The sequence below is a fragment of the Squalius cephalus genome, assembly GCF_949319135.1.
Source record: "Squalius cephalus genome assembly, chromosome: 15".
Classification (NCBI taxonomy): Eukaryota; Metazoa; Chordata; class Actinopteri; order Cypriniformes; family Leuciscidae; genus Squalius; species Squalius cephalus.
Window position 1 is genome coordinate 14012065 of NC_137136.1, and position 288358 is coordinate 14300422.

General features: G+C 38.0%; 1 protein-coding gene across 5 annotated transcripts; it reads right to left on the reverse strand.

Annotated features, from left to right (window-relative positions):
* Positions 1-24837: 24837 nt before the first annotated feature.
* Positions 24838-171829, reverse strand: sema6cb (semaphorin 6Cb). Of its 5 annotated transcripts, none has more exons than XM_079894536.1 (22): positions 171594-171808; positions 155350-155529; positions 150923-151011; positions 101934-102043; positions 76635-76831; positions 71320-71434; positions 70765-70822; positions 68707-68763; positions 67217-67318; positions 61080-61170; positions 60683-60805; positions 60521-60609; positions 59213-59430; positions 58912-59043; positions 56692-56847; positions 56317-56490; positions 54073-54210; positions 51173-51250; positions 43176-43234; positions 42105-42155; positions 37103-37255; positions 24838-26236 (listed from the first exon to the last, which is right to left on the reverse strand). In XM_079894536.1, exons 5-22 carry the CDS (start codon positions 76771-76773, stop codon positions 24960-24962), a joined length of 3210 nt encoding a protein of 1069 aa, XP_079750662.1. In that variant the 5' UTR covers positions 76774-76831; positions 101934-102043; positions 150923-151011; positions 155350-155529; positions 171594-171808; the 3' UTR covers positions 24838-24959. The 5 variants fall into 5 exon arrangements, with proteins under 5 accessions (XP_079750662.1, XP_079750661.1, XP_079750660.1 ...); XM_079894535.1 differs by having other exon boundaries at positions 155343-155529; XM_079894534.1 differs by lacking the exon at positions 155350-155529 and having other exon boundaries at positions 171594-171829.
* Between the last annotated feature and the right edge of the window lie 116529 nt (positions 171830-288358).

Sequence of the window (288358 nt, forward strand, 5' to 3'; positions counted from 1 at the left end):
TTTAGTCAAATTAATTTTTATGAGTATTTAGCACTTCCTTTTTCTTTCAAGTTCACAGAACTGATATTTTAAGTAAACTGAACTGTTTCATTGTTTTGAGTTTTATGAAATTATTTATTTTAATTTAGACGAACTTAAGTTTAACTGAAACGGCTGGGATGTCTATTTCCCAGCATGCTTTGCCGATGGCACTTGAAAGGGAGAGTAAATGCTAAAATTAAGTGTAATATAATGTTTTTTTTTTTGTGTAAGATTAATGTTAAGTGTGATATTTAGTAGTGATTAATGTTTTGTTATGCTAATTTGGAAGAATTTCTGTTAATGTTGGCTTTATGATAGTTACCATCATGGTGACAAGTGGTGCATGCAGCTTGATTTGAGAGCAAATAATCCCTTTATATTGTTAAGCTCATACAGCAAGTGCTTCTGTATAACATACTATTGCTAATATGTTAGCAAATTAGTATGTTAGCAGATTAACTTTTTAAAGCTAACTAAGTTTATACTAATAAAAGTGTTCACATTGAGATTACATGAAAGTTTTAAGTTAATTGTATGAATTAATGTACTCATACATTTGAATTGTTCTTAACTTGAAATGTTTAAATACAAAATGAAAATCTGCTAGTTACTTGGACACAAATCAAATATTTTTTTATGCTTAAATTGTTTGAGTTAATAAACTTAAACGATTTAAGGCAATCGGTTTCCTCAAACGGTTTGAGTTGAACTAACTCATCAGGTTTTACAGTGTACTTTATACTAAAGGACCTTGACAGAAATGTAGTGGAGTAAAAAGTACGATATTTGTCTTTCAAATGTAGTTAAGTTAAAGTAAAAAGTTTCCAGAAAAAATAATACTCAAGTAAAGTACAGATACTCAAAAAGTGTACTTAAGTACAGTACTCAAGTAAATGTACTTTGTTGTCCACCTCTGTCAAATTGTGAAAGAATGGTTGGGATGGAGCATGAACTCCAGACTCCAGACCTTAAATTCACTGAAAGTCTGCAAATGTGCATTGTCAATACAAGACCTTGACCAAAAACTGATGCACCTCTTGATGAAAATAAATGTTGGAACGTTAATGTTGTGATGTAATTTTTGATCAAGATCTTGCATTGACAATGGAAGGGTCGAGCACTTTGAAAAAGTCCAAACAGCGACTTTTTTTGGCCAGGCAGTGTATAAACTAAAAACACATTTCTATAGGTGACATTTAAAATCTATCAATCCGTAAGGTCTATAAACCTTAGAATTTCAAGGTTTTTAAAACTTTTTACGACACCTCAATTCAAATTCAGCAGCTGAATTGGAATTTAAAAGTACGAATAAACATCCCTGTCATACACACGTTTAATTTTCATTTTAATGTTGTTTTATGTATTAAGACACTCACTAGGTGAGATGTAAACATATCTTTTTTTTTTATTTGGAAACAAATATAAAAGCACATTAAAATGCAAAAGCCACTTGTAAACTACATGGCACATTTTCAGTTTCAATAAAGTCACCAGCATCTCTCTGCATTTTAAAGGCTCAAATATATTGTACACGCCACTCAGCTAAGACACAATGTGCATCGTGAGAACAGCAGGTCGGTGTCATGGAGAAATAACACCGCTGCAATACTGACTCGAAAGCAATAGCTAAGTTGCACCTAAATGGCAATATTGACCTCCTCTGCACGCAAGACACAAATCGCACCTGTTTATTTCAGCTTCATTTCTATTGAACATGTAAGTCAAGCAAATCACAGGTGAACCAGACTTTGAGAAGGAAAAATAACACTGCGCTGATAGCCCGGGCAGAACGGCAAACAAACGTTTGATAGAACAGTCCATTTCAACATCAGCAAATACTGAAGAACAACAGATAGGAAATCCGACTCCTCCTATTAAGAACACTGTAGAGAGAGGCGGGGAAAGGACCTGGCAAATCAAACATTCAATTTGCCCACAGAGGTTGGTAGGTCAGTACATTGATTGACATTTAGCTGAATAACAGCAGAGCCAGTTTCTCTGGCTGTTCTGTAAACACACGGATTTATAAGGCGCGAAGCTCAAGAGTCCCAAACCGAAGAGCTCAGAGAATGTAATCATCCTGGAACCAATGCACTGTGCTTTTATGATAAGTGTGGAATGAGTCATTGAGAAATGGATTAACCTACTTTTTCATTTTCCAATTTCGGAATTGTTAATTTGTCTTTCTTTGACAAAAAGAAAATAATTAACCGTATTGTTTGTCTGTAATAAAGCTATTCGCCTGGTTTCCGACATAAAAGATTCATCGCTAAGACTTTTCAGCCATGCTGAACGTGACATCAGTGGTGGAAGCTATGAGTTGAAAAAACCCTGTCAGAACGCATGAGACATGAAAGTGGGTTTAAGTGCAGTTTTCAAATGGAAAATACACAAAACCACCATCACGGAACAACAACACTTGAGGGATACAGTCGGCTCTGAGGTGGAGGAGGTGTGGTGGTGGTTGTGTGTGTCGGCGTGTGTGTGTGTGTGGGTGTGGGTGTGTGCGTGTGAGGTAATCATCGCATGTCTCCTAGCCCGAAATCTGGCTAGCAGCTCAGGCAATGCGGTAGTCAAACGTGTCTTTTTCCATATAGTCTGTCCATGTGGAACTCGGCATGCTACTGTACGGATCCAGAAGGATTCGGAAGCAGCGCACGATCAGCAGCCCCAGAAAGATGAAGAGGAGGAGGACGAAGACGAAGGCAGCCTTCTGTTCCAGCGTGAGGAAAGGGATGGGCTGGGTGGCCCCAGACGCAGACAGCGTGCTGCTGTGGAGATGATCGGCCATCCTCTCCAGTTCCTCGGCACGGGTCAGGGGCACGCGGCCATTTTCGCCACATTCGTGATCAACAGGTTCCTGTTTAGAGCCATTCTGGAAACACACAAGATGATTAGGAAAAATCGCTCCGTTAACAACAAGAAAATACATTTTTAAACATGGCAACAATATTGCGTTAGTTTCACATTCGCTCAGTTTAAAGACCTAACAACATTTTTGGGAATTCACGACAACAATTTCACAGCCAGCGCAGGCCTCCCGTTTAAAGGCATATACAACCACTATGTTATATAAGATGACTGTGTACATGTTTTAAAAGCATTGAATCCTCCAGCTCACATTTACTAATGCACATCAGTGAAACGATTCAGCCTTGAGTGAATTATCTCAGCCCCCTGATTCATTATCAGCCCCCTGATTCATTCTCGGTTTCTGTGGTAGTCGCTGACCCTTTAATGGTTCACTTCTTTGATGCTCACGATCAGCCCTGGCACTCCCTGTAAAGCCTGGCTCAATTTCCCCAAACGTGAAGGTTTCTCTTGAACAGTCGCACGCATCATATGGCAATGTGTTGTTCAAAATACAACCGCATGAGCATTGGGTACCTGTGGTTTGGATTCCAGAAACAAAGTGCCCGACAATAACACGTCTCCATTTATGATTTTATTTATCAGATTTCCATGTAAACATCCAATCGATCCCTCCTTAAAATGGGCTAAATTGCATTCTCACCGCTCTGACAGTTGAACCGGTGACGTCTGTACACACACACACACACACACAGGGCTGTGGATGTAATGGAAGCCTTAGTTTCTCACCTGTTGTTACTGAAGAGGATTCATCAGTGGGAGGGTGATGGAGACCCGAAACAAGCAGGGAGAGAGACGTCTTCCATCACGGCTGTCCGCCCAGAGACAGAAGCTTGTCACAACTTTTCCAACCAAGCTCGTCGATTTGTTCAGCAATCAAAATAAAATCCGTGGCTCTCCGCTTCCATTCCTCTCCTCTGTGGTCCAACTCCCTCTTTCCCTCGCCAAGATGAGCATGTAGTGGTGTCACATCACCCATAGCAACCAGTTGCCATAGCAATCCCTCCAAGTGTGTTCAGTAAAGCTGAGCTGGTGAGAGACAAGTGTGATCCAGCCAAAGCGCAGTGTAAATGTGTGTTTCTGTGAAGGCGGAGGATTTAATACAGACCGACTGATGTGTGATAACAACAGCGGCTAAAAATAGTGGCCACTTTTAACTTTGCAGGATTAACAAATTATAATACGGTCTTTACTACAAGCTGCTTGCGAATGTCAGCCAATCAGCTTAAATGGGGAATGTCGTGCTTTCAGACATGCTGCTGTCATTTGATATGTCTGTGTGTATATACACTCAGTCTCCATATCTTCAGCACTGTCAGTAGAAGCACAGTCTGTACGAGTTCTATTAACTGGATATGTTAAAACATTACTGATAGATCAGTTGACTGACTGATTTATTTATTATGTGAGTGATTGATGGCCGTGGAGAAATAACTGTGAAGTGTGGATAATATCCAGCCCTGAATGGTGCAGGGAGGCTTCTCCATCATAGTGAATCACGATTTTAAAAACACACAATGTTTTGGATGCATGTGAGATGGTGGACAAATAATCTTAAATAATAGGCAGTGTTTGTGAAGGAATATAGTGTGTAAACCACTAGAGGAGGATAGGGTAGGACTAGTATTGGTGTTATTATTATGGTGAAGATAATAATATAATGATTCATATGCATTTCTTTGACTATGATTCTGCCAAATATATAAGTACGCATTATTTACAATCTGTAAAGGCATCAGAGGACCATAATGTGAATGCTATCAATGAAAATGATGCAGATGATTCTGATGATGAACATCATAATACACACACAGTTTGATCACTGTGAAAATTATGGGGGGAGGGGGATCAATATGTGATTTGTAATTTGGCAATATTAGTTAATCATATTGGAAAGTCTATTTATTATGAATAACTATAGTTAACTGTAATAGATCTATGCACAAAATGCATTCAATGACGACATTTTTAAATTGAAATGAATTCTTTTCTCACTTAGATACAAACACCACCAAAACTTTATGTACTATACAGGCCACTCTCTTTTCAAAACTGTTCAACTTAAGTTCAAAACCTAGCACAACACAAAAATGAATAAGAAAAAAAAAAAAAAAAGGAGAAATTTGCAACATTTCTACAGTAATACTATTTTGAAATTTATTCTGAATCTAAAAAATGAAATACTATCAAAACAATTAGATGTAACTGAACACCTACACAAGTGTCAGTGTAGTCTTTCAATTTCATCACCAACCATTCAAAAGGGGAAGCACTTAGGAATAATTTTGTACTGTTGTAAACATGGACCATGTTACATACTGCAGTGAATAAAGCAGTAGTGAGTGTCAGTGAGTAGTGAGTGTTTGTAAAGATTTATATATTTATTTTTTTACAAAGAAAACATAGTATTTTTAGGTTGTTGTTTTATGAGTGACACAGTGTATTTGTTGTGTGAAAACCTTAGCTAGTGTTATGGAAGAATGAGTTGATTTGAGACATGTATGAAGTGTTTTGTTAGTTTTAGAATTGCTTACACACAATTTCTAAAATAATGGTTAATTTTTTCAAAATTCTACAGACAAAATCACTAAACACGCTCTCTTGCAAAAGCAAACATTAACTATTTTAACTCTAAAAATTGTTTTTGTGTAGTAGCTCTGCACACAAACATCGAATGATTAGCCATAAACACACCAAAATACACACGGATATGAAAAATGTAAAACATTACTATATTCTGTCTTTTGTGAGGAATGCAGTCGAGTGTACAGGAGTTTGTCATAGTGCTCACACATACAAATACACCATAGCCTACATACAGTACACATGCACAATTGATGAACTTTACAATTATTGAACTGAACTGAATCAACACTGAACTGACTTGAGATGTACTGTATAATGACAATATTGGCTTGCTAGAGCTGCTTTACAGCAGAATTTGAATATGTTACTATTGCGAAGCTGCTTTGAAACAGTCTGTATTGTAGGCCTATAAAGCGCTATAAAGGTGACTTGACTTGACATGACATGCATTTTCAGTATTTGCAAAATAAACAGAAATGCAAGATTGAAAAATGTATTTGTTGTGATCAAATTATGAATATTTACACTAAACAGAAATCCAAGAGGGTAAAAATCATTTATTTATTTCTGAAAACATTGAGTTTTGATTTCTAAGTGATCGATTTATGCTAATCAGGTGTAATCGGGAAATGATCGTGGCATTTACAGTAAATGGTAGTGTTTTCAAAATGAAACACAAGAACTGTTCGTTTTTAAGGATGTGTCTAATGTAGATAACAGTGTTTAGCGTTTTGCAAAAAGTTTGTTTTACAATTGCAAACTGTTTTGTAGATTTGGTGTCGAGATTATACTGTAGGCTACATGGTTTCATCGGGCCTCAAGTACCACTTTTAGTTTATAAGCAATTTAAAAAACTGTAGTGCATTATGAATGAGAAATTAACAGCTGTGCCAACTTGAAAGTTGGCTAGGAGAACTGTAAGAAGAATTTTTTTTTAAAAATGACCTGAGTTGAGAATATTGAGAAATTTGTCCTGGCGACTGTAATTAACAAATCAACTTTGTGTAGCCCAATAATAAACTGTAATAGCCTACCTGAGATTCGCGTCTTCAAATCATATCTTATTTTACATGTTTAGACATAAACTTTCAGTCAGAGAATTTCCAGTCAAAGAATGGCCATCTCAAAGCTCGGTCTATTCTCGTCTAAATATGTTGAAATAGCGCCACCTACCAGATGTCCGTTGTAGTCCACTGCACCTGAACTCGGAACATCTGGTTTCCTCCTAAGGACACAGAGAACATCTAAACAATATGTTTGGCTGTGAACGTCAACGTAGTATTGATGTACGTAAATTAATTTTAACCATCTTCTACCTTAATTTTTATAAATCAATCTGTAAGATTCATTCAAGCTGGTAACATATGGTATAGAAACTGGTATTAAACTCACCAGAGGTCTGATACAACCAGATTAATGTGTCATATCCACAAATAAGAAGCTTTATAATGAAGTTTGGAGAACATTACATGACTTTACCATTTCCGACCGCTGGGTGGCAGCAGGGAACCGCCTTTGGGTTCTTTTCTCCTCATTGTTTTATATATAAAAAGAAGTAGGTCTGTAGATGGCGCCCTCTATCTCTGGATTACTTTTGTGCCAGACAAAATGAAAACAACTACATGAAAACAAACCTTTAAAACAGACTCAGATTTTATGTGAAGCATATAGTTTATATCACAAAAACAATGCAATATATTGTAGTAGGTTGTATTTATTTAATTAACCAAGGTTGCTCTTAACTAGGTTTTTGACTTTATGGTAACAACAAACACAAAATAACCATTCAGTTAAGGGTGAGAAAGGGGTCTATTACTATTATTACTACTACTACTACTACTACTACTACTATTACTACTACTACTACTACTACTACCACTAAGACTTAAGCAAGTAAGCACTAATCAACATCCTCTCATCCACCCAGTTAAAAACAAAATAAAACCAGTAAGCTTTCAATCTTTGCTCTCTCTCTCTCTTAAGCTCCTTTGTTTTAAACTATGAACACAGCGAGACGCTACTGCTGTACATCCTCAGCAGAAATATTGCAGTAATGAAACATTTGACTGATTCATTCCCATTTATACTAATATGAATGCAAATAGCAGAAAAGCGTGGGTAGCTCACAGATATTTGATCATATATTCCAAAGATTAATGATCTTATCGATCGTTATTATTCAGCTGAGAGTGCTGAATTAATGAGGTGTGAGGCATTCAATGTGGAATGCTAAAATGAAAACAGAAGAAAGGAACATTTAACACCATAATGTGTTGCATTTAATGACCTACATTTATCGTTTTTATTGCTGTAATGCACACAGTATTTTTGTGGTTGCTTCTTCTTGTTCTCCATATCTCTTTGTCTTTTTAGCCACAACCACAGCCAAACGTCCATGTGTGACACGCCTGCAGTGACCTTTGACGGATTTCCTCTCAAAAGGGTGATGAAAGACAAAATAATTGCTTCTTTTCCAAATGTTTCAAGCTCAAATCTCTCTGATGCTTGATACTTGTGTGCATTGCAATCAACTGTCCTAAACACGTCCCCCTCACCATCAAAGCGTTGGATAAATGATGTGTTTATAGAGGAGAACTCAAATGCGGCTCTAGCTGAACAAAAGTGTGCAAGCCACTTTGAAATATTTTAGCTTCATTTCATCAGAGTAAAATCTTTTGAAAGAGGAAAGCGAGAAAGAAAGTGGCAGTCGGAGAAACGGGGAAATCATCTCCATGCTCTTGCACTGACTGCAATGACCCTCAGGCCATTTTTTCTGGCCTCCGTTTTGAGACAAGTGATTTAATTAAAAAAAAAAAAAAAGAGGAAAGAAATGATACTTGTGGAAGATTGTGGTTCTGAGTCATTAACTGTGGGGAGGTGCACTGGTTAAGGCGACTAATTGAATGTCAGCATGAGCCATTGAGAAAGAGCTCAGGTGCAGTGTCAGCAAAACCAGATAGGCGGGTGAGGGCAAATAAAGAGGGTTTAATCTTATTACAGGACTAGCTTGCCCAAAAATCATTTACTCACCCTCATGGCATTCCTAAATTTATTTCTTACGTGTTACACAAGAGAATGTGCTTTGAAGAAGGAACTGCATCCAATAAAAGTCAATGGGGTCCAAGTGCAGGTTTGAAAAAACATGAAGGTGAGTTAAACTTGGTAACTTTTTTAACTTAATAAAACTGTCTAGAAATCATTTGGATGGTTAAACAACCTGTTCTGGTGATATTGGTGACTTTCCCCACTCCCCCCAGCGTTCCCAGGCGGAAAACCAACCTTGCAACTTGGGGACTACCGTCCCGGCAAGACGGAAGTCTCGTGAGAAGCGAGAACGAGCGCGAGCGCGAAACACGAATTGCTTTATGGCAATTCGACATAAACACACACGCATGTATGATGTATTACCAGATACCCGCCTCGGTAGACATAGCTCCACACGATACAGTTGGCTTGCTCCGATCATAACAAACGCACATGAGCAGCGGTAGAGAGGGGGAGGATCTGCCGCAAGTGAGTTTTTTACGACCGTGTTGTGAAATATACGCCCCACAGCTGTAGGGGGAGCTCGTGGGGAAAACATGCGACAACAAAAGGGAAAATCAGCGAAGAAGTGACTAGAGTTCGCTAGAGTTGCCGAGTTCTCCTTTAATGATGACTGAATGTTAATTTTTTTGGGGTGAACTATCCCTTTAAGTGTCTCAGTTCTTCTACATATGTGCATGTTCGTGGCTGCCAGTTCACCAAACTCTCTTTATGTTGGATCAAGTGCAGCTTCAACTGCAAGAACAATGTTTACAAGAGGTGTGAACTATTGCTCCCTCACACACCACATTATCTCACTCTGTCTGGACCTTCTTCCTCATTCACTGGTAACCCAGCCTGCATTGTCCACAGATACGGAAAGGGAGTCTCAGAGCAGTATCTTCTCTGCTTTATGTCTTCCCTGTGCTATGTTTTTTGGCGCTCTTCCACCATTACACATGCACAGCAGGAAGAGAACTCTTCTCCAGATGCTCCCCATCTCTCACTGAAAGTCGCAATTCATATTCAAGAATACGCAACCAGATTGTTCCATTTTTAGCCTGTTAGAATTTCAAACTAATTGGGCGCAAAAGCAAAAGCACCCTAGAAAGTCTCCTGCTGCTTCTGGATTACTTCAGTCTGTGGAGTCCAGGCACCTGGTTGTTTTTCAAAGCCTCCTCAACAGGGCCCGCCTCTGGGACCCCCGCATTGCAGACCGCCTCTAAAAGCCTGTGATAGGAACATTCAATATGTCTGCTCTCGTTTCATCAGATCACTCTTTTTTTTATTTCCATCCCCCTCCTCCAGTCTGAGCTTTAATGGGAACGAGGAGAGAGGCAAACAGTGATTACAGGTATCAGGGGTTTAACGCCGGATCTGGGGTATGAGATAGGACCCTGCGAGAACCAACAACAACTTGGCACAGAGGCCTTTAATCACTGATTGTTTGGAATCTGAACTAATACTGTTCTTTTTTCAATTCAATTGATCTTTCTAAGCACTTTTTAAATTCATCTCAATCAATCAATACAGTAGGGAAGAGTGGGGTTAAGATGTGCTCAAATCATCTCAAACTGGTTTCTTGTACATGCCAATGAGTTCACTATACTCAAATGGCCTCCAGTCACCAAATCTCAATCCAATAGAGCAGCTTTGGGATGTGGTGGAACGAGAGATGTGTAGCCGACAAATCTTAGGCAACTGCGTGATGCTGTCATGTCAATATGGACCATAATCTCTGATGAATGTTTCCAGAACCTTGTTGTATCTATGCCACAAAGAATTAAGGCAGTTCTAACAGCAAAAGGGGGTCCAACCCACTAGCAAGAGTGTGTATAATATAATAAGACATTATGCATTCATAAATAGTTTTTTTCTTGTTTATGGTCATATTTTTATTTACAATGTAAATCATTTACGTATTTCACAATAATTCAACACCTTGACATGACACATCTTACCCCCAATAATGTGGGGAAAATTGTGTCACTGGACCACTTTTTTTCCAAGTCTCATTTCTGTAACCTTATGTTATGCTTTCAGTTGATAAACATACTGAAAGATAATTAGGAATATTAGTTTAAAAAGTGGCGCAAATTACCCAACTCTCCCAAATAATTAAAATTCTGTATTATTAAACTCAGAATATCACCGGCATCTTGTGACAGAACAGATGTCCCGTGACAGCTGGTGATGTACGTGTGTCCTGCAGAAGTTATTTAGATGGTCTGGTGCTTTGACGGATACCAGTCTATGGCAAGCTAGGAGTGTGTGTGTTAGTTGGGATGGGGGTCGTGCTTTGTAGGTTAATTAGGAGTGGGTAGAGAGATGAAGAATGTGTATATATGCGTGTGTGGGCTGAGTTTATGTGGCTAATTAGGCTGGGAATCATTCAAGCTTCTGAGGGACAGATGTAGGGTGTATATGGTGAGCAGGTTGGGGCAAGTAGGCAGGGAAAGCTGCCAATTTAGTGTGAGATGGTCAGGGAGAATATATTTATATGTGTCAGTGTGACAGGCAGTGGCAGGTGTGTTACTGTGTCTCTCTGTAAAAGTGCTGAGTAAAAGCACCAGAGCACCAGAGAAAACTGGTTGAAACCAGTCCGGACTGTAATGGGGGCCGTGCCATGGATGTCTGGCATACTGAACATGCCGGCGGACATAGCGCATAAATCTCCACTGACCTAACAGTTACTGTACTACTTCTCGGGACTTCCCCATTCAGCACACGTGTAGGATCACAATATTAGTTAGAACATCTCATAGACATGATGGTTTTTATATGGGGGATGGTATTTGCTGAATCCTAACCCTTAAAATAATTAAGCTGATATTTATTTTCATGTTATGGTTCATAACTGATAACTAATATTACAAGTGCTATTTTGAAATATAAACAAATTAAAAATAAAACGCTAAAATCACTTGTGAATTCAGGCATCAAAACAATGGACAGTATGAAAAATGCATACATTTTATATGGTAATTAAAGAAGGGTTAGTTTTATTATCATATAAACATTGATCAGCAAACATAAACAGAAGCTCAACCAAACATGCTTTTCACATGAGAACAAACCTCTTGTGGAAGTCACAAGAATGAGCCTCATTGGTTCTCACACGTCAAGCGAACACGCTTGAGCTTCCGTTTACCAAAACGGAAAGCTCTCAGATTTCATCAAAAAGATCTTCATTTGTGTTTCGAAGATGAGTAATTAAAGACATCATTTTAATTTTTGGGTGAACTAACCCTTTAAATGATTTGTGTTTTTAAGGTTTTCATTCTGAACTGCATTTCCCATCACTCATTGCCTGGACTCATTGTGTGCTGATTGCTCGTTTATGTTCTCCTATAAGCCCCTTGAGTTCAGTCATTCTTTGCAAAGTCTTGCTGCATGTAAGTGTTACACTGCATTTTGGGAAACTATCTCTGGTTTCCTTGCCTGTCTCCCTGAATTACCCTGTCTGCCTGTGCCTTGGACCCTTTATTATTATCTGGATTGATTACCTTGTGGTTTTGACCTTATGCAAGTTAAATGGATTACGATTATGGATTACATTCAATAAAGCTTGTGTTCGGATCTCCTAGTCACGTCTCTGAGCAGGACATGGAACAGTGATATAGCCAGATTTAAGACTGTGATATTTACAGTTCATCCATACCTTTTCAGAAATGTTCCTGGTATTGTTGGTTCTGTCAAATAGATTTACAGTTAGGAGCTTTAAAAACTTTAATATCAACAACACATTTTCCTCTGCTGTTAAATGAGCAGGCAATGGATCGCTCCAATGGCTTATGATTGTTAATAGAAATGTTCAAGGATCAGTAAAGAATTCAGGAAAATGCTCTACTTGGCTACATTATGTGCAACTCTTCTAGTCATTCAATCCTGGAATCCTTTAGTTCTGGTTGAGAACCAACTGGCTTTCAGAGACAGACTCGGATTCCCTGAGCATGACTGCGAGTTATGTTAAAGAGTTTCCTCAGCCATGTTTGTTCTGTATGGACAGAGGACATATTGGGACAATATTACCATGACAACAGGAAGAGAATATGCTGTAGTGCTCCATCTTTGGGGGGCATCAGTCATGAGGTTATTTACTCTGTCACATGCATATGTAATTTATGTTCATCAGGAATGAACCTGAAGAGGTGACGACTCTTTTGACTCGAATTATTAAAATATAAATGAGGCAAACAGCCAGCAGTGAACACCATATTGTAACTGCAAATCTGAAGAGCCATTTACACATCAAGGACACAGTCCACTGGCTGTCTGTCTCCTAGTCCACTTATGGAGCCATGTGGTTCTTTTTAGTTTATGGTTCGTATAAATGTATCCAAATGCTGTGTGGTTTGTGGTGCTGTAGCATGTAAAAGTCTCTCTGAGAGGGAAGCCAGACCGAGAATCTGCTAAAACATTCAGGAATGATACAGATGCTTACAACGTTGCATTAAAGATAAGTTTGAACACATACAGTGTATTTTACATTTGAGCAGTGCAATTCAACAAATTATAACTGTAAATAGTTAGGATAGCAAAATAAATAGGATGATTTGATATTTATAATAACACGAGCACGAAAAGGCTTTTATACAATAGTTCAAAAAAATAAGATGGTAGTATTGAGTAACCAATTTTGCCAATATCTTTGCTCCGCAGACGGAAAAGTTCAAACAAAACAAAGTCAAAGCAGAACCGTGGTGCGTCTCCAAGCAACACACCGTAGTCATTCCTGAACGAATCAATGTTTTGAATTATTAGGTTGATTCAATAACTCACTCATAACTCTTGCTCCTGACTAAAATCAGTGTGGTTGAATAGGGGTGTAACGGTATAAATTGCTCTCGGTTTGGTTTGTATCACGGTTTTAGGATCATGGTTTCTGTATGGTTTGGTATGTGCTGCTGTGTTAAGAAAAAGGACTAATGTCAAATAAAATCAAGGAAATAAGAACAAATAATGAAACTACAAGCAATACCACAAATAAATACAATAGAGCAAAAATACAAATAAAATAAACAGTGCTTTTCAGGTATAGGTCTTAAGGCCCGGTGAAGTTCTTTTTCGTTCTTCACTTCAAAACGAAGTTCGAAATACGTTAGCAGCGATATACTGTTAGCGAACATCCGACGCCGCCCACACTGCTGAGAACGATGTTTAGATGAATATGTAAATATGAGCTGCTCACTCGCAGACGTTTGACATCAATGGACTGAACAGGATAAATAAACTGGAAAAGATTTCCATGTTAAAGAAGGCGGAGCCTCCGCGCACAGCCACCTATTATGTCATCGCCACGGACCAGTGGTAGTACGAAGGTGTTTACCAGCCGTAGCAAACTTTTCCAGAAAGTTTGCTTAGGCAAGCTGTTTCATACTCCCAAAACAAACTCCAAACAAACTTAGTTTCGGCCTGATGTTGTTCGAAATGACATCACATCAAATCGTTCTTCGATTTCGCTTGAAGTATATCAGGTCCTTTAGTAGTTTTCAGGTACAGAAATTGAATAAAGAAATCAAATGTAAAGTTACAAAAGTTATTCAGTCAAGAGCAGTGAGTGATTTCTTTGCCATTTGTTGTTTGATTAACATTAAAAACAAGGACATCATCAGGAAAATTAAGCTGCTGTCACTTTAAGATAATGTATGGATCCAGTATACTGTACACACACATGCGTTGTCTTTCTCGACTGTTTACGTTCATTTAAGACATATCCGACTATGTTTAGTATACTCGCCAAGACGGGCATGTGGACTTTTGTGTGAATTTTTCCGTTTAGGCACAAGAAAACTTAAAAGCAAACACAATTTAGTATTCATGTCTGAGACTAGCACATCAGGAACTGTGATGTCAACAACAGATTTACAAACTAACAGTTGATTGGACAGCTACACTCACATTAGAGGAACTGTATCTGTTTTACATGTTCATTTTTCCCCCCCAAGGACCGTTACACCCCTGTGGTTAACGAATCAGTTGATTAAATGAATCAATGACTCACTCATATTGAATATGACTTGTTACTTTACTGAACGAATCAAAGATTTTGAACGAATTGGTTGAGTGATTCAATGCTGCTATAGTTGCTGTATAACATATGAATTGATGACCACTTTTAAAGAATATAACTGAGTATCAACATTATTGTTTCTATTAAACTCAGTCTGAGGAAACACAAATATGCCTGTTTAATAACATCTGACATCATGTGGAAGACCAAACAATATATTTCCTGACTAAAATAGCAAGTTCATTTTCATAGAGTACATGCTGGAGCTATTTTTAACATTTTTCATTTACAGAAAACACTATGTATCAACAAATGATACAACTCATATTCTCAGCAGAAAACAAAAACAATAAATCAGAGGAATTTTAATATCAGAACCATCCATCTCTTTGTAATAAAAGTAATGCAAATGAAGGAGTGTAGCACTGTATTTTTATGCCAAACACGACAGCAAAATCATAACCATAACTATCAGCTAAATCTTTCAAGATGATCTCACAGATACAAGAAACAGCCCCAAAAGTAAAAGAAAGCATACAGAGAAAGAGAAGAGAAGATAAAAACTCTTTTCAAAAGAGACATGAAGGATTCTGAGCACAACAGGGATTTACTAATTGACTTTTTCCCCCTTGAATTTAGATACCAACCAGGGTCAAAAATGAAGCAAAAATGCCATAGGAAAATGTATTAAATTCCTGTTTTTATTTTTTATATTCAATATCTGAATTTTATATTCTACTTATTTGTTTTGTTCTAGGCACATATCACATAAAATATGTTGATGTTGAGTTCATTTTATGGGTACGAGCCTAAGAGGTAATAAATTCTGAGTCAAATTATTCAGATTGATAAATTAAGTTAATAGATTTATTGGCCTTTATCTCATTTTCTGGTTTCGGAACGTTCGAACCTATTTTTTTACAGTCTATGGTTCGAACTCGTCAAGCAGTGTAGCCTACTCGCACTTCCGGTGGTTACCTTTAGATGAAAAGTAGGTCAGTAAACTTAACCCTCTATTGCATAGCGTTGCCATATGGCAACAATTACTTTATCTTAATTTTTTTTTAAAGCTGTGATATAAAATCTATGTTTTTACAGTTAGTTGTGAAAAGGGGGCTTTAACTTTTAAGAAAATACAATTTATGAGGTCACATGACCAGGATATCCTGTTTGCCAGTCCTTTTTGCTCATGGACATTGACATGCAAACATCACTGTCTGGGGCTCCTGAAGATAGCCTTTTATTCAGAATTTTGGAAAATTTTCATCAAATAAAAAAATTAAATCAGTATCTGGGGTAAGTAAACTTTAATTTTTTAACATTAAATTCAGTTTTGATTTTATAAGTTTTTTGTAATATGCTAAAATACATTTGTTGCCATATGGCAACTATATGCAAATATGGAAACGTCCTGGTGCATTCAACCTAAAATTTACTAAAAATTACTAAATGAAATGAAACGAATGAATAGTGTATTTCAGTGAGACAGGTTCCAGGTTCCTGGTTATTATTACCAGACATTTCAGATAACTGTTGAAATTATATAATGTTTTTACTGTATAAATGTTTGTTTAAACATTTCACTAAGTATGAGATGGATTTGTTGAGTCTTGTTTTAAATAAAATTAGTTTTTTTAATTTTTTTTTGATTTTATGGTACTTTCCACGATTGCATATTGTTGCCATATGGCAACAATTTACCAACGACCCCCCTTTAAACTTTTTTTTAGATTTTTTTTATATATATCTGTTATTTAGCTCATGTTAAGTAATAAAAACATGCAAAACATTTTTTACAATGTCTAATTAATAATGCGTGCAATAGAGGGTTAAATAAAATCGCGATATAGAGCAGTGTCTGTCAATATTAAACCGCATAAAGACTATTTAAATACGAATCATGCATGTCTGTGAATGAATGGCACAGACGCGCTGTTTCATTTACCACACACACACTGAGGCACGCATGACGCTCGCGATGTTTTCAGCCTATGAGGACATTAATGCACTTCATCAACACAGCCGCTCTGAGAGTCACTTCAGCAGCATTTTAGCTTCATTTGAGAAAAACTATCGTCATATCATAAAACACAGAGATCAATGGTCTGCACGGCAACCCGTCAAAATAAAAGTTTGGTTTAACCTTTGAAGAAAGTTTTGCTTAAATCATTACATTTTAAATAATTGGTTATAACAATTTAATTAAACCATTAAAATGGAATTAAGAAAACTAAAAAAAAAAAAAAAAAAAGAAACTTTTGGGAGATGCGAGAGTGAAGTAGTCCAGTGATAATTAACAGGCAGCCATGGTGAACGCAATAACCGGAAGACAGTACGTGCTTCAGCAATTTTTCGCGGCTACTTCCGGCGTTCTATTGTGATGCGATAAAGGCCTATTAATTTATGTATTTGACAAAAATATGACACATTAGATTAGCCATATGGAGCAGATTTGAAAAATAGACCCCGTAACAATAAAATACACCTGCATGATGCACTTATTGGAAAATTTAATTTCTGACACACACTTATGGCGTCATTTTTTTGTCAAATGTTATGAGCGTGTAAGACATGCTCACGAGCACATTATGTTATTTCACACGCGCAAAAATGAACCTTCAGCTGGCATGATAAAAGTACTCGCGCACAAATTCAACAACCGAGAGGTGTACAGGTAGCTGCGAGCGAGCACCTGGCATACTCTCATAGGTTAACTCTGCTTGTACAGTGGAATCCTGCTCGCGCGCAGCGGGCTTCTGCTCGCGGAGTGCTGTTTTGCTCGCGCAGTGGATTTCTGCTCGCTCAGCTGATTTCTGCTCCCTCGAGTCTACACGACTTTTGACAATTTGGGGGCGGAAACCAAGGAGGGCACTGACCCTCTTATGATTGGTCACTTTCATCATGGAAAATCTTGGGAAATCCTAACCCCGCCCACCTTCAGACGCAGCGCGAGTCACTCAGCTCGCTCTGCTAGTCCGGTTATCTCTGTATATTTTAGGCAACGAAATATGTGATAAAACACCTTATACTAACTATTTTCGTTTTCATTTAAAGAAATCTTAAACATGATAGCCACACAAATGTGGTTCATGCAACGCGTATTGATTATATTCACTGCACATAACGTTTGCCTATTAAAAAAAACGAAATATAAAACACAAACCTGCCTCTTTTCGTTTTAAATATAATATAAAAACATTAAACATTTTAATATGGTCCAGGCAATATGTACATTTGTACTAAACAACAGATTTTGCAGTAAACAACATTACAGTTTTTAAATTTTTAAATACATTATTAGCCTACAATTTAAAATGACAAAACTCAACCCAGTCTCTTTTTGTTAAATTTCAGTTTTATCAATATTAGCCATTATAAAAGTATAAGTAAAAGGTATAAGAAGCTATACAAATAAAGCAAACAATTCAGTCAAACATACAAAGTCAGTGCTAGTCTAACCATACAACGATGACCGGGCGCTCGGCGCTCATGTACCCCGCGCTGGAACAGCCTTTCCTCGGCTATAGTCGTTCTGACGTTCGCCGCTTTCTCTGGCGTCTCTGTAGTGGTTAAACATGAGATATAATTCGTCTTGTGTATATCTAACGGGCGATTTTTGGTCTCGTGAATCTATAATTTATTCCCTGGCCAATCGTTTTGGCTGAGGGGAAGTTTCATAACTTTATAAGCTATTTAACATTACCATTGTATGGTTTTACTAGAGCGCTGTTTTTGTGTGTTTGACTGAATTGTTTGCTTTATTTGTATAGCTTCTTATACCTTTTACTTATACTTTTATAATGGCTAATATTGATAAAACTGAAATTTAACAAAAAGAGACTGGGTTGAGTTTTGTCATTTTAAATTGTAGGCTAATAATGTATTTAAAAATTTAAAAACTGTAATGTTGTTTACTGCAAAATCTGTTGTTTAGTACAAATGTACATATTGCCTGGACCATATTAAAATGTTTAATGTTTTTATATTATATTTAAAACGAAAAGAGGCAGGTTTGTGTTTTATATTTCGTTTTTTTTAATAGGCAAACGTTATGTGCAGTGAATATAATCAATACGCGTTGCATGAACCACATTTGTGTGGCTATCATGTTTAAGATTTCTTTAAATGAAAACGAAAATAGTTAGTATAAGGTGTTTTATCACATATTTCGTTGCCTAAAATATACAGAGATAACCGGACTAGCAGAGCGAGCTGAGTGACTCGCGCTGCGTCTGAAGGTGGGCGGGGTTAGGATTTCCCAAGATTTTCCATGATGAAAGTGACCAATCATAAGAGGGTCAGTGCCCTCCTTGGTTTCCGCCCCCAAATTGTCAAAAGTCGTGTAGACTCGAGGGAGCAGAAATCAGCTGAGCGAGCAGAAATCCACTGCGCGAGCAAAACAGCACTCCGCGAGCAGGATTCCACTGTACAAGCAGAGTTAACCTATGAGAGTATGCCAGGTGCTCGCTCGCAGCTACCTGTACACCTCTCGGTTGTTGAATTTGTGCGCGAGTACTTTTATCATGCCAGCTGAAGGTTCATTTTTGCGCGTGTGAAATAACATAATGTGCTCGTGAGCATGTCTTACACGCTCATAACATTTGACTAAAAAATCACGCCATACCACACTGATAGGCTACTAACTAATCAATATCAGAAAAGCCTCCACACTTCATAAAGGGGCAAAATAATGTTCTCATCAACAGCTAAATAGTTCCCCATATTACACAATGAACAAACACACATACAGAGACAGTCAGCAGAGTTGCATGCCGCAATGTCAGCAGTGTCTATTGTCATACACGGTTCTGTATACATCCTTTCAGCTGTGTTATTGTGAAATAGACCAAAAAAAAAAAAAAGACCATGCTGACAAACAAACTCAAGCATCCAAATATATCACTACAAACCACCACAGCATTTTCACAAAAACCTTTCTGGGTCGAGTGACCAGCAGATGCACAGCAGGTTAAGGGTCATCGCTAAAATTCACGGGGGCCTGACATTTTTTTGGGTGGTCCCCTTCTCCTTCGGGTCCATTGAGCAGACTATATAGCGGTTCTCCTCATGTAAAGATGAAATTCTATATATTGAACAACAAAATGTATGTGATTTTATCTACAGAAACATTTGGCTGCTCCTGACAGAGGAAATCTATTCATTCCATCTCCCAGAATACATTTCTCTAATGCTCTCTCACTCTCAGAGTGCTGACAACCAGCCAGAGAAACAGAGCCAGTGAAAGCAAGAGAGGGCTAAATAAAATTATGGAGGAAGAACCAGGAGACGAGAAAGTGTATTCTGGTGTGAATTTGATGATTCACATGGAGGTGATATCAGGTAGTAGCACTCTTGATGACACCTGATGAGTACTGAACTAAGAACTGTGGGTAATAACTGAGACTGTTCAGCTCCACCTGTCAGACAACCTGCAGTTAGTGTGTCCGCTGAATCCGGAGCCACTTATCTGAGTCTTTATGGATAGAAAGAGGGGAAGTGAACACCACATAGATCAGTATGATAGAAAACCATAACTTATTGCAGAATTGACCAACACAACATAAATCCATGGATAAATAAAGTCTGGTGTGAGATGTTGAGTGTTTTTGGGAACTCCACTGCCAAGTTATTGTGGGAAACCGAACAGGTTCTGCCTTGCTTTCATTGGCTGGATGGGCATGACCAGTTGCTTTTGGACTTGAAGCAGCTTAGTCAAAATAGCAATTCTGGTGAGCTTTGATCAGTCTTTTTCAGAGACAGAAATGATATAAAGCAATGATGTGTATCATTGTATTGGATCCAGGCATTTAGCTTTAAAGTGACAGTAGATTTAATAAAATAAAATAATACATTTTTGGTCATTTTAAAAATACAGAAACAAAACTTAAAGGTGCTCTATATAACTTTTTCAATTACTAAAGCATAAAAATACCATAATATGTCTGCAGATATTTAGGAAACATGTAGAAAAACACTTCTACAGCCAGTCATTTTACTTTGAAATGTGCGTTCCGTGTTGGAATGTCTGTTTTTGTTTTGATCTGTGTGATCTTGCCCACTGCTAGTTCACTCAATAGTATTTCGACACCGCAGGATGCCAGTTGGCAGGAAACACAGCGTATTGCAGCCAGCAAACTGGGTAAGAGATTGCAGATTCTTCCCAACCTAAAAAGATTCAGTATCCATCTAAAAATCTCTATAAACGAGAGCATATTAAAACGCGGATAAATCTACTCATACACTTTCTCATTTAAGTCTCCTCTGCTTTTTTTTTTGTCAATTGCGCTTGTTCCTGTTGCGTGTTCTCAAACTGGCAACCCGCGTGAGCGTCGAGTCTGAGGAGGAGGAGGCAGGGGAAACAACGATCCCTGATATTTTGAATTTGGACTGCAGTACCTATTTCGACCATTAGCTTTCCAGTAGTAACAAATACATATGTTTTATTATCTATGACATGATTAATATCACATTTTGAAATATGATGGTTTCATTATGGTGATTATCTCTAAGGTGGACAGACTGGACATCCAACTTAATCTATGATATTTACCATCTGAATCTAACCATTTCATGCCAACAAATGGAAAAGTCAGCCAGCTATTTATTATCATGTTAATTATTGTGCCTTTAGACCCAACAGCAGAGGCGCCTTTTACCCCAAACACCATACTTTTACATATTCTTCCGTTATTGAAAAACTGTGTCTTTAATTACCTTGAACAAAACTGAAAAACATTTACAAGACCTGTGTCTAAAAATATAGACAATAATTGTATCGATTCTCATTTACTGCATAAATCTACATTTTAAAAAAACATTACATATTAGATCAAATTAGCGCGATCGAGTCAAGGATCAGCCAAATTTCCACGTACATTATTAAACATGGTTGTTAAGAAAAGTGCTGAGCTGAATTTTTATGCCATCAAGTGGTTTAAAAGAGAATAAAGTGAAATGCGCCTTTTACCCTGGTGCGCCTTTAGCCCCGTTGTACCCTATATAATGAGTTCGGAAATTTTTGAGAAATGCTTAATTGATGCATCACAATGTAATTAAACCCATTCGATTTATATTAGACTAAAATCTCATATTTAATCGACTAAAACTAAAAGAAATCCAGATCACTAAAATATGACTAAAACTAAATTACATTTTAGTCAAAAGACTATGACTAAAACTAATTTGCTATCAAAATTAACACTGGAGTGGAGCTTGTATGTATTCATGGAAGATAGTGCTGAGGAAGTAAAAATTTTAATTTAAAAGTGAGGCAGACCGACAAACACAAGCAGTGAAAGCTTACCAGTGGATGATTTTCACATGTGAAACCTATGCATGCATAACTTTGGTGTATATTCATGTATATAAGCAGAGCCAGTGTATCTTTAACTATTTTCCACTAAAACTTGGCTAGAGCGAGCCATAGACTCCACTTTTAATATATATTCACCTTCAATTCAAGAGCCCAGTGGAACTAATTGGCCATTAAGTCATGTTTGGCCCTTGAGCTGTACGGCAAACATCATCCATTGCATCGTTGTAGTGCAGCTGTGGTTGGCAAACAAAACCAGAATCAGCAGTGTTTTACATCATGAGACTCCCGGCTCTCCTTGACTACACCCAAACATGTTTTTTATTTATTTAATTTTATTCATTTATTTTGCTGCTGCTGCAAAAAAAATTGAATTAAACTGATTTTGAAGAAAAATTTAACAAGCCATCTGAAAAGTGCCACATGGAGTGTGTGCATGTCGTATAAAATGAAAAAAGCTTGTTAACTGTGTAAAAAGATAAAAATCACACAATCAGTAAAACAATATGCATGTTATGATCTCTCATTTATTTCTGTTATAAGGAAAATACAACAGTATTCCATAAAAGCAGAGGTGGAGAATCCATGGGGCTTTGCCCAGTAATAATCATAACAGAGCACTGAATCCTGGGAAACTCCAGGACTGTATTTACACTGTGCAATAACAGAAACCTCAATGGTTGAAGCAGATAAAACAGACACACGCAGTTCCCTTTCCATCATAATATCTATAGAAATTCAAAGAAACTACTCCAGTCTCTTTCCACTCGTTTCGGTTTTCCATCGAGTACGATGCAGAGATTCAATCCTCAGTCCATTTTCCACCTGGGATGCATATGATGCGGTATCCATCTATTAAAATGTGACATTGCATTTGGTTTTGTGAGGGGCAACAGAGCACATAGTTACAGGCAGCCAATTTGAAAAGTTCATTCAAGTGTACATGATAAAAACTGTATTTCAGACCAGCACCAAGAATTTATGCAAAAGCAGACACATCACAGAATAAGATGATGAAGATGACTTTGAGCAGAGGAACTGAGTTACTCTGCCAGCCTGAAGTACTGGGAAAAAGCAAAGGGAGGTATGTGTTTGAACTACAGCCAACTGATATGGTCTCCTCATGAAGCGCGCACACACACACACACACACTCACACGCACACGTCTCTCCTCCAAACAGAGTGCAAAGCCTAAGAAGTCTTACTCTCGCCATTAAACATAAGATCTGAAAATATGCTGCAGTGTAAAAGTTCATGTATCTTACTTCATACATCTCAGAACAAACCCATCAGATCTGTGAGGCCAGGGGTTTCTTAAACCATAGTGTTGAGTTAAACAGGAAGAAAAGAAAGAAAACAAAAAAGAGAGATAGACATGTAGACAGACAGATAGATCGATGGAACAATGGAACGACAGAACAATAGATAGATCGATGGAACAATGGAACGACAGAACAATAGATAGAACGATAAGTAGATGAAAGATCGACAGATAAAAACCTCTTTGGAGGGAAAACTATGTAGATGCTGATCCAAATGCAAAAGCCTCACACAGCTTGGGGATATCAAAAGTACCTAGAAATATATATCTACAATAGTTATGACACATACAGACAACCAAGCTTAAAAAAAATACAAATATTAAAAATAAAAAGATAAATGACGGCCTCTCTGCCCTTTTCTTATGTCCCCTCTCCCACTCTGCCGCCACCCCCCCCATAACACATCATATTAAATAAGGCACAAATTTACACAATTAAAATTTGGCTAGTTATTGTTCATCTATTTACACAAAACAGTTTTAGTGTTAATATTGATACATTGTTTGTTTTAACATAATACAGGAATAACTCAGGACAATAGTAAAAAATCATTTTGTTCTGGACTCTTACGTGGTGTCCTAGCGAGGTACGACCAGTTTCAGTGTCAAACTGCTTCGTTGCGTGACACATTCAGAACCAATCAGCAATTATTTGATGTTTAAAACACTGGAGCAGAAGTATAGACCAATCAGATTTCACTGTGGGTGGGGCTATATATAATAGAAAACAGAAAGTGGTCAGGATTGGACTCAAGATTTACATAGTAGAGATAGCTTTAATTACTTTATCCCACCTGGTTAGGACACAGTGTTCAATGAACTGTAGAAGATAACATTTTTTATTCACTTTTACTGATTAACCGTTTTTACCAGAAGAGACGGAGGGTAAATACTGGAACACATCTGCAGTGTATTGACAAAGAATACATTCCTCTTAGGTATATACATACATCTCCTTCATAACACTAAGGCCGATTCATCTCACTGGGGGCAGAGTATTTTGATGTAACTGTTTCTCTAGCTACATTTAATCATCTAAATTTTAACTTTATTTATTGAGTTTGAGATGTCTAGCTGCATTACACGGGAATGGACAGGATGGGGTGGATATTATTGCTTATGGTTTTTAAAGAGATCTCTTCAGGTTGTGTGGGAATTTTACAACACATCTGCTTTCAAAATAAGGCAAAGGATCTTGTTGAGGGGGCTAAACCATTTCGGTAATCTAGATACATACTCTGGGTATGTATTTGTACATACACGCACACACATACATATATATTTTTATATATATATATATTTATATATATATATACATATACACACATACACGCACACACACATGCATATATACACATTTCTAATTGGGATCAGTACAGTTCATCAACTCTACATCAACAGAATAGTTAAGCCAAAGCAAGAAATATCAGAATATCAAACAAGATGTGTACACTTGTTTGGATAAAAGTTCAGGTCCGGAGTTTAGGATGAGTGACACCTGTCTAGACAGTCCAAAGTAACACCGTAAAGCCACACACTTATCACTGTGGCAGCCTAAAACTAGGTGGACTCTTGTAACTCCTCCCCTCGTAATGGCCAATAGCTGAGCAATACCAATATGGTACAAATATATTTATGAAACAGAGAAAAACAGGTCATAGTTCAAATGTAAAGTCAACAACACTGGCAGCCAATCTTTTTCCCATGAAGGCAAGTTTTTTGTCCAGTCTTTAAATTTTTCTTGACCACAATCAGTTCTGAGAGGTCGAGTAGCCTTTTACGAAAAACCACAGGCTTTTCTTCTCCATTGTTCAGTAGTTGAACTTCCCTGCCTGGTTGACAGGCGAGCTAGCAGGGATGAACAGTGGTTTGGGTGGGACGTCAGGCTTGAGCGAAGCTGTCCGACGGACAATAGCTCCACGGTGGACTTCCTGCTGATCGCTGTAGCTATGCTGGCGAGTTAGGTATCCGTTAGGGATGAGCGGGTGCCGTACATCGCAACCTGAACTGCTGCCGTTAGAGTTCATTCGGGACAGCAGGAGGGGCTGATGGGAGCTGCGCTGGTTGAAGCTGTGCTGCCGAGGCACCACTCCCCCGCTGGGCATCTTGGGGGTTGTTATCAAAGAGTGGCGTTGTGACGGGTGACGGGACACTCTCTCCAGGGTGGACTGATGATGGGGAGGAATCTCCGGAGGAACGTCCATGCGGCGAGTGAGACTGTCCCGAGGAAGTGTGGAGGAACTGTAGTATGGCGCAGTCTCCGTTTCTGGGATATGTGGCTGTACGCGATTTGCGAACGCCATCTGACCGGCATGAGCTGACATGGAAGAGGTGAGTACAGTGGAACTCTTGCCCGTGGCCACGTTGATTTCGTGAATGTGTTTCAGAAGCTCGTCAAGTGAGGTAACGTCCACAATCTTGTGTGGGTAGCAGTGATACGGCTGGCTTACCACACGCTCTGCGTTGTGGACTTTGCGCTCCTCCATGTGTGCCGAGCCACCTAGTACCTGTCCGTTGGTCAGTCCTTGGGAGAAGGGGAAAATCTGATGCTGCATCCCAGGGGTTGGCCGAGATGCTCCCATGTTATGGGACTTGGGTTCTTTAGCATTGTTGCAGTTTTGATTCTTCTCCCATTGGTTCTTGAAGGCCTTCATACTCTTGATTGGGAGCTCTGGTGTCGAATCAGGGGTGGGAAGGCCGGAGAGCTCAGCAGAGTGGTGATGATGTGGGTGAATGAGCTCTGTCATGGCAGCATGGTGGGCGTTCCTGCGATGCGCCTGCTCTTTTCCATTAGCAAAGAAAGAGTTGTAGAGTTTGGGTGAGGATACCTCCAGCTTCTCATCCTTGCTTTGGCTCTCTAGCAGGCCGTTTAGCTTGGCTAAGCTGCGCAGGGATAGAGCATGTGGGATCGGTGCTTCTGGATCTTTCGACAGCCTCTTGGTCTTGTTAACGTTGTGGTTGCAGTAACAGGAAACAAGGAATCCGGAGAGGAAAGCTCCCAGGACAAATGCCACCAGGACACACGCAATGAGCAGAGTGTAGTGAACACTGTGGTTGGACTTATCTACCTCAGGGGGCCGGCGCACTCCTGCAGAGAGGGGAAGAGAGCAAGATGAGTGCACTGTAAAGACACAGCGAGGTGCCAGTTGGGTTAGCTTTTAACAGTGCGCGAGAGTGTAGAGTTCTTAGTAGACTTCTATTCATGTTAGAAACTGCTGACAAACAAAGCAGAGCGCTGGCTGAGCGGGCCGTTCTAAATCAATCTGCAAATGCGCATTGGTTCAACATCAAATAATGCCAGAGCCTCAAGAACAATTGCTAATGGTCTTGGAGGGAGCTAAGTGGTTCTCTCATTAGCCACAGACTCGAGAGCAACAGCGTTATGTGCTCGACTCACAGCTGATTGTGCTGTTCTACACTGAGCTGCATATGGCGTTAAGGTGGTGCAAAAATGACATGGAGATGTTTTCAGTGACTACAAATTAAAATGAATGCGCAGACCACCTTACGGTCTTAATGAGCTGAGGGTAGAGGTGATTTTGCTAACATGTGCAAGCTCAGATAATTAGTAACTCCCACTGCCATCTGCACAGTCAGCCTTTCCTTGTTTTTCTCCTTTTTCTTCCTTATTTATAAGTGCCAGTAAATGGAAAAATCTGCTGTTAGAGATATTTTACATAGAGAGATATTTTACACTGAGCTGTAAGCTACATTAGTAAAAAAGTGTCTGCTAGGAAACAAAATGGTACGTCTTAATTCATTTTAATACAACATCAAAGATATCACTTAAAGAGCACAAATTTCATTAAAAGTGTTGATGTGTTAGTTATCGAAACTGAAAGTTTGGGCAGGACATATACACAGCCATGAAAGTGAAGAGAGGTGAAAGCAAGATAGATGAAATAAATAAATAAATTGAACTATGGCTGCATCCGAAATCGGATACTGTCTGAATAGGTACTACATTTGAATTTTAACTTACTTCGCACCTGTAAACAACTATGCTATATATAGTATGAATGAAATTTGTACATGCTACATCCGCACTGTTGTTACTGTCACATGACCTACCAGCATCAGTCGCGTCGCTTCACTGCCATTTATTAATCCTCTCCCGTGGCCTCATGTGATAGTAAAGTGTCCAGTGAATGCGCACTTCAGAATCTCGCTGGAAGTACTAAGTCATCCAGGGACTTTTCACCTACTGTTTTTCGAATACTATGCATTCAGACATACTACTGTGTTAGCATACTGTTTTTCGCATACTATATAGGAGGGAAGTATTCGATTTCGGACGCAGTGTATAATTTGCTAAAGATTTGCTAATTGTGCATTGCTAATCAAAGATAACATACAGGAACTAAAAGCCACAAAATTCTTATTCTGAGTCTTAAAAAGATATTCATAAGTGTGGGAACACTTTGCAACATGGCAAGCAAATTGAATACACCTTTATCTTATCAAATGAAAATGTCTTAAGGGAAACGCTTGTTGCAGACTGCTGAGAGACAAAACTAAAGATAGCTTGTGTAAAATGTGTAGCAATAGCGGCTTAAGACTTTTGGCAAGGCCAACGAAGTCTCACTGATGCACACGTCAGCGAACAGTAATGGCAAACACAACACAGTGTCAGAACAGAGTGGGTGGATCACCGTTAGCAAGCTATTGAGTTAGGGAGAGAGCGGGAGAGAGCTAGCTGCTGCAAGCAAAAATACAACTATGAATGCATAATAACTCTATGTGAGAAAAACAAGGATAATCTTCCTCCAGGCATCAATACAAACACATTAGCCGAGCAGCAACTGTGCTTTGCTAGCTATAGGAGTAGGAAAGCTTCCCGCCACCTCAATTCTGTACTGTAATTTTTTTTCACCCTAACTGTTTAATAGATGCAAACCAGAATGAGTTATAGCCAAGTAAACTTCTAAACGAGTAGCTCAGTGCACACACATCTCCACATCTCACAGTTATTGAAAGATCTTAATATTTTTTTTAATAAGATGGAGTTTCTAAGGTCGTTTTCACACCTGGCTCGTTTGGAGCATTTGCTTCGGAACCTGGTGTGTTTTGGTTCGTTTAGGTATAAATTAACACAGCAATCGCACTCGGATATGCACCAAAACAATTGTTCCGAGATCGCCTCAATGAGGTGGTCTCGGCCCGACTGAAAACAAACTCTGAGGCAGTTCGGTTGAGGTGAGAAAGCAATCTGAACCAACAAAACCAACGAACTAAGCAGTATCATAATTCATAATGGGAAATGTGTTATATAAAAAAGCAGCGGTGTCTGATTGTGAGTTTTTGTGGTTGAAAAACCAAAGAGTGCCTCTTCATCTGAGTAACTGCTCTTCTCCATGCATTGCAAGAATGCTGTCCCAACAAAGCCTTGATTCCCGCTCTATCTGCATTATAAATTTTATATATTTGAAATATAATTAAATATATGAAATTTATCAATCACAGCATGAATCAAGGCTATATTCATATAAGTGTTTGCGTGTCACGACAGCTTCAGATAAAGGCACAAAAAGTTGGCAATCCATCTTGATGGATGACACAGAGGGACATAAACAGGTGAACTTTGACCAATAAGGGGAAAGGTTTACTCACATGTGATTTGCATAAACACTTTTTGGTATGGTTTGAAATGTTGCCTTGTGAAAGCCAACCGAACCAAGAAGAAAATTTTAACAAATGAAGTCCCTGTTTCGGAACAAGAAAATGATCTACAGGTGTAAAAACATTTAATGTTTGCATACAACCCAGAAAAAAAAAAAAAAACTACTAATATACATGAGTTTGCTTCATTCTCTTGTAATAACAGCTATAACAGACTTGCGTGCAAATATACTGGAAGATGTTATGTATAATAGAAGGGACCTTTATCTTTCTCTGACTCATTCTTCTGCTCTCTGCTGGTCTATAAACGGAGGTCTTTGGCCCCTGGGAAGCACTGAGGGCCGACACATGCTATGTGATGATGGGTGACTCACATGCACACACTTTTAGGAGTCACAACAGGTTCGTAGTCCTTTTTCATGACTGAATAGCTTTTAATACAATATACTGGTATACACACAATGATAAATACTTATATATAGCCTTTGGAAGTATATCTGTATATATATCAATATCAAAATAAAATACCAGTCTGCATACATGCTAACACATTATAGCACTGCAGTTTATTCAATGGAATAGTAGAGTTTTCACTGACACAAAAACTGAAAATAAAACACAAACACTGAAAATAAATAAACAAATACATTGATAAAGTGCAACTTTATATATATCTAATTGACTTTGTAATTGGGTCAGTTATTTTGAGGGGTATGAAATAAAAATCATTCAAGATGATCATCAGTGTGAAAAAAAAAAAAAAAACGATATATGAGAGTTTTTGGCTTCTGGCTTATCCTCCATCTCCCTTTTAAAGTCGGCAGAACAGAGGCTAAATATAGCATAAATATGTGAAGAACAGGGACAGGCATAATACGGACAGACCTTACTTTGCCAAAAGACAATCAGCCAGACAATAAAAAATAAATAAAAAAAACCCAGAGGAATAGAAGATGGAGAGAAACTATAGGGAAAAAATGGCAGAATTGAGAAAGGCTAGGAGAGAAGGAGAAAAGATATATGCAAATAAATTGTATACAGTATATAACAAAACCAAGGAGGAAAATATCATGGTAGAACTGAAAAGTATGCGAGCGGGTGAGAGTAAAAGATAGGTAAGGAGAAGAGAAGAGAGGGAAGGTGCTTTCACTCTCTCCCGGCTGTGTGAGGGATTGTGTAGGCCTCTGTCAAAAACCCAATAACTCCTCATTGACTCAAAGAAAGAACGAACAAGCATAAAGATGAGAGAAAAGGGAAAGAGGGAACTGAGGAAGATGACTACTGTAAGAAAAGAGAATGACAGATTTGTTGAGAATGGATAGGACAGGAAAAAATGAATGGGAGTAGGAGAGTGGGTGAGAAGAAAAGAGGTTGATAGAGTGAAGTGGTGAAGAGAAATGAGTGACAGCTTTTCAGTGGTGAAAACTTGAAGTCTTTCAATCTTCCTTTTGGCTGTGTGAGGGATTGTGTAGGCCTCTGTCAAAACCCCAGTAACTCCTCCTCAAAGAGTTGGAGAGTGGGAGAAAGAAGTGCTGGAGACATCTATGAAAGCTGAAGGGCAAAAAAGTCTGTTTAATTGAAAGCAGACTTTTGAGCAATCTCTCAAAGCTCTGCTATAAAATAAGAGTGTATATACAAGGGGCTGCCAAAGTTAACATGTTCATTTAAGATGAAAGAAATACAGTAAAGATTTGGTTATCACCATTTATAGAATGACATAAAAACTGCTTCTGTTTTGAGCTCATTCTAAAGATTAGTTGAAATCGTTGGAACCTTTGCTAGAGCAGCTGCATGTCTCCATGTTCAACACAAATATAATCTCAGCCAGGTGCTTGTTTATCTGTGCAATATGGAGAAACTTGCCGCATAAAGACCTTTTTAATGACAAGTTTACAGTGGTCGATCAATATTGTTTTTTTGATAGCCGATCCCGACATCTTAGATGTGTGTGTGTGTGTGTCATATATATATATATATATATATATATATATATATATATATATATATATATATATATATATATACACACACATACATATACATATACATGATTTTTAAATAATTAATTTGCATTTTATTGCATGACATAAGTATTTGATACATCAGAAAAGCAGAACTTAATATTTGGTACAGAAACCTTTGTTTGCAATTACAGAGATCATACGTTTCCTGTCGTTCTTGACCAGGTTTGCACACACTGCAGCAGGGATTTTGGACCACTCCTCCATACAGACCTTCCTATCAAATACTTATGTCATGCAATAAAATGCAAATTAATTACTTAAAAATCATTCAATGTGATTTTCTGGATTTTTGTTTTATATTCCGTCACTCACAGTTGAAGAGTACCTATGATAAAAATTACAGACTTCTACATGCTTTGTAAGTGGGAAAACCTGCAAAATCAGCAGTGTATCAAATACTTGTTCTCCCCACTTTATGTATGTATGTATGTATGTATGTATGTATGCATGTATGTATCAGCCATCGGCCACCCTGATAAATATGTGTGTGTGTGTGTACAGAAATATATATATATATATTTGAATTAATATTTAATAAATTAGAAATAAATAAATTTGAAATAATTTGAAAACAAAATAAAATCTCTAAATTAAACAGTCTTACTTTAAATGGCAACTTCTTGATTATTAAATCGTATTACAGTATTTTTCACAAATAAAAAGAAAAAGAAACTGGTTGAAAAAATATGAATAATAAAAAAGAAGTAAAAACTGTAACCAACAGGGCATTCAGTAATCTGGCATGTCTGTTCACACTGTGAATCATATTTTTTTCAAATAAAGACAAGGTAACACTAATTTTACATACTACAGCACATGAATATGACAGTGAGTGACTGAATATAGTGCAACATAGTCAATCAAGGGTTTAAAGTTTGTCAATCGTGTGACTCCAGTGAAGATTAACTATTCTGCCCACATTCAGTTCGGACTGCCGTCACGCTCAGAGTAACATGTTCATGCAGGCTACTTAATATCTGACAGCTGGAATCGACTAAGTCAGCAAAGTTTGTGAAATTAAATGTTTATTAGATATTAAAAGATTTGTTTAAATTACATAAATGCATATTTCAACTTCCACCACATCGGCCAAACAGAAAAATGTATCGGGCGATGCCTACATTTAAAAAATGCCAAATATGGGGCTGGTGATATATCGGTCAACCATTACAAATTTATATATAAATGACATTTAGATGGGACTTCTATAAAGTCTTTAAGATGGCAGAATTTTATTTTTGGTGAAACTCAACAAGTATGAAAAATCATCTATGAGTATAAGACCATTAAATGAACTGCTGTGGGTTTATTGGATTTTCTTTTCTTAAAGGTATAGTTCACCCGAAAAAAAATTCTGTCATTTCCTCACCCTCATGTTATTCCAAACCTGTATGATTTTTTTCTTCTTCTGTGGAACACGAAGATGACATTTTGATGAATGTTTTATCTGTTTTTGTCCATACAAAGTCATACAGGTTTGGAGTAAACCGTGAAATAATTTTCATCTTTGGGTGAATATCCCCTTTAAAAGAGGCCTATAATTCTTTTACACACAAACACTTGTCTTCTTGGTCTCTTTTTCTTTTGCGCTCTGTGTGTGGCTGATTGCCTGCAAAAGGCTCGGGAATGGAACTTTTTATGCACCATAAATTTGATATCACTGAATAGATCAGGCTCATTTGGCGATAGTGGGACACTGGGAGTCAAAGAGATTCAAGGGTTATTGTAGTTCAGTTTATGCACTGTATCTTAGAACAAAGGCGAGAAGAAAACCGCCTCATCCTTGGGGACTATATCAAGGTTTAAAGCTTCTCTGTTTTTGCTTTGTTTTGTGTCTGCTTTCACTAAAAGGAGGGGGTTGAATCTCATGTGTTACACTCATTAAAATAAAGGTTCTTTATTGGCATCTATGGAACCTTTCCACAGGACAAAAGGTTCTTTATAGTTAAAAAAAAGGTTCTTTGGATTGTTAAAATGTATTTAACACTAAGACTGATTCTTAACACTAAGAACTGTTCACTAAAAGGTTCTTTGGGGAACCAAAATGGTTTTTCTATGACATTGCTTTAAAAACCCACTTTTGAAACCTTTATATTTGTAGTGTAGATGTTAAGTATATTTGCCATCACTCACTGTGTATTGCTCAAGCAACTGGTAATGCTTTTGTTGAATCAAGAGATTCTTTAGTAGTAGTAGCAATGTGCAGCTCAGGGGATTAAACATTTTAAATTTTAAAAAGCTTCAAATTGAATTTGTATATCATCAAGTGGCTGTAAAATGAACAGAAATGAATGTCACCCTTGTTGCATTGTCTGTAGAACTTTCCAGAACCACTTTATATAGATGGCCATGAGGAGTTGAAATCAAGCCTTTTTGTATCTAATTCAACCCAAGCAAATACCAGGAAATGAGAGCAAATTAATTCAGTCAAAGGGACATCTTCTGATCTCCACACAGAAGTGCAAAATCTGCTGGAAAATTAAACACGGATGAGTATTACTTCATCTCATGATGGAATATAATTGACAATATGAGCAGGTACACAGAGAACAGCAAACAAAAGTAAATAATTGAGCGCGTCTGAACCCGTGAACGCAGGAAATGAGAAAATGGGAAAAATATTCTGCCTAAATGGATTTGCATTTTCAGCTCAGCGCTCTTGTTCCCTAAATGCAGTATTTTATAGAGTCTGCAGAAGCTTTAATGAAGTCATTTGGTATGTGATTTGACAGGAATTGACATGGAAATAGTATTTAACATGTTTAGTTTCCTTCTTAAAATATATTAACCTCATTTATCAATACAATTAAAAATCTGTTAAGTCTTTTTCACATAATTCGCATCAGTGCTTGATCTCAACATAAGAGCATGCGCTGCTTTCACCTCCAAGTGAAAATTATGTGAATATAGTCATGGAGGGGTTTAAGAAAAAAAAAATTATATGGTTTATTATAAATAAACCATTTTATTATTAATAAAACATATACAGTATTGATAGCAAATGAACAAGTTAACATGCATTTGATCTTAGAAAAAAAGTCCAAGCAATTATTTTATTATTATAAAAAATGTATAAATAAAAAAGGCATTTTATATCATATACATTTTATATATTTTAAATAATATAAAAAAAATCTAAAATATGGCTTTTGAGGTTGCTGTACAACAAATTTCTGACAATACTGTCTATGTAATGATGCCTCATGCAAACTGTCTTGCAATCATTGGCTGTGCTTTAAAAGGTCAGCGGTGAACAAGTTTGAGCATTGCATTGGAAGACAGTGCTGGGGATAATGCTGTAGACTTTAATGCATTAGATAAGGTTGATGCGAATCATGTGAAAAGACCTTTAGAATTCACAGGAGTCAACACATTTTACAAAATATCACATTTAAAAACATCATGCATAATTCAATGCATCATGCATTCAAAGCCAAAAAAGCAGGTTTCTGATTAGAGAGCGACTCCTCTTAAGCAATCCAAAGACGCACTTTCAAACGTATATGACGTTAGATTCATGCAACGGTTTCAAACATACTTGTTGACACACCACACAAGCAGATAGGGAAATAAATGCGAAAACTCAAGGGAAGCCAGTGGCCGGTCCAGCTCAAGATCTTACAACCTTAGAGAAGCAAACAAGCATGCGGGAAGCAATCGAACTCTAAACAGTCTCACTCTGAAGCCTGAGTTGCATGTCATATCTAGTTCAAGCATCTCTAATCCTTAGAAGAAAATTATGAACTATTTGAGACAAAAAGGGCAACAGATTTCTAGAAGAACTAAAATAGCAGAAGGGAATAATCTTAACGTCAGAGCTCAGGCTTTACGAGACTCTAAACTAAACCCAGAGGGGGAAAATAAGGGAAGCTTTAGAACATAAGGTGAAGCATTAGTTTGAAAAAAAACAAAAATAAAAAAACAGGCAGGTTAACAGAACACTACATCTCTCCAGTCAGAAGGGCCGGAGGACGAGAGGAAGGGGGCAAGGAAAAGGAGAGGGGGGCAGAGGGTTTTAGGAAGCGCATTATATGGATCCGAGCACCGTATGAGCCCACAGTTCTTTAGAAAATAACTAGTGTGTGTGCACTACTTAATAGCCTGTGTGTCGAGTCTGCATGTGCTCGGTTGATATAAAGAGAATTTTCGGGGAAAACTGGATTTATTTTTGTGACCTTTGGTGATGGACATTATTACCTGGCACTGGCTACATGGGCGGCAGGCTGACTGTGACATTTACAAGTGAAACGCTTTAATGAGAAGGACGTCACTTTGCTCTTTTCAGGAGCAGAGCTTCTATAAAGTCGATTAAAGCCGTTACCACACCTGCCTTTACTGAGTGGATTTTTTTTTTTATTGGAGTCTTGTTTGGGTGTGTGATTGGATTGAAAATCAGCAGATTTTGCACTCCGTCTTTTTCCATTATCTTTCCACTTCCTCGATGTGAACGCCTAAATGTCTTCCACCCAATTTCAACGTTTCCATCCCTCGCTGACTCCCTAAACCTCAGTCTCTCTCCCTCTGTTTCTCTTCCTGCTGCGGTATTAATAGCCTCTCTGCAGGACCGAATGCGCCTTCAGCCCGGAGTTCAGCCGGGTTCATTGTCAGTTCATCTTTGACTGTGTTTTAATGAGTTTCAGAATCCGCCCACCCCCTCATGGCAGTCCGTCCTCTAACACTCACGCAAATTATCTAGGAGCCAGAGTTCCTGCCATCATAGCACTTATTCGAGTGTGTGAATGACCTGTGAGAAGGTGTGTTTAAAATAACATTAACGAGCGGCGTGGACTCGGCAGCAGCCACCTCAGAACAAATAGAGATTTAGTTTCGGCAGACATCATTATCGCTTCCTTTTATATATATATAGAGGGAGAGAGAGATTCAACCACGCATGCTTAAGTCAACACTACCTAAGTCCGTAGGAATGGAATGGATAGCTTGACTCTGACCCTGCTTGCTAAAATAAACTGCAATGATGCCGACTGAATAAAGGCAAAGATCGAATCATTAGCAAATGAATCATTCAGCATTTTAACTGAGAGCTCGAATAACCGTCAATAATTAATTCCTTTCAATAATGCCAGGGAAGGAACCGCTAGAGCCAAATTTGCACAGTGAATGAACACTGGTAAACTGAAGCACTTTTCTAGAGGAATTAATTAAGTCACCCAAATACATCCTATTAATGAGATTAATCTGTATATACATGACATAAATGTAATAATAGCACAGCTTGAATCTGCACAAAATGAAACAAACTAAGATAAGTCACATTGTGAATATGCTCTTTCTGCATAAAATGCAAAAAACTTTTTCATTAATATACAGAATGTTTAAATAATTTTTTTTTTTCATCAAACTAATATTTTTGTAGATTAAAATGAGGTGACATTGAATATGAAATTACAAAATTTAAAGGATAAGTTCCCACTCTGCACCTCTCCCCTCTGGTCTGGAATGCCAAATACAGACAAGAAACTCTTGCTTAGACTGGAAGTAATGGTTGTATGCTTTTAAATTAATCAGCATGACTAAATGCCACATTGAGGGAGGGTGTGAAAAACCATCAGCCCTCTGAGGTTCTGTGTGTATTCTATGTGTGACAAATTACCTCTCATCAACAGGTAATACAGAAGTAGAGGGTTGAGTTGGGAGGTGAAGAGAGGGAGATATAAGGTGAGTTGTGACTAAAGCACCGCACCTCTCCTGTCTGCGGGTCGTTTGATTGCACAAGCGTGCGACTGCTCTTGACCGAACGGCTGAATAGATTGCACGCTGAAAATTTCTATCAGGCGGAGTCTGCCCGCGGGTCTGTAGTAGCTGTTTATTTATCGACTGCTGGTGCCTCTCATTACAGGCTGAGTGGATGATCATAACGGCAGGCGCAGGATTTATGATCATTTTGCTGCATTCTCGCAAACTTCAGCCAGGGACACACAAGTGGAATCCAGGCAAAGTATCTTTGGAGATGTAGGGGAGACTTAAATGTATTAAAACAACTAAGACGACTGCAGACAATTCGTTCCTTTTGTTTGTCTGGATGGAACAACAGGGAAGGTCGAATGCGATGAGCACGGACTAGCAGATTGCTTAACTCAAAGGTTTCTTTTTAGGAAAGAGAATTTGTTTGTACAGTATCTCAAAGTCGGTGTGATTCTTTTACTTTTGTTTCTTTGTGAGTATATTTTATGTTGTGCGCAGCTGTGGGGTCACGCAGTGGAATCCAGTACAGCGCTAGAAAAGTTGAAACTTGGAATAAAGGGAAGCTAGAAGACAGACAATGGGCCAAGGGCCTCTCCCCACCCCCTTACCCTCCATCTCCACACTGCCTGGCTCCAAGTCAGGAGAACCCTGCCCTCCCTGCCTCCCCTCCTCGGGGTGGGTACCTGTCTCAGAGACACCATTGACTTTAGGCAGAGCTGGCCCCTGACTGGTTGTGCTGGAGCTTGTGGGTGAGGTCTTCCCTGTGGTTGTATTGGAAGGGGGTAACAAAGTTACTTATCAGAAGTATCCATAATATGCATTTTAAATCAGGAAAACATCCATTTAAATATATTAGTTCAGCATATTTCCATTTTGTATAATATCAATTAAGGGATTGTTTACCCAAAAATCAGTCATCAGTTACTCACAACCTGTCATTATTCACAACCTGTACAATTTTGTTTAATGAAAAATGTCTTTTTTGTCCATGCAATGAAAGTCAATGGGGTCCAATGTGGTTGTTTTGGACCCCAATGACTTTCATTGTTATGGACAACAACAACTGAAACATTCTTCAAAATATGTTATTTCGTGTTCCACAGAAGAATTAACATCGTATAGGATTGAAACAACATGAGAGAAATGACAGAATAACAACATATTTTCATTTTAGGGTTTAGTTTAAAGAAATATCTGAACTGTTTTTGTCCATATAATGAAACTAAAACTATTTAATGAAACTAAAAGTAAGTAAAGTTTACGTTAATTGAAAAGGCCGAAATAAAATAAAATATAAATGTTAAAAGTAAAAAAACTTAACGAAAATTAGAAATGCTGCCTTGACAACTATCTGAAGTAAAATTACTATAAAAATAAATAAATTAAAGATAAAAATAAATATTAAAAACAAACTAATAAAAATGACAAAAGCATAATACAAAATTACTGAAACTAAAAAAAAGGCAATTCAAAATATTACTAAAACCTATATTGGTATATACATAGAACTACATTAACACGGAAAACAACACTAAACATTGACTTCCACTGAGTGGACACCAAAATCTTATTTTGCCACTATACAGATTTGTAACGACGTGAGGGTGAGTAAATGATCAAATTTTCATTTTTGCATGAACCATCCCTTTAAATAGCTTAGTAAAAGATTTCAGAAGTTATAAAGTTTATATGAAGGGTGCTATAGAAATCACAGTACAAATCACGTAAAACATGAAAAAACAAAACACATCTTCTTGCAGCAAAATCAATATTACATTTTCTTTGCCCTGTTGTGATACCACATGAATTTCAAACCCCAGAGCTGGCAGAATCGAAACTTGGAGGCATTTGATCCAAACTGAGCTAATCTCACAGAAGCCTCTTTTTGAACAGTTTCCCCTCCCTTTCTCCTTCTCCATCCATCCCCAACAATTCCGCTGATCCTAAACACACTTGCGGACCACATACTTTGTGGATATCTTCATAAGTCTGATTCGGAGATTTAGCTCTCCTCATTTAAGTACCGGTGACCTTGCGGAGTTCTCTTTCTGAAAGACTCACTGTCATTGTGCTCAGGCTGCTGAGAGGAGCTCCATCACCGGACTAATGCTTAATGTTGCGGCACACAATACTCATCAGCAGCAGCCGGTTGACCGTGGCCAAACGCGGAGCCCATCCTCCGCCTGCCCACCTCTAAATAAAGCCTGTCATCTTGCCATCTGTGCCACACAGTGGCCGCTCATCAGGGGAGCTCGGGGCTGGCACACGGGATGCTTTTATTATCATTCCGTTTCCATTCTATTTAAAGGGTGCCGGAAGAAAAGAGCTGTCGGAAAACAGTGGTGCATTGTTGGAATTTTCGTCCACCTTTCACAATGGGATGGCTTTATCACGCAGTGGGAAGACTGCGAGAGTTCTGAGGATGTAATGACTCCTCTTGAATGCAGGTAGAGCTCTAATTACCATGCCAAGGTGCCGTGGGAGGCTTTGTCTCAGCGTGAGGTGAGAAGCTGCACAGCCATGTCATTTCCAGTGGCTGGAAGAGGAGGTCTGCTGGCTGAATGAAGCAGTGGGGACGCTCATTGAATGTGTGCACCCACTGTGTCCTCTTTCACACCACAGACAGAGAGGAGCACAGGGACACGCCATCCAGCATCCCACACATCCATAACATGCCATGATGCCAACCTCCATCTCTCTTTCTCTTTTCCATGATCTTTCTCTCCCCTTGCTTTCTACCTTCCTTATTTCCTCTTTGATCTAATCTCACGTCCTTAACTTATCCTTTCTTTAAACTTTCTCTGTCCTTTCTTCCTTATCTTAATGTCTCCATTCCATGGCAATTTCTTTCCATTCTTTATCTTAATCTTTCATACTTCCATTCTTGCACTTCCTTCCTTCTCATCTTATTCCTAATCTCCTTCCATCCCTTTTCCCCCTTCATTTCTTCTCTTAATCTCCCCTTCCTTCATTCCTTCATTAATTTATCCTATCTTCCTTAATCTATTTGGTTTCACTTTCTTTTGATGATCCCTTTAACACATTCTGTTGACTATAATTAATGTTGCACTTGCATGTCTACTAACTCTCATTAGAGTGTTAGTAGAGTATTAGTAGACTGGTAGGGTTAGGGTTAGAATAAGTTGACGTAGTTGCAAAGTTACTTATAGTCATTGGAATGTTTGTTGGGGGGCAAACAATTAATTAATTAAAGTGTCAATTTAGTTGCATTACTTAATAATGCAGTACTTAATAACATTACTTATAATCAACAGAATGTTCAAAAAGGACCATCAAAATTAAGTCCTTCCTTCCTTACCCAATATTCTACTAATATCGAATCAAGGTCCCTAGGTATCCCTAGGATCCCTATCGCCTCTCTTCTATGGGGGGTAGATTATTTAGTGCTGTCAAACCCTAACTGGAACTCTCCCTGGGTTACTATGTTGCATTAATAATATTTCTGAATTGAAATTGAAACTCAAAACCCATTAGTTTTCTGGATGTTATCATTCTAAAGTAGTGTTATGTATTTTTGTTGTGCTTGAATCTATGTTGCTGTGTGCTACTTTGTCTATGTATTCCCCCTTTTACTGTCTTTGTATTATCCTTGCTCTAATCTACTGTTTTGCAATATACTCCTCCTATGCTTGTAGTTTTGTCTGTTATTATTGTCTACTCTATTGCGGTTATCTTTTTCTTATTGTTTCTACATTGTAAAGCATCCTTGAGATATGGAGGGTGCTATATAAATAAAACTTATAATTATTATTATTGACAAACAGAAACAAAATTTAGATAGTCACCAGGGAGTTATTCATCTCTCTCTACTGGACTACTTGCACTGAGCTTCGTGACACACTTCTGTTTTGAAATAGTACACCAAATTTATTTCTGGTTATTTATATTTTCAATGTGCTGTAGTCACCTAGTTGACTAAACGCCACCTAAAATGATTGTTCGCAAGAACATTAAAAAATCTGAACATTTTTCAGAAACAGGAGAAGAGACATTCTGATGACTAGTGTAAAGAAATTTTCCAAACTTAATGGAACATGAAGTTTTAATCCAACCCAAGACCTGATAAAGCAGCGGCTGTTAGACATCCGTGATTATTTCACCAAAGGGTGTCAGTGCTCATCTAAACTGTAACATTTCAGCAGGTTCAAGAGAATTCATGTTAGCCAAGAGAACATGATTCATTGTTTGAATCAATTCACAGCCATGGGTTCTCATGTTTAGGTGTGCTGAATGCTGTTACCGGAAACTCTCGAGTTGTAATAACAAGTAGAGCGCTGAAGTAGTTGTGCAAGTAGTCCATTGGTTGATGGACAGACTGTAGGCCATCTTAGAAATATATTACTACTATAATCAGCTCTTATTTATAAGCTGGAGATTAGAACAGAACAAATCAGGTGACTTGGAAATGTTATTTACTGAAACTCATTTATGCTAATAACCTCATGTGACTAATCCAGATGGTAATACAAGGATTTTGAGAAATATACTGGATATTTCTCCATGATCCACAGAGGACGGGGAGCTGTGATATGTGTGTGTGAGGGGCGCAGAGCGTATTGTATGTGGTACAATAGCTGAATGCTCTGACCCGGATCACACTGCATCCTCTGGCACGCTTTAGAATCAAAATCAGACAACACCACCCAGGGATGTTAACACACTTTCACACACACACAGGCAAGCTGTCAGCTAGTATTAGCTCATGACTGTCTGAAATATAATACTGCACATTTCTATTTCTCTCTTCAACACCACACACAAATGTGCATGCATACACACACACACACACACACACACACACACACACACACACACACACACACACACACACACACACACACACACACACACACACACACACACACACACACACACACACACACACACACACACACTCCCTCTCTCCTTCCAAAGCACACACATATGCTCTCTTTCTCTCTTCTCAAATCTTTCATACACATACACTGTCTATCACAACATACACACCCTCTGTTTCTCTCTCTCTCTCTCTCTCTCTCTCTCTCTCTCTCTCTCTCTCACACACACACATCCCGTCCGTCACACATTCACTCAGTGAGAAAATTAATTTGTCAGATCGTGATTTTCAGTGGTTCCTCCAAAACTCTTGCTCAGAGCTCTGTGATATGGCCCAGAGCGCTGCAGGACATTTCTGTCTGCCGTCCAGATCTGCAGCCTGCAGCCTCACTGCGGGTCATTTGTCTAACGGACTCTATTGATCTGAGAAACTAACGCCTCTCTGGGAGCTGTTGTAAGAGCTACTCAGAGGTCAGAACAGGACAGATTGAAGATTTATGCATGTGTGCGTGAAAGGCAAACTGTCGGATAAAAGACATGATGTAATATTCACACCAAGATAGCAGTGACACAACGTAGAAAAAATAATAGCGATCTGTGAGCCTATTGTTGAATGCAAGGCCCAACTTTACTGAATATAATGGCTGGCCATAAAAAATTCTGATTTAAAATGGTCAATGGATATGAACATGACTGTGAATATGGCTGGACAATGGGTAATCATTTGCTAAATCAATTTAAATGTCTGAATTGAGATCGAGTTAGGGCACTGACCGTACGCAGAGTCCACCGCAGGGTTCTGTTTGCGAGTTGTGGCCAAGACATCTACAGAAAGGATGAAAGAAGAATGAAATCAAGTTGGCCTACAGTCAGCCTAATGAATTATAATAATTGGCAGAAGAATTGTTTTTTGTGATGTTTTCTATTAATAAATCAAATTATTTATTGAACAGTGTTGTCTTATAGTACCATATTGCATCCATCTCCATTTTGATGCATAAATACAATAAGCCATTCAAGGCCAGACACTACAGTACTCTTATTACAGTTAAGGTTTTTGCAATTACAGCACAAGAATGTACGTTTTTTTGTAATCACAGCACAAGAATGTAAGTTTTTTTTGTAATTGCAGCACAAGTAGTTACACGATACATGAATCTAATATATACATTTCATCCCCAGGTTTTCATTATTGTAATGCGAACACAACAACAACAACCCTGTTTGTACATAATTATATTATATTATGTTATATTATATTATATTATATTATATTATATTATATTATATTATATTATATTATATTATATTATATTATATTATATTATATTATATTATTTAAATGTTTGGTGTCTGTAAGTTTTTTTTTTTATATATATATATATTTTTATTCTTTGATGAACAGTTTTAGAAAAAGCTTATAAGAAAATAATTTATTTGAAATATAAATATTTTGTAACATTATAAATGTCTTTAGATCACTTTTGAAATTATATTATATTATTAATTAAAATCAAGTAAATTATACTATATTTCAGCATTTAAATAATTTTTTGAGAATGGGGAAATGTGCTTAGTTGTCATAAAAATAATTAAAAATAATAAAAAAAAATCTTGCACAGTTGCAAGATGAGATTTCTTATTGTATCTTTCCTTTTTGAAATGTGATACATGACCTAGACATGTTCTTGACATGTTCCATAAGATTCTGTCAGAAGGGTTCTAGAGTTCTGTGAGTCTTCAGAACAATAGTGGAGTTGTAGCAGGAATGTGTAGGGATGTAATAATAGTGTGAATGAGTTATGATCTCTGGGAGCAAGTCAGCTCGGACTATCTGAAACTCACCATGACAGCTGTCTGGGTACTGAGGATATCCACTCTCCACATACTGTTCAAATCCAGACCTGTGACAGAGACAGAGAGGAAGAACGACAGAGCAGAGAGAGAAGAAGAGAGTGAGAAAGAGGACAAGGGAGTGACAATCATTCTTTTGTGAGCCTCTCCCTGAATGATCCTTCTAATTAGTTGTGCTGTCGGCAGTCTGTTGATGCCTCTCCAAGCAACTGTAAAGGGAAATAACGTTACAATATGATTGAGGATCGAGTGTCTGCCATGCAAGTACACTTTCTCTATCCCATGACTGACAGCCATGTGTCCATGAGATAAGAAATAAATGCAAATGTATTAGTATGTAGTATGTACACAAGAATTCTAAATTAAGCGCCGAATGAGAATAAATTTGGCAATTTTATAGGAACTGCAACATATTACTCAGCAAATCACACTGTAAGTCTGAAAGTTGCAGATAAAGTGACATGCACAATTCAAAAGTTTTATCATAAGTTTTGACCCCTACAGAACCCCATTTACATTAAATATTTCTGACATTAAGCCATTAAAATAAAATTACAGAGGGACATCATCACAACATGACCAAAATTACAGATGTAATTTTAATGAGAAACGGAGACTGACTCATCTTTAACATGATGCTGCAAAAATAACAATGAAGTGAACAGTTTTCCACAAATATCCAAGTAATAATAGTGCAATAATCCTATTGTTTGTAATGCCAAAATATATTTTAATTAAAAAAAAGGCTTCAATGCTGGTAAAAAAAGAAAAATATATTTAGAACATTTTCACACGTCATTTCAAATCATTACACAAATATCAAGCCCCAATGTTATTAACAAACGCTGAATGAATTTAAAGTGCACATATGTAATTAATGTGTTTACATGTCAAATTATCAGAACAAGCTATGGGAAGTTTTATTTATTCAAGCACACGAGTGCCAAAAAACATAAGAGCGCCTTCAGCTTTGACTATTTTAGATGCACTGTAAGAACCTTTGTGTGAAAAAAATGAGTGTTTGGGTAAAACAGCATATTAAGTCAAATATGAATAGAATATGTTTACAGAGAGGGACGTTGCTGACTCATACAGCCTAACAGCGTAACCAGGGTGACACGTTGCTCTGAGCAACTGCAATAATCCACTGCTCCTGGCATCACAGAGCCGAGCGTGTCATTGCCGAGGCGAGCACCTGAGTGACATCTCGCACACAGATGCATAATGTGTTCTGACGCTTTATGCTTCCTCTAAGTGTTACCATGGAGATGTGATCAGATCAGTGGGGCCGTGGTCTAATGAAATATGCGATTCTGTATCCAAAAGTCCAAAATCAGGATTCTCAAAAATCACTTGTTTTTAAGAGCACTTTTGGCGTGTGGTATTTCAGCGCAAGAACGGGCATCTTATTCATTATGCACCTTGCAATCAAGTTCTGCACTGACCTAATTATTAGTGCATAATTATAATCATTAATTTCAGGGCAAAGATGCCTTGATTTGAATTTAAATTAGATTTACTACAGGTTCACGAAAAGTGCTATTTGCCTGGTGCAATTAATTTTGCGCTATTGTGGAAACAAGACAGGCCCAAGGGAGTATTGGGGGTCTGCAGAAAAAAATATTTTTTTTTTACTTTAGTACTGTAAAATTATAAAATAAGTGCAAATTATTAAATCTATATATTTGACCACTGAATTTAATCATCATATTTGGGGGTCATTGTCATCAAAATGTTTAAAACACAGCTCATGCAAATAATTTAATTCACTCAAATATTTTGTCTCACTTGATTTAATTTGAGTATATTTGATCTATCTGAGTGGAATCTACCTAACCTTGGAGCACAGGGTACAATGATGACTGTTTAATGGGGTGGTATAATGCCCCTTTTTTTACAAGATGTAAAATAAGTCTCTGATGTCCCCTGACTGTGTATGTGAAGTTTTAGCTCAAAATACCCCACAGATAAGTTTTTATAGCATGTTAAAATTGTCCCTTTTTGAGGGTGAGCAAAAACATGCCGTTTTGTGTGTCCCTTTGAATGCAAATTAGCTGCTGCTCCCGGCACAGAGGGCGGAGCTTCAACAGCTTGTGTGTTAGCAGCCTGTAGACACACACTAAAATGACTGTTCTTCCTTTTATGTTGAAACCGAAGTCGGACAATAATGGAGAGACTCAAGAAGAAGTGACAACATGTAGAATGCAACAAGACATTTCTGAATGGTTAGTTGATGAATTTATGTAGCTAATGTGGAGTTAACTATCTTCAAGTCATTGATTAGGCCTAGCACATTCTTTCATTATAATAATCTATAAATCGGTAGTGTGGGAACTGTTGTAAGATGCCTACAGAGTGACATGCTATTGCATTTGTGTTGCGTACTGTATTGCAATAAATGTGAAAAGACGGACGTGACAGCTTGAGCAGACTCACAAATGTGCTGTACTACAACAACTCTTCCTCTTCTCAACATGGACTGCGTGTTCCCGGGGGAGGGGTTTAAGTAAATGTTAGGGTTTGTGATGTCACTAACCCAGGAGGAAGCTTGTGTAGTCCCTACCAGCCATTTGTTGTAGTCCTTAAAAAGAGATCTCCCTTTGCTTTGAACTTTAAGCGTTGTAACTTTGCAGATGTTGTTTATGCTCAAACAGCAACATTACACACTAACTAAAGTTAGAAAAGTGAAATCATAATCAACCATCCCTTTAAATGGATCATGAAAATGGTCAATAAAAATTTGCTTTGGTCTTTTGACATACTGTATAAGAGGGTTTTGTACCATTAAGAACATCCTGCAAGTTGCATAGCTTAAAGCCCGGGACACACCAAGCCGACGTTAAAGGAGAACTCCGGTCAATTTTAACATTGAGCTCATTTTTTTGTACATTTGGAGTGCTGTCAATACAGAGAACAACGACAAAAATCGGTGTTGCCTACACCGAGTTATTCTATTTTTAAAATTTGCACCCTGTTGACTTCAATGGGGCAAGTACTAAACCTGCTTTTAGCCTCTTAACATCCTTGATGTGTCATTACAAGTGCACAGAAAATGTGAGTGATTCCTTCTGAGTGAACACGAGTGACTCTGACTGCAGTAGATGTGAAAGAAATGTATAAAAATGATGTTATTTAAGCCAGCGCAAATACCTTTGTTTACATCCTGTTTTTCGGTTGAAGTCCAAAGTAGTCGATTGCAGAGTTCACACGCATAGGTTTAATACCTAATGATCACGCGCGTGAACTCTGCAATCGACTACTTTGGACTTCAACCGAAAAACAGGATGTAAACAAAGGTATTTGCGCTGGCTTAAATAACATCATTTTTATACATTTCTTTCACATCTACTGCAGTCAGAGTCACTCGTGTTCACTCAGAAGGAATCACTCACATTTTCTGTGCACTTGTAATGACACATCAAGGATGTTAAGAGGCTAAAAGCAGGTTTAGTACTTGCCCCATTGAAGTCAACAGGGTGCAAATTTTAAAAATAGAATAACTCGGTGTAGGCAACACCGATTTTTGTCGTTGTTCTCTGTATTGACAGCACTCCAAATTTACAAAAAAATTAGCTCAATGTTAAAATTGACCGGAGTTCTCCTTTAAAGAACTGACTGGGTTGTCGCCTCTCGTCGGCTGCGTCTCGGCCAAAAAGCTGCGCTTGAACACACCGAAAGGACTAAAGTCAAAAAAGGTGTTTCTGGGGTAACGTGCAATAAACCAATCAGAGTCTCATCTCCCATCACCTTTAAAAGCCAGTTGTCGCTATTTACATGGCGGAATTTGCAAGTGGAAAGACTGAACACTTCTCCAGAGAGGAAACGGATCTGCTCGTGCACGAGGTTAAAGTGCACAAGCAGACCATCTACAGGACAAGCCGGATTCCACCATATCTTTATGCACACAATAATAATATTTTACATTGTAATCCTTTTATTTTTAATATTTGGGTAGTTTGTGTAGTCCCTGTGTGTGTAATAAGCAGAGTGTACGTGCGTTGTGCACACGCCTATAGGCTCATATTACTAATCCACCCTTTAAATAACAAAAAAATAAATACTGCGCCATTGCCTTTAGACCAGGTTTTTGTTGGTCAATGGCGCAGTCTATTTCAGTTGCTTCAAAATAGCAATGCATTGAAAGTGGGCATTGATACTGTTTTCTATGAAATGATGTTATCCAATCATATCAGTGGCCGTTTACTGACAAGTCTTAAAGGAGCCGTCCCTTAAAAAAACTTATAATTTCAGGCAGAGGGTCAGGTTGTTGGAAATAATCATTTTTCTGCATATATATTTGCTTTTTCTGTGCAAAAATCTTTTTTAACATTATAGGTGAACTCCAAAGAACATAAAAAAGCAATGTCATGACCCCTTAAAAATGCTTCGGAGAAAAGACACACTAGCATACAAACAACTTATCATCTAATGCTGGCACCCCATTTCAGCCCCTGCCGTTCTCCTGCCTCGCCCTGCCCTGCATATTCAATCTATCTGTGAATCAGCCCTCTCTACCTGACATGATTTAAAGTCCTTATTTCCATTAACCTGAGAGGGGAGAGAGTGACAGAACGAGAGGGAAGGAAAGGGAAAGAGAGGGAGCGGGGATGACTTCATCTCATATTGAAGGATAAATGGAAGGACAAGATAAAAAAAAATCTCCTGCATAAAGTGGTAAATTGGGATCTTGCAGGTGCATAATATCTGAACATCAATATGCCTCAGAGATGCATGCTTTTCATTATACCTGAATTGGCCAACACACTTGCACACATACATTAGCACAAACACGCTCTCTCATCATATGGAGATTAAATTGCCCCTGGGAGAGAGCGAATAGGGAAAAGGAGAACACAAAGAGAAAATATCCCACAAGATAATAAAGTCATATTTTCTTCATATTCTTCTACCCGCAGTACACCCCAAAAAAACAAGCCGCAGATCTATTTTAAAAACCAAAGCCAAAGTATTACCATCGTACATCTATTGCCCTCTTTTCTTACATTTCTCCCTCTCAGTCTAGCAGAATTTCATTAGATTACATTGATTAGCATTTAAATGCATAGTTCGCTCTGGAGCTGCATTTTCTCTTGTCGTATTTCTTGTTCTCCTTCTCTCAAGTCTCACGTTGCCTGACTTAAACTCAGCATTAAGTTTTTTTGCAGCTTATTCAGGGCAAAAGCCCATTGGAAAGGGATCATGTGACTAACATGACTAGTTTATTTTAATGTGATGTGTGCACACTGACTCCTGAAAATGACTACATCCAGTTTGACCTGTTGATTTTAGCCATATATTGCACTTTCATGTGCAATAAGTCTGATTGCCAAAAGCGCAGAATTTATGGACTTTATGGTAATAGTGGCAATCAGTACAGGTCAAGTTAATCAACATGGTGAAATCAAGTGCAGCTACAGTAAATGCGTCTTCACTACAAATCAATTATTTGGGATGTGAAAACAAGACTTGTGCTAATAATTGCACTTTACCTACTAAACTGTGATGAACAATAGCACATTTACACTATCAATGAAAAGGTTGGGGTCAGTAAGATTTTTTGTATGTTTTTGATAAGTCTCTTATGCTCACCAAGGTGTGATTCATTTTTTGCTCAAAAATACAGTGAAAACAGTAATATTGTAAAAAATTATTACAATTTAAAATAACTGTTTTCTATTTTAAAATGTAATTTATTCCTGTGAATTTTCAGCATCATTACTCCAGTCTTCAGTGTCACATGATCCTTCAGAAAGCATTCTAATATGCTGATTTGGTGCTTAAGAAACATTTCTTCTTATTATCAATGTTAAGAACAGTTTTGCTGCTTAATATGTTTCTTGAAACAGTGATATATATTTTTGATCAATAGACAGTTTAAAAGAACAGCATTTATTTGAAATGGAAATCTTTTGTAAAATTATAAATGTTCTTACTGTCACTTATTCTTGCTGAATAAAAGTATTCATTTCTTTCAAGAAAAAAAAAATACTGGTAAATGGTAGTGGTAGTGTATTTTATTTCTATATTGTGTAATTCAATTCTACCATTTGGTTTGTAATTGATCTGATTTATTGTATTTTTAAGATATTACTGACACACTTTAAAACTCTGTTATTCCATCTACATCAGTTTTATATTTTCAGTGCAGCTGCTTTTGGTTTCTATAACAAAACCCAAAATTCTAGATTCTAGCCAAGATTCTAGAGCTCTTTATAATTCTAATGCGCTCTATGATTATGGAAGACTGTATGGCATCTGACAGCAGAAGATGTATGACTCTGACATAAGTTTGGCTATGGAAGCATATAATTGAATGCTGGAGTAAACCAAAGCTCTTCTGGGACACAGATAAGTACTCTCACAAGTTCTGTCCATTTTGTTGGCTGCGGTCTGGAAATCTGCTGTGTACGTAACAATGTTCATGAGTTCAAGATGAAATGATTCCCCATTTCTGTTTATAGAGATCAATCCTCACATTAGGACACATTAAGAGCCAATAATCAAGTTTATGGTCAGAAAATATAATTAAACACTTAATTAAAATAACTTGTGTGTGTGTGTGTGTGTGTGTGTAGAGATAAATGCACTAATCAGCAATAGTATGTTAAGAATAAGATGTTGATCTCTCAGTAACATTTCCACTTCAGGGTTATGACTTCTTTTTAATAAACCGAAATTGCAGCTGTATGTCAGTGGATGTGACTCAGGAGCGGGGAAACATTAAAGTGAGCTGGGAAGAATATTGCTGCTGTTGCTTTCCACAACTGATGACAACCACAGCGACCACTCAGCAAAACATTAATAATAACAAATTCAATCCCTCGATCTGCACTCATTATAGCACACACAACGAATTAACTTCTGCTTGACAATTGGAGAGGCAGTATTACTGTAGATACATCCCTGACAAGAGCTGATATTTCATAAAATGGTGAGTATGTCAACATGACCTTTCAGCTAGAGATCTTTGCAACTGCTAAAAAACATACGTAAATTAGTATTCCTGCTGCTCAAATGGTAGAGCATGGTGCTAGCAAACCAGAATCATTGGTTTGATTCTGCTAAAAAAATTATACCTGGAATGCAATGTAAGTCACTTTTAATTAAAGTGCCTGGCAAAGGCATAACAACGTAAAATGTTAACATTATTAATGTCTGTAATATATTCATAGATAGATGCATGAATTTGTCAGAGAATACTTTTTGTGAGCAAAAAACAAACAAAAATATTTTTTTTATTAAACTATTAATTTTCTTCTGTGTGGGCCTGAGTGAATTCACGTAGTGTAACAGCGCAACGCTTCTGGGTTGTACTTGAGCCACTGTAGTCACTTGGATTATTTTAACGATGCCTTTATTAACTTTTCTGGGCCGGCAAGTTTCGATCCCATAGAAGCCTATGGAGGAGTGATCCAGCTCTCAGATTTAATAAAAAATATCTTAATTTGTGTTCCTAAGATGAACGAAAGTCTTGCGGGGATGGAACAACATGAGGGCGAGTAATTACTGACAAAATTTTCATTTTTGGGTGAACTAACCCTTTAATGAATGCTGTAAAAGTATTGTTCACTCTTTGACACCTAAATGCCTTAAATAATGTAATCAAATCAATACTTTATTGTAAATGTAAACCAGAATGCTAAATCAATTTACTGTAAAACTACTTTTAAATGTTATCTATGAAGTCATCCTGGTCATTGTATATAGACTGTCTAGAAAAAAATCTGCAACCGCACTTGGTTATAAATTTTGAAGACATTTTACGGCCATCTGATTTTTACCAGATGTTTTAAGTATGTTTAGAGTAACGTAAGCCCTAAGAGACCTTTAACAATGATGCACGCTATAGACACACAAAATTGTCGATTGCACAGACAGCTTGTGTACAGAATTCAGTAGCTGTGTAGGCTCTTTTATTCTAATGAACCGTAAAAGTGTTTACTGTGGCAAGACTAATAGAAGGGTCGCGTGATGTAGCTTTAACTCACTTGAATCCCGGCGCCACTGTGGCACAGTTCCCCGCACTCAGCCAGATGCAGTAGGGGTCTCGCGAGGACAGACAGCTCCTAAAACACACACACACACACATACAGAGTTAACTCATACCACATGTCCTGGAAAGGTTGTGTTTTCCCTCGCTCACTGTCTCCTGACTCCCTCCCATTTCCCTTTCCCCTCTCTCTCCAAGTGTATGTGACAAGCTGGAAGGGACAGCCAGACACGGCATCTCCATAACAAAGCATTAATGCCTCTCGCTGGTCAGACAGTCAGTCAGACTCAGAAAAAAGAGAGAGAGAGAGGAAAAAAAGTGACTGACTGCTGTAGAGTCAGGTGTGTGTGTGTGTGTGTTTGTGTATTTGTGTTGCATGATTGACAGGTGTGTTGTGTTTGCCAGAGGCCAACTGAGATTCAGATACATGGCAAAGCTGGCGAGTTGCACCATGAAGCAGTGAGAGAGAGACGGATGGAAAGAGAGATGGAAAGAGAGCAAAAGACAGGGAAGAAGGGACAAAAAGCATGTGTGAGGTGACTAGATGAGTCGGAGTGGAAGGGAGAGGTCACTTCCACTTTTCTGCTATTTTTTTCCCTCTTCACAGGTTGTTAATTTCTCCATGCTATGCCTGTTGGTCACTGTTCTTTAACAAATTAACTATTGTTAAATGTTAGACGTGTTAAAATGCTAAAATACTTTCTCTTATTCCAGTTTAAATTGTAAAAAAATGAAAGCAAAAATGGAGTTGGTGGCTTTAGTCTGTCTATAAGGGTTAAAGACATCTATATGCTAATGACCTACTAAAAGTTGACAACAGTTTTACTGTGCACTTTGTTATACTTTATTTACATCGGCGAATCATGTATTTTACATTCATAGGAAATAGCTTACTTCTGCATTTAAAAAAAAAAAAAGGTGGATAATAAATAATTTAATTGATATGTTGAAAATTCACAGATTTTCTCTTCAGGTAGAACTGAGAAAAAATATTGATGACTTATCCTGCACTACACAGATTTTTGTCTAATCAAATGTTTTCTAGAATGACAATGTCCAACCCCTTAATACCACCTGCAACCAACTAGCAAGTAGCATTAGTTAGCTAACTAATGCCTATTGGCTTTTAAAAAATAAACTCACAAGCCCTTTGATACAGCGTGTCCCACCCAAACTTTCGGTTTTAACAGGAAATACGTCAGAATAAGGATTGCGATTTTCATTCAAAGTACATAAACAATTATAAGAAATCAAATTTATGCTATATTTGTGAAAAAATGCTGGATGGAAACTCCAAAATACATAAACAATTGCATAAAAATGTATGTGCTCAAATGAGTTGGATAATTTTTTTTTATCTGATAAGAAGATATAAGTGCATAAATGACAATGGAAATGCATTTACTGAATAAATCACTCGATGCGCAACAGAAATACTGTGACTTTGCCTCAGAAGATGTGATTGGATCAGTTTCATTGTATAGCATGTCAAATATTGTTTTAGTTATTTTGAAAATGCCTGAGCCAAAGTCTGTCATCAAAATGATTTGGTGTATTGACCTCACAGAACTCTCACATGATTGTGTTCACAAACATCAGGCGTCCGAACGCAAGATAACATGACAGCGTTTATTGCATTTCGGGGGGCTCTGAGGCACAAGTCAATTATGATGTAGAGTAAAAGAGCCACAGTGGCTTCCCGATTGCAGCAACAGTTATTTGGCGCCAGTTTCCTAGGAAGTGACGATTTTTGTTCTCTTGAACACATGGAATGTAAACGGTGCTTTATTCGCAAATGTTTTATGTGATAATCCAATTTTGTGCACAAGCTAAATGCACAAATTTTGGATGGAAACATAGCTATAAAAACATTGCGACCTGCCTGACATGGACTAACAGCGGCTCAACCAATGGAGTGAGTTATTTGCTTGACCAACCAGTGGAAGATAGTTCAGGGAAACCTGGTTGATACAAAACCGATTTTTTTTGCAATTCTCTTTGACCAGGTTTTTAAACCCGTTTGAATTTAAACAAACACAGCTATTTTTGCAACCAGCACTCGGCGTGTCTGAAAACAATTCAGCGAGATAAAAACAGAGGGAAAAAAAGAGAGATGTTTTCTCACAAGTCCACAGAGAATCCCGTGTGAGTGTTTCTCCTGAGGCTGAGCAGGCATGAGCTAACATATTGGTAAAAAGTTAAGACACGGTTGGATCAGACATCAGGATTGTTTTTGGAAAGAAATTGGGAATGAAATTCCCTGATAGGATTTGGAGATCTTTTTAAAAGGGGAAACAGTCTATCAGCTTCGTTATACTACAGCTGTGTGGAAAAAAAGGAATTGTTTGCTGTGTCTTGGCCTGCAGCCAATCAGATGGCTCTAATTTACGTGAGAGTAGTCAAAGCATGTGGTGATGCTGGCTGGAGGACTGTAGCATGCGAAGGAGGAAACACGTCTACATCAACGAAGACCGGGATGCAAGCTAAAACCTTTTGCCCTCTAAAATGCATCTGTGTTTAAATTTCAATGCATTTATGAATGCATGTCTTTGGAAACACACACTGCTTTCACTGCACTTATGGAGAACATTATCCATAATAGATCAAAAGAGAACTGGCACAGGACTTTTTTTAGAAGATTCTTTAGAAGACGACTGTCTAGATTTTTCTCTGAGGACTGAGCTGCTGCACTGCATCGTCAATAGAGTTTGTAATGTTGGCTCCATCTTCAATAAATATCTTAAAATACTCTATTATAATAACCCTTATGAATGTACTTGTTTAAAAGAGTACAAGTTACTTAAAGGTGTAGTACAAGATTGTATTAAGTGTTTTCACATGTAATACATTTTGAATTGAATGATTGGGGGTCTGGGTTCCATGTGCATTTTCACTCACTTTTTGCAGTTGCTGTAGTCAGAACAGCGACTGAGAGGAACACGGATCACGCAACTTGAGAATGCCACAAACAGGGCATGATGGTCCTTGTCCAACTCCAATCCCAGAATCCTACGGTCCTCGCCACGCACATTACATCTGAAGAGAGAAATGGTGGTTTGTGTTGGAATGTCATTTTAGTTATTAAAGAGGATCCAAGAGTACCATATATGTACATACAACATTAATGCTAATAAAGGCTATATTTGAAATTGGATACTAGCATACTGTTACAACAACAATGAAATAGGGACATTTTCTAAATGCATGGAATACCTGGATTATCCAATACATAGGAGTCCATTAAGGAATCCATTAAAAAAAATGTAATAGGCAGGGCTGTTATAGTTAACTAAAACCATTACAAAAGTTATCACTTGAAATGAAATAAATGTTAATTGAAATAAAAAGATTGTTTTTTTATGTTATTTTATTTCAGCTAGATGCTAAGCCAACATTTCTCATTTAGTTTAATTTAATGTACTAAAATGACTAAAACTAAACTTGAAATAAAAAATGAATAAAATCTATATAAACAATTTAAAAAAAATAATAATAAAAATGACAAAAACACATAACTCAAACTTTTAATATAGAGTAGTCATATAGACTACTTTATATGACTATAGTGGTCATATGGACTACTTTGGAAAAATTATATTCGTATACATTTTTTTGTGCTTGAAATGTTCTCCTGGTCACAATATGCTTTCATTTTATGGAAAAGAACAGCTCAGTGATTCTTTAATACATCTTATTTTGTGTTCAAAAATAGAATGAAAGTGGTTTTAAAGGAGGTTAGGATAAACCTTTCTCTCTAATGGAAGGAAAAAGCAATCCCCAATAAAAGAAAAAAGAAGAAAAAAGAAAAACCCAATATAGAAAGAAATCCAATATGTGTATCACACAGATGAGTCACTCCCATTGAGTTGATTGAAGAAGGTCATGCCATAAAGGCTGACTGTAATTCATCTTCCTCAGTATCTGTAATAATCTAAATAAATCCTTTGCATCATGTCAAGCGTCTTTCCCAAAGGCTAACCTAGACGCGAGGTGGGGTTTTCATGAGCAATGCTGCCTGAAGATGTGGTCACATTTTGTTGTGGAACTTGTGAGTCTCAGCTGGAGTTGAGGCTTGTTGTCAGATACACAAGAGGAACACAAACATGGACGAGATCCCAGGAGTACAATTACAGCTCCACACGTACCATCCGCCCCATTTACTTGAGGAGAGATTCTCTCTTAATCAAACGCCTCTGTCGACATAGAGACCTGTCAATGAGTGTGAAGTGCATGAGAAGAGCAGAACAGTGAAAGAACCTTCTAGGTGAAGATGTTTGCTCATAAAAGTGGCATTTTATTTTATCTGTTGAATGGTTTCTTTCACTGGGCATCCCTAAAATCCCTTTTAGGCAAGTCAGTCTACTTGGCAGCCATCTTGGTACAGCTCTTATCTACTTGAATAAAGAAATCTCTAAAACCGTTTCAATAAAATATTTCAAATGATCAATAAAATCTGACAACAAGATTTAACATTTTCAACTCAATTCACACTAAAAACTTACAATTGACTCACTAAACTAAGTTGATGTGATCTGGCAGTGATCTGACTGACATATGGTACAGCAGCAAGTTTCTCTGCATCCTTAGTTCAATAAGTATTCCCATTCATTTCTCCCATGGGAACTTTAAAAACATTGGGAAAAAAAATCAGAAAAATCAGGTACAACACTGTGAATTTAACAGCTTTAATGAGGGAAAGAGCTGAAATCCCAAAAAGCAATCCGAATGACATAACTGAATTAAATACAATGGAAAAATATAAAACTATTGATTTAAAGATGTTGATCATATGTAAAAAAAAATTTTTTATATATATTATATATATATATATATATATATATACAGTATATTACGTTTATTGCAAAATATGCATGTGGCTTGATGGCTTCAGAAAAAGCATACAGTTGATAAACAACCTCATAGGTCTGTCTTTAATGGTTTATAAGTAATCATCATTAGAAATCTATTTTTCCTATGGAGAAAATGAATGGGACTTTAACTTCTGGAACCTACAAAACTCTACATACCGGTAGTTGCATATTAAACAACAAATAGTATTTTTGCTTTCAGTGTGGGCTGACAAAATATCATCACGTTGTAACAAAAGAGTACATGTTTAAGTGTGTGTGCATTATAACTCACTTGTTGGGGTTGTAAACATCTATGTCCTCCAAAACCTGCGTGCTGTAGGTGGAGTTTGGGTGTGTGCTGGCGAGAATTTTCAGGACTCGTCCGTTCTCTGAACCCAGAAACAAAACGGTGTAGTTCTTATACGGGCCAGCTGCCGTGTCCACCGCGATCTGGGTCAGCTTGAACCTACATCAGGAAACATTAGCTAATTAGTCAATAAAACAAAATCACAAACATGTCTTACAACAATAAATACTTATTTATTCTCCAGCACTAATAACAGTTTCCTTGACATGCAGATGTTGAGAAAACAACGGGAGACGGAGGCAGAGTATTAAAATAATGAGTCTAATTTTTATTGGAGCATGCTTATTTGTGTGTGCGTACCGGCTGGTGGTTCGTGTGAAGCAGGGTCGGTTGTTGACAGACGGTACGGCCTCGTCCATTAGTGGATAAGATTTAATGAATGTAAGAGTCTCATCAGGGAAATTTGTGGAGGACTTATAGCCAGCAGCAGGGCCATCACCAGCACAGGATCCCGGCCTAGAGAGACGGAGAGAGAGAGAAAGAAAACAATTGACTTCTACCTGCACAGACTTTCCCATGAAGGCTCATGGAAATTATCTACAAAAACAGCTCACAGACATACAATTAACAAGAGCCACTCCAACCATCTGCCACTGTTAAATAAAAGCTGTTTTAGAGTCCATCAGGCCGAACAAGCTGCTCTCCGAGCTCCAGAGAACAGGTCCAGGCATATCACGCAGAGCAAGATGAAAAGGAAGTCTTTGGCACTTGTGTGTATGTGGTGTTTTAGGTTGGATTTGTTGTTAATATATTCTTTTGTGCAGTGCCTCACGCTACTCTAGGGATATCACATTTATTTGATCTAAAATGCAGTTAAAACAGCAATACTGCGAAATATTACAATTGTTTTCTATTTTAATATCTTTTAAAATGTAATTTATTCCTGCGATGGCAAAGCTGAATTTTCAGCATCATTACTCCAGACTTCAATTTCACAGAATCCTTCAAAAATCAAAGCTTTGCTACTGAACCACTACATTATATTAACAGCAACAAGTGGGTAACATTGTTGATTTTAAAGTAATTAAACTCACAGCTTCATTGTTAACAGAGAGCAGGGCCGTAGCTAGAGGATTCGGGGCCCCCTGAAAAAATATTGATGTGGGCCCCCACCACCCTCCACCATTATCATATACTGTGCAAACTAACAATAATATAAAAACTAACAAAAAGCAAGAAATTGTTAAATAATAATAAACCAATTTTATAAAAGTAACAGCAAAATAATATATTTTTTTTCCCCCATCAGTCTGTTGTAATAAAAAAGTAAACATTTAGAAATTGCCAAGAATGCAGTCAAATTTAAAAAATAAAATCATTTATTGGAACTGGTAATATATTATTACATAAAACTAATAAATGTATTCATCCAAGTGCAGTGTGTTGTATTTGTGTTTCCTCGATGTAATAAAATACATCATCAGCCAGCAGGTCAGGTGTATAATGCAATGCGTCATGACTCGTGTCAATTTTTTAACTCTATTTACAATAGTGTAAAGGATTTTGACCACGCAATCATTCGGTCGATTGTGGTGTGCACCGATAATGAAAAGTGACAGTAGGCTACCCGGCAGGCTGTAGATGGTAGTTTTCTTATTCCCAGCGAAATAACAATACAACCCGTCCAACATATCTCCTGGCCTCCCTCTCCTTCTTTTCATGGCGTTTCTGGTACCCTGATTTATGTTTTCTTTTCCCAGACATTTTTCAGTCAGTCAGTCTCCTGCTCTTCCACCAAGTTCATCATTAACTTCAGGCAGCTGCCGCCTCAACTCTGATTGGTTCTGTTCACAAGCTGGGGGTGGGACTTACAATTTTATCGGGTCCATCTGATGTTGTCACTGACTGAATAATTAATAATTACTTTAGATTGGACTAAACCATTTTTAGGGGAGGTAAGAGAAGCAGATATTTGGAAAAAATATTTAACCAAATTGCATGTTTTTGTGGTTTTCATTTAAATCTCAGGCATACAACTAATATACATATAAGAATTATTCATACAACAGGGGCCTATATAATATAACTGCTGGATTTTGTGGGGCCCCCTGGGCAGCGGGTGGAATTGTCACCACCTTTCACCCCACTAGCGACGGCCGTGACAGAGAGAGATGCTGATCAGATTCAGGTAATTCATACACGCATCTCTCATATCTCTCTCTCTCTCTCTCGATAATTAATTCAAATAAATGCTAATTCATTCATTCATTCATTATTTTTTTAATCGCTACTTCTATGTTCTTTCATTATTGAATGTTTACATGAATAGTTAATCGAGAACTTAAAGCAGTATTTACCTAATGGAGCACTACTTTAAGAATACTCAAGTTTTTTAATGTAATATATTTATAATCAATATAAAGGTATTTACAATACTTATATTAGTATTGAAATTTTAAGAAAAAATAATGATCAACAGCATACTTTTTGCAGAGTTAAAAATGGTTTTGAGAAAGGTGAAATTGACTGATATTGGTGTCAAATGGATTGTTGGTATTGTGATAACCCTTCGTGACTCACCGGGGTTTGGGCACCACTTCATCAGGAACTGGCGTCCAGGCTGACTCGCTGTTTCGCTGCTCCTTAAACTTCCCATTAAACACTTTCTCTATGTCATCCATGTAGAATGCACATACAGCAGAACCGGTGATGCTGAAGAGAGAAAAACTCTGTTTGGTTCCACCTATTTTATCTAAACAAACTCTTAATGCAACAAACAAATCATTCACAAACAGACCAAATGGATTGGAGTTAAATGCATTTAAGGAGTTGTTGAAGTGCGTGTGGAAATACAAAATGTATTGTGGTGGGACTGTGGTACCTGTTGGCTTGAGTGGTAAAGACACCTAGCACCGCAGGCCTGTGGTTGATCTGCATGACGTTGGTTAATGACTGAAGAACGTCAAAGTAGAAGAACGAATCACCTGGAACTGAACAGTTCAATCGCGCTTTCAGGAAAGAAGTCCAGTACCGCTCTAGAACCCGCGGAGAACCGCCGTTATCATTCTTACACACGCGAGCGACTCGAGAGAACACCACCTGGTTTAAGTAAATGAGACATAAAGAATGTAAGGAAGTGTGTGACCTCTTTCAAACCTCTCTCTCTCTATATATATAGATGCACCGATTGCAATTTTCTTGGCCGATTCAGATTTGTGTGACATGTCGATACAGATTTTTGCCGATTCCGATTTTCTAAGAACTATAATTGACGGCATATACAAACAAAAATCTACTTTTCTTCAATGCAGAGTTTTATTTTCATAAAAAAATACACAAGTAAAAAGTAAAAAAATAAGAACAAAAACAAATTGCAAACAACAGCACAAACAAATGCAACAGAAAAAAGAGAGCAATGAAATAAACATGGCTTAAAGTTTTTCAAGTGGGTATACAGTCAGGTAAGAAATACTACAGAAATTAAAGTAATCAAATGTAAAATAAGACTAGATAGTCTTCATTGTAAAATTTAAATACAGATTAATGCTTACAATTAAAGTTATAAAACGTATTCAGTCAAAAACAGATAGTGATTTTCTCTGCCTTTTGTTCTTTTATTAACATGACAGACAGCAGCAGGAATATTATGCTCCTGTCACTTTAAGAGTTTATGCATGAATCCAATATACTGTTACACAACAGGTGTCATCTTTCTCAACTATTTAATGTTCCAAAACTGACTGTGTTTAACACAGCCAAGACAGGCAATTTGGCATAACTTTGTGTGTATTTGACCGTTCACTTCCCATCAGAGAGATGAGAGCAAGAACGCGCAGCTGATGTTATTCCCTGTACCGCTGGCAACAAAACAGACCAGTTCGGAATCGGAAAGACGTGAGACGGGTCGATCAGGCGGAAAATCGCCCAATTCCAGTCCCTGGTCGATGAATCGGTGCATCTCTAATATATATATACATAAATTGCTTAAAACATGAATAAAATAGTCTGAAAAGAATTTAATAAACTTGATTAATGACATATACTCTGACAATAATCTTAATATTTTATGCAACTTTGCTTCAAGTAAATTAATTTTATTTTAAAGGACATTTACATTTTTTCCTGGAAAACAAGACAAAAGAAGTGATTTAGAAAAAAATATTTTTGCAGTGTACTTGAAGTGTCTGACCTTGCCAAGGGTGGTGTACTCTACAGCGATCTCACTGAGAAAGAAGTAGACGTAGTTCCCATACTCAATGGCATGAAGGAAATGAGGCTCTACATAAACAAAGACACAATTAGAAAAAGAACAGAAATTATAGAGAAAATACCTACATAACAGATGACCCACCTCTTAGCCATTTTGAGTCGTATTTTACGGTACGCAGAACAGGACTGCTTTCTCCTAAACTTCGGTAAATCACTGCATCACTTGCTAGAAAATCCGTCATTGTGGCTGAATAAAAGTCACCGCCTGGGAAGTGAGGTGAGAAATAAGTATTGATAAATCAAAACAACACAAAACCCCACAAAGCAGAGCTCAGTTCAGTTCAGTGTATATATGGCACAAAGAGAAAATGAGAGACATGTCTCATCTCCCCCATGTCCCTTTTAAATCTCTGTGCGTCTGTGATCACTGCTGTCTCACTGAGACTTCCTGCACTTTGTAAAATGTCAGTGGAACACTAGTGAGATTATAGGAGATTTCGTGTCTTCCTCCCCAGACGGATGGTGCTCTGCCAGCTCACCGGCAAACAGGCCAACGTTAGACTGGCGGGATTCGAAAGGGCAACGGGCTTGACCGACCACCTCCTCTCCATCCTGGTCCAGAGATGACATCTGACCAGAGAGAGAGAGAGAGAGAGAGAGAGAGAGAGAGAGAGAGAGAGAGAGAGAGAGAGAGAGAAAGAGAGAGAGAGAGAGAGAGAGAGAGAGAGACATAAGAGATAAGACCTCTTACACACTGAGCAAATGAAGAACACTAACACAAAAATAGTTTGAAAAACATCCATTCAAATCATTGTTGTTTTGGACCATATTGGCTTTCAATGTATGGGCAAAAACTAGCTTTTCGAAACATTTTTTGTTATGCAGAGAGAAACTCATACAGGTTTGGCATGACACGAGGGGAAATGAATGATCCAACCCCTTTAATGTTGTTTAATATTGTAAATTCTGATCATTTGAATCGAGAAAGATTAGTGCTGCATTGGTGAATCGTATACAATTTAGTTCATGTTTTGAAAGCTGTTTTTGCTGTCAAAGACTTTTGGGAGCTTGAATTCGGTGTTGTATAAATGTTTGTGGACCAGTGGGTGGTGTGTGTTCCATGGTTGTTTTGTTTTGTTCCTCTTTGGGAACTGTAGGTGTGAACAGTGTGCCAGCTTCTCTTGTTAGTCAGATGCAGAGCAGAAGCTTCCGACCTGTGGTGTTCACAGAAGAAAAAAACAGCGTGCTAATTGCCTGGTTTGGGTGATGCACACATACATGTGTACAAATCCACAAAGATATTCAACCTGCAGGGCTAGAGATGTCCTCACAAAGACGGCTGGATTACATACATGCACAAACACATTTAGCAATGTGGCTGAAAGGATCCTGTGGGCATTCTGGTATTCAGGGTCACATTGTGTGTCATCCCCATCGGATTAACACCTACTGAACCTGCTGAAGCTCACCACTACTTACACTGTCATGTAGCTCATAGGGATAGAGAAGAATAGAGGGGAATTAAAGCAGGAGTAGCATTGGATTGGTTCTGTCAAAGGTTGACCATCTGTACACTTCTGTCCAGGGAAAGCATGTCTGTTTGTTTTGGAACATTGGAAGAACTAGTAATTCAACCCGAACCTCCATTCGCAAGGACGACTTGAAACATGCACTAAAATGTAAACGATTCAGCAATGCATTACTAATCTTTCTCAAAAGATTTTGGATCGATTCAAACCGATTTCTCAGTGATACATTACTCATTTTGAGGTACATTATGAGATGTTGCATCTGTAATTCCTCACCATCAGCATTAACAAGTGTATGTCCATAAACAAACCGATGTGTATATTTTACATTTTTTGCAGTGCACATGTGGGAACTGTGTCAATAACAGCGCACGCATTAGACGAGCACTAACATGAATGACTGATGTAACAAACGTTTGTAAAACAAATCTTGCTCCATCCTTTATTTTTACTCAAAGTAGTAAGAACGACAGACAATCTGCACTAATAGACACAGTTTTAGGTAATAGTGTCCCACAGCTGCTTAGCAGAAGTATTTCAGTAAGACAGTAATAACGTGAGTTGGCCGGTTAGCCGGAGACCTACACAATGTAAAACACAAAACTATGTATTTTGAACACCCGGTAGAAAATATATACATAAATAATTAGTCATACTTACAGGTTGTGATTCTGAGGAGCAAGTTAGTCCAAATAAACTGGGTATTGAGACCCATCTTTCTAAAGCAAGCGTAAAACAAACTCCGAGATTTGAGAAGCAGTCGTCAGTAAAATGACATTTGAGGGCTGGTCAAGTTGTTCGCGGGCAGACAATGCACAACATAGGCGAGCATTATGCAAATGTATCCTCTAGTGACATAGAACCGTAAAGCAGTAGGATACGAATAAAAAAACAACTCGTTTAGGCGGTTCAGAGTCTTTATTTGGGAGACAATAACTTTATTTATCGTGCACTCTCGACTTTATAACTTTGCAGAAAGTTTACAATCACAAACAGCTATATTACACACTGCATTAAAGGAAATATTCGAAAAACCATAATAGGGGCAATTTAAAGGGGACCTATTATGACCTTTTTCAAAGTCTTGATTTTGTTTTTGGGGTCTACTAGAATAAGTTTTCATGCTTGAATGTTCAAAAAACACGTAATTTTTCACATATTTTACATTGTTGCAGCACCTCTCTTCCCAGTCTGTCAGAAACACTCCGTTTAGATTCTGTCTCAATGAAACCCCTCCTTCCGAAAAGCACTCTGATTGGTCGGCTGGACCAATGTGTTGTGTTTGGTCAAACCGCTTCCAGCATGTTTAGTAAATGTCACACCCCTTACCATAACCGCAAGTTTCAACACGATACTAACGCAACTCAACCAGGCCTCACCCCTAGTGGCTTCAATTCACCAAAAGACAAGGTATGGCAAACTCTGATGTCGTCATTCAATTTTACTACAGTCTCACATATTTTCATTAATTCCTGACAGTATCACACACGCTGCTGCGGCAGCCATCCTCAAATATCACAACCAAGCACATCTATTCACACCTTAAATAATCTATTTAAGAGCAGATCATGACTTGTTCAAATATATTTTGAAGCCATTTGACAAACTGAATTGCATGACATTAAAATAATGCAAAGATAGAATGACAGCAGAGAGAAAAACAACCAAAATGCGGTTGGCATTTTGTGTGTGTGTGGTGCATCAAAAGATGAATCACATTTAACTTTGTTCATAATGCAGTTAGACAATTATTTACAGCTGTTATAAGAATGAACTGAAAGTCCCCTCTGAATCAGATTAGCCTATGTTGTACAGGTGTTGCTTGCTGTCTTTTTCATGACATGACATCTACTGATACTTGTTTCCTTTTCATTTTATTTATTCAGTCGTTATCTATAGCAACTATATGTTCAGCTAACTTCAAATCTGGCATGAAATGGCAGGATAATAGTGTTGTTTCTGGTCTTGCGTTATGCTGTTTGAGGAAGGTTCACACAATCAGCCACAATGGACCACTTGCACTGAACTTCGTGATGCACTTCTGTTTGGAAATAGTACATCTCACTTATTTCCTGTAATGTTTACTGTCAATGTACTGTGGTCAATGAGTTGAACAAACGCAAAATGTGTCTGCAATAAGATTTAAAATCTGGAAATTTTTATTGACAGGAGGAGGGATACTCTGATGTTTAGTGTGTGCAGAATTTTCCAAGCTCATCGGTACATGAAGTTTTAATCCAAACCAAGCCGATCTGAGAAAGCTGCGGCTGTTACAAACGCGCCATTATTTCATCACAGAGTGTCAGTGCTCATCTAAACTAGTGACCGCAACGCTGAAGTGTATGAGAACAGATGAATAACATCAGTACGAACCACAAACATTTATTTATTTGGATTAAATATTTTAAACATTGTGTCATTTTTCAGTGTCAATCTTTTTACTATAAACATGTTTATGCCCAAAATGCTTAATTAATACTCAAAGTAGTTGACTGTCATTCTCCTCTACGCTGTGTGTGTTACTGTTTAAGATTAATTAAATAGCCTATAGCCTATTTAACATCGTTAAAGGCACCTCGCGAGCATTCATTCATTCAACTATTTTAAAAGACTGGAATAAAGCACCAATGCACACAAGCAATCCTTTTTATTAGTCAAATTCATTTAAAAATGTAAACTCAACAGGTATAAAATATAAGAGAAAAACACTGTTAATGAGAAGACGAGCATATAGGACTGCTGCAGGTTAGTGGATAAATATATTTAGCCCATTTATTATTCAGAATGCACAGTTGGAAAGAAAATATATTTATAAGAACATTTCAGCAGGCTCAAGATAATTAATACAGAGATCATTATTCATTGTTTTAATCAATTGGCATCCATAAAACGTAGTGATAATCTGCATTCTCATGTATGTAGGTGTGCTGAACACTCCAACCGGAAACTCCCGATATGTACTAAGTAGAACGCGGAAGTAGTTGTACAAGTAGTCCATTGGTATGGCAGTAGCCATACCTTGCCATAAGCAATTGGCACCCTGCTCACCGCTTTTTTGTGCATGCCTTGGGCACAAATTATTTAAATGAGGAATATTGTGACATGTACGTTCCCGGAAGAAAACTCAAGACTACAATCAAGGCGTTTCAGGGGGTTCAGAAACAGTGCTTGCTTACTGATATAGTGAATACCTCCTTATGAAGTGGACTTTTCAAACCCTTTTCATGCTCAAACAACATTACACACTAAAGAAGGTTGAAAATGTAATAAGACCTCATAATAAGCATAAAAAGACATCTTTAATAATAATAATAATACAATTATTAGTGTTTTAAAACATTAAACGAGCAACAGATGACAGCAAAGGTAATCTGCATGTAACAATATGGGAAAGTGTAATAGTGAGAAAATGGTAAATTGAACTTTTCCAAAAGTCTCAAAAGTATATATTATAACAATCATCTAACTATAACAATCTCTCCTTAACCTCTCCTTGCACAGTTTTCCAGAAAGTTCTCCACAGCTCGAGCTGTGAGTTGAGAGTGAAGGAATGCGTGAGGAGACAAGGCAGAGGAACTGAGCGACATGATTTGCAAGACATGACATATTGTCCCTCTCCAGGGCTCTAACAGAACATCCCTCTCCTCGGTGAGATGCAGAAAAACGAGACTGTGAGCATGAGAAAATGGAGACAGACTGAGAGAGAAGCGGAGAGGAAGAGGAAAGAGAGGAATATGGAAGGAAGATGCCTTCAGGGCAAGGTGCATAAATCAAGATCTCCAAAGAGCCTCAAATGGAAAAGTTGAGAGCAGAGCCTCATCCATGAGTTTTGCTGACTCCCTGCTGGCCTCCTCCAGCGTTTAGTCAGATTTACATGCTCTCTGGCAAACAAAAACACACATGCACACACACCGCTCAGGAACAGATCTGCTAATGTTGATGGAAAACCATCAATCACAGGACAGGCCTGATTCCACATCACTAAACTAGTGATTTGTTGCAGTTTTTTGCAGGGACTGAATAAAATATTTTTTAAGTAGCAAAACACCAAGCATTTAATAAGAAAGTAAAAAGGATCATTTTGATTTCAAGTTGTCTTTTAGGCAGGGTGTCATGAAAAAAAAAGAAAACATGGAAAATCACAAAAAATAACTAGCAAATAAAACGGCATTTCCCATGAATTCAAAAAGAACAAAAACGTTGCCTTCAGGAAACATTGATGATTGCCTACTACGTAAACAAGAAATTAAAATGTTGTATTCGCTATATGGCTCTTTTATTAAATGTAATACATTTCTGGTTTTCATGTCAGATGGTTTTGGCAGCAATAGCAGCCAATCATCTGAGTGTATTATTCAGTCACCTTACTTGAAGCAAAGTCACATGACATTTTTGACGCCCGTCAGTCCATACATTTCTATTGTAGTTTATGTGCACGTCTTCTTACCAAATAAATAATACTAGTCAAATAACTGAGCGAAATAATAGCAGCCAATCATCTATGCAAATTAGTCATGACATTTGACACATCTAGGAATTTATCCAGTAAATGTGTTTCTACCAGTTTAGGTGCACACCAAATAAAACATTTATCCACCACAATTTTTTATGTACATTTTAATAATTTTATTTGCCTGATTTTATTTATTGATGCTTCCATCCAGCATTTTTGGATTTCCCCCCAAAAAAATCCCAAAAATAAGTGGATGGAAACCCAGTTAACATGACTAAAATGTGTTAACATTGCTCATTGCAACTGCAGAAATTGTTTCGTTTAGCCAAAAGACAGTGTTAATGGGAGAACGCAGACATCTCTCACAGAAAAAAAAATCAGGTTGTAAACAGGTGTGACAGGATATGAATTAATTTCTGAGAAAGAGCAGGATATATACATTTTTGAACAGGCCTAATATTCAAATTAATTTTAATGCTGACAAATTTAAGTAGATGTGTGTATGTAGACTGTCAATTTTGATTCTTTAAAGGGAAGCTTCAGAATACGCATCTGCAGGAGGAAATAACTGTGTGTAAGAGTGTGTGTGTGTGTGTGTGTGTGTGTGTGTGTGTGTGTGTGTGTGTGTGTGTGTGTGTGTGTGTGTGTGTGTGTGTGTGTGTGTGTGTGTGTGACAGAAATAGACTCATCATACCTTGTAGTTGCGACAGGTGGGGTTGAACGCATTGGTTCCACATGCAAATAGAGTTTCATCGTTACGTGGCACCAGCACTTTGATGTAGTTGTAACACTCATCCTGTGAAAGACAAGACACTGGCTTTTACTCACACTATATATAACTCCTGTATTACACACACACACACACACACACACACACACACACACACACACACAGATTGACTCATCCTGAAGCTTACAGCGAGCATCATTACTGACTCCCTTTTTCCTCCACTTCCACACACACATAAATTACCATAATCCCTATGCTGAGCTCCAGGTTCTGACTCGCTCACTGCAACTCTGTCTTCAACCAACAATGATATTATAAAACCTGTGTGTGTTTACATATCTTCACGTATACAGCCACCTGTGGAGAACCACTTAGTCTTAGCTTCAGAGCATTTAATGACCATCTGAAGCATACTGATCACAAAACTGGCAAGTGTCTTCTCGATCTGGCAAACTCTAAACTGATTGACTGGCTTTACAAATTTGAGGGATAAGGGCACTTTTTGAAAAATCTGGAGGATAATTATTTTCATGTTGTGCATGATAATTGATAAATGGTCTATAGTAAAATTCTATACAATTTTATCCAAACAAATTGCAAATAAAACACTAAAATCTAATAAATCATTTAAAATGTTTCAAGTGAGTGAATTTAGGCATAATAACATTATAATGTACAGTATGAAAATTTTATATTTTAAGATTTGCTAAAAATACATACACAGTTTGGAATATAAGTGTTTTTAAAGATTAATTTTAGGTTAGATTAGATTACAAATTAGTTAGATTAAAACTAAAATGATCTAGAAGTAAAAATAGAGAAACTTAGAATGCATGCCCTATTAAATATTTTAAATCATCAGATACAGATGCATTTTAAAAAATCTCTTAAGATAAAATGTAAAATTATTTAAAAATTTAATTAAAAAAATATTAGATACATTTTTTTAAAAATAAAACTATATATTGTCCATTAATACTGATATATTATCAGTATTGATAAACATCCAAAGTATTTTATTTAATTGTTTATTTAATTGATTTTGATTTGTTTTCAGTTATGTCATCAAAATAATACTTAATTTTGGATAGGCAGAAATTCTGACCAGAAAAAAATCTATACACATTTTTCCGATATTTACTGCAGAACCATTCAAAAAGACTGGGCTCTTTTTTATCTCTCACCAGTCTATTACTGTAGGATCTATTTCAGAAAAATCTGCCTCAAATCAGCACAAAACTACAAAATGAAATGTGTATGTCAGTCAGATGTTCTCTTGCCGTCTATGTTCTTCCTGTTCTTTTTCAGAATAAGCTGCACTGTGGACCAGACCTGCCGTTTAGATGAAGGTCTGTCTATCCCCGACTAATAACCACTAAATGCAACAGTTGCTTACTTCTATCACACAATTACATGGAGAAAGAGAAGGAGAAATAAAAGAGTTGTGTACTCACGCTGTTTTTCCCCCTGACTGTGCATTTCTCCACATCCTTTGTCTTCCATGTCAGTTTCTGCCACACAAACAAACAAACAAACAATAACAGGCTCATTGCCATTCACAACAGCTGCAATTGGAAAATCTCATTTACTTCAATAAGCATCACACATAATAAACATAAAAAGGAGGAAAGAGAGAGAGAACAAGCAGGACTTGAGCAATAAGAAGGAAAAGAGAGATCCCTCAGGTTGTTAACAATTTGAGTGAGTGTGTGTGTGTGTGTGTGTGTGTGTGTGTGTGTGTGTGTGTGTGTGTGTGTGTGTGTGGGTGCTTGCTCGTGTCATTAGGTCAGGCTGTATATCAGAGATTTACTGGGCCGCCACATGTCTGCCCACCCATCAGGAACAGCAGGCAATCAACACCCACACATCCACACACACACACACACACATACACACACACACACACACACACACACACACACACACACACACACACACACACACACATACCATGACAAGCTAAAAACAACACTCTCACTAACACAACTATTTGCTGCAGTGACATCTTACTCTCAACAGTTAAGATAATATTGTCAGCGAGACCCAAAGGACAAAAAAAGAAAAGAGAAAGAGTGGGCTATCTATCCATAAGCAGACTGCTTCATCAACATTATTACATTTGATATGACTGCTGTGAGTAATAACAACGTATGATGGAAAAACAGGATTTCCTTTGCCATTTAAAATAGCAAAATAACAAGTCTAACTAAATAACATTCAGAACTCAGAACTCAAAACTGCCTCCTCAGCCTGTGTAACAGCAAAAATGGGTTTTTCTAGGGAAAAAAACAGCCACTTACCTTAAATATGGTACAAAAATAGATTCTTAAACACCTTAAGATGCATACTTTCAATAAAAATAGGATTTTATAAATAAATAGAATAAAAAAAACTAAGTGAAAGAAGATGCTTAACTTTGAGAAAAGTAGATCACACACCTCAGGAGGTCATGCTAAATAGTATATGACTGATTATATTTTCTATTCATTTTATATGAGGCCTGTGATTCACTATTATGAAAATTTTGTAAATGGGACATCTAAATACAGTTTAAAACCAGATTTTGTATTTTCATTTTAGAAATAAATATTACATAAACAAACTGATGACAGTTGTGGGACATTTAAATATTTTGTTGTGGTAACAATTAATTAGCAAATTTTTACAATTAGTAATTTTACGATCCAAATTATGATATTGTATAATTTATAATTGCCTGATACAGTCAAGAAGGTCAAGAGCTATAACGTGGGGCAGGCCAAAATAACAACTTAAAAAAAAGATTTATTTTTGCTGTTTTTGCCTTTTTTAAGATAGGATAGAGTAGACAGGAAGTGATGTGGGAGAATTACCAAAATACCAGTTTTAACTGGGGGATACAGACATTTGATGTGTTTAAAACTAGCTAGTTATGCTAGCTGAATTTTGTTATATCATAAAACAAAAAAAACAAAAAAAAACAACAACAAAAAAAAATCACGAAGCACAAAAAGTCGCATATTTGTTGAAAGTACCAACAGTCTACAGCAGTGTGCTACACATTTCAGTACAGGTTGTTTTGTGAACCAATATAGGCCTGTAAAGAGGTTTTTCAGTAAATGTTGTAACTCATTTCCCATTCAATGAGCTATGCCAATCATAATAAAGGTCATTAGCACAAAGATCCCTACAGAATGTACAGTAGCATAAACAGCCTATTTAATTCCAAGTGTCACGCTGAAGGTGGAAAATGGTCATGCAAAACTAAATTACGGCTGTTTTTTGTGTAAGAGACCTTGACTAACATTTCAAGTGGACCTCAGGGAAAAATAGACATAAGAGTGTAGAATATGCGCCCTTTAAAGCCACCATAAAGAGAATTGCTCATTTGAAAAATGGGGATTTCTAAATGGTCCTCCCCCAAAGACAAATAAAAGTGAATATTCTACTTTACGCACTCACATCGCTGATCTAAGAGAAAGAAAAACATTAGAGATGACTGAAACAGAAAGTTGAGAAAAAGGTGAGCTTACCTGTTGGGGGACGATACGCTCCGCTGAAGCGCTGAGGTTAATGGCAAAAACGTGATCTCTACAGAGACACACAGAGAGAGAGAGAGAGAGAGAGAGAGAGAGAGAGAGAGAGAGAGAGAGAGAGAGAGAGAGAGATAAAGAAATGCCAATATTCTCATCAAGTGTTTAAGCAACTGAGATTCTTTTGGCCATTTCTTTCAATAAGTAACAATACAGTGCCAATAACACCTTGAGCTGAATTGAAGAGGACAGAGGACAGCAAAAACGAGAGTGAGAGAGCATGAGTGGTGGAGAGACAGACAGGGGTGAAATGGAAGGGGTGAAAGAGGTGTCAGAGAGCGAGTGAACATCCATCTGTCTGCAATCTAGGTCTGAATGAGACTGATTGGCCCAATCACACGACCCTTACCATTAGTGTGTGGGTCTTATCGCTGCAGGCGTCTGGAGAAACAGCACTAGTGTGTACGGATCCTGAGGTCTGGAATCTTTTGAAATGTGTGTGCAGCTGTGGTGTTGTGTGCAGTGTGAGCATGTGATTGAACTGACACGACATACCTTGCAGCAATGTAGACCATGTGGTTAATCCGCAGCATCCTCTGAAAATCCAGCCCCAGTCTGGCGGTGTCGTTATCTGACATGTTCCCCTGGAAACTGGGGTACAGGTAGGTGTCTTCAAGATAGGGAAGAGAGAAGACGGAGTTAAAATCAACTAGAAATTATCATCTTGGTGTCAGAGCAGTACATGAAGGATTATTCTTATTTTCACATCAACTTTTTCAAATTAAGTGTAACTTGTTAACAGTACGCAATGTTAACTCCTCTTGTATATTCTTTAAATAAGTCTTTTCATAAAAATTTCAGAAGCAACAATAGAAATATTCACATTCCTCCCCCTGCTCAAAAAGTTGAGGAAAAACATCCTTGAAAGAATATCAATTTACATCAGAAGCTAAATTAATGAATAAATAATGTGTAATATATAAGATTCATTTATATCCATTAAGAGGTGCATCAATTTTTGGTCAAGATCTTGTATAGACAACCCCAAAGACTTTCAATGAATTAAAGGTCTGCCAATTCATACGTGAAAATTATTCTTCATGCTCCCTTGCCAACCATTCTTTCCCAATTTTAGCCTGATGAATCTTGACATCGTCATCCTGGAATATGACCATGACGTGGTTGTTTAAGAAATGAAAAGCTACACACTCCATCAATTAGGGTTAGAAGAACTGTTGCCAAACATTTAACATGCTAGAAACATAATAAACATTGCAATAATGTCATAAGCATTTGCCTATTTAAATCCAAAGTGTCTTTACACTCAGAAATATAATTCGCTAATTAATCTCATTTACACTTAATCTCATTTACACAGATTGTTTTCTAGCACAATGTCAGAGATGAGTCAAGTCACTTTGGCATGCTCTACTTTCAGAGGCCGAGCGGGTTACACAACATTTTCAGACCCGCAGAGACGTCCGCAATGACCTGCAGGGACCTTTAATTTGCAGGTCTGTTTGGAAACTGTGCACTGCACAAAAGTAGCAGACACAGGGTGGCAAACATGACCTTGGGGTGGAAAGAAAATCTGGACTTTTTAATGATTCCTGTTACTACAGTTACTCAGCGATTATAAACTGGTTATTGTTAAGAGTTTCTCCTGAGCTTGGCAGACCACAGGTGGCCGCAGCAGGAACCAAATCTCGCTCTGATGTTCAGGAGCTGCAGTAAACAAACATGCAAGGGTTAAATTGGAGCAGAAACTTCACTCTTTTCTCAAAGACACTGACTGGGTAAACACCATCATCTGATCTCGGCAGGATCATCCCTCAATAAAGATCACCCAGAGTGTCTGCATGTCAACATAGAGCCAGAGCCAATGAACCAGTGATGTGAGAAAGAAACTGCAACTGAAAATCACTGCATGAGAATAAATATTCAAGAATTCTCAGCTTCATTCTTCAAAGCAATTTAAGATTATTCAACCAAACTGAAGTTCTAAATTTTAAAGGATAGGGTCTAAACTTAGACTTTAAAATGCTAAGCATATCATATGCTTGCAGACTTTGTAAACGGTTACAAAGAAAAACTGAGCATCTTACACTAATCAACCGAGGATCACACACTACCAGACTTTCAAGTTGTTCTGAACACAACAAACACCCGCGGAAACATACGCCTCCTTGCTAGGAGATGAAAAGAATGTGTTCTAAAATCACCTCAAAATATCAAATACGTTTGATACAGTACATCATACACTACACTTTTTTGGGGAGAAATCTGTCAACTCTAACTGCCCAAACTCTGCAGACTGGCTCTGAGTTTCTGACATTCAACAACTAGCATCTACAAATGCACCCAAATCTACAAATGACTCCACCCAACTACAAATTGGAGCAAATATCTGGAGAGTGTAGTGTATTCCAGCCTTATGGCAACATTCACTCATCCAGTGAATGGGATTGAAGGTATTTACTAACAGGTCTAATATATATTTTCAATCTGCTAAAGCCGGGGACACATTTAACGACTGTAAGGCCGATTATGAATGTAATTTGATACTTATGACAGATCATGCCCAAACACGCCAAGTCAGAGACAGTTGCGTTCAGTCGGTGTTCACAGTCAGTGTTTAAAATCTGCTCAAGTCATTGGAAACAGACTGTAAGTGTCTTCAGTTCAGTCATAGGGCCCTATCTTACACCCGGCACAATGCAGCGCCAAGCCCATGGGCGTGCTGGTCTGAAAACGAGGTGTGTTCTGGCTCATTGTTGGCGCGTTGCTATTTTGAGGCAACAGAAATAGACTGCGCCATTGACCAACTGAAACCTGGCCTAAAGTCAAAGGCACAATATTTTTTTTTGTTATTTAATGAGCGCGTTAGTAATGTGCGCCTATAGGTGGGTCCACAACGCGCATACACTCTGCTTATTAAACACACAGGGACACACACGCGACACAAACATGCCAAATATTTAAAATAAAAGGATTACAATGTAAAAGACTATTATTGTGTACATAAAGATAAGGTGGAATCAGGCTTGTCCCGTAGATGGTCTGCTTGCGCACTTTTACCTTGCGCACGAGCAGTTCCGTTTGCGCTCTGGAGATGTGTTCGGTCTTTCCACTATCAAATTCCGCCATGTAAATAGCGAATCTGCCATGGCGCGAGCACAAATGGCATTTAAAGGAAATGGGAGATGAGACTCTGATTGGTTTAACGCATGTAAATCCCAAAACACACCCATTACTCATTATGAGAATAGGGACAACCCTTTTAGACCATGCGCCGACAATTTTTCCCGTATTTTTAAACTAGAAAAAAGTTGATTCGGACACGACCTTAGTGAACTTGCGCTGTGCGCTTTAGACCATGCGCTTAGATCGTTAAAATAGGGCCCTTAGAATGTTTCAGCTAGTCGTTAAGTGTGTCCCCGGCTTAAGTCTCACATACTGTCTGGACGAACAAATAACCAAAGTTTCTATTCTTGCAATAGCAGTGAATAACACTAAGCTGGTCCTATCAACATTAGAGGCCCATATCAATAGATCAAAAATAAAAAAATAAATACAAAAAATATTTCAAAGTTATGGCTGATATAGCTATCAAAGTGACGGTGGCCATTGACTTGCATTAAATGAATTACAAATGACCACGGTTTCAGCAAAAAAATCATCTTTACTGTTCTTCACTAATCTTCCGTTACTGGCCTGGCTGTGGGTGAGTAAAATTAACAGCAAATTTTCATTTTTGGGTGAACTATCCCCTTAAGTACATATCAAAGATGATCACACTGGATGACATGAGAAACAACTAGTCCAGTGTGGTTCTAATCATATAGCATGGATTTGATAAACTGTGATAAACAGTGTAATCAACGAAGATGCCATTTTCTGTTAAAGCTTGTTAAGATGCAACTTCTTTTACCCGTAATGTGTGGGCTGCACCAAGACTGCAGGGCTATGGGGGAGAGAGACAGACTATCAAAGGTATCATATGCACCAACTGAAATAACTAGTTTTACAATTCGCTTCTGAGCAATGACAATTACATTCAACAATTAAATTTACTCCTGAAAATTAAGATGACAATTGCTATTAAATTACACATTAAATGTGTCATGTAAAAATAAGCAAACTGAGCAACTAGTTAATGCAGTGAGGCCACTTGCTGACAGCTCCTCAGAGCTGCTGTGCTAGAAAATCACGGAAATTGAGGTACCTGTCTTGACTCATTTGCATATTTTGATATGGTCTCTCTGCACTATAGTTGCTCCCACCAGCCCTCTGCTCCACAAGAAACCCATATATTACAGTCCAAAACATGTTGTTTCAAACAATCATCTTAACAAGAATAAACAAAACACTGGTTGTTAGAGTTGGTTGAATATTGTAGTTTTCACCCCCCTCAATGAATTTTATGTGAACAGAACAGGATTTTCACTCAGAAGAGGAGTGACAACCGTATTTAGCTACAGTGCGAACGTAGTCGCACTCATCTAATGGGTTTAAAGGTTACAATGTGTAAAGGCTCTAGCACAAAGCAAAGTCTCAGGATGTAAAACCACACACACAGGTGGAAATGGTTGATAAATGGGTCTCATTACTTGTGTGATGTTCTTTTTGGAGAGCTCTATTAGCCAAGCTATCTGTACACCAATGGCCCAAAGGCTCAGTATATGTTTTTGAATCCAGCTCTCTCAAATGTGGTCCACTCATTTCAGTAGAACAAAAGACACTGCAGAGCTCTTGTATCTGCTCAAACATGACCCCCCACCAGAGCCACCACGTCAATCATGTGACATCCATCATGCTGAATTCAGTTTTTTTTTTTTTTTTTTTTGTGAAAGTATAAATGATAGGAAATGAAAAGAGAAAAGGGACTGCGGGCTAGATTTAAACTTCAGATTTGTAGCACACCACATGACTTAATAGCTAAAGCAACAGTACAATTCAGAATTGAATAGAATTTATTCAGAATTGAAGAATTTTGAATCTATCCAGCCACTCGTCCGTCCACTCATCTTTCATTCCATCCATCCATCCATTCTTCCTCAAAACTTTCAATCAAGATTTTTTTCAAGCCAACATTCAAAGTTTGTATTAACAAATGTTACTTTTCTAGTTAAAAATTATATTTATATGAATTTAATATTCAATTCAAGTCTGAATGGAGCACAACCCTGCCACTAAGCCACGCTTCCAACTCATTCAATGTTAAAAATAATACTTTTTGGTTTCCTTAAGAATTATGAACAATATAGTGCTGGATGGTATAGACTGTATAAAAATGGATTGTCCGCAAAATATAAACATAAAACAGTAAACACTTCTATCACACCTCATTTGCAATTGAGTCGGCCCCTCCACACCCTACTGTTTGCTACACAGCCAAGACTGAGGAGTTTTTATTTCCCAATTAGTAACAACTTCACAGCAGCTCCGAGTGAAGCCAGTATCTCAGACCCAATAGGTTTGGAAGCTGGGGAGTAGCATGGGGTGGAAAACCGGGATGGGGTAGATTAGGGCTGGGAACAGGAAGGTGGAGTGAGGATGGACTTGGCAGCCATGGCAGCTGACATATTTATTTGGCGTGTGAAATACTTCGCGTCTGCCAAGATCTGATTGCTTGGCAGGCGGTTTACTTTTAAACTCTGGGTACGGTTTAATGCGCCTATGGCTATATATCATGCAAGATAAAGCTTTTATAATTCCAAATGTCATGATTGAATTATAAAGATATGAAAAAAAACAAACAGATTTGTACACTCTTTGTATGCCTGAAGTTAAAAACAGATCAGTGAAATAATATCACTTTTATCCCAGGAACTGCAGTGCTAACTGGTGTTTCGTAGAATCATACTTACGTTCACTACCAACAGTGCTGATGGGCTCCAGGTCCTGAGGAAAGGGCGTTGCACCATGGCACAGATGCTTTAGGCAGGTGAGGGTGAGCATGAGGGTCAAGGCCAAGAGGGGCCGCGACCCCAAAATCACCAACCTCATTTCAGCTACAGCATAGAAGTCAGCCACACAGCATGACCCAGAGTAGATCGAACACCACCTGAAAAGACAAGAAAGAGGACGATGACGACAATTGCCATTTTAAAAATGGTCACTGCAAAGATCACTTTGTATGCTTCTACTGAACATGTACATGTGACTGAATGATTGTGAAAGTCATTGGCATGTCATCCCAAATCTATATGACTTCTATAGAACACAAAATGAGAAACTTTCATAATTGCGCTTTTACATCCATTTACAATGAATCCGAAGCTTTCAAGCATCAGAAAGTGGCATTAAATTGTTCATACAACTTCAGAAGACTAATGCAGCACATGATGAGTCATATGCACTGTACACTTTTAGGATACTGCCGTGGCTATTTTGCATCATTTTTTTTAAGCTTGAAAGCATCGCCATGCAGACTAACTGCCTGGAAAATATATAGCAACTAGCGTAATTTTCCTTTCTGGACAGATGGGTTGTCAACAGGGTGAGTAAATAAAGACTGAGCTTGATAGTGACAGCATAGCTCTTATTAAACATGCCCAACGTAATAATGGAGAAACAGAGCTCTGGAAAGAAAGAGAGATGGACTGAGTGTGCAAAAGCACAATAGGTTATATTATAAAGGGCCCCAGCCTGGGGGACACCTGGCTCATTGACTCGAACTGTACAGTCTTTCACAGGTGACTTAACTCAATTAACCGCAAAGGCTGCTGGGATGCCGTCTCAGTCTGTCAGCTTTTACACAAGGCCAACAGGGATGGATCAAAAACTTATTTTCAGGACAATGGAAAAAGTGAAAATCTCCTGCCAAAGAGTTCTATTGAAAATAGGCTGAATTATTAATGACGGCTTTGAATGTTTGTATTAGATTCATTATGGACTGAGATACTGACATTAATGAGTCTGGCATCAGGTTATTATACATGATACAATGGCCAAACCCACTCCAGTACAGTGGTTCTCAACTGGTTTTGCTTTAGGATGCAGATTTTACATTGGAAATCAAGTGTGACCCATTACAAACGTAAACGTAAAAAAAAATTACTTAAAAGCAAATAATGAAATGTATTAAATATTATAACCACAAACCACATTGGTCTAAAAATACACAAAATTATTAACTTGACTGTCTAAAAAAGGAAAATTCTCAATTCTGATTTCTAAATCTCTCTTATATTTTGATTGTTTTTTTCTTTAAAAATGATTCTATTTTTCTGAACTTTTAAAGGCCTGAAACCCATCTATTTCTGCCTAAGTTGGCTGATACCAAGTGACATGAATATGCCCAGCCTCTGACATCAACATTAAAAGATAAAACATTTTCTCCTCCTTTTAGAAGCAGATAAGTCTGTTTATTTTTCAATCATAATTATGCATGATTAAATGATTAGTTGCATTTTATTATTTGTTTTTCCCTCCTGACTGCGATCAGAAAAGACCTGTGACTCATTTCTGGTTTGCAACCCATCAGTTTAGAAACACTGCTTTGTGTCCTTTAAATTTTAATGATCAGTCCGTATTTTGGATCAGCAACTCAAACAAACATCTCACTTTAGCACTTATATGAAGCCTGATCAGTATTAATCACCTCATGTGCCCACACAAATACTGTACACCCTGTCAGGGCTATATAATGGGACATTATGTCTGATGGATTAGCTATACTTAGAGAACTGAGTACAGGGACAGGGCGGTAAGCTCCTAATGGAGCATATACACACACACACACACTCTTCTAGAACTAATACAGCACAAAATGTGAGACATCATCTTCCCCAGACTGAAGCTGAAAGGATCATGGGGTCTTTTTCATATGGACACAAACAAACAAGACATCATGATAAGATAAGCACAAACTATACCATCCGGATGTCTTATGACTGCAAAACCAAAGCAAAAAGCTGTGTTGCTTTTCAAGGAATTGATGATGGGGAGATCATGTGAAAACTGACGAATACAAGAGCAGAGGGAAAAGAAAAAGAAGAGGGAAAGAGTATATCTTTTTGCTTAACAAATTATGTCCAAATCCATCCCACCCCCCTAATTATGGATTAACTACTGCTGAAAAGAAAGTCAAAAAGTCTAAGATTGCATAGAAAAGTACCAGTACACCTCACCTAAACAAGCCGCATGATTTGATCTATCATTCATGCCGTAGCGTGGTGTGAGACAAATTACACACCAAAGTTTAATACTGCCGCGATGAAATGTGATGTCTAAGTATAACAAATTGAAAAACAAATTTAGGGAGTGGACTTGCTTATATCCATCGGTTGTTGATTAGAGGCAGATCTGAATACAAGCTTGCAGTGATTGTAAGAAAGGGGCGGGGTTTACACAGACTAAATGATTCGAGAAGTCCTGCATACATCACCAGAGAGTATGTTGTTTTAGGAGATCGAGTTTTGACATTTTGATAAATGAAAGTTTACAGCATTAAAAAAAATGCATGAGTGAACTGTTAACAATAAGATCAATAACATGAAAAAAGGATACATTCTATCGACTAAGATAAAAAAAAAAAAAAAAAAAAAAAAAAAAAAGATCCTCAAAGGAATTAGGTCAAATTAATCAAAGTCTCATTCTGATATTTTTTTTTATATTAAGAAGTCCCTTTCACTCAAGGCAAAGCACTCTTTAGAGAACCAAAGTTTGAGACCTCAGTGGCGTTGAGCAGATAAGACAAGACAGCCCATTTCTCCAAGTTGCTCTCTCTGCTGCCATTAATATATGCTCCAAATGGCATCTCAATCAGCACTCAAGGCTGATGTGAACACTGATAGGGCTGGGAAACCAGTGAACGTGTCCCTCAATTAATTAAATGACCTAAATGGATTTGGACTTAATTACTTCCTCTCAGCTCACTCTCTCTGTCTCTGTAAAGCTCTGCAAATCACAGCCAGGCTAAAACAAATGCAGGTTCCAACAACGGTTTACAAGACTTGGCACAATGATTCTCAAAGTTGGTTGAGATGGTTTCAGCCAAGTTTCAAGGCAGAATCGCAAGTATCATTCACAGAGGAGCAATCACCCCATTATTTAAAACTTCTGCTATTTGGTTGACCGTATACTAAATGCTAATCAATAACATTGACATTCATGGTATGCCAACCTGACATTTGCTAAAGGATCTTCAGCCACAGAGAGCAGTAGTTGGGTAGATAATCGCTCAAAGGTATATTAATTCTCTTTGCAAACATACATAATGCACCCTAACCATAATCATCAACCAAAGACACTGTTCTATAGATTCTAGTTCAATATCAGAACAGATACTTGATGGTTTATAAAGTCAAGTTCCTCACTGAGCTACATTAAAATATCAGGATACTTTGGTAGGCTTTAAAATATTATTTTAAAAATCTATTAATTCCAAGGATTGGTACGTAGCACACAGTTGAGTATAAAACCAAATCCGTTTAAATCAGATCATGTGATCGCAATATTTTACCGATTAATGGTGCAGCTCTATACCGACCCCAAATGTTTGAATGGTAGAGCATACATAACCCTGTTCCACAGAAGAAAGTCAGTCATGCAATTTTCTGAAAACATGAGGGTTCATTACTTGACAAAACGTAAATTTTTCAGTGAACTATCCCTTTAAAATCACACAGCTCTCCTACATAAACCACATACCAAAATATATTTGTTATTTTGTAAAAAAAAATTAAAATACGACCATACAAACCCATAGAGTCCACCAAGTAGTTTACCCCCCTTTTCTAGGCAGACAAATGTGTGTGCCTGTTTGCAAACTGTTCGCATCTCTCTTGCTCTTCTAATCAGTGTGCATTCATGTGGCGTTCGAAGAGACGCAAGGCACTGATGAGCAGACAGCTGTCGATATCTGATTAAAACCCTGCTTATCCTTTGCTTCCTCCATGGGGTCAGCGCTGGCTCTCTGTTGGCTCGATGTGGGAAGGGAGCCGGGCCCCATTGCGGGTCCTTGGTAAATGAGGCAGAGCTGTTGTGGTGGCGGGGAGGAAAAAGGCTGCACTGAAGTTTGAGGAGGAGAAATCTCTTGAGCCCAGGATTGATTATCCGACATTCATTTGGATTTACCAACAGCTCCTTGGCTTGCTATGGGATCCGCGCATCCCTCCCTCTCTTGAAGCACTTTAAAAACACTTGCCAAGGCCAGCACGGAAACCCTGATGGCAAGAGAAAGATGGGTTTTTATGGCGTGCGACCGAATCACTTTTAAAAGATCTATATTCATTTACAGGTTGACTCTGTTTAACAAGCCTGGCTTTTATCACTGCTGGCTCACGATAAAAAAAAATTACGATTAAAATCTCACACGGATGAATTTAAATTCCATCAGCGGTTTAATACCTGCTTAAGGAAACATCATGTCAGCCAAGAAGGGAGAGAGAAACATGATTTTTAATTCAAATAAGAGTTAGGTGCTTTTTAATGTGATTCACCCCCTTTTGTCCCAAGTGTCACATGAAAAGGACACACTTCACTCGCTCCCTCTCAACTCCTCCTCCCATTCTCTTCCACTCTGGGACCCTTTCACACCCTCAGAAGCAGAAATTGAATGAGTCTCCTCTCTGTATACATGGTCCAACATAATAAAGTCTGGTGTCCCTGGGCTCCTCTGTCATTTCAAACACGATTAAGCACATTAGTGCTCTGGCTCTCCACGGCCCATTACCCAGCAACCCCGCTGTCAGGGACCCACAAGTAGCTGTGAACAGGGGCAGAGGCCAGACTCTCCCTCACTTATAGAGTTCCTAGGATCCAACTGTGTCAGAGATTCTACAACTTCATTCTGAGTTGATAAGATTCAAACACCCTGTGTGATTTCAATGAGCCGATTGGAACCCCTGGGTAGCCTTTTCCACCAATATAAGAACGGTATAAACCTGTTCAGAGCGTTTCCACTAAAGAAAAACAGATCTGGGTTGGAAAGCTGTATTTGAGATTCATTTAGTAAGAATGCACAATACGGTATATCTGTATCATATTGGTAATCAGCTCCTTTCCTTTTTAAATAACTGTTAAATATAGTTGTTTACAAATCTCAAAATAAATATTTATTTTAATACAGTACATTTTACTGTTACAATATTTTATTTATACATTTATTTATGTTGTGATGCTTAAATGTATTAATTTTTAGTATATATATATATATATATATATATATATATATATATATATATATATATATATATATATATATATATATATATATATATATATATAAACCCTTTCAATTTGGATGTTTGAATTCCTTTGAATGTTAAAATAGCCTAAAAAGAGTCTCAAAATTAGGAATAAGTCTCGTAAAAAAGATTATGATTTGCTTTCTGCAGCCCATTTGTTTGTGGGCAGGTTAAATATGTAGTAACTAAGTTACATTGCCGTTGAGGAGGTTGTCAAGTCAGTGGAAATGTGGCATCCAGGCACCTGGCACAGCATCATTTCAGTGGAAAAGGGGTGTGGATGGGCTCTTGAAGGCCCTGTCAGTAGATAAACACAGCTGATTAGTCTACATTATTGCACTTGCACTTATACCCTACTAAATTATACCCTTCAACCCTGCAATGATGAGAAACCTTCACTGAATGCCTGTTTGTCACACAGATATTGAGGCTAATTGCAGCTGAATTGCACATACAGCATATCCAGGTCTCTGGGCAGGAGAATAGGAGCAGAATCCACGCTTGATTGAAACCGAAAGTCCATCCTAATGTTCCTCACAAGAACTGGAACAAATATACTCACATTTACATTTACTGACACATTTATTCAACTTGCATTGTATTTGAGGTATAACTGCTTCACACACTCCCTGATGTGAATCACATCCATGACCATGGCCTTGAGTTACAAGAATGGAAAGCACTTTTTACAAAAAAGTTTTTGTAAAATGATGAGCTAAAAAAGGCTGAAAGAGAAAGCGAATCACATATAAAAAGACACAAACCTAGACTCTGGTTCGTCTTTAGTCTGGAAAATGTTTGTGTCAGGAACTGATCAACAGCTCTCGAGAAAAACAAAAACAAGTAAATTAACAAAACGGCTCATGGGTTCTTGGTTTAAGGAGTGAAAAACAAGCAGGAAACCATATCACGGTGAGTGTGTCTGACTTTCGACCAACAAAGACGACATTGTAGGTTTGAGACCGCAGCCGTTGGCCTGTTTATGCCAAAACAACCAATCATTATCACTGACCTGTCCCATGATATCGTCACATGATCCAAGGGTCACCTAGCAGGCAGACATGCACATAAACAGATTACAAACCTCTACCCAGTTTTGTTTTTGAATCGAAATCAATTAGGTCAGTATTCAGGTAGGAATAGCTCGAGCAGGCTTTAAAAAGCCAGATATTCCTGGCACACATTCTGCCTGTGTTTTAAACACTGATCCAAATGGCTTCCTCCATGCTATCAGTCATTTCACTCGCCATCTCAAAGGAGACACACACACACATATGCGGACGCACACACAGGAGCCTAATTAGATTTCCAGTGAGTGACCACCCTGCTGTTGCTGGGCTAAATTAGAATTGGACTTAAGGAGTGTTGGGCAATTATTGAGGGTCTGCCCCTACAGAACAGATGACGGAGAAAGAAAGAGAGAGAGAAAGAGAGAAATGCGCATCTGACAGTACAGAGGCCATTTTCATCTTTCATAAAATAGACACACTCGCCCTCATCCCAAGCCACATATTTAAATTGTAATCTACTCAGAACAAAATCAGTGTATGATGGGATAAGAGCGGGAACTTTGGTAACCGTAGTAACCCAGAAAGATATTAATATGCAGACATAATATGCAGACAAAGTCTTCTCAAGAGCACAGAGAGAGAGGGAATGACAAACAGCTGACAGACAGGAAACACTTTGACCCTCAATTGGGATTAGATGAAAAATGGAATGGAAGAATCCTCACTAGTCTTTTCTCTCTCTGAGTGCCTGCCAAGGTTACTGTAGTCATGTGAAACTATTACGGAGACAAAAGCTGAAAAATGTGTGAAAAAATAAAAAGGTTGGCAATAAAACTGATCTGAACTGATTAAAAAATGCAACAAAATATGAACAAAAAATTTAGACTAATAGAGAGAGAAATGTTGTTTTTTTTCCAATTAATGTTTGTGCTATGATTTAATTAATATCCTAAGCCTGAAAAAAAAATATTTTTTTTAAATAAAATAAACTTTAGTTGATTAAAAACAACAACAAAAAAAACAACAACAAAAAAACCTTACATATTTCAGATATTCTCTGCTATGAACTTTGTACTAATTGTTCTGTGGTGCGGGCCATCTGACACAAGATCTGAGTGGATCCAGGACATATTGCTGAATCGTAAATGTCCCAGAGATGCCAGATGCTAGAAGTAGCAGTAATGGCACATTTTATAGCTCATTTCATTGACAGCAAGTACTGCAGTATGGCAAGCCGTTTTAACAGTTAATCCTTAAAACCTACTAGTATCTATTTTCATGCTACTAGTACTTATTTTTTAGATACTAGTTACTAAAAAATAAGTACTAGTAGCATGAAAATAGATACTAGTAGGTTTTAAGGATTGAATGTTAAAACGGCCTGCCATATGCTGTGTTGTTGAAAACATGACAAATAAATCTTAAACTTAAGTGTTATTTAGTACATGTGTATCAGTATGAAAACAATACTGGATCTACATAAAAACCAACAATAGTAATTAAAACAAAAATTGCGCCTGTAACGTTGTGTTGTACATCTCTAAAGAAATACAACCGCACCCCCTAAAAACAGTAACGCTTTATTTTACAGTGTCCCTGTTACACATCGTACATGTACTTACTATAGTAATAAATGGTAGATGTTAATTAATAAACAGTAAATGATGCATAATTACAAGCAACGAACCCTAAACCAAACCATAAGCAGTAACAGTAGTAAGTACATGTTAATTAAACGTTTAAATGTTTTATATGCTGTTTGGAAGTTAAACGGGCTGACACAACAACAAACGTGTAGCCAATCAGCATTAGGGGGCGAATGACGGTGGAGGAGAGAGAACGAGCAAGAGGGAGATTTGAACTGAAGAAAGACTGCAGAGATAGAGATGAGACGATACAAAAAAGAAAAGCTCAGAAGAAATCACTGGAAAATAGAGGCAAGAGCTTTAGGACCTGTGTTGATATTAGAAACGCTGTCCAGCGCTGGAGAGAGCTAAGTGGGAAGGCCTGAAAACAGACGCGGATGCTGCTTTGATTCGGGTCCACACGTGAGTAACACTGGGTTTGAGTGTCATTGTGTGTCTGGAGCTGCTGTGCTGTTGGCAACTAACAACCAACTCTTGTTTGTAATTACTATCATGTACTGTGCGTTAATATTTCGTGCTTCCTTGTCATTCGTTCTTCATCTGCGCTTTATTTTTCGTGAAGCATTTTTCTGTTGCGCTTCTGCTATGATAAACAAACATCCTCTCTTGGATTGCGTGCGTAACGGAGGCCATTTAGTGAGAGTCGTGCTGACGACTGCTAGTAAATGCGGTATTTAGCGTCATTGTTAGTGCACTCGACTCACTTGCAAGGAGATCGGGGTTCGAGATCGACTCGAAGCAGGGCTGTTAGGATTGGAGTGTGAGTTTTGGAGGCAGAGCAATGAAGAAGGGGTGTGTTTGTTTGGGTTGATTTCAAACATCAACATTGGCCAACAGCATATTTCAAAAACGACGTACCCTACACTGTAACAAGCACACATTAAAATAGTGCAACTAAAAAAACAACAACATGTAATTAAAAGGAATAAAACTTAAAAATGATCAATTAAAAAATTACAAATATTTGTATATTATTATATTGGTATTCAAATGTAAATCTACAAACATGAAACTACTTATGCATCATTAAAACAAGAATAAAATGCTGTCTGTTGCTCACTGGAATGGCAGTGTGAATAACTGTTAAAAGAATCAGAGGCATCTGGTGTCACGTGGATGTCTAGTCTGTCAGCAAGAGGTCACGACCTTCTCCCTATCAATGCCAGTCAGCCAATCCCTAAGGAAGAATGGGATCCGCTGCGGCCACAAGGGTTCTGCCTTCCTGACAAGGTCAGTCCATGCGAGGAACAACCCTGGCGGGACACGACGGGATGTGCTGCTGCCTCTGCTGGGAATGATGGTGGAAAGAAGCCCCATCAGTCTTCATTCAGGCACCAATGACAATTCCTGCTCATCCCATTCCCCGCTGAAATTCCAAGAGGACTGGCTGTCAGCAAACTTCAATGTGTGTCTCGATTAGCATGAAAGTTGGCACGTGATTTGTCACATCTTGCCGCGTACCGCTCAGTGATGCATATGACACACATCGCGGCGATTACTCTCCAATGGACATGTTGTGGCAACACATCCTGATAAGCATCAAACAAACTTGCAGCCGAACTGACGTTTCCCTCTCTTGAAACGACATCCCCAGCCAGATGTCCAGCACACATCAGAGAGGGATCCGTGCCAGCCGGCAGACAGCGGCCGAGCGGATCGATACGAGAACCGCCGAGACTGTCCTCCGCTGTCGCCAAGCCAGGCAGACGGCAGAGGCATTAGCGGAGCGCCACCGATCCGTCCCCTGCTTGGCTTGCGTCTGTTTTCATCAGCCCTCGGACTCGCTGCAGCACACATTTATTTTGCAAATCAGTCATTTAGACAGAGAAGAAAAATCAATTCGTGTTTTCTTTCCCGAAGATGACCTGACGGCAACCTTCTAACAAAAGCCCAAAATTATGCAGTTTTACCTTCAAATTGTCTTGCTTTCTTCTTTGACTTTTAAAGTTATGAATGTAAAATATGCTCTTTTCTTGATCCCTCTCCTCTCTCCCCCGCTCTCATTAATATTTAAGGTTGTTATTTAGAGGCATTACCTGTCTGTATTGACAGAAATTGGAGCCGGCGTCCCCGGCGGGTATTATAATTGGAGGGTGAAGTGTATGCGCTGGTGGTGGAGGAGGGAGCAAAACACGTTTTTACCCTCAACATTTTTATGTGCAGGTCTATTTTTAATATCAATTCTGTTTCTTCAGGATAAGAAAAAAAATAACAGCCCAGGGACCACCTGCTAAAGTCATCACGCATACACACGTAGATTCCCAGAGGAACGAATGAAGTGGATGGTTGTGTGCAGGGGTAAGTGAAGATTTTGGGAGGAGGAACTGGAAGAGTCTTTATCAAAGAAATGCAGTGTAGGCTCCGTCAAAAGCTGCCCGACACTCTCCCTCTCTCTCTCAGTCTCTCTAACCAAGCACAGCATGAAACCATTCCAATTAGTGAGAGATCCAGCGAGAGAGAACAAAAGATCGGCTCTGATCTCAAAAGAAGACATCAGGACACCAACAAGGCATACATGACAGTCACGCAACATACTTGATTTCCAATAAACACAGTGATATGTGTGATGCTGAGCAGTTTGCTTTGTTATAATCTGGTCCAGTATCAAATTTTGACTACAGTACTAATGTAAAGTAATAATAACAGAATGAGATGCACTGATGACAGCAAGCTCACTCCTCTGTCATTAGTGGTGTTTGGTAATACAAGTGTTTGTGCTACAGAAAGGTGTGATATTTTTCTAAGCAATATGAAATAAGATTTCCATCAGGCAAACAAGAAAACAGTTTTGACCTTCATTTTTTTGGGCTAAGAACCAGTTTATCATAAAGCCATTGAGGAGGGGTCATTTTGACTTACCAACCACTTACGAAGTACCTAGCAGCCATCCAGAACAACAATCTAATAACCAATCTGAACATCTTATCAACCACATAACAATGCTCTGGCAATTATCCATAGTACTGTATAGACCTTTGTCAGTTTAGACGCCATATTGAATGTTAAAGGAATAGTTCACTTCAAAATGAAAATTCTGTCATCATTTACTCACCCTCAAATTGTTTCAAACATGTATGAATTTCTTTCTTCTGCTGAACACAAAATAAGATATATTGAAGAATGTCAGTAACCAAACAGTTGATGTACCTCACTGACTTCCATAGTATTTTTTTTTTCCTATGGAAGTCAATAGGGTACATCAACTGTTTGTTTACCGACATTCTTCAAAATATCTTCATATTTTTCATTCATACAGGTTTGAAAGAACTTGCGGGTGAGTAAATGATGACAGAATTTTCATTTTGAAGTGAACTATTCCTTTAACGCAGATGAAATTGAGGGCTGTGAGGGATAGACTTACAGTCTTTACAATGGCCTGATAAAAGTCCTAGATTAAGTAATTTTCACAACTTCATTTAATTTTTTGTCTCCAAAAGCTGAATAATCGGATTATTGTTAAACAAAAGTACAATCCATTGAACACACTGTGTTCTGTTCCTCGCAGCATCGTTTTCAATCTCATAGCACTGAGATTTGCATGGAATTTTAACCACTTGTTTCACACATTTAAAAAAAATAAAGAAATAAAGAAAAAAAAAGAGAAAGAATGAAAGTGCGTTCGAAAACAAAAAGTGTACACGAAAGTGCATATGAAAGAAAGAAAATGCAAATGTAAGAAAGAAAGTGTTTGAAAGAAAAATCATGAAAAAGAACATACATAACTTTATGCATTTTCTTCTTTTGAAACTACTTTCTTAGGTGGAGATAAACAATATATAGTTACTAACTGGTCAAATTTTGTATTGCATTGTGTTGTAAAAAAACAATATCACACTCACAATCTTGCCGGTGACCTACGGCTGAATCACAACCTCAGTTTATTACATTTAGTACGGTCTTGGTTGAGAGATATTACTTAAATGTGTAATATTCCCATGTGTCTCTGTATGGATAGTTCATAGTCTACACCAGCAGGATGCACAACGGATGTGTGTATGAGGGGGAAAGAAAGAGAGAGACAGAAAGACCCCCGGGTGTTCAGCCAAGACATGCCGAGCTCAGCGCCTCTGTGCCTGGTGAAGAGGATTTGGGAGGTTGAGTTTCTTTACAGGGCACTGATGCTCATCCACACACACATAGACACACACGCACACACACAGCTGTGATCAAACTCCATGCTGTGCAGGACTGACATGACACACACACACACACACACACACACACACACACACACACACACACACACACACACACACACACACACACACACACACACACACACACACACACACACACACACACACACACACACACACACACACACTGCAGAAGACTCGTGTCATTTCAGGATGGTTAGATTCCTCTGACAGGTCTGTACCCAGTTGATATTTCAGTGCTGAGCAACCCAGCTCACCTGGGCTCCCACACAAATAGCTCTGGGTGCCATCATCATTTACTTCACTATTCTAATATGTTATTTACACTTTACAACAAAAGATATTTTGCTGTTTCAGGAAAAGATTAGGGAATGGGAAAGAAAAGGAGAGAGAGAGAGAGTGAGAGACAAAATCAGTGTTCCATTCTCTTCTTTAGAACATTAAACTTCATCTAACTGTCCTCTGCTCAGGAAACAGACACAACACACACAAAGCCCTTAATTTACAGTCTCTCAGAAAGCGCTGAGTTAAGGATGTTGTGGTTCACTCAGACACTGACAATCCGTCACAAAGACGGGCGATAAACCACATCTCTTTGAAGTTAGTGAGTTTGATACTAACCAGCCATCTATCAAGGGTGTATTAGTTTAACTTTCTCATAGTTTGATTCATATTGCAGTTGTAGGGTCATGGTTTTGTCACAGTATTTTCAAATATTTGTTCTTAATTGAATAACAAATATTTTGAAATGTATGGTCAGTAAGATGTTATGTTTTTGAAGGAAGTCTCTTTTATGCTCACCAACTAAAAAATACAATAAACAGTTATATTGTGATACATTGTGTAACAGTGATACATTTAGAAAAAAAAAAAAAATTATATTCCTTAATGAATATATTTTTTGTCAGAACGTAAAAGTCTTTACTTATTTACTCTTGTATATTTATATATATATATATATATATATATATATATATATATATATATATATATATATATACACACACACTTTTTTGTGTGTGAAAAAAAAATTGTATATTCAATCCAACAATCAACTTAATTATATATGCTAATGAAATCTCAATTGCCATCATAAAACCAATATTTATTAAAAGTGAGCAAAATCTTATTTTCCTAAATGAACGAATCACTCATATAGTATATCAACTTCTGAAGCCACTGTTTGCAGCATTTGTTTTATTTCCATAAATAAAACACAATGCTTTTCACATTCACTGTGAACGCAAGTGGTACTTGATGCCTGGTTCGGACACAGAGTTACACATGTTCTGTCGAGAACGTTGCGGTTCATGCTCAAACATGTGCTGTTGTGTATGTGTGTAAGCGAGTATATCTTCTCTTCGAAATATATGTTCTCTACCTCATGCTGCGTTCACTAATCCAAGCCTGTGCACTCTGAACTGAGACCAATCTGCCATTTTCTCAATTCCAGTTCTAGCCCAAAGAGTATATTACAAGAGCAGCATTTACAGAGACCTCTCAAAGGCTTAGACCACACAGCTGTGTAAGGGACCCCTGCAGAACCGGTCATCAGGCCATATGGTCACAAGGTCAATTTCCCCTTAATAAACATCCAGTCAGCAACTCAAAATATAAAACACACCATCTGAAAGCTCCAGTATCAGCTATATGACAAACAACCAGCTACTTTTAACACTTTTCCAACGACTTTCCACAAGTTTTCCATGACCTTCCAGTCGTTTATGATAACTGGGTTTTTCTAGAAAAACAAGAGGTTTTGCAAGAGGTTGCAGGGCAGATTTACAGTACATTTGAAAGTCAGGCATCATATATTAGAATTAATCTAATAAATCAGTTAAGTACCTTAATAGATCATTTGTTAATCAGGCAGATACCAATATAGCAATCAGACTTGAAAAAAAGGCATTTTCAAGCCTTTTCCTTTTGCCAATTTATCAGTTCTGTGATCTGAATATGTGAGTATAGATCAAATGTAAACCTAATTTCAACTCAAATCTTAATGGCTTCAGATTGTTTCTGTCTGATCTCTCTCATGACAAGATGCCAGCTGGTGTCCCTGCCTTTAATCTGATTAATTGGAAACTATCTGTGGTGGCCCCTGGTCAAGAGTGTGTGTGAGGCCTATTGATGTGCTACCATGGCATTCCTATCACATGCTGAATGATGACACAGATTCTTAAAGTCTTACAATGGGATAATCCCACATGTAATCCTAATCTCAATCTCCAACCATTAATCTCAATCCCAGACCTGATTAGAAGATCAAACGTTGCTCAGAAACACTCTAATCAAGGCTCCCTCACCATGGCATCCCATATCAATTTACATTGTATAATAATATTTTGCATCTCTTCTACAATCAGTTAATTATCTAGACTCATAATACACTTTAGCAGAGCTACAGAGAGAAAGAACCTTCAACCAGATCGACCTTTCACAAAAAAACTAAACAACTAGTTACTCACCCTCACCATTATTTTTGCATCATTGAAGGATGAATATACACCAGCGCAAATGAGATTCTAAAAGATGATTTAGTAAAAAAACAACACGAATAGATTTTGGTCTGTTTCTCATGCATAAAGCTATTGTAAGCATTGAAAAATGAAGTATGAGTCATGCACTAGTTTATAGTGCTCTTTTCTCTTTTTTGACAACTTGACAAGAAAGTAAATGATGACAGAATAAATTTTTTTTGGGTGAACTGTTCCTTTAAGCATTGAGGTTTGATGTCCTACTAAAGGTTCCTGAGTGTGTGTCTGAATGGAACAGTGTGTGTGTGTGTGTGTGTGTGTGTGTGTGTGTGTGTGTGTGTGTGTGTGTGTGTGTTTAATGCCCTTGCTTTGGTGTCAGTAAGCATGTGTGTGTGATAAATGCACTCCGCTTGTCAGATTTGAGATTCTCATTAGTCTGAGCAAGAGGCCATTACTCCTCTGCTTCACTGTGTGTGTGTGTGTGTGTGTGTGCGCGTGTGTGTGTGTGTTCAGCAACGTGTGGTGGTCTTCTGAAACCAGGAGGCAAAATCTGTACTCTGAATGAACAAATGAAAGAAGAAACGATAGAACGAACAATAGAACGAATGATTGATCGATAGAATGAACGAACGAACAAAAGATCGATAAAACAATAGATAGAACGACAGACAGAATGATAGATAGAACGATAGATAGAAGGACAGATCGATAGAGCGACAGATAGAATGATAGATTGACAGATAGATAGAGATGATTGTATTTAACAAATTCACTTTTGTGGACCAGAGTCGAAGAACAGTTAATTAACTAGAATGAATTACCCTTTTTTAATTCCTCTGCCTGTTATACCATTTCAACATTTTGTGAATTCAATTCAATTGAATACTCAAAGAAGTATTGAAAGAAATACTCGAAGAAATTGAAAGGAAGCTAATTCTTCAAATCTTTTGCACAAACATGTTGTGTTAGACAGGGAGAGAGAGAGAGAAAAAGACAGGGCACAATCTACTTGAGTGCAGAATCCCTCTGTATAGAGTCAACCAAATTGAATCAATACATAAAGGCAGCGAGGCAGCGTCTGGTCACGACTGGGGTTTTAGTAGTGGCACCAGAAGTCATATACACACACACACACACACAGGTCATCTAAACACAGCAATTTTAAGACATCTCGATTTATAATGGCTTAGACTGCCACTGTATCGCTGTAACATGAAACTTACCGCAGACACACAGAAACTCAGCACGTACATTAGTCTGACGCAGATACAAGCCCGTATCCCACAACCACCAACATCATTTACGGCCCTCAGATACGGCTCTCCCCAGAGGGAGCTCGGATCTATTGGCTCTCACGCTACACGCAACACAGAGCTTATTTCCAATGAGAACAGAGGCCGGAATATGCTTTGAAATCGCAGCGATTGCGACACAAGCCTGGAATTGGAATATTACGAAACACAAAAAAGAAAGGGGGGCACGGGGACACCAAAGAATATGAGCAACAAATCGATGAGAAGGGAAAATAATAGAGAGAATAAGAAATAGAGAATGGACTAGTGGGGTGTTGTGGTTAGAAATGGAGGCTATTTAGGGCTCGGCTGATATTTCTCAATCCTCCTCTATTGAGTCAAGAGCAGACTGTTATGAGACACCGAGACGTTTTCCAGACTCTCAGGTGTGATGGATGGATATTTCAGCCAGTAAATATTGCACATGCTGGAGGTTATATATTTTCCAGCAAGGACAATTGAGGCAGGTCTCGCTGAGTCCCATGGATGTCGTCCTCAGTGTTCAGAGCTAATTATACAGTAAGGAGAAGGGGATCGGAGCACAGTCAGACCTTGAGAAACACTCAGATCTCCAGAGTGTCAGTCCTATCAACAGATCAAAAGCCTGAGTCTACCACAACACACCCTCGGGCGACGAGGGACCAGTGGATGAAAACCAAACAGGCCGGTTGAGACCGCTATGAGGGCAGTGTATGTTATGTATTCTTCTGTGGCACACAGTAAAGCCAATTATATTTTCTCATTAAAATGTCAGATCTGCAACAGTGTTACTTTAGGGTTTTCTCAACGCTACTGAGTGAAGTGCAGGGACCACAAAGAAGTATTTTCAAGACTTTCAAACTTTCTCCATTGGTAATGTTCCTTGCTGTTTTCTCTCAGTGATAATTAGGGCCAAAACAAGTAGTTGTGATTATCAGCAATGAAAATTTGTTGGCATTTTAATTGTCAAATAGTATTCATGTGATCAAACGATATATATTAGGGCTGGGAATCGATTAAAAAAAATGAACTAATTAATTGCACAATTTGCTGTAATTAATTGCATTTTCCCCAAGCTTGTAATCATCAATATTTAAACTTAGAATCACCTAATTAAATTAAACAACACAGGAAAAAATAGCCCTATTAAAATAATATTAATCCTCAATATATTATTCTTTTTCAATAATCAATCAACATAATGAATTTAACAGATTTTTTTTTTTTTTTTACTAATTATCAAACTAAAATATAGTCCTACAAAGCTATTATTACCAGAGCATGTGATCATAGCAGGTCATTTTACCATTGTTGCCCAGCATGGCTATACCAGCTCAGCAAACAGAAGTCTACTACAGAGAAATTTCACGTTATTTGAGCGGACTTTGCTTTTCCAGTGCGTGATCGGTACATGATTGGAGCATTTCGTTTGGGCCATTAAGGACAGAGCAGAACGTGCAGCGCAAACACGGAGCGAAACATTGAGCAGAGAGCGCAGCGCTGACACACACACACACACACACACACACACACACACACACACACACACACACACACACACACACACACACACACACACACACACACACACACACATACACGGAGCGGAAAAGACCCGCTCTTGAAAGCTGCACGAGAATGAAACCAGATCGCCGAACAAGGAGGGGCGGGACGGCATATTTTCAATAGCAGCCGCAACAGGAAATCATTAAAACGAGGCAAAAAAGAAAGTGCTGCGTCAATTGCGTTATTTTTTTTTAACGCGTTAAACATCTCAAATTAATCGCAAATATTAACGCGTTAATTCCCCCAGCCCTAATATATATATATATATATATATATATATGAAAAAAAACACTGCTGTAACCCAAAAGCCTGATGTAGCTGGATATAGTCCAGAAATGCTACAAATAATGTAAATAAAGTAAAGTGTGGGGAGAAATTACAGACTAAAATGTTGTCATATGCACTGCATATAAGATAGAGAACAACTTGCATGATGTTACACCATCCTAAAAAAAAAAACACCCCACCCCCCTTTATCAATAATGCAGCTTGGTAAATATTATTTAGACATTTGGAATTTACTATATATATATATATATATATATATATATATATATATATATATATATATATATATATATATATATATATATATATATATATATAATATGTAGTCAATATTTTATATTTAAGGAAAGGAAAATGCTGCCTACTTTAAGAGTGAAAGTATACTTTGGTGAAATAAAGAATTTAAAGAAAAATGTGGAATATTACACAGACTTAAACTTTCATTAATTGTTTTTTTTTTTTACTTAACTCTACTCTTAAAAAAAGTTAAAGATTTCGAGAATAAAGTTACAATGTTTTAAGAATAATTTCATAGTAGGATTTTCAGAATGTAGTTTAAGTCCTGGGAGAGAAAAAAAGTCATAACATTAGCATAAAATTAGCATATTTAAAAAAAAAAAAAATTATAAATTTATAATCTCATAATGTTACAACTTTAAAATTTGATGACTTCCTTTTTGTAGGCCTACTATAAGATTACTCTATATACACTACAACTTTATTATTTCAATTCTAGATTATTAAATATAAATATAAATAAAAAATAAATAAAAACCAATAACTAAAAAGCACAAAACATCTTCATATAATTCAGTGAAGGCCTATTAAATGGTATTTCTAGAAGATGGTTTTATCTTCTTGACGTGCCTAGTAAAAACTCTCCTCTCAAGACTAAAAAGAAACTTAAGGCAAAATCTGAAAAATCAATTAAAACTCTTAAATTAGCTGCCAAATATTTGATTAATCATTAGATTTTCATTAGATCATAAGATTTTCATTAGATGCTTAGTTGAATCTCTTCATAGTACACCAAATTACAAAGTTCAAATAAAATGCTGTGCATGAGGAATCCAGGGGTCTGGTTATGCCCTAAATAAAATCATCTATAAAAGTCATCTCTTGCCAATTATTTTGGACCCAAGGCCAAGTCTAAAAGTAGAACGCTATGTTTAATTCTGCTTATCTGTGGAAACACTTCAGGTCAATAAGATATCCAACCCACAACAGAGGACTGATTGACATTCTTTAAGAAAAAAAAAAAACCCTCTTCTTTTGGTGTGAAATGTGAATAATGCAAATGCACCGAGCCACATTTTATCTGCGGTCCAGGTCGAGGGAGTCAAGCGTTATTAAAGCAGCATTGTGACTGAAGTAGAATGTCAATGGAAGCATCACACGTTACCTGCTGCAAGACTTAACATTACATTAAACAGTGTGCGTCCACGCTTCGACTCACTCACGCTGAGACATCGGCTCCATGAATATTATAATGTGACCCGTCGGGCATAAACGCAGTGAGAGTAGCAGAGGAGTGAAGGGTCTGGCTGCCAGTTTCGATGTCACCGCTTGGACAATGGACACCGCTTCATGGATGCTTTTATTTGGATTTCTGAATCGTGCTGACAGGGAAAGCACTGACTAAAGCATGTCAGCGAGGGCCAGGGGCCTGACAGTGAGTGTGCAGATGAATGGGATTGCGATTGCTCTCACGTGTTGTGCGATTGAAAAAAAGGCCGACAGAAGAGAGATAAGGGGAGGGCAAGAGGTAAGAGTGATTCACTGTGTCTCTATCGTACAATTATCAGATGAGAGGGTGTGAATGTCTCGCACTCAGACCAGAACCCTTTGCGCATAAAAAGCACTTCTCCATGTCTCCACGCACATTAATCACAAGCTTCTGTTGCTCTTCTGAGCCCCTTTGTTAACACTTTACACCGTGTTAACAAAGGGGCTTCAAAATCATTCTGTTTTAAGCAGACTAACACGACGGTGGATGTGAAAAACCATTTAAACGATAAATGATTGATTAGTTGCATGACGTTAGATGAATAATGCATCCCTCTGTAGTGGTTTATAAACCTTATGTAATACATCTCACTAACTGAACACGAAGCATTTCAGCTTTCTTATGTGCACTCCTACCCCTGCTCGCCACAGCTCAATTTGCAGTATCACGGCTGCCATCTAACCCTCTGCAGGCATCTGAAATGGCATCTCGCTTCGCTTCCACAGCATTCGGCGAAGACCGGGAGGAGTTGAGAATCATCGCATCCCTGGGAGGAGAGGAGGAGGGGAGGGACATCCAGCTAAATGCATTTATCTGCTGTTGGCAGCTTTTCAAGCCCACAGCTGAGGCGAGATCAGACAAGAGCGAGTGTTAGCGATCCCTTTGTGGGCCGATATGCGGGTCATTCCTGTTATGCAGCACACTGTCGTGATCCCATCAGATACAGTACCGTTCAAAAATATGATTTTTTTAATGTTCTTGAAAGAAATGCTCATCAAAGCTGCATTTATTGAACGAATAAGCATTTATTGGATCAAATGTTATAGTAATATTGTGAAACATTATTGCAATTAAAAACGGTGTTCTATTCAAATATATTTAAAATGTTTAATTTATTCCTGTGAGGGCAAAGCTGAATTTTCAGCATCATTACTCCAGTCTTCAGTGACACATGGTTCTTCAGAAATCATTCTAATATGTTGATTTGGAGCTTATTATTTCTTTTTTTCTTTTTTGTGGGAACCATTCAGCATTGCCATCACAGGAATAAATGAAATTTTGAAATACATTAAAATACAAAAGAGTTATTTAAAATTTCATTATTTCACAATATTATTTTTTCTGCATTTTAAAATGCAGCCTTTGTGAGGAGCATAAGAAAGAGAAGAAAAAAAAACATATCGACCCCAGACTTTTGACCGGTTGTGTTTGTTGTGTGTACATGAGAGACAGGATGCATGTTATGAAGCTTTTATGCCATGGAGACGAAGCTGAGGAGGAAGCCAGACAAATCAAGTAGTGAAGTGTTGAAAAATAAGAGGGAACTTGACAGATCAAAGAAGAGAGATCAACCAATCAGAAACGTTCTCCAGGTCTTCAGACATCCTTCTACCTGAAGAGAGCGAGAGCCTAGAAGGTTCTGTCTGGGTTGGAGAGTAAGACAGTCTTATCGAATGCACTTCAGGCAGTATAACTCTAGGATGTGGTGCTCTTCTCACAGAGAGGAATTCTTTGTCCTTCATGGTGAGATTTAGAACCAGAGGAGACACTAACGACTCACTGAGGTCTGTGGATGTTTGAAATAAAGTAATGAAAGTATCCTGCATTCAGGATCTCTTGACAAACATCTGAGCGGAGTTAATGCACATTTGGTTTTCGGCTACATTCACGAGGATTCACACATCGACACACTACACGGCTAGTCTCTGTCTCTTTGGTGGTTGCGAATGCCCCAAAGGAGGCATGTGAGAGACATCCAGGACTGACAGACCTGATCCTGGATCAGCAGTGGGGGAATCTCGACGGATGAGTCGCATCAGAAGATCAATACACCACTTAATGCTGCACTGTTGCTGAATAACAATGGGCCGTGAGAAAGCTTTTTACTCACCACCTCCCAGCTGACCAGCTACAGCACATACTTACTTTAGCAGACTGTTATGGGTGCTAGATGTCTGGAATGATGTTGCAGTAAGGTTGCAAAGAGCTTTCGATTATATCTCAGTCAGGTATTAAGAAGGTTTTTGCAAACATGCTGCAAGGTCTGTTGAAAAAGAAAATCTTATTACATTGAAACATGCTCAATATTAGTTAGCTAGGAAAGTCTATATTCATCAACAGGATTGATGTGAGTCAGGAGGTTGCTCTAGAGGGCTACTCCAAAACCATCACAGGGGTATAGATCAGGGGCCTGTAACCTCAGGCACACATATCAGAATTTACACATTGAAGGGGAAACTCTGACAAAAATTAAGTGAGAATAATATTATGTGATTGTAATTTCATTTAGTTTTCTATGTTGAAGTCATGAGCCAAAATGAACACCAACTGACGAATGAGAGTAAAACTGGCTTTGGATTTACAGGTACTTTGGGAACAGAGAATTTATACTATTTATTTATAGAATTTATAGAGAGTTTCATACTTAGTTACGTTTTTACGCACATCTAACAGCTTTTACCAGAAAAATTCAGTTTATCTGATGCTTCTGTTCTATATGTATTTTCACTAGAACTCCATATGGCAACACATATGTAGATTATTGATCACATTAATAATATAAGGTAATTAAAAATTCTTATGTGATTTATCCAAATTAAACATGTCAAAAAGTTTGTTGATCCCAGATACACTAGAGAACTGACCATTTAATTTGTCATGAATGAAAATCAGCCTGTGTTGGGAAGAAAGTTCAATACGGTTGTTGTCATATTGCATAATGGATGTTGATCATTCACCCAATGAGACATTGAAAACTCTTTTTGCTCAATTGGCTGAACGATCAACAATATGGCATATTGAACATACAATACTTTAGTCCCTAGCAGCCTCCGTTTCAAAGACACCAAATTAAATATGGCATTTACTTAGACTAAAGTCTATAGCCGAATCAAATTCGAGATCTTTTAGCTCAGTTAATAACTTCACTCTCAGTCAGTGTGGATTTGCACAATATGGTCTATATTGAGTCTATATTATAAAATGCGTCAAAGTGACTGGTTATAATCCAGTGGTTGCCCATCACTAGTTGTCGTGACAAGACAGGAGGAGCAGCAGCAATGTGGATTACAGAGGTACAGTGTGTGTGTGTGTGTGTGTGTGTGTGTGTGTGTGTGTGTGTGTGTGTGTGTGTGTGTGTTGTTTGGGTATCTATTAGGATTACAGAAGCAAGACGTGTGTGACTCTAGAGGATATAATTTTGTCAGAGTCAGAGTTCTGCTATGGGGTCACCCCTCCTTGGAGCCATCTGCTTCCTCCTGCCTGTTAGTCTCAGGGCAGTGAAGCTCAGAACTCAAACAGGCCCCGGGGGACAATCACACACACATAAATACACTGAAAATAACTAGACGCTGGTGGTTAGGAACCAGGAAGTGATTCCTGAGTGCCAATCTGCTGGCGAAAATGTGAATTTAACCCCAAGCTTTTACTGTGCAGCCAAGTGCTTCCCTGTTGGAACCAATCTGATGATTAGGTTTGTGTAGCAGACCTGGAGTTTGCATGAATCCTACTTCATGTAAGGCATTTTAAATGCACGCTTAAAGGGATAGTTCACCTAAGAAATAAAATTCTGTCATCATTTACTCATCCTCATGTAGTTTAAAGCTTGTATGACTTGCTTTCTTCTGTGCAACACAAAAGAAAATATTCTGAAGAAAGTCAATATTGTTTTGGACCCCATAGACTTTCATTGTGTGGACAAAAAAAGTCTTCAAAATATCTTCTTGTGTTCTGTAGAAGAAAGCAAGTCATACAGGTTTTAAACTACATGAGGGTGATTAAATAATGACAGAACATTCATTTTTGAGTGAAATCTCTCTTTAAGTAAATGCTAAATCTCAAACTATTTCAGTTATGCATTATCATTCCAAGCCAAATCATTATAACAGAGTTTTTCAGTCATATAGAACAAGAGAGAATATGTGGAATATGCTATTGTATACTTTAAACAGCACACATACAGTCCAATCATTGTATTCAAGCCTAAAGTGCCGTTCCAGATGACTGCTCTGAAATTTCCTATTCACTGGGTGAGATTTTGCTATTCATTGTAGCCCCGCTGTGGAGGGCAACAATGAGGCAGAATGAGTCAGAGTATTAGATGGTCGGGGAGTCAAAGTCACAAGGCCGCCAAAGAGTCAGAGAATCGGCTATCCGCTGATCACAGCAATAAAAGACTGAGAAGCCACACTTCTCACATTGCAGAAAATCCCACTTACTGTATGTTTGAATATGTGGTGCCAGAGATGAAGAGAAGAGAAAAGGGATAAAAAAAAAAACATGCACAAGCATTTGACTAAACTACCCAGAACCCGTTTCGTTTGGCGTGCACCCAGAGTGCAAAAAAGCTTTCTCACCTGACCTTTCACAAAGTTGGTATGAGCCTTTCCAGTGGCACGTTTCCAGACCTGCAGGGCTCAGCTCTATACCAGATCTTCCACAATACAGAGAGAACCTCTGGGATAAACAGTATGATGCAATTTGACTGAATACCACTCCAAGTGATTCTCTGTGGCCATCAATGACCTTTGGATGAAAATGCGGACTCCAGGACAAAAGGGAAGTATAGAGAGAAATCTAGAATGGGAGTGCTTACACTGTTGTTTCTGCTCAGAGAGCAGCAGCAGGGAAGAGAAAGAGGGAAAGAGTGAATGAATAATGGTGCTGCTCAAATAATGTGAGGGCATGTCAGTTTTAGTCTAGGCTGTCTGAGCGTTTGACCAGAAAAACAAAGGTTGTTTCATTTTATGCCAAAAATCCAACATAGATTCCTCTTAAGGGTGGATGGTATTACCAAAATCTTATATTAAACAAGTTTTACATCACGACAATAGTCTCATGTTTTAGCTATTTGTGCTAGAAATTCAACCCCAAAATTAATTCATAAAATAACCATGTACAATATAGCCCGTTGTGAGATACAATGGTGCAATTACCAGAAATATTTTGCAATTGTGAGATTATTATTATGAGAAATAAGTATAATAAAAATTAAGTCAAATTGTGAGATACAGTAAATGAACAATTACAATAAGTCACAATTATGAAATAAAATCATATTATAGACATATTATAGTGATCCAGTAACAAATAAGGAGAAATAGAGCCAATAATGTAAGACGAAAAGTCATTGCGATAAAGTCAGAATTGTGAAATAAAGTCATAATGTTGAATATAAAGTCAAAGTTATGAAAAAGTCAAATTGTGAGATTGTCATATTGTAAAATGAATAAATGCTATTTTGAAATATAAAGTCAGAATTATGAGGTATAAAAAAAAAAAAAAAATCACAATTTTGAGAAATTACAAAACCTTTTTGTACTTTTTTTACTCAGAGGTGGAAACAGGCATCCAAATCATCCAGTAATGTCTATTTGATAATCTAGTGACATCAATATTTTAAAAACGAAAAGGACTTCATTTGAGGATGTTGCAAGCATCACCTTTTATAACAGAGTATAAAAATGTACCCATTTAAACTGTGGTAAACAGCATAGCAGAATTTCTTCCAGCTGCTACCGATACACTGTATATAAAACAATGGACTAATGTAGTAAACTGGATCCATGCAGATCTGAATCTCAGATACCCGTCAATCACGTTTCCTTAACAGCAGACGCAATCCAGCTAGCATGGGTTACATCAGATCTGACAGGTCGATTCACGTTTGTTAGTTCTGCTGATCTCGAACTGATGCTGCGTCTCTGTAAACTGCTGTGTCTACAATTGATTTAGCCTGCCATAACGAAGAGAGGAAATACGAACTGGCGTGTCCATGATGACAGGCAGGAAACCTGAATCACTGTAAAAAGAGAGAGACGAATTCAAAACTCACTGTTATCCTTTCAGCAGAAGAGCAGTGGTGGAAACGCTTTAGCTCTCACTGGTGTCCACGAGGGTAGATGGCGACACCCACAAAGAAGAAAGATATTTTCTGTTTAGATCCTGTGAGAGAGACAGAGGAAAAAAAAGAAGCAGACATAAATATATTTGGATCTGGCTGTGTTGGAGATTTGTAGACTAATAACCGCTGGTTTGTAGGTGACTCATGTTGGCAGGAAATGTGAACCGGCCAGTGACCCGTGACAGAGGAAGATTCAGAACTCACCACTGCTCAAGAAAAAAAATCCCTCTTATGCTCGTGCTTTAAAAACAATCTCTCATAAACACACACACGGCATAACTCTAAACAGGACCAGATGTTTCTGCTTGGGAGCTGAACTCCCATCTGTACACGGAAAAAAGAAAAGCAACAGCAACTTTCCATTCATTAACCCGTTTCTGTCAAAAAAAATGGCAGGAAAATCATGGTGGCAATTTGTGTTTAATACACAAGACGTACTGCAACTCTATGCATTTCTATATGCATCTATCTATCCATCCATTAACCACATGCGGTTCCTTCAATAGGGGAACATTAAACTTTAATAGAGGGTTCTTTTACAGCGGTGCAGCACTAAAATAGAAAATAGTGCAATTCGTGAGATTGCGAATCACAGATTCAATTAACCGGCTGTGGAATTCCATATTACTGGATCTTTTAAAACCCCCGGTGAGGTTGGGGGGCGACTGGCTGGATTTCCCGGAACACATTCGTGCAAGGCTATCACATTCTGACCGCAGTTAGCCCTGTGAACCACTAGTGAGTTATCGCATGTGGCTCAGGCATTTAGCCCTCTCACCCTTCTCTTTCCATCACTCATCCCCCCACAAAGTCCCAGCCGGGGGGTTGGGGGTTGAGGGGTGAGGGAGGGGGGAGCAGTCATTGCTCACAAGCCTGAAACTTGTGTCTGAACTCAACCATTTATATTACGCTATAGAGGACAGGGTGAACAAAACAAACCATGGCAAAATACACACAGATCTCTTGTCCAGAAAATATAAACATTGATTTCAAGCTTTCTGTGCATATGTGGTACAGGAAATGTGTTACATTTTGAATGGACTTTTCAGATCCATCTGTTTTACATTAAAGGGTTAGTTCACCCAAAAATGAAAATTCTGTCGTTAATTACTAACCCTCATGTCATTCCAAACCTGTAAGACCTTCGTTCATCTTCAGAACACAACTGAAAATATTTTTGATGAAATCCGAAAGGTTTCTGAACCAGCCATAGGCAGCAACGTCATTGCAATTTTCAAGGCCCAGAAAGGTAGTAAAGGCATCGTTAAAATTCAACCTTAATGTTATGAAGCGACGAGAATACTTTTTGTGCGCAAAACCCCCAAAAATAATGACTTTATTCAACAATCTCTTCTCTTCCACCATCATTCTCATACATTGTTGACGTAGTGTAAACAGTGCAGCACTTCCTGGTTCTACATCAAAAATAACGTCTGGGGTCTGGTTCTCGTGGTCTTCGCTGAGCGTCTGTGCCGATGGCGGTCTAGAACAAATATTGCCTGACATGTAATCATACCCAGTGCTAAGGCTAAAAGTGAACCTCTATGGGTGCAGTGATACACACTGCATACATCATACATAGTAGCTACATAAATACACAGTACTAAACGAACAAGCGTTTAGCATCATAGCTAGTATTGTATGTTTTAACACAGCTAGAACATTGTATTGACCAATCAGTGGTGTGAATTATAAGTGATGGGGAATTTACAAGTCAATCATAATTAAAACGGATATTTTTCAGCTTCTGTCAAAGCTGAACTGGATTTATACACACACACGCACACACTTACTGTATCCTGTGTTTACGTCTCACACTGTGGAGGGTACAACCGTAGTTCATTCTTGTTTGGCCTGGTGGATGTCACTGGCTCTGTGAATAAGCCAATCCATCAAACACAGTTCATTTGAAATGAAGCTAATGTAACTCTCCAAGCATGAAGTTACACTGCAATAAAATCAATACGGACTGTGGTTGGAGTGTTTCAGTTTTGAAATATGAACTAAAGGATAAAAAAAAGACAACAATGTAGAAACTCTATAATGCCAGTACATCCCCTTTTGGCTAAATTGCGCTTTTTATCTCAGTATTTGTGTGTGCGCTGTGATTTACTGGCAGTCTTACTGGTTCCAGCATTCCCTCTCATGGACTAACTCTGGGTCAGTGATCTAATGGTCACGACAGTATCTGAGCCGTACTGCATCTTGAATGAATCCAATTCTATCAGTTCCATCCAAAGTATATTACTGTACGTATTTCTCAAGAGCTCTCTCTTTATTGTGACATATTTTCACCTGTTACAGCTTATGCAAAGGGTAGTCTTAAAGGGACAGTTCACTCAAAAATTATATTTCTATCATAATTTACTCCCCCTCATGTTGTTCTAAATCTATATGACATTCTGAGTAAATAATGAGATAACAAAATTTTGGGGTAAACTGGTACCTTTAAATCACCTCAGGATCAGACTACTAATCCAGTAAATTGTGTGTTTGTAATAAATAAATCTCAGCTGAGTGTCAGCTGTTTATGTTCTACAATGTGATTAGTGTCCTGAAAGTGGGCTGGTCTACACACACACACAGAGTTGCTGTTGTTGTTGCAAATGCACACAGAGACACTGCTGACCAGAATTAGGTTTAGGATTAGATGAAGGTTTGGGATCATATTCTATTTAGGCAACATGAGATTTAGATGCACAGTGTAGGGTTAAGATTAGGTTATGATTACTTACTACTGGAGATCTGTATTCATTAGGTTTATGATTATTGGTTAGATTTAGGGTTGAGGACATTGAGGATAATATATAGGGTTAGGGTTAGATTAGATTATAGTTAGATTATAACTAGGGATATATATATATATATATATATATATATATATATATATATAGCGTCTCCACTATAAACTCATCCCCATCATCACTTAGGTTAAGTTTTAAAATGTACCGAACATTTGGGATTAGAGCCTTGAGCCGAAAACCATTGATTTTAATAAATCAAGGCTGGCTAAACATAAGGAACCTCTAACTTGTGACATTTGGAAACACTTATAAAATGTCTTTCTCTTAAAGGAACAATTCACACAAAAATTCGCCATATGATAGCTTTGTGTTACAAACAGACTGAAATAAAGTTTTTTAACTGATAATCTTTCCAAGCATTGAAATGAACTACAAAAGTCATATGTACTACAAAACATTATTGATATCAATGGTGCCAAATTACATAAAAAAAAAAAAAAAATTAGACACACACCTAAACCTAAACACACACATACACACACACACAACCTGCTTTCTCTTTACTGCTGCACAAAACCATTTTTACCACAGTGCATGTGTCCCACTTACATATATTTTTTTCACTCTTTACTTAACCCAGCCCATCTCTTTTTTTCATTTTGCCCCTCTGTTTGGTGATGAATTGTCCCTGGTCTCCAGGAATGGATCTGTTAATAATTCAGACCAGGCTCTGGCATTGACCATTAGAGCCGGGAGGCAGAACTTTCAGCTGATAGATCACTAATCAGATTAATCGCTGTCTTTCAGTGGGGAAATGAAACGAAGTGAGGGTCCATGCCGCGCATCATATTAAACTGGGCCTTCTAGAACACTTCGCCAGCAAACACTTTCAATTACGACAAGCAACCACCTACAGCTTTAGAGAACATTGCCCTTGATTGAGTATTCACGCAGCGATCCTAACATTAGCCGAACACGGTGAAAATATTATCCTACTAGATGTGGTTGCACAAAATGCGCATGAGTAATTAGTACAACGATGGATGTGACTAATGCCTGTTCCAGACAAAAACATATATACAGTACATCGCTGCAGTTCAGATAAATTAGTCGGAACTCCACACAACTAATGATCATCCGTACGTTCAACTCATGTCCAACAGCTGTAATCTGATTAACTGAAGTGTTTTTAGGCTCAAGTAAGTATGTATTTTTTCCAGCTGAGCTCAGGAACGTGGGTCGTTTATATCAAGGCCATAGCATCTCATTTCACCTGAGCTTAACACTGATTTGCCTGCAAAACTATGTTATTGTTTCCAGGGATCACGTACAGATGTTGCCAGCAGTAGCAGCTAATGACAAAGTCATGTGTTTGGTGGGGTGATATGTGTGTCCGACTGAGCTGATGCCAGGTGAATTACACAAATTAGAGTTCACCATGGAGTGGAAATACTGATTAGTCACAGTCTGCTGTGAGTCTCCAACACATGCACTGATAATAGATTATACAAACATCTAGCAAGGCTTAAAGGCATAGTTCAACCAAAAAAGTGCAAATTCTGTCATTATTTACTCACCCTCTTGTCATATCCAAACACGACAACAAAAATAAACACCATAAAAATTAGTCCATATGTGTAGTCCAAGTCTTCTGAAAGCATAAAAGTAGTATAATTTTGATTCATATTTACTTTAATATACAGTAATACTGTTCAGTCACAATAAAGTTCATCCAACTCTACAACTTTGCTCCCATTCTGTCCTCTTTTTCACTCTCTGTCTATCTCTTTGTCTATTTCTCTCTCAGAGCGTCGTGTTCTCTCTCTTGACTTACTGTGATGTTTTTGTTCTTTTTTCTGCAAAGAAAAGTCTGATCTGGTCTGGCTGACGGCAACATTCACTGACTATTATTCATATATAATTTAGCACAGAGAAACAGAAATGGGGTGAGAGAGTGAAAGTTTGTCCCCCTACCTCTAAGAGATTTAAATGTTGTATTTTCACACACACACACGAAAAAACTGAGCTGCATCAGGCCGTTGATCCGAAAAGACGATGAACTCAACACCACAAGATTGAGTAAAGAACAAAAACAAAACAAAATGTACAACACAAATATATCCAGGACCCAATCCAAACATCACAGCAGGGGTAAAAACCTTGTAGTTCAAGCTTCAAAACACATAAAGTGTCACAAATCACAAGACGTCACTTCAAATTGTTTGTTCAGCTAATAAAACCCGACATTTGGAATGTTCCTTTTGTGGCCACATTAGCCCTGCCGTACCTGTTGTATTGTTAACCAAGCGTTAACTGTTACCCCATGCTCCGTCGACCCCAGCGTTATTAAACATGAACTCTAGCCCCAGTCTCAGTCAGAGGATTTCTGTCTCTCATTATCCACTCAGTCCTTATCAGAATATAAATAAAGAAACGGAGCTCTAAAAATGGAGTTTAAAGATACTGAGAATCCTCTGTTCTTGAAATCAAAGGATAGCTTTCTAACAAATCGTGACAGGAAAACAAATGAAAGCTAAAAGAAAGAAACATCAGATATGATGGAGTGATGAAATAGAATCTGATTTTACCCATTATGTAGTAACAGATTTTTCATGTTTTTGTAAAAACAGTGATTATTGTGAAATATTATAAAATAACTGTTTTCTATTTTAATATATTTTGAAATGTAATTTATTCCTGTGATGGTAAAGCAGATTTTCAGCATCATTACTCCAGTCTTCAGTGTCACACGATTCTTCAGAAATCATTCTAATATGCTGATTTGGTGCTCAAGAAACATTTCCTATTTTATTATGTTGAAAACAAAACATTTTTTGTGGAAACCATGATACAATTTTTAAAGTTTTTTGTTGTTGTTGAGGTTTCAGGTGAATAGAAAGTTCAAAAGAATGACATTTATTTGAAATATAAATCTTTTTTAACATTATAAATTATGTCTTTAGAGTAAGTTTTTGACCATTTCAACGTGAAAAAAAAAAGCATTAATTAAAGAACAAAATTCTTACAAATCCTAAACTTTTGAAATGTAGTATAGTCGTGCATAGTTAGAATAAAACAGTTTAAAAAAAATAGGCTAATCAACTTTTTAAGAGGAAGTAGAAAGGAGATGCTTCCCCTTTTTTGCATTGCTGGTGTCAAAAGGCTGCGTGTTGAATCAAGCTCTATGGTATATTGATGAAAATTCACATGTCAGTTGATAGAAGCTATAGTCAAATTAGGCTGGTACCAACATGGATAGACTGTCGTAAGATCTACTATTTTGGTTCGGTGTTGGTTTTCCGCTTGATATCTAATATTTGCATCTAGAAGCAAAACCATTGAGAACCGATGTTGCTGATGTTGTGAACAGATCCCTTGTGCATGTGTGGGTGAGAGAGAGAGAGAGAGAGAGAGAGAGAGAACGAGAGAGGGATGAAGGGGTATAGAGCTCATACAGGGTCAGTTCTTCCTTCTCCTGATACCGTGGGAACGGATAGACGGGTTAAAGACACAAACGGATCACTGTATCTCTCCCTTTGCTCTGTTCCAAAACCTAGCTGCCTAAAGAGAGAGCATTTTAAAGCATCATAGACATGCTCCTGAAGCAGTTCTGAAAGCTAGGCATCTTAAATATGCCTCCTAAGAGCCCTTATTTTAGCTAGATAATAAAGCAGCATCTCAAGTATCAGAAGCGGTTATCCAGAATGCGTTATGATGAGCCTAATCAAAAAATTAAGGTGAGATGGCGAACAAGGCGAGAGAAATGTTGACTCAAAAGTATAATACATTTAGCATACAAATTAAGTTCAGTGACTGATTAAAAACACAGTAATTTGTTATTATTTATGTGTGTTTAGGATTATTAGAGTTAGCTTAGCAACATGCTAATGTCAAACTCCATTTGAATCAATTGCATGTTTTCCTTGTTTCTCTCTCTCTCTCTCTCTCTCTCTCTCTCTCTCTCTCTCTCTCTCTCTCTCTCTCTCTCTCTCTCTCTCTCTCTCTCTCTCTCTCTCTCTCTCTCTCTCTCTCTCTCTCTCTCTCTCTCTCTCTCTCTCTCTCTCTCTCTCTCTCTCTCTCTCCATCTTTTCATCTTTGTCTTGCCCCTCTTGCTCACAGTGACCCTGACATGTCCTTTTCTCAGAGTCCACAGGAGTCCTGCTGTTTCTCTCCAGTCAGGTGACAAGTGGCCTTTTAGCTGTGACTCGGACCACCTATTTTACCCTATGTTTCCTCAGCTACTGGATGTCTAATAGTGTATACTTACTTTAAAGTTAAAATATCACGGAAAATATCACTTTTGAAACACAACTATAAAGATATATTATAGCATTCATAATATAAACCCCACCAAAAAAAAAAGAGAAAAAAAAAATTCTAGCAGATAACTGATTATGGTCTGATATGTTTGACACTATTTTGTATAATTAAAATAAAAAATAAAACACTAAAAGCAACTGTTTTAAATGCTAAAAATTAATTTAGGCATCACACATTACAATGTACAGTATGAAAATGTCTATGTTGTATGGCCTGCCAACATGACAACTAAATCGAACTATGACATGTCATAACCACTATTCAAGAGGGGCTGGGATAATGTGTCCATTTAAAGTTTCCCTGACATTTAAATGAATTAGAAATTTGCTAAAGATTACACTTAACGGTGTTATTAATTATTAATGTTTGTAAAAATGTAGTTTAAGATGATACAAAGTTGATCTAAATATAAAAATGTAAAAAAACAACAACATCTATATAATAAATGGAGCAATTCCAAGAGGGTCCTCACACCATCGGTGCTCGGGCCCTAAATATCGTTCAATAACTGATATGTCCCATTTTATGAATCACTAGTCATTTCACATGCAAAGAGATCAGCCAATCATAAGACTGATCATTTGCATAACACTAAATTCCAAAAACAGTATCGAAAACAACTTGTTTACCTAAAAGTATCAAAGTCAAAGATAAGGTGGAATATTATTATTAAAACTGATTACGAATCAGAAATAAAATATATTTAGATTTCAGGGAATGAAAATAAACACTACTAGAGTGAACATCATGCCCTTTAAACTCTCATTTCGTGTTTTCAAGAAAAAGAAATGAGCATTACCATTGACCCAACACATCACTGTTCCCTAATGTTCCCCCCATTTGTTCCTAGAAGCTGAGTCTGCACCGTGTTCAATAAAGCACCAACAAGCATTATATAGCAATCCGCTAAGAAAAGTAGTTGGTAGTTCAAAGACAGTGGCCACAAAATGTAACAATTTCTGTCTGAAATAAAAGGCACCGTCAGAGCAGCACTGGGACAGTGGCCAGCGCTACAGCCAGGCGTGAGAGCTATATAATGGCATCTCAGGACATTAATCACCCTGAAAGCCACAAGCAGCATAAAAATTGACAATCTGGCAACCCACTGCATGTCTTTATTAAATACCACATCACTCAGGGCCTGCAAACACCCCTGTCCTGGCAATGAGGGCTGAGGTGAACAGAAACCAAGAAACGGAAAGAGAACAATATAGGAAGCAAGGTGAAAAAGAAAGAAGGGGTGAATGATGGAAAAAGAGATGGAGAGATGATGAATGTTTAAACTAGACTATGTTTTATGGACAGAGTAGGGGGTGATGTATGCGCCTGCCAGCATGACAACTAAATTGAACTATGACATGTCATCACCACTATTCAAGAGAGGCTGGGAAAAATGTGCCTATTTAAAGTTTGCTTGACATTTAAAGTAAAAAAAATTTTTATAGTGACGTCACCTCAAGTACGGTACAATATTTTAAAGGAAATGCTAGTGATGTCACACGGTCGGTAAGGAAGAGAGTGTTTCTACTGCGAAGAGCAGCAGGGAAGGAAAAACACAACAACACGCCACAGAGGAAACAGAGGCAGAAGGCTTTTGCTCATTCAGGTGAAGCTTTTCTGTCAGCAAGAAAAACTGCCTGCCCAAGTCATTAATTCAAGCAACCGGTAATTTCCTTCTGGACAACAACACTTCCTTTGGAGGAAAGTACAAAAATGGGGAAAGAAAAAAAAACTTTCACGTACAGGTAGCTGGAAGTGAACATCTATTACTCAAAACTCTGGAGTATCCACGTGGCGTATTCTTTTGACCCCAAAATGGTTTGGTGCTGGTTTGAAAGTGGACAAATTATGGAAAACAGTAAAGTAGACATACTCTAATGTTCACAATGCCAAAAATTACCTCCTCAATCCACACAGACCACTTATGGAAACCAGGGCTCCCGACTGTAACTAAAATGGTCGCAAATGCAACAAAAAAGTGACAATAATAAAATTGAGGGAAAAGACGTCAAAGCTTTTTGTGTCAGATTTCATTTGTCGTGTCAATCATAGTGCTGATTGTAAACCCTAACCTCAGTATAGTGTTGGTAGCACATCCTGATAGATAGCATTACTGTATAATGCTATAACATATAGCATTACTTTTTTGACTGGTGACGGTTGACCAATGAAACCAGCTGAGGGGCGGGGTTTGCGGTAAACTAATTCTATATAAAAATATATATAATAGTATAGTATACTGCACACACAGCCTGACTGACAAAAGCTGACATTTAAATTAATATAATCATTTAGAAATTTGCATTAAAAAAGATTACACTTAACAGTGTTAATTATTAATGTTTGTAAAAATTTTGTTTAAGATGATGCAAAGTTGATCTAAATATAAAAATGTAAAAAAACAAAAACATCTATATAATAAACGGAGCAATTCCAAGAGGGTCCTCACACCATCGGTGCTCGGGCCCTAAATATCGTTCAATAACTGATATGTCCCATTTTATGAATCACTAGTCATTTCACATGCAAAGAGATCAGCCAATCATAAGACTGATCATTTGCATAACACTAAATTCCAAAAACAGTATGATCTGCTGATCTAGACTGTACACATCTGGCTTTGATCAGTGGGGATGTTACATCTGAAAACACACAGCAGTTGCATTCATAGAGGGACGAATAGAGAAACTGAAATATTCACATTTTAAATTTTGATTTTCATTCATCTTCAAAATGATATTCAATTCTTTGCAAAACAGAAACTAAAGCCCAATGGATTTGTTGTGAAACCAGACGCCTTTCTATGTTTTTACATGTATTAGCCTTTGAAAAAAAAACAGGAGTCTTTCTGCAGAGAGAGCATCTAAAATCATAAAACCTTATCTTAGTGTGTGAGAAACATGTTTAAGCCATTCCACACAAAGAGCAATGGTTCCTTTCCCATCTTATCTGTGCCATCTACAACCACCACACAGGTAATCCAGGATTAGGAGTCCATCGTTGGACACCTTTCAACAAGGAATGGGATGTCAGCACTCCCCGTCCTGCTACCTGGCTCTGGTTCCCATGTCAATGAACTTTGAAAGAGTTAATCTTGAACACAACTTCTGAACATCCACACTTTAAACGATTACATATTGTTGGACTGACTCTTGCAACATGACACGAAAATGTCAAGTGGTAATGTTCTACAATTCAGCCAATGTATATATATATTAAAAAAAAGCAGTGGGAGCTCTCTTTATAAGACTCCAGGATGCAGGAGAACACTGCGAGCTTGACTGCAAAATATGAATGATCTGACTACAAACTTTATTTCTTTTGTGGGAAATCAGGTTAATCTTCAATGGATTTGGAAGAATACAAAAGAACAACCCTTTTCAGTCTCTTTCACTCTCTAAACATCTGAACTAAAGGCTTTAGATTCAGAATCCTCTATTTTGCTCAGGATCTTGAGGCTTTTATGCTTTTCTGCTATCAGCAAAAGCAGAAAAATACAGTATACAGTGGCACCAAAAAAACTTTTCTGAACATTTAAATCACACCAATGTATTTCAAAAAAGAAAGAAGAAAAAGAAAAGTAATATGATAGTATGAATATCTTTCTGAAAAATATATGTACATGTAGCATAATCAACTTAATCAATCATTTTACATGCTGTGAATTGTGAATTTTGGCATCACAAGATTACATTAACGTCTGTTAAGTTTACATACATTTCCTTTAACCCTAAAAAGTAAAATGCGTAGTTCAAAATACGGGTAAAACACAAAATTTCCTTCATATTAACAGTACACTGGGTAATATTTTAGAGTGAACATTATAATGTACAAAAAGATGATGTTCACTTTAAAATTTGCTAAATTTGACAAATTATTTGTGTTTTTAAAAATTAACTTTTAGTGAGCGTTAGATGACGGTAAAGATCTAAATGTAAAAACATGGAAATTAACTGCTTGAGATAAAATTTATTGTTAACTTTGATATACACATTTCTGGTCCAGTTACCAATAAGGCTCTTAGTGATGGGTGACAACAAGGCTCTTAGTGATGGGTGAAAACAAAAAAAGTTTTGAAAACACTGAACTAAATACAATTCATACATTAAGTATGGCTTACGTGTCCATTTTTATGGGCCACTGTTCTAGGACAAAAAGATCCTGCTGTACTGGGTCTAGAATAGATCTGGGTTAAATTAGCTGCTTTGCTCTGCAGAATGTGGTGCTTATTGACCAGAGAGCTCTGAGGGATTTCACCGTCCTGCTGCTGGATTTTAGATTAGCGCAGGTACTTTTCACCCTCTTTGACGACAGCTGAGTAGATTTACAGTGAAAATCTTTCACTGAAAACAGCTGCTTATAGAAAAAAAAAAAAAGATTCATAAAGGATATTCCAGGATTAGCTATCTCTCCAGCTGCACACAGGCCTCAGAAAAATTACCTTTCACCCAGAAAACAAATACTTCGCACACAAGGACCGCTTCTCAAATTCTTTTTTAAATCAAATCAACTTTAAATTGAACACTTGGCAGAAAAGAAACATTGTCGAAAAATGGGTCAAAGAGCTGTATGAACGTGGATTGTTGGAAAGAAAAAGCAGAATGTGGTCAGCTTCTCACGGCTTTGCCGTTTTCTTCGATTGCAAAACACGTGTGGTGGTTGTCATCCAATAAACTCTGAAATAAGAAAAGCAATGAGCAAATGCCACCAAAAATCCACTAAAAGCGATCAATACAGAGAGAAAAAGAGAGAAGAAGAGTGAGAGATTCGGCTCCTTTCGTGCAACACTAATGCGTTTCAATTTTCCCTCAAAAGAAAAGATCATTTCGGATCATTGTCTTGGTCTATATGGGCCGTAATCTCTTCATTAGCTCAGTTATGATAAGCCTCTTCAAAAACAACTGCTACTCAGAGAAACAGGAATCTTAAATGGTCCGATTACATCCAAAGCGTCGCAGTAGGGCATGTGAGGGGCTCTTTTATAAGGTGGGCTGTGTAAACATGAACTGAATGGCACACATTGGAGGCTAGGTCTGAGCGAGTGATGCCTGAAACGAGAGTTTTGCTTCTTTCCATCTGTAGCATCTGAAGAAAAACACATCTTCGTGCCAACAGATTTGTACACACAAACGCCTATGAATGCAGCACGATGGAGCTAAATTAGCATGCGTAAACACAAGACGCAGTCAACCTTGTTTAATCTTATAAATCCAGTCCTGGAACAGAACGTCCTGAACATTCAGTAAATTGAGAGATTTAATATTTTGAATATATAGATAAACTATATGTTGAGAAACTGATCGTTGCCTGTTTTTGAGGCTTTAAGGAGAGTTAGCTGGGCTTGCTGTGCGTATGGACTAATAGGGACAGGCACAACAACTTCATTTTCTGTTTATATGATATAATGAGAAAGAACTTTCTCAATCTGACAAGCTCTAATCTGGTTCTAACCAGTTTGCCAAACCCTTAACTAATGTAAAAATAGAACAAACTGTTAGTGATTACTTTAAATACAAGTCAAACAATCTAGTCCAGTCCAGATTTTTTTTTTTTAACTGCATAAAGTATGTTTTCTGGTTCTAAATCTGATTATGACTATAATAATCAGAATAATGAAGCTTATGACTGAAAACTAGCTGAAATAAAATAAGTTTAAGTTTTTATTTTATTTTAAGTAGTATAATTTTTATGGTTTTAGTTTTAGTCAACATTAATAACCCTGGTTAGCAGTCAAACTCTGGCTATGCAACACTTTGTAATGCTAAACAGCTCAAATTCACACATTTTTTAAATATACACATTTAAAATATAATCAAAGTTTCATGACATTCCTAACCAATTGAATATACATAAAAATGCAATAATGTTTGTTAATGAGTCATGAAAGTGATTATAAAGTGTAAGTTCCGAATAGTTCCTCTATTATTCACCACTAGTCAAGCTCACATCTTCTGAATCACCAAGCCTGCTAAACAATTGTTTATCTAATGTAAATAACACTGCCATCTCAAGTGAACGTGGTTAGAGACCCACCCACCAACATTTACCTCGGTTTCACCTCCACCAACACAATTTCTTCTGTCCAGATGGGTGACCATGTCTTATAATTTCCAATTTTTTCCATCTGCAGTCTGAGCATTGACCCCACGGCATCTGCAATCTGGTTTAAGGACACATCAAAAGTGTAATTCACTGAGTCTGAAGGTTTCATAAGCTGGAAGAAGACCAGCCATGTCCCAAGCCTCCCGTTCGGCAGTGGATACGCTTCAGCAGCTCTCTTACCTGAGCTGACAGCGATGCTTGGTCAGTGCTATCTGACAGAAACATTCTCTGCTGATTCAGGCAGTGATTACTGAGTTAAAGGCTGACAGTTGTGGAACGCCCTGATGGACGGACAGGTTGGGAGAGCTTTTCACCGTTTGCTAAACATGGCAGTCTGAGTCATCAGACACTGTAGCAGCGAGGAAAACAACAGAGGGAACGCCGGGCTTCATTAATGCAATTATGTTCAAGGCCGTGGGGATACTTGTGTATGAATCATTATTGTCGCAGGATTGTGTGTGTATGTTTCATTAATGCTGAAAAGCTGTGAGCGAGTTTCCGCTGAATAGTTGTTTACGTTCCATACAGGCCGGTGTGCTGGGACCAAGAGGTAATTAGGTAACCATAGTAACCGGGGCTTATGGGGTCGAATCGTGCACGTTGTGCTGTGTGGACAGTTTTAGAGCAGGTGGACAGTCTGCCATGATAGTGTAGGTTGGCTTGCTGGGAGTGTGTTATTGGCTAACTGCAAGAGTGTGTAGTGACAGTGGTTGCTCTGTTCCGCCGATGCACGGTGGGAAGCCAGGAGCTCGTCAACAACAGCTTATCAGCCAAAACAGCTGGAGCCCTCGGCGCCTCCCACAGAGAGGACACGCGCAACTGTACATGAGCATCTCCCACCTGAAGCTGGATAGTAATTTACTCAGGCTACAGACAGAGAAAGAGAAAGACAAACATAACTTGCACACAAGTAAACACACACCCCTTAAGTCTCAAAACCAACCCAAACCTGTTTAGAAACCATAGTTTGTCCAACTTCGCCACACCTAGTCTCACACCCATAATGCACTGCAGAAGAACTGGACTATGAGGGTTAGTGGTGCTTGTAAAGGCAGGCTTCAATATTACCAATGGTTATTCCTTAGGGTTACAGGTTTTTCAACTTCTACACGACACCTTATATTAAGTTGTTTGTTTGAGGAGAGCTATGTTATCACTTTAACTTATGATTTTTGAAGGTAGTAAAAAAGAAAAAGTTAAAATTTAAACAAAATGTAAAAACGGTATGCAAATACATTTGTTACTATCCCACCATGTATGGATGCACCAATATTAAACTTCAAGCAAATAAGTCAATAATTAATTTCATGTTACAGAAAAACGATAAATGGACGATAATTTAAAAACACTACACTATTTTTTTCCTGAATGAAAAATAAATTAATAAATGAAGAGTTCAGATGCAAAAGCCTCTAAGTACCATCTGAAATTTTCTTCTAGAATGATCATTTTTATAAAGCTTGTATATTTAAGTTAACTAATTTCACTTAAATGACAATTAATAGGTCATTTGCATCACCATTTAAGTGAAATTGTTGAACTTAAATATACAAGCTTGATAAAAATGATCATTCTAGAAGAAAATTTCAGATGGCACTTAGAGGCTTTTGCCTCTGAACTCTTCAAATATATAATCGTAAGCATCACATATTAGGCATCACAACATATAATATAATGTACAGTGTGAAAAATGGATATCCACTTTGAGATTTGCTTAAGATAACATTTAATAGTGTTAATAAATCATTAGTGCTTCAGTCAGACAACATGCAAAATCTGGTTAAAATGACTGCTTTAAAATCCAAATGAGAAAGAGCGTTACTAGATTTTGCACTTCACAGACTATGTGGAAAAGAGGTGTGACAGATGAAGCACCGCTGTTAAAAGAATATGAAGGAGATAAACAAACCCATCAGGTGAATATTACAGAACCCCCTGTGGCCTAAACACAGACCCCAAGACAGCTTAACCCATATTGAGTGTGAGAGAAAGAGTGTGTGTTTGTGCGCTTCTCTGCCTGCCATTGTAATGAAATTAGAGCGAGAAGTCCATGTCTGATTTATGGCTGTGTCAGGTCTGAAAGCACCTCTTTTACATAAAGGAGAGGTACTTCCAAAGCACGATTTATCATTCCCATCTCTCATTTCACCATCCATCCTTATTCACGCCAAGGCTCATCTCCAGCCTTCCTTGGAAAACTCTCTCTCTATTTTCGCTCATTGCAGTGAGGGGGTGAGCAAGAGGTGTTTAACCTTGCTGTTATTTACTGGCCCGCATAGACTGGCTTGGAGGAGGGACGGGACAGATCGTATCCAGAGGGGCTTAACTGTGGACGCACATCACGCTGGGGTTCACGCATTGTATGCAGCGGCAACAAAACAGAGGATTATGGGCTGCATATAAGGTTATAATGAATAGGTTCTGCCCTGGGCGGGTTGGCCTTTGTCGTGCGGATGGAAAGGATCTGTGTGCGCGTCTAACAGAAGGAATTTGTATGAAAGATGTTTGAAGACTAAAGTTGGAACATTGTGTACAGCTGTAAGGCATCTTTTGTTGCTGAAAAGCTGCAGGGACGTTGAGCAGAAAATAGGCTAAAGACGTCAACACAGACACATCAGGTGTGGTTTCTGTGCCATCAAACACTAGCGTGGAGCATTTTAAAACAAGTTTTCAGAACAACACACTTAAACTTTTATTCCCACCGACTACAAAATGACACCATTAAGATAATGTTGAACAGGTCAAAACATACAGTAAAAGCACCTTAGACTGATTCACTGAATGAAATACTTTTATGAGTGGTTTCTGTGAATCAAAAACATAAAAGTGCAACCAGTGTAGTTTAATTACAAAACCACTGAGTGAGCGAGTTCATTTTAGTGAATCAAAAGCACAGAGTATACGAGTGCAGGTAAATTCCCAAACAAATAACTCGCTGTAAAAACCTATTCTTTTTAGTGAATCAAAAGCATTCCATACACTCAGTGTAGAGCAGTTCAATTACAGAAGGAATGACTCTTCTCAGCTGGTTCTTTTTAGTGAATCAAAAACATACACTGCAACCAGTGCAGTTCGTTTCCCAAACAAATGACTCAATCACAGAACAAATTACTCTTATGAGCCAAATCTTTATTGAATCAAAGTCACTAAAAAGCTGCGTAAACAAGAATTTGTGAGAATTGTTTTAATGTAGCATATTGTCAAATAATCCAATTTTTCAAATGGAATAGCATTTTTTTCCCATTACCAACTAGTCTGATAACATAACTATACAAATCCACCAGCTAGACTAGCATGATTGCAGTAATAACCATCACAAACAAGGTCAGCATGAAAATTCTTACTGGTCTAAGCATAGCATAAAAAAGCATTTCACCTATAATATACACAGGTACAACAACAGACAGCAAATGAACACACCCTCAGAGATTTTATGCTGACCTGCTACAATAACCTTGATGAGTGATTGAATGCGAGTCATAAGGTGAGCTAACAATCTTAAGACAGTCACACTCTAGAAAACAAGCACACACACAAACGCTAGTGCCACAGCTTTAGCATGTGTTATGAGCTTTCTCAAGAAAAACAAGCGCATGCAACATGTCAAAGCGTGTTTCTATGGCAGCTTGGAGAAAGTACTGCAGGGTTCTCAGACAAAAACAGTTCACAGAGAGCTTGTTTTACCAGTTATCTTTATCTGAATCACAGTAAACAAATAGCTGCACATGGTCAGGCATGCTAATGGCTCAATGCTTGACTAAACGGCAGCGGCGGGGTTATTTCTAGAAGAAGCTCTGAATTGGATGCCGTCTACCTTATTCAAAGCTCTTTATAGAGCCATGAGGTTTGGTTTAAGGTATAATTCCATGATTACCCAACAAACCCTCACCCTCCGTTTATCAAGATGCTAAACTGCTAATGGTTGGTCACAATTTAAAGCAATTAGGACAAGTCTAGGTCTGGGAAACTGGCCCACAGAGCAAGTTTCAAGAGTGTTGGTAAAGGTGAAGAAGTTTAGAGGAGGAGAGAGGGAAGGAGGGAAATGGAAAACGAGGGCGTCTATGTAATCGAATGTGCTAATTAACCTTAGCGCTTCCCAGGGAGAACAGGTGGAGGAAGAGAGGAATGGATGGATGCATCTAATGAATACTCCTACTCGCCCGGTGATGCTTCCTGCAAGGGCCCCCCTGAGGAGGTCTGTCGAGCTGGGCTGATGAGGACGATCGGCGGGGACACATCCATGGAGATGCAGAGACAGAAGGACTGATGTGGAATCAGGACGATCAATGAGTCCGGTCTGAAAGCAGTTGCTAAGAAAAGCAACTGGTGCAGATGTGCTTGTCTGAGAAGAGGAATTTGTGGCACAAAGAACGAAATTAACGTCTTTTATCTTTGGAACAATGAATACACGACAGAGAGAAAAGGAAGGAGTCTTTGTTCCACCGCCAAACAGGTCACCATGTAACAGCACACACTCAGAGTGAAGGACACTTCAAGGAACGGAGGTCTATTAGTGTGTGTGGGGCTCAAATCAAACTCCGAGGTGAGGGGTCCTAATCATGTGTCCCTGTCCCCGCTGTCATGTCCCCTACTGTCCCTCTGAGAACTGTCCTAGTTTCTGATAGTTATCTGTCACAGTGTCAAAGCTCCACTTTTTCTGCTACCAAAATTTTCCTTGGCTATTGTTCAGCTGAATAAAAAATAAAAAAAAAACATTAAATACCCACCTGTTTGTAAAGAGATAGTTTACCAAGAAATAAAAAAAAAATGTGTCATTTACTCACATTGTTCCAAGACTTTTTTTTTTCCAAAACAACTTTAGACCCAATAGACTTTCATTGTAGAGAAAAACATAATAAATAAATAAAAATATCTTCTTTTGTGTTCCACAGAATAAAGTTATCTTTATCACATAATAAATTTGTCTATACAATGAAAATAAGTAGAGTACAATGTTGTTTTCTCTGAATAAAATGAGGGTAAGTAGGACCGTTTTAATTTTTTTGGTGAACTATTTCTTTAAAAGGAGAAACCGTTTCACTAGTTTCTCCTTTTAAATTCCAAGTCACGATAGGGAAGAAACGACAAATCGCAACAATGTCAATGTCACTGTCAAATGGCGACTTTAAATAATCAAATCACAAGTGATTCTACTCATTAGCTTCCAGATTAGCAGCAGTTGATCATTTTCCAGCATGTGTCACACAAAGGTCCATTAACCCTGAGCACCTCACAGCACAGAAGAGACACCTGCAGATAGAACAACACAGCTGCTCAACTGCCCTGAGAAAATAGAAGCGAACAAGAGAAATACTGCACACTTTACCAGACCCATTTCACACAATCTGGTCTTTAAAAACAAAACAAACAAAAAAAATACTTTAGCTCAGCACGGCGTGGCATGGCAATGACAAGACCATGGGCTAGATTACCAGGGACGCACAAACTGGAAAGACGTATAACTTGAATACACTGTAAGACACTTTGGGTAAAAGTATCTGACAAACACATACATGTAAATGGAACACAGCATTTACTGTATCATTAAAGTGAAATTCTACTGACTAATGTTCAATGCCTATCAGTCTAGTCTTAGGCATAAAGCGCAAATAACACTTCACCGAACACACACAAAAACACACACATATATATTCATTCATTCTTTAAAAAATTTTTTTTTTCAAGCATTTATGCCTATATGAAAGTCTTACCCTATTTAATGTTAAAGCTTTAGTTTCATTGAATTCAATAAAGCAGTAAAGTGCACTGATTGATGCAGCACTATTTCATTTAAAATATCCATTGTAATGTCATCAAATTGTCTACAGATGGAAAGAAGCAGCTAAGTTCTTTTTTGTCACTTCTCTTCTCAACTGGTCCTGCTCAAAGCAGACGGTTACCTCCAGTGAGACCCCCCTCTCTGTTTCAAGTCTGTCTCTCCTTCTGTTTCTTTCTCGGTTACCTGCAGCCTCTCTCTGGGTTCATCACCACTCTGTCTCCATGGCAACGGCTGCCAGGGCTGAACGGGCAGTTTAATGCTAGTCCAAACACAAGCGGGTACATGTGAGGGTAAGGCCGGACACATGCAGAGCACAAAGACACTAAAGAGCTCTCCATAACAGATACACCCCCGTCTCCTCGCACCCTTTTTCTCTCTGCTTCCTCTCTGAACACTGCCAAAAGAGCAGAGATGGAGAGAGAACGAGCGAGAATGAAAGAGAGAGGGAGTCAAAGACAGAGCTGTCTCTGTGAGACTGAATGGGGTTGTAGGAGAGACTTCATGCTGCATATACCGCAGAATCAGAATGTTAATGCGGGCAGACAGTGAAGAGAGAACATCCTCTCTGTCTAAATGTCATCTCCTGTAACAAGGTAACATGGGTAACATGCACAGTGGATTCGGCCAGGTGATGGATACAGCCTTTTATTTATTTCTCTCTTCCCCCCTGCTCGCTTTCATGCAATTATTCCTTCTTGCCCTCTTCAATCTCTCCATCCACCTCTCCGTCTCTGCCAGCCCCCTCCCTTTCTTTCTCTCTCTCTTCCTCTACCAGTCCGCTCCCCTCCGTGTGATCTATGGCTTCATTTCCAGCAGGTCTTTCTGCCAGAATAAGATTACAATCTGTGCAATTGAGCAGAAACTCAATGGATTTGATCCAAAAAGAAAAAAAAGAAAGAAAGGAGCGGACAAGAAAATATCTGCCTTTTTCCTCATCTCTTTTTCCTCAAAATCCGAAAATTAACACAAACCGAGAAGTTTAGAGGTTAAGGTATATTTATGAATATACATATACATATATACAGTATATATACACAATATTACAATTTAAAACAAGTTTTCTATTTTAATACATTTTATAATGTAATTTATAACTGTGACAGCGAACCTGAATTTTCAGCATTATTATTATTACTCTAATCCTTCAGAAATCATTCTAATATTCAGATTTGGTGCTGAAAAAATATTTCTTATTATTTTCACTGTTGAAAACCGTGCAGGATTCTTTGATGAATAGAAATCACTTGTGATATCTTGTGATCAATTTAATGCATCCTTGCTGAAGTAATTAATTTCTTAAAACAACAACAACTGGGAAAACCATGTGCACAGAAACCATCAAAAAACCATCGTTCTTTGCAAACCATGTGCACATGGCCTAAAACTAACTTGCCTGCCAATGGCCAGTGACAAAAGAAAAATTACCAGCCATAAATGTTTTGTTTTTTTAACCAGCCATGAAACTGTAAAACTGATACCCCAGTGGAAATTCACAATTCTCCGTTCCAATTTCGAAACCACAGCTAAAAATACTAAAACTACTAATTGGCAAGGCTTAAACTTTCGTGACGATGCAGCACTGGCCTGTCATCTGATCTGGGCATCATTCACGTTTGTTCACGTTCATGTTCTAACAAAATTGCAATGTTAGAATTCATAAAAATGTTACCAGCCAACTGGTGATTGACACCGTTTCATATACTCACCAACAACAATGTTTTACTCACATTTTGTGCTTGGCGAGTAAATTTTAGGCTCTGATTGTACATATTTTACCTGTGTTTAAATCACCCAGAAATATAAAATCACCCTTATTATAGGCATTGCCATATTGTTATTGAATTTATAAATCCTTTATTTTTATATACATATATTTACACACACACACATATATACACACACACATACATATATACATATACACATATACATACACACACATACACGCATATATATATATATATATATATATATATATATAGCTCTGAAAAAATTTCGAGACTAAAATTATCAGTTTCTCTGGTTTTATTATTTATAGGCATGTGTTTGGGTAAAATTTACTTTTTTTTTTTCTTTCTATAAACTACTGACAACATTTCTCCCAAATCCCAAATAAAAATATTGTCTTTTAGAGCATTTATTTGCAAAAAACGACAACTGGTCAAAATACTGTAACAAAAAAGATGCAGTGTTGTCAGACCTCGAATAATGGAAAGAAAATAAGTTCATATTCATTTTTAAACAACACAATACTAATTTTTTTAATTTAGGAAGAGCTGAAGAGCTCAGAAATCAATATTTGGTGGAATACTCCTGATTTTCAAATCACAGCTTTCATGCGTCTTGGCATGCTCTCCACCAGTCTTTCACATTGATGTTGGGTGACTTTATGCCAATCCTGGTGCAAAAAATTCAAGCAGCTTGGCTTTGTTTGATGGCTTGTGACCATACATCTTCCTCTTGATCACATTCCAGAGATTTTCAATGGGGTTCAGGTCTGGAGATTGGGCTGGCCATGACAGGGTATTGATCTGGTGGTCCTCCATCCACACCTCGATTGACCTGGCTGAATGGCATGGAGCATTGTCCTGCTGGAAAAACCAATCCTCAGAGTTGGTGAACATTGTCAGAGCAGAAGGAGGCAAGTGTTCTTCCAGGACAATCTTGTACGTGGCTTGATTCATGCGTCCTTCACAAAGACAAATCTGCCAGATTGCAGCCTTGCTGAAGCATCCCCAGATCATCACTGATCCTCCACCAAATTTCACAGTGGGTGCGAGACCAGTGGGTTGTAGGCCTCTCCAGGTCTCCATTTAACCATTAGACGACCAGGTGTTGGACAAAGCTGAAAATTGATGATCTGGGGGTGCTTCAGCAAGACTGCAATCGGGTAGATTTGACTTTGTGAAGGACGCATGAATCAAGCCACGTACAAGGTTGTCCTGGAAGACTTGCTTCCTTCTGCTCTGACAATGTTCCCCAACTCTGAGGATTGGTTTTTCCAGCAGGACAATGCTCCATGCCACACAGCCAGGTCAATCGAGGTGTGGATGGAGGACCACCAGATCAATACCCTGTCATGGCCAGCCCAATCTCCAGACCTGAACCCCCATTGAAAACCTCTGGAATGTGATCAAGAGGAAGATGTATGGTCACAAGCCATCAAACAAAGTCGAGCTTCTTGAATTTTTGCACCAGGAGTGCCATAAAGTCACCCAACATCAATGTGAAAGACTGGTGAAGAGCATGCCAAGAACGCATGAAAGCTGTGATTGAAAATCAGGGTTATCCTACCAAATATTGATTTCTGAACTCTTCCTAAGTTAAAACATTAGTATTGTGTTGTTTAGAAATGAATATGAACTTATTTTCTTTCCATTATTCGAGGTCTGACAACACTGCATCTTTTTTGTTATTTTGACCAGTTGTCGTTTTTAGCAAATAAATGCTCTAAAATGACAATATTTTTATTTGGAATTTGGGAGAAATGTTGTCAGTAGTTTACAGAATAAAACAAAAATGTTAATTTTACCCAAACACATATCTATAAATAGTAAAACTAAAGAAACAGATAATTTTGCAGTGGCCGTAATTTTTCCAGAGATAGATATATCTCTGGATATATATATATTTTTTTTACATTCATCTTGGTTTCTCATGTACACCGCAAATTAATCAATCATTATGACCGCCGCTAGCGGTCATATAGGGATTGTCAAAGTTTTTTTTTTTTTTTTTCCCGTCACCTTACTGAATTTTTCGTCAACGATACCAGGGACACCGAAGCACCGGGGAACATGAAATTTGGTGGGCATGTAGCCCCACTAGACTTCTAAGGAAAATTTTCGTTTGGTCCCCGGGGGCCACTCCCCCCCCGCGCTGGGCCCCCCCAAACCCCAAAAAATGCAGTTTTTCCTAAATAACTACCTGAACAGTGGCACCGAGGATGAAGAAATTTTTATGGTATGTTGGTCTACTAGACTTTTACGGAAAAATTTCGTTTGGTCCCCGGGGGCCACTTCCCCCCCCACGCTGGGGCCCCCGTAAATTTTTCGTCAACGATACCAGGGACACCGAAACACCGGGGAACATGAAATTTGGTGGGCATGTAGCCCCACTAGACTTCTACGGAAAAATTTCGTTTGGTCCCCGGGGGCCACTCCCCCCCCGCGCTGGGCCCCCCCAAACCCCCAAAAATGCAGTTTTTCCTAAATAACTACCTGAACCGTGGCACCGAGGATGAAGACATTTTTATGGTATGTTGGTCTACTAGACTTTTACGGAAAAATTTCGTTTGGTCCCCGGGGGCCACTCTCCCCCCCGCGCTGGGGCCCCCGTAAATTTTTCGTCAACGATACCAGGGACACCGAAGCACCGGGGAACATGAAATTTGGTGGGCATGTAGCCCCACTAGACTTCTAAGGAAAAATTTCGTTTGGTCCCTGGGGGCCACTCCCCCCCCGCGCTGGGCCCCCCCAAACCCAAAAAAATGCAGTTTTTCCTAAATAACTACCTGAACCGTGGCACCGAGGATGAAGAAATTTTTATGGTATGTTGGTCTACTAGACTTTTACGGAAAAATTTCGTTTGGTCCCCGGTGGCCACTCCCCCAGCCGCTCTGGGGCCCCCGTAAATTTTTCGTCAACGATACCAGGGACACCGAAGCACCGGGGAACATGAAATTTGGTGGGCATGTAGCCCCACTAGACTTCTAAGGAAAAATTTCGTTTGGTCCCCGGGGGCCACTCCCCCCCCGCGCTGGGCCCCCCCAAACCCCCAAAAATGCAGTTTTTCCTAAATAACTACCTGAACCGTGGCACCGAGGATGAAGAAATTTTTATGGTATGTTGGTCTACTAGACTTTTACGGAAAAATTTCGTTTGGTCCCCGAGGGCCACTTCCCCCCCCGCGCTGGGGCCCCCGTAAATTTTTCGTCAACGATACCAGGGACACCGAAACACCGGGGAACATGAAATTTGGTGGGCATGTAGCCCCACTAGACTTCTACGGAAAAATTTCGTTTGGTCCCCGGGGGCCACTCCCCCCCCGCGCTGGGCCCCCCCAAACCCAAAAAAATGCAGTTTTTTCTAAATAACTACCTGAACCGTGGCACCGAGGATGAAGAAATTTTTATGGTATGTTGGTCTACTAGACTTTTACGGAAAAATTTCGTTTGGTCCCCGGGGGCCACTCTCCCCCCCCGCGCTGGGGCCCCCGTAAATTTTTCGTCAACGATACCAGGGACACCTAAGCACCGGGGAACATGAAATTTGGTGGGCATGTAGCCCCACTAGACTTCTAAGGAAATATTTCGTTTGGTCCCTGGGGACCACTCCCCCCCCGCGCTGGGCCCCCCCAACCCCAAAAAAATGCAGTTTTTCCTAAATAACTACCTGAACCGTGGCACCGAGGATGAAGAAATTTTTATGGTATGTTGGTCTACTAGACTTTTACGGAAAAATTTCGTTTGGTCCCCGGTGGCCACTCCCCCAGCCGCTCTGGGGCCCCCGTAAATTTTTCGTCAACGATACCAGGGACACCGAAGCACCGGGGAACATGAAATTTGGTGGGCATGTAGCCCCACTAGACTTCTAAGGAAAAATTTCGTTTGGTCCCCGGGGGCCACTCCCCCCCCGCGCTGGGCCCCCCCAAACCCAAAAAAATGCAGTTTTTCCTAAATAACTACCTGAACCGTGGCACCGAGGATGAAGAAATTTTTATGGTATGTTGGTCTACTAGACTTTTACGGAAAAATTTCGTTTGGTCCCCGGGGGCCACTTCCCCCCTGCGCTGGGGCCCCCGTAAATTTTTCGTCAACGATACCAGGGACACCGAAACACCGGGGAACATGAAATTTGGTGGGCATGTAGCCCCACTAGACTTCTACGGAAAAATTTCGTTTGGTCCCCGGGGGCCACTCCCCCCCGCGCTGGGCCCCCCCAAACCCAAAAAAATGCAGTTTTTCCTAAATAACTACCTGAACCGTGGCACCGAGGATGAAGAAATGTTTATGGTATGTTGCTCTTAAGGGCCCACATCAACCTAGCCCATAATCACTCATTTGTGATTTGCGCCCCTCCCATAAAAAATGAAAATGCAATATTATTCTGTTTTAATCGCCCCTATCTTCAGTGGAGATGTTCAGAACTGCACCATATTTCATGTGTATGATTAACTTGACATCCTCTGGGGGTATCCTCTGCTAAGTTTCATAGAATTTCATCCATGGGGGGGTATAAAATAAATTCATTTATGTGCACATTTAGTGACTGTACACTCATCGGCCTGTAGATGGTGCTGTTGAGCGAAGGGTTGCTGGTTTAGGATGATACTGTCACACACACACATGCAGGAATACAAACAAACGCAAGCATGCACACTGACATCCACACGCACAGACACACACCCATACACACACATACAAATCCACATGCACAGACACACACACACGCGCACACATGTACGCACACATACATACACGCACAGACACACACACACACACACACAGACACACACACACACACACACACACACACACACACACACACACACACACACACACACAGATGCACATACTACTACTTTTTTTAGGTATATACATAAACACGCAATACAGCCAAATTACTCCACGTCATTTATTTTTGTGGAAAGCCAGTGCAGGCCTGAGCGGCGGTCATATTTTGTACCGCGATGCGGTACATCTAGTTTGTTAGGTCACGCAAACACATCTACTGTAGATAAAAGTGTCTGCTAAACCTCTAAATGACAATATACATGAACTGTGGTATAATAAACAACAAAGCAAAACACATTTTCACCATATTACATACTGACATACCAGCCCTAAAGAGATTTATTTAGACGACACGGGACGATGACAATGTAAAAGACAGGTACGTAGACGAAAACTGGTTTAAAAAAAAAAAAAAAAAAAAAAGCACCCATATATGCAGACAGGCAGGCGGAATATGGAAAGAGGCGACATTGGTATACGAAGCAGGCGTACAAGCGGGAGAGTGGGGGCCGTACGAGCACTCTGGCCTTTCAAATGGCTCGTTATCGTTCTTTGCAAAAGGGCAGAGACACAGATAAATGCAATATCATTAACGCAGAACACACACATAACACGCGCTACCTTTAGTGGTTACCACGGATACAGCTGTTCTGTTGGCATCTTGGCTCTTTGCAAAAGCTCAAATTCACACAAACGGTGGATATTTTCTAATCATTTGAAAACAGGCTATGCTTAAAAGGTTTTAAATTAAAAGGAGACAATGTCAATATATTCGATTTTTGACCGCAAAGCCTTTAAACCACTTAAAGCCTACCAAAATGTGCATTCTGTCTGTGTGAAGTTACCCGCCTTAACAGCCACACAGGAGGGAAACGGGTAAAGAAGTCTGTTTGTCCTCACAGATGTGCTAGGCTACAAGAAGATCCGCAGAGCCTTAATGCAAGCTAACAGCCAGCAGATAGGTGGAAGTACAGAATGACTGCAGGCCTCTGTCACACCAATTATATCCCGACAGACATTTCTCACCTCCCTCAAGCAAAGGCCTGCAGTTGTGCACAACACAGCCCTGAGAAAAGACATTCAGTCTACACAAAAAGTTCAGAGAAAGAGAAACTTGCACCCAAGTGTGTATGTGTACGCCAGTGTTAAGAAAGCTACTTTTGAAACGGTAGCTTACCAAACTAATTTAAAATGTTTAAACAACAGTTAAGCTATTTTAAAAGTTACTCAAAGTGCACTAAGGAGCAATATCGTAGGAAGATTCATCCATCTAAAACTAATCCATATGAATTGAGAGATTTAATCCAAGTTTTCTGAAGAGACACGATCACTTTATATGATGAACAAATTTAATTTTGGCTTTTATTCACATGTAAACATTCATCAACGCACACATCAGATATGGTAAACAGAAGCTCAAACATGCTTGACATGCAAGAACCAATGAGGTTTGTTCTCACGTGTCAAGCAAGAATGGTTGATCTTCTGTTTATGTTCACTGATCAATGTTTATATGTGAATAAAAGCAATAAAAGTGAATAAAATGAAATAAATTCAATCTGTTCATCACATAAAGCAACCCAGTCTCTTCAAACTATTTTGGACTAAATTCATATGGATTAGTTTTACGATTTCTTTATAAACATTTTGAAGCCTCAAAGTGGTAGTTGCATAGCTGTCTATGGAGAGACAGAAATCTCTCAGATTTCATTAAAATATATTCATTTGTGTTCCGAAGATGAACGAAAGTCTTACGGGTTTGTAGTGTTGACTTAACCCAGCACTAGTCCAACTTTTCACTACTGCACAAAACATATCTACTTTGCTGCTTATTTTGGACAGAAATCATCCATTTAGCCAGAAAGAGATTGTCTGAATGACATGTAGAGACCATCCACAGTTCATTATGTTTGGATATGCTGTTAAGGTACAGGTAAATCTGAAATCCATGACAGTACTATAATAGACCGGCACGCAAAAACTCATTCAGATAATGACAGTCTGTAAACGGCTGTACAGAAAACACAGTAAAAAGTCCAGAGACAAGATTTTTTGTCCATCCAAAGTAATAAATACAGTCTATTCACAGACACAACAGTGAAATATCCAGTTCTGCTAGTCGATATCTAGCTTACTTGCCATTAAGAGCCTCAAATAAATACAATTTAGGCAATCTGCTATGTGCTTAGTTTTTACATTTAGTTTTGTGTGCATAATGTGCACCAGACAGTCAGTGTTGCATGCATACGATTGTGAAAGAGAAAACTTCAAATTCCAGGGAATATGACATTACAAGCTGATGATCATCTTAAGACATCTCAAAGACACAGGTATGCAGAACAAACAAAAATCTGAAGACACACTGAGATTAAACTTCATCCAAGATCACAGTTACACAGCAACAAATCTCACTACAACTATGACACAGAACTCTGATTATCTGAGATTATGTGGTCTGCAACGAGATCCTTCAGACATCTGCCAGCAAAGGGGAATGTCTGCAATCTCTTACATTTACACGCAGTTCAGTTAAAAAGAAGAGTGATAACCGAAGTGATTCCATGAAATTTTCAAGACTCAATGAATTTTGAAAGTGCCTGAATTTTGATAGAAATAGCAATCTTTCCTTATTTTATTTACAAAAGAATCATATATAAAAACAACTACATAAACATATTTATGTATGCACTTTAATATTTTCTACCATTTAATATTGGTAAGTTGTGTTTATAAAATATTCATTACAATTTTTTTTTTTTTTTCACAAAAACAAATATGCAACAGGCTGAAAATTATACAGCTACGATGAAATTTATATTCATGAACCGTTTCAGTGGAACATGATATAAAACATTACTCATCCATTTCTATAAGCTGTTGTACGAACAGGACAATAGCAGAGTCACAACTGTTCGTAGATACATAAACACTGACTGTGTGAATGAGCCACTGAGCACCACACAAACCAATGACAAATTATAATTTCACATCTGCATCTTCTCTGGAGAGCGTACAGATGACTACTTATTCCAACTGGGGCCCAGAAATTTCATTACGTGAGGAGCTACAGTGTTCTTTGGAAAATCTTCAGACATCTGTTGAAACATCCCACAGACCTTCACGTGTGTGCTTTTAGCACATCTTCATATTATCGGCCTTTTTCAGAGTAAAAGCGTGGTGATGAAAAGGACAAAAAGGAAACACCTCCACAAAACATCTTCACAGCTGTTTGAGCGATTCTGTGAAGTACGCAGTTGATGGGAGATAATTAGTATTTACTGTTAATAAGTGAGGATGCCATTAGCAGGTCTCTGTCTATGAGACCTTGTCAGTGAATGCCTCGAGCGCCTGCGTAATTGGCGATATGGCACAGCGATGGTGGAGAGAACGGAGAGTGACTTGCTTTTCGCTCAGATGACAAGACTGATTTAAATATCAAAACAGAATGTAAAATGGTAATTAAAACCCAATTACTCCGTACGCGGTTGAAAAGTCAATTAGAGACTTCAGAGGCTCAGAGAAGACAGATGCCAAGGTGAGGAGCGAGGGGAGATGGTGCCGGGCCCTCCAGCAAACCTGACAGGTAAGAACACACCTGGGAAAGCTACAAAACGAACTAAACATCATCTGCAGTCTAAGAGCCGGCAAGAAAAGACTTCACTCACGGTCCTGCCGCTTTGTTGAGCGGCCCGCATCTGGGATGGGGAGAAAAAGAGGCCGTCAACTCCATCATGGCCCATCCATAAATGATGAGCAATTTGCATTATGAGACATTCAATTAAGACTAAAGAGAGAAAAAAAGGAGGAGCAGAGAGACAGAGGGAGTCTGTAACAGAGTGAGAGAGAATTACAAAGCTCGAAATTTAAGTGGGCTCCATCCAGCATTCCAGTGATGTCCCTTCTCATTGATCCTTCATTAGTTATTTATGTGGCGTTAATGAGGGCTGAATATGAGGGTAGAGTGTGTGGGTGGTGGTGCCAGGCCAGAGTTTTTGATCACTTGTATTTAGTTCCAGAAGAGACGGCTGGTGTAAAACAGGCGCTAGAACAGCACTGACAGCCCCTTGCTTGGGTTTGGACTAGCTTAACTAATATAAAGCAAAAGCAGGTTTCGCAACACATGCGGAAAGATCCAGCCTGTTAAAAACACAGTGAGATAAGAGAAAATTTAGTCTTGCGTCCACTTGGACTACCCAAGGGCTGTAACAGTACTTAACCTTGCATGTTAAATATTCAATGGCTCGTATGAATATTCATCGTTTTCAAACATGATTGGCAACTGATATTCATCTAAAACATTCTGGTTATTCCTAACATTCATAATCTGTATGATTAGTACATAAATACATACATAATAGTATGAAGATGAAAAAATGCAAATCACATTAGCAAAGTTTCTGCAAAATTTTGCAGGCAAAAAAGTCATGTATGAAGCACAACTCACACAGAAGTCATTTTCAAACCAAACAGCTGTCTATTGGTCAAGGGTGCTAATTCAAATGACCAACTGAACCTGATGTAAATCTACGTCAGGAAATCTTTCACAAAATTCCAAATTACATGGATTCCTATTGAAATTACTAGATTTACCCTGTGAAATATTGCAGAACAATGGTCAATGTGACAGCCCCTTTACATTATTAATGTTTGTTAAAGATTGGTTTTTGATTTGTTACAGTCATTGCTATAATTCTTTGTCTCTCATCCTTTTTACAGCATCAAGGTCTACTTGGGTTTACACGTTTAATATAAAAAATTATAAAATATAATAAAAAAAATACATATATAAATGTGATATACATTTGACTTTTTATTGGATAAATAAGGTAAGTGTGAGGAAATTACACTGGAGAGAGGATATGAGAACATGTCATCCTCAAAGAGTCGCCATGAGTGCACTCTGGCTCAATCTATTGGCTAACCCTTGTGGCCAGGACTTAGATTAAAAGTAATTGTTTTAAGAGCTTTTGGAGGTGACAATGGCCAGTTGAAGGGCCATATTTACACTAGGCCTTGGTAGTTCCATGTCTGGACCTAGCCACTAAAAACATTATTTCCAAAAATAGCCCTAGCGTGCATGTCCCGTCATCGCTGTGATTTTTCAGAAAACCCTAGGGACAAAAAGAAAACACCCAATCACACACTAGCTTTTGTTTACCCTCTGCATTTTTCCCAAGATCTAAGGCGCTCTAGGGTTGTGGGAACACACGCACTGCTATCTCTAAGTAGCCCAAACAGCTGACAGTTTACAGACGTCTGAAGCACAATGACATTAGCTGGCTTTTACACAGCAAAGTGAGGAAAGCTGTGAGAGACAGCACATCAGATTCAGACGTTTACACCTTCTAAATATCCTCCTCACCCCCTCTGAGAGAGAGCTTGACACTTTTTTGTTTTTGATCATTGAATCTCAGTCAGAATGCATTTGATCATATTAAAAGCTAGTCACCGATCCCACTGAATCACTAAAACCACATTTGGAGGAGGTTTGGTCAAAGATGGATTCTGACCAGAGTCAACAAATATGTAAATGCTAAAGCGTTTTTGCTGAAAAGTCAACATTAGTTGACTAGTTTAATAACTAGGTTATTCCATATAGTTTTCAGTTATGGTGTATTTTGATCTGTTGTCAAAGCATTGTGTTGTAAGTTCTTGCCTTTTTTATTTTTATTCTGCTTTCATAATGTGAAAAAGAAATGCTTCGATCTGGTCACCTGATTTATTGAAGAACATCCAATTAATTATTCCACTGGACTACACCAGGAATCTCTTTTTTCTCTCCCCAAATCCTCAGTCACGTCTCACGGGAATTATTTTCCCCTCTTTTCTTCACTTTCGATTCCTATTAGCATCCTTTACTGTGGCAATGTTTCTAAAGTAGGAGAACTTCGGGGAGATGGAAAGCTTTCTGAATTATCTGACAGTATTTTGCTTTCCATTTTGCTCGGGTAACAGTGATCGTATCTCTACCCGACCACACTGGAGACACATTGGAATGCAAGATAGAAAATATTTAGATACTATCCGATATGAAACGCATATTAATGCCAGGTAGAGTGAGGATGGAAAGCGATGAAGACTTATTGAACCTGGCATTCTGATTGGCTTCAATGTCAACAGAAGACACTCTCTCACTATCTTCCTCTGTACACACAGAACAAATGCAACACAACCATGACCTCCTCTAGCATTTTCCAGCTCCTCTGAGAGAGTGTGTGTGTTTGAGGAGAATAAAACGCTACAGGTCAAACTGCTGTCTAGAAAAATCATAAACTCAGCGGCCAAGTCCCCTAGAGAACTGCCTTTAAAACACCATAAACCCTGTCATTAAAACGCCATTGAAATAGTGCCATGCAAAGTTCATCGTATAAGACAGTGTTTCAAAGTCTTGTTTTGCACAGCACACAAAACCTGTGCTTATTTTGGCACCAATTATAGATACAAGTATTAAAACTCTGCTCAATACTGATAAGCGGATAATTATTTGCTATTTATTGATTTTTTTAATTACATTTCAATTGTATTTAGCCTAAAAAATTTATTTTAACAAATAAAGTAACAATAAAAAAAATATTAACTATTTTAAACGCTAGACGTGTATTTCGGAATGACAGCATTACAATGTGCAATATGAAAAATTAATTTAGAGATTTACTAAATATTACATTTAACAGTGTTATTTAGTTATTAGAGTGTAGTTACTATACTGTTTAAAAAAAAAAAACTGTTATGTTAGCTGATAACCAACATTGTATCAATACCATGCATCCCCATATGGCTGTCATAAAAAAAAAAAAAAAAAACAGAAATGATTATATTTTCTGTAAAACATTGCATAAACAGTGTTTGCATAAAAGCATAATGTGGGCCTAACGTTGCAATTATGCTGTGAAATGGACCTAATGCTACGCTGTCAATCTGTGATGGCAAGTCAGTCTCACCCCGTCGTGCACTCCCATTTCTCTCTGATGGACGTGTGAACATCATTCGCTCACCGCTAAATGGAAGTTATTGATTACCGTGTTCTGTCTGTCTGCCGGCTGCTCCAAAGAGTCAAGGGCAGATCGACAGTAGACACAGGGCTGCACACGTGGCCTTGCAGGAAACACAATGTGCTCAATGCCCAGAGCAGGAGCCTCAGGGCAGGTGAGATCACCGCTGCTCGCTCTTTCACACAGGCTCGAGTATTGTGCAATTGCCGCCGCAGGCAATTTTTCCCCCATTACCGTACAGCAAAAATGCTTTACATCAACAACTCTGTAGCATCTCGGGTCCGCACTGTATATCTACTCAAACAGATACGACGCCAAAAGCAGACTACTTAGTGGCTATGAAACGCTGACCAAAACCTTTTGCTTAAGGCTTTTGAATATTTCAAAAGTTTGTGGTACCAAAATACCTAGGTTATTTCTGCCACCTGCATGTTATGCAACTCCTTTGCGAAAGTCTCTGGCCCTTTCACACCTACCTTGTTTGGTCCGGATTTTTGGACTTTTCAATTTGATCCGAATCAAAATTACAGGTGTGAAACCTCCACCGGACCACGGTCCGGACCAAACAGACGAAATTTGGTCAGACGAAAAGAGGTAGTCTCGGTCCGGATCAAACTGAACAAAGGTTTGGTTCGTTTCTAGTGTGAAAGCATTTTCTGTATGGTTCGGACTTTCAGACCATTTACAGGAAGTTCCGGTGGTTCTCGCAGGATTGCTTACAGTCTTCTCCTCTTTTCCTGCTGGCGACGATAAAATGTTTGCATAACGAGGACGTTCATTTGGCGAATTTGAACTAGCCTCGAGTATAATTGGTGCTGCAGGTAGTAATGCCGTAATAATAACAGTATAGTGACAGCGATATGGGTCTGTTCATTCATTCAGGGTTTTTTTTTTTTTTTTCATTCTGATCAAAGTTACCCACTGTATTGAAAACACACTGACGTCAGACACATGTCCGTTTACAAACCAATCAATGTCAAGATGCAGCCAACATAGATGATGATAGATGATGACGACAGGACGCAAGTATGTCATGTAAATGTGAAACCAAACAAAAACTTACCGAATGTATAAAATGTATCAAAACATGAACTTTGGTTCGGACCATTTATTTGATCGAAAATACAGAAAAACTGTAATATTGTGAAATATTATTACAATTTAAAATAATATTATAAATGTCTTTACTGTCACTTTTTTTTAATCAATTGAATGCATCCTGGCTGAATAAATGTATTTGTTTTGCAAAAAAAAAAAAAAAAACTCTTATTTGTCCAAAAATGTCAATTTTTTACCTTTTTGTTAATTGTGGACGCTCTTATACTATATGTAATTAACAAAAAATGGCTTGCCAAGTGAAAAGCCAATTTAGATTTATGGGACTTCGAGAAATGTCAAATAAGTCTTTTCTTGTGCTTTTTTAGTTACAATGACTTTTAAAGAGACTTTCACAAACACAACTTTATTTACCGAAAGCTTACAGAGGAGCATTCAGGTTTCTCAGACTCAGTTAATATGTCTCTCCATCTAAACTCTAAATAAACTCACAAAGGAGCTGATGTTCTCTACTCCTGGCATTGAGTGCCAAACTCCACATTAAAACCTCTCGCACCACTGTCTATGGCAATTAGAGTGCCATGAAACCGGTGCTCGACACTCCAGAGAGAGAGAGAGAAAAAAACAGTCTCCATGGTAACACAGATGGTGGTCCACAGTTTTAAGCATTTCAATTTGAGACACTTTTGTCAAAAGCATCAAGCTTCAGAAGGCACCTCTGGACTTGAAAGAGACAGAGAGAGAGAAAAGTCTCTCTTGAGCCTCGAATGTCTGTCCTAAGGCCGTCATTACAACGGCTGTGAGCTGGTATAACTCTAAACAGGAAATAAATGCTCTGAGATTGTGGGTAACAGAGGCCGCAGGCTTCACTGACTATAAACGGAGGTTTCGGAAAACAGATCATTTTATATTTGTGGGTGGAAAATGGTTCGAAAAGCAACCATGCCAAAGCAGAAACTCCCGACGAATCAGATCTGAATCAAACAGGAGGTATAAATCATGAATGAAAGAATGAAGTAACCTGCTGACCATCTGGCCTTAGCCATTAAGGATCTGAATGAGCATACAACTTAAGATGTTGCCCCAAAGGCACATGTAGGCGATCCGAAAAGGAACCCTTTAGCAAAATGTTAAACCCTCCAAATAAAGAGACTTTCTTCATGTGCTTCATATGTTCATCTATTAAGCCTATTATTCCTCAATCTTTCTATTCATCTGGATCTGTATCAGTCCAGCCCATTCACCTTTGCTCTTTGGATTGGCCTTCGAAGACATCTACATCCAACAACAAAAACACAGAGATAAAACTATACCATAACACTAAGATTAAAGAAAAGATATCCCAGAACATCCCAAACAGAGGATGAGCTCACATACACCCAACACACAGTCGATATTATCGAATATGCAGTGGTCTTTGTGGTGGGAGATTTAGTGACATTACCTACCAGTGACAGGCCTCATTGTGAGGTCATTCATCACATTCGCGTGTGCGGGTCTTCGGGCACGCGACCCATGATTGCAAAAAGACACTCAATCACACTCTGGTGTAGCGATCACACACACACAAAAAAAAAAATCAATTCACCTGTGTACATTTGTGTACGTGTGTCGACTATCGAAGCCATTGTGCCACTTCACCATGTCCTTAAGGAACCAGATTTGCAGATGATTACAAATGGACAAGAAGTACATAAGCTCTCACACACAAGCTGCAGTTTCTGAAATACATTTCGGTCAAGGTCTTGGTCCCAAGTAGCTGATTTCCTGCAAACTTCTTAGCATTAGTCGCTTGGAATATGAGGAAGAGGAAGAGAAAGGCTGCTTTGTTCTCCATCATACCAAAAAGCAATTAGTACAGTAATCCTGTCCCAGCAGGCCTTGGGGGAGGGCTGTATGTAAATGACCTGAAACAGGAGAGTGAGATGAAGTAAATTAGCTCCAGGCTGAGGGTAATAAATAAATATCCATGCTGATTAAAAACTCACTAACACGTCTCTCCAATGCAGGTCAGCTATGTTCAGTGGGCAGAGGGGGGAAAAAATGAATGTCTAATTTCCCTTTCTCAAGGTGACCTTTCATGTCCAATAAAAAGATATATAACAATTTCTTCAGGCTTTAGACACCACACATACGCATTCATTAAGCCTTCAAATGTGCTGACAATGAAGAGCGCAGCTTGAAATGAAGATTCATAAATAATGTTATTCCTAATAAAAATTCTCTTCTGCTATGACTTTCTGGATTAAACCATTGATCTCCTGGATGTGTCCTCCTACCCTACCAGTACTGGGGAAGATGCTTTTGAAGAGTAACTTAAGCTAATAAATGGTTAAAAAACAGTCAAGCTACTCTTCAAAAAAGTAGTTAGCTATACTACAAGCTACTACCAAGATATTAAATGCCATTAAAAAGCATTTGAAAAGTTTTATTTACACAAGCCCAAAGAATACTGCCCTACAAAGGCAAAAGACCTTAACTCACTATAGTGTGGAACTGAGAAAAATGACTTTAAAGATTTTTAGTTGTCCCGCCAAATTAATTATATGTAGGACACTGGAAATCTGGCAATTAGATGTTTTAGCAATGAAAATGATCTACATAAAGTCTTGAGCTCTTTTGACCACTATTTTAAAGTTACTGTACTCTGCCTTTGTATTGTCAATACAATATATAATATTATTTTGTATAAAATCTAGTGATCATGGCATTTGTATGATTTACAATTACTTATAGCCATCTACTTATTGCTATCCTGTGCTTTGGTTGCATTCTGATGGCATTATTAATACATTAGACATGACAAAATACCTCCATAGCGGTAAAGAGTATCTTCAATTGGTACCGAGTGGCATAAGACTAGCTAAGTACGCGTTCAAAATGATCATGATAAAACCGATCCTTGCACACATTCGAATTGGGTGAGGCGGGGCTTTAGTTCTTTGTTGTAGCCTATTCATCTGCTATGGCATGTGTAAAATTTTTCTGTCAACTCTGCATATATCCTTCGTGATCGATATCGCACGTTTGTCGATGGAGCGGGTTCAGACCATGAATTAACTGCAAGGTGAATGCTGAGACAGAACAGCACATATGCAAGGTGAATATTGAGACACAAACTATGCAAAAGCGGCATCCCTTCCAGCACACTCAGTTTCCAAATTCACTCACTCCTTCAAGTGGACTATATTAGTGGAGTATATTAGTGGAGTAGTGAATGAGGGTATAGGGGTCAATTTTGAACACAGCTTGTCTCTATTTTTCTACATCTATCCTTCCGAGCAGCGAATGTCCTGTAACTGACATGACTCAGTGCTGCCCTCTCATGTCTGGTAGAATATAAAAAAGCAAAACAGGGTTTCATTTACACATATATTTGAGTAAAACACAGTGGCCAAGCAGCAGCATTTGCCTAAAAATGATTAATTTGTAAGATTATTTAACAAATATGATGCTATTAATTTGTATCACTACAAAAAGAACGCAAACATTCTGCAGAGAGGCTTGCAAAGGGACTCAAAGGAATCAGTTAATCTTTTTAGTAAACTGGTGCATTTAAATTAACCATAACATAAATTAATTATAATTCCCAATGCTTTATATGAGAGTTTTGGTAGCTATGTGATTATATTTGGATGCAAGATCCCACCCTCCCTTCAGAGCGTCTCCAAAGCCACGCCTTCTTAAAAACACATGAACGCGCACAGCAGAGAGCAAATAAAAGCATCACGAGAGACGGCGTTAAATTACCTCATGACTCAAAGCACATAACATTACAATAATAATGAACAAAAAACAACTCAAAGAGCACTGATCTTTACCACCTGACTGCTGCAGCTTCATTTCGGCGTTGATAGTGTTGCCATTGAAACAAATTCGAGTCACGGGTTTCCATCTCTTCCAAACTATGGCATGAACGCAGCATAAGCTTTTTGTTTTGGTTCAGGAGGAACTGTAAAAGGTGGCTGCTGTTTCGGTGCTCGGTGACTGAGGTCTGTCTCTAACCCTGGATAGCATGAAACATGCTGATGTGATGTCTGCGCGAGCAGGGTGCACGGAGGTATGGACATATATACATTGACAGGACTTTGTACCATTGAATTCGGATCTAGCCTAATTCAATGATTAGACTAACATTTTATGGTCCTACACCTTCCACAGATGATATTTATATACACATATATATACACTTAACTTAGTGATTGCTAATAGGATGTGAAGAGACTTTCAATCAGCATGACAAAAAAAATGTTTCTGGAACAAATCATCTACCCTATGGAGATGGTGGCCAACAGCGGCATTTAACTAAATATTAATCAATTTTGTAAGATTATTGTAATTAATATTATATTGTTTTGTATATGGCAACAAAGGGTAGACTTAAAATGCAGCACATTAAACAAAAATTTTTTTTTAAATGAATCAGTGAATATAACTAAACTAAAAATAACATGATAAACTATCCGAGTGAACCGATTCACTAAAACAAATCAGACTTCATCATGTTTGGGCATAAAGCATAATAAGTGTTTGTGTACTCTGATGTGCACACACAAAAGATGCAGCATTTTATTGCATTGCTCTGCCAGAACTTTTAGTTCTTTACTCCCCAACACTGGCTCATACAAGGGCAAAACAAAATTTTCTTTGGAGGGAGAATTCAGACATGATATACTGTTGATGTGGGAACCAAAGTGAGCTCGTGAAATGCACTTCACTTACTTAATCAGTGGCCTTGCCCTGCGCTGTCAATATGGCTGATCACACCGGTTTTTCCACATTACGTTAACAACTTCATGAGCTCTGCTGAGCACAGTATTAATCTCTGGTGAAACCCCGCTTTACACCCTGATCGATACACGCAGTCTGTCCTGCCTGCGGCGCGAAGACTGTGGGAACCATTTTTTTTGGAATCCGGTCAAAACTTTTACCACGCATTTCACACACACGGGATCGAAATGAACAATGGCTATTTTTAAGATGTAGCACCCTTAAAGAGAAACAATGTGGCCAAAGTGAGAACAAATGGAACAGAACAAAAGCATAGAAAACTTATCAGAGGCAGCCAGCTTGGCAGAACAAATGTACATTGAAACACAACAGGTAAAAATCACAGAAAAACAGCAGTCGTGTTGCAAAGCTTAACCGAGGAGTCATTCTACCTCAACATAAAACACGTCTGCATGTGGGCGTCTGTAATGTAACATGCTATTTTGCAACCAGACCTGCAATTAGAGAACGGAAGCTTAACCAGTTTTACCACTTTTTTTGTAATAAAAAAAATTCTCACTCTCTCGAAAAGGTACAGAACTAATCCAGCTCGCTGGGAGGCCACTTAAGCTAATTGGCAGACTTTGTGGGCATGAGTTGGTACTCAAAATAGCTGAGACCACCTTCCTTCACATCTTATATAAATGGCTCCTTCACCACCATCATCGCCTTATTCCAATCAGGTCTTTAAAGGAGCCAGGCCTCCCCCACAAAGATGGTGAAGTGCACTGTTAAATTAGAGTAATGAGACAAATGACTTGAGAGCAAATGAAGGAGAAAGTGAGTGAAGAAGGAATTAGAAGTGAAGGAAAAGATCCGAATAAGTCACATTCATGCATCCATTGTGTCTTGATCCACTCGCTAGTTCAGTAATGCACTTGCCAGGGAGTTTGGTTGTTTAATTCACTGAAATGTCCGTGCCCCAGAATCAGATCAGCATTGCTGACATTTATTCCTTTTTAAGTCATTCAAGTCGTTTCTTTTTGTGCTCTTTCATTCCTAAATTGAATGACAGGAAAACAATTTTAAACTTTTAAATATTATACAGGAATTTATGTTTTAGATTAAGTTTTAAATTATGTTGCAGATAAAGTCATGGCTGATAATCACTAAAGCGTTCATACTAAAATGATACTATTTATTATGTCTAAATAAATTGAATTAAAAATGAAAAGTAAAATTAATGCTTACAATGCTTGTTTAAATGCATAATTTAAAGTACATTTACGAACAATACCGATAAGATGCAAATTATTTTCATGAGCTGGGCTTATGTTAAACAAGCTAAAACAAGAATAAAATAATATAAGAATAAAACTAAACTAACATTAATCAGTTAAAAAAGCCCAAGTGAATTTAGGAATCACATCATTATTATGTACAGTATAAAATGTTTTTATTTTTAGGTTTGCAGACGATTACTTTAAATTAGGTTTTAAATTATTAGTATTAAAGATGCAAGTGAGCATTAGATGATGCTAAAAGTAATCTTAATGTAAAAATAAGAGACATGAGCATGCACAATTACATATTCAATATTGATTGTTATTGATAACTCTCAAACTTGTATACAAATCTTGCATAGTGTGCCTTTAATGTCTGATTTGTCATTTTAACAAATGCAAGAAAAGCTTTTTATATATATATATATATATATATATATATATATATATATATATATATATATATATATATATATATATATATATATAAATAAATATAAATATAAATATAATGGCAGTGTACATTTTTACAGCTATAATGAAAGATACAGCAATGTTGAAATACCTGCTACAATTAACGCACAAACCTTGAAATTGTGACACAGTCTGCTTTGCTAGTAATCGAGTAATCAGTGTCTCAGTCTTTAGAGAATCAAGGACCTTGCTAGTGCTTGAATTTGTTCACAATATCCTGATTTACGTCATAGGAAATTAGAGAGCAGAATGAGACCCAAGCAGAGTATTCAGCTGGATTTAAGAGTCCATTGCGTAAATGAGGGCGACAGCGAAGTTAATGAGCACAAGAGTTGTTTACTTCAACAAACTTTTAAAAAGTACGGCAAGTTAAATTCCCAAGGTGTCCTCTCTGTCTCAGGTAAATCACAGTAGGGCGGTTCACATCTCCTAAGCGAGCCAAAGCCTTGTCATCACAGTTGCCGTTAAGCTAATTGCCTTTGTAGAATCTCATTGGTGAAGAGATGTCTTCTCTTTCTGTCTTTGTAGAGGCAGACAGATCTGGCATCTAAAGGGCTGATGCACAATTCTTCAATGTTTTCAGCCAGGGTCACATCTCATTGGCATAACTGAGCCTGTAAAACCGAACATACTGCAAGACCATGAGGTAAGACGCCAAACTAAGCCAAGGACAAAAACAATTTGAGTTCAATAAGACATAGGGAGAGAATGAGATATTATGCCATATTAATGAAGTTTCTAACAATGTGAAACATTATACGAGAGATATTTCTAGATCTGTTTTGCTTTGTAGTCTTTTCTGTCTATGATTAGGGAAGACAAGGTGGAATCTGAACCCAGATCTGCTGCTATTTTTCTATGAACACAGTGCCTGCCTCCCTCTGAGACATCTTAAGCAAGCCTTTCCTTCATTTACATTTCGTGCAAGACAACAAATGTCATCCTCAAGGATCTCTGCATAAAACAAGCTGTATTAACCTCATTCGTTTCATTTTCATGAATTTGCCACTCCTTTGTGTTTGTGAATCCTCACAGCACCCGTTGTGGTGTCCCTGCCTCCCTGAGAACAACACGAGTTCAAACATCGACATCACAGTGCATCCTCAGGTCCAATTCGAACTTTCTTTTTGGCCAGGTAATAAAGGTGAACAAGTTCTGGGTCAGTCTTACAGCTTGAGGAAATAAGTTGTTCAATTATATTTCCTCGGGCAGAACAGGAAGGTTAGGCAACTCCATTATAAATGTCTTTTATTGTTACTTTTGTTCAATTTAATGCATGTTTCTGAATAAAAGAAAACTATATAATGAAAAATAAATGAATAATATTAATAATATCAGATTTATTACAGAATATTAGATCAGTAACAATAAAAGACATTTATAATGTTACAAAAGTTATATTTAAACAAAAATGGTCATGTTGAACTTAAAATTCACAGAATCCTGAACAGTTTACACAAAACATTAAGCAGCACAACGTTTTTTTTTTTGTTTTTTTTTTATCATTGATAAGAATAAAAAGAGCATTAAATCAGCATTTTAGAATGATTTCTGAAGGATCATGTGACACTGAAAACTAGAGTAATGGCTGTTGATTCAGCGTTGCCATCACAGGAATAAATTACATTTTAAAATATATTAAAATAGAAATTTGTTATTTCAAATTGTAATATTTCACAATACTATAGTTTTTACTGGTAAAATAAATGCAGTCTTGTTGAGTATAAGAGAATTTCAAAACCATTTAAAAATCTTACTGGCCCAACTTTTGAACGGTAGAGTATTATAACAACTTACTATAATAATCTGATCAAATTAAATAATTGTTTATTATTACTATTATTATTAAATAATAACAAAAATATTGTTATAGCTTAAACATTATAGCTCTACATAAATTTAGTTTATATATTTCAAACAAGAAATAAGAAACAAAAATTGTCAGTGAGATAAGAAAAATACACTTAATTCAATACATTCTCTCAAAACATGTCTGCTTTAACTAAGTATTTTTCTAACTAGATTCAGCCTACAGTTGGTTCACCCTCCACTTATCCAGTATCGAATACAGAAAAGACTTCTGACTATTACAGAGACATTAAATGTCTTTTATGACACATAGCTGCATAAAGAAATAGGATTGATCTGTTATTCACAGTTCTGCCTTCTGAAAAGCTGAGAGACATAAAGAGAGAGGGAACAGTCATAATTCAAAGATGGCTGGTGATCTGGTGGTGGTGGTGGCAGAGGGGGTTAATCCCGGTCCATCTGCCTAACAACACCTCTCCCTCTCTGAGCGCAGGCCTTAGATCCACCTGCACTGAACCAGGGGCTCTCAGCTAAAGATTTGGGCTGACCTGCATGAAGGCTCCCTGCAGACTTTGCCTCCCTGTATTCCAAATCGCCAATGCCTGACTTTGAAGTTTCCAGAAGGAGAGACACCGAGGGGCCTGCAATCTCACCAGCATGGCTGTTCTCAGGATTAAAGGGCACAGATGAGCCAGGAGGTGCTTCCTGGCTCCGAATGTGCAAGCTTTTCCCCCTCCCCAAAGCCAGCGCTGATGGATTAACAGACAAACTAAAGGCAGCAGAAAACACACACAATGCACAAACAAAGTGTAATGCGGCGCCAGGTCCTAAGAAATCAATTTGTGAATAATAACAGAAGGAGGGGGGACGCTGGTTTTGACCCTTCTTTTCTCCTCCTTCTCCTGCCACTATGCTTGTTCTTTTAACACCATATTTAGTTCTGCACCCCGAAAAAACTAAATTTGAATAATCACTTAGCTTCTTATAAAGCAATATTTTGTATCCAGTATTTATTTTACTGCCGTTTTATTATTGACATACATTGCTGTGAAAAAGTATTTGCCCCCTGAGCAACTGCCAATTTGGAGAACAAAACAATATTGCACAAAGGGAAGCCAAGAGAAAATTTAATTGGGTGAAATTGGCTAACACAGACTCCCATCACCCCTGATAAAAAGTAAATGCCACCCTTAAATCTAATATCTGGCTAGACAACATTAAACAGCATCAACGGCAATCACCTTTAATTTGATTTGAGTCTTTGTTTCTTTGCAGTCCTTCAGATGTCAACATGACTCTGTGTTTTGGATTATTGCATCATACAATTACATTTCAGCTCACGGTCAGATGCTCGGACAATCTCTTAAAGAATTATCTAGTATATGGGACAATACAAGCTACTTTTCAATAAGTCACCGAGGCCACCACAGGCAGCAAAACGCTGTAGGCATCATGATCACATTATTACAATATACACTGCTGTATTTGCTTGACAACTGATACAGGTAGACAACCACCTTACAAAAAGTTACATTTTGACTCATTTGTCAATAGAATAAACCAAGGTTTGGGGTCATCACATGCTTTATAACAAACATGATACAAGCTTTGATGTTCTTCTTAATGAACAGAAGTTTTTGCCTTACTACTATTCCATAAAGTCCATTTTTGCACATTCCCTTTCTTATTGCTGAGTGATGGAATGTGACCTTCACTGATGCGAGAGAACCCTGTAGTTCTTTGAAAGTTTGTCTGTGATTATTTATAGCTTTCCAGATGAGGTGCCACTGTGCACTTTTAGAAATGTTGACCGCTTTTGGGAATATTCACTACAATTTTTTTGTCTGTTACGATAGTCACTGTGTCAGATTACACGATTTTGACTAGGGGTCGACCGATTATCGGCGCCGATATTAAGGCCATTTTCAAAACCGATTTGCCGATAAAATAATTTAATTTTGAAATGTGTTATTTTTGGCTCTGACGCAGCCACCTCTGTCGGAACTCACCACTCTGTAGACTAGACCAATGTCCCCGCCCATCTGATTTGTTGGGAGTCACGAGTCCGGCCAATCAACGCGGAAAGCTGAAGGCACTGAAAGTTTTGCAGTCTCACACCGAAAGCACTTGCTGACTAAAGCAGCTTCACTGATCACGGATCAGTTTTCTCTCAAAATTAAGGCAGCAGCAGACTTTGCTGAAGTTGCAATAAATCACTACACTGAAGTTGCAAAACACCTCAATATAATAGGGCCCTGTGATTTCCGCGATACAAAAAACACGGACGGAATTTACTGTATAAAGCGGAATGCCACAGAATTTGTCAACTTAAAAAATCTAATTAAAAAGCAGGTCAGTACAAATCAAATCGAATTTCAAACCACAAAAAGACTACTTAAATGAAATGAATCCTGCGTTTCTCTAAATGAATGGCGAAGACAAGTGATTTAATTTACCACACACACACACACGTGACGCTTGAGGTGTTTTCAGCCTCAGCCGCATCATTATATGAGGACATGATTGCATAAACATCATCTCCATAGTCGCTTTATGAGCTTTTTAACGCTTCAACTGAGAAAAGCTATCGTCATATCATAAACACACAGAAACGCAAAGATCTCCACGGCAACCCATTAAAATAAAAGTTCGGTTTTTCATAGGGCCCTACAATGTTATTTTTGTTAAACCGTAAATAAATTGAATAAGTTTGATGATTTCAATTCATTAGAAATGCTTTTTGATTACTAAAATTTAATTTAACCATTAAAATAGTGTCTTTAAGTTTTATTATTATTAATGTTATTATTAACAGTTCTCCGATTTAAAGATATGTTTAAAAACATTTAAAGAAAGTATATGTCAAAACCCTTTGTTATTCTTAATTTTGACATTAATTTACATTTTTACACTAGACATAGGCTATATATCGGTTCAAAATATCGGTTATCGGTCTACTTGATCTGTAATAATTGGTATCGGCATCGGCCCTGAAAATGGCATATCGGTCGACCCCTAATTTTGACTCCTAAAATCTTGTCGTGTCGTGGACAAGAAACATGTCAGACTATCAGTTGCTTTCCGACCAGTCATCGTGTGCCGTCTCACACACACACACACACACACACACACACACACACACACACACACACACACACACACACACACACACACTCACTCGCGCACACACACACACACATACACTCACTCACTCACTCTTGACAGAACCCGTCGTGGAGGACCGAAATAAATTAAACATGCTAGTCTTTTTATAGTGATGTCGTGAAGCATCGCAGACGCGACGTAGCTTGTCGCCCACTATGACACACTGTACGAGATGAAATGATCAAATCTTGCGTCCCGACGCCCGTTGAAGTTTACGAATCCCCATGACACCCTACGTCAAACGGATTGTGCCAAAATCGGGCTAAAATCATGTAATCTGAACCAGGCATAAGAGTCTCGGACTCACTCAAACTAAAATTTGTAGGTTTTGAAGACTATGGGGGCAATTACTTTTTCACAGAGACAATATTTGTAATTTTTGACTTTTTTTATAATATGACTGATTTATGAATTATATTTTTGACTTTTCACATAATGACAATTGTGTTTCCCAGGTTTCCTATGGCTAAATTTTCATTGTGATTACTTTTTTCACGGCAAATGTACTTGAATGTGCATACAAAGACCATGATAAATACATATTTACAATCAACAGAACAAGTGCACCTGATTCTAGCAAGGTTCTAGCAAACTACCTCAGCCAACTGCTTATTGGTGGAGTGGATGGGTGGAGGGGGCAGGACTGATGGGCAGTTTGCCTGAGCTCAGTGCACAGCTGCAGGGCCTGCGGGCAGACAGATAGAGCCCCACTACAGCAGGTGCTGACATTAATGAGAGTGATAAACCATGAGAGAGAATTTATAAATCAGTAAAAAGCTATGGTGGACCAAACCCTCTGCTGGCATCTGCCCATTCTGCTGACCTGTGGTTAAATAAACCTATTATGAGGGGAAGAGTATTTGTTGACAAAAATGACGTGGAGCCAGATTCACCATTTGAGGTTATTTCAATTGTCAGGTAGGCTTGAGGTTGAGATGAATTGATGTTTTTGAGGCTGCCGGAAAGCCATCAAACATTCTCAAACTTGATTCAAAAAATGAAGAAAATAAGCTCACTTCTGTCTTTTGTGTCACCAAGTGTTTGATCAGCTATCTTCTGAGATTGGAGAGTAAACTGTACTTCAATGAATATGAATGAAGATTAAAAAGTGGAGGAGCAGAATATGGCCTCTGTGTCTGTACGGAGATCCAAAAACGTCTATCAGCATCACTTTTTATGTTAGCTAATAAATGAATGGTGCTATGAATTTCTGAAGAAAACTGTGAGAATAGGAACCATTAGCACGGCACATATCTGTGACCACCACTGCACAAATGTTTAAATGGAAAAATGAGTAAACAGCTAGACATTGCACTTGGTAAAAGTGTACTAAAAGCCATTAAGCTATTAGGAAACAGACGCTCTCCTGAAGGATACAGTGCAATGACCTTAGTGAGAAAATAAAGTGGTATAATTAAATCAGATTAGCTATATGATGGCTAAAACAAGATTAGAATTGCATAATTACTGACGATTATTTCTCTTGACACTGTAATTATGATTATTAATACTGATTTGATTTGTAGTTAATAATTTTGTGCAGCCTCAAAATAATTTACCATAGTTTCTGCCAAAATACTACCCTGGAAATCCAGAGCTCTCACAAGAGCACAAGTTGAATTTGGTCAGCGAGTTTACTCTGGCGTCGAGTAATGATACTCATTAAATATGCCCCTCGATCTGAGCTGCACCAATCACATCGGGTTATCTGATATAGGCGGGCCAGAGGCGAGCTAAACAGATGACGACAGCGCTGTGACGTCAAAGTCATTAGTAAACATTGCAAGATGGCTATGGGATGAACACCAGTTGTTTGAAACGGCTTTGGCCGCTACAATGAACGAGTTAGACTTGGCTTTTTATCTAAAAGAGGAACAGAACACGGCGCTCGAATCGTTCCTTTGCAAGAAGGGCGTTTTTGCTGTTTTGCCGACCGGATACGGCAAGAGTCTAATCTACCAGTTAGCTCTGCTGGTAGCCAAGTGTATGGGGCTTGTTGTGATTGGTCGTAGTGTTATCCAATTGCATGCAGTGAGATTATCAAATGCATGCTTGGTGCCGCCCCTCGAGCTGGCCAATTTTCATTAGTCGATGCCAGACCATTAATCTTTCAGTTTTAGGTCTTGATTTCCAGGCAACCAAAATACTATAGTGAACCCAGTTACTAGAGATGCAAGATACATTGACAACATTGGTTATAGGGTTATCAGGTGATATTGGAAATATAAATGCTGATATTGGATATATATTAATAATATAGATTTCCTTTGCTGTCATCTAACACTCACTTAAAATGAATCTTTAAAAGCACTAATGAAATAACACCCTTAAATGTAATGTTTAGAAAATCTAAAAATTTTCCATACTGTACATTATAATGTTGTGATGCTTGAATTCATTTGTAATATTTAAAATGATTGATTTTAGTTTAAATAAATTAAATCTAAAGAAAAAAAGTATAGAATTTTAATAATCAAACATTTATCAGTTAAAAAAAATAATTAGTGGCTTATTGGAAGTGGAAAATTTAAAAACATTTTTATATTGGCGTATCACTATAACAACTGCACGTCATATTCTTCATGTAAGATACAATAAAAAAAAATAAAAAAAAATGGTGTAAACAATTATACTTTACACAGTTAATCGCAGCACCCATAATAGTAATCGTGATTATTTGGGATTTACCATGCAGCACTAACTGAAATTGTCACACACTTTTAGAGAGAAAGGGGACAAATAATCCAGAAGCTGGCATACGTGCTTATAATCCTTTGCGTCACTGACTTAAGCTGGGAACACACTAACGACTATCTGAAACATTCTAAGACTGAACTGAACACACTTAGAGACTGTTTCCAACGACTGGAGCAGATTTTAAACACCAACTGTGTGCAACTATCTCTGACTCTGTGCGTTTGGGCATGGTCAGTCGTAAGTATCAAATTACATTCATAATCGGCCTTACAGTCGTAAAAGTGTGTCCCTGGCTTTACTTAAGATCCCCTCCATAGAGTCTGCATCAGCTGACCACAATTATAACCCCCCCTCCCCCCTCCCTCCCTTTCTCTACTGTCATGGTCATGGATTGGACAGTCTGGAGGACTTGAACTCGTCTTTGTTCAAATACACATCGGGTGATAAACTACACTGGGAATATTGATAGCAGTTAAAGGATGGAGCACATAATAGCTCCATATGGCTCATCTAAATAAAACAACCATAAGCTGTCAGAGCAGAGCAGCGGCTCCATGGAGCGGCAGAAAGGTGGAAGCGCCGGAGGACGCCTATGATGTTTAGCCTTCCACGGGGCCCAAGGTCAAACGCAACCCTGCATCTGGCCAGCCATCTGCTCCCCGCAGCCGGCCGACAGAGCCTGTCACCACCAGCTCTGCTCTCCAGCCTTGTGGGATGCGTCTTGATCTCTAAGGGATATCTGGGTAGACAGGGGGCATGAGTAAAAGGGCCTTGCACAGGTGCTCTGTGATGCATGTGTGTTTCCAGCTGATTTTTTCCCACTCTTCATGTCACGTCTCCCGTCTCATCTGTTTTGTCTTCTCTTAAGTGATCTCTCTCCGATTTCGTCATCCGCTTGTTTCTCTTTTTCAATGCGTTTGAAAAACTCCCCGTTACCCTTTCCAACTGTGATACTTTTCTATCATTTGTCGCCTGCTCGCCGTGAGACTTGATTTAAACAGATTGTCTGACAGATTGTCAGATGTTTCCTTTAAATTATATTTGTATGCTTCTAAAAATCAACAGACGCTGATGGCCTCGGGTGAATAGTCCAGCCAAAATAATGAAGTTGGATGATATTTCAATTTTCTGTCAAATCAAATCATTGTCCTTCGGAAGGGCTCACCTCTACTTCAAGCAAAATTTCAAAAAAAGAGCAGGACGCGAGGAGAAAACAAAATAAATTGTTTAAGTGACTTTCACCAATTCAATAAACTTATTCCCACAGGTTCTTACCTCAAAAGATGATCCAATCAGACAGCAGGACTGCAGTCGTTTGAGGATAAAGGTCTGGATCACTTAAGCGGAGACATTCTTCAACCGACCTAAGAACAAAGACAACAATAATTGATCAGTGGTGAACACCAGATTTGATTTGACCATAATTTTACTAGGGCTTAAAAGTTTGGGGTCTGTAAGATGTTTTTTTTTTTTTTTTTTTTTTTTTTTTTTTTAAGATTAATTCTGAAATATTTCTTAAAAATTACAATAACCTTTTTTTATTTCAGTATATTTTAAAATGCAATTTATTCCTGTGATGGCAAAGCTGAATTTTCAGCAGCTATTAGGCTATTCCATTCTTCAGTTTCACATGATCCTTCAGAAATCTGACTTGCTGATTTCTTATTATTATTAATGTTGAAAACAGTTGTGCTGCATAATATTTTTGTGGATACCATCACACCATAGTTTCTGCTACATCTGAAGTACGTGTTCCTATCTAATATCTCCACAGACACACAAATTAGGCCTTTTCATTCATAAAATGTCTGTTTGTGTGATCACCACCAGTTAATGAAGCTATAGACTGTCATCCCAGGACTGTGACACTAAGACACAGATCCAAAACTAACAGAACGAGCGCTTAGAGAAAACAATGTCTTTGCTGAGAAGATGATGAACGCGCTTTTCACTTAACATTCATAATGGGCAGATTTCGAACCAAATCTCTACAAATCCCCCATCGGAAGCTGCCCAAATCTCAGGGCATCTCAGAGCGCAATCTGCTCGTCCAATCTGCTGTGTGAGAATGAGACACTAGCTCAAGCCAGCTCCTTACTGACAGCACCCGTGTCTCAACAAATCTCCTGTCTCAGCTGCATCTCCTTATTCTCTTGGTCAGTCTGTCTGCCTCTCTTTAGCTCTCTCTATGTACCTTATTCTCTGTCTCTCACCCCATTTTACATAAAGACAGGCTGCAGACACAGAGGAAATGCAATACTGCAACATCTTGTATCACCAGAGAGTAATATGAATTACAAAAAAAGAAAAATTGATCTAATAACAGCCATGTTTAATATTGCAAAATGATTCTCAACTTGCAAATCCCCTCCAGGGCAATGTGAATTAGTTATGCTCATGTAGAGCGGTCTCTTAATTCAGCAAATTCTGCAGCACTACCTGCATTTGTTAAACGGCTTTCAAATGGCTGAAGTAATAATGAACAGAATGAGAGTGTAAAAGTGGCTATTATACAAATATTACATACAAGCATTTTTATCATTTGTTTTTCAATTTAAATTTACAGTCTGAAGAGTGAAGAAAATCACCTGGTCAGTGCTTGACACAAATCTTCTCTGCATGTACTCAAGTTAAAAGACTGGATTTGGGTGAAATCCAAAGCTCAGTGTGGAAAATGCAAGATTTTTTTTAAGGGACAGTTCTCTCTCTCTCTCACACACACACACACACACACACACACACAAAATGCAAATTCTGCCATTATTTTCTCCCTCTCAAGTCGTTCCAAACCCATATGTTGTTTACTTTTTCAGTGGAACATAAAAAAGGAGATATTTTTGGTGCATCTTCACACAGTGACCATGTCTGTTAAAGTCACAGTTAAACAGATATAGTGACAGATCTTTTCTTTTGTATTGTGACACATCAGAGCGTATGCGTCACATATGAGAAGTCTGTTATCTTTACCGGAAGTTCCAGTTATGACATTGATTAAACATTAAGAGGTATAACCAAATTAAAAAATATAAAACATTTAAATTGAAACATGTGCACAGATAAATTGTTCACAATAAGATATAGAATATGAATTTACATTTTTATGCCAACTTTACGCTTAAAAAAAAAAGTTTTAAAATTAGTCAATACAACGTGTGCTATTTTCCAAGTCATATTGTGAGGAACAGAGCAACATACCAACACTGTTCCTCAACAAAGGACATTATTCACAAACTATCTTCATCTCCAGTGAGCAAAATAACTCAATCCACTGTCTGCAACCCAATCATTGAGCTGGATTCAAGAAACGGATCAATCTAATTCGTTCATGACTTGTTCTTTTGTGCCAGTTCTTTCCACTGAGCCTGTTGATCCTTTCCACAAATCGAACAAAACAATTTGTTCACGAATACGATACGACTGATTCCACTCTCTAGTTCAACTCACTGACTCATTCAAGATTATTAGTAAATAAAGTACATTTTGTTCCATCTTTATATGACTTTTCTTTTAAAGCATCATAAATCCAAGCGCAATGGACTTTACACCTTCAGAGCCAACACCTCAAAGTACACCATGTCTGGATCAATGCAAAAAAAACAAAAAAAAATCAGTACAGTTCGACTACTGCTGAGGAATAGGAAACCTGATCTTAGATCAGCATTTCAACACAAAAATGTTTCTCCAAGCACAGTCCTTGTAAACCCACAGTCTGCAGCGTACAGAATACGAGTGGCGCTCCGCCAACATTCCTCAAAGGCTTTTAAAGCACAAACCCTGATAAGAACCCTGGCCAGCTGGTCAACCTTCGCTCCTTACAGTTCACTGCGAGGCTGTCGGGGAGGAAAGGGCTAACAGCTAAACCATCCATCCTGTATTTTTTCCAAAACCTTCATCTAAAAACCTCATGCTTAAAAGTCAGAGTGTACATGATGCTGATACGTTTTACATGACTTCAGCCAGGAGCATACTGAATAGAACCAGAGAAAAACAACTTAAGTGCATCAATAACAGTATATTTAGAGGTTACGTGATGCTTTTTAGGAGTTCAGCCAGAGACTTACTGGAGTTGTGTGCCACTGCAGACTTCAGTATACATTAGGAGTTCCATTTAAAAAAAACAGCACTATTACATTATCCAAATGTCTTTCACATTATTTAAATGCTTGCAATTTAGCAGATGCTTTTTCTACAAAGAGCCTCACTGTTCAAAAACTAAAAGGACAGGACAGCCAGTTTTCGTGCAATAATCTGGAGTTATGCGTATTGATAGAAAATAGGAAAACAGATTTGAGATCTTCCTCTGGTCACCGCATGGTCCGGAATTTCCGAATTACCAAATATCACTACCATAGGAATATCAGACTCTTTATGGATTGTCATTATCGTTTCACTCTTTTTTCCTGCTAGTTTTCACAAGCAAAAGTTGCTTTGAAACTTTTATCTATCTGCTTTTAAAAGTGGGCATGTGGTCATTCAGAAAGAATCTCACCCAAGTCTAAATTTATATCCGAAGGAGAAAAAAAGTGGGAAAAAAGAAAATGCTGGAAACGTTTATGACAAAACAAATCTGAGTGAGCCATAGGCAGCATTCCAACATCTATGTGCGTAGATTAACTGTAGAGAGTGATTTTATTACTCCAGCTTGGCTTGGTCTTCCTTTTTTTTTTCAACTCTGTACTCAAGTACTGCTGCTTATTTAAATCACACTCCAATACAGCACATCTTAGCTATAGCTTTCAATGAAAACGCAAATTTTTGGCTTCTCCTTAGAATCTATTTAAAGACACAAACCAAATTCATCCAAACCGCGAGGAAATGTGCACAAGCTGAGTTTCGTCCAAGCTGAGAGAAGTTCCTGAAAGGAACGTCTGATTCGCTGAGCCGCTGAAGTTTGATTTAGTCAGAGAGCCTGAGGCGGGAGGTCTCATTATCCCAGATCAATCTCTGGAGAGAGGAGATCACCGGGGTGTCGTACTAATGATAAATAACACATGGACATCATCTCACCAAAACACACAGATCAGGATAAAAAAAAAAAAACACACACACACACACACACACAACACACAAAAACGTCCAAAAACTAAGATTAATGTAATGCTGAGACTAAATAATGCTCAAGTCTCTTGTCTTTAATGATGTACTGATTCTGTCCAATATGATTAGATACAATATTGTGTAATTAATTCAAAATAAAACACTAAAAACTAAAATCAATCATTTTTAAAGGGTTAGTTCACCCAAAAATGAAAATTCTGTTATTATTTACTCATCCCTTAATGTCGTTCCAGATTTTCGTTCATCTTCGGAACACAAAAGCAGATTTTAAATGAAATCAGAGAGATTTCTGTTCCTCCACTGACAGTCTATGCAACTACCATTTTGACGCTTCAAAACTTTCATAAAGAAATCGTAAAACTAATCCATATGAATTGTAGTCAATTTTCTGGAGACACAATCACTTTATATGATGAACAGTTTGAATTTAGGCTTTTACATCATGCATCCCTAGTTGTCTTATGAAACTTTAGTGAGATGATCACAGACGATCACTGAATGGTCCTCGCTGAATACCAAAACAGGCATCAAAAACACCAATCAACACAAACAAAAATCTCCGACTTGCAAAATGTCATCAAAATTAGTTCTCTCCATCCCATCCACTAATGTTTCCGACCACTTTTAAAACCTTTACCACTTGCCAGGAACAACTTGGCAGTAGTTGTTTCCGTTCCCCAAAAAAAGCAGAGATGTAGGTCAGGATTCTATTTCAGCCCAGTTGAGGACGTCAGGCCACCATTTCCCCCTCTCTCTCCATCTTTCTTCCCCCTCTCAGAGTGCAAACGATTTGACCCTGGTCATCTTCCACCTTCAACTTCCCTCTGGAAAAAAAAAAAATCAATGGCTTTGGTATTCAGAACACATTGCTCCTGCTTAACCTTTGACCTTTCGACCCAGTCAGGCTGCGTCAGGACTCATGAAGAATATGTAGACTTTGTCTAAAAGAGGTCAAATGTTTTTTTTTTTTTTTTTTTTTTAAAGTAACTTCACTTAAAACACTGCAAGGGTGGTCTTGATGCAGCCTGGGAGGAAAGCATAGCACCTTAATTTTCACTGGAAAAAATAATAATCAAACTGAAATGAGTCATTCCAGGAGATCAAACTTTTAGATTAACATATTCCTTCAGCTGCTAACCTGAAATCACACTATACACGCAGTGTCGCTATCTTTCTCTCGCTCTTCTTTTTTATATGAGACCCACCAGGAGACTATTACGACAGAATAATAGCTGTGGAAACGATTTTGCTAAAGAAACATAATATTATTAAAGTGAAGTACAATCTGCCATTGTCCCTTTCCCATCTGCTGGTGGTGTGTGATATGAGAGATTTATAGAGCAGTTCAGCATGTTAGTTTAACTGATGGTGCATTCTGCGTGATAATAACCTGCTGATCGTCACAGAGGAATGAGATTAGCTCTTCCCGTCTATCTACACGCTATTATCATGCTAATTGAGAAATAACCAAAAAAATAATCATCTAAATCTGAACTGAAAGCAGCGTTGCTGTACCGCCAAGCGCTATGGTTAACTGTGGCTGAATGGTTTCCTCAGCGAGCTTTTGAGGGACACATTCAATGGTCACGTATGCTACAGCCACCAGTTAATTAACAGGGCATAAAAGGTAAAGGATCCTTCTGAAAGGTCTTGCCCATGTCGTAACCTCAACGCAGATATTGTATTTTTTCAGATTCTTATAAATTATGCTACCATTTAGGGCTGCACAATTAATTAAAATAAAGTAATAAAAAGGAGCTCCAGACACAGTATTTTAAGCAGTCTCAGAGCTGAATGCTCCACACAAACTCCAATTTGCTTATAATGTGCCTTTTAATGTGAGTTAATATGCATTAATGCGCTTATAACGTGAATTCTGACATTTACAAATTTCCTTTACTTAAGTCATTATACAAATAAATAACAACACTGAGACACAGAAAAGGAAGAGATGTCAGCAACGTAACAGAAGAAATTATGACAATAAATTCCTATTAAAATTCCAATATTTATTAATAATAATAATAATAATAATAATAATATTCATGTGCATATCATTTGTAGCCATTGACAAACTGTTCACTTATTTATATCTAATATGTTGGGTAAAGGTGTTTTAAAAAACAAATAAATAATAAATATATAAAATATATATGATATTGCTAATATTAATTTAATATTAATGCTGATACTATTATTTTCTTTAATACTTTTTTTTTCTTACTCTAGCCAAGCAAAATATGAGATGTGAATGTTTATAATATCACAATTCAAATCGCAATTGCATTATTTCCAAAAAAATATAATAGTATTTATTTACCAAATCATGCAGCTATATAGATTATCCGTGGTGGGGGGAAAAAGAGGCTGCAAAAAAGGGCTTCATGTAGCAAAAACGACCTCAAAAGCCAACTAAATAGGCTTGTAAGCCCATTTTCACCCTATATTTAAGCTCATATATTCCATTTGACACACCCTAGGGAAGAAGTCCAGTTACTGTTAGTATATGATGATGAGATACACTGGAGATATTTTTAGGGGATCCGTCTGGAGGGAGAGGTGGATGGGATGGGGGCAGACTTCATTATTTCATGGAGTTTTGAACGCCCCCAAGTAATATCCACTGTGATCACTATATATGCTGACACAAGGGAATAAAGAGAGAGAGAGAGAGAGAGAGAGAGAGAGAGAGAGAGAGAGAGAGAGAGAGAGAGAGAGAGAGAGAGAGAGAGAGAGAGAGAGAGAGAGAGAGAGAGAGAGAGAGAGAGAGAGAGAGAGCGAGAGAGAGAGAGAGAGAGAGAGAGAGAGAATGAGAATGAGAATGAGAATATCTGGGTATATGCCTGTAGTGAGAGATGCATTAGGGGTAATATCAGTCTCTGTGGTTGAAATGTGTTTATGGTGAGTTGTTTTTCATACATCAGAGATTGCTCCGCAGGGATGAGCTGCAGGCCAACACACAGATAATGTGAGAAAGCAATAAAGCGAGATCAAATGAAGCAGCCTGGAAGCACTACACCAGAAATGTGTGTGTGCGTGTCTGTGGGAGAGAGATATTTGCTGGTACCTGTTATATCACAAATAGCTTGAAAGGATAAAAGACCAAAAAAGACTGTGATGTACATGCATTTCCCTTCCCACATGCACAGTTGAGTCATCATATGGTTAACGGTGGGACATACTTGTGGAATCTGAGGCGGTTGTGGGGTGGGGGGTGGGGGGGGGAGGAGTCAGTGAGCGCTCTGGCTGAGGGCCAGGGGGGTTATTTTATACCCCTTCCCCAAGTCTCAATTCTGGCCCCCATGTCCACAGCCAGACCTAAAAATAACCCCAGTCTCTAAAAGAGCGTTTCCAGAAACATTGTGCGAGAGGGGCGTCTGTTTCTAATCTGAAACTCAACAGGGTCCAAACCAAACCCAGGTTATCTGCACACGCTCACAGAAATTGCCTCAGACGTACAAAGAAGATACTGAGCTTTAAACCTCAGATCGGCCTCTTTCTCAGAACTGCACGAGAATGCCTTCGTCGTATCTACAAAGGTCATACTAACTTTCTATTTATAGGGGGCTTGGAAATTGGAGGGATTCGCAAACCGCACTAGTGGTACACTACAGAGTTCACACTATAACACACCTGAGGATGAATCACACACACACACACACACACAAACAGACTGTGTTACAGTAATATATTTGCAGGGCTATTAGCAGGTAGGACTGGTTTACGTTATTTATTATGTGTCAAGAGTTTTATTAAATTAGCAGTTCACACAAAAATTAAACTGAAAAATTGTGTCATCATTTGCTTATATCTTGTAGTTTCAAACTTGTATGACTTTTTTTTTCTACAGAAGACATAAGAAGAATGATTAATGACAATAAATGTCTATGGGGTTCAAAACAACCACACTGGACCCCATTGCCATTCACTGAAAAAAAACAAAAACTGTTTGGACATTTAACAATACCTTCTTTTGTGTTCCACAAAATAAAGAACATTCATGGTTAGAAACAAAATTAAATGATACATTTTCATTTCTGGATGATGTTTATGATAGAAGGACATGGACAGATGTTTAAGGTTGACTATCCGCATTAATGTGGAATTCAACTGATATGCAGGCACATGTGTGTGTGTGTATATTGGCTAGTGTACAAAGATTTCAAAATGGCTCATACAACCAGATTTTAGAATCTGAAAAAAAAAAATCATTTTTAAATAATAGATTTATTGTTTAAGTGTTACATAATGTGAAGCCGTTTTTGCATTGATGACAGACTTGATTTGTATGAATAATCTTATCTTTTGGTTTACATCCATCAAGGTCCAAATAAATCAAATGAAATGAGATCCTTTTTATTTCCGAAGAATTTCAACAGATTATCCAAAAATAGGCATTACAGCATGTTTGTTCAACAATAACCACTCTTCACTGAATTTCCAGCAAAATCAACTATATCTACTGTCACACTTAAAATTCAATTTAGATATGCATGTAATTCTCGTTGTATTAGATATTTATGAAACCGTGGTGGCATCATGGTTTTCTCAGAACTCGCATAATGTTTCTGTGCAAATTTACAATTACCAATTACCATTGGTCCCGAGGTGACTTTTAGTGGATATATGCTTCACTAACGTTTGGCAACCAAAAAGTGTCCAGACACTTTGTCTTTAACAATTTATCTGTATTATAATTCAAACCTAATTTATTTGGACAGATTTAAATTCTTCTAAATAAATATGGCTAGGTTTGTAATGCAAAGACATTCATTTATCATGTGCCCAAAAACGCAGACTAAAACCTTGTATCATGCAACTGAGTCATATACATATAATATATATATATATATATATATAGGCTATATATATATATATATATATATATATATATATATATATATATATATATATATATGACTCAGTTGCATGATACAAGGTTTTAGTCTGCGTGCCCCAATGCACACACAAAATAAATTGAACTTCTGCTGTGTTTTGGGGTTGATGAATGCTAGTCCAGGTTGAGTGACGGGTGGTGTTGCGGTACCTTGAGATTCCACGGCCTCTGTGAGAAGAAGAATCTCCTTATCTTCAGGCTGTAATTTCCTGCTCCGTTTCACTCTTTAGAGCCATAAAAATTTTCATTTTAAAAACATGCAGTGAGGCAGTCAAGTCATTTATCCAGCACTAACTCTGATGAGCGCATTTCAGATGCTCTTTATAGCCGCCTATAAAAGTTACAGCAAAACAAAACACAAACAAACCTGAAACACTCAGACTTTTAAAGGTCACCGTCATGCGAGTAATATAAAACACATACATAAAAGGGTTTTTTTCCTCCCTCAGAGAACATCAATAATGCTAAACGCTAAATGCTAAAAGTTTTGCTTTCTCTGAGTCTCGCTTGTTTGTGTATCACCATTTGTGAGAATTTACTTGCTCCCATTTTGGGAGCTTTGTGAACTTTTTAAAAAACAATCGGCAGTTCCAGCATTAAAGCAAACACAGAATCAATAACCGACATTTAGTGAGGCTGACTAGTTTATATTTTATAGATGTAGCAATATTAAAATTCTGGCTGATACCAAGCTGATATGCTAATTATACCAATTAATTTACACTATTTGTTCTAAATAGTTTAAAAGTAAAAAAAAAAAAAAAAATTGTTTTAAATGTTATAAATGAATTCCGGTTGAAATCACAACATTTAAAAACAGTATTAAAAATAGATATCCCATTTTGAGATTTGCTAAAGATTTAAGATTACATTTAAAAGTGTTTTTAAATTGTAGTGTTTTTAAAGATTAAATAAGTAAGAAATCTAAAAAAATAATAATTTAGTAATAATATAGTATTAGTATAGTATATGAAATAAATTTAGTAAATTAACATGCACAATTAAATATCCAGTATCAAACGATACAATAAACTAACCCCCAGTTCCACAGACCAGGATTAAGCTAGTCCCAGACTAAAATTATGTTTGAGCTGTATTAACTGAAAACCACTTGCACTGACATATCTTAAAATATGTCAGTGCCATTGTTTTGTCTTAAGATGCACACCTACTTAAATTCCCTAAATTAACTAAGGCCTAATCCTGGCTTAATTTAAGCCCTGTCTGTGAAACCAGGCCAAAATGTCTTAATAGCGGTCGTATTTTATTTATTTGTACAAACTAAACCCTCATGGAAAAGTCTTCAAATTCATTCCACAATTTTAAAAGTGCATCTCGAGACCCCTGCTCCCCTTCTGTTGTGCGCAATACAATAACCAGTCTTATGTAAACACTCCCTCAGAAACCCATCCAATCTTCCATCAGGTGAACCCGAAAGCAGGTTAATTATCCAGGGCTTCCAGTTCAGTCAACCCACCGACTAGTTGATTTAAAAAATGTGAAGTATTGCAAATCCCTGGAAGGAAGCTCTTTAAATCAGATTCCATCGTCTAAATTCATTAGAGGGTGATGAAAGCAACATAAATGGCTTCATAATACCCTATATCAGATTATCCATGTATGAACAATGCTTAATCTTCCACCACAAGTGGGAAGAACGGTTAACGTTACGTCCTTCCCGAGGCATTCTGGGAAATAAACATATTATAAAGGAGCCCAGAGAGTTCAAAACCAGATTAGAAAGTTGAAGGCTCACAACAATTCCAGCACAAGCAGGTAATCAATGCAGCAGGAAGAGTTGTTCCATTATAAAGTGATTAAGAGATCATTTAAAGCACAATCTGGAGCAACCCCAAGCCCACCACCCTGGAGTGAGACAATCAATAACCTGTATGTATGGAGAACAGTAATTAAAACCGAGAGCTGCAGTTCGCAATGCAGGTTGGGGTGGGAGAAGGAGGGGTGGGAGAAGGAGGGGTGGTTCTGGCTTTGGATGGCGGTTTGAGGAGGAAAGCTGTTCTGGACACACTTGCCCGTGGAAGTGAGCTCAGCTTTGAATTTTAGCATTCCAATGTGACGAGTACAAAAAGGTGTCTGTGTGGAGTCTGGAGGATGAGGATATGGCTGAATATTCAAATGAGGTAAAACGGAGTAATCATGACTCCATAATCAGGTGGAAAACGAAATTCGCTAGAAAAAAGAAATAATAAAAACAATGACACACACCAGCGATTTCACATGGTTATCACTCAGTCTCCATTTAGCTCGCATTACTCAGCTAGTCTTCCATTCTTAAAGATGACAGTTTGTGTAGGCAGCAACTTTTTTCCTCATGAATCACAATGCGTGCGTGACTATGTGATCCACATGGTGTTTTTTTTTTTCATGGAACTGACAGAAAAAAAAAAAGTATGATATTTACAAGGTCAAATGTCTCACCTATTTAAAGACAGGTTTATAACTGCTTTTAATTGCATTATAAAATATTATTCAGGTAATCCTTGTAATCACAGTCTAAGCGACAACAGCTTTTGATCGAAAAAATGTAACCGCCGTCATGTCTATTTTGGCAAAATAGCCATCTAAGGAACAAAAAACCCTTGCTTTGGACCTCAACAGACATCTGTTGGTGATGAGGATTTTCAAATCTATTTTGTCTTAACTTGCAGCACCTACAAGCAACTCATTACGCACATGAAAATGAATGAAACATCATTTGTAATTAACAAAGCTGTTGTACTCAGCAAGCGAACGGCCTTTCGTTTTTCTGCGTGTAATCTCTCTTAATTTGCAAACATATCTCTGTCTTTGTGTAGTGTCTGGACACACTCCATCTCAGCGTGCTTTGCAGGAGTGGCCAGTTCTCTGTCTCTCTCCATCTGTGGCTGCTGTGGTTCTGCGCGTGATGTTTGACAAGAGGTTAAAGTTTATGAAAAATGGCTTACAAATCTGCTGGAAGCCAGGCAGTGTGTCCAATGGCAGAAGGGAGCTGAGAGCTGAGGCTTGTAACTGCTCTCAGTTTTACATCACTCTTTTTATTTTTTTTTACTGGGTTCAATGCTTACTCACCCAGGATTCCCAGCCCAGTGCTAGTTCTGCTACTAGTGAAAGCACATGCTTCAACTAACACCTCCAAATGTAGGCCATTTTTCCCCCAGTTATAAAGCTAAGAATAGTTTTAAAAACATTTTAACATTTTCAGACAAGAATCAATCACTTTATGCCACAATACAAACATAATTTCCTCTTCCCAAATCAAACTGAACTGATTATGTGCAGGAAAAATCAGAGGCCTTATATGCAGAAAACCTTTCAGATTTGTAAAACTGTGGATCAGAAGTTAGAACCAGTGCAAAATTTCATATAGAAATCCTAGTCAGCGGAAGATTGTGCGAACATAGATCCCCACCCCGTCTGATCCCCAAATCAATCAACCATATGAAGCTTACAGCACCTAGTTTTACTATGCATATTCTGAGCTGCATATAACCTCCATATGCCCATCCATGTGATACTACTGGCTTTAATCTTACAAGACACAAACTATAAATGACATTTGTGCTGTCACATTACATTGCTAAATGTATTCAGTATTCTTGTATCGTTTAGAATAGAAGTAAATTTAGAATTTAAAAATATTGTAAAAACCACTGATCTATATAAATGACCGGATTGCTCATGACATCATAAAAAGTGAAGCCACCGCGCTACCATACTGGTATTTGTTCCCTCACATTCTTTTGAATTAATAGGAAGTCATCTGATAATATCAATTTCTGATGATATTTTTTGTATATTCAAATTACTATTTCTGCTAATAAACCCAGATATATGTCCATGCTTAAATTCCTCCTGTGGTGAAAATCTAGCTTTTAATGTTGTTTATATGTCTATGTGGTGTTTTTAATATGCTTTAAGACAAACCATGTGCAAATTCATAAAGTTAACACCACTGCTGAGTATTTTCTCTTTAAAATGGCAGTGAACCAAAGCAGGCTCAAAAACGCGCTTTGAAATCGCTGGTGTTTCTGACGTCACAAACTACCTTGTAACCAATCACGACAACGTGTGATCGACAACGAGTGGGTCTCTGAGCTGGTGTGAGTGAGTGGAGGCGGGGCTAATTTGCATATATATATATATATATATATATATATATATATATATATATATATATATATATATATAACCGCGTATACTAAATGAGGCAAGGGTGTAGAATTACATTCAAGCTATTTCCAGGCATGAAAAAATATATAATAATTTAAATATGCCATTTTGGTGATCAAAGTTGAGTTTTAAGGGATAAAATTATTGACTACAGGGGGACTTTAATATTTCCTCCATATTTACTTACATAAAGAAATACATTTTGTGTTAAATCAGTTTACCCATGTCGTCAGTGTGCAGTAGACACACCCATCTTAATGATTTCTATATATCGCTTATCCTGCCCAAAAAGACCATAAACATTACATATAACATCCAAAGTAACAATTAATTAACACATACATACTAATCATGTCCCAGAGATACGCTGCAAATCAAGTGATTTTAGGTAAAGGTTTTGGCTGTAAGCAAAAGCAATGATGGAAGAACATGGAACATGTATGTGGCATATGGCAGCTCGAACACTTCCGTTGGCTTTCCACCTGTTGGCAGTTTAAAATGCAGTGAGCAATCCAGTCATTTATATAGATCAGTGGTGTGAACGCTCAGTCTAGAGTGTGCAGATGAGTCGTACATATTTCACCAACTTTTTTTTTCTTTTTTTTTTTATAAATTTTGATTGAAATAGCATACACACATTTCACTTCCCATTTTGTGCATGCGGAATGTTTAAAGGTATAGCGGAGGATTTTCTTTTTCCGGGTGGATCATCAAGACTATTGGTCCTCCTAAGTGTCAATCATTCTGGTGATATGTTTACGTAAGGCCGTCGTACGTGCTCGTGCACACGATTCACACGATGGCGTGCGCTCAAAACACAGGTTGGGCTTCCCACTGATGCCTCAGTCTCGAAGGTAAAGTTTGGCATGCTATTTGGAGAAATCCATTTAAAATCACTGCTAGTAAAAGTTAATGTAAGATATTAGCTCGTGCATGCTCTCTCGTGCACACGTTTAATAGGCGTTCCCTCTCGGGAGCAGGTAGTGTTGCGCATGTGCATTTTTTCAAAAAGTGGAGAGGGCGGTTCTTTTCTAAAATTCGGGAAAATCCTCCGCTATACCTTTAAGTCAAGTCAAGTCACCTTCATTTATATAGTGCTTTTAACAATATGGATTGTTTCAAAGCAGCTTTACAGAGATTATAGGAAATTACCGTAACAGATTGTTTAGGCTTTACAACAGCTCTAGGATAAAGCTATTCTCCAGCTAAAGTTAGGTTTGATGGATTGATTCACCCTTCCCTTCCCCTCCCTTATATTGTTTATATACCAGACCCCTGGTTGCTTTATTTGTTTCCTAAGCAAAGGTATTATGGCTGCTAGTTTCAACACTTACAATGAATTGTCCATTTAATTTGATATCAATACAACATATTGACTCCATAAACAGGGAACGCTATGATTGTTCAGACATTTGTTGGAGAACTGGATGTTGTGAAACATGTTTTATCAACATCAGTCAGTTTTTACTGAAAATATGAAAAAAAAACCGGGACAAAAATCACGCACAGCACCAGCATAAATGCTCTCAAGTAATGGACTCGAGCATGCAGGCTCTTCATACAACAATTAAAAATGTGAACCAACAAGCCTTTATACTAACAGGTGATTAATCAAGGATCACAAGACCTAAAAAAAAAGGTCATAAAGCCATGGAACAAAAGGCAAAAGAAATACAAAATACTAAATGTGAGAGTCTAGGTTTAAACATACAATAATAATAATAACAATAATAAATAACAATCATAATGACACCTGCATAAACCAAAGAATGCATAAACAAACAAAAAAACTTAAAGAAACAGACGAATATCTAAATCTTCATATAATCCCTTAGGTGCTACAGTATCTAAAGTGTAAATCCAAAAGGTTTCACGTTTCCAAAGCAAATTATTAATGTGACCTCCACGCTGTTAACATTTGACTAATTCTATTATTGTTGAGTGGAAACCGAATGTAAAAGTAGCAAAGTGCTGAACTACTGGACTTTAATTTCTAATGGCGCTATGTCATCATCCCGAAATGGTTTTTGGAGGTCTAGCCTACTAGTTTTACCCATTTAGCAATGCAACATGTAAATCACATTGGCAGTTTTGCATGAATTAGTGCCTCTTATTCATTTTTTTAATTGCAGTATGAGGATGTAAAGTTAAATTGTTGACACTAACTACATCTACAATTGCCAAAAGGTACTTATTTTTATTTTATTTTTAAAGTGAGGCAGGGGTTAAATCAGCTCGAATCAAAATATTACAAAGATTAAGTGGTCTCCTGTATACTAAACGTGGTAGTTTTTCAAAGCATTTCTTGAGATTAGGGTCAATGTCCACAATATGCCAATGTTTAAGTTTTAAGTAATGTGATCCTTGATTAATCACCTAAAGGATTGTTGGTTCAAATTTTACATTTTCTGATGAAGAGCCTGCGTACTTGAAACGTTACCTGTGTGAGAGTCCATTATTAAAATTCAGATTGTTTTATTCCGTCTATTGCTATATGGTTATCACTGTCAATCAAAATCAATTGTGCATTAACATATGGTTGTCAATCCATAAACTTTGCAATGTGTAGTTTGCAGCATGAAAAATATAATACAGAAAGCGAGTAGGGCTGGACCCGAATATTCGAATATTCGTTCGGTGAGTTGGTATTCGATTTGATAATTTGACATTTGAATTTTTTTTTTTTTTTTGCACACCTGGCATCCCCCTCGAAATGGTTCTCATTCGCGCTTGAATATGTTCAACACTATAAAATCTGACGAAATACAATACTCTTTTTTACAATTATCTTATATAGCCTAGCCATTTTTAATAGGATGGGCAGTTGAAGGAACCCAACCTCGTTATACTTAATAAATATATTTGCTGCTTCTTGGCCTGCTGAAGTGTTCCTGCAACGGGAGTATTCTCTGGCTAGAGCGCAGAACAGCGGAGTGTGTGTGGACAGAAGCGCATGTCTGAGCTTGTATTTTTGGGTTAAGCTGCGTTGCTTTGACATTGTGGAAAATAGAATAATAGAAACAAAATGTATTAAGCTTTTTACCCGTTATTATCAACACATTAAATTAATTAAATTAATCTCGTTTTTAATTTAACTTAATTTTGTTTTTCTTTATTTAAATTTAGTTTTGTTTTTTTAAAATTTCGTTTTTCTTTATTTACATTTAGTTTTTTCTTTATTTAAATTTTGTTTTTCTTTATTTAAATCTACCCTTTACGGTGTCAGTAATTTGTTAGTCAGAAAAATATTAGACTACCTTATTAAAAATATTGCTTAAGTTAACAGACCTGTGTGTGTGTGTGTGTGTGTGTGTGTGTGTTACGTGCGAGTGTATTTACTTTGTGTTGTTCATGGGGAAGATGTGTTTAATATCACTAGTGCAGTGTCCGTTCTCAGAGCATATAAGCCCTGCTCGCGTGAGGCGCGCCACTTCCCGCTCGCGTTGTTCTGTAGTTTATTAAACGTTTATTAATTCTGAACGTGTCGCGTCTCGCATGTCTATCTATATTGCACCAAATGCGACACTGCACTCCCTTGTGAAGTCGATTGGATTAACGGTTCTTGAAATAATCAAAATGCAAACGGACAGAAAGACACAGACACATACTGCCTTTATTAGAGAGAAGAATATGTTCAGCACCCTCTCTCCGAAGCTTCGAATATTCAATGTTCATTACTACCGAAGCTTCGAAGCTCAAAAAATGGTATTCGGACCAGCCCTAAAAGCGAGCAGAGACCACTGCTATTATAATCAAAGCTGCACTCTTGCGATAACACCCGTTATCGTTTACTACATTTAGTAAACTCAAATTTCCAAGTTGTGACTTATTTTCACATTTCGAGTTAACTAAAATTAAAATTAAGGCAGCATGAACATGGAAGCGTTTTAAAGCATGCCAGCTATCAGCCAAAAATTCCTGCATATCCTAAGATTATAAGCCATGCTACACACTTTCTGTTGTGCCACCCTAAGATTTTTACTGTCCCAATCTGGCCACCCCATTAAAAATATCCTGTCAGCTTGCCTCAGACTCGAGTATGAATAGGACTGGGACTTGTTGAAGATTTTAGCAGAATTACCTTAAGTGTGAACGTGTGACGAATTAGCATCATCGACCGCCAACCACTTCATAGCAAAGTTTAACACAACAATGCCATTCATTACAGCAGATTATGGAGGCCTGACAGAGATGCCATGACCTCTCAGATGGAATCTTAAATCAGGACAGCTATTTAGCATTCCTGTATTTGTATATAATGCCGGGACTCCCAACTTCCGGAGAGGTTCATAATGGCTGTTACGCCCCAAGTTGTACCCACCCAGAGAGAGGTGGCCAGGTTTGAAGGCCAAGGCAAACTGAGCACGCTGCCATGCTGGGGTTGGCTGCCCCTGCAAGAGGGCTGCATAATGGATGATGCCGAGGCCCTAGGTCTGACAGGTAATAATTCACTCCCCAGGGGTATGAGACCCCTCACTGGACTTAGGCAGCCAGGCAGGAACAACAGCTCTCATTCCACTGCACCCCAACTGCCTCATAACCCTCCTCTCCAGGTGCATCTCCAGCTATTGCCTACCCTGTTGCTACGGGTTACAACAATCAACATGAAATATGAGGGGCCATTATACTGCGGAGTGAACTCCCTAGAGTAACTAATTGAAACCGATCCATTGTGTCTCACAGCTGGTCCAGAACAGGTAGACGATAGTTGCTTAGTTCACATTCAAATGTAGAGAATGAAATGAATTGCATCTGTTCTATTCTAGAGTTTCAATCCATCATAAAAATTTCTATGAATAACTAAACCAGGGTAACAAGTCTCAAAAGTAAATTGTCCTCATCTGATGAAATAGGGAAAAAACAACAACGGTAGATGATGGCTTTGATCCAATTGTGGCACCAAGGCTATTTTAGCTCTCATTACCTATAAGAGCCATTAGGAGCACATAGCCATCCACGGTGCACGACTGGCATAACATCATTTAGGGCAAAACTACAGCAATGGAAATTGGAAATAAAATTACACCCAGGCTATATGCATCATTACCTTACCTAGAAGAGGCCATGATGGGCTGAGACAAAACCAGAGGTAAATTCAAAGAGAAAATGTCTCCTGTGTCCTGTACATGTCTGACCATCAAAGATCTCCTTCTAGACAAACAGGTTAATGATTATATAGGATCATTAGGGTTTAAACAAGGCTTTTAACCAAAATAAGGACTAGAGATGTCTGTACCTTTGCTTATTCTGAACAAAATTGGCAGCAAGATTGTTTTGCTTCAAAATGACAGTTAAATGATTGAGAAATATTCTCTGTAAAATAGCAAGAGCAATCTGCGAGCAATGTTGTTTGGACCCCAATGTTCTTCAAAATATCTTCTTTTTTTGTGCTCAGCAAGAGAAAGTCAGAACAAGAGAGCGTTGACCTCAAACAATACGAAAGTCAACAGTATATTCAATGGTAATTGTAATACAAACATATCTAAAAGTCTAAAAATCTGCAAAGTAAAGCAGAAAGAAAAGCTATTTAAGTGGAAAACATCACACTCTCTGACTGTATTCATAATACTGGAACCCATTAAAATTCTACTTTGGCCACTTCAGAATTACTGGTTGAATATTCTAAGAGCACTTATATTGCAATTATGGACCAAACCCACTTATTAAATAACAGTTATCAAATGTTTTTAAAAAAAGAAAAAAATACCAGAGGAAAATCTCTAATGATAGCTTAGTGAGCAATTTATTATTCAATAACATTTAGATGATTCAAGGCAACCTCGGGGTAGATACCAGAAATATACCTCCTGCACCCGGAGGGATGACCCCTCCAATTGCTTACGGCTGAATTTTGCAGGGACAAACGCGGTTTAAGAAAGCACGGTCAAACATCAAGCGATGCTAAGGGCAAGAACAGGGCTGTAGTGTACTGATCTATAACAAAGGTACCAGCAATGTACTCAAGTAAAGCATTTGTGTTATATCTTGTGCATTACTACAGATGCTTTTGTATTTGATGGATGACAGCCATAATTGCTCACTTTATGGACATAAATGGACGACATACTGTGCGTTTTATATAGCTAGCCTAGTTGTAAAAATATACCCTCATAATAGATTTTAAAAAATAACCCTGAAAATCAATTACAGTGGTCAAACATTGTCCTTTTTAAATAGCTAATTTCTGGCTGTGCTACGAACAGCATAGGCTGACTGTTACATTATCAAGAGATTTCGGTTTCAATTTAACCAAAGTCAACCTTTAAACTTACTATAACGCCAAAAATACCACACTAACTATTAAGGATGTTAAAAGTACAAGTAAATGTTGCTTTTAAACGCTCATGCGCGTGCACTCAGCTAGAGTGCTTGCGTACTCGACTGCGCACGGTCAAATGCACTTCTGTCAAAATGCAGTTCTTGGCAAGATATTGGACACGGTCAGCTTTGTCTCAAGTGAATGTACACAGAGACGGGACGAAAAAAAATCTGCATATGTCAAAATAGATCTGTGCATTAGGTCCTGCAGTTTATATGCAGCCTAAACCTCCTGCAGTCCATTATATCATTAATAACACTGAAAAATATTGGCAAGGAAAAAAGAAAATCACTACCTCACTGCTCTCATCTGGATAACTTTAAAGCATTAGCTTTAATGAAGCCCACTACTACAGATAGCTAGTGGAAAACGTCACGCACTCTTTGTTCCTTAATGCGTTTCTTTGTTCTCTCTTCATTTTGTTTACTTGTCTTACTGAAGTAAAGTTAAACTTAACTGAAAAATAGTCGAAGGCTACAAGCCATTTTGTTATTTAGATTTAATTCATTTGCACATTACAAATAGTTCAATAATGAAACAGTCAGGAGCCTATGATATTTAGAATAGTGAAATTTAACTGTAGCCTACGGACTAATGAAGTGTGACAACAATAAATAAAACTCTTATTAGCTAACGCTGTCATAAAAAGAAATAAAACAAAATTACAGAACTAGGTTTGGATATTGATATGACATTTATTTATTAACTGTTCAGTGGAAACAATCATTCCAATTCCTGCACTATCGAAACGATAAATGTTCGTAAGCGTAATGAATTCGCCGCCACGCTGCTGGTAAAGGTGCGCAACACGCTGAATGAACATCCTACTGCACTCTCAGCTCCGTGTCCAAGGCCAAACTCCTCTAAAAACCACCGACCAGCAGTCCAAAACCAGCAAGTCTATCTTTCTGGACCAGGATACTACGCTCTCGCTCTCTCTGTTCTACCATCCGACTGACTGAGTGCTGCGCGTGTTGTCTACACAACCGAAGGCTTTCGTGCAGAGCTTGTAACCGCAGACAGGGTGAGTGTTTCACGTGCAAACACTACAGGTTTGACTGGATAACGGAGATTATTCACATGTCATTATGTGTTTCTCAACATGACCAATGTGTGTTCCACGTTGTCAACAACTGTGTCACAGCATTAAAGATATTGTAAGTGGACAACCAAGCGGTTTTGATATTTAGGTGTGCAATCAAGACCAATGCCTACATATAGGGTATACACGTTTGAACTACACCTAAAACGAAAAAAAATATAAGCAGTAAATCAGATCAGAAACGCACTGTCTGTAGCAATAAAGGCTGCCTTCATGTAGGCACTGACTGCAATATTTACCGACCTGAAACGATACCTGCTTATTTTCCCCCAAACTGTGCAAAATATCGCAGTGTGTTTCCATCCTGCATAAACTTCGCTGGCTGTCACGGTCAGAGTTCAAATCATATAAACAGACACGAAGAAAAACTTCCAACAAAGGAGAAAAACAGCTCGTTTACCTTTGCTTTCTTTTTTTAATTGTCCTTTGTGCTCGTGCAGAGGGTTGATTCCTTGCAGACGCGAAGCTCGTCCGTGATGAAACACAGACGAAACGGAAAAGCTGGTTGTTAGTTTAGTGTTCCCTCAATTGGTTCATTGTCTTCATTAATCGCATTGGTAAGTGCGGAGCACCCCTTGGCACAGAGTTAACACACGCCTATGAAAAAGCAAGACTGCGCTAAAACTCTATTACATTGTGAACGACCGCTCGCAGGCCACACCCCTGGTTTTCGACTGACAGGTCGCTTGTCCAATCAGTAACCGCCGAAGTGTTTTGATGGTTCTCTTTAAAAGTTTGTCATAAACCCGCCCAAAACGTGAACTGTTTGAACTGTAGATCCTTCCTTGTACATGACTAATAGTCCATTACATGTCCAAAACAGCTGGCCAGAAAGAGTCTGATGGCCATAGCATTTTGAGTTACCTCATAAAATGAAGCCGTTTGTTCCAATATGTGGATGTGTAACACATTTAGCATACACACAAAAAATATTTTTTTCTTACCTCAAAAACATGGTGTAGACCACTATGTCAAATATTTAAAGTCACCATGAAATCATTTGACACTTTTTTAAAGGGATAGTTCACCCAAAAATGAAAATTCTGTCATCATTTACTCACGTTGTTCCAAACCTGTACGAGTTTCTTTCTCCTGTTGAACAGAAAATAAAATATTTTAAAGAATGTTGGTAACCAGAAACATGTTAAATATTTGGGGAAATTTTGACCTGTGCCCTGGTTACTTTCTGACCCTCACAAGCATACTTTGAAGAACAAACATTCAACAGTGTGGTTTTGGTCACAGAAGTTCTCTGGACTAAAGCTGAGAGCAGATCATCCTGGTTCAGTGGGCACTTTTGAAGAGCTCAGTTCTCCCTTGACAGGAGATTTCCAACAGAGCTTAGCCATGGACCATAAAACCTGGGCGTTCTGCAGTGGTCAGGCACTAAAGTCCACATCAGGGGCGGTTCTAGGATTTGATCTTCAGGGGGGCTTAGCCCTCAGTGAGAAAGAATGTGTGGCAAGAGACCATTGCCTAAGTGGTGCCTCTTTGTAAATTGGCACCACTATATTTCTAAGTCAAAAGTACCCTACCAGTACATAAATTGGTACCAAGTCAATACAAAAACTTTATGAATTATATACCAGTTTTTATGCTGTACAGTTCAAATTAGTACACGTTTAGACTACTGTTTAACAAACATACAATTGTCATCATATTATCATCATATTAAGTATCACTTAACTATAGCTAAAAAACATTAAGGATTTTTTTCTTCTGGCCTGGTCGGATCACAGCAAAAACTAATACTAGCCTAACTAATATAAAGTTCAAATATTAAAGGCAATACTAAAATAATAACAAATAAACAAATTACAAGTCATAGCACAAATACAGTAAATACAAGAGAACAAAGACACAAATTAAAAAAAGTGTTTGTAAAACGGTATTTCTTTATGAATTAAATAAACACATATACAGTATTTAAGCGCAGTGAGTGATTCTCTCTTTTTCTTTTGTTGTTTGATTATGATTAACATTATTAACAGGAAACAGAAGGTATATGAGGCTGTTTTCAGTTTAAAGGGCCCTACACCTTGGGACGAATATCGGTGCAAGTTATTCGCCAGCGTTTTTCAACACTTTTTTTGTGTTCACACCCAAGCGATTTTCGCTGACGATGAGCCGAGTGAACATGCAAATTCATTCCCTGACATTAGATGGCGCTTAATGTAAAACAGAAACCACTCCATAACAGTTCTCTTTTATCAAGATTTTTGTAGTCGCTGTTGCGTTTGTCATATAGTTCTTTATGTTCCGACACCAACGAGACCAGCAGCTCTACAATCATCTTGCCTTGCATCTTCCTCGTCTTATTTCTTCCCGGCAGTGTAGACGCTACTTGGTGTATATCTTCTTCGCTGTTACGTATGTGTGCTCGGCAAGACCGTTTTGTGTTTGAGCGCCCCCAAGTTGTGTTTTACTGTAACTTCAGAAGCTCCAGACACGTGAACAAAAGCGCCAATCTCATTGGTCGGATGGTTTTTGACGCGGCGCGTCAAACCAAAAAAACGAACCCGAGGCGTTTTTTAAAAAATGACGCTTTTACGCGTGGCGTTTTTCGCGCCGGTGTGCACACTCACATTGGCGCCCTTTGTTTAGTCACGAGGCGTTAAACGTCGGCGAATATCGCTCGCGAAATTCGTCCCGGTGTGAACAGGCCTTAAGACCTAATGCAAGGATCCGTTATATTGACACACATCCGATATTTTCTTAACTGTTTTCACTCACTTAAGACAAAACCGACTGTGGATGCTCGTCAAGACGGGCATTTTGACATAATATTGTGTGTACTCGCGTGCTGTCTGAGAGGCGGCTTTCTGTGTGCGCGCACAGAAACAATCTATCACAGCGTGTATACCGAATGAAGTTACTTTCACTGCATCTTGCGCTCGAATGGTTTAATGTTCAAACTAATAAGACTTAAAAACACGTGAAAATTATAAACGTTCTTGAAGCAAAACTGGCCCGATCTTTCAAATGGGTGATTATAGTTTTAGGCGGCTGAGACGACAGACAACGACAGGCTTAGACTAAAAACAGTCTAGAACCACCCCTGGTCCACATCCATGTGATGTTGTTGAACATAATTTCCCCCTTTCATTTACATGCTATTTATTTTTGTGCCATAAATAAAATATAAGAGGGAAAAATAACATGCACAGTCACAATGCAAGGGTTAAATTATAGCTCTAAAATCCATTTGTGTCATTGTTGATTTTCTGTTGGGCGGTGATTTTCTGTTGATTTTCTTTTGCCTTCTACACTTTACCTGTAGTTCTTTCATATGGTCTACTACATCTTCCCCGCCCGGCCGCCCAACAGAAAATCAACAATCATATATATAATTATATATGAGAAGAGTTGAACCATGAACATTAATAATTCCCAACATGGCAAGAGTTTAAAATGTTTAAGTACAAACTGTGAAATTATCGGTGTGTTTTGCTTTGTCATGCTTTTCACGGACTCTGTGGGTTTTTGGTTGGTTTGGCATATTTACAGACAGATTTATCCGTAATTTCCTTTGGCAGTTGGATGTTTGCTAAAAGCCCAGTAACTGTGGTGAGCTCTCTGGAAAAGAAAGCGATCCAAATTCATTCAGTCCGGATAAAGCTCTACTATATCCTTTGACTGCACTCTCTTCTGAAATGGATGTTGACAAAATATTTAACGTATTTTCCATTTCTCGTCCTCTCAACCAGCTATAGTGGTCAGGCAGCTGTCAATGCAGGACTTTTTTTTTTTTTTTTTACAAAGATTCCCTTTTAATTGCTTTTGTTGCTTTTGATCCTTATGTCTTGATTTTATCTGATTGAGGGGGTGTCATGGATCATCAAAACAAAAGCTCATGAATACCAATTTGTGATAGAATCTGATTTGAATTTAGATTTGTACTGTCTGGCTCAATAAATTTTTCATACTGTAATATTTTATGCTTAAACATTTATTCAGAATATTGAAAATGCCAAGAACATATATAAAATAGGCCTAGATCCTCTAATTTCCATACAAAAAAAATCAAATTTATATCAGTATGAATATCAACCAGATTTACTTCTCTCAGTAAAAATAAGCTATAGCATCTGAGGCATTAAATGTCACTGAACCTTTAACATGTTAACATTCACTCTTCACTATCATTAACAACATGGACACAAACCTCAAAGTGCAATGTGGTCTATCATATGACCTACCCACACTGTGTTTATACTCCAGCACACAAACATACACAGACAAGCTGGCTACACATCCTGTTGCTGTCATCATCTCTGTAGCAAATCATGTGGTTTGTGATCCAGAAGACTCTGTTCCTGGAAACACACAACAACTGAGAATATGAATATTGTGCCTTTGTGCCTTAAATGTGGTCTTAAATGTGGTAAACAGACTTTCATTATACGGTTCAAAATATCTTCTTTTATGTTCAGCACAAGAAAGAAAGACATTCAGGTTTAGAATAACATAAGGGTGAATAAATTGAATTTATTTTTGGGGGGTAAATAATCCCTCTAAGACTCTGTAGACACCTTCTGTGTAAAATACAATGTTTTTCTTAAAAGCGTTTGTCAAACTGTTAGTTTCAGACTGAAATGATTAGAGGGTGTGTCTCAATCAGCTCCCTAGCTCTCAAGCTTGTGAATCAGTATATTGTGTACATAAATCAGGGCACTAAGGACCCTGGCTCACTACACATTGGGACAGTGAATACTCAATTACGGCAACATGACAATACGTGCAACATTGTAGAATGTCACCGCTGGTATTATCAACAACAGGCAGGACTTATATGTTTCTGAAAGTACTTCTTGTGCTCTGTAAACACATTGTTCTGTTATATACTGTATAGAGTGGTGCAGGTATGATGTTACTTTGTAGGCCAAAATGCGGAAATGAGTTGAATGGGATTTTGGTTAAATGTCTGAAATAAAGTCTGTGGAGAACACAAGCTCAAGACACTTTCACGTTTTATTCAACGACATACAATACATCAGTATTATCCCACTCGTGATAATGTATGATACATGTGAAAAAGGCAGTTGCTAACAAGTGGCTAAATGGGACTACAGAGGGTGTCGGGGACATTAAAGGTCATCACGATGAAAAAGTAAGCTTAATCCTCTATTACAGCCTCATCATGTTTATAACCGTGTTCTTATAAACTATTCTAACTCAAACTTTCTGGGAAAATGTTTTTAGATAAAAACTGAAAGAGTTGTCGGAAGCTTAGTGGTGGTGACGTTGAAGTCTAGAGGCCGTGGTGTAGTTCGTTTAAAGCCTAACTTTAGCTTTTTACTGCTGGCAACTGCATTTAGGCTTCAAAATTCAGTAAAGTTGTTTTCATCTGTGAAAATTATCTTGATGGACAAAATGTGTAAGTATCATAAACTTTTGATGATCACAGAGCTTGTTTTTTGCGATAATCCAAAAGCCTATGGAAAAATCCTATTGTTGTTGAGGTGACCAGTGTGATGCTAACTGCCGATTGGCCTCAAAGTTATGTCATACATACCGGCACCACTCTATTTTTAATACATTTAAGCCAAATATTAATTATAAATGTTTACTATAGATGTTTTCACTACCTGACTAGCGAAGTGTGTTTATGTGGACAAAAACGGTTTGTCTTTTGCGTGTCATTATATTTATTGAGTTGGCTCATGCAGTTTTTGTTTCGTGCTTCACTAATGTGACGTAATTTCCTTTAAGGGAGCATAGTGAGAATTGATGCTGCCTGTTTTTTTCAGGGATCGAATGTTCCAGTGCACTGGAAGGATTTTGTGATTGAGACAGCAAAGCTATATACAAACCTTGGAGTAATATTTGACTCTTAACTATTTTTTGATAAGCAAATTAGTGCTGTTGTTAGAGGTACCTTTTTCAATTTAAGATCTATTGCAAAGTTGAAGAATCGTCTTTCAAGTAAAGATTTAGAAGTTGTAATTCATGCACTTGTAACGTCACGATTAGATTATTATTAGATTAGATTATTACTTTATTTCTGGTCTCCCTCAATCTTCATTACCACGATTGCAAGTTGTTTAAAATGCGGCCGCAAGGCTTTTTGTATTTCCCCTATTTTAGCATCCCTTCACTGGCTTCCCATTAAATTCAGAGTTGATTTTAAAATTGATACAAGGCGTTGTCTGGCCGTGCACCGAGGTACATAAGTGATCTTCTTGTGCCATACTGTCCTGCTGGGGAACTTAGATCTTCTAATCACCTGCTCTTAACTGTGACACGGTGTCGCTACAAATCAAAGGGTGATCGGGCCTTTTCTGTGGCTGGGCCCAAACTTTGGAATGGTCTCCCGTATCATGTGAGGTCTGCTCCTTCATTGGACATTTTTAAATCTACTCTTAAATCGTATTTTTTAGCTTTCAGAAACTTGTAATTGTTTTGACTGGCTTACAGCACTTTGGATCAATCTATATTGTGTTTAAATGTGCTTTAGAAATAAATGTTGTTGTCGTTGTTGTTGTAAAATGGCCGACTCCCTGATTAGTGCCCTGACTACTAAACTAGGGAGCTGATTGAGATGCACCCAGAAACATTAGCCAAACTGTTCTCATTGCTGTTCCATTCCATGTCATTACGTATGGTTTAATTTTCCACTGTAGGGCTGATAACAGAGCTCTTTGGAAAGTAATACAAATGCATTAGTCATTGCCTTGGTAATACAAGAGTTTACATTATTATTATTAACTTGTGTTTACTTCGCTCAAATATGTCAGCTACAGAGAAACCGTCAGCCAGGCAACAGTGTGACCAAGTGACCAATCCTGAGTGGCGACGCCACTACACACATTCTACCAGCATGGTTCAGAATTACTGGACAAGATCGGTTTGTAATCATGCCGTGCCGAACTAAGCTCAAGTGTAAATATAACTGGAACCATTCCTTAACGTTCTTAGAACCGTTCGGCCTGACGGTGGAAAAGCGGCTATTGTTAAAATGAAACCACTCACTTTTTCCTAAAATTCAGAATTGGGATTCTTCCCCAAGGGAATGCAGTGGCAGGTGCCACAGTCAGGAAAAGCACAAGGTTTGACAGACTTCCCCACATTAAACTCTTATCAGATTGTCTGATGTTTGGAATAATATTTTATATCCTACTACCTCCTGCTACTTTAACCCTCAATGGACAGGCAGCATTTGTGAATACTGAGGTATCGCTGGTCGTGTGGAGGTGGGTGGCCATGTGTTCAAATGTATCTGTCTTACATCAAAAAGTTGTAAAAATACAGAATGAGCCATTTTTCCCCTTTTCAACAAATGCCTTTTTTCCACTGGCAAGGAAGTCTTCGTGTGTTCTGAAAGTCACAGTGTGTTTTCATATGTGAACTCTTTCATCTCAAAAGATCAAGACGAATGTGATTCCACATGATTGGAGCATTTTAAATAACAAGACACCTGAAGTACATCCCGTCAGCAAGGAGTGTGCCGAAGGAATCCACAAATGACATTAGCACAAAGCACACCTTAATCTCCACCAGCTAGACAAGACATCTTACTAACTACTGTATCGTGTCAACTTCAACACATTCATCTCAATGCAGTGCAACTTACTCTCTAAATTCTAATCCCTCTTCAATCCCCCTTAATTCCTTGTTCTATTTAGCAGGCGGAAACATTAAAAACGACTTTAAAGAAATACATTTGGTCAGAATCAGTTAATGCAGAAGGCTACAACATTCTATTCTTAGGTGGTGCTTTATTGCTGTCAGCAATGTAGACTTTATTTTACTTTTAAATTGGAATTAAATGAGCATGCTTTACCAAGAAAGCAACTGCCAGGAAGAAATAAATTTAATTCCTGACCAAATCCATGATTAAGCTGTAGTCAGACCAACTTATATTAATAGTCATATTAAACCACACAAGGAGCAGTCTAAAAGTCTAAAAATGTGTGCAATGAAGAAAGTATAGCTACAACATAAAGCATTCAGTCAGTGATCTCTTGTGCATTTCGTGTGGCCTCAGGGGAGGAAAGACACACAAGGGCAAATGAGACAAGAACATTTCAAACAATGAGTTGAAAATGTTAGCATCCTCACTTTTCTTTTAGGAAACTTTTCAGTGCTGTAGGACCTAGGTTTTTCTATTTTGTATCTTGTTCTATTTCAGTGTCATTCAGATTGAGCTGGCAGATGGTTCATCAGCACTGTAGCTCAGTTTTGCTGTGTCTCAATAATTATGGTTCTTTTTTATTTTTAGCCTATTACAAATGTGAGCACAGTGAAATTGCAGTGTGTGAGGCAGCTGGTCTGACCTTGACACTAAATTCTATAAGGTAAAAAATTAGACATTACCTGTGGTGCAGTTCAGCTCAGCTCGAATCAAATTAAATTAAAAAGAGCTGACATGAGGGTTCATACAGCATCTAAACCCTGCAGGAATAGTTATTTTAGAATTTTAGACAAGTATGTCCTTGATTGGTTAAATTCTTAAATAAAATGTGTTCAAGTAAAACTCATACAATCGTTCAATTAAAGGGGCTTTATAGAGAATTCAGAAACCCTAGTTATTAGGGTGCGTCTATATCAGCTCCCTAAGTCATGAATCATATATCGTGTACATAAATTCTGGCACTGGTAAGGACAGTACGGACCCTGGCTCACTAGTACACTGATGATGACAACGTGCCATTGTACAAGGTCACTCACTACTGGTATTTATAAACAACAGCAGAACTGATATTTTTCAGATTTTTTTTTTATATGTTATATAAAGTTTATGATGATAAATACGTTGATTGTAACATTTCAACCGACATTGGTGAGAAAACATCTGATCATAGCGATGTGGATGTTTACATCAGCTCTGCAATACACTGGCATCATGTCGACAGATAAGGTAATTAAACTAATCTAGATATTGAGACTATATTTTGAATTAATCCCATTTCTTTGCATGTAACATAATGCGTGTAACTGTCACATCCATTGGATTTTCATGGCGGATGAAGCCCATCACATAAAAATCAGTCGCCAGGCTTTCATAACCTAGGAAGTCGAGGAAGGTCTCGTTTTTAAAGTTTTATTACAAGCTGTTCAGACATTGGCAGACAAAATTCTTTCATAGAGCCCCTTTAAAATGTTAGCTTTTTAACAACATTACTTTACAAAATAAAGAAATGAAAAAAAAAACTGTATACTGTACTTTTGAATGTGTTTTTTAGGTTGACAGTATATATACAGTATGTCCTTGATTGGTTCCAAAAGCTCAGCAGAGCATCACTGAAGAGAAACGGCCTTGTATGAAGTTGTCAATCATCCAATGGGGTGCAACAGTCTCAGTGCCATCTGCAAGTCAAATCTGCTCCCGAACTGTTACTTCCAACCCCTCCACAATTCACAAAACATCAATTCTGCAGCCAGCTCCACATGGAAAATCACTCTCCTAGCAGGATCTAAAACTTGCAAAGATGTGCCTTTTTGACTTTGCTGAACCAATGATTCTGTCAAGTATGGCAAATAGCTAGTATGCTTTAAACTATTTAGCGATCATAAACAATTATCTTAATCCAAATACGAATCAAATTACGTCTTTGTTCATGATGTCAAAGCACAGAGAAACATTAGATGTGTTAGATGTATATGTGTTATTGTCCTAAGTTAAAACTGATTCTAAACAACGAAACTTATCAACAAGTGTGTTTTGTCACCTTCAGCTCTCTGTTAAGATGTATGGAATTAAATTACGTGCTCTGCACATGTATTGTGTTCACGTCCTGCTAGGCCTATAGTTGAAGAAAATGAGTTGACCCTGAAGAGCAGTTTGGTGGACCAAATCTAAATTCCCCTCATCTCTCAATGTCAAAATTAAATTTCAGCCTCTATGAGTTCCACAAAGCTGATCTTCTTCATTTGACTAAACAGCATTGGCATTTTCCTGCATCTACAATCATTTGTCATCCAAATGCAGTTTTCGGTACATGGACATTGTTTGTTTCTAGGAAGAACTACACATTATTGTCTAGTTTAAGTGAGTTAAAAACAATAATGGTATTTTGAATCTGTGTCTCCAGCACCCACTCTCATTCTGGCAGGGCTGGGGAACCCAGGGGCACATGAACGGTAATAAAGAAACATTTTTTGGAAGACATGAGGGCAGAAGGGATCAGTGCTACTTTGTCTCTGGTTCTCTGAGCCGTCTGGGTTTTTTTTTTTTGCGGTCTGGCTCCCGCTGACATCAGCTGCCCTATTCCTGAGCTGCTATGGGCTGAGCGGTCTTTCTAGGCCAATTTAAGGACGGCAAAATGATGCTCTCATTTCTCCAAAAGAATTGAAAAAACACAGTAGTGATGTTTTCAGGCCAGATAGTCACAGATTGTCATGTCCCAAATTAGGGATAGGAATCATAAAGAATTGAATGACTCCATCCATTAATGACTGTTTTAAATTTGAGCAAGAAAGACTGGGGGGAAAAATAAATATACTTGGAAAATAAATGCATTTCTGTTGCCAAATGCTAATTTCAATTTAAAAAATTCATTCATATTTCATAAATTCCTTTATATTTTTTATAAAACATCACTGTCAAAACTCATAATACGCATCTTTAGTCATATGAACAACCAGTTGTTTAATTACCCTGATTTAAGTTCTTGTTTCATTAAATTAATGACTTGCGGTTCAGGAAGTGAGTTAGATTAATTGAGAAATGGCTCCAATAGATTCATATTCATGTTTGTAAATAGTTAAAAAAATGCCTCATTTGAGTCTTTCACTCAGAAATATAATTTCACTAGTCGCGATATATGCTTTCGATTCACGAAAAAGAATAAGCTCAAAGTCATTCATTCGAGAATCAGACTACACTTGCGCTACATACTTCACAAAAAAGAACCCGCTCATAAGAGTAGTTAGGTCAAGAACCTGACTTCACTATTTGCGCTGAATGCTTTCGATGCACAAAAAAGAACCGGCTTGAATCATTCGCTTGAGACTCAAACTTTACTTGTCACACTGTATGCTTTATGCTGTGTGTGAGAGATGGCCCACTGGTCAGAGAGAATAATTTTAAACAAGCAGGACAGAGGTTCAGTGGATCCCAAAAAGGTGGTTTATCATGATGAAAAAAATTAATATTTTTGGTCACATTCTGAAATACAAACAAACTGAACAAAACAAAACTGCAACAATGTTTAAAGTAATGCTACACCAAATAATTTGGTCCAATTTGCAACAGGGTCTCACCTTTGGCCTTAAACAAACCAAGATTGACCTGATAAGCTTATTTATAAGGGCTATCTATCTCCACCCTCGGCCTGTACCAAATGGGCAGGGACCAAACATACAATACATTATACACAAAAATAAAAAATAATGAAAGACTAAACATACACTCAAAAATTACTCTTTGGTTGAACATTATTTAATCATGGACAGTGGTTTCACGTTTATGGATACGTAAATATTCCATATTGTGGAAGTGGTTCCACGTTCCATATTTAACACTTGCCGCTGATAACGTTGATGTAGCCCAGCGGTTCCCAAACTTTTTTTCCTGCGCACCCCCTTCTATGTCCCAACCGGGTTGGCGCACCCCCAATCCCCACTTCAAAAAAATAACGCAACAAAGCTTTGTTTTATCGCCATATAAAGACTCATGTTTAATCATGCGCAAATAACCAGAACACGCATGACAATAACAACATCAACAAAGTTTCAATATAATGCAACAAAGCTACGCACAAGCTTCCACTTTTAAGAGGACGAGTGACAGACACAGGCTCAGTAACAGAAAGCACGGTTATTTTCAGCCGCGTAAAAGAAACATTGCAGCAATATTAAATGACCGTAAATGATCGTGGAGCTAGCATCAACAACATGAAAATTAGAACGACAGTACATTGAATTAAATTGCAATGAAGTTACAAACGATCCACAACATTAAAGAGAATATAGGCTCCGAAATAGATAAAATAAATAAAAACGAGGATCAATCTGATACTTTTCAAGTGCGACAATAAAATTAGCCTACACACGATCCACAACATAATTAAGTAGCAAAGAGCATAGGCTCAAACATAAAATAAACAACAATATTTTGAACAATATTTTTATTTATATATATATATATATATATATATATATATATATATATATATATATATATATATAAAGAGCTCACCAAAGCTGAATTTGTTTGATCAAAAATACAGTAAAACTTGTAATATTGTGAAATAGTATTACAATTTAAAATCTTATTTGAATATGTTTCAAAATGTAATTTATTCATGTGATGTCAAAGATGAATTTTCAAAATCATTACTTCAGTGTTAGCCTACATGACCCTTTAGAAATATGAAAACAGTTTGCTGCTTTATATTTTGGAAACTATCATTTTTTTCATGATTCTTTGATGTATAAAATTTTCAAAAGAACAGCCTTTATTTAAAAACGAAATATCTTGTAACATTACACATGTGACATGTTTTAAGGTCACTTTTGATCACTTTAATGCATCCTTACTGAAAAAAAATTCTGACTAACCAACACATTTTTGAACGGCAGTGTACATTCAGTTGGTCATTATTGCAATATAAACACTATAAGAGTGATCAACAAGGTATATCTTCATTTACCAGTCGAAGACGGAGCCACTTTCTGCTCTTATGTTTACTCCGTGCACTGTCAAGGGCTTCATCATATTTGTCGTGGTACCGGTTTTTGCAGCAATTATTTTACCGCAAATACTGCATCGCGCGCTGTTGGCATCGAGCCTGGAGAAATGTATGTAGCCATACTTTTGATCGACTTTTCCACATCTTTATGGTATTGTGTGTGTGTGTGTGCTCGCGTTTCATATGAGTATGTGCGCGGAGAGTTTGTGTGTGTGTGCTCGGGTCACATTGAGTATGTGTATGTGCTCGCGTTTCGTATGTGCGTGGAGAGTTTGTGTGTGTGCGCGCGCGTCTCATATGAGTATGTGCGCGGAGAGTTCCGCGCGTCTCGTGTGTGTAGAGTTTGCTTGTATGTGCGTGAGCGACTTTGTGTCGTTGTGCATTTCATATGTATTTGTTTTATCAAAAACTAATAAATTATACTTTTTTTATTTAAACTAAAAGGAAAGGGAATTTACAAAGGAAATGTTTACTGTTCATGTTTTTTTTTTATTGTATGGAAAAATCCCACTTAAAAAAACAGACCGCCATTACATTTTTCCTCTCGCGCACCCCCTGGTGGTAGCTCGCGTACCCCTGGGGGTGCGCGTACCACACTTTGGGAATCCCTGATGTAGCCTAATGGCGCGTTGGCTCCTTGCTTCTTTGCTAGCAAACGTTACGAACATTAGCGTTACTGGGCTGGTTAATCTTCAGATAGAGAGGTACGACAATAAAACATAAAACGTTCAAGGGAATAAAGAAGTTCGAAATGCTTAACGTTACCTGATATTTTTCTTGACCGTTAGCCGACCAGCTGTGACCGGTGAGGTTCGTGCGCACGCAGTGGCGAATGAGCGCCTGGGCAAACGACTGCCTGAGAGAAAATGCGCGCGGTTTTGTTGCTTCTTGGGAAACACTCCGGGATAATATTTTGCCATGAGTAAAAGTAGTTAATAAAAGTAAAAAGGCTTAATATGAACTAGATTTATGTATTTACTATTGTTTATGTTTTTTATTTGATTAGCTTTTAGTTTAGTTCTGAAAGAAAACGGCATAATAAAACAAGCCTTATGCTAAAATTTAAATTAAATTTTAAAAGAAATTAGAAATCATGTCCAAATTCAAGTTCAAGTTCAAATTTATTTTAAATATTTTGTGGTCAGGCATAGATGTAAACTACAAGATTAAATGAATTTCTGAGTTACTTGATTGAAACATAGGCTATTCTATAAAAATGAAAACATAGAGTTAAGCCAAAGAGTAACAGTTTCAAGTTAGTTTAACATGATGCAATTGTGTTTGAACATGCGGCCTGATGGTGTTAAATCAAAATGAATGGTTTAAACAAAGTGAACAACATCAAAAAAAAAAAAAAAAAAAAAAAAAAATTTGAGTGTATTCACAAATAACACTGTGTAAAGTTAAACCCATGGGTACTTAACCACACACACACACACACACACACACACACACACACACACACACACACACACACACACAAAGGAAATGAAAAGGAAAGAATTGTTTATCTGCTATTCCCCCTCCCCCCAGACAAAACTACAAATGGTTCAGTCCAATTAGGGGTATGCTAATGCAACTGCTACAAAAACAATCAGTTTCAATCAGATGGACTGTTTGATGGTGCAGCATGAGACTGGAAACAAAGTTTTGGGGGGAATTCTTACAAGAAATAAAAGGTAATTCTGACTGCAATTAAACTGGGTTGTGAAGTTTTTAAAAAAAAAGGAATAATTGAATTGAACAACATGTTGGAATATATGAATAACACACACACACACACACACACACACACACACATATATATATATATATATATATATATATCAGACTCATTTCAAATAGGGAAAACAATTACACAACACCATTCTGATTTCAAAGATGGTAAATGCCAGCATAATCGGGTATAATGTGTGCAAGTGTGTCAAGTCCATGTAATTCATTTTCTGTCACCAAGCTTAGCTTGTGACATTTGTGTTTCATTTCGAAGGCTGCATCCTCTGGAGGTCACATTTGTCGACCACATACGTAATCGAGGCTGCCTCGTTTCAGTAAAGTAACCATTAGATTTCAAAGTCATAAAGAAATTACAACAATTTACGCTTCACAAGGAATAACAGACAATTTTATAATAGCTACTTTTCTGAAATGAGATATCCTTGATGATGTATGCAGCCGTAAAATGCAACCTCCTTGCCTGAGCCAGCTCCCCCTGGGAAAGTGGATCCCTTGGCTCCGCCTCCAGCTGCTGATCCCGTCGCTCCGCCTCGGCTCGCTGCCCTGACTCCTCCGCCTTTGCTTCTCCCTCCCTCGGCTCCACCGGGCTCCCTCGGACCACCGGCTCCTCCTCAGTCAGATGTCACCCATCCTAAGCCACGGACCTACAAGCCATCTGCTGCGCTCCTGCGCTCCACCCTTACAGCTCTGTCTGGCTCTGCCCTCCCTCTGGCTATGCCTTGGCTCTCAGTCGCTCCAGTTTTGCCTCAGCCCCCTGGTTCCACCTCAGGGGGTCATCGCTGCAGCCACCAAAGCCTTCGGGGTCGCTTGGGTCCACCTGCTCTCCGTCTGCACCTAAAGCCTGGTTCACACGGCAGGATAATTAGGCCGATTTTAGCCCCGATTCACCCCTTCCGACAATCTTAAGGATGCTCCGATTATCGTAAAATAATCTGATCAGATATTCCTGCCGTGTGTGGTGTGTTAAGACTGCTCTCGTCTGCTCGGAAGGACGTCGGGACCGCTCCGACCTCAAATCGGGGATATCCAACGTGTTGGATTTTTTTGGCCCGATTTCTCCTCGTGTGTGGTGTCCCCCGGGGACAAACGAGTACGCAGCCTGTGGACTGTGGCGTGTAGCCAATCAGAAAGCGAGGGGACGAGGCGGCGAGGAAGCACCGGGAAACAAAATCAAAACAGCCGGCGGCATGGCGCACCAGAAAGTGGAGGACCAACTGATAACGTTTTTTTTTTTGGTTAAAAAAAACTACAAACTATCGGCACTGCATCCTCTTCGTCCGCCATGATAGTTTACTCTGAAGTCACGTTTGATCTCGAGGGATTTTGCGAGATTTCCCGTCTGACCTGGGAATGCTCGGGAGTCAAATCGGTTCATGTGTGATGTGTTGATTTTGCCGCGTGGCTGCGCACCACACACTGTACGACCAAAACTGTTAGACCCGTGATTTTTTTATCGCCGCGTGTGGGGTCTCTCAGGTTTGGAAAATCGGCCAACAATTTTAAAATCGTCCCGTGTGAACCAGGCTTAAGGCTCCACCACCATCGGTTCTGTCACCCTGGGTCATCGCCATGGCTGTGTCAAGGAGATCCCTGCCATGGGTTTCCATCCTGGCTGGACTCTGGGGTGCCACCTGGCTCCTCCTGCTCCAGGCTTCTCCCTGGCTCTTCCCACGATTTGTAACACCCTGGTTTACCCTGTCATCACCTCTCCTGGGTTCCTGTCCTCCACCTACTTCACGTCCTCCACCTCAGCCTCCTCCCTCGTTGGAACTGTCAGTGCGAGGTCACTCCTTTCTGGGAGGGGGGGTACTGTTACAGTTATGTTCAGTTTGAGTTTTTCTGTCTTTGCTTTCTTCCTGCCTGTCATTTTCGTTATTAGTTGGTTGGTTTCTCGTTTGATTAGTCATTCTGTTCAGCTGTGCAGGTTTTATTACCTTTGTTTATCCCCTCTAAATACGTTCTATTGTTTCTGTTCCCATTTGTCCGGCCTCGTCTATGTATGATGGTTTTTGCATTGCCTTCTATCTCCTGTGTTACTCTGTGTGGATTATTCATTAAAGACTTTTGGCTTCCCTCATCTTCGTCGTGTGTGATCAACGACCTTTCGAGACAGTGTTTTCACATGTCAGGGAATGGCTTTCTTCATTGTCTCCTCTCATTAAACTAGAATAGAAAGTATTTTAACATCAAAATAATTAATCACTTTACCTTATACACACAACATAAATCTGCGGATTTAACTGAATTCTCATCAATGCCTTCTGGACATGCTGCCAAGTCAAGCAATGCAGTTCAAAAGGATGTCTGAAGTTATTTCAGTGATTAAACAAACAATCTTCTATATGCTGCCTCCTGCTCACAGCGTGTGCCTATAAAAAAAAACAACAGCCTTCTGTCTTCCTTGCAAATTGAAATCCTATCACACGGTTTACCTACAAATTATACACAAATCGTACTTGAATCTAATCAATATTCAGAGGCATTCTCATATGTGAGGCCATGTATTTAATAATCGCGTAATGAGTCCCTTGCATAATGAGCATTTGTACAGCAGGGGGAGGTCAGCGGATGGAGACAGCGTATGTGAGGAAGGGGGTGTGTGTGAGGACAGTGCCTGTGGGCCTGGCTGGGGCCTTGAGGTGACAAGGTGTTAATGAAATCAAAGCAGTAGGATGGATAGAGCTATTAATAAGAGTGTTAGAGGTCTGATGATCCGTAACACACCAGGAGCCTCTCCCACTCCTCCACCACCGCTGAACCGGTGTGCCTATGGACCTGCGCATCAGAGTCTGTCTCTGTTTACTGCCCAGAGCCGCACTACAGAAGACTAATTAGGCTGTCAGGGGACGCCAGCCCTCCCTTCTTCACTCTTGTGACAGCAATTAAAGGCAGAACAGGACGGCGGGGAAAGATTCCCTGCTCCCACAGGTGACAGCTACGATGACACCTCACTGTTCCTCAGGTGCGTTCTTCTACTGACAGATAAACCAGACACAGCAGGACGGAAGGGTGCAAACGCAGAGTGACATCTGTGAGGCTTTTTGTAGAGGCGGCTATTTGTAGAAACAGCTTCGCAATATGGCTCCCAGCTCCTAGTAATAACTGAGACACTCAACCCCACGCAAGCGCGGGTGTGGGAAAACAGAGGTGCAATCTGATGAGACAATCTGGACAATCTCTTTCAATCTGCCCGAACTGCTCAACCTAATCACATTCCGATGTGCCAAACATTCCCGGCTTGTTGTCAATGCTCTCGGTTGGCAGGCACTTCATGTACGCTTCTATCTAACTATACTTATCTTGTAGCGATACTTCACCAGAGCCTTTATTCTGCAAAACGTACATCTGCATGACAATAGGGCCTGTCTGATTGATGCAATTTACATGGGATCCCTGACCTGAAGCGGTGTGTGTATACATATTCCCCTTCGTCCTTGGTAAAATGCTGGGAAGAAGAGGAGAGAGAACATTTGAGAATGCATGCGGGATCGTGTAGACATGCTCCCTTCAACCCTGCATATTCATTCCCTGTGACAAAGTAATCCTACCACACACCCTTTGCTATTTAAACGGCTTCCACCGATAAGAGCTACGACGACCTGCGGTTTCTTTGTTCTTCTCTATCATTGTCCACTTTGCAGTGTTCAAAATGAAATGGCTGCACAGAAAACACTTTTCTGAATAAAATGCAGAGCCAACAGCATAATGCTGTCAATGTGGGTATCACAAAAATCCATATATTTTATGAGAACCCATGCTGGCTTTAATGTCTCCATACCGGCACTGCCATCCCACGTCCCGCTGTGGGCAGCAAGAGGCAGGTCATTTAATAGCCCAGAGAGGGTGTGGGAAAGAATGGACCCGCAGAGAACCTCAAACTGTGCTAAAAAAACTGATCTATACTACCTGTGAAGAAATAAGTAATGGCACTAACTCCCACCCTCCCTTTTCCACTTTCTCTTCAGCTCTGTTTTCATTTTTAAAGTACTTTACTGGCATGATCATTCTGCATACAATAGCAATAAAACACATACAAAAATAAATAAATAAATAAATGCAATTATAGATACAAATACCATTAAATTATTTAAAAAATAAAATAAAACAAATAACAAAATAAAAAAAATACATTTAAAAAAGACATTAAAAATATTAATAAAATAAATTACAACTTTAGTATAAAATAAAAATAAATGTAAAATAAAACAATGAATAAAATGAAATACAAAATGAAGATATTAAAATAAAATTATCTTTAACAGTGACTTAAATATTCAAATGCTTTGTTTAGACAATGAATTAACTAGTTGACATGGTGATCAGAGTAGTGATTGCTTTCTTTGGTTATACATAAGTGTCTCTCTCACACACGGAGCAAGCAGTAACATCCACTCTGTGTGTGTGTGTGTGTGTGCATCATTCAATCAGTTTGAATGATTCCTGTTGATAGAGAAGAAAATGTTTTGACGACCTCACTATCTGACCTCAATTGTGGTTCACCTGCATCATAAACCAAAACAACAACTGGATAAATGTCCCTCTGTATATCCACAATGGTGAGGCTATATGGTGGGAAAGTGTTTCATGTGAGAGGATTACAGGCTTCTTGTTAACATTTTGCATTGATCAGGATTAAAATAAATGATTAAAAGACACTGTAACTGTGGGGTAATTATATAAACAAACTGAATGCATTGCACATTTCACAATCAAATTATTGGGTTTATTTAACTGCCATTAGTAGTTTATTAATATGTTTTTATATTTGCAGGAATCTTAAAGATACGGAGATGGATGAGGCTTTTGGGCCTCAAACAGGAAATGCTCTGGAAAGGTTTAGAAAGTTCCAGACCACGGGTCTTTGTGCCAATAACAACCAAGATCAGAAGAAAATATTGGTCAGTTTATATATGTGGGTGAGTAATAACTGTAATCAGCAGACTTCAATAACATGTGCAGACTTCAAAGTTATAACTGCATGGGACAAAGCTAATGGAGGTCCCCTAAGATCATGTTGAAGTGGGCATATCCAATGGCATAAAGTTATTAAAGCAATAAGCCACGAGATACTGTTGGGATTTTACTCTGGTAAATGGTTGTTATTAGGCATGACTGTAACTTTTGGCCTCTTGTAGCTTATTGTTTTTATAAACTGGCAATATGATAAAATGTGCTAATGTTCAATAGTTTGACAAATAAATATAGAAAATATAAAATAAATACACATAACATTTACAAATATTCCAAAATTATTACATATAAACACTATACGGATCAAAAGTTGGGGGTCAGTATAATATTTTTATATAAAAGAAATGAATAATTCTATTCAGCAATTACTCATTTCAGCACTGTATGCATCAAATTGATCAAAAGTGACAGTAAAGACCTGTCACACAGTAAAGATACAAAAAATCTATTTCAAATAAACACTATTCTTTTGAACTTTGTTCATCAGATATTTCTGCAAAAAAGTATCACGTTTTCTACAAAAGTATTAAGCAGCACACCTGTTTTCAACATTGAAACTAATAAGAAAAATCAGCATATTAAAAATTATTTCTAAAGGATCATGAGACAATGAAGACAGTAATGTCTTCTGAAAATTCTGAAAATAATAGCTTTTATTTGACTAAATATATTAAAATAGAAAACAACTATTTTTATTTTATTATTACAATTTCACTGTATTTTTATTCAAATAAATGCAGCCTTGGTAATAATACGAAATTTCTTTCAAAACATCGTACCGACCCTAAAATTGTGAAAGGTTGAGTATATTTAATATTTAATTATTCATTTTATAGATTGTATATATAATAATTATACATCAAAAATAACCTATAGGATGTTTGTGGTTGCCAGTGTAATAAAGCAAATGTAATACATTTTCAGATTAATTGATTTAAGTGCAGTCAGCAAGTTTTTTACCACAACTTCAAATAAATCTAATCAGATTTTTCTGTTTTTGAGTTAAAATTATTAATTTAATGAGCCAAATGATATATTTCTTATGACTTTGTCTTAATCAATTCACTTAGTACATTCATTAGTACAAGGTTTGAAGCTTCCTCTTAGCATTTTACCATCTCATCATCTCATTTCACCATTAAAGTGAAGTGTTTCAATAAAACAGCACATCTGCTCAGTATGGCAGTCCCTGGATGAACCCAAATCTTCAAAAGCAAAATGTCACCGTCCTCAATTCTCTTTGCTCTCTGTTGGTGTTCTGAGTCCTCCATTAGTTTATGTGTCAAAACACTATTGAAAGCCACGATCAATCTCACTTCTCTCAAAATCTTTTAAAGCTTGGTGTGTGGTTAATTACCAATTAGGTGATTAGACTTTAGGGGTGCGGTAATAAGGCCTTTGACTTCACCGCTCTATATCATTGTCAATGCCATTGAACTTACATTACAGAGACATCTCTGGGGCTACATAAAACACTCCTCCATCACACTCCTCCATCACTGCAAGGCAACTACAAAGCACAAATAGCATTTCTGCACAATATAACAGAAGATAGTCTTAAATTGCATGAAAATATAGCATAAAAATGTGAATATGATGGAAATACACTTGTAGAGCAACAGAGAGTGGACATTTTTCTTGCGCATAACAAACAACATTTGTATTTTTACATTAATCACACATCAGAAAAAAAGTAAAATAAAATAAAAGTCAAGTGTGACCACCATTATACATCAAATGCACACGTGACAGAAACATTTTCATATTATACCCATTAAAGCTGCTAGCTGTGACTCTATTTATGCGTGCTAGACAATTTGAACATCTCAATGTTAATATTTTAACCTAATAAAAGCATTGGACTTTTAATGGGCCTTCACCAATATCTCTGGTTTGCAAAGCAGAGAGCTAATGCATTTTGGAGGCGGAGAAATAAAATGTACATACAATGGCCCCTGCAGGAATCCTCAGTGTTGCCCGATGAAATTTGTGCTGTTGTTCTGTCATTAACTTGTCCATCCCTCTCTTTAGTTGTTCTCATTTTGTTAATGCTTTCAGCAGACTGTGACCCATCCAACCCCGCAATCCGAGCACAAACACTATACTGCACTCATTTTCACAACTAAGCACATCTCTTTATATCAGCACCATGGTGGGCGAAAGATTAATGTATCATCACCCCCCTTCTTTTTTTATAAATCAGACTGAATAATCAAGTATAAACCGATAACAAAACTCATACACCCTGATGAGTACACGTTAGCACTTGTTTCAGAGTCAAAATGCAAACTCATCAGCTACTGCCTAACAGGTAAAAAGTTAATGGCAAATAATGGCAACTTATCTTTTCCTTTTCAAAGATAAGACCATTCAATGACAATTTCTTGCTCAGATTATGCTATTTTATAACTAAGGGCTATATCAGGGCGTATCAACAGTTTCTCAGATGTTTCTCCTAAAACTCCTTTGGAGAAAAAGAAATTGAAAAAAAAAAAGATTACTGTTGCCATATAATAAGTAGAGCTGCACAATTCTGGATAAATTGAGATTCACAATGTTTTTATTTTCTTCGGTTTTTGAAAGAATGTGTTGACAAATGTCCACGTAGAAATCTCAAACTTTTGATATCAGGGCAAAGTTTGAGACATTGTAGAAATCTCATCTGGAACTCATATGAGATTACTGGACTTCAGAAAATCAATTTGCTCTCTTATCGAGGAACAAATGACCCTTCGCAGGGAGTTTGATTGACAGGCGATCTGACCAATCATAATCCGCCAAATCCGACATTTTTGTTCGACAAAGCAGTTGGAGGTTTTGAACTTGAAAAACGGTGTGTACTGTCATCTTTCCGCGGTTAAAACAACATTCCTTCATTTTCATGTTCATTCATGTTTAGTTGATGCTATAAATTAACTAGAAGGAAGAGATGATCGGTTCACGAGCAGCTTTAACTGAGTTTAACTACAGTGATCTGTCAGACACATTAAAGAGCCACAAAATGGTATTTATATGACCAAATTTGAAAGGTGAGAATTTGTTTCATATCAAAAGTAACCAGGTCTGTCCTCTCTGCTCCGCGATGTATGTTTCACTGCGTGAGAACATGGTGTGGTGTGAGAGCAGTGTGGCTTGTCGGACATAGCAACAGTAACTAAAGGGGGCGGGTCAATTGAGGTATTAAATAGACCTCATATGTGATTTTTCTCTCCTACAGATTTGATCAAATCTGTAACTTGACAAATGGACTCTGCAACCCTAGGATGAAATGCTCATGGTGAGCTGGACTCTATATATAAACCTCAAGCTTTAGATGGAGTTTGTTTCAGGTGCGCTGAGGTTGGAGAGAGCCTGTGCAGACAGGCAGGGTGCCATGTTCACCTGCTCCCTCTGCCTCTGCAGCAGATGCCAGATGGGCTGTTGGTCGAATATGGTTCTACAAGCAGGAGGTCTGTAATCCGTGGAGACTGACGGTGGCTGATTGTGAATGACTAGAAGAATGACAGAAGAGGAGATAGCCTATTTATTCAAGCGGAAGCTAACAAAAACATTATGCTACCAGGACCTTTTGAGAGACTTTTGGCATTTTATTAGACAAAAAGGTGGAGTACTGAGGCAGTGTAGCGTGATACTAAACAGCCAGGACACTTAATGTTGGTGGTAATAAGAGTTGCACTTTATGCTGATTAGACACCACTGTTTTTAAATGAAACCCATGATGCCACAGTCTGTTTCTCACCATGATGCTAATGAACTAATTCTCCTCGTCATGTATTCGTTCTTCATTTGGCAGACAGTGTACGGGTACCCCCGCTCCCGCCCCCTTGATTGTGAAAGGCGAATTCAGTTGGATGCACATGATTTTTCAGTGATAAAACCTACCTATTATTACATTAATATATTTTAAAATAATAAGAAAAAGAAAGATAAAAATATTATTCTATACATATTATATTCTTTACCGTTTAGTACTTTTTAAAAGAAATTAATACTTTTGTTCAGCAGGGACGTATTAAATTGATCAAAAGTGACAGTCAAGATATTTTTTATTTATAAATAAAGATTAATATTTCAAATAAATGCTTTTGAACTTTCAATTCATCAAAGAATCCTGAAAAAAAATACAGTTTCCACAAAAATATTAAGCAGCACAAATATATGATAATAATAAGAAATATTTCTAGAGCACCAAATCAGCAAATTAGAATAATTACTGAAGGGTCATGGGACAAATCATCCAATCAAAATAATCTTTTATTTCTAAGATTATTTATAATATTTTGAGTTAAAAAAATTTGCAATACCATTTTATGCTAGTTGTGTTTGTTTGTCACCCATTTTTCAAGCAGACTAGAATCCTACCTGCTCTCTGTCTTTAGTTGTGGTGATCTGTAAAGCTCCATACTAATGAGAACACTCTATACAAATAACAAGAATATACCAGACTCCATCTGCCTCATGAGAAATCAGTTGTGTTTATGAGAGCAGAGCTCCTATCCTGACTGCATAGTCATTATGCACAAAGAAATAGATAAAAATTCTGTAGCCAAGCTCTTGTTGTTCATTGTTAGCTTCTGTTTATAGTCACACTGCAGATGGGGAACTGCCAAACCTGCACTAATTCTACCAGTGTAATTCGGAGCGGAAAGCAGAACCACAAATCAGGGTGACAGCAACATTCAGCAGCAGCTCTGTAAAAGGCCCTTGCTGCCTCGCTAAGGACAATCGGCTGAGATGTGGTAAATTGCGTCTCTTGAAACAGCCTGAATTAAAGGAAGTTGGCAGTGCTTTAGGGCTCAAATTACTTCATTACTCACTATAGATATCGGACGAAGACTTTGCTAGAGGAGGGAAAGAGGGAGTCCAAGATTAAGGAGCTCAGTTGAGAGGAAGACAGGCTGAAAAAACAGCATACACTTTCTCCGTGTGTTAAGAAAGTGGCTTAGATGCAGATTAGGCCTATTTCTGGTCTAAAAGGATTCTCAGTGCAAATTATAGGCTGACTGTGTCAATTAGAATAAGGATAGAATTACTATATGACTAGAAACCATTCCTTCGGTATGCTCTTGCTGATAATTGGGCTTTCATTTCAAGGTCTGTGTTCATGATGTCCTGTAGTTTTGTGAATTAGTTGTTTTATAAAGATATATAAGCCCTCGCATAAGTTCATATACAAATTGTCCTATTAAAATTTCAAGGAAGCAATACCGGATGCTAAGAACCAAAGCTATGCAATCTATATATACACAAAGTGTGTGTGTGTGTGTGTGTGTGTGTGTGTGTGTGTGTGTGTGTGTGTGTGTGTGTGTGTGTGTGTGTGTGTGTGTGTGTGTGTGTGTGTGTGTGTGTGTGTGTGTGTGTGTGTGTGTGTGTGTGTGTATAAATGAAAAAAAAATTTTGGCTGTTATATATGTCTGCTCTATATGCTACTCTTTTTTTGGGCAGAACTAAATATGAGTCATATTTAATATTCTTTTTTTTTTTAAAGGCTAAACATCTTGAATATTATGCAACCTGTATATGTTAGAGTAAAAAAGATGAATTTAAACTTAACTAAACAAATATGAGTCACTGTTTGCCTCACAACATGATGATGAGGCAATAATTAACATTTTTAGGATCTCTCAAGCTGTGCCTGCAGTGGTCACAACTCACCCCGCAATAAAACACACATGACAAACAGAATGAATGTGAATTTCTCAGCTCTGTTTGGAAAGAAGTCTACACTTTATATAGAGCTGTAAATGTGGAAGCACATAAACACAAACTTGCTAAGCCTGGAGCAATCGATGTTAATAATAATAATAAAAAAACAACAGAACTCTCTTCTAGAGTTGGCCTCAGATTTATACAGCCCATTCATCCGCTCCTCATTTTTGGTCTCTCTCTGTGTCTGTCTTGCCCTCTCTTTCTCAGTCTTTCTGTTTTTGTCACAGTTGGGTCCCATTAGAGAGCTGTTCGTGCATTGGCATAGCCTCAGGCCAGCCAATAAAGGACTTAAAATAATAAGGAACAAATGTTCCTGAGCCAAGGCTGTGTTAGATGGCTTGAGGAAGAGGTAAAGGTGCAGACACAAAGTCCCTGACTATGCACAGTTGTCTTATGCAATAATTAAAAATGCTCAAAAGACTTATATAAATATGCTTAGTTATCAAATCCCCCCCCCCCCCCTCCCCCCTTGTAAAGCAGAGAATATGTGCTAACCAGAATCTGTCAACAAAGCCAGTTGCTGTCAGGCCACTGTGTTGATGCACGTCCAAATCTTCCCACATTGTTTTTACAACCAGAACATGAATTTCCAGCATAGCACTTGTGTACCTAATGTCTGTCAGAATGATAGAAATGTTTCTTCACATTCATAGTCAAGAGTAAAAATGCCTTATGCAAGACATTGGAGAGACATTGCAATGATGAAAACTTCAAATAGCCGACAGTTAGAATTCAATAAAATACGAAAATTGAGTAGTCATTTATCATAAAGTTATGCAGGTGAAAGCTGGTCCCTAGTGTGCTGAACAGATCTGACTTGTTTGGCTTGAGGAATGTCACAGGAAAGGATTGTCACAAGTTGGTCATTTCATAAGTATGATCATGTAGAACTAAACAGACTGCTATTCCAGCTAGCTGTGGAATGCTAATGGTGGACAAGTGAAAAGAACCACTCATTTCGACTATAATGAGTCAAACAAGACCTAAACTTGAACATCATTTTTTTTCTTTAAATGCCTCTATTTTAACATATTGTAACTTACTTTTGTTCTCTATTACCTTCAATACAAATTTTTAACATGGTGCTTCATAAATTTCTAATCTTACATGCACGGGTCCGGAATTAACATTCATCAAGTTTCAGATGAGAGGGAAAAATTGTCCTTATCAAGTAAATAAAATGGCAAGCTGAAAAGTTTTTTGGTCATTGCCCTAAAAAACAAACATTTTCCCATTTATTTTCATAACTCCTGTCCTCAAGGTGGCAACACGTTCTAAGCGTTAAACCACAAAAACTAACATATATTTCTTCATAAAACAATAAGAATGGAATGCTATTCTTGCTATACCTATACCTATATATAGGTATAGCAAGAATAGCATTCCATTCTTATTGTTTTATGAAGAAATATATGTTAGTATATTATACTATAGCTATACCTGCTATTCTTGTCAGGTAAGAAATTGTTATGGATAGCAAATATTTGTATATATATATATATATATATATATATATATATATATATATATATATATATATATATATATATATACATATATATATATATATATATATATATATATATATATATATATATACATATATATATATACATATATACATATATATATATATACATATATATATATATATATATATATATATATATATATATATATATATATATATATATATATATATATATATATATATATATATATATATATATATATATATATATATATATATATATATTCTTTTCTTTTCTTTTTTTGTGTGCAAAATTACTTTTAGACTTTTGTATGTATAAATATTACATTTAGACATTACATTTTGTCTTGCTTTTCACCCCCATGTTCTTACCAGTGCTTATTCTGCTTATTTTATTAGTTATTTGAGTTATTATTTATTTTGTAGGAGCACCAATCATGTGTAGCAAATTCTCCACTTCATCTCACCTTATCTGTATCTCTGCTGTTCTGTTTATTACTTGAAACCCTCATAAAAATAAATAAACATAAAATCCAATAAGAAAAAAATAGGACGTGTGAAACTCATCAGCAAGATCTGAAATCATTTTAGCTCTAGTGTGTAGTCAGCATGAATGCTTCATGCTCAGTTGAGTTCATCTCATATTTTCTCATTCAGCAAATCCCATCGCTGCATAATGAAAACACACATTTATTAGTTTGATTCAGGGCAAGCAAAGCAGTTGGTATCACAATAACAACTGCAAAAAAATAAAAATAAATGAAGTTGAGTTGTACTGATGTACTCATGTCATGCAGCATGCTAACACAAGAAAGAGACTGTGTGGTTTCAACCCAGAGAACAGAAGACGCCAGAGAACCGCCATCTGGGCCCAACAAAGAACTGTCATAAACGGCCCGGGAGATCCATGTAAATGACTAACCCAGCCATCTTCCACTAACACAGCCTGTTTTCAACTTTTTTATGCTTTGAACAGGGAAATGCGAGAAAGAGGTTGTCAGTGGCAGAGTGTGGGATTTTGTTGTTGTTGTTGTTTTGCAGCCACAGCCCTCCATCTTTTGATGCTTGTATTTATGGACTGTTTCATACTGTTCAGTAATGAATGAATATTTAACTGACAGTTTTAAGAGTTCTGAGTTCAATTGTACTGATCCTGAATGTTGCCTAGGAGATCCTGATCAAGAAATATAGCAGAATAATGCTGATACAGGGACGGATTAACGCATAGGCCTACCGGGCACGTGCCCAGGGTACTTGACTTAAACATTTAACCACTAAATGAATACTCAATGAGAAATTGGACTGCCGCACCACACCGCACCACTTCCAACCCCTCTCCCCTTTTTTAAATGACATATTATGCAACAATATTGAACCAGCTTAAAGTCGTCAAGAAATGATAGTGACTTTTTGTGACCATAGGCTGTAGAAAAAGATAAACAACGTGTCTCTGCTTCCTTTCACTGTAGAAAATTTAAGCTAAAATGTCCCAGAAATGGCCATTGACATCTTGCGCCAATGATGTCATTTGGAGCCCAGGTCTGCGGAGTAGTGATTGTGAGGTAAAGCCGAGGTATCAAGGTCCCGCCCATAATCTCACAGACTCAATCGCAAGCACTCTGTCAATCATGATGTTACATCCCTTTTTATAGCATCAAATAACAAACTAAAACCAAACTTATTAGAAAAATTAAGACTTGATACATCAGACAGGACAACCCGATCTCAGGCAATTTGTACAAATTTTACGAGGTGGCTAATTCGTACAAATTCATCCGACCTCACTCGTATGAATTCATACGATTTTGCTAAATTGTAAATATTTTACGAGTTGCCCAATTTGTATGAATTTGTATGAATGACCTACCCCTGACACCACCCCTAAACCTACCTGGGGTTTAGACAAACCGTACGAATTCGTGTTCGCATTTTACGAGGTGGCTAATTCAAACCAGTTCATATACGACCTCACTCGTAATCATTCGTACGATTTTTGCTAAATCGTGCATATTTTACAAGTTGCCAAATTTGTATGAATTTGTACGAATTACCTACCCCTGACACCGCCCCTAAACCTACCCATCACGTGGGTTTAGACAAATCGTACAAATTCATACAACCTCACTCGTACGATTTGTCTAAATTAGCCACCTTTTAATCACTCGTACGAATTGGTCGTGAGATAGCAATGGTTGGACAGGAACAAGAATTTTCAGTTTGGATTTCACAGTGACTTTAAATTCTGTCTCTCTGCTTTGGTTTCCAGTGTATAAGCAGAAAACATATGAAAATTTCCAGGACAGACTTTCAAGTCAAATCTTGACATTCGCATGAATACAGGTCATGTAGCGGTCAGCAAAGGCATGCATATGTTTGTGAAGAGGTGCGTGTGTGGTATCTCCAGATACCCAGACATCTTAATCAGATTCTCCTGTCTGGATTTCCCATGCTGGCTGTCCAGTATCTTTCAGCTGTCCGCAAGCTGTTTTAATGCATACATATTCAGACACTCCAGTGTGCGTCTATTGGATACTAAGTCATTTGAGGCTGTGACCACGTCGAACGAGAGACAGCCGGTAAAAGCAACGCAGCAGAGCATCCACAGGTACTTCCAGCAGAAGTGCGTGAACGCTGACAGAACAATGAATCCTGGTCAATCACGACTGAAACAGCCAAAATCTTTCAGAGAAAACTCACCTCAGCCACCTCCGCATAAAACCGACATGTCACCAGTCGGCCTCGTTTCTATTGGACATAAACTGACACACAGCAACAGCTCCTGAGCCGAGACGGTTCCACCTTATTGCACAGCCTGTTTGATTTATGTTCTTTCAAACACTGTTTGGGTTTGATACATTTCTTTTCTCGCACCTGACAGCTGACTGAAAGAGCGTTCCTCAAGAAACGTGTGCTGGGTGGGAGGTGTCGGCTTTCTTGCACAATGGTGGAACAGGATAATTAAGTTTGATTATTGAGCCCAGAGGAATTTACGTCTTTATATTGTTATTATGAGCATTAAAATTACGACAGATCGACTGTTCGCAAGCTGAACATCAGTTCCGCTAAATCATTAGCAGGTTGTGACAAAACTGCTAATTGAGTATACATTTAATATAAAGTTAACAGGTTTTTTTTCTTTCAGCTGCTGTCTAGATTAAGAGTTTGGTTCCAAAACGCAATAAATCCATTTTGATTAATTTGAGTAAAAATGTGTTTTCTTTACCAAGAAAGTGGCAAGATGACAAACACTATTTTCTGCTTCAAACTTTCACATAGCATTTTTAGGTTATAATAACATAAAAAATTCAAATCCAGATTTTGAGGAATTTTGAGGAACAATGAATAAAAATCACATTCATATATTATTTAATACAGATCTGATCATTTCATAAAATTTTATAGAATTTCCTTTCATCCATCCATCCATCCTTTTTGTCTATAGGGACTATAAAACCTTCAAACATCAGATCTAATCAGACCTTCAGACCAGGCTTTTTCAGGCCACCATTCAAATTTTGCATTCAAGTCATGTCAGAAAGATAATATTCATGAGTTGAACGCACATGAACAAAGTCATAATTACAAGTTGACCCCTGGGTTTCCAAATTGGAGGTGTGTCAGTGAGAAAACATGGTGGACACAATGGATGCATTGGCTGTGTCTGAAATCGCATAAACTCGAGTTGGTACTTATTTTGAATAAGTCATTACTTTGTAACAGCTAAACAAGTATATAGTGTGAATGTGTGTAGTATGAATGTAATCCGGATGCACTTAATTTGCTTTGTTGTAATTATCATGTGACCTACCAGCGTAAAAATGATCCTCTTCTGTTGCCTCATGGGATAGTAAAATGTTTATCGTATGGACACACAGAAGTACAGTAATAGGTCATAATTTTTGCCTACTCTTTTATGAATACTGTGAATTCAGACATACCTATACTGTTTTTTGCCTACTATACAGTATGTGATTTCAAATGTAGCCTATAGTCTGTATTGATGGTAAAGTTATATTGAAATGATTTTTTCATTAAAAAAAACTAGCTAAGCATGTACAAAATATGAAAATACTGTACAATTAAAACCTTCATAAATTGAATAAAAACATAAAAAGCAAAACTACACCTAATCTGCATTGTTTATTCATTTTTATTGAAGTTATAAAAGTAAAAATCTTGCTGTATATTTTGTAGAAAAGGTACATTGCCATCTTGCTACCTGATGTCACAACTATGACATCCCAAATCGTAAATTAAGACTTCTTTTTTCTTTATAAACCTTTCTTTTCTAGTTAAAATGATATGAATTGCTTTAAATGTTGGTTAATTTTAATTTACTTTCTTAAATTCAAATTCAAATTGCAATTCTATTGGATATCAATTTTGTACAATTTAAAGGGGTGGTTGATTATGATTTCACTTTTCTAACTTTAGTTAGTGTGTGTTGCTGTTTGAGCATAAACAACATCTGCAAAGTTCCAACGCTCAAAGTGCAAAGCAAAGGAAGATATTTGCTTTTAAAGAAATTGTTTTTTAAGGAGTACGACAAACCTCTGGTAGGGACTACAGACATTCCTCCCGGGTTAGTGACATCACCAACCCTAAAATTTACATAAACCCCGCCCCCGTGAACGCTATTTATAGATTATCATGACAGAATATACTAATCAATGACTAGAAGATTTAGTTTTGTTTTTTTGTTTTGTTTTTACTGCAACACCTCGTGTTGGATCATTATGTCCTGTACTTTCTCTGTACAAATATTGGCCTTAAAAGGGCTGGATTCATCTCAGTGTAAAAATAATTAATTTAATTTATTTATTTATTTATTAGCTAATGCATTAAATCATTGCAATTACAATGTGAGCTGGAAAGCTTTCTGAGAGCATTTCATTTTGTAATGGTACACATCAACATCATGTTATACATAAAGGGACTAGAGAGCCAGCTTGGAAAACCATCTGACCCTGATAGGCTGGTTTAAACAACTTCTTTTTTTCAGCAGGGAAATCAGTTGAGTGTCAATTGAGCGCCATGCAAAGAGGTTTGTCTTAAAGTCTCAGAGAAGTCAGGGGAAAGTCAAGAGGATTTATAGAAATAACTTGGCTCAAATAGCAAGCTTAACAAATATAATTGCAAACCTAGTTTAGCAGAACAGTAATGAGCCAGCTTTTTTAGATCAGTGACAAGTAAAATTAGAAGCAGTTATTTTATTAAAAACTGAATGGGTTTCACTGATTCAGAAAGGATGATACTCACAAAAACACATCTTTTGATTACTCTCTCTATTGGCCATGCATTATATTCATTAATGAAAAATGTCCAGCCCTGTCTCTAAGCAAGCAGCTGATTGGTTTTCCTATTGATTCGTTGCTTCTCATCTGGGAACAGGGTGAGGTACAAGTTGATGTTCAGAGTGAGAGTAAATGTGCCATGTGTCTTCATCTTTAAACGCAGCACACACTGACTGCCTCTGCAACAGAACACTGCCAGGAGTAAAAAAAAAAAAAAAATGATGTGGTGAGGGAAGAGTGGAACGTTAAATCTGAATAAGCAGGAAAAATACATCAGCGAATCACAAAAAGATTGTTAAAGGGAGCAGTGAAGGTGACAGAGGTGAAAAAAGGAGGACAAAAGAGAGACAGAGATGGAGAGGATGCGTGCGTGCGCCAGGGAGACGAGAAAATAAAGAGGGAAACTGAGAATGGAACAAATGTGACAGGATGAGAAAGGGAAGAGTGGCAAAGAGAGTGATGGAGCAACAGAAAACGAGGCGAAATTGAAGCAGGCCTGTAGAGAGATGAAGATGGAGTGAGGAGAGAAAAAGGACTGAGAGAAGACAGAACTATTGTAAGAAAATGTGACAGATTAAAGGGAAAGTTAAACCAAAAACTTTAATTCTGACAATATTTACTCATGTCATTCCAAACCTACTGAACCTATGCTGAATAGCAAAAACTTTTTACAAAAAAAAAATAGTTTTTTACAATGACAGTCCATAATGACCACAGGCCGGCAAGCTCCAAAAATACCATAAAAGTACCCATACTTATGAACTATATTCCAAGTCTTCCAGTTGAACTATGGAAACTGTCCTTAGTCCATGGAACATCAAGCGTAATTGTTTCCTCAGTGTCTCATAATCAATTATATAACCAGTTGTTTCCAAGAATGTTAATATACAGCCCAACACCACTGAGACGTTTCAATGGTTCTTTGGTTGCACTGTTACTCCAGGTGCCGACAAGTGACCTTATGAGTCTTGAACGAGTCATTGATTCATTCACTCAACCGATTCATTCAAAACAATGATTCATTCAAGAACAAACAAGTGACTGTCTACATATCTGAACTGTGAATCATTCACTTAATGGGTTTGTTCAATAATTATTGATTCGGGAACGAAACAAGCCTTTATTCTTTATTCAGTCAACTATTTCATTTAAAAACAATGGCTGCATCCTATAGCATTCATACTGCATTATTATAGGATGCTGCCATAGTTTTCACAGTTTCTTCCTACTATATAGTAACTATATAGTTACTATATAGTTTATAGTTACTATACTAGGGACTAGAGAGCCAGCTTGGGAAACCATCTGACCCTGATAGGCTGGTTTAAACTGGTTTTCCCCCAGCAGGTAAATCAATTGAGTAGCAATTGAGTGTCACGCAAAGATGTTTGACTTAAAGTCTCAGAGAAGACTGATGAATTTTGAAGCTGTTATTTTTTTATTTTTTTTAAGTTTCTAAAAAGTATAGATAAGAACTCTGGCTGTGAGTTTGCGTTGTAGTACAAAACGTCAAGTATCTTCAAATTGTTTACCACAGACCTTACTTTACTCATAAATTGAAAAACCCCAAAATCTAGAGGGAACCTGCAGCACTCTTTGTGTTTATTTAACAGTTGCAAATAAAAGCAATATTACATTTGCAATTGTGCTATTGGTCAAAATCCCTTTTTAACTACTCATTTCAACACACTGCATATTTAATTGCGGCGTGCAAAATTATAAAACCTGCATGATAAATCTTCAACCACTTAAACCTTGTTCTATTAGGAAGTCAAATTAAAGGAAAAAGGAATTATTCGCCATGCGTAAATGAAGGATGGAAGCTTCTGTTTTTTCTCTATGTAACCCTCTAATTAACACATCCTTGTTTTAAAACCCCTCAAACTCGAGCACTGCCCTTGGAGGAGCATCCACTCTAATAGCTTATTAGTTGGGTTCCTGGTCTGTTTCCTTGTTATCGGCGAAAATGCATGAGCAAAATCAATTCTCTTACAAACATCCCGCAACCCTCCCTGCTCCTTTCTCTCACTCTCTTTTTCTCATTTCCTTTCTCCCTCACCTTCACTTGCTCGCTCTTGGTTTTCTAAACACGCCCGCCACCGTCAATAAGACATAATGCCTCTGTATTCTTCGCTGATGGCCTGAGCTTTGCTTTAAAAATGGATCCATTAAGAGAGAATGCTATCTCTCTTGTCCTTTCAAGTGATTCTGCATATTCATTATGAAAACGCCACGGGCACTAACAGTGCCAAGTTAAACGTGACCCTGGGCCAATTACGCCTGTCCCACAAATACAATTACAGATACTGTCATTCAGGCGGAATCCCTATTATTACCGGGCCAAGCGCTAACAGCACGAGCGAGGACCTGCGGAGGCCATACTACCACAATATTAAGAGCTGTGATACAGTAAGTTGTTATCCGAGCCGAGCTAGCTGAGAATATCTGAGCTTTCTGAGAGATCTCTGACAGAGACAACAGAGCGAAGCAGCATCCTAATTTAGCATCATTTCTCTGCGGTGGCTTTGCGGCAGCAGGGGAGCCTGTCACAGGCAGCCCTGTGTGACAGGTGAATATTGGGCTGAGCTTCCAGCTGTCTGCCTTTATTCTGTTACCTCTGGAGACAAAAGCCATCACAACACGTGTGCGGCAAAGCACCCGCCCAATCAGAGCCACACGGAGAGAGGAAGAGGAGGGAGGAGAGGAGAGCGATGGCTACACTCAGCCTGCAGTCTGAGCAAAGGCTTTATCTTTGCCTGTTCCCCTGCTGGTCAAACTTATTTTTCAAATGTGTGGTTGCCTACGATCAGTTAGCTATGCATGAGCAGAGCAGAGGACAGACAGGTTACGGGTGCCCACAACCAGTGGGGGATTGTTAGAGGGCTGTGATGAGGTAGAGACAGAATAAATCAGACCTTAGAGGATGAATGCAGAGTCAAAAGCAGTCACCTCGCTGAAGAGAGGCTGTTTAATGAGTATGCGTCTAGTCTGCTGTCTTGTAGCCTACTTGCTTTTCCCAACATATTGTTATGGAAACAGAAAATGGTGCCTTATAGCACACTAAGAGAGCAATCCAAAACTGTGGCAAAGAAATTTTCCGAACATTAACTTCACTGCATCATTTTTGTAATCATGTTGATCATGTCAATTACAGTACTAAAAGTACTAAAATATATATTTGACAAAAATATGGGAATGAAACTGTTCAATTTCTTCTTCTTTTTATTTTATTTTTTAAGTATAAACTTTTATAAATGACCAAATGAACATGATCAAGAGTGACTTTAAAGACTTTAACATTGTTATTCATCAAAGAATTCAGAAAAAAATGATTACAGTTTATAATAATATTGTAATGCATTGCTTTTAAAAGTAAATTTCCCCAGCACTGTATATTACTGTTTTTACTGTATTTTTGATTAAATAAATAAAATAAATGCAAACTTTGTGAGCATATGAGGCTTCTTTCGAAAACATGAAAGAATCTTACCAACCCCAAACTTTTAGCACATATAATATGTCTAATGCTCACTTCTAATTCCTGATAGAGTTCACTCACCACAATTGTGTTTTATGTGGTGCTAAGAAGAGAGTTTGTGATCAACAGAGCAGACGATATATTATTCTGTTTGCCCTGAAAGTAACTAGATGCTTGACACCATGAAGGCTTTCTTTTGACTGGCATCAGCACACTCAGCTTTGAGCAAGGTATTAATATTTAAACCAGTCTGAGAAGTTCCAAGCACTTCTAGACCCAAAAAAAAAAAAAAAAAAGTAAAAAAAAAAGTGAAAGAGACATTGATTTGCTCCGTTCTGAAAGAACAATATTATGGTACTTAGATGTTCTGATTTGATTAAAGGTGGTAGTGGGCTGAAAAGTTTGAGAATCACTGCTTTAAGATTCAATAGTAGTACCATTCACCAGTAGAATACAGTGATGTATTAGACCTATTTGAAAGAATTATTCCATATTTACTGTAATCAGGACAGTAAAAATGACTAGCCCCAATGGGCGATATATATCACTAAACAAACTGACTGTGCTACAGAACATGACTGCAAGTCGCACTGTAGCTTCAGTGTCATGTTACATTCAGGCCTGTTCTCACAGCTGTGCGCATGTGTGTGTGTGTGTGTGTGTGTACAGGCCTCGCAGACACCAACATAAATCAGTTTAGGAGGAAATGTCATTCAGCATCTCTAATCCAATTGTTTGTCCTGGTAATGCGATTGTTCTGCCGTTTCATTTGATCAGCTGCAACAGATTTAAAATCCCTCGCTCATCCTCGACCAGTATGTTTCATCATTTGTCTCTTCCATTTATTTGTACAGTACGGGGGACAGGCATATTGACTTTATGACAGACATAACGTCCAGGTTAAATGGTTTATGTTTGTGCATTTTGTATTACTTATTGTAATCACAGTGGGATTATGGGGGCAGTGTGATTGGTAACCATCTGCATTTACAAAGACTGCATGCAAGAAATGCTAAACATTTTTGGGGGATAATAATATCATTATCCACCCTGCTGGGATGACATTATCATCAATCTCAAATTATGTGATTAAATTGACAGCTTTCATTTAAAAATTAAATGATCACATATTTATAAATGTGATATAGACATATAATGGCTTTACAAGGTGCAAAAAAGATTTACACCTGACTGAGCTTATAGAACTCTTAAAAAAAAGGTTACTTATTGGCATCTATGCTTCCATGAAGAACCTTTACATTCATTGAACCTTTTCATTGCACAAAAAGGTTCTTTAAGATTTTTTGAATATTCTTCACATTAAATGTGCTATATGTAGAATTCAGAAACCCTTATTGGCGACACTGCTCTCACTCGTGCATGTGACAAGAAACTGATTCAACAAGGCCCCGATAAACTCACAGCGAATTTCTCTTTCATTCTTTGTTTAGAAGTAAAAAGAAGGAAATACCTTTGCAGCAACATACTTTTAACGAACATCCCAACATCATCCACGCTGCTAAGAGAGCTATTTAGATGAACGTAATGTGCTGTGCTCTTTCCTCTCAATAACAAAATAAACACTCAACAAAAATGACAGTGGTGAGATATGCGATGTATGATTGCACCAGCTCTGCGATTCACCGCTATCATGTCGACAGAAAAGGTTATTTAAATTGTTATGATAGTTTGATTAAGTATATTTGAGACTATAGAATATATAGATCTTATGAGATTAAACTAATCCCTTTTCTTTGCATGACACATTGACATTAAGGTACAGAATGGCTCTTTTGACATTATCCTTAACTTTGTTTAAGCATTCGTTTAATTCATAACAGAAGAAGCTTTTGGGAGCGAGTGTAAACATCATATCCTTTTGATTTTCACAGCAAAAACGAGTCCTTCACATAAAAATCAGTCATAGACAACCTAAGAAGTCGAGGAAGGTTTAGTTTATTTATTTTTTTCTGTTCACACAGGCAATAAAAAAGCAATTAATGATGAAAATATAGCCCCTTTAATAAAATGGTTCTTTTAAGAACTGTTCACTGCAAGGTTGTTTATGGAGCCCTGGTTCTTCTATGGCATTGCTGCAAATACCCTCTTTTGTAACCTTTATTTTTATGTGGGTATTCATACATAATTTTTTATTTATGGTGAAACATATAACACGGGCATATTGACAGTACTTTACTAGTAAATCCAAAGTATCTGCTTATGTATACAGCCAATTCCAAGCTCATGGGTTTGATTACCAGGGAATGCATGAACAGATAAAATCAGATTAGCATTTGCCAAATGTCTAAAATTTATAATCTAAATATATTCATATAGTTACATTTTACAATTAAATTGACATTTTTGGGTGCCCAACTTCAGCTTTTCTTCAACCTGAGTTATTAAATGGCTTCTGAAGACTTGAAATATGATGTTTATGAATGTTTAATGGTGCATTTTACCCGTAGCTGTCTGCAAGACAAGTTTATTTATATACCAAATTTCATACACAATGGTAATTAAGTGCTTTACATAAAATGAGAAAGAAAATGCAAGTTATTAAAAAAGTAAGAACCAGAAATTAAATAATTTAAATTAGAATTGATTAGCAGGAGATTAAAAAGATAATTAAATGGGGTGCACATAATTAGTCAGAAGAATGTGAGGCAAAATAGATGTGTTTTCAGTCTGAAATGTGAGGCAAATGTTGGATCACAATAATTAGGAACCACAGTTTCCACAAATCCCTTCACTCGATTGGGATGTTCTATTTTATTTTGGACGGCAAGGGCAGTGACTGTAACATCGAGCGTATTTTGCAGTATTAATAAACACGTTTTAATACCGATTTCATCAGGCTCCGAAAATTCTTCAAAAAGAACACAAAGAATGGCCTTCTCAGCTGCCATAGTTGCAACTCTTGCATCATCAGAACAGGGTGTTCAACGCACCACCGTTTTCATTTAAAATACGTTTTGAACTGCCTGTCCCCTGAACGCAGCCCAGGTCAGATCATTTGTGTTCTCGTTTTTGTCTTCAAAACGAAAATGTTTGTTTTCTTCACACTTTGTTCTAATGCATCAAATGAAAACACAATACAACTAAAACGAAAAATAAAACATTTTTGTAAACATTAGCTAGTTAAAGGTGCTCTAAGCGATGTCACATGTTTTTTAGGCCAAACTTTGTTTTTGTCACATACAGCAAACATCTCCTCACCATCCGCTAGTTGCCTGTCCCCTGAACACACTGTAAAAAAACGCAGTCTCTGTAGACACCCCAGGCTCCACAAATGGCAAGAAAAACAAAGTGGGCTAACCGCACCACGAAACATAACAAACTGTTCCAGCAAATAACTGACAAGAAGGATTTGGGATGGGGTTTGGGGGGTTAGTGCACGGATGAGGAGGAGGGAAGGTCTAGCTAGCCTCAGTTTTGTTTGACAATACTTTAAACGTCAACAAGAAATTACGTCACCCAACATCACATAGAGCACCTTTAAGTTCTCAAACTTTCTAGAGTATCGTACCCCCTAAGGCTTTTAACATCCTTCTGTGTGCACCCTATCTGCAGTCACACCTTTTTCAGCAAGGGGCAATATTTGCCCCCTTAAAATCGATTTTTCCAGTGCATTTTTTACCTTTACAAATTCCTTTATAAAATAAATAATGCTTTAAATAATAATAATTAAAAAAAAGTTAAATAGAGAAATATGCAATGATGGTAAAAAACAAAGTGATACTTTTAAATATTAAATTAAAACCGCCATTAGGTGGCGGCAAGTCACTGTCTTTATGAGTGAGTCATCGAGTCATTCATTCATTCAGTACCGAAGCAAGTGGCTGTAATTATGAATGAATCATTGAAGCATTGACTCTCACGATTTGTTCAAAGTCGCAGATTCATTCACAAACACTGCTGTGTTCTGCTGTTCTGCTGTGGCTTTCGTGGAGCTATTATTTTGTTGAAAAAAATACTGAAAATACTGTTTAAAATCACTTAATATTAATACCTTTCGTTTGTTGAACTGTTGTATAAAATCAATGTCACATTTGCAATTGTGTGGATATTTGATTAATGTGATCAACATTAAACACAGGAACTCACACAGGGTATGTTTTTGTATCGAAGAGAGCTTAAATCTTAAATCGATCTCTATGCACAGTTTGTGTCTATATTTGTTCTTCATAGTAAATGCTAAATCCCCAATTTTACAAAGGTAGGCTACATGGTCGAGAACGGCAGTAAGCTATAGCGCGAATAGCCAAGGAGGCATTGTTGAGTAAATGCAGTCAGTTTTGACTGCAAAAGATAAGGTAATTTGATCGGATGTCATGTATTTACAGCATTTTACCTGCTAGAAATACATGCTCAGTTTTAATGTTATTTTAAGGTGGGATAGAATTAAATGAACGCAAAACTCAACATTTTGTTCGCGTATCCCCTTCTGTCACCTCACGTACCCCAAGGGATAGGGGAGAGCGGGACACAACCTAACGCGGGGCTAGTTGTAACACCCTTGTTTTAAATACTTCCACACATGCTAGCATGACGAAACTTAGGAATGTACAATATTTACTAGTTGCATCATCAACACTCTTTAGAGAAAAAATTGCGCCAAAATTCAGAAATCTTTGGAAGATATTATTGAACATTTATCTAAACATAGCAAAAGTAAATTTCTTGTGTTAATTTTTCATCTCTATTTTTAGTGTTTAACTTAGACAAACTTTAAATTAGACAAATCTGATATTATTTTAATCTCCGATATGTTATTTAACAGTTGATATGGTTCTTAACTAGCAAGAAGTCACTAGCAGGGTTTAAATCCCAGTTGTGCAGGTGGGGCGTTACAATGTGCCCCTATTAGATCTATGCTATTCTATTCCATACTTTTATGAATTCTATTGAGAAAACATGAGAAAAAGGTGAATAAAGACTGAGAGACACCACCGTCACTGGCAGGGACACCACCGTCTCCGGCATGGACACCACCGTCACCACCGTCTCTGGAACGGACACAACTCTCTCCAGCACAACTGTGGCATGGAAACCACAGTCTCCGGCAAGGACACCAACGTCTCCGGCATGGACACCAACATCTCTGGCACGGACACCAACATCTCTGGCACGGACACCACCGTCTCCAGCATGGACACCACCATGTCCGGCACGGACACCACCGTCTCCAGCATGGACACCGGCACCAACGTCTCCGGCAAGGACGCCAGCACGGACACCATGGACACGGACACCAACGTCACCAACGGACACCAACATCTCCAGAACAGACACCACCACCTCTGGCACGGACACCAACGTCTCCAGAACAGACACCAATGACTCCGTCAAGGACACCAAAGTCTCTGGCACGGACACCACCATCTCCGGCAAGGACACCAAGCTCTCCGGCAAGGACACCACCGTCTCTGTCTCTCTTTGGTGTCCTTGACACCACCGTCTCCAGAATGGACACCACCGTCAAGATATTTTGAGGATGTCACCATCAGGGCCGTACGCGGGGTTTTATAAATACACACATTTGACTTATTTTCACATTTCACACGTTTCACATATTTGAAACAAGAATGGCCTTAGATAAATGATTCAAGGATTATTTTGCATAGATGTTACATTTCAATCAGATGCCAATGCAATCCTTCTGTGTCCAGAGGCATATGAGCAATTAGTATGAGAATCAAAGATCAGTTTCAGCTAGCCTACTTATTCTTTCCTAAATTAATAAAATGACATGAAGTTGTTTTTTTTTTAAACGTTGCTACCTAAACATGTTGTTCTATTCTAATTTCACAAGTTCACACTTACAAACAGGGAGTAAAGTTTAATGCGTATTTGGCGTGCTGTCCAGGGGGAGTGCTCCGAGCTCAGGGTTTGGCCCAAACCTAGAGTACTCACCCCAAAAGCCTGAAGAGCAGAGGACAGCCACCGGACTAAAGACCCCCCCACATTGAACATTGAGGGGTTAAAGTGTGAACCGTTTAACGGGGTACCATGAAATGCTCCCTTGTGAGGTTTATTTATTTGTTTTTTGTTTTATTTTTGCAAAATGGCCCACACATACAAAGTTGGTTGATAATAATCACTTTTTTACAAAGTGCCATGGGAAGTCAAACTATCATTGCTTAAAAAGCTCTTGATTCTAACTTGTACTTAGCCTTATGAAAAAGTAGTTATTGTAATTGTTTAATAGGCTATAGCATTTGTTACAATAAGGATATAATTCATGGCTCACATTTGAACTTTTTCTTTCTTTTTTTAAAGTCTATTCCCATATCAGATTATTTATTATAAATTCTACAACAAGTTAGTTCAAATGTAGCCTACCACAATAAATACAATAGAACTTAATAAATTATAGTAAGGTGTTCATGAGAAGTTTAAAAAGTGAGGGTATACACTTAAAATCTAGAAGTGCTGGTACTGTGATACCGGTGGGTACCGGCCCACTTCAAGCACTGAGTAAGATCGCGTGGGTGTTTGGAACAGCAAACAAAATACAACTTAAATGATTGAGTAATGATTAAATGATGACAAAATTTTCATTCGTTTTAACATTTTAAAGTTAAAAGGTTTGGGTAAAGTGATGGAAACCTTCTTAATGAGTTGATGCAGCACCGGAAATCACACTGAACAGAATGAAACCATTATAATGTCAAACTGGTTAAATGGGTTAAATAAACGCGATGGCACTGAATATACGTCTGATTAAATACAATAAAATCAAACTAACTCCATGAATTCAATATTCTATGAACCAAAAAGTATTCAGAAACATTTGACTGTCTCTATTGTTGTTCATACGTAAAAAGCTTTTGTTAGATGTTGTCATTACAATATAAATGTGCTTTTCAGTGTTTGGAAATCACAATTGTTGGAAAACCTCAGGTGTCTGTGCAAAATACTGTTGGATAACTTGGAAGACTTCAAAATGATGAGTTGGTCCTGGGGGGTGTATTGCTCCTGGTTCTCATTGATTTGACCATGCTGATAAGCTTGACTAATTGCCTCTCATTTTCATAAATCAAGTTCACCCAAGTTCAGTCCTGCAGTGGTGATTAGAGAAGTCTGTTCTGTGCTAACTGTGCTGAATACTATTATTGATTTACAGCAGTTTGTTTGGAAATAAAGATATTTAATAGGCCCTTTATAGAAGAGGTTAATGCAGAACTCCACTGAGCACATGCAATCAACCTTCTACAGACAATTCGAGTCACAATGAAGCTAAATGGATTCAGTATGTTTACCTATACCAGGCACTCATTAGCATTCAATCATTTCTGTTTCATCTGATACAATAAAGTGTTAAAAAACTAATTTCACAACACAGGTCCCATGAGCGAGCCTCTACCACAGCCCACAAGGGGAACCGAAGAAGAGAAAGGAAACAACAACACGAAATTGATTATGGCTAATTACAGCAAAAACACTCATGTTGTCTCCACGCAAATGTTGGCTCTAAAGAGGCCCCCATCCACATCATGACAATATGCTTCAGATTATTCCGTTATTATGGTACATTATGTCATTATTTCTCAATTCGTAGAAGACAAGGGAGGCCAAGTGTTCTAGATGAAGTCAAATAGAGAGCTCAGGGGCAGGGTGACTGTTAAACTACATTAGGGAAGGTGGGTTGATTTAAATTAAAATGATTTACGATAGTTAATGGTAGAAATGCTAAAATGGGTCATGTTGTTTTTTTTTTTTTACTAGTTGTTCCTTATTAATTCATTGCATGCAGCTATTGTGATATCATAATTAATAGAAAAGCCTCACTGAAAGACTGAAATTCTTAAGAAAATAAAAACTTTGACTTCTTTTATTATTATTTCTTAAAGACCAACTGAAATCAAAATTGACCCTATTTACTTTGTTAGCTTTGTTATTACTAGTCTTGTGGTGAAAAATTAATCCGTGCAAGTTAATACACAGAAAAAAATTGTTTGCCATCGTAATCTTTAATCAAAGTCTTAAAAGTTACTTCCGGTCTGGAATGGCGTTCCTTCTCTGATGACGTAGGTTTGACGGCTTGGGTTGAAACGCTTAACCACTCCCTCAAACCGTCAGTCTGCTATGAGTGAGAGATGGAGAGGAGGAGCGCTAGAGTAAAACCCTGCCCTCTGTTCAATATTCCTTTTTACTGGGAAATACATCACAACACTGGAGAAAAGTCGTTTGCAACTTCCGGTTCACGCGGACTTTAAAAAAATCACCAAGGCCCGCCCTGATTGGCCTGATGGAGGCACTATAGCAGTGAAAATCGATCATAACTCCTAAACCTTTAGCAGTAGGCTCAAGTGTCTTATATCGCTGGAATCCTTGGCCTCTGGAATACTTGCCTCAGATTTGATTTTGGGGTATTTAGTTGTTTTTTTTTTTACTACTTTCGCTAACTAGTCCTAGGTTTTTGGTTTTTGGAACCAAACCAGTGCAGCAAGATTCTCTGGAGTCTGATTGTCAATAATTATCAAAAAAAAAGTTTACATTTGAACACATAATATCCCAGACAACAACATAGTGTTGGCCCAGATCTGGCCTGCATGTGGGCCGACACTATGTTGCTGTCTGGGACCTTTTGACACATTGGCTTAAAAGCCTTAATGCGCTTGAACTTCGAAAATTGCTGCTCCCAGCTATATTTTGTGGTTGTGTTTTCTAATTTAACAGCTCCAATTAGAAGTTTTATATAGTTGCTATGATAGCTATGGTGTAAACGAAGGGCAAAGCTTTGCCTTCTGTCACGAACTGCTCCAAGACACGAAGGTGGAGAATCCAAATGCAGATTTTATTAAGGGGTAATCCAAAGAACAGGCAAGGTCAAACACAGGCAGGCAGTCCATACAAACAAACAAACACACAAAACAGGCAGGGGTCAGAGGCAAAAGAGTAATCCAGGGAACAGGGCAAAAAATCCAAAACCAAGAGACATGAAAACCGGGAGAATGCTCAGAAATGCAGTGTGACACTAAAACAAGACTTCGCAGGGAATGAATGTGTACAAGGTATAAATAGGCTGAGACTAACAGGGTAATGAGATACAGGTGAATGCAATCAATGATGACGAGTCCGGGCAGTGAGTTCTGGGAAATGTAGTTTGTGAGAGTGACAATATTCTGGTGTGGAGTGCCCTCTGGTGGCTCTCATGGGCACTCCAGCTGGTGACCATTACACCTTCGCTAGCCTGCTAAGCAACATTACAGTATTGATATAGTGTTTACTGTAGCTTTTGTAAGCTTTTGCAAGACTGTTCAGCGCCTTTTAGGAAAATGATCCATGATTTTGTGATCAATTACTGTTTGTATTACCATAGTTTTCTGACAAATATGATTAAATGGCGGATAACATCATATCTATAAAAAAAAAAAAAAAAAAGATACCACTCTGAAACGTCCTGTGAAATCCGTGCTTGCAAAGTCTGTGTTTGAAATCCGTTCTGCACAATGCTCTTCATTAACATTGTCAGGGTCTGATTGGGCTCGAATTTGAAATTGACACCATAATTAATATTTACATCTGATCTGACTGAGTAGAGCTTGCGGTAATGACGGGGTGGGACATTTCCCAAACACGCGCTAAGCAGTGCCAATCACAACATACTGGACCAGCTAACCAATCACAGCACATTTCGTATTTCATATGGAGGGGCTTCATCGAAAACGATAAGTTCAACCAGACTGGGCAGAGAGGTGCTGTAATAATGTAAAATATTTGAAAAATAATGAATTTTTTGAACAATCAAGTATTAAAACATATTCTAGTACACCCCAACAACTAAATCAAGATTGCGTAAAAGGGCATAATAGAACCCCTTTAAAAAAGATATCAGATCATTTGACTTTGAAATAGTGCTCTTCATTCTCAGAATAAAACAACCCTGTACACTCCAAAAGAAACATTTCTGCTGGGTTAGGAGGTAAACAAGAGGTCATGATGAAGCTGCAGGTGCACCGATCCCTGAACTAGCAGAAATGAAAAAGAAAACTTGATGCATCGTTCTTCTATTTTTACCTAGCCGGGCAAATAACATTTAGGACGTGATCACTCCAGTGGCGACTGAATGACTTTAACTGAACATTCATTCACTGCCAGGGATTTATCAAAAGAAATCTGTTGAACTGTGAAGACACAAGAGAGATGTACTGTAGAGCGCTGAATAGAACGACTGGAATAAACATACGTTAGAAGTCTCCACTCAGCAGAAGGACAATACAGACTGATTTGGATTTTGACTGGGGGAAAATGATGGAAGAATATGTGAAAATGAGGGATGGAGGAGGGGTAAAATCTCCACGCTCATCTCTCACGCTCTATCCATCTGCAAAACGGAAAGCAAAAAAAAAAAAAAAAAGACTGACTGGTCTGAGCTTTGAACTTTTTATCCTTAAAACTCTGTCAGTCCTGCAATTTTGAGGCTTGGCAGAGCTATACACATCATTAACTGAACTGCAAATTTTGCCTGATTGCCTCATTATAAAATATGCAATTAGCCTGATGCATTTAACATCAGACACCCAGGCACCAGGAACATATCATTCACTCAAAAGCTTCCTAAATATAACATATTTTGATATCTGCAGCAGAATATTGCCATTTTTATACCAGACAGAAATGCTCATTAGCAAATGATTACATTTGATTAGATAAGGCATTACAGGTCAACTCCTGTGAAAAATAGTACAATTATTTTGTGCAACAATCTTTATGAAGTCTGTAGCCTAAACACACAGTATTGCATCTATTTATAGTTACGCATTTAAAGAGCATGATGTATTATAACATGTTTTTTTTCACGCTATAAAAATAGAGCACGTCCAATATGTCAGCAAATTCAAAAGCACTTGTTAAGTGATGGTTATATTCCCTATATTCACTGTAAAGCCATGGGCTTCTTAGCTTTAAAACGATACCTATTTTGTGTTGTTTTATTACATATTTTGTGTTGGTTAAGCAAGTGGTTGTTAAAGACCCACGTAATCCCCCCGTCCTTTTTTGAACCCTATGACGCGTACGATCACACCTGTGTGATTAGAATAGAGTTTATTTTACGTTTCAGACATTTAAATACACATACTAGCAGAACAATACATTTGTAGTTTGTAAAACACACACTGATGTCTATGGAAGCGACAATAATAATCCGTTTTTCTTATAATTTGAGTGAAAAAGTCTTCTATATTGGCTAGTTTACTCTATTCTTCTCCCAGTTTACCTGTCACTTACTTTCATGTATTTTGGAAGAAGTGGATGAATTTACGTGATGTAAATCTGACAGATCCGATTCTCTGAACTAAGGTGTGAACTAATATGGTGGCGCCCATCGTAGATCAACTAACATGATAATTTTAAAGGTTTTTAAACGTCAAAATACACTCACGTACACATATTTGAGAATCGGAATATTCATGTATATAGTTAACAAGTTTGTGAATATTTTTAATAAAAAAATAAATAAAAGCAATACATCTGCCATACAGCATTATTGTGGCTGCGGTGTGTCACGTGACAAGCATGATGTGTCGCAATGGAAATAATAAGGTGATACGTTCTAAAATAAATCGTCTTAAAAAGCTCACGCTGGGGGCTCAGCTAGAATATTTTAAATGTACATGCGAAAGCCAATAGCGTTTTGTTTATATCACAACTTAGCCGTTGAGCTTGGCAAAGCTGGATTTGACAGCATATGACAGCAACAGTCTAATAGATTCCCCATTTAGATTTAATATGAAACTGTTACTAAAGCAAAACAGTGATCATAGTCATGATGAGGTTGTGTAGTTTGAAAAGAGTGTAATTTATGTTGGTGCATGGCATTGGTGTTATCACTTCTACACGTTAGTGCTGTTTCTAATGCCTAGTCTGTCTAACTGTTTCTCCAACTAATCTCATCCATATCACCTTAAAATATAGCATTCTGTGTAGAATTAAAATGGGTCCAATATGTTTTGTGGTCTGTGCCAACTCAATCATATGATCCGCTCTGTGCTATCTTGTCTCTGGACCGGAGAAGACTGTGTACATGCTGTGTGCGTGTAGTGCACGTAGCACTAACGTGAAACCGGACTTCATTCACTTGATGGAAAGCCTATTTACATTGTCTGAATTGTTTCCTATCCCCAATATATAGAATAAAGTGCCATCTACCAAAGAAAATAGTAATTGTGTGAACAAGTGACAGATTTTCAGCTGCAGTTTATGGTGTCTTGCATTTGATTGGACAGAAAATCTGATGAGAAGCTAAAGTGCTGAAGCTGATACGAATTTTGTCCTTGTTTTGGAGCATAGCTTATAGATAACCTTAAAGCTAACACATTCATACTAAAAGCCATAAAACTTCAATTTTGATTTCATGGTGACTTTAAGTAACGTGATAACTTGGTAGCGCCCCCCGCTTCAGATTTAAGAGGTTAAGATTAACTATTAATGGATTAATTGATCGTTAATTAAAACAACCATCGATTATGGGTATTTATGTAAATTGGCATCCCTAATTAGAACTGACCATCTGGCTGATATGGGGAGCTTATAAAGGAAAGGCGTTGTGTAAACTGATTACAGAGCTCTCCGCCTGTAAATCTGTGGAGGTGTGTATTCGCTTGAGCCTTACCTAATTTCATTTCTCCACTGCACAGTAAAAACATCCTTGTCTTGTGTGGTGTGTAATGCATTCGACTGTTTCTCAGGCTCGTCCCCTTTCGCCATAGCACAGTTTCTCTGTTCACTTACAATAGGCTTTGAGGGTGCATTGTGGGTATTTTGAGAGGAGGGAGGCATTACCTCAGAGTTTAGCAGCACTTTTATCACATGCAGAACTGCCGGGGCACAGAAATTCAATATTTCACACTGAGCTAAAGCCGCCTTCCTGAATACTAACCAGGGGATTTAAAGCATAGAGACAATAATCGATCTTTACATGTTTAACAGATGCCACAGAAAGAGGGAAAAAAGAGCATAAATCAGAGACCTCAATCTCATGTGTAGCAATCATCTTTGCTCTAAGGAGATTATGGTGGAGATTAAAGATATCCTCCCTTATTTATGACACTCTCTAAGACTGTTCATGCAGCTGTTGTATTCAGGAAACAATATTTCTGTGCATCGCAAACTGTAACTGTTCTGCTTGTCAAAACAGATCTGGGTAAAGACAAACAAAAACTTGAACAAAGTTGGGATGTTTTTCTTTTTATATCATCATGTCTGCTAAAGCCTTATTGATTCAGATATCTTCAAAAGCTCTGTGTTCATCTAACTAGCATCTATTTCAGACACTCCAATATGCTTTGACACCAGTATTTGTCAGAGACTGAAGCTCTGACACTGAAGACGCTAGTGTGCAGAGCCATAAATAATACTTTCTGGTAAATAGTACGTTTTGGAGTCGACTCCCAGAAACCAACTAATTGGCCAGTAATTGAGCGTGTCAATAGCGAGGGAAGAAAATAGCGGCTGCAATTGTCCATGAATGGTGCGGCTGAAAAGAGAGGGATAGTCCGACTCCGTACCATCTGCGGGAGCTTCAGCTGGTGGCTCTCACAGTAACGCAGAGGACGGATCGCCCTGCCAAACGCACTTAAGCATTCAGTCAGAGGGAGATGTGGGCACAGATGACTGCCTTACACTTCAATTAGCTCAGTCTGTGATACACATTGTCACTATCAACGAAAAATGAATAATCATGAACCCATCAGAAGTCATTTTAAATGCACGTTATTGTGGCATTCGGAGACCCAGTCCGGCGAGACAGAACCTGCAGAGGGCTGCACAAACACATGGTGCCATTTTGCGCTCTGGTTGTGGGTGACTGAGCAGGCAAAGCAAATTTCCTTGAATCAATCAACGTTAGCGCTGATGGCCTATACTGATGGAGTGACTTCCCTCTCATTCAGAGGAGACATTAAGGCCCATAACAGAGAGCAATGGCACCATAAATTTAACATGAGGCCCCTCTGCCTCGCTGAATCGGAGGAGAAAGACTGCCGTTCTGATAAACATACTACTCTAATGAGGTGATAGGGGCACCTTGGGCCATTTCAAACACGCACCACTGATTTTAGAGATTTAGGGCCCTTCAGTGTTCTGGTTAACACACTCGCTTGTTTTGTCACATACACATATTCCTGGAAGATCATAAAAAACACCATCATAATAAACGAATGCAGGAACACATAACGCTGTGGAAAAATTTGTCCACAATTGTATTTCTCTTTTACATAGGGAGAAATACAACTGACATTCAAAATGCACATGACGTTTTAATTTGAATGCACATTTAAAAAATATAAACGATATTGTCAGAGTTATGTTTCATTTCATTGTGTTTTTGTTCATATGTTTTGGCTTCCCTATATACTTTCAGTGTAGCGTTCTCATCATCCTTGTTAGTTCCTCATTACATTCACCTGTTTAATTAGTTCCCTTGTTGTCTGTATATATATCATGTGATATGAATATATGAGTAACCTATAGAAGTTACCCGTAACAATCTATTGCTACTTAATCTAGCCAATACAAATGACTTTTGTTGACGTAATCTAATTTGTCAGGTTGATTTAGTCAGGTTAAATAACATTTTTATTTAACCAGATAATAATAAATAAAATAAAAACTTTTTAAGGTGTAGGTAACACTGTCTGTCTAAAATGGTATGGCATTCATGTGGTTCGACAGCTTGTCAAACTCACACATTTAGATGTTAAAGAACAGAAAATACAGAAGTGGGTGAGGCTGGTGCCATCCAAGCCGTCACAAATTTCACGGCAGTAATTACGACCTTCAGCTTCTTAATGTTGACAGCGTGGCTCTAATTGCTCTCTCTGTAATTGTGTTATGGCTTTTTTTAAAGGCAGGAGAGATAATGAAAGAGAAGTGATCAGCCATCTGTGCAGCAGGTAACAGGGCCCATTCTCCTCTGGAAAGAGTAATATTACCACACCAAATTATAGGTACAAATAAGTCTCTTTAACAATGCCAAGCTGGTGAGAAATTACTGCTTCATTAAAATGACACATACGGATGAATTATGAGAGTCTGGTGATTTCAGCCTTCGGTTTCCAACATTATGCATCATATTTTACAGCCACAATTAAATCGCACGACAGTAATCAATATGAGAACTTTGAAAAATGATGTCTTTAATAATGAGATACAAGCATGCTCATTTGCTCTCATGCATGTGTGCACACACAATTAAAATCTCATCAATCATTTTCTCTTAAATAATACTGTGAGCCCTGACTGCTCCCGAGTATATCACTGCTGATGTTTATTGGTTTGCAACTTTTATGGAAGTGATAACGGATAGAGGACAGGAAATTGTTAGGAGAAGAATGGGAAAGGGAATCGGCCAAAGCGAGATTTAAACTCACATCATCAGCCCAAGCACCACAGATCCATGAACTTACTGCTAAGTTTCATTTCTTTTGACACCTGAAGAGTTTTACTTCATCCAACAGTATTACTTCATATGTATGAGTTCCGAGAACAGGAGGAGATGCAATGTTAACTGCTAATTCTGTCAGAAATGACCTTGGATGCAGCATGTTTTGAACATCGGAATGAGTCCATGCGGATTAACCGTAAGGAGTGGCGGATCTGAGGGGCGACCTTCTCCCGCTCTTCGGTTGCTGTTACTACAGCGATTTTCTCACCATTAAAGTCCAGCTCTTACCCAAGGCCTATCTCTCCGTGCTCTAATTTCTCTCTGTCTCTATCTCTCGGGACTCTCCTCTCTCATCTTAACACACTTTTATGGTTTTAGGGAAGCGTGCATATCCAACATCAAAGATATTTTACTGTCTGTTCACAAATTTCTTCACGATAAGTCTTCCGTGAAGCCAACACACGCAGCTCTCATATAAAGAAGTCGCTGACGGAGCACAAAAGGAAAGTCTGAGGGTTTTAAAGCTCAAGCGGAGGGCTGAGGAGCAATAACTGAAGTTATAATGAGCTCTTTCAGCTCCAGACACCCAACCTTTTCTTCCCTCTCTCTTTTACTTATAATTTCTCATTTGGAATTAACACTGAACTTATCTCAAATGCAGCTATGAACATAGCAGTAGAGCTTTTCCATCTCAACAAAAACGGGTAAACGGCCCAATGCCGTCACGGAGCTTCTATAAAGCACATGTAACCTTGCACAGGAAATGTTGTTTGTAGTGTTAGATAACCTTAGCCATGATGATCTACTGGCTTGATTTTTTTCTTACAAAAATGGTCTATTGATACAAAACATAATCTGTGAGTTTGCAAATGTCAAAGCAAAGAGCCATTTTGTGGAGGTCAATGACTGGAGGATGATACAGTGAAATGGAGAATCGTGAGTCTTATGATGCCATCTTAAAATGTGAATAAAACAGAGAAAAGCGGCAGCCGTCACATGTCTGCATTCATTAATTACTCAAACAAATAAATCCTCAATACTAAAGAACTGCTAAGACATCCAACAAGCATGTAGCTTGTAATAATAAAAGGATATACTTTTTTATATTTACTATGTGCCAAGCATAATTTTTCTCATAGATGAAAATGAAGACAGTCTTTAGTAGTCTAAAATACAGCAAGGTCATAGCCTACACTACAGTCATCATCTGAAAAGCAGAACACAGCAAAAATAAAAGGCAGTAAATATGATATTTAAATATATATATATATCAGCTTTTTTTAAGTCAATGGGTACCATTTTGTTTTGGACACCACTGACTTTCAGAATATGGACAAAAACAAAGTATCTTCTTTCGTGTTCCATGGAAGACATTTTTGGGTGAATTATCACTATAAGATACACAGTCACAAGATCAGCATAAAATGTGACAGATGCCAAAGTGAGTTTTCGTACATGCCAGAAAAGGTCACAGATGATTTAGAAAGAGTGTTATGGTAGATTTCAATTGCAAAGCTCACAAATTAATAAATACCTTCAGTCTGTCTCTAGAGGCCAAAACATAAATTAGAAATGTAATGTCCGGGCAGAGACAAAACAACGGATGCCAGCAGTGTCCCAGAGCCTCAAAAACAATCAGACGATACTAAATATAGCCAAGTGAAAACCGCAGATTCATGCACAAGCAAGAATCAACACCTCGTGCCATCAGGGATTACCTGTTTTAATTACTTCCTCCTGCTCGTATTGACGTCTTCTGCTCTCCGGTTCAGCCTCTCCAAGTGTCTTTCCATTAGAATCGATGGCTGTGATCTGTACAATGTTTGTGTGATAAGCTGTGATGAAGCATTTACAGGCTTTTGTAATCTGTTTTTCACTGAACAGATAAAGCTTATTGCTTTGGGAATAATCTTTGATGGCTCACTGGCTGTTTGCCGGGTTATCTGGGTAAAATTGCAACAGAAAAAAATTAACCATAAGCAGCTTTGCAGGCCTCCTTTGGGTCTGTGGATAGAAATGTAAGAAAATGATTTTTAACCAGATTTCACACAAAATATACATAATGAACATAAGAAAGTATTGGCAGCACTGAAAAAGCGAACAGAAATGGCATAATACCGGATGAAGCATCTTCTGAGATTAAAATCATCACATGTAAAGAAAGATTTAACATTTCTCATTTGATTACAAAAATAGTTTTTATCTAGACCAGATACTTGCTCTCATAAACTGGACTATAACATGACCTTCAGAGATTTAAAAAAAAACAAAAAAAAAAACTAAGTATCAGATGGTTGATACTTGATGACTTTTCTAATCTAACAAGACCTGCTTGTAATCAAAGTTTCAACTTGATAACCTCCATGAAAAGTGTTACATCACACAGAGAGCCCAGATATGAATAAAGCCATGAATTTTCACAGGCTAGGATTCTCTGACTGGATAGACATACTGTACATTCCCACCAGTTGTTTGTATGATTTCTTTTATTGTATCTTTTAACAATGTGTTTTCCTGGAGTCAAACTGACCTCAAACATAAATAATGTTATCTAGAATGATAATCTATGTCATGTTTACTTCGTGGTAAAACAGATGCATAATGCTTCAATAATATCTGCCTATTTAGTTTTGATAGGACAGAGTAAGAATTTGAAAATAAAGGTAAATTTTCAAATTTGATCATATTGGTGGGTTAATTTTATATTATAAATGTATACAATTCTTATATTTATATATTTTTTATGATGTTGCTGCTCAATAATACGTTTGATTATTTGGAATCAGCTTACTTTTGCATTTTTGTGATTTATCATCAAGACACTAAATAAAATACTACCTTATCATACCCAGCCTGAATCATTTGATATTGTTTGTATGATGTTTACCCACTAGTCTGTATGATTCATGACTGCGTTATTTTTAAACGCATCCTGTCTTCTGGTATGGTCTTTCAACATTCAAAAGAATTATCATCAAAGTTTTAAAGATTAAAAGACATCCGACTCAGTCTCACAGTGTATATAATAGCAAATCTGGTTGAGAATTTTCTCCAGCTGAAAATAAATATTGATCTGATATAAATGCAGTGAATATCCTGTGATCTGTGGCTTCACATATTGTTATGCGATATGAGCTATAAAGGTGTCACTCAGGTTTTAACCCTCATGCTCTGTTGAGACTGACTTTACTATTTTTGTGTTTGTACATGTGAAAAAGAAAATAATAGTAATTTAATTCAAGATTAAAGGGATAGTTTACCCGAAAATGAAAATTCTGTTATTTTTTACTCGCCGTCATGTTGTCTCAAACCTGTATGAGTTTCTTTCCTCTGTGGAACACAAAAGAAGATATTTTGAGAAGTATTCATGTTTTTTAGTCCCCAATGGAAGTCAGTGGTCACCGTTTGGTTCCGCAGAAGAATAGAGTCATTCTTGAGTGAACTTTTCTTTAAACATTTTATTTTCCACTTCAGATTATTTTCCTATGACCTAATCAAATCAGACAGTAATTACTGAAGCTTTATCTCTCTGTTTTATATCTGTTTAAGTACTGTTGTGTCTGTCTGAGGTCAGCTTGACCCCATCAACAAAGAGAAATACAATAAAAAAAAATGAGACAATCTTATCATGTGAAAATTCATTGCATTTATTCATATTTCATATCTAGGCTAAGTTATTATTCATAAAGGGCAGTTTAAGCCTGTTATCAAGTAAAAATTTAGTTTATTCTAATTTCTAATAAGATTATGAAAAAGTCATTTAAGTCTAGTTAGAATTTAGAGAGCCCAAAAAAGAATGATGATTAAAGCAAAGAAAAAAAAAATTATACCAGATAATGAATTGAACACAAATGATCCAGGAATGATCTGACGACTTTTTAGAGCACACAGAGTGGCTCATCATCCCCCAGTCAACACTCTCCATTAGTCCACCATATAGCAGCTGCCTGGCAACAACCAACTTTAGATGGAGAAGAGATCCCAAAGGCCTGCACAAACATCTCAGTATGCAAATCCAGTTTGCGTTATGTCTCTTTACTCTGCCTAATGCTGTGCTATCACTCACTCTGATTCTCTCTCTGTGTCTGTGTGTTTGTGTGTGTGTGTGTGTGTGTGTGTGTGTGTAAGCATACATCTGTTATACCTTTCGATAGGCCGCCTCCAGCTCCCAGGAGAGAATGATTCAGGAGCAGGAGTTTTAAAGCCTGTCTGAAGCCGTCTGACATCACACACGCTGCGGGTCTGAATGACATCAAACTTCCATGAAAATCGAGTCTAAATCGGCACCAATGTGGGTTTAAAGCTGTAATCTTTCCTTCTAAAAATGCTAAAAATGAGGAAAATAATAATAACCTGACACTTGGCAACTTCTACCTGAAGAGTTTTCATTTTTCACTTGACAGGTGCTTCAGATTCTTTGTGTGATTTAGTCATGAGATGAATCTCGATTAACATGCAGTCAGTGGCTGCAGACAATGAGAACAAAGCTGGTCAATGATTGATTCCCTTCTATTGTCATCACCTGACTTGAAATTACTGCAAATGATTTTTTACAGAACTTTTCCTCGCAAGTTTAAATAGTTCATAAAGGCCCATTCAGATATCTCACAGAGGTGATTAAGCTTAAATATTATAAAGATATTTTTATACAGATATTTCTTTATTATTGATTTATACCTAGGTGAAAAGTATTTGAGCCTTCCAAACTAGGTACATTACCACCAGTAGATTAAATTTTGTTATAAATATTATTCTAACAACTAATGTGTACTGTACATTCAAAAAGGTTAGTTTGGGCTCCTGATAACACTGATGGCTATTAGCCTCTCTAGTATTTTACCTGTTTACTTCTAGGATGCCATGTGTAAAACTTTGAGTCAAAACACAGATTTTGTCTTTATTTGAAAGCTTTTTTAACCCTTAAACACAAACCTTGGGTCTTTAGTGACCCAGGACATCATTCACTAACCTCCTCCTCATTAATTTTTTTAAGTTAGACATCATTCTTCTTCAATCTTCTATAGTCCTCAATCAATTAATTATAAACAATAGCCCATAAAAATTATACAATTATGGAAGAATGCCTATTTTCCCATTATTTTTTTGTAAATATTATATAGGGTCGCTAACAACCCAAGGTATGTAACAGTGTAAGTAATTTTTTTCTGCACAACAACATTTGAATCTTTGATGACTGAATAAGTGCAATTCACCTTTATTCCACAAGGTGGTAATGTCTGATACACAATGATGAAGTGACATTTCACTTATAATTACTGCAGGCAGAAACCAAAAGAATAGAAAGTATCATCAGCAAAACTTGAAATGGCTCAGTGATTTACTGCAGAGCAAGTACTGAACACATAATCAAATAGTAATGTCTCTGTCATTTGATGGTGGATCTAGTGAAGAAGCTGTCAGCGATCAAAATGTTGTAACAAGGTTAGTTGTTGTAGGAAGAAGGAGGCGGGAACCGGCAAACATTTAAAAACTTTAATTATAAAATACATAGAAAACGAAGGTAAAAGCGGCAGCCCCTATACATAACATAACATAACATAACATAACATAACATAACATAACATAACATAACATAACATAACATAACCAACGCTATCTCACAACCAATTCGTACGAGTGAGTAAAATGTGGCTGATTCGTATGAATTCCTCACTCGTACGAATTCGTACGATTTGTCTAAACCCCAGTGACGGTTAGGTTTAGGGGCGGACTCAGGGAAAGGTCATTCGTATGAATTCATACGAATTGCTCAACTCGTAAAATATGTACGATTTAGCAAAAATCATACAAATTTCTACGAGTTAGGTCGTATGAATCCCTACAAATTAGCCACCTCGTAAAATTCGGACGAATTGCTGTGAGATCGGGTTGAACATAACATAACATAACATAACATAACATAACATAACATAACATAACATAACATAACATAACATAACATAACATAACATAACATAACATAACATAACATAACATAACATAACATATGTCCAGGACTGGTCCTCTCTCGTCCTTCACTGTCGTCGCTCCTCTTTTTATGCTTCCGCTCTTCCATGAGAGATTCGAGACCGGTGCAGCGCGCAGGTGTCGCTCATCATCAATCACTCCACTGGCCTCACGCCGTTCTGAGAATATGTTTGAGATCACGTATATGAGCCAGATGCTAAATGTACTGGGAAATGGGCTCTGACGAGGACAGGGATGATGGTATAAAACATCTGTTCAAACTGAAACCTTCCAAGCTCCAAAAGGAAACAAAACATGCTTTAGTTTATTCTTCTGTGTTTGTAACTCTAATATCAGAAGAGCTTTATAATATTGCAACAGGTAGAGAACCATGCAGGGTCGCTAAAGACCGGAATATGTAATAATGATTTTGAAACGTATGCATTTAAAGGTTAACTGAGAAAGTGGTTTCTGCAATTTAAAGCACAATTCCAAGGACATGGCCTGCAGACATCAAAATCTTTACAGTAATATTTTTTATAGTCAGATATACAATATATTTGACCACCATTTCAATTAGTTACATCAAATTAAAATAAATTTACATCACCTGGATGATTACTTCTGATTTCATGCTTGACTCTTATAACTTTTATTAGATGTGGTGTATTAAATGAAATGGGAAAAATCCTCTAACCCATTGATTACAACCTGTAATGCTAACATTACAGACCACACACATATAATGGCAGCACATTAGTGATTCACATTTTGACTGGTTTGGTTAAAGCTATCTAAAGGTCAGGGGTCTTTTGCGATGCTCATTTTGTGCATATAGTACATGAGGCCCCTGACCTTTATATAACTTCAACCAAAGCAGTATATTCACTAATGGGTTGCCATTAATTGTATGCTCTGTACTGTTAGCATTATGGCTAGCCTGCCGTGGAGTGCAATGGTAGCACAGACAGCATGAAATCAGTGTGTTACAGGATTTTTAATATTGTGTAAAGCCAATCAATTAATTTTTTTTACAAGCTAACTGATATAATCCACAATGGCTGAGTGAGTCGCAAGGCAGAGACACTAAGGATGACAATAAATTTACAAGGCAAGAATTATTGTTTGTTTGAAAGATTAAGACAGCCAGGACACACAGTCATTCACATTCATGCATAGTTAAATTACCTTTGACCCTCGCAAAAATAACCCATTCAAGCAAACAGAATTTTAAATATGGGTTATTATGGACCCTTAGGGAATTGCTTCTGCCCTTTATAATTTATTAAAAAGTGTCTACTCTTGGTCTTCAATCAACTTTTGATATAACACTAGATTATTTTGCATAGCATTTGTGCTATGTAGCTGCAATTCAGTGATCTGACATCCATCCATTTTCTTTATTTTAAAAGCTTTAGCAATTATTGTGAAAAATAGGCCTATATTTTTCCATGTCAAGCTAAATTTAAGGCAGCGACTGGGCCATTAGACACAAGCTAAGAATAAACATATTTAAAACTACATGCACACAAACAGAAAGCAACATTTCACTCACAGATACAACAGGAATACTCACAATATATTTTTCAGCATACCACATTTTCTACCAACAGATTTCTGTGCAAATGGAATAGCTTTAATCTGAACAGTGACTTATTTCTTTAAGACTAATATGCAGATGAATCAGATGTTTCCCACGCCACCTGGGGGAATCTTATAATGTTCTGTTTTCAGCACACAGATTTTGCATTTCCAACAGGTTTTGGGGAAAGCAGTAATTGCAGATGTATTCTCTCAAGATACTTAAATCACAGCCATCACCGCAAACTCCAACAACAAACTTCTCTCCACCTTCATCACACACGTACATGAACACATACTCACACACAAAATGGCAAACCTACTGCAAATCTACCGGCAAAAGTTCTGGCGTCTCAAGAGAGTGAAAAACAGCTTGAGAGATTTTCAGCAAATGTGGAATTCCATCTCGCTTGAGTAAATATAGTACAAATCTGGGCCATGTTTCGAGGATGTTTCTGCTTTCTCCCAGTAAAAAGCTTTGAGTTATTGGCATCTACAGATTGTGGTATAGTTCTCATGGCAAACACTGACGTGTAGAGATGCACAGTGAGTGCTAAAAGAAATGAATGCTTTTATTCAGCAAGAATGCTTCAAATTGGTCAAAAGTGACAGTAAATATTTTTATGAAGTTGCAAAAGATTTCTGTTTCAAATAAATGCTGTTTTTTACTTTCAGTTCAGCAAATTATCCTGATAAAAATGTATCACTGTTTCCACAAACATATTAACTTCACAACTGTTTTCAACATTGGTAAAAATAAGAACTGTTTCTTGATCATCAAATCAGTATTTGAATGATTTCTGAATGATCATGTGACACACTGAAGACTGGAGAAATGACTGCTAATGTAATGGCTGAATAAATACATTTAATTTAAATATTAAAATAAAAAGCATTTATTTTAAATTGTAATAATATTTCACAATCTTAGTGTTTTTATTGTAATTTTGATCAAATAAATACAAAACTCCCAAACTTTTGAACGGTATACTGTATTTTCATTAAATACCGATACTTGACTGATAAATTAAGTAATTGTTGAAAAATGGGCATGCGTCTATATTGTACATGTGTCAATAATAGAATTTTTAACAATAACAAAACAACAAAGGTGCTGATATCCTTCAAATATGCTCCATCAAGATGGAAAACTTGGAAGCAACAGGTTAATGCCTCCTTCCATCAAATAAAGTGCCAAAAGAAAAAGAAATGAATTCATTTCAAAGGACCACTTTAATACAAATAATCTCCACTTCTCTATAGCATATTTAAGTTCTCTTGTAATTTCGTGAAATAACAAAGTATAACATTATCTGTAATTGTATGTGATTTTTTTCATGCTGGGAACATTTTCTCAGTCTATGTCATTACCTCAATGACCCCCTCATTGATACATGGCAGCTTGCTGGTCGGCATGTGATTTATGAGCCCGTTTTGTCTGATTGCCTCATAAAGTAGTCTTTTTCCCTCTGCCCATCTCAGCAGTGACCAACAATAAAGGAGAGCGTTTGGCAGCTATTAAATAAATATTTATCCGCAGGCTCCTCTGCGGCTTTTCCCCCTCTGGCCATACATCTCAGTCTGGGTTGGAAAAGGAATGAGAAAAGTGAAGTAGGTACTTTTTAATCAAGAGAGAAAGCAATGAGTGCAGCAGGATGTAACAAATACCCCGTGCTGTGCTGGATAGAGGAGAAGGTAAGAGCCGTACGGTAATGAAGTGAGACAGGGACATGTATGGACAGGACAAATCACTTGGCTGCTCATCCACGGTTCCCCTCCCGCTTTATCAAGGGCCAAGCTTTCCACGTAATCCCCCGCCAATCAATTACCCTTCACAGAGAAAGTCAATCAACCAACCCTGTCGGCTATTCTTGGCCAGACCTGTGCTGAAGGTGAAAGCAGTTGCATTTAAGTTCAATGCCATCTGTGGTCCAAAAACTGTGTAATCATAATATTAGATATATTAACACAATACATTCAAATTTGATATACATATTGATCATATTTAATAACGCATCTTGATCTCTTAAAGGTTTCTTTCTTTTGCATTTTTCTCTAATCAACCATTAATCTAATGAGGTTTACGTTTAAGACAAGGACAAACAATTTGCAAATGGGATAGGAATATTAATAATATTTTTGTAAACAATTATAAAATAATACCCATCTTCTTTTAAGGATGTTTTGATATTTTAGTGGAAAACAAGCCCCCTAAAAAATACTGATTAAGATGTTTACTCATCATTTTTGTGTCTACATTTAAAAAAACAAAACAAATAACCTTTCGGATTCTAACTTGAGGTCACACTGAATTCTCAAATGTGTTGCTGAAGGCAAAACTCACTCATCGAGTTGCTAATGATGATCACTTTTCTGCAGAGTATGTAGCACCTCTGGCTTTTCTGGCTTTTCCATCTGCTGCACCAGAAAACAAACAGCAGAGATGCACATTAGACCCCTACAGCTAGCGTTCGTTGGGAGATGCTCCAATTTATTCTTCCGATGTTACAAGTGCTAATCTAATAATGACAGGGAGGAAAATTACGCCGCATTGGTTGTCACAGTGCCTTGAACCCGGAGGATTTCAGCTTTTGTGAATGAAGTGTGAAAGCCTGAAACAAATCCCTATTACATGTCATTAAGCGAGTGAAAATGAGAAGCATGGGGGGGGGCAGAGAGAGATGGAGGGAGGAACAGAGGCGGGTGGGGACATATTAAGTGGAGTTTAAAATGAAAGTTCTTTCGGAGAGTTTTTAGATAATCCTTCAACTCCCGCTAATCGGTCCGCATGGCTAAATATCTTAAAACACTTCTTTCCATTAAAGCTTCTTACAGAGTCCACAAGTCTCAAGTTCAATGGTTCTTGGGTCACGACCTCAAAACATTTATCGCAAGCCTGTTCTGATAGGAAAACAGTAAGCCCAAACTGAACAAAGCAACTAAAATTAGGCATGGATAGTAAAATAAATGACGAATAAAAAAAGGCTTTGTCTAATTACCAGTAAACTCTAGTATTTTGGCACAAATCCAACTGTTGCTTGGTAGAAGCCAGATGCCAAACTAGACAGGTTGTGTAACATGCCCTCATCATCAAAAACCAAGAACAAACCAAAACCAAGAGGCCAAGACTACATTAAAAACACGCTCATAAGTAGATCACATTTCTACTGATGTTTATGCATGTACAAAAATGTTCCAAATTAACTTGATGTACAGTGATGATGTACAGTAATAAATTAATTACAAATGACAGTAAACACATTTATAATGTTCCAAAACATTCCTAATTCATAAAAAACTTTTCAATCAAAGTAAGCTCAGTTTCCACAAAAATATTAAGCAGTACAACTGTTAAACATTAATAATAATACGAAATGTTTCTTGAGCACCAAATCAGCATATTAGAATGATTTCTGAAGGATCATGTGACACCGAAGACTGGAGTAATGATGCTGAAAATTCAACTTTGCCATCACAGATTTCGTTCAAAAACATTAAATAAATTGACTTTTGAACGTAGTGTAAATAACATTATCATATCTAATAATAATAATAATAATAATTCGTTACATTTATATAGCGCTTTATCTGAGACCTCAAAGCGCTTTACATATAAGGAGGGAATCTCCTCAACCACCACCGATGTGCAGCATCCACCTGGATGATGCGACGGCAGCCATATTGCGCCAGAACGCCCACCACACACCAGCTTATTGGTGGAGAGGAGACAGTGATGAAGCCAATCAGTATATGGGGATGATTAGGAGGCCATGATGGACAGAGGCCAAGGGGCAAATTTGCCGGGGTTACACCCCTACTCTTTTTCGAAGGGCATCCTGGGATTTTTAATGACCACAGAGAGTCAGGACCTCGGTTTAACGTCTCATCCGAAGGAGATTTATTATTAAATCTAATATTTAATAATAAAATACAATGAATAACAGAATCTCAGAAACGCATGAACAACACACACACAAGTAAAATCCAACCAAATCATGTGCATTTGCTGCAATCCTTTCAGAAGAATTTCTGCTCGGAACGTTTGACACATGTCTCCTGTGCATTTCCACAGAACCCATCTCTAAAGGCTCATTCTCCCTCTCCGTGATTCCCTGCGTCCCAGAGCTCACAGGCTCCCCCTGGAGCAACACAATCGCTCTGATACCAACATCAGGCTCCAGCTGCAGACAGCCATTGTGTGCTGCAGACACATGTCTGCCGATGACACGTCCTTCTCACCGCAACACACACAGACGTCCCTGTTCTCTCCATTTCCCTCGGCCTGTCTCTTTCCATACTCATCTATTTCCTTTGTCTATCTGCGTGGGTGTGCGTGAGTCCCTCTCCTTTCGCTATCTTCCTCTCTCTCGCTCATTCCGTCAATCAGTGAAGTCTTTAGTCATGTGCTGTCTATCATGTGTCCCGGTCCCATTGAGAGAAATCTCATCCCAGCCATCTTTGTCAACCAGACAACCTCATGACCCCCGGGGAGGGTGGGAGAGAGCGAGAAATGTGTTTTTCGGTAAAAGTGGGGGGTGGCAGTTTTTGTGAGCCAGTGATTTGTCAATGATGCGGTGGAGAGGAACTCAAGAAGTGCTGCTGTTGTTTCACAATTTGTGAAGGGTTTTCTTTATGTCTGCCAAGATGGCCGAGTTGAAAGACAAACAAGTGTGATGGATGTTGCTTCTTTAGGCGGAGACTTTCTGCCAATGTTTCCTCTACCGCCGCAGCTGGCGAGAGCCCGTGGGGAGGGGTGGAAAACTCCTGTTATACATGGCAGACTTTTCTCAAGTATCCATTTAAAAAAAATCATACAGGTCCAATGATCTGGCAACTTTTTTAGATTGACTAATGTCATTAGCCGAATGCACTGATCTCATGGCTGCTTCTTAATTCGCAGGAATCTAAGAAGTCTAATTTGAGGCTCAAATGACCTGAGACAAAGTCAAGAGGATTTGGTAATGATCTGTACAATGGCTCTTGGTGAAAGTTGAATTTGATTAGGCTTGTGATTTCGTTTGGGATTCAGATTAACGTTAATCAAGACCTGTTGGGGAAATCAGAGGTGGTTGGTCTGGACTGATTGGACACTCTTGAAATGATGGAGGGATTTGATTAACTCTCTCCTTCCTCTCCGTCTACTAACAGGTTTCAGTCAAATTGAAAAGTAAAAAATAAAACATAAAATAAACCACTTTGGCGCTGATAACATGTTCATAGTTCTTCGGGTTAACAAAGGGCGATTATAATTCTGTCTACACTTCTGTCATCATTACTCTTTTTGCTTTCAGTCATGTGAATAGATTCTTCGCCACTTGACATTCTCATTTGCATAAATATGTGAGCTGCATGACATTAAGAGCATAAAATGTCAGTCACAAAAGCAAACTTCCACTAATTCAATAAACCAATCTGTTTATTTGCGAATTGCTTCAGAATCGGATGACCGGTTCAATACCACAGACTTTTGAAGTGAGTGAACTACCACACAGAAGTTTATGCAGTCTCCTCACATCTTTGCGAAGGCAGAAAATGAGGAGAAGGCGTCAGAAAGCCATCAGTGCATGTTTTTATGCGAGTGCGTTCTGTCTCCTCTGCATTATGGGTAATGGTGAAAGGAGAAAAGCTTCAGATTAGCTTCATGCTCCACTAGAAACATACTCTGTCTTATTGAGGACTGGCCATTTTTCATCTGTGCTTTCAATTTATTTATCCTTTCAAACAATAACAACTCATGCAAATGAGAGACCGGAAGCTGTGTTCAGCACATTTCATAAATTGTGCCCTCAGCAGCAGAGGCGCTTGTCCCGAGATGAGAGCAGCTTTGGGCTAGATTACTCATACAGGCTGTTTCATTGTGTCACTGACAGCAGAATATTAGCGTTTCAAGAGAGTCCCACGCAAGTTCTTAGTGCTTTTAGAAAACAATGGACATGGTGAGTTTACTGATGGCTGTATAATTTTATAATATCATTGTTTATTTTACAACACACCACAACATGGTAAATTTTTACTGCAAGACTTGTACTGCATTCAAAACTTTCTGGTGCAGATATACACATTTCAGGAATATACGTGTATATATATATATATATACATATATATCAGTGTTGTAGTCGAGACCAGCTCACTCCGAGTCGAGACCGAGACCAAAGAGAGTCGAGACCGAGACCAAAGAGAGTCGAGTCCGAGTCGAGTCGAGACCGAGACCAGAGAGGTTGGATAACCTAAGGTTGGGTCTAAAAAACCAGACCTAAAGATATCTTCAAGAATATGTAAAAAAGACCTGCTGCATTTGCGTGGCGCGAACGTTAGTCTCAAGTCATGCGCAGTTGCGCACAAGAAAGTCAGCAATCATTGGACGTTTCAATCAAACAACAATTTAAAGAAATATTAACATACAGTAACAATCATTAAATATTTTGAATGGGACTCGAGTGGACTCGGGAATAAGTCCGAGTCCTAATATGTTCGAGTACGAGTCAATTCCGAGTCAAAATGCACACGAGTCCATGACAAGACCGAGACCATTAAAATATGGTCTCGAGACCGAGTCCGAGTCCGAGTCTCGAGTACACAACACTGATATATATATATATATATATATATATATATATATATATATCACATCTATAGGAAAATATGTTTTTGCTAAAGTTATCAAAAGTTAGTGAATTTTACTAAGTCAAGGAGACAAATGTGTCATTGAGATATGAGATATGAGACTGTGAACAGTATTCATTTACAAGTCTCATTTACAAACTGTAATTATGTTAAACTATGATAAAAGTGTTAAAATATAATTTAATTGATGTATATTCAATATACATAAATTACTGATTATAAAATTAGCCATAGCCATAAAAAGTCTTAATTTATTCCAAAATATGACATTTTGAATGAAAAATAACGTGTTTAGGGAAAATAAACTAGAAAATGTGTGTTTTCAGCCTTACTATTAACCAACTAGCTTTTTCACTATGTACTTTGTGTCCTTTTTACATAAAGGTCAAATAGGTTTAACAAAAAATAATAATAATTAACACCACTTCAGTAAGCTTTACAAACTGGCAACACACACATCACTGTCTACAAACTCTGAGCATTTGTACTACAAATTTTAACACTATACAAACTCACTGACTAAAATAACAAGATTGCTGCCCATGACTATGAATATACATTGGTTATTAGACACTGAGACAGAAAAGATTGAAATTTGTGGCTCAAGTCAAATCCCACTGTTGGTATATATAGCCTGCACTAATCCCTTTCACTATCTCTGAAATTATTGGTTGGGTCATGGGTCTGCACATAATGATTGGTCACATGCTATTGTTTATCTGCAAGGATCAGAAAATATTTCCAAGTCCAAGCATTAGATGTAATTCAAATAGAAAACAACATTCAAGACGGCCATTTTATACACATCAAGATTTGTTTTCATTATGTAGAGGTGTTTTGTTAAACGCAAATATGAATACTAATACCCTATTTTTTATGTAATCAGTGAATCAAAACAAAGCATAAAGCTTTGGGTTTTGATGGTGGAGATTGTTGAAACATAAAAAATTCACTCAGAAAGGTCAACCCCCTATACGCTCATATGACATTACTCGACTAATAGTCCACAAAATGAGTGAATAAAAACGAGTAAGCGAATTTGGACATGCAGTCCACCAACAACAGTACATTATGGGATTGAGTGCTCTCGATAACATTCACTATTGGGCATCTCACAGCAATTTTCTCATTACTGAATGATTCAGCATTTTGAACAAATCGGTTGTGTCAAAGATTCAATGATCAATTCATAAACATCTGTCTCATTCATGAATGAATCGGTCGTTTGAACAAATCAATCAATGGCTTGCTCATTAAGATGGTCGCATCCCGCCACCTACTGGCAGTTTAGTGTTATGTTTAAAGGTATAACGATTATTAATTAACGATTATTAATTAACTTATTTAAAACAATCTCATAACATTATTTAATGCAATTGTTATTTTTCAGTGTAAAAGATCTAAGTTGATCATCCCTACCTAGGGTAATGCCCTATGTCTTATTATTCTAAATAATTGAATTTATTGATCAAATTTAGTAATTAAAAATTAAATATGAAGCATACATTTAATGAGACTAGGGGGGTGCCCTTTAAAGGTGCAGATATTACAATATGCAGATTTAAATATCACTGCCCCCCACCGTCGATTTGATTTGTGTGTGACGTGTGTGTGTGTGTGTGTGTGTGTGTGTGTGTGTGTGTGTGTGTGTGTGTGTGTGTAAGTGTAATAATTTAGTTCAGTTGGAGAACAGACACTACGATTAAAAACTGAACATGTCTGAAAAAAGTATTACATGCGGTTAAATGTCCAAATTACTCCAATATCATACACTAGAGTTGTGTGGGGTGGAGATAAATTAAAGGGTTAGTTCACCTAAAAATGAAAATTCTGTCAGTAATTACTCACCCTCATGTTGTTCCAACCCTGTAAGATTTTCGTTCATCTTCGGAACACAAATTAAGATATTTTTGATGAAATCTGAGAGCTGGCTCACCTCTTCATAGGCTTCTATGTTATTGAAACTTGCCGGCCCATAAAGTTAGTAAAGAGGGCTCACTATTGGCCAGCATCACACGCATCACACACATGACCAGCGTTGGCCAATAGTGAGCCTACGTTCTGAAGTACAACCCAGAAGCGCTGCGCTGTTACACTATGTGAACTCACTCAGAGGCCCACACAGAAGAAAATTAATAGTTGAATAAAGTTGTTAGTTTTGTTTGTTTTTTTGCGCACAAAAAGTATTCTCGTCACTTGATAAACTTAAGTTTGAGCCACTGTAGTCACTTGTACTATTTTAACGATGTCTTTACTAACCTTTCTGGGATGGCAGATATCGATTACCTAGAAGCCTATGAAGGAGTGAGCCAGCTCTCAGATTTCATCAAAAATCTAAATTGGTGTTCCGAAGATGAACGAAAGTCTTACGGGGTTGGAACAACATGAGGATGAGTAATTACTGACAGAATTTTCATTTTTGGGTGAACTAACCCTTTAAGCGCGACCTGCTGTGACGTCACAATCATAGTCAAGTCAAGTCAAGTCAACTTTATTTATATAGCGCTTTTCACAATACAGATTGTATCAAAGCAGCTTCACAGTATTAAATAAAATAGTACATCAGTGTTTGTTTCTAGTGTAAAATGTCCACGTTTGGTAATGCTGATCAATAGTATTGTTGATTGATTAATTAAATTAAATATGAATATAGTGCATTGTGGTCCATAGATATGCCTGAAGTGTACATTTTGAATCAGCGTTCCCTCGGTCAAAATCGAGGAGTCGAGGGTCTGTCCAAATAAACTTCCCTCGTCCACTTGACGAAATTGAACGCACTTCAAAATGGTGGTGGAGATTCTCCTGAGGGGAAGTGCTAAGGGAAGTTCACGAATGTATGTCTAAAATGCAGCCTCGTTTTGGACACCAGGGGTGCTTCTCAATATCCCTCCTCGTCTCCTTGCTCCTCCGTCCTCCATCCTATGACCCGGAAACCGATCGAGCTCAGCCATCTTGAAGGACATCTCAATTCTCTCATTGCACAGTGAGTAGGCGAGGATCGAGTAGTGAGGAGGCTTCCAGAGGGAGGATACACAGGTGTATCCTTTGCGGAAGAGTTTTATTGACTACACGTGGCGCATATATAAATTCTCCTCCCCCTTCACATCGGTCACAATAATTTTAATTTATACTTTACCTTTGCAGTTTATATAAACCACACATCTCACATATTTCAACAGGGTATCTTGCTTCATTATTATTTATTATGAATTTCTTAAATAACCAAACTTTAAGAACATAAGGGCAGATCTTTTGAGCGCAGCTGATGACGCTATGATGTGACGCTCGAGTGATCAAGTATTCCAATGTTTAAAAAAGCTTTCATTCGATTCCTCCGTCCTCATTTCCTTTCCTTGCAGCCTTCCCTCGCATCCTATAGAGGGTGGAGCTGAGACACGAGGAAAGGAAACGAGGATGCACAAATAAGAATTGAGAAGCATCCCAGTACAAATGGCCATCCCCACTATATAAGTTTCGTTGGATTTTATTCATCCCAGTGGTATGAATGGTTTTGGACTGACCCCTAGTGGCCTGGATGCATGAAATTAAACTGCTTTCGTTTTGTCCCTTTACGTCTGTTACATTTCCATCTCCATCTCATACTACACAAAATTATGAAATGGAGATTCTTGGATTTAATTCCAACCCATCCTAGCCTTTTCTATTAGACTGATAGAATGATATTTCTCAAAGTACTTTTTATTTGTATGTGTAGCCTACCACTTTTTAATTAGCAAAAAGTTGCAGAGTGCGCCTATAATTCTCCTTTTATACATCAAAACATAATACCTTGCTAAACAGCACAAAGACACTAAATGTTTTTTAAAAAATTATAGTTAAGCACATTATTTTTAACATACTGTATAGATGCCCCCAGTCCCTATTGGTTAAAAAGGACTAAAACATTGGAAATTATGCATTTAAACAACATTGCTCTCTCACCCTCCTCTTTTCCTTTCTCAAGTAGCTTTTCAATCCATAATTTAATATGAGCTCTAATAAGCCCCTTAATAAGTGAATATAAAATTAGCACTAGCAAAGATTTGCTAGTTATATGCTTACGCTAATAGGGCAAATTGAAATTAACTGTAAAGAAGTGGGTGCTAATTAAAAGATAGTGTTGTGGAAGCTTTTTCGCATGCAGCGCATGTAACAGCAATATGTCTGTTTGCTCTGTATGGACTGACGTGAGGACAAACGATGGAGGAGGGGCAGGAGAGATGGAACTGGAGAGGAGAGAAATGAAGGATTGATGAAATAGGAAAAGACATTCAGCTCTGACAGTAGCGATAGAGAGAAATGTAGTGTGTGTGTATGATGTGATATTTGACTGCAGTGTTTTGTCAGTTTAAAGCAAGCGTTCACCCCTCATTCTCCCTGAGATAAAACAAAAGGATCACCTGTCTTTGGTTGACTGCTGACGGCTACCTCCCAAGATATGGCTCATAATTCTCTCTTTTTCACACAAATAGGGTAAGATGGGATGAGATGCCCCCCGGGGTAAGATTTCCCCCACACCCCAATTTTTCTCTTGACCAGATGCCGCCACGCTTTTTTCACACTATTTGTACAGAAAAAGACTACAACATTTTTTTTGCAAGCAAAAACTGAATTTCCAAATAATTTATGATGAAAAAATACCTGCTCTGACACATGACATATGATTATATTTGAAATAAATAGCCTAATATTGTCATTGTTGCTGTGGCATCTACACTCATCTTTTCGTATCTGATTGAAGAGATGTCAAAGTGACATTCACACCCATGCACAAGCTCATATTAACAGATTTAATGGATTTAATTCATTGCTTAATATACTTCATGTCAGAGTGTAGAGATAAACAGATATTTATCTCATTTGTTTCCTGCTAAGGAGGACAACTGCTGTTCTGTCTCATAAATGAAATTACAGCATCGGTTTTTAATGGGATAACAGTGCTGCGTGATTAGACACCGCCACATGTTCAGCAGCTCTGCACCCCTTTCCCAAGACTACGCAGCTGAGAGACTTTTTTGGCATGGAAAGAGTCATGCCCAGACAGGATTAATCGCTGTTTGTGATTTTCGTTGTTTGATAAATCATTGTGAATTTGCAATTGTTTATTTGATTCATCCTGTGGGCCTCTGTCCTAATCTATTAAATATGGAATTTTTTCATGCAAGTGGTCTGAAAGGACGTTACTGCTTTAATGTGCGAACCAGCTGAGATGAAATAAACAGAAAACTGGAGAAGCATGCGGCTGCCCACAGGGCAAAAATACCGTTCTGTTCAACTGAGGGGCGGCCTTTGCTCCTGCAAGACCCTTCACTAGTGCACATGCCTGCTGATTAAACAAAAAATACATTCCTGTATTAAGGTCCATCATTTCCGTCAAGGTCGCAAGTCAAGGGCACCACCGGCTGACAGCTTGCAGATAGAAGAGAACAACTGGCAAAGAAGACTATCTCCTGGAGACAAAGAGAGCGAGAGAATAAATGGGAGGAAGAAAACATGAGGTAAGGACGCAACAGAATGACATCAGCAGTTGAGGGAGTAATCATCGCTGTGGGTGACAAAACGGGTTTGTCTGCTGACACTCTGGTCTAAAATGTGATGAGTACAGTGAGCTTTTAACTGCTGTGTCTTCATAACTTAAAAGGCTTGTCTGAAGAAGAAACAGAGAGATCAAGCGAACAACCACCTATTAAAGACGTTACAAAACCGAGTACACAACACACACTTGTACTCTAAAATCTAAACTGAAAATAAGCTCAGTCTACAGCAAAGGGTTAAGGTTGAAATGTGTGACAAAGACATAGTTTGTTCATTGCATTGCCAATCATTGTATTCAAAATCACACAAGAGGAGTCCTGTACTGGTTGTGACAAAATCTCATGTTTTTCCTAGCAGTGGATTTATACTGTATGTTGATTTCCCCCCAAACAATGACAATTATTTGATTAATTATGATCCAATTATAAAGATATTTAGAAAAATGTCTCGTTTTTGTTTTTTCTCCATACAGTGACCAACCAAAACCAAATGTTTGGTTACCAACATTCTTCAAAATATCTTCTTTTATGTTCCACTGAAGAAAGGAAGTTACACAGGTTTGGAATGACATGAGGGTGAGTAAATGATAAAAGAATTTTCTTTTTTGCGTGAACTATCCCTTTAAATTACAGTAAAATCAAACTAAAAGTTGTCACATAAATCTTATAAATTTATACAGTTTATTAATTACAATACTTTTGCCAAAAATAATGGTTGGATATATTTACATTGTTGCTATTTCATGAATTATTTTGTTTCATAATTGTTTTACTGCCTAAAATAAGCCTATTCAGGAGAAAGATAAACATGCTCTCAATTAATTTTTTATTTTTTATTTGACCTTTATTTAACCAGGAAAATCTCTTTCACAGGAGTGTCCTGGCTAAGAATGGACTGCAGTTACAATCACAAACTTACAGATCAAAACAACAAATATAAAATTCTAGTGACCGAATAATAGATTTAAAAATGTTCCATAGGCACCATAGTTTGTAATTTCAATTTCGATTGGAGTAGATTCCATTCAAATGGAGCTGCATACATAAAAGCCTTTTTTCCCAGATCAGTTCTTACAAATGGAACAGAAAGAGTAAAACAGTTTTCAGACCGGAGGGAATATTTTCCAACACTTTTCTTTTGAATTAGACAACCTACTGTATATACAAAGGCAACAACCCAGTTTTATAAATATTTAGGTTGATGAATCTCATAGGTCCTGATTGCTATTCCTAAGAAAGTAAGTGGATCCTGAATTTCGACAAATACCCGGAAAACAGTTCCTATGCTCGTTTTACAACTGTCCAAAACAATTAGAGAAATGGATTAAAACTACACAGTTAAACTTGTGTGCCCTCAATACTCTCTTCATTATTTCCTTTGGGCTTGGGATTTTTTTGGTCCAAGATGTATTTTTGCCTAACAGGAAAAAATATAGTTTCTTTTTTAATTCATAACCATCATCACATATGGACATGCGTGCAAAGTTCACAGGCCTGTTTCTAATGGTGGTCCTCCAGATCGGTTGGATGAACAGAGGATGATCGTACCCTCCAGATGGTGTTGGATTTTCACACTGGACTCATTAGACATTTAATCATCTTTGGTCCACAGAGCTACGAACTCTGAGGGACAAGGCTGTCCAGTGTCCAACGGCCATCTGACCTCACAGCCTGGCCACTGATGAGCCAAACAGAAAGAGAACAGACAGCCGGGCAAAGCATGTCCTTTTGGAAATGGACCGTGCTGTAAAAATGTCCCTGGTATTTTAGCGTCTGATTTGTGATACAGAAACCTTTACATGAACATAATAAATACAGCCAGATTTCTATGACTCTGATATTCAGTTTAACTCAAGTCTGGTGGGAGCAGTCATGTTCAGATTGTAATAAGGGAGCGCAATATAGTAAACACTCACTGGCACTTTCACATGGGATAAACAGTATGTCACTCCTGGAATCATTTTGGAATTCCTGCTGCATTTATGCAAGTCAAATAATCCTAATGTCTATAATAGATCCAGAGACCAATGCCCAGTCAATTCTCTTACTTCCAACTGCAGGCACCCTCTCTTCCTGTGGATCCTCTTCATGCGCTTTCCATTCCATTTACTCACCAAAAGTTCATTTCCACTGAATACACATCCATCTATAAGCCAGAGGGATAAATGAGACTGAGAGCCGAATATCCATATTCAATTTCTCTCGTGCACTGAGGGATGCAGTCAGCAGAGTGCCAATTTAAAAAGAAAAACTGCAGTGACATCTTTATGAGCACACGTGTCTCACCTGGATGAAGTCACTGAGAGCAAGATCATGAAAAGTAAATCCTTGATATTTTCAGAATACGGGTAATGTTAGATGCATAAAATTTAAATGTTTTAGCACCCTTTAAACAACAAATATTGTTCTAATTCCAAAGCAGTTTTATTCTCAAACTAAATATGACGCAATATAGATGATAGTAACATCAAACATCATTGGTTCTAGTATGTGTTGTGACAAAACCACATTACTCTGTCACGTTTTGGTTTTCTTTCATGTCTGTCATGTGATCCCCTGTTCTAGTCATATGATCCTGCCATGTGTTCTGTGTTGTCATGTTGTCATTGGTTCATTGTTCACAGGTGTCCCTTGTCTAGTCATTAGTCTTGTATATTTAAACCCTCATGTTTGCTATGTCCATGTCCATGTTTTGAGTTTCATGCCACGCCATATCTTAGATTTATGTTTGATCTTATTTTGTCATACACATGCTGCACTTGGGTTCTTCAAACTTGCCTTCAGTGGACATTGTTACAGATTGAATTAAGTTGCTATTTTTGACCTTTTTGGAGCTTGACTGGCTTGATACTATATGTACTGCGTTAAATGGAAAACAGGAAGTTTTGGTTCTCTCTATCAAGCAACATACAGATTTGAGGGTGAGTAAATAATGAGAACATTTTCATTGTGGGTGAACTGCCCCACAGATCTGAATGTGTATTTACAAGTGCTAGAATAGGAATCAAACCTTTTGTTCAGCAAAACCTGAATGAAATTATTTCATTAACTCATAAACAGAATAGTGAAAATAAACCTAATTAAACCCATGAGAGGTTACGGAGAAGACTAACCTTCTTGATTAAACATGCCTGACTGACATCTTAGATCAGTTTTGCCAGCCCGCAATAATTACATTGTCACTTCTCACCAGAAATCAATAATTAACCGTTCGATGTGAATGAGCTTGTATTCAGTGATTATAGCTTAATTAAAAAAAGAAGTTCTTTACACAAAAATCAAAGTGATTCATATTCAATCCCCACGCCATTCCATCACTGCCACTATTCAAAATGCAGGAATCTGGAGTGGTAATTTGATGATTCTGCTCATTCATTGAAAATCCTTGGGGAATATATATCCGATTTTTTTTGTTTTGTTTAGGTATTAAGTAAAACCGTAAGTCTTTCCTGCCGTAATCCTTTTTCCTGTTTTCCATCTATTTCTCATTAATGTTGTATAATGTATTAAAGAGGCTCACAGCCTGCCTTCCTGAAACCCTTTTTCCATTCCCGCTCCGAGTGGTCCGTTTTTCCCAAGTCAGCAGAGTGTGTGCTAAAGAACGGTCTTTCAATTTGACGCTGTGCTTTAATATGAGGACAAAGCTTCCCACAGGTGTTTCATCTTCTGAGTTACTCAGGCCTTGGCGGGAATGACAAGGTGGGGAACGAGGTGACAGCAAGTGTGGACTATGTGTCTGTCTCTGTACCTCACACTCACACATTTCCAGACCTCTGCATACTGCAGGCAAATTTAAGCTGAAGATTTACAGTATCAGAGGCTTTTAAACATGGTGATCATTAAATAGGCAGTGGGGTAAATCATCAGTGCTCAATGAATTCAAGGCCAATAAACTGAGTATTATTTACAAGGGCTGTTTGCTTATCCATTCACAGCTTCTGCTTCTACATCAGATCCTAAACACATTCAAGGTTGAGGTGAATAGCCTGATGTTAAGAGACTACCAGTTCTTTAATGCACTGCCAAACGCTTGCCTTTGTATTGTACTGCATGATATAATCATTTAAAAACACTTTATATTGCCGTTTAAATCATGATTTCAGACTACAACTGACATTTAATGAATATTCCGGGTTATTTGCAACTTTGTGTCTACGGGCAGCATCTGTGGTGTGCTGTCGATTACCACAGACAATAATGAGCTCAAAAATGAGCCGGTAATGTGTTTACAACTTCAACCAGAACCTAGCAGCGGGTGGGAGGGTTTAAAAGAAGACATGTTAAGCTTAGATAAAAATCTTCAGGAGAAATAATGCTACCTGAGCTGTAAAGTTATCTAAATAAATCTTAATTTTCAAGAGGAACTTCTTTTCAATAACTTCTGGTTATGTATAAGCAATGTAATCGAAGTCTGTAAAACTCCATATAAACTGCGTTTTATGGATCATGTAAAAGAAGGTTCACTTTTTTAGCTAGCTATAGCTTCATAAACTACATAACAAATGTGTATACTAATACTTTCAAAACGGCGTGATGGATGCATGTTTTTTATGTTTTGCTTCCATTATGTTTGCATTTACTGTAAACACATTTTCCACACGTTTACACACCTCTATGAATCTGTGGTAATCAACGATGCTGACATTAAGTTGCAAACAACATTCTTTAACGCTTGCGGAATTTTTTTTTACTATGGTCCACACTTAAGCCCAGAATTGGCTATCATTCTCGTCAAAAGGCTCATCTAATTGCTGAAGCACATGTTAAGGACAGCATGACTGACCCGTCCAAATGGGGCCGTCACAGTACACATGATATGGCATATAATTAAATCTGACAAATCAGCTTTTCTTGAGAGCCTTCAAAATGTCTTCAGTTTAGTTTACTATATAAATAAACTTGACTTGACTTGACTAGTACATTACAGAAATGTGTTTATCTGTCTGTCTGTCTGTCTGTCTATCATCTGTATGTCTGTCTGTCTGTCTTTCAGTCTGTCTGAATCTCGTCTCTTAAAGATAGGAGTGCGGAAAATGTAACTGAGAGCCTGAATTTCAAATGTAAAGCTAAAACAACAAGTTCAAGTTGTGAGTTTTATCAGGAAGGTCATTCAAGTGTTCTGTAATTACATTTTGTCTCCCTGCCTTTTTAATAGTCTATTTATTGCAGCAAAGCAACATTCACTCATGCAAGCGAGACAGGGAATGTTTTAAAAGGCATTGACTCCTCTCTCTATTGGAGAGGGAAAGCTTTCTTTCGTCTTGCATCTATGTCAGGCTCACAGATCAATGAGCAAACATGGCGATAGATTGTGTGGAGGATGAAGAAGGATGAGAGAAACTGGAAAAGGATGAGCAGAGGACGGACACTGCTGCATCAGCACTCCGATGGACATCCATCCATCCTCCTCTGAAAACACACACACACACTCACACACTTTAAATACAACCTTATCTCATTAATGCACACATGACCTTCCGCCCCGCAGCCCCCCTTTCCCCCATACAGTGCTGTAAACACACCAACCCAGCTAACAAAAATATGTTCTAAGAACGTTGTGGGAACGTTGACTTGAAACGTTCTTAAAATGTTGAAATGTCCAGTTTGCATAACGTTGCTGGAATGGTATTTTAATGTTAGAAAAACATTGCTGGAACGTTAGGATAATGTTGCTGGAACGTTATCTTAAGGTTAGCATAACGTTGCCGGAATGTTAGCATAACGTTGCTGGAACATTGTCTTAAGGTTTACATAACGTTGCTGGAACGTTATCTTAAGGTTAGCATAACGTTGCTGGAACGTTAGCACAACATTGCTGGAACATTATCTTAAGGTTTGCATAACGTTGCTGGAATGTTATCTTAAGGTTAGCACAACATTGCTGGAACATTATCTTAAGGTTTGCATAACGTTGCTGGAACGTTATCTTAAGGTTAGCATAACGTTGCTGGAACGTTATCTTAAGGTTAGCATAACGTTGCTGGAACGTTATCTTAAGGTTAGCATAACGTTGCTGGAACGTTAGCACAACATTGCTGGAACATTCTCAAGGTTAGCATAACGTTCATGGAATGTTATCTTAAGGTTAGCATAATGTTCATGGAACGTTATCTTAAGGTTAGCATAACGTTCATGGAACGTTATCTTAAGATTAGAATAACGTTAATGGAACGTTATCTTAAGGTTAGCATAACGTTCATGGAACGTTATCTTAAGGTTAGCATAATATTCATGGAACGTTATCTTAAGGTTAGCTAACATTGCTGGAACGTTAGCACAACATTGCTGGAACATTCTTAAGGTTAGCATAACGTTCATGGAATGTTATCTTAAGGTTAGCATAACGTTCATGGAACGTTATCTTAAGGTTAGCATAATGTTCATGGAAAGTTATCTTAAGGTTTGCATAATGTTGCTGGAACATTATCTTAAGGTTAGCATAACGTTGCTGGAACATTAGCACAACATTACTGGAACATTCTTAAGGTTAGCATTACGTTCATGGAATGTTATCTTAAGGTTAGCATAACGTTCATGGAACGTTATCTTAAGGTTAGCATAATGTTCATGCAACGTTACCTTGAGGTTAGCATAACGTTCATGCAACGTTATCTTAAGACTAGTATAACATTGCCAGAACATTGGCATAACGTTGCTGGAACATCATCTTAAGGTAAGCATAACATTCCTGAAACGTTCTTTCCCCCAAAATGTTATTAACAATACAACATTCAAAGAACATTAAAATGTCCACTTTCTTTCAAGTTAAAATGTTATTTTAAGGTTAGAAAAAAAATTCTGCAGAATTTGTACAACTTTATTTTTTATTAACACAACCATGTGAATTATAAGTGCACACTTTTACAGCACATCAAAAAGTAGAACATTTCATATGATTATCATACATTTTTAAACGCTACATTATAGCTTAAAAAAACAACAACACATATTTTCATATAAGCATTTAAATGTAATGAAAACGGTGTTTAAGGGTTAGTTCACCAAAAAATTCTGTCAGTAATCACTCACCCTCATGTTATTCCAACCCCGTAAGACTCTTCAGAACACAAATTAAGATATTTTTGATGAAATCTGAGATCTGGCTCACTCCTCAATAGGCTTCTAGGCAATTTTATTCTGGCGAGTTTATCAAGTGACGACAATAATTTTTATGCACAAAAAAACAAAATAAAGACTTTATTCAACTATTCATTTTCTTCCGTATTGGCTTCTGAGTGACTTCACTAGTGCTGGGAGAAAAAATCGATTCACCTAGGTATCGTGTTGTTGTTTTTTAAACGTTCTTAAAATGGATTATTTCTTTATTACAGAATCGATATTAATTGAAATTCAAGTTAGAGACGAGGTTGACCGAAGTAAGTCTCTTCGTTCCAACAAAGGATGAAATGTGTTGTTAAATTTCGAGTGTCGAGTAACTTAATATCCCTTTCAATTGGACACGTAAAAGCGGCGTGAGATTGAATGCATTGATAAGCCATCACGCTACTCATATACTGGGAGAGAGATAAGACAATAGAGCTGCACGATTCATCTTTAAAAAAATGTGATCTCGATTCAAACACCCACACAATCTGCTTCCATTTCGTCTGTCTATTAAACCCTTGACAAAATCATATCGCAACATTTAAAGCTGTGCTGACCCGGAGAGAGTCGTCATGAAACAGCTTCACAATCAGTCTTTTCAACCTCATAGTATCATTATTTCTGTGATGCAATAGGCTAGTTCAAATTATCATAGAAGTACTAGGATAAAAGTTTAAATTTCAAATATAAACACTGATGTTTATGATAGCAATCAAGATAGAGTAAAGCCCCAATCACACCTAACACGTTTTTCCGGTTCGAAAACGCGAGGCACACAGCACTGCCCCAATCACACAGAACAAGCAGTGAACTGCGTTTTTTGTTGCTAGGCGAACACAGAAACAGCTGTCCTGTCAGTCAAGTAAATGTCAAATCAGACTTTTATTAACTTTGTTTATTTTCTGTTAACATTGTGATAGTTACGATTCGTGAAGTCGTTAAGCTCCTGGTAACCCGCAAGAGCACCACAAGTTTATCTTCCATCATCGCACTCTCTGGCGTCCAAAACAACTGTAGCTTTCATCACTACAATGGAAGACCCGCCTCTCTATTCATTCGGTTCGAGTTGATTTTTTTTTCAACTCAATCATATATTAAAGAGAATGTAGTACTAACTGTATGATGCTTCTGAAATAAGTCAGAAAGATGAGATGAATTGTTTTTGTAAATATTACTCATCTTATACATCATGTAGCCTATACAGTCTGTAAAAGTGTGATTTAACATTTTCTGATGGTCTAGTGTTAAAAATAAAATAAAAATCGCAATATCGAATCGCAATTCTTAAAAAAATATTGTAATACCAGCAGTATCAGCACCCAAGTATCGTGATAGTATCGAATCGGGAGATAGTTGTATCGTCCCAGCCCTAGAGTTCACGAGAGCAGCGAGAACTGAGAAGATGACGCAGATGGGACTCGATGTAAATTTCACTTTTGTGAACTCACTCAGAGGCTCACACATAAGAAAATGAATAGTTGAATAAAGTTGTTATTTTTGCACACAAAAATAATTGTCGTCGCTTGATGAACTTAAGGTTGAGCCAGTCACTTGGACTATTTTAACAATGTCTTTACTAACTTTCTGGGCAGAATGAAATTGCCTAGAAGCCTTTGGAGGAGTGAGCCAGCTCTCATATTTCATCAAAAATATCTTAATTTGTGTTCTGAAGATGAACGGAAGTCTTGAAGGATAATTCTGGTATTTAGCACTTTGAGTCTCTTTTCTGGTTTGTTTTGGATGAACTAGAGTGGTGGACACAGAAATGTTGACGATGGGTCCTGTCTCGACTTTTTGACTCGTTTAGAATCGCCTTTGAGCGCTTCAGAGTGGCTGTCTATGGGCATGCACGAACATGTCCTAAAAACAACCCTTAACGTTCGTTTTCAAAACTGTGCAACTCACCGAGTGGTTAGTGGTGTTCGTTGATGATTAAAAACAAGTAGCGTAGCAAAATACAGTTTCTGTTGTGTTTTATTTGCCATTTTGTAAAATCCCATTAATTTCTGTTGGAGGACTCATTGCTCGTTGATATTACTGCGCTACCGGGAACGGAAAAGATGCTTCAGACTCAAATATCGAGCGGAAGTTTATACTTTGTTGTGAGCTATCTGAAAAAATAGTATATTAGTAAATATATAGCAAATAACACGGATTGAAATCATACATTGTGCCGATATATTTGTTTTTAATCATCAACGAACACCACTAACCACTCGGTGAGTTGCACAGTTTTGAAAACGAAAGTTATTAGGTTTGTTTTTAGGACATGTTCGTGCATGCCCATAGACAGACACTCTGAAGCCGTCAAAGGCGATTCTAAACAAGTCTAAAAGTCGAGACAGGACCCATCGTCAACATTTCTGTGTCCACCACTCTAGTTCATCCAAAACAAACCAGAAAAGAGACTCAAAGTGCTAAATACCAGAATTATCCTTTAAAGGGACACTCCACCTCTGGAAAGATGAATGTGTATTTAAATTGGGTCATTTATGTAGAAGAAATGTGAAATAGGGCTGTGCCGGTAAACTTGACAACTGCACCACCGCGGTTGTAAAGCGCCACCGCGGTGGCTGAGGAGTACCGGCGGTGGTTTGCCAAAAAAAAAAAAGTTTGTATGTAAATGCTGTTTTACATTAATATTATGACACACAAAGCTTTGTTTACAAAATAAATAATAGGTTAGCAATTAAATGTTATATCGCAGCCATGGAAAAGTTTGAATTCATGAGAGAGTTGTGCGTGAGTCCATAAATTTAAACTTTGTCGGCTTTGAATTCTGGTTTGCGATCTTCACCCGATAATCAGTGAATTTAAAAATATTCCATTAGTTATTCCATATAAAAAGTTGAATTGTCTACTTTTAAACAAAACAATTCAAAACGAAAATAAACCGACTAGCATGTTTATGTAGTCCGTAGTGTGCAATTCTCTAGGCGCGTTCACTGCGAAGATGACAAGTGAGCAATGTCAACTTCATCTTTGCAGCCCGACACTGACACACAAAAAAAAACACTTTATTAATAAACAATTCAAATGTCTCCTTGCTATATTTGACACGTTCATAATCATTACGGTTTGTGACAGCTGTTATGTGCGTTATTGGCAGCGTCACACACATGAACGCGTCAACCGCATCAGCACCAGAACATGGAGATTTTATTTTAGAGAATGATCACACAACAGACATTAGAACATAATCGAATATAACTCATAACGTTGCTGGAACGTTAGCACAACATTGCTGGAACATTCTCAAGGTTAGCATAACGTTCATGGAATGTTATCTTAAGGTTAGCATAATGTTCATGGAACGTTATCTTAAGGTTAGCATAACGTTCATGGAACGTTATTTTAAGGTTAGAATAACGTTAATGGAACGTTATCTTAAGGTTAGCATAACGTTCATGGAACGTTATCTTAAGGTTAGCATAATATTCATGGAACATAATAATCAGTGAATTTAAAAATATTCCATTAGTTATTCCATATAAAAAGTTGAATTGTCTACTTTTAAACAAAACAATTCAAAACGAAAATAAACCGACTAGCATGTTTATGTAGTCCGTAGTGTGCAATTCTCTAGGCGCGTTCACTGCGAAGATGACAAGTGAGCAATGTCAACTTCATCTTTGCAGCCCGACACTGTCACACAAAAAAAACACTTTATTAATAAACAATTCAAATGTCTCCTTGCTATATTTGACACGTTCATAATCATTACGGTTTGTGACAGCTGTTATGTGCGTTATTGGCAGCGTCACACACATGAACGCGTCAACCGCATCAGCACCAGAACATGGAGATTTTATTTTAGAGAATGATCACACAACAGACATTAGAACATAATCGAATATTCAAAAATCGTGACTCATCCCTGCATGGAATCTCTTTTTACTTTTCCCATACTTTCACTCGTGTCTCACCCATTTCCAAAGGGGATTATAAACGTTTCTTCCTTTGTTCGCTTTTAGGTCGATTATTTTCGTATTCTTTACTGTGCAGGCTAAAGTAGAAAAACCGCTGTAGGACAGATATAGCCTACATTTTTTACATGAACGTCAAATTCTTTTCAACACAGTTTGTGCTTGTTATTAGACATATTGGTATAGGCGCGTCAAGTTCATTTGTAAAGCGCGTTTCACAAGGACGGGTGATTTTAGTTTGGCTTTCTCTGGCAGCGCGCAAACATAACTTAAATGTCTTATCCATGTGGAAAATAAAATAATCTCCTCATACCTTTTACAAGTAGAAAACCTGAAGATATCAGAAAAGAGATCGATGGTCTCTTTCCTGCTCGTGTCCCATATCCCTCTCAAAGCGCAGAGCGGTAGGCTATATCACGCGTCTTTGTGTGGAAATAGTAGTTAGCAGACTAATAGTAGTTAGCAGACTAACTTTTTTTTTATGCATGCAATGGGATTAATCATAGCATGCTGATGAATGATGTATAATAATAATAATTAATCTGCATTCCCTAGTTTTGCACTGATGTAACAAGACTGACAGTGACACAATAAGACCTCATGTTAGCAAAATGTCTTAATCTTTTAACTCTTAAAAAAAAAACTATTAAAAAACATGTATGTTCTTTAATGTTTGATTATAATTTTACTGTATTCACATAGGGATGGGATTTGATAAGATTTTATCAATAATAATGCCACTGACGATTCTGATTATCAATCCAATTCGTTAAAGGAGAAGTTCACTTTTAAAATGAAAATTCTGTCATCATGTACTCACCCTCATGTTGTTTCAAACCTGTATGAATTTCTTTCTTCTGCTGAACAGAAAGGAAGATATTTAGAAGAATGTCAGTAACCAGACAGTTTTTGGGTCCCATTGACTTCCATAGTATATTTTTTTTCCTACTATGGAAGTCAATGGGACCCAAAAACTGTCTGGTTACCGGTACTGACATTTTTCCAAATATCTTCCTTTGTGTTCAGCAGAAGAAAGAAATTCATACAGGTTTGAAACAACATGAGGGTGAGTACATGATGACAGAATTTTCATTTAAAAGTTAACTTCTCCTTTAACGATTCTCTTATCGATTCTTGATAGCACTGTGTGGAAAAATGTTTAAAATGCTTTAAAAAAAAGTGGTTTTATTTATTTTAAAGTTTAAGCTTGAGTTAGCAAACTGTACTTTTTATATAATTTATGTAATAAATAAAACCTAAAGTGTTACTGATTAGTTATACACCGATTCAGACGTCTCCTGAGTTCATTAAAATGAATCGGTTCAAAGGAGTCATTAGTTCGCGAATTGGACGTGTCGTGCGCGTTGTGTGATTATCCCAGCAGTTAGGACATGGAAATCCAAGATTTGTGTCAACACAGAAAACATTTCATCACTGTATAGTTTTATTTCGTTTAATTAAAGTGTTGTTTTATGTCAGCTGAATGTCCGGAACGCGAGAAGATAAGGAAACTTATTTAGCACAATTCACACCCAGCAGTATAATTCAGGGAAAAAAAAACCTCCGAATGCTCCACACGAAACTTTGGTCTTCCGACATTTTACCACCGTGTCGATTTATTTTGATTAATATGTGCGAGGGAGAGAGAGCAAGGGCAGCGCTTATGGAGACGGTGAAGTCGTTTACACAGAGAGTGCGCGCGCGCGCGACCGGCTCTCTCTCTCTCTCGTCGTTCTTTTAGTTAAAACATACGCCCTGTCACAAACGCAGCCGTTCATCTACATTACTCACCGATCAAATAAGACTTTGGCAGGACAAAAAATCACTTTGGCGGGCGCTAAAACAAGTTCAATGCTGGAAAATTCCTGCGTGAGTTTCCATGGTTTCCATTAGACTCGCACGGTAGCCAGAGGCGTCTCATCAAATCGCGAGCTCAGCTGTTGTTGACGCTGTGCGTGTGCTTCAAGATTATAAAAAGTGCTAAGATCCCGATTGGCCCAGAGAAATGTCAATTATAAGAATTATCCAATAATGTTTCGCAATTCTAGCCTGCATGGCAGTTTACTGTGAGAAACAATACACCCCCAAAAAAAAACCTCTCCGGTTCTACGCGATTCACATAAATGACACAATTGACCAAGAAAACGGCGATTTTCGGCGAAAAGCGACAAGTTTGCAGGTGTGTAAACAAAAGTTTTTTTTTTGTTAAATAGATTAAGATTTTTCTTAAATAGAATAGATTTATTATATTATGTAAGTTACCAGTATTTACTTATATTTATAGCAATGCTTTACAGGCTTTATTGTGTCGTTTCTTTGTTTTTATTTATTTATTTCAAAACAACCACCCAAACACCGCAACACCGCCGGTATTTGGGTCCATTACCACCGCGGTGGTAAAAAACTGCCACCGTCACAGCCCTAATGTGAAATTATTTTTTTAGTTTGGAGCTTTCTAGACTAAGAAAAGCCAGAAAATGTATTTTTGGCTTATGTGGATGAAAGACAACAACTCCCAGAATGCACTTGCTTCGCTGCTCTACGAGGCCACTCTCAAGCCACACCTACCGGTTAGAGAGCAGTTGTAAATAATAAAGCTAAGCTAAGCTAAGTTACTAGTCTCTGTGAGTATGCCCGGGCACAAAATGTCCGGGATTCGACTTTTGGGTTCTACAGTCGCCATTTATTGTGTTTACTGTGACGAGCAGGACGAGACTAGGGCCACAGGAGAACGACGCGAGGCCGGTGGCGTGATTACTGATGACCGACACCTGTGAGGCACTGGCTCGTATCTCTCACGGAGGAGCGGGAATTTTCTTAGCAGTGGTAAAACGCACATCAACCGATCACGCCACCGGCCTCGCGTCTTTCTCCCGCGGCCCTAGCCTCGTCCTGCTCGCCACAGTAAACATGATGAATGGCGACTGTAGAATGCAAAAGCGGTGGCATGATTACTGATGAGCGGCGCCTGTGAGACGCACCGGTCTCTGGGCTATCTCTCACGGAGGAGCGAGTATTTTCTTAGCAATGGTAAAACGCACATCAACCGATCACATGTTTAGCGTTAATGTAAACACTACATTCAGATTCACCAATCGGAATGAATTCAGTTAGATTGAAACAAAAGGTGTGCATGTAAACAATGAATGGCGACCGTAGAAAGCAAAGCCGAATCCCGGACATTTTGGACGATCTCGACGGCCGGACATGCAGGTTTCTGCCGGTGAAATCAAACGCACTGGCACTGATCTGTGATAGGTCTGTTAGCATATTAGCTCCAACCCCCTATGGGCGGGTTTGAAAGGGTGGGAACTAGTGCTTGTAGTCTCAACAGAAATCCCCCCCTCTTACACTTCCTCCTACAATGACGCAAAATGACGATTTTTGCATCATTGTAGGAGGAAGTGTAAAGAGGTAAATACAGATTTCTCCCGTCTCAGGGGAAAATGAGAAAATGTTGCACGACCATTCAATAGTATGACTGGGTTTCTAACATTGCAAAGCTTAATGCAAATGGGTGGAGTGTTCCTTTAAAGGGATAGTTCACTTTGAAATTAAATTTTGGTGTTTTAGCTTACCTGAAGGGCATCCAAGATGTAGGTGTCTTTTTTTCCACAGTAGTTTCAATTTTGATATTTTTAGGTCAAACCGTTCTTGTCTGTCAGTCATATAATGCAGGTCTATGGTCACTGTCTCAAAGAGCATGCACAGAGTCCAAATTAAACAATTCCCCATCGTAAGTACACATTGACGGCCTAAGACACGAAACGAGCGGTTTTTGTGAGAAAACGAACAGTATTTATATCGTTTTTACCTCTTATAAAACAACCACGTCAAAGTGATCTGAGGGCACGGGCGCTTCCTGCTGTGTGACGTGTGCGCATAGATGTATATACACTAGATGTTAGGGCTGCTCGATTATGGAAAAAATCATAATCACGATTATTTTGGTCAATATTGAAATCACGATTATGTAACACGATTATTTCACATGACTGGGAACGTGTTGCATTTATTAAAAAGACACGGTAACGCTTTACAATAATGTTAATTAGTTAACATTAGTTAAAGTATTAACTAACATGAACTAACAATGAGAAAAACATTTGTTACAGTATTTATTAATCTTTTTTAATGCTAGTTAATAAAAATACAGCTGTTCATTGTTTGTTCATGTTAGTTTACACTGCATTAAGTAAGGGTTAATGCCCGACGAGGTGTCCATTATCAGGTTTTAATGGACGACGGCGAGGTGTGAACCTCCGCTGAAGTCCATTAATACCTGATAATGGACACCTCGAAGGGCATTAACCCGCTTATACCATGGTCACTTACTAAAGTTTAATGTGTTTTAGAGTAAAAATCGTGAGGGTTTTTATTTATTAAGTCGAGCGCACTATTTAATAGTATACAGGCGTTGCCAAGCAACGTGGCCACAGCGAGCTGACCGCAGCAGTTGATCAGTGAGTTTGAACCAGCGCATCATTTAAAACTGTCATCAGTTCCTAGGTGTACATTATCACTTTTTAATGGACACCCTGCAGCCAATCAGAATCGAGTATTCACCCAGACCATGGTATAACTAATGTTAACAAATACAACATTTCATTTTAATAACGTATTAGTAAATGGTGAAATTAATATTAACTAAGATGCTATAGAAATATTGTTAATTATTAGTTTATCTTAAGGTAAGTTAGTTATAATGCTAATTAATGAACCTTATTGTTAAGTGTTACCAAAGACACCTTTCAACAATTCTTAAAAAATCAAAATTTGAACATTGATTGTACTTTTTGAACTATTAAAATAAATAATGTATCAGATAATACTTCAATGAGTATTTAATTCCCGCAGGTCTACCACTTATAATGCGGGAAATCCCCCCGCAAACATTGATTCACTTTAGCATGTAGATTGTATGAGTATCTTAAATGAATCCACACAGATTATAAAATCAAATCAATAATTTTAAAACTTTCTCCAAGATACAATTTCACAAACCGCGTGAGTGTTCAGCGGTGATGCGTCTTCTCTCTCTCTCTCCGTCTCTCAAAATGCGCTGGACTGGACAAGGCAAGCGTCAAATTCAATTAATTGCACAGCCCTACTAGATGTCGCATTAAAGACATTCGTTCCAATGAACTGCCGTAGCCAAGGCGACATCTAGTGTATATACATCTATGCGCACACGTCACACAGCAGGAAGCGCCCACGCCCTCAGATCATTTGGACGTGGCTGTGTTATAAGAGGTAAAAACGATATAAATACCGTTCGTTTTCTCACACAAACCGCTCGTTTCGTGTCTTAGGCCATCAATGTGTACTTACGATGGGGAATTGATTAATTTGGACGATGGGGAATTGTTTTAATTTGGACTCTGTGCATACTCTTTGAGACAGAATCCATATTCCTGCATGAAATGACTGACAGACAAGAACGGTTTGACCTAAAAATATCAAAATTAAAACTACTGCGGGAAAAAAGACACCTACATCTTGGATGCCCTTCAGGTAAGCTAAAACATAGCAAAATTTAATTTCAAAGTGAACTATCCCTTTAAAGGGGTGGTTCGGGATTTTTGACATCGGACCTCATTTTTAAGTCAGCCTGGTTGTTATTCATCAGTGGAGACATTTTTTTTTTTTTTTAAATTTATTTCTTATATTTGGATAGTTAGCCGATGCTAGGCTAGCGCGAGTCAAGGGTATATGTTAGCCAGCCATTAAAAAAACGTTTTACCCACTCCACAGTGCACCAAACGCAAATAAATTATAACACTAGACTATCGATGAAAATGTCCGTTGAGAGAATAATGTTAGAAATCAAACATTACCTTTCATCTCAATGATCCCAAAGGAACTAGTTTCTCAGCAGCTGCGGAATTTTACTTTGCTCCGGTTAGTAATGCGGCAAAAAGTAAACACAGTGTGCCAGCGGCAGGTAATTATGCCGGTACTCTTGCATCATGTGTGGACCGGCTCACTCGGTTGCCTAGGTAATCAATATCACTCCGCTGCTGCTGTAGACAAGGCTTATGATTACAGGGAACAAATTATAACTAATGCAATGTGATGAAAGGTAAGTTTGATTTCTAACATTATTCCCTCAACGGACATATACATCGATAGTCTAGTGTTATAACTGATTTGCGTTTGGTGCACTGTGGAGTGGGTAAAACGGTTTTTAATGGCTGGCTAACATATTGTGGGAATATGTTTAATTTATGTTCATGTGAGGCATAGATGATGACAGTTTAATTTATGTTCATGTGAGTTGACAGTTCAAAGAAGATTAAGTCAAGCAACCCAGTCATCGGACATTAACCTTTGTATCTGTGTACACCTCCTGAACAGTGACATGACTCCAAGTTTTGTCTATTATCATGTGAAGGTATGGGTGATGCTATCAGGCTGATTGGATCATTTGAATGATAGTGTTATGCTTATTCTTGATTGAATCAAGAATCATCCCTCTGCTTTGTTTGACTTGTCTCCACCTCCAAAAGTCCCACCTCCTTGTAAATGTATAAAAACTATACTGTATAGAACTCAGACAGACTTTGGTGACTGCAGCTACCGACAGCTCGCGTTCTAGGGGTTGGAACAACATGACGGTGTATAATTACTGACAGAATATACATATTTGGGTGAACTAACCCTTAAATATAAGTAGTGTGGGGGTGCCAAACTAGCACTGTGGTCCAGTCTGTTCATGATGTGATCCAGTCTGTGGTCCAGTCTCTTCATGCCCTGTCTGTAAAGTGAACAGATTGACTGATGTTACTAATGGTGATTTATTATTTCATAAACATTTAATAATAACAACAGTGTGACTACTCTATAAATGTTAACCCTTAAGTTATTTAGGCTGTGCTTTGAGTACTATAAATATTAAACACACAAGATTAAAATGTAGGTTACAAATGTTATACAATGGAAAGGTTTAATAACACATTGTAAACGATTAGCTACACCTGAAAATGAAAACTTCCATCATTGAGGGGAAAATAAGATAACGTGCATCAAAATTATGTACCTGCTAAACTTTTCTAATTTGTACTAATTTGCCATACTATGGAAGTAATACTTTCATTGTATGACAATAGCAGCATTGAGAAAGGTTTTCTTAAGCTTTTATAATAAAATTATAAAAATGTATAAACAAGGGCTTGGCATTAACCATAGACTGTAAAAAAATATGGACGTAGTGTCCGTGACGTCACCCGTAGGTTTCTGAAGAGCATTTTTGAAGCCTAAAGTGGGCGTAGCCGTCCGTCGCCATCTTGGCCTTGCGTCACTCCCGGATAACAGAAAATAGGCAAACAGGCGGGGCGTGAGTGGAGCTGAGCAGCCTGGCTATCTGAAATCACCTAGCTCGACGTGATCGAGTTAGCTGATAATGTAAAACCAATTAAACATTCCTATTTTTGCCCTTCGAAATATTATAATAGTTAAAAGACGTGGCTACAAGTTAGACTGTGTATTACTTCCGAGAGTGTTTGTGTGTGACAGTGATTTATGTGCATAACGTTACATGTCCGTCACTCTTTCATGGTCCGTCAGCGCGGCATCGCTTAAGTTCGTAGAGAGCTTTATTCAGTCCATTTTAAATTCTGATTTTGGCCGTCTCTCAAATGGGTTAAACCATAGATTACCTTTGAAGTGCAAGTAAATGCGCTAGAAAATCCGCGCTCATTCATGTGCATTTATTGCACGGACGGAGAAAGCGCCGACGCCTGCATGATTTCATCTGACGGCATAGGCGGAAATCGCGGGGGGGTCGGGGGGGTCAGGACCCCCCCTATCTGAGGGTTGTCCCCTCCTAAAAATATAATTAAAATATGTGTATTGTAAATAATATAATGATATATACTTAAAATAATTGTTTAAGTAGTAAAACAATAAAAATGCAAACGGGGCAAATACAAATAAACGTTTTAAAATTTTGAGTCCCCCCTCCCTTGCCTCAGTGCTTCGGTCCACTGCCCGCTCCCCTTTTACCTCATCACAAACAACTCCAATAAACTCCAGTAAGTCAAGGCTATTTTATTTACTTTAAACCTCGGATGAAGTGATTATTTTCTCTTTAATACAGAATATGCTGCGTCTGCGTCATTAATAAATCATTGACATAAAATGTTATGATAACCAATCACTTACTTTTGTCACCGATGTAGTCCGCCTCGCTATGTTGGCGATTATAACCTTGTTTTATACAGTCTGTGCGTTAAACGTTACCTAGATTGTTTAAAAACCGTTCCCTCACACACACACCCAAAGAGTGTACGCATACACCTTGTGTAGTCTTGTAGATTAGACAAGTGCGGGTGCGCATTTAGATTTTCACGCTTTCACTGTGTGATTTAGTCAGTTTATATCATTTAATATAGTTAATCTAATATAATATCACACAAAGAGTGCAGTTTTTCTCCAGATATTAACATGATAATAAATGTGATTTAATAAATTGATAATTGAAAAGTTTACTTTTAGACACCATATTGCCTGTTTTAACTCTATTTCGCCAACGAAAATAGTTGAAAACTAAGCCAAAGCACTGTATTTGCGTCTCTGAGAAACACTGAGGTATTTCCTTACTGAATTATGAATCAGCTTTTTGAACGAATCAGTTGAATCACAATGACTCACTCATTAACAATGAATTGCTGCCACCTACTGGCGGTTTTAATTTCACATTTAAAGTATCTTTTCATGTTTTAAATAATTTTACATATCAATATTCAACGTTTTATGTTTTAAACAAAACATTATTTATGTCTGTGTAAAATCTAAATGCCATTTCAAATGCAACTTTTGTGTTTCCTCTCCATTGCAAAGATTTTGTTGATATTATTTAATTTGATTGGTAACAGCCCTATTATGACTTATTATTATAATTTAATTTAATGTATGAAATTGACACAAAAGATGATGCATGCATATATTTAGTTTTAAAAATACATTTATAAAGGTAAAAATGCCAATGAAGGTAAAAATCTATTGAAACTTATTGGAAAAATTATTTCTGTCACTGCTGTGAACTGAACCGCCACACAGAATATGAAGAATATCAAAAACTTCGGCAGTCGGCTGTCCTCGGCAGTCCTAAACATGCCAAGTTACCAGCACAATAACACACTCAGCAAAATATTGTCTAATTATCATTATCGATAAAATCCCTGAATTAATCATCAACCATCATTTTTTTTTATCAATTTTGCACACCAATGAAGAATATTTTGGTCAATTTAGTCAGCTTTTTCAATGAACCAGAGAGAAACTTTGAGAAGAAGGATAATGGAACGGTCTAGCTACACTAATAATAGCAGTAAGGCTTTCCTCTGTGTACACACATATCCATAGAAAGTACAATTTTGCCTATATTATTGGTGTCCCCTTCAAAAAATTGCTCGTGAGGAATGTTATGTTTATTGTCCCCCCCAACATTTAGATGAAATTTACGCCCCTGTCTGACGGTACATAAGCATATTATAATCCATCTGTTCGGTGAGAGCAGAACGAACGAGCATTTATTGACGTTTTAAATTTGAAAACCCCAAAAAGCAACGAAATTGTCAGACATCCATTAGTGCATGTTCACAGAGGAAAACAACTGAAATACAGCGCTGGTTGTTCTCTCGAACGATAACGACGGAATCCAAAGACGTGGGCTTTGTACCCAAGTATTAAATTGTATGAAATAATCCCGGAAAAAAGCACAAACACTGCAGAGATGGCAAGTTCAGCAGCTAACATTTGCTGAGGTGAAGTGTGACGACTAGTAACAGCAGACAAACGGCTAGCACTGACAGCGGCAATCCACCTGTCACTCAAGTGGCCACTGGCCACACCCTTAAATTTAAATATTAATCAACTAAACGGACGAGTTATAAAATAATTCACCCCCCTCACAGTTGTTATGAAGGGCAAAATTAGCTGTATAGACCAAAGCCACATAGAGATCCAGGCTGTAAACATGTTTTTTTCTGCTGTAAAGTTGGTAATTTTAACATGAGGGAGATACAGATTTGACTCACTCCTGCAGCCAGGCCAAGCGGCCAGTTAATGAATTGCAGTTTAACCTGTTAAGCTTCACCAGTGCGTCGGCGCACTGAAGCGTTTTTTTTTTTATTTAGTTAAAAATTACTATCAGATTTAATGTTATACATTGACAAACTATACATCATTAAAAAGATATAAGACTCAAGTTTCAGTATTTGACCACTATTGTATTCTGAAAAACTTATAGTGACAGTTATGTCTTAATTTGTGTCAGGAGTTATGAAATGAAAAAATGAGTCGATACCTTTAATATGAATTATGACCGTCAGCCGCTTTCATTCATAAAAAAACTCCCGTGCTGTCGTCATGACAGCGATACACAAAACAACGTCCCTAAGGGCTTTAGCTCAAAAATGTGCAGATTTGGAGAAATATTGATATATTTTCATAAGTTTTCATCAGATTTCTATAGACAGGAATAATATTTATTGAATTTATGCCCAAATGCGTCGATGTAATCATTATGAGCGCTGGACGCTGTGATGTATTGTGTTTTCAATCCATACCAACAGCCTGAGGGCGCTACATTCACAATAATAGTCCATTTATGTAACATGAAGAAGAACCATGATCATGTGACAATCCAGGAAGTCTCGAACACACACAAAGCTATCAGAGATCGTTGTTACATGCAGAAAAAAGACTTTTTGAAGACAATAAACATGATTGAAATGATATTTGGTTTACCTGTGTTCTTCAAATAATGTCAGGTATTTCCATAATAATAGATTATATTTATAATGTATTGCTAATCGATATAGACTTTATCATTGTGCAGAATAATAAAAAATATATATTTTCTGTCTGATTTTTTAATCTGAAGCGAAATTATATCACAGAAGATTATTTAAAACACTCTACTTGCGTTATAAATTAAGTTTGAAGCACAAAAATGGTTTTAATCTCATAAATTGTCGTGTATTGATGGTGTGCTAAGCTAACATGCTAGCTAGCTCTAGGTGCACCTGCCACATATTGCAGTTATCCTTTTATATATTTTTTTCTAAATATGCTTACTAAAATGTTTCATTATTCAAGCAGGGCATTTGATCCAGTTTTTAAATGTTAAGTAAGAACTTTGATAAAAGAAATTAGGGATTGAAACCCTATGAATAGCGTTAGTAACTATAATGCAGACAAAAGAAATGCATATTTCGAGCCATAACCTGGCTGGAGAGGTGTGAATGTGTGCAGGGGGAGACTGAGACTGAATGGGGCTCGTTTGCACCACAAAACAATAGAGACAATATACTGGATAGATGGTTAGAAGATGGCAATAAACATCAGAAGCATCTTTAACGTCAAATCAAAATAAAGTCAACTGACATGGTCTTGAAAAACATGTAACTAAATACAGAGTTTTGGACTTATTATCTTCAGATTTTAAACATAAAATGTTTAGACATGTGGCTTTAGCTGTAGTGCATTTCTAGATTGCTCCAGTGCCAACTTCAATTTTATTTTCATGAGGATGTTTCATAAAAATTAATTTCTAATAACTTTACAAAACTTTGAAGCTATTTATAACAATTTTTTTTCATTATGACAATAATTAATTCTACATTTACAATAAACTGCCAGGTGTCAGCTTTCAAATGAGATCATACTTGTGCTTTTAGTGCAAAGGGTTCATGAACTGTATCTGTTTAAGTTTGGGTATGTCATTTCTGGGGATTTTTCAAAAGTGGCGTTGCAGCTTAACAGGTTAACTCACTTCCGTGTTGGTTTCAAGAGAGAGACGGGGAGGTTGCCGCTTGGCATTAAAGGAGAACTCCGGTCAATTTTAACATTGAGCTCATTTTTTTGTACATTTGGAGTGCTGTCAATACAGAGAACAATGACAAAAATCGGTCTTGCCTTCACCGAGTTATTCTATTTTTAAAATTTGCACCCTGTTGACTTCAATGGGGCAAGTACTAAACCTGCTTTTAGCCTCTTAACATCCTTGATGTGTCATTACAAGTGCACAGAAAATGTGAGTGATTCCTTCTGAGTGAACACGAGTGAGTCTGACTGCAGTAGATGTGAAAGAAATGTATAAAAATGATGTTATTTAAGCCAGCGCAAATACCTTTGTTTACATCCTGTTTTTCGGTTGAAGTCCAAAGTAGTCGATTGCAGAGTTCACACGCATAGGTTTAATACCTATGATCACGCGCGTGAACTCGGCAATCGACTACTTTGGACTTCAACCGAAAAACAGGATGTAAACAAAGGTATTTGCCTGGCTTAAATAACATCATTTTTATACATTTCTTTCACATCTACTGCAGTCAGACTCACTCGTGTTCACTCAGAAGGAATCACTCACATTTTCTGTGCACTTGTAATGACACATCAAGGATGTTAAGAGGCTAAAAGCAGGTTTAGTACTTGCCCCATTGAAGTCAACAGGGTGCAAATTTTAAAAAGAGGATAACTCGGTGTAGGCAACACCAATTTTTGTCGTTGTTCTCTGTATTGACAGCACTCCAAATGTACAAAAAAATGAGCTCAATGTTAAAATTGACCGGAGTTCTCCTTTAACCCTGGTCTTGTAACTTGTCCTTTGGACAAATAAATCGTTCATTCACTTGTAAAAAAAGTAGCATTTTTTTGAAGCAAGGTTATTAATCTGTGTGTAACGTTAACGTATGTGTGTGTGTGTGCGGCTGTAAGTTATGCTTAAATTAAAAGAGCACATTAATATAAAACGGTGATTCAACTGACTTACCTTCGAATTAAGCGGTTGCGTGACATTCATGTTAATACTAGGCATGATGGCATTATAAAACCCCAATTTGCCCTCCAGGTGGGCATTCCGTCACGTGAAAACTATGAATTAACCATCCAGAATACTTTTTAGTTTACATCCATTCACATTGAAAAATTGCCAGCAAAACTTTTACAAAACCTCAAATCAACACATAAGATTAAAAGCCTAAAGCCTAAACTTACAGCTAAAGTCTAATCAACCTAACCTCACCTCTATCGTTAGTTAACGTTAGCCTAAAATTTGAGATGCTAACGGACTCTTCCCAAAGACACTAAACCATTTCTATAAAGTAAATATTCAACGGAAGGGTGTCATTTACATGAAAGAATGTGTCAGAAACATTTGTATGTACTATTTGTGTAATGTTGGTGACAAAACTCACCAAACTTACCTGAAATTAGCGAATGCATCAGTGAAAGACGGAGTTCCTGCTTGTCGTCAGTTAGTTGAGCTCCCCGCCCGTTTCCATGGTAACTCAGTTCAAATCTGGTTCAAATGTAACTCGAGTGCGCGCGCCAATTAAAAGACGTAACGTTAGAAGTCACGCAGAATTTACATAAAAGAAGAATTGATGGAGGGAATTATTTGGTAATCATTTAAAATATCCTGAAATGTGAGGTTAACATTTTTAAGTGTATAGGCTAGTGGTCATCACCAAACTGTAACAGAATGATGAAGCACGAGTGTATGTTTACAAAATCATAGGTTATAATAGGCTATAATATAATGTAATGTGTAATAGCCTATAATATTATAAAAAGCTTTATAAATGGTTAATGTGGTGTAGAAATAAAATTGCAAAAACATTTATTAAAAACTAAACATGATATAGGCTAAGGCATGAATATATTTTGTGAAATATATCCAGGTAAACATATTTACAGATGTAACATGAGGAACAATTTAAAAGATGTATGTTCAATGTATTTTTGAAATAATATATTTTCAAAATGTATTTCAAGATATTTAACAGTGCTTCACATATGTGGATAGCATATCTATCCATACATCTATCTATAAATTATAGGAAGGTCTGTCAGTCTGTCTATGTGTCTGTATGTCTGTCTGTTAACAACAACATTTTCAAACTTGACAGGTTTTTTGCTACAGGCACAAGTGAGTGCAGTGTAAAGTTTGACGTTGTTTGGATTAGAAATACAAAAGATATTGTTAAATATATTAGTAAAAGAAGGTAATTGTTTAAACATTCTGGCATAAACACTCTGTCAGCAACTGCTACACTGTTTACTTCTGAATATTGTATTTTATTCACAGCTTTTCTCTGAGTTCACTGTGTAGCCTGCTCTCTGAATCGTGTAGTTAAATTTTCCTTGGTGCTTTCTTCCATGCATAAATAAAAATGTCACTGAACTTTTGCTGTGTAATTGTAACAATGAGCACTCAAACACACCAAAACAAAAATTATTAAAAACACACACAAAAAAACGATTTTGCACGGGCAGTTTGCCATCATTTGTAGTATCACACTGTTTGCTCAAGCGTAGCGTTTTCTCTGAGTTCACCGTGTAGCCTGCTCCCTGAATCATCACGCTTACTCATTTGTGCATGTTAACCGAATCTGTAAGTCAGCTATGCTGTTTACTTCTGAATATATTTCATTCTGGTGCTTAACATTATCACTACTAATAGTAATAGTAGCATGCTATTAACCAACAAAACATATCCTATTCAATGCGTTTACAATCTCTTTCACGGGCATCATTTGTAGTAGCCTATTCACAAACTGTTTTTACTCAAGCGTAGCATTTTCTCTGAGTTCACTGTGTAGTCTGCTCCCTGCATCGTGTAGTTCAATTTTCCACATTTATTTTATGTCATTATTTCAGGATCAGTATTTGCTTTCTACTGTACACAAAATAAAAATGTCACTAAACTTTGGCTGTGTAATTGTAACAATGAGCACTCAAACACCAAACCAACAATTACTAAAAAAACACACACAAAAACTGATTTTGCACAGGCATTTTGCACTAGTTAATATTAATTTATTAATAGGCTATATAGTGCTGGTTTATTGGGGTGGTGTTATAAACTACTGTGATGTTTAAAATGTTTATATGGATATATATAGTCATATTATACAAATCTAGTGATTGTAAACTGTTAAGAAGCAAACAACATGTTCCCAGAACGTTTTATGATAGCCTAAATATAACATTCAGAAAATACTAATAACGTCATAAAGACATTCCAAGAACGTTGTTCTAAGAACGTTTTCTATCAACGTTATGAGAACTTTCATCAGTCACAAATAATGTCATAAAGACGTTCCAAGAACCTTGTTCTAAGAACGTTTTCTATCAACGTTATGAGAACTTTCATCAATCACAAAATAACGTCAAAAAGACGTTCCAAGAACTTTGTTCTAAGAACGTTTTCTATCAACGTTATGAGAACTTTCATCAATCACAAAATAACGTCAAAAAGACGTTCCAAGAACTTTGTTCTAAGAACGTTTTCTATCAACGTTATGAGAACTTTCATCAATCACAAAATAACGTCATAAAGACGTTCCAAGAATGTTGTTCTAAAAATGTTTTCTATCAACGTTATGAGAACTTTCATCAATCACAAAATAACGTCAAAAAGACATTCCAAGAACTTTGTTCTAAGAACGTTTTCTATCAACGTTATGAGAACTTTCATCAATCACAAATAACGCCATAAAGACGTTCCAAGAACCTTGTTCTAAGAACATTTTCTATCAACGTTATGAGAACGTTCATCAATCAGAAATAACGTTATAAAGATGTTCCAAGCAAGGGCGTAGATTTGGTTTAAACATTGGGGGGGTTGAAGTTTGGGTCTGCATATTTTTCATGTGATCATGGTATAAATATTGGGGGGGTTGTAATGCATAGATATAAATATTGGAGGGGTTATCTCCCCCCCAACCCCCCCACAAACTACGCCCCTGGTTCCAAGTACGTTGTTCTAAGAACGTTTTCTATCAACGTTATGAGAACTTTCATCAATCACAAAATAACATCAAAAAGACGTTCTAAGAATGTTGTTCTAAAAATGTTTTCTATCAACGTTATGAGAACGTTCATCAATCAGAAATAACGTCAAAAAGATGTTCCAAGAACCTTGTTCTAAGAGCGTTTTCTATCAACGTTATGACAACTTTCATCAATCACAAAATAACGTCAAAAAGACGTTCCAAGAACGTTGTTCTAAGAATGTTTTCTATCAACGTTATGATAACTTTCATCAATTACAAAATAACGTCAAAAAGACGTTCCAAGAATGTTGTTCTAAAAACGTTTACTATCAACGTTATGAGAACTTTCATCAATCAGAAATACCGTCATAAAGACGTTCCAAGAACCTTGTTCTAAGAACGTTTTCTATCAACGTTATGAGAACTTTCATCAATCACAAAATAACGTCATAAAGACGTTCCAAGAACCTTGTTCTAGGAACGTTTACTATCAATGTTATGAGAACGTTCATCAATCAGAAATAACGTCAAAAAGACGTTCCAAGAACCTTGTTCTAAGAACGTTTTCTATCAACGTTATGAGAACTTTCTTCAATCAGAAATAACGTCAAAAAGACGTTCCAAGAACCTTGTTCTAAGAACGTTTTCTATCAACGTTATGAGAACTTTCATCAATCACAAATAACGTCAAAAAGACGTTCCAAGAACGTTGTTCTAAGAACGTTTTCTATCAACGTTATGAGAACTTTCATCAATCACAAATAATGTCATAAAGACGTTCCAAGAACCTTGTTCTAAGAACGTTTTCTATCAACGTTATGAGAACTTTCATCAATCACAAAATAACGTCAAAAAGACGTTCCAAGAACTTTGTTCTAAGAACGTTTTCTATCAACGTTATGAGAACTTTCATCAATCACAAAATAACGTCAAAAAGACATTCCAAGAACTTTGTTCTAAGAACGTTTTCTATCAACGTTATGAGAACTTTCATCAATCACAAAATAACGTCATAAAGACGTTCCAAGAATGTTGTTCTAAAAACGTTTTCTATCAACGTTATGAGAACTTTCATCAATCACAAATAACGCCATAAAGACGTTCCAAGAACGTTGTTCTAAGAACATTTTCTATCAACGTTATGAGAACTTTCATCAATCACAAAATAACATCAAAAAGACGTTCTAAGAATGTTGTTCTAAAAATGTTTTCTATCAACGTTATAAGAACGTTCATCAATCAGAAATAACGTCAAAAAGATGTTCCAAGAACCTTGTTCTAAGAGCGTTTTCTATCAACGTTATGAGAACTTTCATCAATCACAAAATAACGTCAAAAAGACGTTCCAAGAACGTTGTTCTAAGAATGTTTTCTATCAACGTTATGATAACTTTCATCAATTACAAAATAACGTCAAAAAGACGTTCCAAGAATGTTGTTCTAAAAACGTTTACTATCAACGTTATGAGAACTTTCATCAATCAGAAATACCGTCATAAAGACGTTCCAAGAACCTTGTTCTAAGAACGTTTTCTATCAACGTTATGAGAACTTTCATCAATCACAAAATAACGTCATAAAGACGTTCCAAGAACCTTGTTCTAAGAACGTTTTCTATCAACGTTATGAGAACGTTCATCAATCAGAAATAACGTCATAAAGACGTTCCAAGAACCTTGTTCTAAGAACGTTTTCTATCAACGTTATGAGAACGTTCATCAATCAGAAATAACGTCATAAAGACGTTCCAAGAACCTTGTTCTAAGAACGTTTTCTATCAACGTTATGAGAACGTTCATCAATCAGAAATAACGTCATAAAGACGTTCCAAGAACCTTGTTCTAAGAACGTTTTATATCAACGTTATGAGAACGTTCATCAATCAGAAATAACGCCATAAAGACGTTCCAAGAACCTTGTTCTAAGAACGTTTTATATCAACGTTATGAGAACGTTCATCAATCAGAAATAACGTCATAAAGATGTTCCAAGAACCTTGTTCTAAGAACGTTTTATATCAACGTTATGAGAACGTTCATCAATCAGAAATAACGCCATAAAGACGTTCCAAGAACCTTGTTCTAAGAACGTTTTCTATCAACGTTATGAGAACGTTCATCAATCAGAAATAACGTCAAAAAGATGTTCCAAGAACCTTGTTCTAAGAACGTTTTCTATCAACGTTATAAGAACGTTCATCAATCAGAAATAACGTCAAAAAGACGTTCCAAGAACCTTGTTCTAAGAACGTTTTTTATTAAACGTTATGAGAACGTTCATCAATTAGGAATAACGTCATAAAGACGTTCCAAGAACGTTGTTCTAAGAACGTTTTTTACTCAACGTTACAAGAACGTTAATAACGTTGTATGAACGTTCCGAAAACATTATTTTAGTAACGTTTTGTGCTAACATTTACACAACTTTTAAGGAACGTTAGTGAAAGTTCTGGGAACGTTCCCTGTTAGCTGGGAAGGCTGATGTGCAGCGAGTAATTTGTTTAAACAGAGCACCGTAATGGATTGCCTAATTTGCCTTGCTGATGTAAATGAATGGCTCAGTTAATTCACGAGTGTGAGAAAATTCTGAGTGGATCTGGAGGAGTCACAATGGAGAGTTCAGCATGTATGTAACCTTGATTTCAAAGTGACTGTAAAATCACCCAGCACTTAAGGTAGATGGAACCTCCCTGTTTGAAAGGAGAGAAAGTCTGTATTCCCTTTTAAGGGACAAGAGAGGATTAGCTGTTGCTTTGAAGGGATGAAAGAGGATGTTTCAAATAAGATTTGTTTCGTTCTGCTAAATCACATCAATGATTCACCAAGGCAAACTAATAAAACATAGGCTACTTAACTTAAGAGATGGACCCAAATACCTTTCCAGTAACCATTTACTCCATAACATGCCTCATTTCCTGACAATATTTAATATTTTTCTTAGAAGCCTCATTATTCACAGGAGCTTTAAGATTTTAATGGCAGGTCCCCATTATGATGAGTAATCCAGATGGTTAATGACTTGAATTTATATCAGCCAATCAAATTCCATTATTTTTGAGGCCACAATGAGATTAGATTTGATTCTTTTGAGAACTGAAATTGGAAAAAGATCATATGTATTTATTTATTATAACATATTTAGATCTAATCTTTGTCTCGATTCACTAAATCTGCGAAATTATTCTAAATTCAAGATCAAATTTAGAATGCAAATATCATACTCCCAATGGCCTTATAAACGAGTTATTTGTTAAACCAACATTTAAAATATATAAATTAGAACTGGAAAAGCTATGACTAATGAAAAGTATTCATTATTTCTGAGTAACAAAAAATAATGCACATTTTATTGAGAACACTTTCTGAGCACATAAATATGCAAATTATACAACATCATTAGTGAATGAGAAGGCCCTTTGTCTTCAGTGCTTTGCTATAGGTAATGTTTTACGCAACATCCTGGCCTTTGAGGCGATCATCTGTTTGGTGCAGCTTAATACCCAGTGTCTGTCCAGTTCACAAATGTCAAACATTCAATTCCAAATTCACAAATATCTCCTAACTCACTACAGACAGTTACACCACCGAGTTTAATATTGAATCAATATTGAGTTGAATCAATATTCAGGAGAGTGACCGTGCGCATTCAGGAGGTGAGTGTTTTTAATTGATTTGCAAGAACACAGATAGACCTCGGGATCAGAATCTGCTAGACAGCCAAAAACTCACCCCAAGTTTTTCATCCCTGCACGCAATGATCTCGGGTAAGAGAGTAATGGAGTGATCCTTTAATATGAGTCGTGACAGCCTCTTTGTCTCCAATACCAAAATGCCTTTCTCTCTGCTTTATCGTGATGAAATATGACTGGTAAGCATGTTTGTATAAAAACATTAACCTTAATGCAAAACAATGCATTTGGCAGCAATTTGGACAGGAGTACTAAAGTGTCATGAGTTAGATACAAACACTTGTCTATTTGCCAGTGCTGCGAGTGCTCACAAATCCTTGTTTTTATTTATTCATTTATTGTTCCTGTGAGAAAGAGCACCATTTTCCTCATATTAATCCAAGAGCCTACCTCTCGATGACAGAACGGCCATCTATCACCACCCTCCTCCGCTACTGTGTCCTCTCCCCTGACTTTGAGAAAGCACTCCATCATGTTTGTTTGTGTCCTGACAGAACGCCAGTTTCACCAAAACTGTAAGTTGCACGGTTCCATTCCAAACTCTTGAATAATGCAGATGTGCATGTGATAATTGCTACTCTCGATCTTAGCGTATTGAACACTGAAGTATCAAAATAATTTGAAAAGAGGGAGTACATCTCTCTAACTCTATATATTGAACGAGAGGCAATTATCCCACTGTAAATCAAACCAAAACAGAAATCAACTGGAAAGAACTGTGCTAATGATTTACAACACAAACAGTAATGATGCACAGATGCAGAAATGTTATCTGCCACCTTGATTCATGTTAGCATCTCCAAGATCAATAACTTCCGGTCTTAACTATCATTTCCATTATCATTTCTCAGAAGTTGCGTTATTTCTGCAGTCTCTATACTCTATCGCACATTCACAACAGTTTTTTGGGATTACACTCACTTCATGTTCACATAAAACATTTTTTTTTTTAGCTTTTCTGGGGCTGTAGCCTACTATATTTCCCTTTCCTCTGCAGTTCGTCAGGTCAAGTCAAGTCAAGTCACCTTTATTTATATAGCGCTTTTTACAATACAGATTGTATCAAAGCAGCTTCACAGTGATAACATGAAAATAATACAACAAAGTTTGTTTCTAGAAGAAAATTGCGTCATCGTCCACCTTAAGGCAGATCAATAATATTGTTGAATATTAAATGTCCCCAACTAAGCAAGCCAAAAGCCAAGGCAACATCGTCCCGCAACATCATCCCATCAAACTATTGCTATCTGCCCATGAAAAAAGTAAAATTGCAAAACAAATTAAATCTAATACCACATGAGACTTTTTTTTTTCTGGTCTCTGTTATGTCAACTATCTTAATATAAATATAAACTAAGTCTGAGACTTTTAAATGCTTTAAGGACCACCAAATATGATGAGGCCTTGCAAAGGATCCCCTTCCTGAAATATATAGGCAGCAATATATTCTCGTAAACCCATTCATACTACCCATTCATTTGTGCAAAGTATGACAAGTGTAATTATGAAGACAAAAATGTTCCAATTTCCAAAATTGTCATTGTATTAAAGCTTAAACATAAACATTAATATCTGGAAAATATTTGAAAACTAATATTTTGAAAATTTTGAAAAATACACATACAGTAAAAAAATAAATAAACTGAGTGCTTAAATACATGGGAAAACAAACTGAACAAGAAACAGGTGCACAAAGCAATCAGTAACCATAGCAACAAACAAGGGCATAATCAGTAACATAGAAAAAGGAAAAGAACGGAAGGACAAAGCTTCCTCAAAAAAACAACAAAGGAAGCAGGAATCAAACACAGGGCAACAATGAAATACAAACTAAAAGTCCAAAAACAGAACATGATCGTTACACATATCTTTTTCCTGTTATTATTATTATTTTTTTAAATATTATACCCATACCCAAAATATTAGAGAAAAATAAATTCAATCCAGTTCACTATTATGATTTGGTATTTTTTTCTCATGGTGAATAAATTAACTCAGTAAAATTTATCAGTTGTAAAAAAAAATTCCACAGACCCCCTGACACCCCACTCACAGCCTCCAGTTTGAAAAACTAGCTAGTTGATGCAGTAGTTCATATATTTATATGTAAAACACATAGTGGAGTATAATCAGCCGTGAGTTGTGATGGATTGATAGGGTATAGCGTCTGGGCTGTTTTTGTTCATTTCCTGACTACACCTGACTGTCCTCCACCAGTAGCAGAATGGTGCTATAGCCTCCAAACCTATAGAACTCCATGCACTCTTTTTTTCCTTTCTCTCTCCCTCACGCTGCCCTCAGTACATCCGAACTGGATAATGCACTGTAAATGTCATAAATGTTTAGGTAGGAGACAGAGCTGCACTGGGGTTAGTCTGTCTGGGCGGAGGTGGATCTAGCTCTGTTGGGGAAACACATCTCCATTGGATATTAGATGACATTTATTGGAATGCACCTGGCGTCATGGGAACCGTCAATCAGATGCGAAGCACTTCTTTCCTAAGCTGTTTACTTGTAGCCACAGACACAAATCAATCCAGTGTTCAAACACGCAAACAGACACAAGAGACAAAATCTTTATGTAAGATGGAGGCTTGGCATGTCTCAATACGGAAAGACATGGAATCTCATAGTGTTAATGTCTAAAGTGCTCTTATTTGGTAAAAGCCAGTTTCACTTGGCACAAGCTAGCTAAGCTAATGATTTGAAAGGTACAAAATACCTAGTATGCACAGACCTCCGGTGGCAGGGGAAATTGCATTCCGTGGCCGTGACATATAAAATCATACTCATACTTTCTCAGACCGAGATCAAATCTTTTACTGCAATTATCTGTTCTGGGCTGGTATCAAAGTGGCTTACCAAAAACAAAGATTTTTCCTAACCCTGGTTAATAGTGAAGCTATAATAAATATACAGTATGTAAAATTGATATCCTGATGTAATAGTTCCTAAATTTCAACAATATATTTGTTCAGTTAGGCTCTTCATAATGGCATTTTAAAGATGGTGAGTGCTCACATTAAACCTGTCTGTTCTGTATAATTTTAGAGTGGATCCAGTTAAAGGCAGATTTACATTTTGCATGATTCTCTTCACTCCATGTTAGCTTAACAGAAGAGTGCACACACAGGTACCTTCCAAACAGGTTTTTTATTGCCGGTAATGAGCAGGAAATAAGCGATGCAAGCAGGTGAGTGATGATAATTGTAAACACTGACCGATGAATAACAGTTTTTAAGCGTAACAGGTCAGCGTTACAGGTAAGAAGTAAGCATAAATATAGATTGTGATAGTGAATTGATTAATCTGATATTAAGACATTAAAGCAGTGGTGAACTTGTCATTGTCAGTATGCACATACATATATGACCATCCTGAGGTAACTAGATAGTACGTCAGCTTCAGTTTGGATCTAGGCTCTTACGAAGACTCACGAAGATATCTCAACACCTGTGGAGATGACTCCAACTCCTATGAGGACTTCAGATGACGCAAAAACTGAATCAACACGTACCAATGCTAAATTTCCTATTGTAATCGTTATGTTCACAACTTGTAATAATTAGGCTAAAATCAATGTGAATTGAATGTGAATTGAATTTAAATGAGAATTGAATTTAAATGAGAATTGAAAGTGAATTGAAAGTTAATTGAAATGTGAATTGAATTTGTATTGAATTAAATGTGAATTGAATCAAATGTGAATCGAATGTGAATTGAATCAAATGTGAATCGAATGTGAATTAAATCGAATTTGAATCGAATGTGAATTGAATCAAATGTGAATCGAATGTGAAACAAATTGAATGTGAATCGAATGCACATCGATGTGAATTTAATTGAATTTGAATCGAATGTGAATCAAATTGCATGTGAATCGAATGTGAATTGAATCAAATGTAAATGTGAATAGAATTTGAATGTGAATCAAATGTGAATTGAATGTGAATCAAATTGAATGTGATTCAACTGTGAAGTGAATGTTGAAATTGAATGTGATTCAACTGTGAATCTAATTGAATTTAATGTGAATTGAATGCAGTTGAAATGTGAAGTGAATGTTGAAATTGAATGTGATTCAACTGTGAATCTAATTGAATTTAATGTGAATTGAATGCAGTTGAAATGTGAAGTGAATGTTGAAATTGAATGTGACTCAAATGTGAATCTAATTGAATTTAATGTGAATTGACTGTAGTTGAAATGTGAACTGAATGTGAATTGAATTGGATGTGAACTGAATGTGAATTGAATTGGATGTGAACTGAATGTGAATTGAAATATGAAGTGAATGTTGAAATTGAATGTGATTCAACTGTGAATCTAATTGAATTTAATGTGAATTGACTGCAGTTGAAATGTGAACTGAATGTGAATTGAATTGGATGTGAACTGAATGTGAATTGAATTGGATGTGAACTGAATCAAATGTGAATCGAATGTGAATCGAATGTGAATCGAATGTGAATCGAATCAAATGTGAATCGAATGTGAATCGAATGTGAATCGAATGGGAATCGAATGGGAATTGAATCAAATGGGAATCGAATGGGAATCGAATGGGAATTGAATCGAATGTGAATCAAATGTGAATTGAATCGAATGTGAACCGAATGTGAATCGAATGTGAATCGAATCAAATGTGAATCGAATGTGAATTGAATGTGAATCGAATGTGAATTGAATCAAATGTGAATCGAATGTGAATCGAATGTGAATCGAATCGAATGTGATTCGAATGTGAATTGAATCAAATGTGAATCGAATGTGAATTGAATCGAATGTGAATCGAATGTGAATTGAATCAAATGTGATTCAAATGTGAATTGAATCAAATGTGAATCGAATATGAATTGAATCGAATGTGAAGCAAATGTGAATCGAAATCGAATGGAACTGAATGTGAATCGAATGTGAATTGAATCAAATGTGAATCGAATGTGAATTGAATGTGAATCGAATCAAATGTGAATCGAATGTGAATTGAATCGAATGTGAATCGAATCAAATGTGAATTGAATGTGAATCGAATGTGAATTGAATCAAATGTGAATCGAATGTGAATCGAATGTGAATTGAATCGAATGTGAATCGAATGTGAATTGAATCGAATGTGAATCGAATGTGAATCGAATCGAATGTGATTCGAATGTGAATTGAATCAAATGTGAATCGAATGTGAATTGAATCGAATGTGAATCGAATGTGAATTGAATCAAATGTGATTCAAATGTGAATTGAATCAAATGTGAATCGAATGTGAATTGAATCGAATGTGAATTGAATCAAATGTGATTTGAATGTGAATTAAATCAAATGTGAATCGAATATGAATTGAATCGAATGTGAAGCAAATGTGAATCGAAATCGAATGGAACTGAATGTGAATCGAATGTGAATTGAATCAAATGTGAATCGAATGTGAATTGAATGTGAATCGAATCAAATGTGAATCGAATGTGAATTGAATCGAATGTGAATCGAATCGAATGTGATTCGAATGTGAATTGAATCAAATGTGAATCGAATGTGAATTGAATCGAATGTGAATCGAATGTGAATTGAATCGAATGTGAATCGAATGTGAATTGAATCGAATGTGAATCGAATGTGAATCAAATCAAATGTGAATCAAATGTGAATCGAATGTGAATCGAATGTGAATTGAATGTGAATCGAATCAAATGTGAATCGAATGTGAATTGAATCAAATGTGAATTGAATGTGAATCAAATCAAATGTGAATCAAATCAAATGTGAATCAAATGTGATTTGAATGTGAATTTAATCAAATGTGAATCGAATGTGAATTGAATCGAATGTGAATTGAATCGAATGTGAATCGAATGTGAATTGAAATGAATGTGAAACGAATGTGAATTGAATCGAATGTGAATCGAATGTGAATTGAAATGAATGTGAAACGAATGTGAATTGAAACGAATGTGAAGCAAATGTGAATCGAAAGTGAATCGAATTGAATGTGAATCGAATGTGAATTGAATGGAACTGAATGTGAATCGAATGTGAATCGAATCAAATGTGGATGTGAATTGAATGTGAATCGAATGGAACTGAATGTGAATCAAATCTGAATGTGAATTAAAGTGAATTGAATGTGAATCGAATCAAATGTGAATGTGAATTGAATTGCATGTGAATTGAATGTGAATTGAATGTGAATCGAATGTGAATCGAATCAAATGTGGATGTGAATTGAATGTGAATCGAATGGAACTGAATGTGAATCAAATCTGAATGTGAATTAAAGTGAATTGAATGTGAATCGAATCAAATGTGAATGTGAATTGAATTGCATGTGAATTGAATGTGAATTGAATTGCATGTGAATTGAATGTGAATTGAATTGAATGTGAATAGAATGTGAATCGAATGTGAATCGAATGTAAATCGAATGTAAATCGAATGTGCTGCTCTGTCCCACCTTGTAAAAACGGTTGGATGATTTCCGGGTTCTATGGAGGAATGTCTTGTAGTCCCTACCGGGCGTTTGCTGTAGTCCTTAGAAATTGATTTCTTTAAAAGCAAATATCTCCCTTTGTATTGAACTTTGAGCATTGTAACTTTGCAGATGTTGTTTATGCTCAAACAGCAACATTACTAGCTAAAGTTAAAAAAGTGAAATCACATTCAACCACCCCTTTAAAGTGAACTGAATGTGAATTGAATTGAATGTGAAGTGAATGTGAATCGAATGTGAATCTAATGTAACTCGAATGTAAATCGAATGTAAATCGAATGTGAAACTAATCGAATGTGAATTGAATTGAATGTGAATCGAATGTGCATCGAATGTGAAATGAATTGAATGTGAATCGAATGTGAATTGAAACGAATGTGAAGCGAATGTGAAGCGAATGTGAAGCGAATGTGAATTGAATTGAATTGAATTCAAATTGAATGTGAATCGAATGTGAATTGAATGGAACTGAATGAAAATCAAATGTGAATTTGAATTAAATGTGAAATGAGTGTGAATCAAATGTGAATTGAATGTTAATCAAATTAAAATTTAATCGAATGTGCATCGAATGTGATTTAAATTGAATTTGAATCGATTTAAATGTGAATTGAATCGAATGTGAATCAAATCAAATCTGAATGTGAATTGAATCGAATGTGAATCGAATCAAATGTGAATGTGAATGTGAATTGAATTGAATGTGAATTGAATGTGAATCGAATGTAAATCGAATGTGAAACTAATCAAATGTGAATTGAATGTTAATTGAATTTAATGTGAATCGAATGTGCATCGAATGTGAACTGAACTGAATTTTAATCAAATGTGAATTGAATGTGAATTGAATGTGAAGCGAATGTGAATTGAATTGAATTGAGAAGGAGGCTGGAACCGGTGAACGTTTAAACACTTTAATAATCACAAAACGAAAGTAAAAGCCCTCACGGACGACTGCCACACATATTTAAAGGGGAACTTGGCAACTATTTCAACTTAATAAATCCGTTTAGAAATCATTTGGATGGTTAATTAACCTGTTCTGGTAAGAATGGTGACATGGGGACTAACGTCCCGGTAAGTTGGAAATAGGAAGTCTCGTGAGAAGCGAGAACGAGCGAGAAACACGAACTGCTTTACGGCAATTCAACATAAACACACACGCCATATGATACTGTGTATGATGTATTTACCCACCTCGGTAGACATAGCTCCACACGATAAAGTTGGCCGGCTCCCATAATAACAAATGCACATGAGTAGCGGTAGAAAGGGGGAGGAGTGTGCCGCAATTGAGATTTTTTTACTACAGTGTTGTGAAATATATGGCCCACAGCTAAAGGGGGAACTAGTTGAGAAAACATGCGACAACAAAAGTGAAAATCAGCGAAGAAATGGCTAGAGTTGCCTTGTTCCCCTTTAACAAAACATAACTTAAAATGTCCAGGCCTGGTCCTCTCTTCTCCTTCACTGTTGTCGCTCCTCCTTTTATGCTTCCGTTCTGTGAGAGATACGAGGTCGGTGTGGCATGCAGGTGATGCTCATTATCAATCACGCCTCCGGCCTTGCGCCGTTCTTACGGCCCTCTGCCCCGCCCTGCATGCCACAAAGTTTTTACTATTTTTTAAAAATTATGTAGGGAAGATGTAAAATGTTTCTCCCAGCCTTAGGGGGGAACTCCTGTCTGCGAAGAATCCTCCAGATCCGCTGGCCAAACACCATCAGCAACCAGGACCTTTGGCAGAGAACCAATCAGCTTCCTGCAGAAGAAGAGATCCTGAAACGACGCTGGAGATGGATTGGTCACACGCTCCGCAAGCCAGCTTCCAACATCACCAGGCAAGCGCTCACTTGGAATCCCCAAGGCAAAAGGAAAAGAGGAAGGCCAAGAAATACGTGGCGCCGAGATCTGGCAGCTGATACCAAAGAACTTGGATACACCTGGAGCCAGCTGGAGAGAAAAGCCCAAGACAGGGATGCCTGGAGAGCTCTTGTCGGCGGCCTATGCCCCAGGAGGGGTAGCAGGCATAAGTAAGTAAGTAAGTAAGTAAGGGGGAACTGTGTTACACGAGGTTTCACTGTGTGAGTGAGCCCTTCTTTACATGGGTGGAGCTGTTGTTTAGTCAGTTCTGTTTCCTTGTGAAAAGGTAAGGAGGTTTTTCACAGTTCTCTGATATATCTATTTAATTTCTTTAATTATATTGGCCATCCATGCTGGTTGAAGGAATATATTGTTGTTAAGATGTTTCTTTATGTATGTATGTGTGATTATTTTTGATGGATGGTTTCGTATTTTTAATTTTATTTGGTATTTTGTAAATTCCATGTGGTGGGGTATATTTTTCTTTATATTGTATTGTGTTTGAAGCTTATCTGGGTATTTTTGGGTTTTATTCTTTGTATTTTGTATGCATCTGACAGTTATTTTTCCAGTGTTTTTGTAAGTTTGAGAACCCTGTGATTTAATGGTAATTTAACTGCAGCCATATTGTTTTGTTTTATAATTTTGTATGCATTGTTATTTTGATGTTGATTGGTAACTAACACAGTTCTACCAGAAAGACTCGGGAGAAATAATAATGTAACAAAGCATACATTTATTGACAGCCCAGCAAGCAATTATTTATAAAGTTCTTTGGTGTAGGCCCCGTCCGTAGTGCATAATCCGAGGGTAGCAGAGGGTCTCTGAAGAGTGTTGTTATATTACAATGAGCGAGTGTGTCGGTGCTTCTTCAGGAATTCTCTCCCGGTGCTGGTGGTTCTACAGCGCGAGTACAGCGGTGGTCGCAAGCTTTCTGAGCTCTCAGCTGCTGTTTTAACAGCATCACATTTCTGTTTGTGTTTGTTTGTCTGACGGCCGGTTGAGGGCAAAGAGAGTGAGTGCTTCACTGGTACAGGCTGCACCATCCCTGTCAGTGCTGCCGTGATCATTCCCCTGTGTACTCTGGCACTGGTGAGAGTTTTTCATTTCTTGAAAGAGCAACACGGGTGCGTTTGCGTCTTTTTCAAGATGTCATTCCACCCGTGTGTTTCTGGATGCGGTCGTTTCCTGTCCCCCACTGACTGTCACAATTGTTGCATCATGTGTTTGAGTGTAACGTTGCCTGAGCCAGATCCATAGTTGTCAGCTATGCTGAAACGGGCCGCCGAGGCTGTCGGGGCTCGAGTGGAATCCTCCACCGTGTCCCGCTCAGTCTCGGTTGGATGATTGGTTTCTCGGGGCGGGCCGCGTTGGTTCTCAGTTCGCCACCACAGCGCTTTTCTTTCCCGAAGTGCATGGAGAGCTTACTAGGTTGTGGATGGCACCTTTTACTGCCAGAAACTGCCTGGATAGCTCCTCCCCCCTCACTACCCTTGACGGAGGAGCGGTTAAGGGTTACGAGGCTATCTCTCCAGTGGAGCAGTCTGTCACGGCACACCTGTGTCTGGCGGCTGCTGCATCTTGGACGTGGGATCCTCGTGTCCCCTCTCAGGCCTGTGAGTTCTGGTCTGTTCTTACGGGCAGAGCTTACAAAGCCTGTGGGCAAGCCACCTCCTTTTTTGTATGACATGGTGTTGCAACAGGTCTATCAGTCTACCAAAGCACTCTACCAAAGCACTCATGGACATGCACAAGGGTAGCCTAGACCATGCGCTCATGAGTGAGCTCTGCACCGCAACGGACTCGGCTCTCCGGAGCACAAGCGTTGCGGCCTGCGCGATCGGTCTGGTGATGTCCACCCTGGTGGTCCAGGAGCGCCATCGTTGCCTCAGCCTGGTTGATATGGCGGATGCGGACAAGGTTCGGTTCCTGGACTCCCCAATTTCCCTGTTTGGGCTGTTCGGCGACGCAGTGGACAGCTGCGCCCAACAGTTCTCTGCTGCCCAAGCGCAGACGGAGGCCATCCGGCACATCCTGCCCCAGCAGCCCGCTGCTGTCATCACCCTGCCGCCGGTGGCAGTTCCTCCACCTGCTCGTCATCGAGGGCATCCCCCGCCGCTGCAGAGAGCGGCCTCAGCAGAGAGCCAGGTGGCAAGTGTAAGACCAAGCGTCCCTGACACAGGCCACCCAGGGATAGGGGAACGAGCTCTTTAGATTCCAGCGGTCCCCGAATTGTCAAGAGAGCAAGTTCCTCCATTCCTGGGTCCCCAGAGGGTTAGACTGGCGGTGTGCGACCCTGTAAAACCTTGCGTCGCCCAGTCCCCTCTTGTGTCGCCAGCCGGCAACCGGGTACGGTTCGAGGACCCGACTACGCCTTCTCACCTACCCCCTGCAGTCCCATGGAGACAGTGTTGCATTGCACACTCAGACACACCCGGCCTTGCTTCGGGCCGCCCCCGGGCCTTCCGAGCCAGGTCCCTGTACTCCACCTCGCTGCCCCACCCCGGGTACGTCTGTAGTGCCTCTGGTCCCCCTGGCCCGATTTGTGGAAGCCTGGAGAGTGCTTCCCAACCGGTCCAGCTGGCTCCTCCGTACCATCAGACTTGGCTACACGTTTCAATTCGTCCGGTGCCCGCCCAAGTTCAGTGCCGTTCGTTACACTTCGGTGCTGAGTGAACGTGCCCCTGTTATGCACGCGGAGAGCACTAAAACTTTTTCAGAGGCTCCTGGGGCATATGGCAGCCGCAGTTTCGCCGCTCGGCTTGCTCCATATGAGACAGCTTCAGCACTGGCTTCACGGCCGAGCCCCGAGGTGGGCGTGGCAGAGCGGCATGCTGCGTGTGACAATCACCCCGGCCTGCCGCCAAACTTTCAGCCCGTGGTCAGACCCTTCATTTCTCCGGGCCAGAATGCCCCTAGAACAAGTACACCTGGTACACCTGGCTTTGAGACGCCTCAAAACGCCTCTGCTCGGCAAGCCTCTCCGGACTCGCGCCATTGCCAGTTGTTTTACTCCCTGACCAAGGGGACCCTCGGCACGGGTGCGCTGGCACACAGCTGGCCCCGGGGCTTCCGCAAGTATGCGTTTCCCCCAGTGAGCCTTCTTGCACAGACACTGTGCAAAGTCAGGGAGGAAGAGGAGCAGGTCTTGCTAGTTGCCCCTTATTGGCCCAACTAGACCTGGTTCCCCGAACTTATGCTCCTCTCGACAGCCCCTCCCTGGCCCATTCCTCTGAGGGCGGACCTTCTCTCTCAGGGACGGGGCACCGTATGGCACCGGTGTCCAGACCTCTGGAAACTCCATGTCTGGTCCCTGGACGGGACATGGAGGTTCTAGGTGATCTACCACAATCAGTCGAAGACACCATCATTTCTGCAAAAGCACCCTCTACGAGGCATGCTTATGCTCTGAAGTGGAACCTGTTCGTTGAGTGGTGTTCTTATCACCAAGAAGACCCCCGAAGGTGTTCGATCGGCGCCGTGCTTTCTTTCCTGCAAGATGGGTTGGAGCGAGGGCTATCTCCCTCCACCCTCAAAGTGTATGTTGCCTCTACTGCCGCACATCACGATGGGAGATCCGTGGAAAAGTACGACCTTATCGTCAGGTTTCTGAGGGGAGCGAAGAGACTGAATTGGAGACTTATCTCTGGTGCTGACCACACTGCAGACAGCTGAGTTAAAAGTCCTGTCTTTAAAAACAGTTCTCCTGCTTGCTTTGGCCTTCATCAAGAGGGTAGGGGACATGCACGCATTTTTGGTCGATGAATCGTGTCTGGAATTCGGGCCAGCTAACTCTCACGTTATCCTGAGACCCCGGCCTGGATATGTACCCAAGGTTCCTACCACTCCCTTTCAGGACCAGCTGCTGAACCTGCAAGCGCTGCAACCGGAGGAAGCAGGCCCAGCCCTGGCTTTTCCCTTTTCCCATATAACCTGCTCCTTGCGGTTATATATGGGCAGAATGCAAAGCCTCAGGACCTCAGATCAGCTCTTTGTCTGTTACGGAGGCCAACAGAAGGGAAAGGCTGTCTCCAAGCAGAGGTTGGCCCACTGGATAGTGGATGCCATCATCTTGGCATATGAGTCCCAAGATTCACCTTGTCCCCAGGGACTGCGAGCTCACTCCACTCGGAGTGTAGCTGCTTCCTGGGCGTTGGCGCAGGGTGCCTCGCTAACAGATGTTTGTAGAACTGCGGGCTGGGCGACACCTAACACGTTCGCTAGATTCTATAGCCTACGTTTCTAGCTGGTTGCTTCCCGTGTGCTCTCTTCACATAGAAGCCGGTTAACACCGCAAGCCCCGCTCGATGTGTCGGCTTGCTGCGCCATTCCCCTCCTATGGACTGGATACATGCGCCATTCTTGCTCTAGTTGAGTTCTCCTTTAGTCGAACCCTGTTGAGCTCCTCCACACTCCTTCAGCATTAGACGTGGCGGAGTGTCCGATGCTAGGACTACCACTCATATGCACTGGTGGAACTTGTGCTAGGCTGGGTCCATATGTTGTGATCCCTACGGCGATCTCATATGTGTTTTCTCCATGGTATGGCTCCCTGAGGCGAGCCCGTGTCTTTCCCTTGGCAGAGCTTGCTCTGCCGTCGCTGACGGTTGAGTCTTCCCCCTGTTTTAGGCTGGAGCCACCTCAGTGATATTCCATATGTTGTACTGCCCGGTAATTCGCTCAGTCCATATGTGTATCCTCCACATGTTACCTCCCTGCGGGCTGGATGTGGCTTCCGTAGCGTCCCTCCTTCCATCGAAAGGGCATGCTTTCCCAGTGTTATCCAAGTCTGAGTGGGTCTTGCGGAACAGCAGTGACTTCCCTGGCCTAAGCCCTGGCCTAGGCTTTTGTCTAGGCACTGGAAGGTGGCAGCACTAGTGGCGTTTTAATAGGGATCCCAATCTGTCGACACGTCGACTACATTGAACGTGAGCGACTGAAAGGGAACGTCTTGGTTACGTATGTAACCCTCGTTCCCTGAAGGAGGGAATGGAGACATAGTCCCGTCGCCACTAGTGCTGGTCCACCGTTGACTCCAGGCTCCACTCGGCTCCTCAGCGAAAAACAAGTGGTGCGTGCATCCGCTTCCATGTTTATACATGCGCTACGGGGTGGAGCGCGAGATGCAAATCTCATACGCCAATGTGCATTGGCTCGTTATATCAATACTCGAAGATGACAGGCTCCCTCAGCGTGATCCCTATCAGTCGACACGTCGACTACATCTCCGTTCCCTCCTTCAGGGAACGAGGGTTGCATACGTAACTGAGACGTTCTGTTTCCTTGTGGAAAGCTGTCGCAGTTTTGTGACGTATGTGGAAATGCTGCTGTTTGCTGCATAGTGGCCGATGCGGATAAAGAGCCTAATAAAAACATTAACACATCTCAGAGACATTTGGGAGAAGCACACCGACGAAGAGGGTTACAATTATATTAAATGTCTTAGATTTAATGTTATCTCTGTATGAAATCATTCCTCAAACTCTTCCCACAAACACCACTCTGACTCACAACAATTACTTGATCTGCTTTCTTTTCTTTGGGCATGTTAACTATAAATGCACTGTTATGAATACTGTGTGAGGCTGCCATCGACCCCCTGCAGAGACCTCTCTGGTGTAAAGCCTGAATGTTGTAACTTCACCACGAAGAAGCCTGCAGCTTAGAATAGCCCCTGCATCTCGCATTCTCCCAAATTTTCAATGTTTATCCGACAGCCAGTCGTCCTGAGAGGCAAACAAAAATAGAGCCACAAGGCTGAAATGGCTTATGAAACAGAGACACAGTGGGTTGTTATTTATGACAGAGTATCACCATGTTGCCAGGCAGCCCCTGCATTCTGTGAAGAGGCATGATCTGTTCTCTCTTCATGCTGATAAAGAGTGATTAATGAAAGAGAGAGAGAGAGTCAGCGTGCAGCAATGTGTCACTGTCCTGTCATGAACGACCAATCACCCCCTCCATCACAGGAAAGTGTCACACACATCACACTGTTACTGTATTAATGACCGATTCAAATGACCTTTATTATGAATAATAATAATACTTGATGCATAACATGTCCATAACATTTTTTTTTTATTATCGGTTTTTATTAAACTTTTATTAAGTTTTTGTGACACAAATTCTGAAAGAATTTTATTTGGGAAGGCTGTTTTGATGCTGCAGTTTACACTCTCAAGGGTGAAAACATCAAACTTGAACTGATGATTTTACACAAAATGCAACTAGAATTAGAATACACCCAATGTTTAATAACTATAATTCTGTCAGTCTGTTCATTTAGAAAACTGTCCAAATGGGAGTAAAAAGTCTTAATTCAATGCTAGATGAGTGAGAGAACTATTTAGAACAAATAGATTCATTACAATGAATCAGAGTTTTCATTGCTGTTAGAGAAAGAGACATTTAGGATAAAACGATTCATTATAATGAATCAGACTTTCCAATACTACACATCAGAAAGAGCTGTTTAGGATGAACTGATTCACTTGATTGAATCAGACTTTCCAGTGCTACATATATGAGAGATGGTTGTTTAGGATAAACTAATTCACTAGAATGAATCAGACTTTCCAATGTTACATGTATGTGAGAGAGTAATTTAGGATGAACCCATTAACTACAATGAATCCCATTTTCCAATCCTATATGAAAGAGAGTCATTTAGGATAAAACAATTAATTTGAATGAAACAAACTTTCCAATACTCCACATCAGAGAGACAGTAATTTAGGATGAACCTATTGACTAGAATGAATCAGAGTTTTTCATTCTACATATGACCGAGTCATTTAGAATGAACCACTTCACTAGAATGAATCAGACTTTCCATTGCAACATATGAGAGTAATTTAGGATAAACTGATCCACTAGAATGAATCAGATTTATCAGTGTTAAAACAAATAGCCAAAAGTATTTAATTTCCTACCCACATATTTCATGACATAACTCGAATGACTTTAAGGAAACAGTCCTGCAAATAGTACTAGTCAGTTTGAGGCAAAACCCATTGTTTTAATACTAACTACCAAATTCATACAGTTATGTGTTGCACATAGGATTAACTGAATTAGACAACATTACAAAACAATGTTATTAAACATGACATTTTGCTTCTCTTGTGACCCTTAGAGCAAATATAAAATAAATATTTGATGACAGAACAGATGGCTACGAATTCGTCCCAAAGTCTAAAAGTGAGATCTGCAGTAACAGCATCTCTAAATTTAAAAACAGCAACTTCTCAGTCACGAAACAAGTCTTAAAGCCGCTCTAAGTTTTTCATGCATTTTTAATAAAGCTAAACAAAAACATCTGAAAATACATTCGAAAAATGCAGTCCACAATCCCAGCATGCCCTAGTCCATCTATTTGTAAACCTGCTGAGGTGTAAATCACTCAGCGAATGGTTTATGTCAGGGCCTTAATATGGAATTGCAGTTTCTCAATTCCTCATTCCAGATTGACGACTTCATGTTTAATGAATAAGGTATTATGTGATCTTATAAATAACTCATAACCATAATGTTGACATTCACCCTAGTCCCGCGGGTATGTATGGATCGGACGTTCAGTTTTGTGCAAATGTTGACTCAGGGAGGTACTTTATGGGGGTAGAAATGTTGCTTTGTTGATATTGAATTCTGCTGGAAGGATGCCTGGATTTTTTCTCCGCGGTGGCCTGCTTCCTCTCCTCCTTTCAGAAAGAGGCTGGCAGACAGGCATGCTCGACACTTCAGAGAAATTCTTTCATTTGGAGGCAGTTTTGTAGCTGGCAGTTTGGCTGTCAGTTGGGGATCGGTGACCTTGCTGAACGGGTTTGCCGGCGAGAAGGAGGGACGATGTTTCCTGGCTTCTGCTGCGGCCTGTCAGACTGTTATCAATGCAATTGAGCAAT

What these genes read in the sequence shown, in the direction of transcription:
- sema6cb (XM_079894534.1), bottom strand. Translation starts at nt 76,773, where the DNA reads ATGAGGTTGGTGATTTTGGGGTCGCGGCCCCTCTTGGCCTTGACCCTC. An exon ending in CAGCACTGTTGGTAGTGAAC is followed by an intron (nt 71,435 to 76,634) that starts GTAAGTATGATT and finishes CCTATCTTGAAG; the next exon opens with ACACCTACCTGTACCCCAGT. An exon ending in AGCGTATCGTCCCCCAACAG is followed by an intron (nt 68,764 to 70,764) that starts GTAAGCTCACCT and finishes TTTGTGTGGCAG; the next exon opens with AAACTGACATGGAAGACAAA.